The following is a 210,121-nucleotide window of genomic DNA, read 5'->3' on the forward strand; positions in this document are numbered from 1 at the left end:
TTACATTACGTTATTCCATAATGTTCTGCTCTACATTGCAATGCTCTGCTCTACACTGTAATCCTGTGCTTTACACAGTAATGCTATGCCATACACATACACACAAACACACACTTGATCGCCATTTCCCGTGTTAGCGATCTAGCGCCAGAAATAGACGAAAAAAGGCCGCATTCTCTCGCATCCACTCTTTAGCTGTCATGTGCAATGCACCGAAACCACAGTTCTCTGTCCACATCCAGGCCAAACAAACTTTTCCAGTGGTTTTCCCTGACCGCTGCACCTGCCCTGGTTCATTCTGTTGACAGCTCGTCAACCCTTGTATACCGCATGGTTCAAATTCACCCCATCCCGTGCATGCCTTTCACCCTCCTCATTGTCTCTTTCAGTCTATCATTCTATCTCAGTAACACTCCTGTAGCATTTCTTTTATAAACTTCTTGACTCACATTAAGTCAGTAACTCTCATTATATTCTTGTTCACAATTGTGTACGTAAACGATCATTGGAAATTTTAGTTCACGGAACTTGGCAACATGTAATCTGAATTGTGTAGCTTGTAAGTACCTATCTGTAGTGTACGGGGAGGGACTTCCACACCCTTGGGGCTCCACTTCTTGAACATTCCCTCCATTATACAACTTACTTTAATTCCTGTATGTTGTCAGCATTAACCATGTTTTCAGTCATTCTGTTCCATTCATCCACCTCCCTCATATTGTAAAAGTATATCTTTACACCATTTTCAACAAGTTTCTTGCTTAATTTCATGTTGTGTCCTCTGGTTGCTCTATCCTTACGTCTCTCGAAGATCTGTTTAAAAACAAAAGTTGTGATCAGGTCACTCGTGTGTGTGTGTGTGTGTGTGTGTGTGTGTGTGTGATTCCCACGTGGACTAGTGGTGTGGTGTCATACAGCAACGCTGGACCAGCTCCTCATCATCATCCATGTCTCCCTCTTGCTGTTGCAGCTGCGGGCGTACCGGATCTCTCAGCTGGCACAGCAACATCTCCAGCAGCAGCAACAACATCTACAACCCCAGGTAGGCCAACATACGGTTGTGTTGTACGTACATCAGGTGTATAGTGTTACGGTAACACCTGTGGGAATTCTAAGCTGGTTGTGATGTCACGTACATCAAATGTAGTGTTACAGTAACACCTGTGGGAATTCTAAGCTGGTTGTGATGTCACGTACATCAGATGTAGTGTTACAGTAACACCTGTGGGAATTCTAAGCTGGTTGTGATGTCTTAGAGGTGTGGTGCCGGTGTGTGTGCCTACCTACGTGATTGTGCTTAAAGAAAAAGGCTATCGCGTAGCGCTCACCGTACATGTGAAGGCTTGATGAACGGTACAGGGTGTCTGCCGCCACGTATGGTACATATCGATCCTCTGGGACTGACTTTAACCAAACATCAAGTTTTCTGTTCAATTTGTTTGTATTTTTTTTTTTTCACGCATGTCTCTTGTTTGTCTCGGTAATACGTTGAAGAACTTACTCTCTCCAACTCTTTTTTCTTTTTTTTTGGTGTATTTTGATTTGATACATTTGAGATGGTACATCCCAAGGTGTTATTGTAGACTTGCTCATTCTGTTATTATATTGAGATGGTGTTTACATGTAGGACGTTTTGCTCTTGATGTGTCCACTTTACTCCTGTACGTGAGGTGATCATGACTGATCATGTCTCACCTCACAGTTGCAGGTTCTGTCACCTCTTCGTAGGTTCCAGTCCCTCGATCCTGATTGTCAAGTGTTTCCCAATTCTTGTTTATTCTAGCAGCTTGACGAGTCACCAAAGACAAAGAGCTATCAAATTTTGCTTTTTTATGTACACATTAGAGTATCATTTATTATTATTATTATCATTATTGTTATTATTACTATTACTATTATTATTATTATTATTATTATTATTATTATTATTATTATTATCTATTGTATTATTATTATTATTATTATTATTATTATTATTATTATTATTATTATCATTATTATTATTATCATCATTATCTTTCTGCTCCTCCTTGTGAAGATTATCGCTATCATGGTACTCATGATGAATCATGATACTATAATCTTATCTATAGTACAGTCTCATAATCTTCTCGAATTCATGTTTCTTATTTCTATAAACTCCGGGATGTCTGACGTGGTCTGCGCCTGGTAAGGCGTGCTGGAGCTGTGGTTGGGAGTGGCCAATACATTTTCAGTCTCTTCCTCACTTCTATGTTCATATTTCATCAGATATCATTAAGTTCTCATCCTCCCATTTGTAAGTTGGTTAGTCCTGTGTGTTATATTGGTCTTTATCTTCTTATCTTGTATCATCTTACTGACTCCCGTGTCGTCTGCAAGCAACTGATACCAGTTTATTTACGCGTCTGTCACGACCTGATAGTGTTATCACCCATGGCCTTGAAGATGGTGCCGTTCCTGGCGGTGTCCCAGGACCACTCCTCCAAGGCCCTGCACCTCCACAGCCCAAGACTCGGGCTATGCAAAGGGTTGAGTCCCTCCATATGGGGCGGTGCTACCCATTCATAGCGCACTCGGGAGTCATTACGGAGGTGTTATTACGATGTAGTTCTGTAAGAAATGAGGAAGTTCTACACTCCTTAACCCTTTCTGTATGAGCTCGTGCCAGCTGCTTCCTCCTTGACGTGGTTAGTGTCATTCTGACGTTAACTGTTGCCTCCACACGTCGCCCTGTCCCCCGTGCTAACCTGTGTGGCGGTGAGGACTCGCTCACCAGGGGTGGTGGCTACGGTGGTAGGCGGCCGCTACCCTCCTGCTGGCGAACAAAGTCTGTCGCTGACGAAGGTGGTGACGGACGCCGGGCAGTTGGTCAGCCCCAAGGGAGGAGTCCCACTGCAGAAGGTTGAGGTACCACTGTAGAAGATGATGGTAGGTGATTTGAAGGTGATAGTGGAAGGCGATTATTTCAGGAAGAGAAAGTTGAAGAAGTTGATTATGGTTGACGAATGTGCGGGAGGTGTTGGTGTGGGCGGGTGTACTAGATGTGGGCGGGTGTACTGGTTGTGGCAGGGTTTCCTAGGTGTGGGCATGTGTACTGTGTATGTGTGTTGGGGGTGGGGTGTTGAACATGTTGGAGGTGTTCATGTGGGCGGCTGAGTTGCATGTGGGAGGGTGTGTTGGGTGTCGGTGGCTTTGTTGGGTGTAAATGGGTGTGTTGCATGTGGGGGGATGTGTTGGGTGTAGGAGGGTCTGTTGTGTGTGGGTAGGTGTGTTGGTGATAGTTGTGGATGGGTGTCTAGGGTGTGGGTGGTTGTGTTGGTGTTGGGTGTGGGTGGGTGTGTTGGGTGTGGGTGAGTGTGAGAGGTGTTGTGGGTGTAGTATGTTGGCCACCGTCACGCTGAGAGAACCGCAGCTGCTGTAACACTGGTGTCACGGTGACTATCATACTGTAGGTGTCACGTGACATACATCACTACATCATTACCTGTCATGATGATGTGTCATGTACATACACAAAGCACCAGTAGACACTACAGTATAGACTACCTCCTGCCGCTCCTCACTCCTCCTGACTGGGTGAGTGTGGACGGTGAAGGTGTGTGTGGAGGGTGAGGGCAAGTGTGGAGGATGAGGGTGAGTGTGGAGGGTAAGGATGTGTGTGTGTGTAGGGTGAGAGCGAGGGTGTGTGTGGAAGGTGGGTGTTCGTGGAGGAGGTAGTTGTAGGGGTGGGTGGGAGGGCGCCGTAGAGGCTGGGCGTGTATGTAGAGGTCGGTCCCGTTACTCAGGAGCGGTTCACCCAGGGGGGCCACCACCTCCCCGGGAAGCACCTCCCGCTACACACACACACACACACACACACACACACACACACACACACACACACACACACATGCCTCACTTTCTCGTCTTCAGTGTTGGGTTTGCGTTATGACGTTATGAGGCCCGGGTGTGGTCCTGGGCCTGCCTCACACCTGGCCACAACCACTGCTGTGGCAGGCAGGCTCAGGTTATGTGTGTTGTGGAAGGTGGTTGGGTTAGTGATAAGGTCTCGATCTAGCGCCACTACCTGCCGGGCTGTTGTGTTGACTGGCCATCACCAACCACACACTGTAACACCGGGAAGACAGCGTGGTACAGTGAGTGGCCATCACCAACCACACACTGTAACACCGGGAGGACAGCGTGGTACAGTGAGTGGCCATCACCAACCACACACTGTAACACCGGGAGGACAGCGTGGTACAGTGAGTGGCCATCACCAACCACACACTGTAACACCGGGAGGACGGCGTGGTACAGTGAGTGGCCATCACCAACCACACACTGTAACACCGGGAGGACGGCGTGGTACAGTGAGTGGCCATCACCAACCACACACTGTAACACCGGGAGGACAGCGTGGTACAGTGAGTGGCCATCACCAACCAGACACATAGTGATGAGGTTGGGGAACCACACAGGCGTTCATACATTATAAGAGACATGGTCACAGACTTGGAATGTTAGTCATGTGGTAGTTACCACGTGGATCATGACGATGCACACAGACAGCGTCTGGTGGTAGGCGGAAGCCGTGATGGCTGGCTGACACACTCTCCTGGTCTGTCTCCACCGTCCCCAGCCACGGTGATCTGCCACTTGCCACCACCAGGTTACACTTGTTTCTACTGGCCGACACGGGTCCAGGATACATATGAAGATGTGGTAACATGTATTCTACTAGTGGGTTGAAACTGTACAGTACTGTAGGATTAGTAACCTGGACAGTATTGGTGGCTTGAGAGTGTACAGTACTGGTGGCTTGAGAGTGTACAGTACTGGTGGCTTGAGAGTGTACAGTACTGGTGGCTTGAGAGTGTACAGTACTGGTGGCTTGAAGTGTACAGTACTGGTGGCTTGAGAGTGTACAGTACTGGTGGCTTGAGAGTGTACAGTACTGGTGGCTTGAGAGTGTACAGTACTGGTGGCTTGAGAGTGTACAGTACTGGTGGCTTGAGAGTGTACAGTACTGGTGGCTTGAAAGTGTACAGCACTGGTGGCTTGGCAGATATTGATGTAGGAGATGGTAACTCGTGAGAGATGGTGTTAACTAGGACATCATGGTGAAGGATGTGGGGGAGGTGGCCACGACATCATGACAGATGTAAAAGACAAGTTTAACATGGGTCGTGGAAGTCTAGGAGAAAAAAAAAACAACACATACCAGATCGCGCAAGATGAGGTAAGGTGTTGCAGTGTGGGGCCTTCCTCCTTCACCGGGAGTCACCGTTTTGAGTCCATTTTCTGTTCGACTGAGGATTAATTATCCCCTGCTGACTCAGGGTCACGTAATGGAGAGGAAACCTGCCCTAGTACATGACACGTACAGTGGCGAGCGGTATTCCCGTGGAACTTGTGTGGACTGATTACCCTGAATATGTCATGGAGGCGGATGTGAATGACGTGATAATGGGAGGTAAGAAGCATGAGAGAAGGTGTTGAATGATTATAAGGTTGGTGGAGATAGACTGATGAACATTGAAGAGGAAGCCTGAGTGTACAGATCTACATAAACAGTTGAAGTCTTGAACTATCTGTATCATCATGGTCAAGAGCGTTGGATGATCATGAGAGTCTAATTAGTTATGGATCACAAACTGCACCGACGTTTGGCCTCCAGGCGGTGTGAGCACTCACTGCTGCAGCAGACTGCGGAGCGGCTCGCCCGCCCGCCCGCCCAGCTCGCTTGCTGCCTTCCGTACATATATCATTGACTATCTCCGTGTCTGGCGCCTCTATCATCACAGACCCACTCACTCCTGCGCGTGTGTTTGTGTACTAGAACAATTATCTTACTGACACAGTGGCAGGCACCTCTACACACACACACACACACTACACTACGCTATACTGCCTCTCTACCACGAGAGTAAACAGTGACTCTGGTCTGCACATAGCGCAGCACTTCACACACCGGTAGTAACGCTATCTGGCCTCTTTATAATTCCGTGTTTACCAATGACGGAGATAGCGTGTGTGTGTGTGTGTGTGTGTGTGTGTGTGTGTGGAGGGGAAGAGGTGATTGTTGGTTCACGCAGTAGCTGTATGATGGATATGTTAAGTAAGTAGACCTAGCTATGTGTTCATTAATGACGAGTACTGAAGTGTGGCAGGTCTGGGAGGGTGAGGTGTGTAGTTGTTGTCACACTGGGTGACCACAGGTGGGCCTCAGTGGCAGGTGGTTAGGCTTCCCAACACACGACCAAGAGGTACTGGGCGTGAGACTCTGAGCAAAGTGTGTTGTTAGCGTAGATATTAAACTTTGTGTTGAGGAGTGCGGTGGACTCCTTGCTGCCTGCCACACTGACGCACCTGAACCATGTACCACAGTGGCGTGTGGAGGGCCAGCCATCCCTGCCTGAGGAAGGCTGGTGTGAGGGGCCACCTGGCCTGAGGAAGGCTGGTGTGAGGGGGGCCGCCTGGCCTGAGGAAGGCTGGTGTGAGGGGGGCCGCCTGGCCTGAGGAAGGCTTGTGTGAGGGGGGCCACATAATGACAGCTTCATCTGTAGCGTCCTGGTAGCGTTTACCTGAGCCACTTCCGTGAACGTCGGTCGCCTGAGACACAGGTGAAGGTCCCGCCAGGCTCTGCCGGTGGCAGGGACGCTCCTCTTCCTGTACTAACCCCTTCTTATCTCCAGTAATGATCGTTGACATTGTACGGTATTTCTCGTTACGTGTGTATTGCTCTGGTTGGGGGAGGGGGAAGACATTCGTATGGGTCCTGGCCACCAGATCAGCGTCATGATGTACAACTGTACATTACAAACCTTTCCTGATGTACGTGTTACATACTACATATGTGACGTTAACTATACACCATCGTGTAACGTAACTTCTTAACCTCCCGTGAGCACAAGGGGCAGGAAACCTTGCTCGAAGACTCAGGTCAGAGGCTTGGACGTCATACCTCACGTATACCAGTATTATCCACAAGTATATCCCACATCACCTTCAGGTACACCAACATCACCTTCAGGTATACCAACATCACCCTCAGGTATACCAACATCACCCTCAGGTATACCAACATCACCTTCAGGTATACCAACATCACCTTCAGGTATACCAACATCACCCTCAGGTATACCAACATCACCTTCAGGTATACCAACATCACCCTCAGGTATACCAACATCACCTTCAGGTATACCAACATCACCCTCAGGTATACCAACATCACCTTCAGGTATACCAACATCACCCTCAGGTATACCAACATCCCCGTCCGGTACACTGTCATCATCCTCGCGTATATCCCACGTTATCCTCAGATATACCCACATCATTCTTTAGTATACCAACATCCCCGTCCTGTATACCTGCATCATCCTCGAGTATATCCCACGTTATCCTCAGATATACCCACATCATCCTTAGGTATACCAACAAAACCCTCACATACAGAAGTAGGGGATATATACTGGTATAACCGTGAGATACGTATATCCCCATGGAAGCCAGCTGTCACCCGTGAGCCTTACATACAGCAGTAGAGGGGCAGGGGAGTGACCGTCCACCCAGATGTGCCAGTGTAGACTCTGGCTACACCCAGCAGTACCTGCTGCTGCTGCTGCTGCTGTCTTAATCTGGCGATGTCTGGTGGGTTGCTGTATGACCCACCACACACACACACTGGCCGTGTTGGTTATCCCTCAGGACGTGTCATGACAACTGATGCGGTCAGGGAACTCTCTCTCTCTCTCTCTCTCTCTCTCTCTCTCTCTCTCTCTCTCTCTCTCTCTCTCTCTCTCTCTCTCTCTCTCTCTCTCTCTCTCTCTCTCTCTCTCATATGAAAAAACAAAGATGAATGCCCAGTAATATCAGACATTATCCCTGGCGACCATGAAATTGGTGGCTCAAGGCCAGACTGGCCCTGGCTGCCCACCCAGCGGCACTCCTGCTCGCCCGACCTTGCCCTTGAACTCTTTGACCTCTCGACCTCTGAACTCTTGCAAAAAAATCGAAAGTCAAAATGAGAGAAAGAGGGACTAGCGAGCCAGAGGTGGGGCAGGTGGTGGGTCCTGAGCCCTGGTGGGTCCTGAGCTCTAGGGTTGGGCAAATGGTGAGTCATGAGCCCTGGTGGGTCCTGAGCCCTTGGGTTGGGACAAGTGGTGGGTCCTGAGCCCTGAGAAGGGGTTAGAAGTGGGTCCTGAGACCTTGGGTGGGGCAGGTGGTGGGTCCTAAACCTTGGGAAGGGGGCAGGTGAGCCTTGAGGAGGGGCAAGAGGAGGGTTCTGAGCCCTTGGGGAGGAAATCTCAGACCACAGTAACAGCTAGGGCGGGTCACAGGCTGGTGGGGTCATTACCACTGCTACAATACACAACACAGAGAGAGAGAGCGGGGCTGGGGTGGAGCCCCCAGCCAACAGCTTACTGGAGCGGGTGGTATTGTCACGGGTGCTTGACCACGCCTCCCCTCGTCACGAGACTTGGCTGCTCTCGGGTGGAGGTGGTTGGCACCACGTACCTCCTGATGACGACTGGGCTGGAGTGTGGTAGCTAGAGGCTGAGCGGGGGGTTGGAGGTGGAGTGTGGTAGCTAGAGGCCGAGCGATGTTACTCATGAGTGGAAGGAGGGGTCACCAGAGTACCATGGAACCTGACGCCAACTGCTGGAACATACAAGTGACCTGCCATTTTGAGGATGAGAGACTGGAGACCCAGGGCACAGTGATCAGCGCTGCCCTGGGAGAGGTGTATCTAGCCGTCCACCCTGACACGATGTATCGTTGACAAGTTGTTCTGCTTGCATGAAAGGATGTGTGTGTGTGTGTGTGTGTGTGTGTGTGTGTGTGTGTGTGTGTGTGTGTGTGTGTGTGTGTGTGTGTGTGATGGGAGGCAGTCAAAAGGTGTGGTGCAAGTGAAGATGCTGCCAAGAGGTGTGGTGAACAGTGGGAGGCTGTAGGGATGGTGTGGTGGAGGGTGGGAGGCTATAGGGATGGTGTGGTGGACGGTGGGAGGCTGTGAGGATGGTGTGGTGGACAGTGGGAGGCTGTGAGGATGGCGTGGTGGACAGTGGGAGGCTGTGAGGATGACGTGGTGGACGGTGGGAGACTATGGGGATGGCGTGGTAGACGGTGGGAGGCTGTGGGGATGGCGTGGTGGACGATGGGAGGCTGTGGGGATGGCGTGGTGGACGGTGGGAGGCTGTGGGGATGGCGTGGTGGACAGTGGGAGGCTGTGAGGATGGTGTGGTGGACGGTGGGAGCTGTGAGGATGGTGTGGTGGACGGTAGGAGGCAGTCAGTATGGCATGGGATACCGGGATGGGATGATCACCGTCCTGTTGGGTCGCCCTCCTCACATCAGGGTACCGGGACTGTTCCAGGGGGGGGACGCCCCTCAAACTGGGATGCTGGGACGAGGCGTCTACTGCCTCAGAGGGACGCCCCTCATACTGGGATCCCGAGAAGAGGCGTCCACTGCCTCAGGGGACTATCCCTCGTACTGGGGTACTGTGACAGGCAGGGAGTGTGGATCTGCCTCCCTCTACCGGGCCACATGAGGCCCACACCAGTCCCCAGGGAGATCCCACCCACACATGAGGGAGCTATGTGGTGCGGCAGGAGATGTCTGCTGTCATGTGGGGCGTCGTGGGAGAGTGAGGCAGGATTCTCCCGTGGATGACGTCATTAGTAATGTAAGATTGTTAAGGTCGCACCAGACCAAGGTAAGGTGCTGGCCAGGTGTGTGGCTCCCTCAGTGCCTGGCCGGCTGGTGACAGTGCAGGCAGGGGTCCACCTCACCTGCTGTAAGCGGCACTGCACGCGCAGCGATATGTAAACTGGTGGCGTCAGTGAACGATCGAGTGCCTTCATCATGGTATGTTCCAGAGCGATCATTCCCCTCCAGTGTAGTGTGCATTACTGAACGGCCAGTTGCCCATGATAATGATGTGTCGATGAACAGTGTTTACATGTAAGATGTTGTGCCGCTCTGCTGCCATCGTCCCACTTCGCCTATTAAACAATCACTGTTTCTGTAGTCTCGTGTGTTGTGAGACAGTGCTCAGGGTTGATCTCATGAATCAGTGAATAACCATCGCTTCCCAGGTGTCGTGTGTCGCTTGATAACGAGGCTTGCGTTACAGGCAGCGTGTGTCAGTGAGCCAGCATAACCCCCGCACCACAGTATGGCAGTGGATGACTTTGCTGCCCGGGTAGCGTGATGTCGGGAGGCGATCAGTGAGCGACTCTGGCAGAGGCATGAGTGAACGACAGGTCTGAGCCAGAGTGATGTCAAGCAACGATGATTGTTGAACGGTGTGTGTGTGTGTGTGTGTGTGTGTGTGTGTGTTGGTGGATGATCTTCATGAACGATAGTGTATGTACATACGTACAGGCACAGGCCAACAGTTCTTACCCCCAGCGTCTGTTGACATGGATGATGATTGCCAGGAAGGCTGTAGAGGGAGAGAGGGAGGAAGGTATAACATCATGTTACGATGGAGGGAGGGAGGTATAACATCATGTTTTGATGGAGGGAGGGAGGTGTAACGCCAGGTTATGATGGAGGGAGGGAGGTGTAACGCCAGGTTATAACACTTGTCATTTTACTTTCCTCTGTGAAGATCTTATCTGTTGTCACACTTTCCATGACGTATTGTGTAAGATGTACGCTAGTGCTCACCAGACCAGTCATCCTCATCACCCATCACTACCACCCTCAATATTTTATATATATATATATATATATATATATATATATATATATATATATATATATATATATATATATATATATATATATATATGTATGTATATATGTATATTGCAAGAGGTCACAGTGATGCGCATGATCTAGTATATTCATATGACCACGAGGAAAATGAAATACGATAAGTTCCCAAGTGCACTTTCGTGTAATAACCACATCGTCAGGGGAGATACAAGAATGAGATAGAAAACGTAGAACAGTCAGTTGATATACAAGGAAGAGACGTAGCTAAGACGCCAGCGGTACGTCATAGCTACGAGGGTGGTTAAGGTCAGCACACAGTGTCTGTGTCCTTCGAGGTCACTACATACTGTGTACGTATACTGTGTGATGTCACTATATACCAGCCGTACTGTGTTATGTCAGTACATACCATGCATGTGATGTCATTACATACCATGTGTATTATATGATGTCTCTGCATACCATGAGTACTATGTGATGTCTCTACATACCATGTATGTGATGTCACTACATACCATGTGTACTATATGATGTCTTTACATACCATGTGTTCTCTGTGATGTCACTCCATACTGTGTATGCTATGCGATGTCAGTGCATACCATGTGTACTATGTGATGTCACAACATATCATGTGTGCTATGTGATGTGACCACATGCCATGTGGACTGTGTGTTGTCACTACATCATCTACATAACTGACATTCATACTATGTACGTAGTGTGCATGAGACATATGTACGTAGTGTGCATGAGACATATGTATGTAGTGTGCATGAGACATATGTACGTAGTATGCATGAGACATATGTACGTAGTGTGCATGAGACATATGTGCGTAGTGTGCATGAGACATATGTACGTAGTGTGCATGAGACATATGTAGGTAGTGTGCATGAGACATATGTACGTAGTGTGCATGAGACATATGTACGTAGTGTGCATGAGACATATGTACGTAGTGTGCATGAGACATATGTACGTAGTGTGCATGAGACATATGTACGTAGTGTGCATGAGACATATGTACGTAGTGTGCATGAGACATATGTAGGTACATATTACCTGACCCTCACTAGGGGGGGGTCTTGTCCAGTATAGGGGGGGGGGGCAGACCAGCCAACTACCTTGTGTGTTGATGTCGTTAACTGTGTAATAACTACCTCTTGTGAGTGAGTGATTAACACAGACGTGACGGGAGCAGTACTCACACCGTCCCGGGAGCCCGTCACACGCACGTCTCCTGTCTGCCTCTGTCTTGATCCACAATGTTGACAGTCCAGTCATCGTGTGACACTCTGCCCACCAGGGGATGAATAAGACGGCGTCACAGTTTGGTCGTGTTGTGGCGGTTGTTGCGTCACGCAGGCCACCTGGTGTGGAAAATAGCTGTGGCGTGACCTGGTGTTACATTGTAGCGTCACACCCCGCTTACGAGGTGTTGCAGTTCTTGCGTCACACCCTGCTTACAAGGTGTTGCGTCACACGCTGCTTACAAGGTGTTATATTGCGTCACACCCTGCTTACAAGTTGTTACAGTCGCGTCACGCCCTGGTCACGGAAACCCGTGACGTCACTCCATGATCATATCAACTTGTGACGTCGCATCTCGCATCGCCTGGTGTTACGTCACGCCCTGGTCACGTGGTATGAATATAACATTAAAATGTGATCATATAATTTTAACATCTGACCGTGACGCCTGCTGAGTCATGTTGTGTACGTGGTATAGGCTTATGACGTCAGACAGAGTACGTGATGTTGACTTATGACGTCACGCAGAGTACGTAATGTAGACTTATGGCGTCACGCTGAGTACGTAATGTAGACTTATGGCGTCACGCCCTGACTACATCCTGCCCACACTCATGACGTCACAGCGGGTCACGTTTCCCTATTGTGGGGATGAGGGGGGTGGGTGTTTCTTTGCCCACCCCCCCCCCCAAGCTGGGTGAAGCAAAGTAGTGAGGTTCAGTAACGCGTTACGGTGGGTGGGTGGTGAGGTGACGGTAGTGTGTGACGCAACATTACTACCGGGTCCTGGTTGATAATAATCACCCAGCTCAACATGTTATTTCCCCCCAGAGAGCTGGTATATTCCGGAATATGATCTCATGTAACGCGTTACAACAGCTCGCGTTACGTGTCTGTGACACGCTGAGAGCGATGGTCACCTTGAGCGTTAACAGATGGCGGTCGTGTGAGGTGAGGTCATGGTGTGTTCAGTGAGCCAGGCAGGTGATGGTGGCCCAGCATGTGTGGTGGTGCTCGGAGGGGGTCGTCACATGACGTCAACCCTGGCTCTGCCTGGCCTTGGCTCCTCGTCAGGTACCAGGCTGACCTTGGGGCATGTTACCCAGTACTGGGTCAGTGGTCAGGTATCAGGCTGACCTTGGAGCATTTTACCCAGTACTGGGTCAGTGGTTAGGTACCGGGCTGACCTTGGAGCATTTTACCCAGTACTGGGTCAGTGGTTAGGTACCGGGCTGACCTTGGAGCATTTTACCCAGTACTGGGTCAGTGGTCAGGTACCGGGCTGACCTTGGAGCATCTTACCCAGTACTGGGTCAGTGGTCAGGTACCTCGCTGACCTTGGAGCATTTTACCCAGTACTGGGTCAGTGGTCAGGTACCGGGCTGACCTTGGAGCATCTTACCCAGTACTGGGTCAGTGGTCAGGTACCTCGCTGACCTTGGAGCATTTTACCCAGTACTGGGTCAGTGGTCAGGTACCGGGCTGACCTTGGGGCATTTTATCCAGTACTGGGTCAGTGGTCAGGTACCGGGCTGACCTTGGAGCATGTTACCCAGTACTGGGTCAGTGGACAAGCCTGACAACTGCACCTTTGTTAAGGTCTCCACCTTCTCAGGGTGACCCAGGAGGACCAGGCCATCTTGGGGCGAACGTACACATCATCACAGTCCGGTACTGTGGCTCTGCCCCCACTTGTGTGGTGAAGTGTGGGAATGTCCGTGTCTGTCCCTCCTTCCCTCCCTCCACAGTCCTTTCCTCCCTCCCTCCCTTCTCCACAGTCCCTCCCTCCCTCCCTCCCCCCCTCCACAGTCCCTCCTTCCCTTCCTCCACAGTCCTTTCCTCCCTCCCTCCCTGCCTCCTCCACAATCCGTCCCTCCCTCCTCCACAGTCCCTCCCTCCCGCCATAATCCGAATCCCTCCCTCCCTCCAACACAATCCCTGCCTCCCTCCCTCCTCCACAGTACCTCCCTCCTCCACAGTACCCCCCTCCTTCCCTCTTCCATGGTTAAGTCTTCTCATGATAACTGCATAATTCATTGTTATCTTTTTCTATTTGTGAATAACTAGGTTGACGATAGTCTGAAGGAGGGGAAGAAGATGAGCGATATAGATCGTGGGATGCGGGTGTCAGGGTTCAAGGTCGCAGGTGAACATGATGTCGGGGATGATGATGATGATGTTCGTTTCCACCCACTTCATTTCCGGTGGTGGAGCGTCTGTCATGACCACGTACATGGGCTGGAGTGGTGGCTGGAGGGCAAGAAAGGCTCCTGTTTAGTTTTGAGGTGAACAGGTCAAGGGTCACTCCCACACTTTGCAGGTGGTTCCATTTTCGAATCAACTCTCTGTAGGGGGTGGATCTGGAGGGAGAGAGCCCCCCCCCCCCTGGCTCGTGTGTTGACCTGAGGCCCGGGGGGGAGTTGTGTTTATTTTTGAAGTCACGTGATGACGTTGTCCGCTGGGCGGGCCTGGTGGAGACTTCGACGTCGACTCGACCGTCACACACGAATGCCTTCCTTCAGTGTGGCCTTCCTGGTCAAAGGCATCCAGACTTCGAAGAAATTTCCCATCGTTCAATTTCATGTATAAACTATAACTCAAAAAATAGATTGTCCATCATTTTTTTTCTTTTTCATTTACATATTTGTGATTTTCGGGAGTCGTGTTTACGTCGGTGAGGGAGCGCTGCCCTCGCTGGCGACAGACCATCACATAATATTTTAGAGTTCATTGTGTCGCCAGTCCTGCCCAGGCCAGGGTTGACGTGGTGATGTGGAGTGGGGTAGGTTGTGGTGACACCTAGTGTGTGGCAGGTGGTGGCAGGTGGTGGTGGCAGGTGGTGGTGGTGGTGGTGGTGGCAGGTCCTGACCACTGTAATGGGGTTATACGACCAGAAACCCCAGCCTCCCCTGCCACCGTGCAGGTCTGACTGTATTAACATTGCCCTCCCTCATATACAACACTGGTCCACATCCAGTACCGGGGACTCCCTCATATACAACACTAGTCCACATCCAGTACCGGGGACTCCCTCATGACAACACTGGTCCACATACAGTACCGGGGACTCCCTCATGACAACACTGGTCCACATACAGTACCGGGGACTCCCTCATGACAACACTGGTCCACATGCAGTACCGGGGACTCCCTCATGACAACACTGGTCCACATACAGTACCGGGGACTCCCTCATGACAACACTGGTCCACATACAGTACCGGGGACTCCCTCATGACAACACTGGTCCACATACAGTACCGGGGACTCTCATGACAACACTGGTCCACATACAGTACCGGGGACTCCCTCATGACAACACTGGTCCACATACAGTACCGGGGACTCCCTCATGACAACACTGGTCCACATACAGTACCGGGGACTCTCATGACAACACTGGTCCACATACAGTACCGGGGACTCCCTCATGACAACACTGGTCCACATACAGTACCGGGGGCGGTACACCAGACAAAGCCTGCCACAGGGCCGCGCGCCAACCTCCCCTACCCCCAGGCTGGCTATCACCCTTGACCCTGGTTGACGGCGGGGCTGAACCTGGCCATCTCTCCTCATACTCTGCCAGGAACGGTCATGTTTGATGTGTAGTTCACTAACGTATTATGGGTCATGTGATGCCGCGCTGTGTGGAGCGTTGTGCTCTACGTGCGCCCCCCTGGCTGAACGTATAAGAACGTGTGGTGAGGGCGTCCTGTGGGCGTGCAGTGTGAGGGAAGAACACCATTTCGCCTCATCATGAATGTTATGAGAAGGATAACAGGAAGTGAGGGTGGACATGACGGCGGAGGGGGAGTGTGGTGGGTGAGGGAGGGGGAGCAGGTAGGTCCTCGGGTATTTTAGCCGGTGACATCACGAGTGTGTGGCAGGCCTGCCTGCCTGCCTGCCTCACCTTGACGTCCTGCTGGGAATACCCCCTCAATGAACGTGACCTTGGCATTGGCTGCCCTCCACACTCCACAACAGGTTTGGGTCGAGCGTTTTTTTTTCTTCTCTCTCTCTCCTTGTTCTTCTTCATGAGGCGACGCGCTGGACACACTGTGTTTCTTTGAGGATAATGTTTCCAGACGCTGACGCAGACAATGGTGTGTGCTGGTTGTATTGTGCCTCCGTGTTGAAGGAGGCAGCACGTCCCACCAGCTAACACACAGGGCCTTCTTGTGTCCTCACTCTGGACTGGAATATTATTTTCCAGTTAGCAACACTGGTCGGGGAGGAAACACGTACCTTGAGCATCGAACCCTGGAATGTGCATGACTCGGAGTTGCCTTCGCCAGCCTGGCCAATTATTGTCGTTGTCCATAATATTATTATTATTATTATTATTATTATTATTATTATTATTATTATTATTATTATCATTATTATTATTATTATTGTTATTATTATTATTATTATTATTATCATTATTATTATTATTATTATTATTATTATTATTATTATTATTATTATTATTATTATCTACCCCCAAGGACCCATCATCAATGGCTCCTGCATCTTTAGGGTTTCGCTACAATCAGCAGCAGGAGAGTGAGGGGCGCCTTTGGAGAGAGGAGGTCTTTTGTAAAATTGGACTCAGATGACGTAACCTCGCCGAAGGCGACTTTTCACTCTTGGCGTAACCACAAGCATGTGGAGTCCGGTTACGCATATATATATATATATATATATATATATATATATATATATATATATATATATATATATATATATATATATATTATCCCTGGGGATAGGGGAGAAAGAATACTTCCCACGTATTCCTTGCGTGTCATAGAAGGCGACTAAAAGGGGAGGGAGCGGAGGGCTAGAAATCCTCCTCTCTCATTTTCCATTTCCAAAAGAAGGAAGAGAGAAGAGGACCAAGGGAGGATATTCCCTCAGGGGCTCAGTCCTCTCTTCTTGGCGCTACCTCACTAACGCGGGAAATGGCGAATAGTATGAAAAAAAAGAAATATATATATATATATATATATATATATATATATATATATATATATATATATATATATATATATATATATATATATATATATATATAATTGCCCCGAGCCCTCTTCTTTGAAAGGGTCCAGGATTTACTCCAGAACCCCTTTTCCGAAAGCTCTGCTGCTTCAAGGTTGCGCTACTTCCAGAAGCAGGGAAACGATGGATTCATTTGGAGTGACAAGTTCTTTTAGGGGACTGTACTCTCAATAATACAGCTTCGCCAATAGTGGCATTATACTCGCGATATGTAACCTTGTGTAGACACATCCATTGTGCTAACGTCTATTCTCTAGCTGTCATGTGTATACACTGAAACCACAGCTCCCCATCCAATGTCAGACCCCACTGACATTTCCGTCGTTTTTCCGCGTGCTTTTGTTACCCTGGTTTAGTCCATTGAGAGCACGTCGTCCCATGTATACCACATCGCTCCAATTCACTCTTATCTCGTGCGCGTCTTTACCCTCCTGCATGTTCAGGCCCCGAACACTCAAAATCTTTCACTTCATCCTTCCATTTCCATCCTCCATATTGTCCTCAAACATTTAATATCCAAATATCCACCTTCCGCACACCCTCATCCTCAGCTCGTGCCTCGCATCAATACAACATCGTTGGGTCTGTTATCCCTTCAAACATACCCATTTTTGCTGTCCGCGTTAACGACTTCTTCACACATTCCTCATTTTTCCCGGAACCTTCGCCCCCTCACCCACCCTATGACTCACCACCGCTTCCACGAGGAGCCTTGCATTTACCTCCCTCACCACCACGACCATACATGAATTAACCATAGTGACATCACACAACCTCTGCCGCAGACCATCCTTCACCTGGAACCACTCACCCCCCCCCCCCCCCCTACGAACGCGCGTATGCGCCTCACTCTCGTGATAAAACTTCTCACTGCTTCTAACAGCTCACCTCCCTCACTGTATATTGGTAATACCTTCTACAAACCATCTCTGTCATCGTTACCATATACTTCTCCAGCCATCCTGCCTGACACCGCAGCCAACCTGCCTGACACCGCTGCCAACCTGCCTGACACCGCAGCCAACCTGCCTGACACCGTTCACGCGTCTGCCAGTCCTCAGACAAAGCCTCCACAACCACACACGATCATAATGCTTCACTCGAGTCTGATTCACGTCATAGTAATCGACTTATTGTTGGAATTGTACGAGTCATGCATCTCACACTCACTCACAAGTCATGCATCTCACACTCACTCACAAGTCATGCATCTCACACTCACTCACAAGTCATGCATCTCACACTCACTCACAAGTCATGCATCTCACACTCACTCACAAGTCATGCTTCTCACACTCACTCACAAGTCATGCATCTCACACTCACTCACAAGTCATGGTTCTCACACTCACTCACAAGTCATGCATCTCACACTCACTCACAAGTCATGCATCTCACACACACACACTCTCATTATCACACTCGACCTGACACTTACTCTGTCTCTGGTAGGGAAGAAGTGGATCTAGTTCGTCTTTAGATCCGTCAGTGTTTCAGTAGCGTTGCTTCATGGCTGAAGTGAGAAAAGTCCCCACTGGAATTCACATCACGTCCCACTGCTTACAATACCCGAGTGGAAAATTATGGGAAATTTCAAGGATATGTGTTTGGTGTCGAGGTGCACGTTGCTTGTTATATACCGCGACGTCGCATCAAGTCTGACTTGATCTGCATATGTTTGTATGAGCGATGCTCACGCACGTGCCATACCTTGATTTTTACACAGTGTAGGTTGAGCAGGAATAATAATGTGCTGTTACATGATGCACTGGGGGTATGATGTGGCTCTGGTGACCACTGATGAAGACGCTCTACAGCAGCTAGGTGGCGGAAGGGGCACCCCTCACACTGCTGCTGTAGTATGGGGCCCGACCAGTGAGTGGCTGGTACATACGTGCCCTCACACTGCTGCTGCTGTAGTATGGGGCACGACCAGTGAGTGGCTAGTACATACGGGCCCTCACACTGCTGCTGTTACTGTAGTATGGGGCCCAGACAGTGAGTGGCTGGTACATACTGGCCCTCACACTGCTGCTGTTACTGTAGTATGGGGCCCGACCAGTGAGTGGCTGGTACATACGGGCCCTCACACTGCTGCTGTTACTGTAGTATGGGGCCCAGAGAGTGAGTGGTTGGTACATACGGGCCCTCACACTGCTGCTGCTGCTGTAGTATGGGGCCCGACCAGTGAGTGGCTGGTACATACGGGCCCTCACACTGCTGCTGTTACTGTAGTATGGGGCCCAGACAGTGAGTGGCTGGTACATACGGGCCCCTCACACTGGGCTGTAGGTGCGGTGTAACGTGGAAGGGAGCATACCACCGTTGGCCCTGGAATCCTTCATCATATCATTATGTACTCAGTGGGAACCCTACACCCCCGCGGCAGTGAACCATTTAGTGAGGGAGGAAGGTAAGGTGGACGAGGAGTGGGTGGATCACCTGCTGACGTACAACTTTCACATGGGTGCGTTTTGAAGGTTCCTGGAAAAGAAAAGATTGATTCTTTATGAATTCCAGATTGTTAAGTTGTGGCCACAGCACAACCGCTGCACAAGGTTATGAGAAGAATTACCCGGGCGAAGTGTGTTCTCTCTCTCTGTGTCGTGGATCGTCCTGCGATGATACAACACTAGAGTGATTACCTCGTGTATCATGATGGACCTCCCTCCTCCCTCCCTCACTACCAGCAGTACAACACTCCATCATACATCATGATCGAGTGCAGGGGACTTCCTCCCTCACTACCCGCAGAACAACACTCCATCATACATCATGATGGAGTGCAGGGGACTTCCTCCCTCACTACCCCTCAGAACAACACTCCATCATACATCATGATGGAGCGCAGGGGACTTCCTCCCTCACTACCCCTGAGAACAACACTCCATCATACATCATGATGGAGTGCAGGGGACCTCCTCCCTCACTACCCCTGAGAACAACACTCCATCATACATCATGATGGAGTGCAGGGGACCTCCTCCCTCACTACCAGCAGTACAACACTCCATCATACATCATGATGGAGTGCAGGGGACTTCCTCCCTCACTACCCGCAGAACAACACTCCATCATACATCATGATGGAGCGCAGGGGACTTCCTCCCTCACTACCCGCAGAACAACACTCCATCATACATCATGATGGAGTGCAGGGGACTTCCTCCCTCACTACCCGCAGAACAACACTCCATCATACATCATGATGGAGCGCAGGGGACTTCCTCCCTCACTACCCGCAGAACAACACTCCATCATACATCATGATGGAGTGCAGGGGACTTCCTCCCTCACTACCCCTGAGAACAACACTCCATCATACATCATGATGGAGTGCAGGGGACTTCCTCCCTCACTACCCGCAGAACAACACTCCATCATACATCATGATGGAGCGCAGGGGACTTCCTCCCTCACTACCCGCAGAACAACACTCCATCATACATCATGATGGAGTGAAGTGTCCCCCAATGTTGATCAACAGTGATTGGATTATGTGACAGGTTATATAACAGATGAATTATTTACATTAACCGAAGCTGGAATATTTTTCAAGTATCTGAAGTAGACAATTGTTATGGATGAATTGCTTACGTGTAACTTGCTATGTTCGATAAGAATTATCTTTGGGTTCACTAATTTCACAACATTCAAGTACGTGATGTTGCAGTGTGTGAGAGGAGGTGTGTTGGTAAAGTTTACATATGGTCAGTTCATCATCAGCAAACTCATATGAGCATCTAAAGTCCAGCGTGAGCCGGGCCACGACATCACCAAGGTGTAGAACCATCCGTGTATGGTTCGTCTTGCATGATGTTATAGCGGTAGATGGATCTGTTCGTGTTGATGTCACTTTCAGAATCATAGTTTTAAGGCTTCTACCAGGTAGACACTCTGGGGGGTAAAGAACTTTTCATCCCTGGAGATCTAAGTGCTACTGCATCATCACTCGTATCATGATGTCCCCTGGGCCCACTTGGTGAGGGACTCGAGAAAAACCTCGACTCCACATCACGGCTCCTTTGGTCACACCTGTGTCGCGATTTAGACACAGAAAAACATCTTGCAGTCCCGCTGAAGGATGTTGTGTGTGTGTGTTGAGTGAGGTAAGAGATTACCTATCTTAGAGCCATTTATATACGTAAGGAAGGCTAGTGTGGGGGTTGTGGGAGGAGCAGAACAGCAGTTTCGTCTGCCTGTGATGGTGACTTGGCTGTAGGTGTATGTCTCAGTGAGGTAGGTGTCCAGTGTGTGTGTGTGTGTGTGTGTGTGTGTGTGTGTGTGTGTGTGTGTGTGGACGTGCTGGCACAGGCAACGACAACTGGACCTAGGGTGATGTGGACGCCTTCTGTGCCACCAGCCTGGAGAGTGACGTCACATCAGGAACAATGAGAAGGGGTGGTCAGTTGCAGCCCCTCTTCCTCCTCCTTCTCCTCCTCCTCCGTGTCTGGTGGTGACCCCTGATGGAGGGGGTCAAGGCTGCCCAGCCCAAGGTCATGCTACGAGTACCTGCCTCAAACTTCCACCTACCCACCCACGACCCTCTCTTGTGTAGACTGACCACCTGAGTCCACTTGACAGTCTCTCTCCTGTGTAGACTGACCACCTGAGTCCATCTAACAGTCTCTCTCCTGTGTAGACTGACCACCTGAGTCCACCTGACAGTCTCTCTCCTGTGTAGACTGACCACCTGAGTCCACTTGACAGTTTCTCTCCTGTGTAGACTGACCACGTGAGTCCACTTGACAGCTCTCTCCTGTGTAGACTGACCACGTGAGTCCACTTGACAGCTCTCTCCTGTGTAGACTGACCACGTGAGTCCACCTGACAGTCTCTCTCCTGTGTAGACTGACCACGTGAGTCCACTTGACAGCTCTCTCCTGTGTAGACTGACCACGTGAGTCCACCTGACAGTCTCTCTCTTGTGTAGACTGACCACCTGAGTCCACTTGACAGTCTCTCTCCTGTGTAGACTGACCACCTGAGTCCACTTGACAGTTTCTCTCTTGTGTAGACTGACCACGTGAGTCCACCTGACAGTCTCTCTCCTGTGTAGACTGACCACGTGAGTCCACTTGACAGTCTCTCTCTTGTGTAGACTGACCACGTGAGTCCACCTGACAGTCTCTCTCTTGTGTAGACTGACCACGTGAGTCCACCTGACAGTCTCTCTCCTGTGTAGACTGACCACCTGAGTCCACTTGACAGTCTCTCTCTTGTGTAGACTGACCACCTGAGTCCACCTGACAGTCTCTCTCCTGTGTAGACTGACCATCTAACTTCACTTGTCATGTTGGGCTGTTCACATACACAAGGATCACCGGGCTCCGCCCACCAAGGAACTCCCAACTTCAGAAATGTCGTATCACTTCCCTGCTACTGATTGTAGAGCAGCCCTGAAGCTGCCGGAGCTCCGGGGATACCAGGATGTCCGGGGACGGGTGAGGACAAGTGTTGGCCACGTGTCTCCTGCTGTGTGTGTGTCGTACAAGGCAGGATGTCCTCCCCTCCTGTATTACTACTTGAAAAAGAAAAAAATATATACAGAGGAATGCTTAGTTATCTATTCTGAACGCTACCTCGCTCATGCAGGAAATAGCGAACATGTACATGTTTGATAATATTATCAGATGATAATAATGATGATGATAATGATGATAGTAATAATAATGATAATAATAATAATAATAATAATAATAATAATAATAATAATAAAAATAATAATAATAATAATAATAATAATAATAATAATAATAATAGTAATAATAATAATGATAATAATACTAATAATGACAATAATGATGATAATAATAATAATAATAATAATAATAATAATAATAATAATAATAGTAATAATAATAATGATAATAATACTAATAATGACAATAATGATGATAATAATAATAATAATAATAATAATAATAATAATAATAATAATAATAGTAATAATAATAATGATAATAATACTAATAATGACAATAATGATGATAATAATAATAATAATAATAATAATAATAATAATAATAATAATAGTAATAATAATAATGATAATAATACTAATAATGACAATAATGATGATAATAATAATAATAATAATAATAATAATAATAATAATAATAATAATAATAATAATAAAAATAATAATAATAATGATAATAATGATAATGATAATAATAATAATAATAATAATAATAATGATAATAATATTATCATTGTTATTATTGTTATTGCTATTATTATTATTATTATTATTATTATTATTATGATGATGATGATGATGATGATGATGATGATGATGTACATACCTACATTCATACAGAGTGTGTCAAAAGTTTCAACTCACTGGGAAAATAAATTTTTGACCCATAGTTCAGAGACGTTGTATGTGATGAAGTGTCACAGGTGCAGGTGTGGGCTGACTGTACCTGCTGACGGTCACCTACGCCTGTTCGAAACATAGATAGTTGAGAGCCGCGTGACAGGACGGTACACGGGTTCCATACTCTGTTGATGGACTGGAATAACTTCCAGTACCATTATTACTGGAGGTCTGGAACCAAGCCAACTCTTTCACCAGATGACCAACTGAGGGATTCAATCCCTTTGTATCTGTAGGAAACTCTATGATCTATTGTTGGATAAGATGAGTTTTGTTTTGTCATGCTGTGTTCTCATCGAGATGTTTATAATTGAAATTGGTTTGTCCGGGGCGTTCAGTTCTACGAGAGTTGCGTTCCAGTCTTTTGCTGTTGGAGATCATGGTTCGAATCCTTAATTGCCAGGCGGATGAACTGAAGACTTGCGGGGTGTCTGTCGAACTGGTTCATATCTGTCGTGTGGTTTATGGTAACCACATTATCCACTTACCCTTCGTCATGTTACATCTCCAGTTACCTGGATACCTGACGACGGAGTAATGATATGACGTATGTGGTCCTATCCTGACACTCCCAGAGCCCCCGTGGAATACTTATGTGACCCTGACACTCCCAGAGCCCCCGTGGAATACTTATGTGACCTTGACACTCCCAGAGCCCCCATGGGATACTTATGTGACCCTGACACTCCCAGAGCCCCCGTGGAATACTTATATGACCCTGACACTCCCAGAGCCCCCGTGGAATACTTATGTGACCCTGACACTCCCAGAGCCCCCGTGAGATACTTATGTGACCCTGACACTCCCAGAGCCCCCGTGGAATACTTATGTGACCCTGACACTCCCAGAGCCCCCGTGAGATACTTATGTGACCCTGACACTCCCAGAGCCCCCATGGAATACTTACGTGACCCTGACACTCCCAGAGCCCCCGTGGAATACTTATGTGACCCTGACACTCCCAGAGCCCCCATGGGATACTTATGTGACCCTGACACTCCCAGAGCCTCCGTGGAATACTTATGTGTCCCTGACACTCCCAGAGTCCCCATGGAATACTTACGTGACCCTGACACTCCCAGAGCCCCCGTGGAATACTTATGTGACCCTGACACTCCCAGAGCCCCTGTGGGATACTTATGTGACCCTGACACTCCCAGAGCCCCCGTGGAATACTTATGTGACCTTGACACTCCCAGAGCCCCCATGGGATACTTATGTGACCCTGACACTCCCAGAGCCCCCGTGGAATACTTATATGACCCTGACACTCCCAGAGCCCCCGTGGAATACTTATGTGACCCTGACACTCCCAGAGCCCCCGTGAGATACTTATGTGACCCTGACACTCCCAGAGCCCCCGTGGAATACTTATGTGACCCTGACACTCCCAGAGCCCCCGTGAGATACTTATGTGACCCTGACACTCCCAGAGCCTCCGTGGAATACTTATGTGTCCCTGACACTCCCAGAGCCTCCGTGGAATACTTATGTGTCCCTGACACTCCCAGAGCCCCCATGGAATACTTACGTGACCCTGACACTCCCAGAGCCCCCGTGGAATACTTATGTGACCCTGACACTCCCAGAGCCCCCATGGGATACTTATGTGACCCTGACACTCCCAGAGCCTCCGTGGAATACTTATGTGTCCCTGACACTCCCAGAGTCCCCATGGAATACTTACGTGACCCTGACACTCCCAGAGCCCCCGTGGAATACTTATGTGACCCTGACACTCCCAGAGCCCCTGTGGGATACTTATGTGACCCTGACACTCCCAGAGCCCCCGTGGAATACTTATGTGACCCTGACACTCCCAGAGCCTCCGTGGAATACTTATGTGACCCTGACACTCCCAGAGCCCCCGTGGAATACTTATGTGACCCTGACACTCCCAGAGCCCCCATGGAATACTTATGTGACCTTGACACTCCCAGAACCCCCATGGGATACTTATGTGACCCTGACACTCCCAGAGCCCCCGTGGAATACTTATGTGACCCTGACACTCCCAGAGCCTCCGTGGAATACTTATGTGACCCTGACACTCCCAGAGCCTCCATGGAATACTTATGTGACCTTGACACTCCCAGAGCCCCCATGGGATACTTATGTGACCCTGACACTCCCAGAGCCCCCGTGGAATACTTATGTGACCCTGACACTCCCAGAGCCTCCGTGGAATACTTATGTGTCCCTGACACTCCCAGAGCCCCCATGGAATACTTATGTGTCCCTGACACTCCCAGAGCCCCCATGGAATACTTATGTGACGCTGACACTCCCAGAGCCTCCGTGGAATACTTATGTGACCCTGACACTCCCAGAGCCTCCGTGGAATACTTATGTGACCCTGACACTCCCAGAGCCTCCGTGGAATACTTATGTGACGCTGACACTCCCAGAGCCCCCGTGGAATACTTATGTGACCCTGACACTCCCAGAGCCCCCATGGAATACTTACGTGACCCTGACACTCCCAGAGCCCCCGTGGAATACTTATGTGACCCTGACACTCCCAGAGCCCCCATGGAATACTTATGTGACCCTGACACTCTCAGAGCCCCCGTGGAATACTTATGTGACCCTGACACTCCCAGAGCCCCCGTGGAATACTTATGTGACCCTGACACTCCCAGAGCCCCCGTGGAATACTTATGTGACCCTGACACTCCCAGAGCCCCCGTGGGATACTTATGTGACCCTGACACTCCCAGAGCCCCCGTGGAATACTTATGTGACCCTGACACTCCCAGAGCCCCCGTGGAATACTTATGTGACCCTGACACTCCCAGAGCCCCCGTGGAATACTTATGTGACCCTGACACTCCCAGAGCCCCCGTGGAATACTTATGTGACCCTGACACTCCCAGAGCCCCCGTGGAATACTTATGTGACCCTGACACTCCCAGAGCCACCGTGGAATACTTATGTGACCCTGACACTCCCAGAGCCCCCGTGGAATACTTATGTGACCCTGACACTCCCAGAGCCCCCGTGGAATACTTATGTGACCCTGACACTCCCAGAGCCCCCGTGGAATACTTATGTGACCCTGACACTCCCAGAGCCCCCGTGGAATACTTATGTGACCCTGACACTCCCAGAGCCACCGTGGAATACTTATGTGACCCTGACACTCCCAGAGCCTCCGTGGAATACTTATGTGACCCTGACACTCCCAGAGCCCCCGTGGAATACTTATGTGACCCTGACACTCCCAGAGCCTCCGTGGAATACTTATGTGACCCTGACACTCCCAGAGCCCCCGTGGGATACTTATGTGACCCTGACACTCCCAGAGCCCCCGTGGGATACTTATGTGACCCTGACACTCCCAGAGCCCCCGTGGGATACATATGATAATTCAACAGAATATGTTTTCTTGTAAAGTTTTTGAGTGATGAAGTGATTCAGTGGATATATGTTGATCATCTCGTCACCTGGAGAAAGTTGGCTGGAGGTCGGGCGTGTTGACCCCATCCTGGGCGTATAATGCTGGGTGACCTCCGCCACACCTCGCCCCCTCTCCCTTAGCATTGGTGGTGTATCTCCCCGGGATGACGTCTCTCACCCCACCTCGACATTGTGGTATGTCTCCCCGGGATGACGTCTCTCACCCCACCTCAACATTGTGGTATATCTCCCCGGGATGACGTCTCTCACCCCACCTCGACATTGTGGTATGTCTCCCCGGGATGACGTCTCTCACCCCACCTCAACATTGTGGTATGTCTCCCCGGGATGACGTCTCTCACCCCACCTCAACATTGTGGTATGTCTCCCCGGGATGACGTCTCTCACCCCACCTCAACATTAGGGTATGTCTCCCCGGGATGACGTCTCTCACCCACATTGTGGTATGTCTCCCCGGGATGACGTCTCTCACCCCACCTCAACATTGTGGTATGTCTCCCCGGGATGACGTCTCTCACCCCACCTCAACATTGTGGTATATCTCCCCGGGATGACGTCTCTCACCCCACCTCAACATTGTGGTATATCTCCCCGGGATGACGTCTCTCACCCCACCTCAACATTGGGGTATGTCTCCCCGGGATGACGTCTCTCACCCCACCTCAACATTGTGGCATGTCTGTCTCACAATGTGTACAGCATAGTGCCGCACGTCGCCTCCACCAGCTTCTTCAAGAGTTTCCTTTCCGTGCTTGATGTTTGTATGGTCATCTTGGTATAGTGTGTGTGTGTGTGTGTGTGTGTGTGTGTGTGTGTGTGTGTGTGTGTGTGTGTGTGTGTGTGTGTGTGTCATAGGCCCTCTCTTGTATGTGGTGCACGGAGAGGCACGGTACGGTACGCACCTGGCGTATATGGTACCTCCTTAGATGTGTGAGTCACAGAGGAGCGTATGTTACCGCAGTACACAGGCTGGCCTAGCAGTTGGTCATACGTCAGTGTGACGCAGTACGGTACACCAGCACCCCGTCATCCAGGTGGTACACTTTCCTCAGCTGCGTCATGCCGGTACAGCCATCATTATGGTACTTACGGCAGCGTCGCAGCCTTCACTGTGGCCCATACGTCCGCCCGTATAACGGTGCGCGTGGCCCTGGCTGTGCAGGCACCATATACAAGTGCCCCTGACCCCCAGGGCCAGTGGCACTTGTCTCACATGCTCTCCTCCACCCTCACTTACCTGGCTCCAGGGACCGCCGGGGCATGCGGTGCTGGGGTGGTGGTGCTGGGGTAGTGGTGGTGCTAGGGTGGTGGTTATGTGATCACTATTTGCATGTTACGAGAGAGAGTTTTTATACGTGTTGTCCCTTCTCATAACCTTATATATATATATATATATATATATATATATATATATATATATATATATATATATATATATATATATATATATATATATATATATATATATATATATACTATCCCTGGGGATAGGGGAGAAAGAATGCTTCCCACGTATTTCCTGCGTGTCGTAGAAGGCGACTAAAAGGGGAGGGAGCGGGGGGGCTGGAAATCCTCCCCTCTCATTATTTTTCTTTAAATTTTCCAAAAGAAGGAACAGAGAAGGGGGCCAGGTGAGGATATTCCCTCAAAGGCCCAGTCCTCTGTTCTTAACGCTACCTCGCTAACGCGGGAAAGGGCGAATAGTTTGAAAAAAAAAAAAAAAAAAAAATATATATATATATATATATATATATATATATATATATATATATATATATATAAGCCATGTCTTGCGAGCACACACACACACACACACACACACACACACACACACACACACACGGGAGGAGGCTTCAGAAAAGAGTGAGATATCTGTAGAAAACGTTAACCGTATACTACCAGGTCATGATGACTCATGCTAGGCTCATGATCCTAACAGAATTTCCCCACGTGTGCTGAAGGTGTGTACAGATACGCTTCATCAACCACCGGAGAGAGGCAGTGCTAAGGGAACAGAAAATAGCAGACGTCGTACCCATCTTTAAGAGAGGAGACCGCGAGGAGTCCCTGAGGACGGTGGTCTGTAAGGTTCTGGAAAAGATGATGAGAAAGCAAATGGATGACGTTCTACAGAGAGGAGATTACTCAGGTGAGAAGCGGCACGGTTTTATGGGAAGGGAGGAGATGTGCAACACACACTCCTCACATTTCTACACGAGAGTGAGCTCTGTCTTAAACAAAAGGAAGGCTGGGTGGGTTGTTTGCGCCTGGACTGCCGGAGAGCATTTGACTCTGTGCCGTATGGGAGGCTGATTGAGAAGCTGGATCACCAGGCTTGCAAAGGGGGAGGGAAGTGTCTCAAGTAGAGAGGAACAAAGGACGTAGGTCAAAAGAGCCTTCTTCCAGTGGGTCGAGGTCGCCAGCGGAGTTCTGTATTAGGACCATGTCTCTTCTATGGACATGACTCCTTCCTGACTATGTTTATAGATGATACAAGAGTCATGAGGTAAGTGAGAAGGAAGGAGGATTGCATCAGCTTACAATGGGACCTAAACAGATTCCAAAGTTAGTCCGACATCGGTTGATGAAATTCAACCCAAGTAAATGTAAAACAAGAAGGATGAGCCTAACCTGTTGCCAGCGTCCCACATAAGGAGAATAGTTAAGGAGACAAATTATCTTCTGGCAAATATCAGAATATCTTCAAGTATATGGAGAAGGAAATATTTAGAAAACTGTTCACATCCGACGTAAGTCCAACACTAGAATATGCTTCTCATGTTTGGTTACCGCTCGTAAAGAAGCTCAAAGAGCTGATAGAGAAGGTCCAGAGGAGGGCAACAAAGATAGTTCCAGAATTAAGAGCTGAGCGACCGGGAATGGCTAGAGGCTTTTCATTTATCCACTTTGGAAGAGAGAAGAGTGAAGGGTGACCTGATCACAAGCTTTGAATGTTCAAAGCAGAATGATGACGTGGACAGTGAATAGTTTTTCGAGATATGTAGGGATAGAACAACCACAGGACATAACATGGAATTAAACAAGAAACTTATCATAAAAAAGATGTAAAGAGATACTTTTATAGTATAAGAATGGGGGACGAATGGAACATAGTGACTGAGGACAAGATTAATGCAGAAATGGTACATGACTTTAACTTATATGAGAGCAGAGAATATGCAAGAGATGGGGCCCCACGAGTGTAAAACTCCCTCCCCGTACAGTACACACACACACACGCACCACACACACACACACACACACACACACACACACACACACACACACACACACACACACACATACACACACACGTACGCACACAATTACACACAAAAAAAGATTAGAACCAAATAAAAAAGTGAGAAGTGAAGTAAAAGGATGAGTGTGGGAGACGGGGGGAGGGAGGAGGGGAGGAGGCCAGGTGTTCTCGGGTCACGTGCCGGGAGGGTCAGGCACCACTTGAACAATGTTATAATTCCAGTAATGACAATATATATATATTTTTGTGAAGGTGACGTTGGTGGGTGATGGCCCCGCGCGTCGGGTAACGGCGCTCATGTTGATCCAAAAGAACGTTACAGGTGAAGGTGAGGCGCGGGTAGGGTTGTGGTAGTGGCAGCATGCGTGGTGCACGGATCTTCCTGGCTTCACTGACTCACTCACTCTCCCTCCTGCTGGGGACGAGACATGGTGACTACGACCACCACAAGCTGTTGTCACACTGGCCGCCTGGGTGACAACCTGATGAGGAAGTTTACTCTGGAGGTCAGGCCAGGAGGTGGTAATGTTGGTAGTGGTAATGTTGGTAATGCCTGGCTCGGTGGGTAAGGTTGGTAATGTTGGCAGGAAGTGTGTCTGGCCTGGTGGATAGGGAGGTGGTAACGTTGGCAGGACGTGTGGCTGGTATAGTGTGGGTAAGGGTGTGGTAATTCTGCCAGGAAATGTGTCTGGTGTGATGGCGAGGGTGTGAGTGTCTGGGATATTGGGTAGGAAGGTTGGTGTTGGTAATGTTGGCAGGAAGTGTGTCTGGGTTGGTGGGTAAGGGGGTGATACAGTTGGCAGTATATGTGTCAGGTATAACCTAGGTCAGTATATGTGTCAGGTATAACCTAGGTCAGTATATGTGTCAGGTATAACCTAGGTCAGTATATGTGTCAGGTATAACCTAGGTCAGTATATGTGTCAGGTATAACCTAGGTCAGTATATGTGTCAGGTATAACCTAGGTCAGTATATGTGTCAGGTATAACCTAGGTCAGTATATGTGTCAGGTATAACCTAGGTCAGTATATGTGTCAGGTATAACCTAGGTCAGTATATGTGTCAGGTATAACCTAGGTCAGTATATGTGTCAGGTATAACCTAGGTCAGTATATGTGTCAGGTATAACCTAGGTCAGTATATGTGTCAGGTATAACCTAGGTCAGTATATGTGTCAGGTATAACCTAGGTCAGTATATGTGTCAGGTATAACCTAGGTCAGTATATGTGTCAGGTATAACCTAGGTCAGTATATGTGTCAGGTATAACCTAGGTCACTGTATGTGTCACGTATAGCCTAGGTCGGTATATGTCAGGTATAACCTAGGTCAGTATATGTGTCAGGTATAACCTAGGTCAGTATATGTGTCAGGTATAACCTAGGTCACTGTATGTGTCACGTATAGCCTAGGTCGGTATATGTCAGGTATAACCTAGGTCAGTATATGTGTCAGGTATAACCTAGGTCAGTATATGTGTCAGGTATAACCTAGGTCAGTATATGTGTCAGGTATAACCTAGGTTTCTGTATGTGTCACGTATAGCCTAGGTCGGTATATGTCAGGTATAACCTAGGTCAGTATATGTGTCAGGTATAACCTAGGTCACTGTATGTGTCACGTATAGCCTAGGTCGGTATATGTCAGGTATAACCTAGGTCAGTATATGTGTCAGGTATAACCTAGGTCAGTATATGTGTCAGGTATAACCTAGGTCAGTATATGTGTCAGGTATAACCTAGGTCAGTATATGTGTCAGGTATAACCTAGGTCAGTATATGTGTCAGGTATAACCTAGGTCAGTATATGTGTCAGGTATAACCTAGGTCAGTATATGTGTCAGGTATAACCTAGGTCAGTATATGTGTCAGGTATAACCTAGGTCAGTATATGTGTCAGGTATAACCTAGGTCAGTATATGTGTCAGGTATAACCTAGGTCAGTATATGTGTCAGGTATAACCTAGGTCAGTATATGTGTCAGGTATAACCTAGGTCAGTATATGTGTCAGGTATAACCTAGGTCAGTATATGTGTCAGGTATAACCTAGGTCAGTATATGTGTCAGGTATAACCTAGGTCAGTATATGTGTCAGGTATAACCTAGGTCAGTATATGTGTCAGGTATAACCTAGGTCAGTATATGTGTCAGGTATAACCTAGGTCAGTATATGTGTCAGGTATAACCTAGGTCAGTATATGTGTCAGGTATAACCTAGGTCAGTATATGTGTCAGGTATAACCTAGGTCAGTATATGTGTCAGGTATAACCTAGGTCAGTATATGTGTCAGGTATAACCTAGGTCAGTATATGTGTCAGGTATAACCTAGGTCAGTATATGTGTCAGGTATAACCTAGGTCAGTATATGTGTCAGGTATAACCTAGGTCAGTATATGTGTCAGGTATAACCTAGGTCAGTATATGTGTCAGGTATAACCTAGGTCAGTATATGTGTCAGGTATAACCTAGGTCAGTATATGTGTCAGGTATAACCTAGGTCAGTATATGTGTCAGGTATAACCTAGGTCAGTATATGTGTCAGGTATAACCTAGGTCAGTATATGTGTCAGGTATAACCTAGGTCACTGTATGTGTCACGTATAGCCTAGGTCGGTATATGTCAGGTATAACCTAGGTCAGTATATGTGTCAGGTATAACCTAGGTCAGTATATGTGTCAGGTATAACCTAGGTCAGTATATGTGTCAGGTATAACCTAGGTCAGTATATGTGTCAGGTATAACCTAGGTCAGTATATGTGTCAGGTATAACCTAGGTCAGTATATGTGTCAGGTATAACCTAGGTCAGTATATGTGTCAGGTATAACCTAGGTCAGTATATGTGTCAGGTATAACCTAGGTCAGTATATGTGTCAGGTATAACCTAGGTCACTGTATGTGTCACGTATAGCCTAGGTCGGTATATGTCAGGTATAACCTAGGTTTCTGTATGTGTCACGTATAGCCTAGGTCGGTATATGTCAGGTATAACTTAGGTCAGTATATGTGTCAGGTATAACCTAGGTCAGTATATGTGTCAGGTATAACCTAGGTCAGTATATGTGTCAGGTATAACCTAGGTCAGTATATGTGTCAGGTATAACCTAGGTCAGTATATGTGTCAGGTATAACCTAGGTCAGTATATGTGTCAGGTATAACCTAGGTCAGTATATGTGTCAGGTATAACCTAGGTCAGTATATGTGTCAGGTATAACCTAGGTCAGTATATGTGTCAGGTATAACCTAGGTCATTATATGTGTCACGTATAACCTAGGTCACTGTATGTGTCACGTATAGCCTAGGTCGGTATATGTCAGGTATAACCTAGGTTACTGTATGTGTCACGTATAGCCTAGGTCGGTATATGTCAGGTATAACCTAGGTTTCTGTATGTGTCACGTATAGCCTAGGTCGGTATATGTCAGGTATAACTTAGGTCAGTATATGTGTCAGGTATAACCTAGGTCAGTATATGTGTCAGGTATAGCACCTGTATCTTAAACAGTTCACAGTAAGTTGAGAGAGTGAGGTAAACAAGCAGATGTACGTACAAGCTGTCAGGCAGAGAGCATTGCTTACTGCTGAGCCAGGGAGGAGTAATGTGTCTCGTGGTTAGAGAAGGACCTGGCATAGCTCATTACTGGCGATGATATTGACATTGATCTTGACAGGTAAGCCTGGGGTAACATTGATCTTGACAGGTAAGCCTGGGGTAACATTGATCTTGACAGGTAAGCCTGGGGTAACATTGATCTTGACAGGTAAGCCTGGGGTAACATTGATCTTGACAGGTAAGCCTGGGGTAACATTGATCTTGACAGGTAAGCCTGGGGTAACATTGATCTTGACAGGTAAGCCTGGGGTAACATTGATCTTGACAGGTAAGCCTGGGGTAACATTGATCTTGACAGGTAAGCCTGGGGTAACATTGATCTTGACAGGTAAGCCTGGGGTAACATTGATCTTGACAGGTAAGCAGTGTTGGGATGTAACTCTGAATGATAAACATGAGGAAGTTGTGTCAGAAAGGTTAACCAAGTCGTTGGATCATTCTGTAGAGGTGAGCCACAACATGGTGGGACGCTGAGGTAAACACCTTCCACACTCTGGATGCTGAGCAAATCAAGATATGTTCCTGAGGAAAAATTGTGTGTGTGTGTGTGTGTGTGTGCGATTCCTCCTTGGTTGCGGTGGTTGACAGGTAACACATGGCTGATGATTGGCCTGGTGTGTGTCGTAGTCAGTCTCGTTATAGTGACGGTGCTGTACTTACCTTTATCTTATTTCCAGGTAGGTGTTCGTGCAGGTCAGGAGCCGACCTACCCACGTGAGTACCTGTCCCAGTGTCGTATTATGTCACCAGTGGTGACCCCAGGCGTGGGCTCCGTCTCTGTCACCAGTGGTGGCTGTGTAGTGGTGGTGCACGCCAGTGGGATGTGTTCACTTGGCGGTACAGTAAGTGACCATACCACTGGCGGTACAGTGCCAGACACAGTGTACACGTTCGTCCACCACTAACATGCACCAGACCCCTGCCGGGTTGGGAGCCATCATGTCTCAGTTGATATGGTGTTGGCGGTCGTCTCCAGCGAAGAGGATGTTCACTCCATCTTGGTATTGTTGTAGTTGAGGCGTGTGGTGGGAGGCGTGTGGTCATCGTGGTGGATGTAGCAAGGGGTCGTCAGAAGCCAGGCCAAGACACAGTCAGCCAGGCGAGGTTACAGAGGGGGGCCAGGTCAGCAAGGATCCCCACGGGTCATACAAGGTAGAGATAGGTGCTTGGGATGGTGTGGATGGGGTCATAGCGATCAGGATGGAACAAACAATCTATCTCCTCTTGACTCTCTGTCTCCTGACCCTCTGTCTCCTGACCCTACGTCTCCTGACCCTCTGTCTCCTGACCCTACGTCTCCTGACCCTCTGTCTCCTGACCCTACGTCTCCTGACCCTCTGTCTCCTGACCCTCTGTCTCCTGACCCTCTGTCTCCTGACTCTCTGTCTCCTGACCCTACGTCTCCTGACCCTCTGTCTCCTGACCCTACGTCTCCTGACCCTCTGTCTCCTGACCCTCTGTCTCCTGACCCTCTGTCTCCTGACTCTCTGTCTCCTGACTCTCTGTCTCCTGACCCTCTGTCTCCTGACCCTACGTCTCCTGACCCTCTGTCTCCTGACCCTACGTCTCCTGACCCTCTGTCTCCTGACCCTACGTCTCCTGACCCTATGTCTCCTGACCTGTCCCACTTCAGACTCGTCGTCCACCTGACCCGTCCTCCTCCTGATCCCATGAGGGTGAGGGTGTGAGCGGCGAGTGGAGGGTGAGGGAGTTGAGTAGAGAGCGAAGGGTGAGTAAGGAAGTGAGTGGAAAAAGGAGGGTGGGGGTGAGGGAGTGTGAGGGTGAGGGTGGGAGACGTATGTATTATACATACACACCCCACACGGGGAGCTCCGGTATATGTTATAACACAGGACAGGAAAGTCACAACGTAGATCATCATATGTTTGTGAGTGACGTGTGTGGTGATCATGTGGAGCCACGCACACAACACCGTTGATGTGCTGCTGTATACAGCCTATCCTGGTGTGGATCAACACACTCTGACTGTATGAACTGCGTGATTAATATCTTGGGGGGGTAATGTTGCCACCTGACGTCATGACCCGAGTCACTGCACTCTGGTGGTCAGCGTGGGAACTACATTACCCCCCCCCCCCCCTGGTGGAGGAGACGGTCGGCCCGGGGCTCTTCCCCCCCCCCCCCTCCCACCTCCCCCAACCTTGGTCCACAAGTAATTTTTTTCATTGTTTCATTTATCTGAAAAACAAACTAGACATGATCCAGAGAAACTGTTATCGTCATCTCTGTGGGAGCTGGACGTGAGGCCATTATGTGCAGCGTAGTGTAGTGGACCTGAGGCCTTGTGTGGCCTGTCTCACCGACCCCCCTCAAACCCCTTCCCCCCTTCACCATGCTGTCTCTCCTGACTCACGGACCCACCCTCACCATGCTGGATCACCTGTCTCACGGACCCACCCTCACCATGCTGGATCACCTGCCTCACGGACCCACCCTCACCATGCTGGATCACCTGTCTCACGGACCCACCCTCACCATGCTGGATCACCTGCCTCACGGACCCACCCTCACCATGCTGGATCACCTGCCTCACGGACCCACCCTCACCATGCTGGATCACCTGACTCACGGACCCACCCTCACCATGCTGGATCACCTGACTCACGGACCCACCCTCACCATGCTGGATCACCTGCCTCACGGACCCACCCTCACCATGATGGATCACCTGCCTCACGGACCCACCCTCACCATGCTGGATCACCTGCCTCACGCATCACCCTCCCCCCCATGCTGACTCACCTGTCTATATAAACATAGATACACAAACCATACAGACCCCAAGATGGTTTTCGCCTTAACCTAGAAAGATGCAGTCCCCTCAGCAGCAGAAGAAAATGATAACAAAGCCAACTCTCTCTCTCCTCGTCTTCCACTCCCTCAGGCAACATACCAGACGAGAGGAAACGTAAAAAAAAAAAAAAAAAAAATACCTTGCAGGACTGATATGCCTGAAGGGAAATTTTTTTGAAAGGAGCGTCAAAAGTTAGAGTGGACGTGTGTATATGTCGTGCATCTCGTCACCAAAGACACATATGCGTTCTTTTAGTTTTTGTTAAGTTGACGATTAATGAGAGGAATCAAAGACCTTAAGCATCGCTGCTTACTGTGTCTGTATTATTCCAGATGTGGAAGGATGATGCAATAATGCATTCTTGTTCTCTTAAAGAGTGCCACACGGGTTATCAGGTGCCACACGGGTTATCAGGTGCCACACGGGTCATCAGGTGCCACACGGGTTATCAGGTGCCACACGGGTCATCAGGTGCCACACGGGTCATCAGGTACCACACGGGTTATCAGGTGCCACACGGGTTATCAGGTGTCACACGGGTTATCAGATGCCACACGGGTTATCAGGTGCCACACGGGTTATCAGGTGCCACACGGGTTATCAGGTGTCACACGGGTTATCAGATGCCACACGGGTTATCAGGTGCCACACGGGTTATCAGGTGCCACACGGGTCATCAGGTGCCACACGGGTCATCAGGTGCCACACGGGTTATCAGGTGCCACACGGGTCATCAGATGCCACATGGGTTATCAGGTGCCACACGGGTCATCAGGTGCCACACGGGTTATCAGGTGCCACACGGGTTATCAGGTGCCACACGGGTTATCAGATGCCACACGGGTTATCAGGTGCCACACGGGTCATCAGGTGCCACACGGGTCATCAGGTGCCACACGGGTCATCAGGTGCCACACGGGTTATCAGGTGCCACACGGGTCATCAGATGCCACACGGGTTATCAGGTGCCACACGGGTTATCAGGTGCCACACGGGTCATCAGGTGCCACACGGGTTATCAGGTGCCACACGGGTCATCAGGTGCCACACGGGTCATCAGGTGCCACACGGGTCATCAGGTGCCACACGGGTTATCAGGTGCCACACGGGTCATCAGATGCCACACGGGTTATCAGGTGCCACACGGGTTATCAGGTGCCACACGGGTCATCAGGTGCCACACGGGTTATCAGGTGCCACACGGGTCATCAGGTGCCACACGGGTTATCAGGTGCCACACGGGTTATCAGGTACCACACGGGTTATCAGGTGCCACACGGGTTACTCAGTGTTGGTTCGTTACCGCAACATGGCCGAGGCAAGATTCGTGGTTGAGAAGGTAACATGATTATCATTACGTTATCTCTATTGGCTAAAAGAATTATTGGATAACGGAGAGTGGCAGGTGATGATCAAGCCCACTTTTGAACCTATGAACAGAGTTGCTAGCATGAACAACATATTCTGGGATGACCTGAAATTTTTCAGTCCATTTTCTCTCATTGGTGGTAGTGGTGCGACCGTAAGGAAATTTCTTCTATCGACGTTGCTGAAGCCTTTAAGTACTGTAATACATTCTATCAACTTGACACACATTAGTCTCTAACTCACTTCCGTATGCTCTTGTACACAACCCCACACAACTCCCTCAGCAGAGACGCCACCCCATCCTTTACTCTCTTCCTCACACTCACCCCTGACTTTACCCGTCGGACATTCCCAAACCATTCTTCCTCCTCCCCATTGAGCTTACTTTCCCTCTGAACCAGAAACTTCAGATTCCTCTCCCAAACATACTTTCACTATCGTGTAATAATCACATCATCAGGGGAGATACAAGAGAGAAATATGACAGTCAGTTGATATACAACAAAGAAACGTAGCTAGGACGCCATTTGGTAAACAAGCTAGCGTAACATAACCTTATTATGCGGACAAGAAAGGGAACTGTTTACAAATTTTATCAACAATAAAGTTATCCAATTTGTATAGACCTTCACTGATATTAGATCCAGTTTCTCGAATCTTTTTTTTTTTTTTTTTTTTTACAAGAGTAAAACGAAATAAATGATTGTAGAATAAGTTAAGGAGATCAAGAGAAGTGAGATGTTGATGGGTTGTTCTTGTGATGATAATGATGTGGTCCAGCATAACTGGCGGCGAGACACCCAGCCCTCAGCAGTGTACGAGACACCCAGCCCTCAGCAGTGTACGAGACACCCAGCCTTCAACAGTGCACTAGACACCCAGCCTTCAGCAGTGTACGAGACACCCAGCCTTCAGCAGTGTACGAGACACCCAGCCTTCAGCAGTGTACGAGACACCCAGCCTTCAGCAGTGCACTAGACACCCAGCCTTCAGCAGTGTACGAGACACCCAGCCTTCAACAGTGTACGAGACACCCAGCCTTCAGCAGTGCACGAGACACCCAGCCTTCAGCAGTGCACGAGACACCCAGCCCTCAGCAGTGTACGAGACACCCAGCCCTCAGCAGTGCACGAGACACTCAGCCCTCAGCAGTGTACGAGACACCCAGCCCTCAGCAGTGCACGAGACACTCAGCCCTCAGCAGTGCACGAGACACTCAGCCCTCAGCAGTGCACGAGACACTCAGCCCTCAGCAGTGTGCGAGACACCCAGCCCTCAGCAGTGTACCGGCAGTGCACCGTTATGGACAAATAATGATACACACACCAGAAATGTGAAGATCATAGTGAGACACATTGCTCTAACGGTGGGGATGGAAGACCTGTAATTACCGGCCATGGGTGGGTTGCTGTCGGGGCGGGGTGGGCCACACCCGTGGTGGGTTATTGTCGGGCCGAGATGGGCCACACCCATGGTGGGTTACTGCTTGGTCGAGGTATATCTGAGGTATGATTGTGGGATATTAGGTATGATCGTGGGATATCTGATGTATGATCGTGGGATATCTGAGGTATGATCATGTGGTATCTGAGGTATGATCATGGGATATCTGATGTATGATCGTGTGGTATCTGAGGTATGATCGTGGGATATCTGAGGTATGATTGTGGGATTCTGAGGTATGATCGTGGGATATCTGAGGTATGATCGTGGGATATCTGAGGTATGATCATGAGATATCTGATGTATGATCGTGTGGTATCTGAGGTATGATCATGGGATATCTGATGTATGATCGTCTGGTATCTGAGGTATGATCGTGGGATATCTGAGGTATGATCATGGGAAATCTGATGTATGATCGTGTGGTATCTGAGGTATGATCGTGTGATATCTGAGGTATGATCATGGGATATCTGATGTATGATTGTGTGGTATCTGAGGTATGATCGTGGGATATCTGAGGTATGATCATGGGATATCTGATGTATGATCGTGTGGTATCTGAGGTATGATCGTGGGATATCTGATGTATGATCGTGTGGTATCTGAGGTATGATCGTGGGATATCTAATGTATGATCGTTGGGTATCTCAGGTATGATCGTGGGATATCTGATGTATGATCGTGTGGTATCTGAGGTATGATCGTGGGATATCTGAGGTATGATCGTGTGATATCTGAGGTATGATCATGGGATATCTGATGTATGATCGTGTGGTATCTGAGGTATGATCATGGGATATCTGATGTATGATCGTGTGGTATCTGAGGTATGATCATGGGATATCTGATGTATGATCGTGTGGTATCTGAGGTATGATCGTGGGATATCTGATGTATGATCGTGTGGTATCTGAGGTATGATCATGGGATATCTGATGTATGATCGTGTGGTATCTGAGGTATGATCGTGGGATATCTGAGGTATGATTGTGGGATTCTAAGGTATGATCATGGGATATCTGATGTATGATCGTGGGATATCTGAGGTATGATCGTGTGCTATCTGAGGTATGATCATGGGATATCTGATGTATGATCGTGTGGTATCTGAGGTATGATCGTGGGATATCTGATGTATGATCGTGGGGTATCTGAGGTATGATCGTGGGATATCTGAGGTATGATCGTGTGGTATCTGAGGTATGATCGTGGGATATCTGATGTATGATCGTGTGGTATCTGAGGTATGATCGTGGGGTATCTGAGGTATGATCGTGGGATATCTGAGATATGATGAGCGGCGACAGTCGGGGCAAGACGCTCCTACGCCGCCCCCTCGTCTCTTAATCAGACGGTTTCTGATTGGAAATTAATCCTGGCTGGAGGGTAATGTGTGGTGAGTGGTGTGAGTGCTGGCTGCGCAGATGCTGGGGATCGTCATCATGAGGACCTTGAACCTTAACCCCTCCCCCACTGTCATATTAGAAGGACAGCCCGAGACAAACTGTCTCTTGGCAAATACCAGAAAAGCTTTCAGGTATATGGATAAAGAAATGTTAAGCAAGCTGTTTATATCTGATAAAGACCAGGTTTGGTCACCTCAATTATAAAGAAGCACAAAGACCTCATAGAGAAGGTCCAGAGGAGAGCAGCAAAGATGGTGCCAGCATTAAGAAAGCTTAAGGTACAGGGAATGGCTTTAGATTTAACCCACCTTGGAAGAGAGAGAAGAAAGAGTAAGGGGTAACCTGATCACAACGTTTGTTTTGATGGGTGAAGTGGATAGTGGACAGTATTATGGGAGGTTGTAATGGATGGAGCAGCCAGAGAACTTAACCTGAAATTAAGTATGACACTTGTAAATAAGGATATAAAGAATGACTTATATGTATACGTCGTAGTAGTGGATGAATGGAACACATTGACAGACTACATGGTTAATTCTGACTGTGAATTCAAGAGGTTGTATGATTGTGATGTCTCCAAGAGGCGGGACCCCACGAGTGTAAAACTCCCTCCCTGTACAGTACAGATAGGTAATTACAAACACACACACACACACACACACACACACACACACACACATGTACCTCCATGGCGGTGTAGGACTTAGCGTTATGCCCATGAGTCACAACAGTGCATGGGTTCGAATCCTGGGCGCAGCAGTCGGTCACATCCAAACCAGGTGTTTACCCTCCCCTCTCGGCTGGGCGATAAAACGGTACCTGTGTGTGTGTGTGTGTGTGTGTGTGTGTGTGTGTGTATGTGTGTGTGTGTGTTTTAACCACGCAGTACTTTGGATATGATTATTGCCATATTGTCGAGTAGCGAGGGCCAGCGTTGGGGTGATGGTGGTCAGCAAGTATGGTCCACAGGTGGGTCTGGCCACAACACACGCCACTCAAGGCTGAACACATTACCTCAGCAACGTTCACTGTTATCTCAGCCACCACCACCACCAAGAACAAAATACTGATGTGTGTTATTTCGCAAAAAAAGTAAAAAAAAAAAAACGCATCTCAAGATCTAAGTGATTCTTGGGGTCTTGGGAAGAAAATGTTCTTACTCGTATCTTACGGTTGACTTTGTGTCAAAATCTGGCTTGTGTATTAGCCTTGGTCGCTCGCTAGTCATTGCTTCACCGATTCTTAACTTCAGGACGGATCGAGATAGCATTTTAGTCAAACCGCGTCACGTAGCACCAGACTCACGTCAGGTAGTCGGTCTCATGATGATGTGTTCACAGTAGTGCCAGTGTTGGGGTTACACAAGTCTGGGGGGAGATCCAGCGGCCGTGACGATCATAGCCACACCAGCAGCAACACTTGGCCAGCCAGCCAGGCGACCACGAGACACGACGGGGGGAAGGGGGGCCTTATTGCCTCTCACCATACACCCTCAGCCCTCTCATGCTAACACCAGCTGTGCTAGGGGATGGCACTGTACAGTGGATCATGCTGACACCAGCTGTGCCTGGGTTTGGCATTGTGCAGTGGATCATGCTGACACCAACAGTGCCAGGGGCTGACACTGTACAGTGGACCATGGTGACACCAGCTGTACCAGGGGCTGGCAACTGTACAGTGGACCATGTTGACACCAGCTGTACCAGGGGCTGGCATCTGTACAGTGGACCATGTTGACACCAGCTGTACCAGGGGCTGGCAACTGTACAGTGGATCATGGTGACACCAGCTGTTCCAAGCGTCGGCACTGTACAGTGGATCATGCTGACAGTGTTTACATGTGTTCTGTTCATCATCAACAGGAGGGACAAACCCTGTGACTACCTGTAGCCCAACGTGAGTCGAGGGATAGCATCAAGGTGTCTACAGATCCTATTGGTGGAGCCATCCATGTATAGCTCGTCTTGTATGATGTCATGCTGGTAGATGGATCTGTTTGTCTTGCTGTCACTTCGCCTTAAGTCTAAAGATTTTGTTTGTAAAGCCATTGTTCAGGTCGGGAAGCTCCCTCTCTTAGTGATATTTCCTCTCTCTGCCTCACTAGCCTGTGGTGTCTGTACAGACTCCTCAGTATACAGTATCACTGCTGGTCATTGCACCTGCTGTACCATACTTAAGTGTCATGGAATGTAAAGCTGTGTAGCTCTGTTAGTTTTGTTTTTCTTTTTTCCTTCAAAATGCTGATAACGTAGCGAATTAAAACGTTGAAGGAGGTATATAGGTATATATATATATATATATATATATATATATATATATATATATATATATATATATATATATATATATATATATAGATTAAAAAAATTGCATCGGAGGCATTTTATTACTACTTAATCACGTTTTCTGGAATATAGATCAAGAGAGGTAAAAGATAAGTCTGTTCTCTACACTGGAAAATGATTACGTTGTTCCGTATACCGGGGTTTCCTGCAAACACGAAAACTTCACTTTTTGTGAAAGGTTTGCTAACGTAACATTCATCTTGTGTATAAAACACCAGACAGTGTTACTAAGATATTTCAGGGCGATTCTAAGAAGCGGCTTAAACATTTACATAGGCATTTTAGGAACCAGTAAAGGAGCCAGTTGAAATTACATGAGTCTCCCTTAGTAAAGTTTCATTTTTCTGTCTCGGAGAAGATACCCGTTTTCTTTTATGTAAAAGAATTCGTCCTTGATGTCGCGTGAAGGACTTGCGTTCATTTCACATTTCTATGTAAGCGACTCTTCGCTATATTGTTGAATTATAAACAATAGTAGCAGGACACGTTTAGCGCCATACAAACTTTATGCACCTGCCAGAAATTTATGTGTTTCATTTCCAACTTGAGAATTGCATCAGGTGTCAGGTACCGGGCCAGAGGCAATATACTTGCAAAACATGGAGATCAGGATAATGTTGACCAACTGTTTTTTTCTCGGTTCGAGTTAGTTCAGTGTCCTGGCGGCCCTTGACCTCGGGCTCTGGATTCCGGAATAATGTCGCTAAGGACAACTTCTCTGGCTGTCGTACTACAGATTTCATACATTTCTTATTGAATGGTTCCGTAACGATGAGATGTCATTCATTGTCACATAACTATGTAAGTAGAATTCCGGACTTGAATATAGAATGGAAAAAAGAATTATATATATATTTTTTTTTTTTTTTTTGCTTTGTCGCTGTCTCCCGCGTTTGCGAGGTAGCGCAAGGAAACAGACGAAAGAAATGGCCCAACCCACCCCCATACACCTGTATATACATACGTCCACACACGCAAAATATACATACTTACACAGCTTTCCATGGTTTACCCCAGACGCTTCACATGCCCCGATTCAATCCACTGACAGCACGTCAACCCCGGTATACCACATCGCTCCAATTCACTCTATTCCTTGCCCTCCTTTCACCCTCCTGCATGTTCAGGCCCCGATCACACAAAATCTTTTTCACTCCATCTTTCCACCTCCAATTTGGTCTCCCTCTTCTCCTCGTTCCCTCCACCTCCGACACATATATCCTCTTGGTCAATCTTTCCTCACTCATTCTCTCCATGTGCCCAAACCATTTCAAAACACCCTCTTCTGCTCTCTCAACCACGCTCTTTTTATTTCCACACATCTCTCTTACCCTTACGTTACTTACTCGATCAAACCACCTCACACCACACATTGTCCTCAAACATCTCATTTCCAGCACATCCATCCTCCTGCGCACAACTCTATCCATAGCCCACGCCTCGCAACCATACAACATTGTTGGAACCACTATTCCTTCAAACATACCCATTTTTGCTTTCCGAGATAATGTTCTCGACTTCCACACATTCTTCAAGGCTCCCAGAATTTTCGCCCCCTCCCCCACCCTATGATCCACTTCCGCTTCCATGGTTCCATCCGCTGCCAGATCCACTCCCAGATATCTAAAACACTTCACTTCCTCCAGTGAAGCCCTGGCTTGGATGTGTATAAGGAGCTGTGGTTTCCGTGCATTTCACATGACGGGTAGAGAACGAGCGTGAGCGGATGTGGCTTTTCTTCTATAATTTGGCGCTACCTCGCTGAAACAGGGGGCGGCGATCGGGTGTGGGGGAGGAGAGGAGAATGTATAAGTTATCTTTTTATTTTCCATCATGTCTTTGTATTGTGTCATGTGGGGCGGGATGGCGTTTGGAATGGATGAAGGCAAGCATGTTTGAATATGCGCATGTGTATACATATGTATATATATATATATATATATATATATATATATATATATATATATATATATGTGTGTGTGTGTGTGTGTGTGTGTGTGTGTGTGTATATTCATGTATATGTACGTGTATGTACATATATGTTTATATGTGCGTATACCTTGGAAAACGTATTGTTTTCTTGAGTCATTTGGAGATCAGATCCAGTTACTGATATTTGTCAATTTTTCATGAGTTGAACACAACTTTTGTACAACTGTAGGTTTATCATGAGACGGGCGGCCGAAACATTTTCGATTGGAAATATTATTTATTTCTAATTCTTTATAACATAAAACAGCTGATAGCAAGAATCAAGGAAGCTCTGTACGACATTCTTTTGTCGGGGGAGACAATATCGTCACCATAACACGGTATTGTTGTGGGAGGGTCGTGAGATACGTGGCTGGTCTCTTGTGGAACTCACTGACACAGATATACATTTATTTTTTCTTCTTTTGCGAGATTAAAACGGAAAAATATATTGATCGTCATTTAAGTTTATTAATCTACACTGTAAAGCTCGGGAGGGAGGGTTGATCGCACTTGTCGCCTACCATGGATACGTGAGCGCCGCCTCGGACACGCAGATAAATATGTGTTATCCCCGCAGACAATAATACCTCGCCGGGCGTCCCCCTCCGGCTGCCCATCTCCCAAGTCTCCCGCTGTTTCCTCCTACTTGTGGTGACCGCCGTTTTTGCTGCTGGTTCGGCTTAACATAGAAAGTTGTTGATCACTTTTACGCACAAGAGCTGTCTGTCTGAGGCTTGTCTCACTTGCTCAGTACTTTATGTATCAGTTTAACCTCTCGCCACCTTGGCGGTCGTCCACACTTGTTCATGTGGATAACAAGCGCGTTCGATATCCTGTGATGACGTATATGAGCTTTATGTTCGTTGATCCTTTTGGCTAATACCTGGTCCTGTTTCCTCGTATTATATGGCCGGACACCTGGTACATGGTAAGCTTTCCGTAAGGATGAAATGTAGCAAGGCGGCTAGGTTAGGTTAGGTGTTACTGTTGCATTTCTTAAGAAAGATGGTGACTGTGTTGTTGACTGACTAACTAGGATTTTCAGTGTAAGTATGGATCATGGTGAGGTGCCTGGGGATTGGCGGAATGCATGTATTGTGCCACTGTATTAAGGCAAGGGCGTCAAAGGTGAGCGATCAAACTATGGAGGTATGAGTTTGTTAAGTTTACTTGTTACGTTTTATGATAGAGTAGTGATTGAGAGAGTGAAGGCATGAACAGAGTATCAAATAAGAGAGGAACAGTGTTGTTACAGAAGTGGTAGAGGGTGTGTGGATCAGGTGTTTGCTTTGAAGAATGCGCGTGATAAATACTTAGAGAAACTAATGGATTTGTGTGTAGCATTTATGAATGTAGATAAAACATATGATAAGGCTGATAGCGATGACGAGCGGAAGGTTTTATCAATATATGATGGAAGAAAGTTGCTCGAAGCAGTGAGAATTTTTTTTTAGCAAGCGTTTAAGTTTGTGTACGAGTAGTAAAAGAGGAGAGCGAGTACTTCCAGGTGAAGGTCAGTCTGCGGCAGGGGTGTGTGACGTCACCGTGGCTGTTTGAGTTGTTTATGGATGGGGTGGTGAGGGGAGGGGGTAAATATAAGGGCCTTGGGGAGAGGGGGCGAGTATGCGGTCTGTAAGAGATGAGGAAGACCTAAGAAGTGAGTCAGTTGTTTGTTTATGACACAGCATTGGTAGCGGATTTGAATGAGAAACTGCAGTTGGTGATGGTATAGAGAGTGTAAGGAAGAGGATACATGTGTCAGATGTGGAGTGAACAAGGAGAAGTGGGAGAACAAGTAGGAGGTGGAAGAATGGAAAGAAAATTTTTTTTTTTTTTTAATGATTGGGGCCTGAACATACACGAAGTTTAGGTGAAAGCTGTGCTCGAAATATATTGAACTGGAACAGTGTGGTATAGAGGGGTCGACGTGCTCTCAGTAGACTGAACTAGGACATGTGAAGCGTCTGGGGTAAACCATGAAAAGATTTGTGGGGCCTGGTAGTGGATAGAGGGTTGTGGTTTCGATGCATTGCACAGCTAGATAAGGGATGTAAGCGAATGCGGCCTTTCTTCGTCTGTCCCTGGCGCTATCTTGCGAACGCAGGAGACAGCGATTAAGTATCAAAGATGAAAGAATACACACACACACACACACACACACACACACACACACACACACACACACACATATATATTTTTTTTTTTTTTTTTCAAACTATTCACCATTTCCCGCGTTAGCGAGGTAGCGTTAAGAACTGAGGACTGGGCCTTTTTTGGGATACCCTCACCTGGCCCCCTCTGTTCCTTCTTTTGGAAAAAAAAAAAAATGAGAGGGGAGGATTTCCAGCCCCCCGCTCCCTCCCCTTTTAGTCGCCTTCTACGACACGCAGGGAATACGTGGGAAGTATTCTTTCTCCCCTATCCCCAGGGATAATATATATATATATATATATATATATATATATATATATATATATATATATATATATATATATATATATATATATATTCATACAGATTCGCCATTTCCTGCATTTCCATGGAAGAGTAAGGAACAGAGAACCGAGCCTAGTAAGAAAAAGTCCTCACTTGGCCCCCTTCTCTGATCCTTCTTTTGGACCAGTATAACAGGAGGGGAGGATTTCCTGCCACCCCCCTCCCCCGCTCCTATCCCCAGGGATTATGTATATAAATGAATGAATGAACAAATAGATGCGTATTCATATGCACTTTGTTCGTATATATATATATATATATATATATATATATATATATATATATATATATATATATATATATATATATATATATATATGTGTGTGTGTGTGTGTGTGTGTGTGTGTGTGATAGATAGATTGATAGATAGATGGAGAGAGAGAGAGGGGGGGGGGCAATTCAGAGTTGAGATGAGGGAGTATTAGCAAACTTCAGGGAGAATACGATGATGTTTGGCAGGGAGGTTAATAGCGTTAGAAAAGCAAGAACATGGGTGAAGGAGGGACATGGGCGGGTGGTAACAGGCGGTGATGATGTGAGGAGATGGAGGGAGTATTATGTAGGACTGTTGAATGTGTTTGATGATAGGGTGGTGGCTGTAGGGTTGTTTGGGTCAGGGAGGTATGCGAAGTGAGAGTGTCATGGTGAGTGGAATGATGGAAAGAGAGTAGGTGGTGATAGCCTTGCGTACGTGGACCTCCGTGGTGTAGCGGTCAGCGCTACAGACCGTGACGCATTCAAGGGCCACCTGGGGCTGAACGCATAGGCTCCAACCCTGGTTGCGACAGTCGGTCCATGGTGAGGTGCCCGAGGACTGGCAACGTGGATGTATAAGGGTCATTGTGTAAAGGCAAAAGGAGACATGAGCGAATGCTCAGAACACAGAGATATATGTCTGTTGGGTGTACTTGGTACGTTGTATGGGAGAGTGGTGACTGAGAAGCTGGTGGCATGCACAGCGCTTCAGAATGGGGAGGAATGATGTGGGTTAAGGATTGGTAGAGGATGTGTGGCTCACGTGTTTGCTCTTAAGAATGTGTGTGAGACATACTTAGAGGAATAAAAGGCTTTGTAGCTTGGGTGTATTGATCTGGAGAAGACGTGCGATGGAGCTGATAGAAATGCTCGCTAATAGAAATGCTCAGTAGAAGGTGTTACGAATATACAGTATGGAACGACAGCTACGGGAAGTAGTTTTTTTCATCAAGAGGTAAGAAGAGAGGAGGGTGAGTAGTTCCGGTTGGTTTGTTGGTGAATGCAAGAGTCTTGGAGAGAAGAACAGGTCTGCAGTCTTTGGGATGGGGGGAGTCAATTATTGTTAAGGGACAGTATGTGGTGTGAGGAGGGTTGATTGAATAAGAAATGACAGGATAAGAGAAAGGTGTAGTAATAAGAAGAGTGTGGTCGAAAGAGCGAAAGAGGACGTGCTGAAATGGTTTTGACATATGGAGAGAATGAGTGAGGAGAGGTTGACAAATAGGATATATATGTTAGAGGTGGAGGGGACAAGGAGAAGAGGGAGACCGAATGGAAGGATGAAGTGAAGAAGGTTTTGAGTGCACGGGACCTGAACATGCAGGAGGGTGAAAGGCACGAACGGGATAAAGTGAATCGAAGGAGTGTGGCATACGAGGACAACATGCTGTTGCTGACTGAACCAAGGGATATGAAAGGGTCAAGAAAGATCTGTGGGGCCTGGTTTTGGATAGGGGAAGTGGTTTCTGTGCAATGCACCAAACAACTAGAGAATGGATGTGAGCAAGGGATGCCATGTCTTCGTTTATTTTTGACGTTACGTCGCTAACTTAGGAAACGGCTTCTAAGGCTCTGGCATTTGTTTTTGACGCTACCTTGCTCACGCGGGAAATGGCGAATATGTATAGAGAAAACATATATATATAATAATAATAGTTATATATGTCACCTCTGTATCAAAGCTGATCATTAAGAAGGTCGACAGAACTGTAAGATACAGCAGAGCTGTAACCTGATATGTAAACACATCTGATGGATTATGAGGAGAAGGAGGAAGGTGTTGACCTGCCCAGCTGGAGGGCAAGGTGAGACACGGTCACTAATGCAACATCCCGAGTAGGAGATGATGGTGTCAGCACAGACCAGATGGATGGGGTCTCTGAACTCACACACGGCTCGAGGACAACAATCTTAACCAGACGCTGGAGGAGGGTCGTGTCAGGAGGGAGGGAGGGAGGTGAGCAAACATTTCCTCAGCAACATTTGTGGACACACGTGACGACCTGTACAACCATGAGCTTAACCTGGGAAGTGCTGGGAAGACCAAGAGGTTGTGTGGCTGGGTTGTGTCATCATACATCACCCCTCCCTCCCCCTCCTCCCTCCCACACCCATGTGTAGAAACAGGTAATATCGAAGATGGTTTCCCGCAATTATGAGAGACTTACGGGGAAAGACTAGAGGCCTTGGTAGGGAGAAGAGTAAGGGGTGACTTGATCACACAACCTTTACATTTTTAACAGACCGATGACGTGGACTGTGAACAATTGTTCGAGAAATGTAAGGATAGAGCAGTTACAGGACATGACATGAAGTTAAGCAAGAATTTTGTTTAAAGTAGATGTAAAGAAAAACATCGTATAAGAGTGATAGATAAGGGGGAACAGAATGACTGAGGACATAGTTAATGGAGACAACATACTTGAATGTAAAAAGTTGTATAAGAGTGAATGTTTAAGAGGTGAGACCCAACGAGTGTAAAATTCCATCACCGTGCAGTACAGATAGGTAATTACACACACATACACACCCACAGACACACACACACACACTCCATCCTTTCATACCGTTAAGTTGTACACAAATAGCTGTTTGTAAATATATTGTGTACTGCTCAGGGAAGGATTACTGCGCTCATAGAACCCTCTTTCGTGTGTGTGTGTGTGTGTGTGCGTGTGTGTGTGTGTATGTGTGTGTGTATGTATGGGATGGCAGGGGTGGTTGACCGTGGGTTGTGTGGGTTGGTTGGCCGGGGTCAAGAGCCTTGTGGTGAAGGCCAACCAGTCAGCCCAGATCAGTGGCCCCGAGCTGCCCGGCAGCCGCCACTACCACCAGACCCAGGTAGGGGTCACACACACACACACACACACACACACACACACACACACACACACACACACACACACACCGCTCATCAAGAATGTCACTCAGAGGAAGTCATCAGGTCAGCGAGTCATACATTATGCCCCCTCCCGCCCGCCACAGCCTCGACACCATGTTCCCTGTGTCCCCCAGCCCCTGTCTGTCCATGGTTATTACTGTGGCTGTTGGCACTGACAGACAGACACTGCAGACACGTAGGTGTTGGTATACTGACAGACAGACACTGCAGACACGTAGGTGTTGGTACTGACAGACAGACACTGCAGACACGTAGGTGTTGGTACTGACAGACAGACACTGCAGACACGTAGGTGTTGGTATACTGACAGACAGACACTGCAGACACGTAGGTGTTGGTACTGACAGACAGACACTGCAGACACGTAGGTGTTGGTACTGACAGACAGATACTGCAGACACGTAGGTGTTGGTACTGACAGACAGACACTGCAGACACGTAGGTGTTGGTGCTGACAGACAGACACTGCAGACACGTAGGTGTTGGTACTGACAGACAGACACTGCAGACACGTAGGTGTTGGTACTGACAGACAGACACTGCAGACACGTAGGTGTTGGTACTGACAGACAGACACTGCAGACACGTAGGTGTTGGTACTAACAGTCTCCAGAGGTGTAGGTGCTGACAAATTGACCCCAGACACAAGTGAAGCCGTTAGAATAAAGAGGTATAAAAGTATCTACGTTAAGTTTCAATATTAGAGATCCAATATGATCACACTAGTGGTCACAATAACACCTGTCGATACATACCTGATGCTCCTCTCTCTATCTCACGTTAGCATCTGCAGCAGTAATTACAACACAGTAACACAAGAAACACAGGCCTGTTCCTCCCCTCACACCTTCCGCCTCATAAATCACTGAGTCATGGGAGCGACTGCAGACTGACCCATCAGGCCGGTAGGGACGTTTCAAAGCACCTCTTTGGGCGAGTCATGAAGGAAGTGCGCGTCATCTCGTGCAAGAACAAATCTTTTGTCTTCACGAATAATTGTCCTCTGTTTCTTGAACAGGTTAGTCAGGAAGACTTTAACTCAGCTTTGGCCACCTGGAAATTATATATATATATATATATATATATATATATATATATATATATATTTATATATATATATATAAATTTTTTCCCTTCGGTGTTGCGGCTGCCGTAACTCATGCAGCGGCCGCGGGGTCGAGGTGGCGCTGCTTTGTTTACCCGTGGTGAGTAACCTTGCCACGTTCACAGGTTTAACCTTAGTCTAGCCTTAACTGGCTACTTCTTGCTACCTGATATATCACACACCCTCTCTGTCATTCGCCAGGCAGCCAGGCATCTACACTCCTGAAAGTCCGGCATGTAGGTGAGAAACACGTGTTTTGTCGTAGTTTTTTGTGAGGCAACCTTGGTCACACTTTTTTTTTCACTCGCTGGCATATCACATAGTGTTTACTACATGTTAGAAAGTACAGTGTAATGTTTGTAATGGATGAAATATTAGTGAAGGTAAAAGTTACATGTCAAGTAGAAAGCACTATATGTATCCTGGGTGAGAGTGATGTAATACCTTCGTGTTCCAAGTCCACCGAGCGTATACTAGGCTTCAACTGAGGTTAGCGTTAGAGGGCACCGTAGCTGCGGTCAGGCCTCGAGGCCTCCCGCTCCACATTTCCTTCACACTTGATCCTCCTGTCAGCAATTATCCTTGGTGCCTTTCCTGTACTTTTCCTTCAGTCGCTCATATTCTCTTTGATATGACCGGCTAACTTCACTTTCCTCTTCACTTGTATATGGACCTTGTATATGTATATGGAATATGTAGTACTGACCAGTTATGATGTATTGCTATTGACGAGTAATACAAACACTGTATTTCTTAAGTCTCTTATAAAGCACTACCAACAAACCAAGTTTATGATTCCAGGTTTGGTGGACGAAGGTGTTATAATGTTTCATTGAACCTGAATACCTCACTAATAACTGGTCATGCTCCCCTCTATTTTTTTTCCAAATGCTGGCAGAATTATTTACCAGGAAGTAAGTACAGCTTCATTTGATAAAAATTGTGATGGCAGCGACCTGGCATCTCACGTCAGACAAACGTGGCAATGTTATAAAATGTTATATTTCGTGATGCACTGTAATGACGCCAATAATACGATCATCAGGTACAAGGTCTGGAGTGGGACAGTTTTTGTTTTGTGGTCAGAACGTTGTTGTACTTCATATACAGACAGGAATGTGAGGATTGGATTTTTTTTTTGTTTAGCCTTTCGTATTATATCTTAAGAGTTTCTTCAGTCATTTAGATTTTCTTGTCTAGAGGCTGGAGACTTGGAGAGGTGGGACAGAGAGTAATGCCACCATTGACTGGCATCATCCCACTGCACCAGGCTGCTGCCTTACGCCTCCAGAGTAATGCCACCATTGACTGGCATCATCCCACTGCACCAAAAGGCTGCTGCCTTCCGCCCTCCCAGGGGTCACACGCACACACACACACACACACAGTTATGATGACGTTTGTCTGCTGTCTTGGCTGCCCTGGTGTCGAAAGCGACTACAAGCTGAAGAACTTAATTGTTTACGCCACAGAGAATGATGTCCAATGCTTGACAACGGCTGTTTTGACTCGTCATATTCCGAAACAGTTGAAACTTCTTTGTAATATTAGATTTATATGTCATACTTATTTCATTATAATCGTCTTAAGGTAGATTACATGGTATAGTGATTGTTAGTAATTTGTTTTATTTCATATTTGTTCAGGCTTTGATCTGGATCTGGTCCGTTCCAGGACTGCACTTGTGGCATTCGGTATTTATGCCGTTCCTGTCTTGTGAGTTGGTGATGCTCAGATGTGATCTGGTGTGAGAGGTGACACAGGAGCGAGCACAGTAGGAACACTGCCGTCTGACCCTGGCTTGTGGTTCTACCTTCAGTTAGCAGCTTAGAAAGCCATTAGGAAACAAATCACTTCAGGTTATGGGATCGTCTGTTTCACAGTCCTGCCACGTGATTTACTTACTGTTTGTCTTCTAACACAGTGTTCCAGCTTGACCCAATGCCGTCCTAGCCTCCAAGTCATACACCTGTCTTACGATTATGGTAGTCCAGCAACGCATGATGAAACCTGACGATTTGTATTATGATATAAACACTCATTTTCCTTTATATTCTGATCGTAAAATAATTACATTACGACCTTTGCCCCGGGTCGTCACAGCTGTAGATGCCAGCCAAACCTGGGGTCAGCCTGTGGTACGTTAAGAAGCTTTGGATGTATTGGTTACATCTAGACGATATAATGGTTTTGGGTTGTTGTTCAGATCAAGAGTCAGGGTGGGTTGGTTACGTATACATCGTATTATTGTTCTGGGCGGGTTGATCAGATTAAGGGTCAGGGTGGATTGGTTACATATAGACCATATGATACCTCTTGGTGGGTTTGTCAGAGCAAGGGTCAGGGTGGGTTGGTCAAATCAAGGGGTCAGGGTGGGTTCGTTACATATAGACTATATAATTGTTTTGGATGGGTTGGTCAGATCAAGGGTCAGGGTGGGTTGGTTACATCTAGACGATATAATGGTTGTGGGTGGGTTAGTCAGATCAAGGGGTCAGGGTGGGTTGGTTACATATAGACCATATAATGGTTCTATGTGTGTTGGTCAAAATACACTTTAGCAGGTGCTTCATTTCTGAACTGTTTGAAAAGATTAAATCAACCCAAAAATTCTCTTTTTTTCAAGTTGCTCGGCAGATCTGGTTTTCGTCCTCGTTTAACAAGGTGACTGTTTAGTCTGACGTTATTTCAAGATGGACGCCAAACGACAGAGCCCCGAGTTAAGTGGTTACTGTCCGTGATCTGTGTCGTCCTGGTGTTGCCTCGATGGATTAACACACGTTTAATACTGTAACGAAGTGAACGGTGGTGGCGGAGCCCGGAGCGTGGTAGGGGAAGTCGCCACGACCACCTCCAGCACACTTGACTTGTGGCAGACACTACTGGTGACTGTCGTGGCTTCACCAGCCTGGCCACGACCACCTCCAGCACACACTGACATGTGGCAGACACTACTGGTTGACTGTGGTGCCTCACCGGCTCTGTCAAGAACACGCCGCCGCTCCAGTACAGACAGACTTGTGGGGGATACTACTAGTGACCGTGATGCCTCACTAGCCCCGTCAGGAGCACGCACCAACACCTCTAGGACACTTCACTTTTTCAAGTAAGTGACATTAACCTTAGAAAAAACTCGTGATGGCCATTTCCCAGTGAACAGCCAGCGGTCATGTTAGGTGGCCCTCAGACTGCCCTTTAAGTCACTGCTATATGAGAGTGTCCTTGGTCGCTGTTCGCCTTACCTGGAGTCCCGTTCTGGCGAATTCCGCGCGGTGGCTCGGGTGGGGGAGGCCGCAAGCTTTGTTGTGGAGGGTGTCAAGGGTGGCGTGGCTCCCGTCCAGTGAGGCCAGACCGTCCGTGTAACCCCGTCAGCGGCAGCGCTTCACTCACCACGTTAGTTTTAATGTTTGGGGTGAGAATATCATCAAGAAGACCGTTAGCTCTCTCCCCCACCCCCCGTCCTGACGTGTCTCCTGTTACATCTTCACAAGTTCAAGTTTAGCATAATCCCGTGAGCGTGTGAGTCACCTGCTGGGCACCTGAGAGCCCCGCTCTGCGCCAGTTCTTTGGGTATGCTGGCAACACCAGAGTGTTACCGTGGGTCATGCTGGACGCAGAGCCTACCCACGTCAGCCTCCACGGGACGAGAGCCTCCTAGTGTCTACCGAAGCCAGTCTCTTCTCTCCCCTACACCCGGACCCTCATAAAGGTAGCATTTCTAGTACCTGACAAGTGAGGTCTTTCAGTCCCGGTACTGAGCCCGGGTCATTACCAGCATGTGCCGGTCTCTGGTGCCGCTCCTGGGAGGCTGAGGGTAAACTGGTTTGCTCGTGGTTGTGTGTGCGTGTGTGCGTCCCAATGTGCACCAGGGATCTCATGACTGGTGATGTAGACCAGACGTGTGTACTTACATACAACGTTCTGTAGTTAAAGTTTCTGAAGACCGTAGTCCAAGCCAGAAGGTTGAATGCATTGAATTGCCACTAGATGATTGTGCACACCTATCTTGTGGCTTAGTGACTGGATAAGGAACGGGCTAACACCACTGATGCTGCACACAAGGCTTTACACAGTGTTGTATGTACCCGTTGTGTGGGACTCCTGCAGCGCCGAAGCTGCGGCGGAAAGATGGAGTGTGTGGGGGCGAGATGATCTTGACGAGATTATACTCTGTTGTTAACTGACGATGATACTACCTCGGTAAAGATGACTCCACACTCGCAGAGAAACCTCAAGTAGGAGCCAGGCAGCATATTACACACACACACACACACACACACACACATATATATATATATATATATATATATATATATATATATATATATATATATATATATATATGTGCTGGTAACCACACGGAAAATGAAGCACGAAGACCAGAGCGCTTTCGTGATAATTCACATTTCTTCAGGGATGTAGAGACGTGTATACGTATATATTGTAGTGATGTTACACTGGTATGCGTGTGATCATTTATTTGCTGATAAAGCACGAGTAATAATGAAGCACGATAAGTCCCGAGTGCACTTTTGTGTGTTCTACATCATCAGGGTAGATATAGAGAGAGTGCATCCCCCACTTATTGCGTGTAATATTGCGTGTAATATATATATGACCTCGTAAGGGGAGGATCAGGCGGAAGAAACTTAAGTAATAAACCAGAGGAAGAGGTCGGGTCACTAAAGGCAAGGTCATCAGAGGCAAAGTGTCAGGTCATAGATCAGCTCATAAACTGTATATATATATATTGACAACTTTCTGGTTATAGAAGGATGTCACTTTGTACATGGCTCGACTCACTCGTGTTGAAGTTATTACGAAAACTGTTTAATATTGCTGTATTCTGGGATATATCTGTTAACACTTGAATGACAAGATGCAACTTTCTACGCGTTGTTCCAGACGTTAGATGTTGGCTGAACGCTGGCATATGCAGGAGTAGAGGACTTGATTCTTGGCCTACATGAACGCTATGTTTATGCTCTTTTATTCTTAAGTTCACTTGTCCTCCACTTCGTCCCAAGTCAGTTGTATTACACTCCTTGCGTGGTATCTGGTACACACACATTTGAATTTTCATGAGTACGTTTCTCACTGTATTCTGTTCTTAATTGCGATATTCATATCAAGTTCTCTTTAAGTAGTTAGGGCAGACCTAGGAAGTTGTTGTGATACGGTAGTACTGGAAGGATTTTAGTGCTGTAAGATTTTTTTTGGCTTTTGAGTTGAGAAATATCTCTGTGGCACTAAATAAAGCTTTGTCACTGAAGGTCTGGGTGGGGGGGACTTTAAAGACGACGCAGTTTTATGAATTTTGCTGCTTTCACCATCAAGAAATTCTGGAGTGTAAATGCAGTACGCACGTACTAACACTTGAGGTGAACGCGGATGGTTTTACTTGATTCTAGTGAGCTGAGTCGAGGTGTGGTCATGATAGTGTTGTCGTGATGGGAGCTACGGTAAGGGCAGGATATACCCGTATAGAAGGCAGGTTACAAATGATATTGCCTATGACTATCAGAGTTATGGAGGTAGTTAACCAATGAAATGTCAGGATTAGATTCTTGCGATTGTTCACGTGTTCTTTGATGATTATAAGTAGTTTAGATAGCTGGCGATACCCAGTAGGGATTGAATGTTACTCATGGAAGACTGAAGAAGAAATGTAGAGCTGGAATTGGACCTACACTCCTCCATTAATTCATTTACGTACTTACTGACATCTTCCACGTTGCTATATTGTTAATGATCTATGTATCTTGAGGCATAGTGATTGTCTGGTGTTTAGTGAGGGAGGCACGTGCGTGTGGGATGTGCCGAGTTGTCTTCACGTGCTTTGAGAATGTGAGTTTTACATCTGTATTTGTTTGATTATTCTTACGTTAGGTGTACTCGGGGTGAACACATGTGGCCAGCGAGGGCGTAGCAGAGGTGGTGGTGACGTGGGTGTGGCCACAGGTACCGTCATCCTTTCGCAAGTGGGAGGAGAGTCAGGAGGGCTGGCATGTCGCTTGACTTGGCGTCCTACACGTTGCACGGTGACTCATGAGGCCACACATTCATTTCACATGTCAAGTATGAACATGAGTAATGATGAATGATGATGACCTTGTACCGTGCATGTCCAGTGACGTAGACGGCAGAGGCCCCAGGACCACTCTGTATCGTAGTGTTAACATTTCCCCTGAGCCTGTAACTCACCCAAACTGAGCTGGGGACCAGCAGGAGTGTTGTGATGTCGTGAGGTACGACAGGAGGAGTTCCCAGTATCTGCCGTCCACTGCTGGAGTGTTCCCAGCAGGTCGTACCCGCCGCCTGCAGCCATCACAGACACCGTTGTCTTAACAACCAGCGTCAGCTGCTCCTCCCACGCCAGTCCACATGTGGACACGGTCCACGCCTCAGGACCCTCCATTATGGCCAGGAGCAGATCCCTGCCACACAGGAGGTATTGTAGGGGGAACTGTCATCACCGGAGGGTTGTTTGGTATGCAGGAAGACGAGCCAAGGTCTGGTGAGGACACGAACTTCCTTCCGTCTGCTGCCTTCCTTCCTTCCTGACGCTGGCCGTGGTGTCTCCTTCCTAATGATCCTTACACTACTCCGTCCTTCCCACCAGGCGGGTCACTGCTGTATTTCAGTAAGCCGGGCAAAGTGTTTGCGGAAATTAGTCATGTGTTTAACGGCAGCGACGGACATACACATCAAACCCCGTGGAACACACGTGATGGGCAGTTGGTTCTTTCCTGTGAGTCCCTCGTTACGCTACGTGTTGCCCTCAAGTTAAGGAACTTGTGACTGGACTTGGTCTCCTCAAGTTAAGGAACTTCATCCTAGCCTCTCTGTTGTCTGGACCACATAGTATTGGGGTTACAGTTGTTAGTTACTGAAGTGATGTTGGAAGGTCAGTAGTGATGCATCTAGAGGTTTGTGTAGTTCAGACCAATCCATCACCCTCCTGTGAGCGGAACACCGGGATTTTACGGAAACTTCAGTTGATTATCATAGTCACGGAAAAAGGAGTCTTGTAAGGGTTATTTTGTGTTGTGTGACAAACAATGTAAGAGAGGGAGACGTGACACAGTGACCCGGGACTTAGTTCTTATGAGAGACACATCTCTTCTCTCTTATCATCATAATTGTTACTCAGGGTTCTGCTTAGCGTCTTCCATCTTCCTTCACTCCATAAAAGTTTGTCGTTCATCCTCCACCCCTGCCTTTCCACACCCATGCCAGAAGATCTGCTCTTGAACACATTGTACCTTGTCACATGAAGCGTCCGGGGGGAAACTGTGGAAAGGTGTGTGGGGGCCTGGTTGTGGATAGGGAGCTGTGGGGCCTGGTTGTGGATAGGGAGCTGTGGTTTCGATGCAGTTGATATAGCTAGAGAATAGGATGTGAACGAATGAGGCCTTTCTTCTCCGTCTGCTCCTGGCTCTACCTCGCTAACGCGGGAAACGGCGAAAAAGTATGACAGAAGAGGAAAAAAAGAAAATGTATGACTTGTGGTCCCGTTCAGTGGATGCGGCTGGCTTCCAGAGCGCTGTGGGAAGCCCCTGCAGAAGGGACTCTTCGGACAGGAAGGTATATATATCCTCTTTGTCAGTCTCTCCTCACTCATTCTCTCCATGTGACCAAACCATTTCAACCATTTCTGCTCTCTCAACCACACTCTTTTTATTACCACACATCTCTCTTACCCTTATGTTACTCACGGATCAAACACGTCACACCACATATTGTCCCCAGATATTTCATTTCCAGCAAGTCCACCCTCTGCACATCCTCATCTGTAGCCTATGCTTCGCATCCATACTACATCGTTGGAACTATTGTACCTTCAGACATACCTATTTTTGCGCTCCAGGAAACGACCTCTCTTTCCACACATCCTCAGTGCTCCCAGACCCTTCGCCTCTCACCTGCCCGAGGACTCACTTCCGCTTCACTTGTTCCATTCGCTGTGATGTCCACTCTCAGATATCTAAAGCACTTCACCTCCAGACTTTCTTCATTCAAACTCACAACCCAACTAACTTGTCCCTCCATCCTGCTGAACCTAATAACCTTGCTTTTATTATTCACATTGGCTCAACCTCCACCTTTCACACACTCTTCCAAAGTCAGCCACCAATTTTTGCAGTTTCTGACTCGAATTTGTCACTAGTGTTGTGTCATCAGCAAACAACAACTGACTGACTTTTTTTTTTATCCCCCCTCACCTCCTACAGACTGCACACTCCACAACCCTTACATTTAACCCCATCATCATCCCATCCATTAACAAATTAAACAGCAACGGTGTCATCAGACACCCTTGACGAAGACCAACCTTCGCTGGGAACTTCTGCCTCTGTTCTTCATGTTGCACACACGCTTTAAAACCTTCTCACGACTGTTAGCAGCTTTCCTCCCACACCGTATTTTCGTAAGACCTTCCGCAAGACATCTCTGTTAACCCTATCAAATGCTTTCTCCAGATCCATAAATGCCAAATACAAATAATTTTTTCGAAGTATTTCTCACAGCACGTTCTTTAAAGCATGACCCAGTGGCACCATACATACATTCTGCTAGTCCTCAGGCACCTCTCCAAGATCCTTACATACACTGAAAATCCAAACTAACTAGTCAACAGCACATTCACCTCTTTCTCAAGAAATGTACTGCAGTGCCATCCACCCCAGCCTCTTGCCTCATTTCATCTTATGCAATGATTTTACCCCGCTGTTTTCTCTTAACCAAACCACTCTCCATTACTCTCACTTCGCATACCTTCCTCCCCTCCCCGACCCAGACACTGCCACTCTATCATCAAACACATTCAGTATTACCTCAAGCCACTTACTCACTTCATCTCCCCTCCCCATCATTACCTGTTACCGCGTCCCCCTTTTCACTGGTGTTCCCCCTCTTTACCTTTCTGTCTCACTTTAATGATCTTCCAGGACGTTTTATTCCCCAACTCTTATTCGAACATTCCTCTTGACCTCTTGCCGCTTTCTCAACTAGATCTCCCAAACACTTGCACTCCTTCCTTGTAAGCGCCACCCATATGCCTCTCTTTTCTCTTTCGTCACCAATTTTACTTCGTCATTACACCAATCACTACCTTTTCTCTCTTGCCCCCACACTTCTCTTCCACGTGCCAGTACTGCTTCCCTTAATATCTCCCACTCCTCACCTTCTCCCGTCGCTTCATTTACTCTCACCTTTTGCCAATCTACACAGTCTCTCATAGTATTTTTTTTCAACACGTCTCTTTTTCCAAGCTCACTTACTTTCACCACTTTCTTCTCACCGATAACGTTTCCTCTTTTCCGGAAAACCTCTCCAAATCATCACCATCTTCACCCTCGCCTTCACAAGGTAATGATCAGACATCCCGCCAGCTGCCCCTCTCAGCTCAGTACCATCCAAAAGTCTATCCTTTACACGCCCTATCAGTTATCATGTAATCCAATGATGCTTGTTGACCATCTTTCCTACTCACATACGCATACTTGTGTTTGTCCCTCTTTTTAAACCAGATTTTCCCAATTAGCATTCCTTCTTCCTGCTCAAAATTCCATAAGCTGTTCACCACTTACATTTATAACACTGAATACCCCATGTCCCTCAATTATACTCTCAACCGCCATATCACTTACCTTCGTATTTAAATCACCCATCACTAATACCCGGTCTCTTACATCAAAACTGCTGACACACTCACTCAGCTGCTCCCAGAACACTTGCCTCTCATGATCTTTCTTCTCATGGCCAGGTGCATAAGCACCAATAATCACCCATCTCTCGCCATCCACTTTTATTTTTACCCACATCAGGCTGGAGTTCGTTTTCTTCCACTTTCACACACTCCCACAGCTCCTGCTTTACTATAGAGTGAGTAGTGCTACTCCTTCCATAGCTCTTGTCCTCTCACCAACCTCCCGGCTGTGCTCCTAATACACTTCCAAACCATTCTTCTCGTTTACCCTTGAGCTTCGTTTTACTCAGAGCCAGAACATCCAGGTTTCTTTCTTCAGTCATACTACCTATCTCTTTCTTCTCATCTTGGCTCCATCCACACACATTCAGATCCCCCCCCCCCCCCCAGCCTGAACCTTCGAGTGTGTGAGAGGTGGTGGGGATCCAGCGCCCTCTCAGGGTGCACGTGTCACGTGCCATCCTGCTGAGAGGGTGCAGGTGTGTATCATGTGTCATATCCCATCCTGCTGAGAGGGTGCAGGTGTGTATCATGTGTCATATCCCATCCTGAGGAGCAGATGTAGGTGTATCATGTACCCCGTCCCACCCTGTTCAGCAGGTGTAGGTACTGCCTGCAGGAGGTAGTAGTATGTTAGGGTGTAGGCAGTGTAGGAGGGAGGAGATGTACTGGTTCTCGTGTAGAGTAACAAACTGGAGTGTACTAGGGGACCACTGGTGGGCCCTGCAGTAGGAGGCATTGCCCAGTACCGCTACAGGGCAGAGTGACAGTACTCGGTACTGCCACACTGCAGGGTGACTGCTCGGTACTGCCACACTGCAGGGTAACAGTGCTTGGTACTACCACACTGCAGGGTAACTGCTCGGTAGTGCCTCGCTGCAGGGTAACAGTGCTCGGTACTGCCACACTGCAGGGTAACAGTGCTCGGTACTGCCACACTGCAGGGTAACAGTGCTCGGTACTGCCACACTGCAGGGTAACAGTGCTCGGTACTACCACACTGTAGGGTGACAGTGCTCGGTACTGCCACACTGCAGGGTAACAGTGCTCGGTACTACCACACTGTAGGGTGACAGTGCCGGTTGAGGCAGTACTCTGGAGAAAAGGTATGTTGTTGTGGTCATGAGCTTGTTTTGATCTCGGCAACTGTTGAGGTTGTCATGATGCAGGGAGTGACCACAGTCCCCCCCCCCCCCCAGCTTGCAGTCATCAGGGTGTGGTTCAGACCTTGTGGTACTCCAATGTCTCTGCTCCACACAGTAATGTGTATGTCCCACTTGTAGTGTGTCAGGTGAAGTTACCTGTTGTGTACTGTGGGTATGATCAGCTGCTGGTCCTGATGCGTGGTGTGGGTCGAGCAGGGGGAAGGTGTGTGTGGTGACGGAGACTTGCAGGTGTGTGTGGTGTGGGTCGAGCAGGGGGAAGGTGTGTGTGGTGACGGAGGCTTGCAGGTGTGTGTGGTGTGGGTCGAGCAGGGGGAAGGTGTGTGTGGTGACGGAGGATGAGTGAGTGTGGCCGGAGTAGCGGCACCGGGGCCCCCGTCACACCTGGGCTGGCCAGCCGTCATATCTCGCCGTTACCACTGCAGCCACAGGAGATAATGGCGCGTTCTCTATGGCCAGTCCTCTACCGTTGTCCAGGTGGTGGCGAAATGTTGTTTAAGTTGTGATGGTGGAGGAGGATCCCGTTATCTGTAATGGTGTTGGAGGAGGATTCCGTTATCTGTAATGGTGTTGGAGGAGGATCCCGTTATCTGTAATGGTGTTGGAGGAGGATTCCATTATTTGTAATGGTGTTGGAGGAGGATTCCGTTATCTGTAATGGTGTTGGAGGAGGATTCCGTTATCTGTGATGGTGTTAGAGGAGGATCTCGTTATCTGTAATGGTGTTGGAGGAGGATTCCGTTATCTGTAATGGTGTTGGAGGAGGATTCCATTATTTGTAATGGTGTTGGAGGAGGATTCCGTTATCTGTAATGGTGTTGGAGGAGGATCCCGTTATCTGTAGTGGCGGAGGAAGATCCAGTTGCATATAATGGTGTTGGAGGAAGATCCCGTTTTCTATAATGCTGTTGGAAGCGAATCCTGTTATCTGTGATGGTGTTGGTGGAGGATCCCGTTATCTATAATGGTGCTGGAGGAAGATCCAGTTATTCGTAATGGTGTTAGAGGATCCTGTTATTTGTAATGGTGTTGGGGGAGGATCCCGTTGTTTATAATGGTGTTTGAGGAGGATTCTGTTGTCTTTAATTGTGTTGGAGGAGGATCCCGTTGTATATAATGGTCTTAGAAGGGGATCTCACTCTGAAATGGTATTAGAGGGGAATCCCGTTGTCTTTGATGATGTTGGAGGAGGATCCCTTTGTCTTTAGTTGTGTTGGAGGGGGATATTGCTGTCTTTTGTAGTGTTGGGAGGGTTATTGTTATCTTTAGTAGTATTGGAGGAGGTTACCGTTGTCTTTAGTAGTGTTGGATGGGGCTACCGTTGTCTTTAGTAGTGTTGGAGAGGGTTGCCGTTGTCTTTAGTAGTGTTCGAGGGGGTTACCGTTGTCTTTAGTAGTGTTGGAGAGGGTTACCGTTTTCTTTAGTAGTGTTGGAGGGGGTTACCGTTGTCTTTAGTAGTGTTGGAGGGGGTTACCGTTGTCTTTAGCAGAGTTGGAGGGGGGGTTACCGTTGTCTTTAGTAGTGTTGGAGGGGGTTACCGTTGTCTTTAGTAGTGTTCGACGGGGTTACCGTTGTCTTTAGCAGAGTTGGAGGGGGTTACCGTTGTCTTTAGTAGTGTTGGAGGGGGTTACCGTTGTCTTTAGCAGAGTTGGAGGGGGTTACCGTTGTCTTTAGTAGTGTTCGAGGGGGTTACCGTTGTCTTTAGCAGAGTTGGAGGGGGTTACCGTTGTCTTTAGTAGTGTTCGAGGGGGTTACCGTTGTCTTTAGCAGAGTTGGAGGGGGGTTACACTGGTGTCTTACTGTCAAAAGGTCATATCTGTGTCATCATTATTCATAACATAACACGACTGATATCGCCAGACTCTCCCCACCTGAGTATAAGTACCCACTGGGTGTGGGGAGCCGTGACTGAGCCAGGCTGACCCACGTCCTGTTCCTCAGGCAGTACTGTCTCTCGAACTACCTCAACACCGGGAGTGAACCCTTAGCAGATGAGTGTACAACATATGGATCCCTTCTGGCCTGTTTCTCTCTTCCTCCAGTTAGCTGACGAAGACTTGCATTCTGGTGATGTTTTTACCGACGATCTTGCCTCATTTATTTATTTTCCACCAGTAAACGTACGTACCGTAATTACTTTTTAAACGTCAATTCTTTTACCCACCAGTAGACGTACGTACAGTGATTACTTTTTAGATGTCATTTCTTTTACTCGCCAGTAGACGTAGGGACAGTAATTACTTCGTAAATGTCATTTCAGAGAATTTGATACCGAAACTTTTTTCCTTAACATCTGGGCAGCGACGAGGAAGTGCAGGGAATGTTTTGTTACAGTGCTGACCTTAATGACTGGTGTGGTGTGTGTCGTGCAGGGGATGTGTGGTGTGTGTCGTGCAGGGGATGTGTGGTGTGTGCCGTGCAGGGGATGTGTGGTGTGTGTCGTGCAGGGGATGTGTGGTGTGTGCCGTGCAGGGGATGTGTGGTGTGTGTCGTGCAGGGGATGTGTGGTGTGTGTCGTGCAGGGGATGTGTGGTGTGTGTCGTGCAGGGGATGTGTGGTGTGTGTCGCGCAGGGGATGTGTGGTGTGTGTCGTGCAGGGGATGTGTGGTGTGTGTCGTGCAGGGGATGTGTGGTGTGTGTCGTGCAGGGGATGTGTGGTGTGTGTCGTGCAGGGGATGTGTGGTGTGTGTCGTGCAGGAGATGTGTGGTGTGTGTCGTGCAGGAGATGGGTGGTGTGTGTCGTGCAGGGATGTGTGGTGTGTGTCGTGCAGGGGATGTGTGGTGTGTGTTGTGTATGTTTCCTACCATCATGTACACCTCCTCCCTTTCAGTAATGTAGGTTGATTAGCAGCTCTTTTACTGAGACTTACTCCTGGGGAATTTATGGATAAGTTTTGTATTGTCTGCTACCGTGTTGACGGTGTACTTCACAAAGTTTCTCTCTTCCTTGATCTTATCCTGCTGTACTGGGTTCCAGGTTCCTCCCTCACCCTTACGGATGTCGCCAGGCTGGGGTGCCGGGTATATCGTATTTTCACAGAACATCTCGAAGTTCTCTCGTTTTTTTTTTTTATATAACTTTTCCCACAGTTATGACCTTCCGTGTGAGCCTAAGGGTTACTCATATTGCTACTTCCTCCTTGTAAAGTTTACAGAACTTTCTTCCACAGTGGCCTGGTTCCTATGTGTGTGTGTGTGTGTGTGTGTGTGTGTGTGTGTGCCGTGTTAAGGTATGATGTACTTCACTATATGTATATTTCTGTGTACTTGTGGTAAAGTGAGGGAGTGTGCAAGTAGTCTCGCCAGCCGCTCAGCTGAGGCCTGGCAGACATGAACACATTCTGGGAGACACGTGTGGTCATTAGGAAGTACTTGCCAATTTACCTGAGCTGGAGGAACCCCTGGTGGGAACCTCACGCACAGGTGAAGGTGTCTGATGGCGGGTCAGGGACTGTGGTGTACTCCTGACGATATCCTTGTGTGGGGCGTGAGGCTCCTCACCTGGGAAAGGTGACCGCTGGCTCAAACGTTGTGGCCGGGCTGACGCGGGCGGAGTGATCGGGGTCGTGACTCCTATTTTCATTTTGGTTTTGATCGTAGAAAGAAAACAGAAATGTCCGAAATGTGATCACCAGATGTGTGGCAGTGATTCATCATCTTAAGTCAGGATGTGTGGCGCGTGATGACTCCTGTGTGCCCAGATGACCACCACTCGACACCCGCCTCACGTATCCTCCTGCTGACTTGAGGAGGGGAAAAAAAATGGCGCTTTACTGGATGCGTTTTTCATATTTTTCCCGGGGTCAGGAGAAGAGTTTTTCCAGAGGACCAAGGCACCAAGGCACTTTCATTAACTGTCGTCCTATTTCTCTGCTGTCTACAGGCGACAGGTCTGGTTTCTTTTGAAGATGGTTTTTGTGTTGTTGTGTTGGTCCTGGACGTTCAAGTGGGACAAGGCTACTGGGGTCGGTCGTCCGCCGTCCAGCGATATGGTCACCTGGTGTAGGAGGACCTCGCTGTCTCCCTGCAGTGTCGGGAGTCAGGAGGTGGTCGGATACAACGAAATCACTTTGTCGAAGGTTGTGTCTTATGTACATGCACCCTGGAACTATGTGTTGCCTGGTGTAGGGCAGCCCGCCCGCCCTCTTATGGTTGGTAGTGTGACACACGTCACGCTAACGTCACACGGTATTTCGCACATCCGTGTTTTCAGGTAGTAGCCGAAATTTTTAGGGTGTCTATGTTCAAGGTGAATTAGATTACCAAACTTGATATTAGTGTGTGTGTGTGTGTGTGTGTGTGTGTGTGTGTGTGTGTGTGTGACTCGTAGCGTCTGCTGCCTGAAGGTTAAGATCTGTGTTGGGGGGCAAGTCACGTTGCTCACACTCATCAAGGATCATCAAATGTCATGTGATACAGCGTGGTGTGGTGGTGGACTTTACCCATGTATGGCTGTTAGTAGCTGATGGATGAGGAGAAGTGTTGTGAGAGGAGGAGGTGATGATGACCTGCGGTGACGGAGTGTTGTGTGGTCAGCGAGGTCATCAACATCCTTCGTGAGCAAAGTGTTGTGATGTTCACCTGGGTGTGTTGCCCGGCTGAACGCAGGTCTCGGGGTCAAAGTGTTCATTAATGACATGGATTATAATGACATTGATTATCACTGCTGGTGACCGATGCTGGTACGACAGTCAGGAAGGCCGGGCGACACATGACTGGGCCCCACACTCACCACCAGCTTGGCCTCACGAAAAATGACCTGACCCATCACTCAAAATCATGTACACGCCGCATCTTATCGGCCAACCCTGAAGGGAGGATGAACACCTGGGTGGACTGTGTGGACCGGCTGGCGCGACCAGGATTCGAACCCATGCGGGTTTGATCACACGGAGGTATAATGTCACGATAGAGCGAGAGTTTGACTAACCTCACCTAAAACAGCTATACACGTACGGCCAGACGTAGGGAGACCTGAACATTTGGCTGGGAGAGATGACGCTACACAACAGAAGTTCAGACTTCAGTATGATGACAACTTGCGAAGTTACAAGTTGATGAGCGTGACGCGAGAGGATGGATGTGTAACGTGTGACGTGTGACTGGATGGTAAAGCTGATGGTGGAATGTTGGGAGTACTGTAAGGTAGGCAGTCCATGGCCAGCCACACCTGCAGGGAAGACCACAGTCATACTGTGGATACAACTCTCCCCCACCAACACTACTACAACAGAGGGAAACTGTGAGAACTGTTGTGTGAACCATGCGGCCATGGCGGTCCCTGTGGATGACTGGCGCCTGGGGCTGGGCTGCCGGGGTTGGTGGGGCGTCTGTTGAGGCTGCTGGGGCTGAGGCAGGTGGTGCAGGTTGGCCACCTGTTGAGGCTGCTAGGCATGAAGCGGGTCATGCTGGGGCGCCTGTGAAGGCCGCCTTTCCGATCATTAGTAATAATGATGATTAATAATGATGATAATAATAATTATGATAATAATAATTATAATAATAATAATTTTAACAATAATAGTAGTATTAATGATAGTAATGATAATAATAATAATAATAATAATAATAATGATAATGATAATGATAATATGATAATAATGATAATAATAACAATAATAATAATAATAATAATAATAATAATAATGATAATGTAATGATGATAATAATGTAATGATAATGATTATAATGTAATTGTGATAATAATGATAATAATAATGATAAGGGAGGCAGACATACACGAGCGACCTGAGCGTCCCCCTTCACACACACACACACATCATGAATGTCTCTGTGAGCCAACCCCTCCAGCTGTGCCTCGCCTACAGTAAGAAGGTAGTCTCTTGGGTACATACCTACCTACAGTAAGAAGGTAGCGGTAGTCTCTTGGGTACGTACCTACCTACAGTAAGGAGGTAGCAGTAGTCTCCTGGGTACATACCTACCTACAGTAAGGAGGTAGCAGTAGTCTCTTGGGTACATACCTACCTACAGTAAGGAGGTAGCAGTAGTCTCTTGGGTACGTACCTACCCACAGTAAGGAGGTAGCAGTAGTCTCTTGGGTACATACCTACCTACAGTAAGGAGGTAGCTGTAGTCTCTTGGGTACATACCTACCTACTACAGTGAAGACGAGTCATGTTCTGCTCATCTTATATTTGGAAGTAATGATTATAATAAGCAACGCCCACGTCGGCACGCGAATGTAGTGTGTCATCTTCCAGCTGCACCTTCGACTACATGCGTCGTGACCCTCCTCTCTGACCTTCACGGGGTCAAGTCAGAGGCAGAGGCTTAGGTTGCTCATTATTGTAAAGGAAAATGATATCGAAAATGCAAAGAAACTATGAGCAAGAACAACATGGCCTCCCTCTTACGGAGAGAGGCTGATATAACGTTGGCTGAATACAACGCAGCCAGAGGTTGTTGGTTGTGTTCAGATTGGTTGGGTCACAACGGGACTGTTTTTGGGACGGTCTGTGAGGGTTTGGCTGGGCTCGATGCTCCCGTCGTGCCGGACTGCAACTCGGGGACGAGAGATCTTTTGGTGGCAGGAGGTGACCGTGGAGAGGATGGTCCTGTCCTTTCTTTCCAAACGGTTGTATGAGGTGCAGAAGATGGTGTTGAGGGAGTTCGAAGGACCAGTGTCTTGAGCTGCCACCGGTGTGTTGAACGCTTCTTGACGGGTTATGGTAAAGGGACGGAGGTTGATCTCGTACGCCATCGTCTATACCTTCTCCAGCAGGTCTTGTTGTGTGATTGCCAGGCGGAGTAGGGAATGGTAAGTGGGAGAGACAGTTGTGTATATGTGCTGGAGTATATAGACTCCAAGCCCTCCTAGTGTGTGGAACATAGAAGAATGTAGACACGATCGCTGAGGGAAGTACTGAAGGTGCTGCCGTGTTCCATCCATCTATGGGTAGTCATTATAACTTCCCTCTCATACAAAGGTCATGTTTATCATCGTCTGTGCTCACTGTACGCTTCTCATGGCTTGTATCCAGGAGAAATATAATACTGAGTGACTTTGTACGCTTTTCATCGCTCGTATCTAAGGAGAAAATATGATACTGAGTAACTTCTTTCCTTTTCTAATGTTTTCTTTGATGACCACTCCTCACAGTAGACATGTTCGTGGCATAGTGGATGTGGAGCAACACATTATCTACTGATTTCCCTGTTTCTCTTGTCTCCAGGATTTGTAGGTAGAGTCGACAGTTTTAAGCCCCGGTTGTTTACATTGCTCTTTTCCTGTGGCACTTTGTAGCTCTTCCTGCCAAAGGACATGTGAGCAAGTTGTCATCACTTGGCGCCCTCGTCGTCTGTCGTCTTCCGCAGGTTAACTTCCCATTTATCAAAGTTTCTCCTCTGAAAGTACTGGGCCAGTTTTAACTAACCTTGGTAGGGCAGGGCCTTTCGTAGGTCCATTCAAACCTGTATATTATGACGCCCCGACCACCATCCCAGACGGCCGCTCTTACTTTCAACATTTCTTCAGCCATAACATCTTCATCGTAATTAGAATTGGCGTGGATTTCATCTGCAGGTAAAGGGTTATGAGATACTTAACATGTAGGTTTTTCACGTACAGACTGACCACATGCAGTTTTTCTCAATCATCATCATCATCCTATTATTATTATTTTATTTTTTTTATGATGATAATAATGATGATGATGATGATGATGATGATGATGATGATGATAATAATAATAATAATAATAATAATAATAATAATAATAATAATAATGATAATAATAATAATGATTATGATGATAATTATCATGATATTGTTATTATTGTTTCAGCGCAAAATCTCGTGTATACTTTCTAAGCAGATAAATTCTCTCTCTCTCTCTCTCTCTCTCTCTCTCTCTCTCTCTCTCTCTCTCTCTCTCTCTCTCTCTCTCTCTCTCTCTCTCTGTATGCACGGTTACGTTGTGTCTTTCTCAAAAGCCAGACTTTTCTTCTTTTCGAGAGCATGTCTTGGTGTGGCCGAATCCTAAGATATGAGACCATTTTAACCAACCTAACTCGTTCATCGCTCCCACTTCTGCTGTCTCCAATGTCTTTCAAACTCTCCTTAACTTTCTTTTCCTCCAGTGTTTACAATTACATTGCCACCTTTCCGAACACCGATATGGTCATCGCTCCTCTGTGACGCACCAGTGGTCCTCTCCCAGGGGTTTTGGGGGAACTTTCGTCACAGACCCTCGACATCTCGGAAGCATTTAACAAGCCAGTGTCACATGTAAACTTCCTCGTACTGTATTTTCTCGTTAATCCTAGACTCTGGTCGTTTTGCTGCTGTGGTGGTTGATGGTTCAACTTCCTCTCATCCAGTCAGCATTGATGTCCCCCCCCCCCCCCCTTCCATTCGCCCACTGTCTTCTTGCCGTACCTGCTCTCTGTCAACTCCTCACCCTGTTCGCTCTTTGGCTGCTGATTCCACTTTACGCACTTCATTGACATCTCCCGTTTCTCCCCTTCCTAATATTCTATCTCCTTCTCATACTGGTATGTATTCTTCCTTAGGCCGGACCTGTGCATCATCTCAGAATAGGGAAGCAGTAACCTGGTCAAATTCCATTGCTTAAAGACGCAATGAAGTGTCACTCGTTCTCCTACTTGAATGTGAAAACGCCACGATTCAGCCATGTGATAACATAAACATGGGCGTGACCATATCTTCTACTACTCGGTCCTGGAAACGCCACATAATCAACATAAACCGCTTCACCAAACCTGGCAGTGTTGTGTGGGTGCTGTACTTATTGTTCTTGAGCAGGTGTTCCATATCTGCAGGGCTGTTGTTCGCCATAGTATGAGGTACCTCCTCGCCCACCTCCCCATCACCCAGCGTGGCATCAAAAGCCTTACGTCTTACTGATTCTCCAGACACCACCTCCCTGCAGCCTTCTCTTTCTGTCGGCCGCTATGTTGCTGCCGTCTCCCTGGTCTGCAGGTGTGGCCAGTGTTCTCGTCAGGTGTGTGGGTGTCTGCATGTGTGCTGACCACCAAGGCTTGGGCCCGCCGCGCGCGCCTGGTTGCTACGTCCATCACTTTCTTTGCGGAGGTTGGCTACAGGAGGATGAACCGTTATGACACCTCGCGCTCTCTTCCCACAGGGAAGCTGAGGAATTGTCTTCCTTCTTTCATGTGTGTATAACCTTTCTACCGGTCATGTCTTCATTTATTTTTTTTTTCATATCTCCTGAGATGCCCTTAATTGGGGCGTCGTTTTCCCTGTCTGTATCACTAGGGGAAAACTCTGATCTGCCACTATTGATGATTACGTGAAGCCTATTTTGTTAAGAACAAAAAAATGAAACCACAGAACCTGTTTCATACAAATCTGTCAAGGATGGTGGATCTCTGGGTCCTTTTTCCAAACTGTGTGTGTGTGTGTGGTGGTGCACATCATCGAAGATGGCCGCTGATGCTGGAAATTACCTCATATATGAACATTAACTTCGTAATTATGAACTGAGTAACATATATGATTGTAATTTATAATACGTATATTTTTTACTCGTCTCAGTCATTCAGGTTAGGTTAAACCACCTCATGATTTGGGAGCTTTTCAGCCAGGTGAATGAAACAGCTTCATTTGAACCTCAAGTTTTTCTTCTTGGTGATGTGTCATGGACTACTCCCTGCCTCTCATATCAACAGAGAACGACTCTTCGTTGTAGATTGGGAACCAATGACTCTCATGATATTCCCAATGTAGGTCAGGATATAGGCACTTCCACTGCGGGGAAATAGAATTGGATCGATTTCAGTCATCCTCGGTCATCCTCAGTTATCCTCAGTCATCCTCGGTCATCCTCAGTCATCCTCGGTCATCCTCAGTCATCCTCAGTTATCCTCAGTCATCCTCGGTCATCCTGTGGTTCATCCTCATCGTCTACGTGGAGAGTGTCGCCCACCATGTAGGGTGATGTTGGTGTATGTGACAATAATGCCAGTCTGGCGGGGGTCGGTCGTTGCTTTGGATCGTGTTATCGTTAGGCCTCCACAGCATCCAGTCAGTCAGTCAGTCAGTCAGTCATCTTGAGCAGACGACGGTTCCTGGGTTACGCTTGCTGATGGGAATTATTTCCAGATCTTTCAGCTGGCTGATCCCTACCCGATGCTGCTTGATGGAGTCCGCTGGTTAGAGGGGAGGCGGGGTCAGTGTTATCATCGGGGTGTGAGGCAGTACACTTCCTTGGTGGACACGGCTTTCCTACAGTGGAGACGGCGCGTCGGGACGCGACTGGTGGTCAAGGTGTTTTTGGTGTTTGTTAGCCTGGGTGTACTCATCATAGCCTGGGTGTACTGATCATAGCCTGGGTGTACTCATCATAGCCTGGGTATATTCACCATAGCCTGGGTATACTCACCATAGCCTGGGTATACTCACCATAGCCTGGGTGTACTCACCATAGCCTGGGTATACTCACCATAGCCTGGGTATACTGACCATAGCCTGTGTATACTCATTATAGCCTGGGTGTACTCACCGTAGCCTGGATGTACTCACCATGTTGCAAATATTTTTAGTAATGACATAACGAGACAAGAGGACACTTTTGTTTACATTAACCAATTTATGCAGTACAGGAAAGAGTTGTACACTTGTGTTTATCTTTGTCTACATTTCAAACATATTAAACTTTGTGTACAATATATGTACAGAGACAGTTTCATTGCTCAGTATATACCAGTCATCCTCCACTCTCTCAATGTACTTATTTACATCACTTCTAGTAAGCCCCTTGCTTGATTTTCTGTTATGTCCTCTGGTTGTTGTATGATTGCATCTTTGGATGAAGTGTCCAGTAGGCGTGTGCTGTGTGATGACATGTTTATGGCACACTAGTTATGGCTTGCAAGTTTTATGAACTACCCCTCTGTGTGTACAGGACGTACGTCTGTAGGTGCATGTTTCCGTGTGCGTGTACGCAGGTCAGTGTGGGTGGGTGGGTGAGGCTTGTACAGCACCAGTGTGAGGGAGGTGAGGGACGCCAGAGGGTGGCCAGCCAGCCTCCGTCCGGTTAGTCGTGTTCGGTCAGTAGTCGAGGTCGGGCGCGGCTGTTGCATCCCTCGCCACCGACACTCCACCAGTCAGTCACTCCTTCCCTCAGCCAGCCACACACACTCTTTGTCCTGGCTACACTTGCGGACTCTACCAGGAATTATGAGCAGATGATGGTATATCTTAATACGTGACATATGATATGATACAGTGTCACTCATTCACAGTGAAAAATAATAACAATAATCAAACGAAAACGATTTGTTATGTTGATGGAAATGACGTCGAGGTTTGCCGTGTGACTGCTGAGCCCGGCCAGCCTCATCCGTCAACAATATTTACGAAGACGGTGTTGGCCACCAGCTGGGCAGTGTTGTTGTCTGTGTGTGTGTGTGTGAGGGGGGGATGTGCTGAGCACGTGTGACATGAGCACTGCTGGCGGCACAGTGCCCGTGGCCCGGTAAACCTGTGACCTGTCGTGCAGCAGCAGGACACCGGCGCTCGTGACGGACGGACTGTGTTTGATGCCGGATAAGACGATTGTGAAATGGAAGGTTAGAGTAACTAGAGAGGGAGAGAGAGAGAGAGGGAAGGACTATTTTGTGAGAGATTTCAACTGAGCAGGAGAGAGTGATCCTGGCCACCATGTTCAACATAGTGAAGAAATTCTTCGTGCATTCTTATGACTTGGAGAACGACCCCTCCTGGTCGACCAAGTCATGTGGCCTGGACCCGGGGATCCCCGGGCCTCCCCACAGGTCCGAATCCGTTGACCTGGAGAGTCCCAGGTCTGAGTGCACGGACCCGAAGACTCTCACACCTCCCTGCAGGCTTGAGTCCTGGGACGAGGAGGCTCCCATACCTCCTCCCAGGCTGGAGTCACTACGTGTGGGTGTCGAGCCTCTGGAGGAGGAGGAGTGTGTGAGCGCGGCCTGCAGGAGGAGTGAGAGGAGCGGGAAGGACCCGGGCGGCGGGAGGAAAACCTGCGTCTTGGTAAGTGTTGTGTGAGGGAAGATGCCATACCCTGCCGCTCAGTTCCCTGCATGCATGACCACACCTCTGTGTCCCCTGGTGTCTCCACCACACCTCTGTGTCCACTGGTGTCTCCACCACACTTCTGTGTCCCCTGGTGTCTCCACCACACCTCTGTGTCCCCTGGTGTCTCCACCACACCTCTGTGTCCCCTGGTGTCTCCACCACACCTCTGTGTCCCCTGGTGTCTCCACCACACCTCTGTGTCCCCTGGTGTCTCCACCACACTTCTGTGTCCCCTGGTGTCTCCACCACACCTCTGTATCCCCTGGTGTCTCCACCACACCTCTGTGTCCCCTGGTGTCTCCACCACACCTCTGTGTCCCCTGGTGTCTCCACCACACTTCTGTGTTCCCTGGTGTCTCCACCACACTTCTGTGTCCCCTGGTGTCTCCACCACACCTCTGTGTCCCCTGGTGTCTCCACCACACCTCTGTGTCCCCTGGTGTCTCCACCACACCTCTGTGTCCCCTGGTGTCTCCACCACACCTCTGTGTCCCCTGGTGTCTCCACCACACCTCTGTGTCCCCTGGTTTCTCCACCACACTTCTGTGTCCCCTGGTGTCTCCACCACACCTCTGTGTTCCCTGGTGTCTCCACCACACCTCTGTGTTCCCTGGTGTCTCCACCACACCTCTGTGTCCCCTGGTGTCTCCACCACACCTCTGTGTCCCCTGGTGTCTCCACCACACCTCTGTGTCCCCTGGTGTCTCCACCACACCTCTGTGTCCCCTGGTGTCTCCACCACACCTCTGTGTCCCCTGATGTCTCCATCACACGAGCAATGTATTAATGATGTTTTTAGGCAGAGCCTAATTGCTCTTGATAGTGAGATAGTGAGTACATAGATATGATGATAGTGAGTACATAGATATGATGATGGTGAGTACATAGATATGATGATGGTGAGTACATAGATATGATGATAGTGAGTACATAGATATGATGATGGTGAGTACATAGATATGATGATAGTGAGTACATAGATATGATGATAGTGAGTACATAGATATGATGATGGTGAGTACATAGATATGATGATAGTGAGTACATAGATATGATGATGGTGAGTACATAGATATGATGATAGTGAGTACATAGATATGATGATGGTGAGTACATAGATATGATGATAGTGAGTACATAGATATGATGATAGTGAGTACATAGATATGATGATAGTGAGTACATAGATATGATGATAGTGAGTACAGTAGATACATTCCCCATCTGATCATTATCCTTGCTGGTCCTTGTCACCAACGCTTCAGGAAGGTGTAGCCTCCGTCACACGTACAGGGTTACAACCGTTGCTTTATTGTCAGGTGTGGGAGCCCAGCATGGCGGGTGTACACTGCTTCTTACATACACCTGATTTCTTCATGACCTCCGCCAGGCTCTCTGCCGCAGGCTAGCCTTGTAGACTGTGGCTGTGTCGAGTTATGTATCATTATACCTGAAGAACATACGTACGTGCGTACATACATACATACATACATACATACATACATACATGCATACATACATATATACATACATACATGCATACATATATACGTACATACGTACGTACGTACGTACGTACCTACATACATACATACATATATACATACATACATACATACATACATACATACATATATACATACATACATACACATATACGTACGTACATACATACATACATACATACATACATACATACATACATACGTACAAGCGTGACTAATATGGCGGTTGGAATATAACCCTTAATTTGTTGTGTGTGTGTCTGATGTTTGGTGGGTGATGATGGATGAGCAGTCTTAACACGTGGATGACTGGTGGGTGATGATGGATGAGCAGTCTTAACACGTGGATGACTGGTGGGTGATGATGGATGAGCAGTCGTAACACGTGGATGACTGGTGGGTGGTGATGGATGAGCAGTCTTAACACGTGGGTGACTGTTGGGTGGTGATGGATGAGCAGTCTTAACACGTGGATGACTGGTGGGTGGTGATGGATGAGCAGTCTTAACACGTGGATGACTGGTGGGTGATGATGGATGAGCAGTCTTAACACGTGGATGACTGGTGGGTGATGATGGATGAGCAGTCTTAACACGTGGATGACTTGTGGTGGTGATGGATGAGCTGTCTTAACACGTGGATGACTGGTGGGTGGTGATGGATGAGCTTCTTAACACGTGGATGACTGGTGGGTGATGATGGATGAGCAGTCTTAACACGTGGATGACTGGTGGGTGGTGATGGATGAGCAGTCTTAACACGTGGATGACTGGTGGGTGGTGATGGATGAGCAGTCTTAACACGTGGATGACTGGTGGGTGGTGATGGATGAGCAGTCTTAACACGTGGATGACTGGTGGGTGGTGATGGATGAGCAGTCTTAACACGTGGGTGACTGTTGGGTGGTGATGGATGAGCAGTCTTGTTAACACGTGGATGACTGGTGGGTGGTGATGGATGAGCAGTCTTAACACGTGGATGACTGGTGGGTGGTGATGGATGAGCAGTCTTAACACGTGGATGACTGGTGGGTGGTGATGGATGAGCAGTCTTAACACGTGGATGACTGGTGGGTGGTGATGGATGAGCAGTCTTAACACGTGGATGACTGGTGGGTGGTGATGGATGAGCAGTCTTAACACGTGGATGACTGGTGGGTGGTGATGGATGAGCAGTCTTAACACGTGGATGACTGGTGGGTGGTGATGGATGAGCAGTCTTAACACGTGGATGACTGGTGGGTGGTGATGGATGAGCAGTCTTAACACGTGGATGACTGGTGGGTGGTGATGGATGAACAGTCTTAACACGTGGATGACACCAGTTCGTAATGTTATCACTCGGGACCAGTCGTCCATGACGCGTGTCTCCTGGTGTCACCTCGAGCCGCCCTTGACGCAGTCCAGCATGCCAGCGGCAGCAGCAGGGGCGGCGCGCCTGACCCCTGTGTTACCAGATGACGTGCGGGAGCAACACTGAGGCATAGTCAGGCGAGGAAACAACACTGGCAACACTGTCAGGGTGGGCAGGAGGAGTCAGGGTGGGCGAGAGTGTTGGCAGCGCTGGTCCGCCTCTCGTGCTATGATGTGTTGTCCACCTGGTGTTGGCAATGACCTGCTTCTCATGTCTGGCTGGGTCTCTGCACCCCCACCTCTCTCTCTCTCTCTCTCTCTCTCTCTCTCTCTCTCTCTCTCTCTCTCTCTCTCTCTCTCTCTCTCTCTCTCTCTCTCTTGCCCAGGACAAGAGCGTCTCCCTCACATAGGGAACTATACTGTGTGTGTGTGTGTGTGTGTGTGTGTGTGTGTGTGTGTGTGTGTGTGCGTGTGTTGTGTGGAGACCATTTGTACAGAGGTAACATACATTACCTGAACGTGCCCAACCTACTACACTCATACGTCAAGGCCTCATAGGAAAGACTAATGATTCTCGTACACACATGGAATCCTGTAGTAGAAGTTTTTTTTAAAGTTATATCCATCATAAATGTGTCATAGTAAAGTTGGATAATGTTATGAAAAATACGATCAAGTTATTGTCTAACTTGTGATCAAGTTAAGGTGCGGGTGACGGATAGGCTCCTCCTACACCCAACACCCACCCTCCCTGCTCCTGCTCCTCCTCCTCCCGCGCCAGTCGCCCTTACTGTTGCAGATCTTCGACTGCCATTTTCCCTCTCGTATCGGATAGATTTCCAAGCTAAATATAGCTATTACTCTGGATATTTCACCTTGCGCACAGTTGATGTAGCCACATTCTTGTTACGAGACCGGCTCCCAGGGCGGCGCGTTGGACGACGCTAATGTACGGAGCGGGATGATTGTCATGACCGCTCTTGCCATACGCTGGTCCCGGAGTTGTGCGGGACGGCACACACACACACACACACACACATAGAGCCGAGGTTGTTGAAACCCAGCGAGGTTCAGGAGGGCAGACAGGAGAGTCACGTGCCCCACACACACACACACACACACACACACACACACACATAGAGCCGAGGTTGTTGAAACCCAGCGAGGTTCAGGAGGGCAGACAGGAGAGTCACGTGCCCAAGATAACTGGCTGGACTCTCAAGATGCAAGGCGAGGGACGTATGTACGTACCCACGGTTCACTCGAGTGATCTGGGAAGATGATACACTGTCTTCCTGAACCACTTCACTAACAACGTCTTGTGATGAAGGACTTATTAATACGTTACATCCAGTTCACGACCTACATGTTGTTATGAATACCAGGCTTCGCCCATGTGTCTTGGCTGAGCGCACAGTACACGTTACGTGTGCCGCCTCGCTTGTATTACGAGGGGGGGGGGGGGGTTCCTCGGTGTCGTCATCACAACACACTGCACCATCCCACATGGTGTGACGTATGCAGAACATTAGACACGCAGGGAGACTTACGTCATCTGGAACGTCCGTGTCGGTGAATCGGTTTCATACCACATCAGAGACGCGGGACCTGGAGGTGTGTGTGTGTGGGGTGGGTGATGCAGGCACACTACAGACCTGGAGATGTGTGTGTGTGTGTGTGTATGTGTGTGTGTGTGTGTGTGTGTGTGTGTGTGTGTGTGTGTGTGTGTGTGTGTGTGCGGTGGGTGATGCAGGAGCACATTATGTATAGTCTGGTGTCGACATACATACATACATACACTGCTCATTACTCGACCCTCACTAGGCTTGCTGACCGTCTGAACACGTCCTGCCTGCCAGGTGTGTGTGTGTGTGTGTGTGTGTACACCATTCTTATCCTACCTGATACGTAACACTGTCTACTTGTGGCCTTGTACTTCCCCGTACTAGTGTTTACTGGTATGATAACCCTCATTGCGCTATACAGAGTTACGTGGTTTCTTATCCAGGTCCCTGATGACATGACTAGTTAGTGACCCAGGTTACTAGTGTCATTCTGATGTGTAGTAGACCAGGTCACCAGTGTCAGCCTGCCATGTAGTAGACCAGGTCACCAGTGTCAGCCTGCCATGTAGTAGACCAGGTCACCAGTGTCAGCCTGCCATGTAGTAGACCAGGTCACCAGTGTCAGCCTGCCATGTAGTAGACCAGGTCACCAGTGTCAGCCTGCCATGTAGTAGCCCAGGTTACCAGTGTCAGCCTGCCATGTAGTAGCCCAGGTCACCAGTGTCAGCCTGCCATGTAGTAGCCCAGGTCACCAGTGTCAGCCTGATTGTTGTAGCCCAGGTTACCAGGGTCATCCTGATGTGTAATCGCCCAGGTCACTAGTGTCAGCCCACTATGTAACGGCCCATGTCAGCCTGGAGGTTCTGGTGTTGGAGTATGTACTTGTGTCAGCATCAGCGCTGACCGTGTGCCGCCGGTCCAGTACACCATCCACAAGTCATGGTGATGAGTGGGTGGTGGCCGCTGTCATGGTGGACCACGTGTGGTGCGCTGCTCCGTCAGCGGCAGGCACGTGGTGTTGTGGGCTGCCGACGGCGTGGGGTCAGGTGGAGGCTGGAGGAGGAGGAGTGTTTACCTCCCTCAGTAGATAGTGATCACACCTTCACCATCTGGTACTAGTACCACGTGCACCATGGTCATGACCCTAGTACCACGTGTACCATCATGGCCAGTACCAGGTCAACACAGTAGTGCAGCAGATACCTTTCGATGTTCAACACAAACACAAGATGAGGAGCAAGGGAGGCAGACGCCCTGGTTGGTGATCAGTAATGACCGGCAGTACACAGAGACGCCCTGGATGGTGGTCAATAATGACCGGCAGTACACAGAGACGCCCTGGATGGTGGTCAATAATGACCGGCAGTACACTGAGACGCCCTGGATGGTGGTCAATAATGACCGGCAGTACACAGAGACGCCCTGGATGGTGGTCAATAATGACCGGCAGTACACAGAGACGCCCTGGATGGTGGTCAATAATGACCGGCAGTACACTGAGACGCCCTGGATGGTGGTCAATAATGACCGGCAGTACACAGAGACGCCCTGGATGGTGGTCAATAATGACCGACAGTACACAGAGACGCCCTGGATGGTGGTCAATAATGACCGGCAGTACACTGAGACGCCCTGGATGGTGGTCAATAATGACCGGCAGTACACAGAGACGCCCTGGATGGTGGTCAATAATGACCGGCAGTACACAGAGACGCCCTGGATAGTGATCAATAATGACCGGCAGTACACAGAGACGCCCTGGATAGTGATCAATAATGACCGGCAGTACATTGAGCCATGTTCAGGTGCGGTTCACTTACGCCAACAGACCAGCTGGTTTGTGACCACAAACGCAATCCGCTCTTGATGACGCCTTACACAGACCAGGGTTAATACGTTCCTCACTTGTGGCTGCCGTCATGTATCGCGAGACGCAGGAAAACAAGAACAGGAGGGAAGAAATATCAGGGACAGGACTCGTTGTGTCACTCATAAGGAACTGCATTAGAAAAAATCTTACCCTTAAAAGTCCTCTCTCTCTCTCTCTCTCTCTCTCTCTCTCTCTCTCTCTCTCTCTCTCTCTCTCTCTCTCAAACAAGCTGGATCACGTCCCGTATAATACTTGACGTATATTTTTTTTTCCCCCACGGTGGGTGTGTGTGCAGTGGCCAGAGGTATGACCGGGAGGAGACTGTATAGAGACGTGGGCAGGAGGCACGTAGGTCAGGTCGAGGATCAGCGGCCGCTGGAGTCACACGACATGTGACATGCCACCACACACACACACACACACACACACACACACACTCACTCATGATGTTAATCATTTCAGTGGAAGAAGATTATTATGATCCAAGATGATCACTTATGTTCAACTGTGACAGTTGAGACACACATTAGTCACAATGATCATTACTTAAGAAAGTACCAGCTACTGTCCTCATCCTGTACTCCAGTGCCACGTGTACCGTGATGGTCAGGCATCAGTGCCACGTGTACCGTGATGGTCAGGCACCAGTGCCACGTGTACCGTGATGGTCAGGCACCAGTGCCACGTGTACCGTGATGGTCAGGTACCAGTGTAGTGTGTGAACATGTGTTAATGTGTCATCACTACCCAGTGTAGTGTGGGTGTAGACTGTAGTGTACAAGTGTATGTCAACCGTGTGTCTCAGGTGTTTGGTTCAGGGTACGTACATCCTCCTCCTCCTCCAGGAGTGTCATGTCTGCTGGGCACAAGTCTCGACCCCTTTCATTACTCTCCTCACTTGCCATGTGATTCTGTGTTGGTGGTAGATGCTGGTCAGGTGTTACCAGTGTGTGTGTGTGTGTGTGTGTGTGTGTGTGTGTGTGTGTGTGTGTGTATATGTGTGTGTGTGTGTGTGTGTGTGTGTGTGTGTGTGTGTGTACCTGTGGAATGCCACCACCACCGCAGGCCTCTCCCACGCTCTCACTCACTCACCATAACCTTATGTTCTCACCCGACCCCACTACTCCTGGTGTGCTCTCCCCTCCCACTGCCGTGGTCGGGTGGTGCTGCTCCCCCTGCCGTGGTCGGGTGGTGCTGCTCCCCCTGCCGTGGGTTAGGTGGTGCTGCTCCCCGTGCCGTGGTCGGGTGGTGCTGCTCCCCCTGCCGTGGTCGAGTAGTGGTGGCGGTGGCAGGTTGTGTGTGACAGCAGTGTGGATGGTAACGGTGGCCATAGCTGGTGGCGGCCGTAGCGGTTCTTGGGGTGCCACGGGTCCTGCTGCTGGTGGAGGGCTGGGGCGGCCAGCAGCAGCAGGTGTGGGGAGGCCGCTAACGTGGGAGTGGGTGAAGACGTAGCTGCAGGACCTTCCACAGCGTCGTTCCCACACCTGACGCTGCTCCTGCTTCATTACCTGACATGAAGCTTTACCGCCACACGCACACACACACACACACACACACACACACACACACAGCGATTGGCACTACTGAGCGTCATGCATGCACAGGCCGCCTGGGATTAAGCCCGCGTAGGTTCGAATCCTGGTCGCGGCAGCCGATACACAGTCCACCCAGGTGTTCATCCTGTCTTCGGGGCTGGTCGATAAGATAGGTACTTGGCATAGGCTAGGTAGTGTGTGTGCTGCATGCATACATGAGAATAAAAGACTAAGGTGTAAAACTTTCTCAGTAAGGCACACATAGCGTTCACACACACACACACACACACACACACACACACACACACACACACACACACACACAGGATTCCGTGTGCCAGAAGAACTTGGGAGTGGACGCCATCGTGTCCAGCGGTCACCTGCGTCCCACATTAGGTGAACAGCACAAGAGACAAACTGTCTACTGGCAAGTATCAGAAGAGCTTCCACGTATATGGATAAGGAAATGTTGAGTGAGCTGTTCGTATCCTACATTAGGCTCATGCTAGATTATAATTCTCACGTTTGGTCATCACTTAGAGCTAAAGTAGAGAGGGACCAGAGGAGAACAACCAAGTGGAATCAGTATTAAGAGAGCTAACTTATAGGGAGAGGTTAATCCTTTTAAGTTTTCTTACTTGGAAGAGAGAAGAGGGAGGGATGACCTGATCACAACCTTTGAGTATTTAAAACAGACCGACGATGTGAACTGGGCAGTTCTTCGAGAGATGTGGGAATAGAGCAAGCTGAGGACATAACATGAAACTGAGTAAGAAACTTTTTAGAATAGATGTAAGAAAATGCTTGTATAGTATGAATGGTGGACGAATGGAGTAGAATAACTGAGGACATAGTTAATACAGACAACATATATAAATCTAAGAAGTTGTATGATGGTAGAGGATGTTCAGGAGTTGGGGCCCCACGAATGTAAAATTCCCTCCCCGTACAGTACATATAGTTACACACACACACACACACACACACACACACACACACACACACACACACACTGAACCAGTAACTGCTTTCACTGACGCGTGTTGTCTGCAAGACTCAAGGAAAGCTACTCAAAAAAACAAATGGATGAGTTTCTACGGAGGAGAGTTTACCTAAGTAAGAAGCAACATGGTTTTAGGGAAAAGAAGGCAAGTGGGACACATTCCCTAGGTTTGTACGAGAGAGTGAGCTTAGATGTAAGAGAAGCTAGATCACCATGCAGGAAAAAGGAGGAGACTTCAGGAGACTGGAGGTCGTTTGGCTGGAACACAGGACGCATGTCAGAGGAGCCTTCTCCAAATGGGTGGACATGACCAGAGGAGTGGCACAGGGTTCTCCTCAGGGGCAATTACTCTTCTGTGTCGCTGACACTCTGCACTTCTCTGAACTCTTTATTAACTACGCCATTAACTGGAATGTACGCCTCTACTCCTCCATTGTAAATCTCACAAAATCCAATATATCATTGTTCCCTACCGCCCCTACTCATGGAATCCAACCCTCCATTACGTTGTCCTGAGGTAGTTATTTAGAGTCTCGTGATTTCTTTTGTTGATAGTTTATTTTGTCATGGATCGACGATTTGTCTTCAAGCACTCCCACGTCTCAGTTGCCAAGTGACGTCTTGTCCAACCGTAGGTCCATGGGTCGACCCCAGGTGTGATGATGGTACGACCGCAACTCTAACCCCCAGTTGTGACCTGTGAGGCACGTTGGTGCTGAACGTACTCCTGCAGGTATTCCTGTCAACTTCATCCTCCACGTCTTACCACTCTCGTGTTGTTGGATCTGAGGTGTGCCAGACTGTTTGCCAGTGGGTGAAGTCCTCCAGCATCAGAACGTCACCACTGCTCTGCATGCCTACTACCGTCACCGCGTCATTGTGCCTTCCGGATTGTCTCTGAGTCTCGTCATCAAAACCTTGACCCGGTTCCTCGTCCTCGTCAGGGGCTGTGCACCGGCAGGGTGACTGAAGACTTTTCTTCAGACTTATTCTCGTGTCTAGAAAGTCTGATGTTTAACCATTACGTCTTGTAACGTTGTGATATGACTCACCAGTACGGCAACACCACCTCGTCCTTCCTCCCTCTATCTTTCCTTGTTATGGTCCATCCTTCGGGCATGACCATATGTGATTTATCGTTGAATTTAGTCTCAGCTTCGCCTATCATGTCTGGCTTACCGTTTTCCACTCGATGCTCATATCTTTCCAGACCCCGCCAGTCCATCAGCATCTGTGTACATCATCTTTAACATGGACTCGCTCTTGCTAATTCCTATTATCTCTCCTGGAAGAGTTATCTCTCAAACATTTCTCTTTTATATTTTTGCTCTGACTTAATTTAACTCCTCCCTTCGACAGTTTTTTTTTTTTTTTTTGTCTTTATGGACCTTGAATTGTTGAGTGTGTGCCAATGTGTATGACTCCCATTTTCAGTGTCTGCACATGTGTACACCTGCCGTAAGACCTCTTGACTGTTTTCCCCACTTAATGTACCACTTGTAGAAGGTGTTTCATCCCGCATGTACAGTATAGCACTATATTCCTAGTCTTATCAAGACCTTCAGTCATCTCCCCCCCACACACCCCTGCACAGTATAGCACTATGCTGATAGTCGTATTCATACCGACAGTCGTGTCCTCCACACCCACAGTGTCCAGTATGTCCAGGACTATATTTTTCCTCCTGATTCCTGTCTTCCCTAAGGTCGGTGTGACCTTACAGAACCAAGAATCATAACCGACCCACTTCCCAGGTGGCGCCTCGGTATTATGTCTCAGGAAAGTTGTCAATGTGCTGAAGACACTTTCCCGTCGTTGGTCGTCATGTACATAGGTCTGTGGAGACCATCTGGTTGGACATTCTCAATCCAGTTCAGACACTGAATGTTTACGTTCCCCTTTAGACTCACAAGTGTTGTCGATGTTGCTATACTGGAGAGAGTTTCCCATCTTTCCTCTTAACATATTTCTCTACTGTCGGTCTCAGCTGAAGTCCTGGGGTTCCCCCACCAGAGTTGGCTTCCTCACTGACGCAGTCCATCTACCCAGCTGATCACTTGTCTGTGCTGTGCTGGGAGGGAGGAGGTTTACACTCGTGGTGGCCCATCTCTTAAACATTCTCTTATTTATATCTATATGTTGTCTACAATGACCATGTCTTCACTCACTGTTCCACTCACCCACCACTCGTATACCACAAAAGTCATTTTTAAATTCTTTTAACAAGTTTTTTGTTTAATTTCATATTTTGTTCTCTGTTTATTCTCTCTTTACATTTCTCGAAGAACTGTTCATTTTCCACATCATTGATGGTTTAAAAACATAAGAGTTGTGATCAGGTCACCCCTTATTCGTCTCTCTTCCACGGTGGAAAACTTTAAAGCCTCTAGCCTTTCCCATGTAACTTAGCTCTTTTAATTCTGGTACCTTCGTTGTTGTCCTCCTCTGTACCTTCTCTGTCAGCTCTTAAGTGCTTTATGCAGGATGCCAACAGCTTGTTCGTTATCCACGTTATGACAGCTGTTCTGAGACGTACCTGAAGACAGCTTTTGCTTGCAATTTTCCAAATGTGGGACTCTGTCGACAGGTTAAGGATGGCGTCCACTCCCAGGTTCCTTCTCTCACTCACACAATCTTGTGTGTGTGTGTGTGTGTGTGTGTGTGTGTGTGTGTGTGTGTGTGAGGATCATTGGCCGGCCGCCTCCTCCTGCTGGTTGGCCACCTTGCTCTCCACAGTGAAGGTTAGGCATCCCTCGAGGCGGGTGGTGGTGGTGGTGGAGCGTGAAGATCCTCCCACCCTCCCTCCACAGACCGCCAGCACCTCCTCCTCCTCCTCCTCCTCCTGCTTCTGCTGCAGGGCTGTGCACCTGGGCTGGGCTGCCACCCACAGCCATACCGTCCTCTGCACAACACCAGGTTGAGGGACGTATTGTGTCCCTTGTCTTACGAGGGCCACAGTCTGGCCAGTCTGATGCTCTCACTTACGTCCCAGGTCATCTCTGTTGCGTGACTTAATTTTACTATGGAGTATTGTAATGTATATGATGTACGTAAGTCATACGGGTGAGCGGTAGTATATCGATCCCCCCATTCATGTTTGCCGTTTCCCGCGTTAGCGAGTTAGCGCCAGGAACAGACGAAGAAATGGCTTCTTTCGCTCACATCTACACCCTAGCTGTCACATGTATAATGCACCGAAATCAGAGCCCTCTATCCACAATCAGAACACACAAATCTTTCCATGGTTTCCCTAACCGCTTCATATGCATGGTTCTGCCCACTGACGTTCTTGAACGTTGTCCAATTCGCTCGATCCCTTGCACGCCTTGCACCCTCCTGCATGTTCAGGCCCAGAGCCTTCAAAGTATCTTTCACTTTATCCTTCCACCTTCTCCTTTATGTTCCCGCTTTCACTTGTTCCTTTCACTTCTAGCCGGTGTGTCCTCTTAGTCAAACTCTCCTCGGCCCTCTCAGTCACCATACAACTTACCAGATACACTCGTGAAAACTAACACCGTTTTATATTTGTCTCCCTCGCCTTTATACAGTGGCACCATAGATACATGCATTTCGCCAGTCCTCATACACCTCACCATGATCCATACATAAATTGAAAATCCTGACAAACCAGTCAGCAACACAGTCATCCCCTTTCCGTACTGTACTCAATACAGCACCATCCACTCCAGCCTTTTGCCACATTTCATCTTGCGTAAGGCTTACACCACCACTTTTCTTCTCACCAAACCATTTGTCATGACTCTGGCTTCGCATATCTCCCTGAGCCAAACACCTTTCATCTGACACCCTGCCATCAGACATTCCACAGTCCTTCTAAATACTTGCTCCATCTCATCTTAGCAAATTACTGTCTGTTTTCATCTCCCTTTTGCCCCCTTAACCCATGTTCCCATTCGTTCTCTTGTTTTCTGCAATCTATTAACCTTTCTTGAAAGCATCTTATTCTCCCTAAAATTTGCTGATACTCGATCACTCCAACTCTCATTTGCCCTCTTTTTGAACCTCTACACCTTCTTAACCACCTACCAATTTCTCTTGTGCTTCTCCCAGTTTTTGCTAACTTTCCCTGTAAAAAACGCCCATACATATCTGTTTTCTTTCATTAGCAACTTCACATCATCATGCCAGCACTCACAAAGCTTATCAACTGCCCACCTCCCTCCTTCTGCATGCCACACTCACTTTGCTCGCACATGCCTGCGTGGCTTTCCCAATACCTCCCATTCGCCATCCACTCCCTCAGCTTGGTTACTCTCACATTCTACACTCAATCTATTCAGGTATTTCTTCACGCAAGTCTCTTTTTCAAGCTCACTTAGTTTCACTACCGTCTTCAAATCCATATGAGTTCCTCGTTTCCGAAAACTTCTCCAAATCTTAACACTTGCCTTCACCAGGTAAGGATCAGACATTCCACCAGCTGCCCTTCTTAGCGCATTTACATCCAAGAGCCTCCCTTTTGCTTGCCCATCAATTAGTATGTAATCCGATAATGCCCACTTACCATCTTTCCCTCTCACTCACGAATACTTGTGTATGTTCCTCTTTTTAAACCAAGTATTTCTAAGAAAAAGAATACCAATCCATTTTCAGCACACAACTCCACAAACTGTACATCTTTACCGTACACCTTAATGAGTACACCATACCTTCCAGATATACCCTCAACTACCACATTACTCATCGCATTTCAGTCACCCATCACTGTTACTGTTACTGACCCATCTCACGCAGTCCACTTTCATCTTTACTCACATCAGGTCGGAACTCACTTCTTTACACTCATTCACACACTCCCACAACTCCGGCATCAGCAGTAGTTCTACCCTTACCTTATCTTCTGTCCTCACACCAACCCCTGACTTTACTCCTAAGACATTTCCAAACCATTCTTCCCCATTACCCTTGAGCTTTGTTTCCCTTAGAACCAGAACATCCAGGTTCCTTTTCTCAAACATATGCTTACCTCTCCTTTCTCACATCTTGGTTACATCCACACACATTTAGACACCCCAGCGGAAGCCACGGAGGAGGATGAGTACTGCCCACTTGGCTCCTTCTTCTGTTACATCTTTTAGAAATTGATATACTAGGAGGAGGTCGGAGGGTGGGGGTTCCGTCCCCCTGCTTCCATCCTTCTTTGTCGTTTTGTAAGACACACAAGGAATTCGGAGGCAGAATTCTTTCTTCCCCACCTCAGGGAAAATACTGACGTTATCATCCAATAAAGGAAAGATAAAGTTCTTGATGTTCAAAGATAACATTTTTGATCATTTTCTCAGCTAATATTTTCACCCAACTCTTGTTCAGAAAATTATTTTTGCTCCTGATGACCAGAGCCAGCCAGTCATTACCCGACACGTGCCTCCTGGCCATGACTTTGACACCGCCGGTGGCAGCCCCGACCACCTCATGTTCTTGACATCAACACGGCTCAGTATTGTGCCGGCAGACTACTGGATTTGTGCAGCTGTCAGCGACTAGTGTGTTGTGAACCTCAGGCTCATCCTGTGAGCGGTAACGCAAAGAGATTTTACAAAGGCCTCAGAGGGTCTTTGTCAGACCCCAGTGGGAAGATGATTACTACATAATTGGTTCATTACGTAAGTGTACAGTGTTTCATATCGTAAGTTTACCGAACAGATGTTATACGTGGAATGTATCGCTCTGTCTCTCGACCTGTCACATTCCTCAGTGGTGAGCATGTTGTACCGTCTCCTGTGCTTTTGTTGGAGCGAGCGGCAGTCGGGAATAAGTTGCGTCCGTAAGTCATGGTAGATCATACTTGTGTCCCGTGATGGAGATGACGTCTGCGGGTCTCTGATTTTACCTGTGCGTTGGAGATGTGGGAGGCGGTGGGTTGAGGGTGCAGGCGGAGGTAATGCCTGAGGCACCCAAGCACCACAGTATGGAGGTAGGGCAGCACCCTGACTGTGGTGGGTTGGTGGCCTCGCCCAGTTCCTGACCACCTTCCAGCAGGATCACTGCAGCCGCCACACACTCCCCTGCTCACGAGTTGGTTGTGTTACCCAGTGTGTCGTGTCTGTACGTACTGTATGTAAGGCTGGGGGGATGACGACGCCACAGGCTAGCAAGGTTATAATGACCCAATGTCAGAGAACAGGTTCACCGTGCACACTAGTGTTGTCTTTACCGTGAATTTTATCGACTTTCAGGTTAAGGCGACCTCACGTGACCCTGTACAATCCATATGTTTAGCAGAGATATATAGATTTCAATCAGTTTACAGGGAAGGAACGGGCATTTGCCAGTGAGCTCTTAAAGCCAAACGCTGTAATGTCATATAGTGTGGGTCACACTCTTAAAACTGTTGTATTTATGGTGCGGACGCCACACTGTGGGGGTAAACCTGTTGTTGTTCATTATCTGGTGGGTGTGAGGACAGATTCCCCGGGTACAGGACGCAGCCACCACACTAAACCCTCCATCATAAACCTCCCCACCACAACACGTCCGTGTACTCCATCCCTCCGGGTGGTTCCTCCTCGTCGTACAGTTCATGCTCTGCTGTACGAGTGAACCACGTCAGACTTTCCCGTTCCCTGGTATACGATTGGATCACATGAGGTTCTCCCGTCACACAGGCGACCTGCTGAGATGATTGCCCGACTGAGAAATATATCGTGTGAGAGTCGACTAAACGACTTCAATCTATTTATCTTTAGAAAAAGATTAAAAGGTTGTCTAACAAACTTATAAGCAAACGTTTTATCTCGAATGAGGCGAAGCATTTTTTCTTTTACAAGATTGTTAACGTATGGAATGACTTGACAGTGAGAGTGGTTGACTGTAGGAACATGGAAACGTTTAAATTGTTCGCTTTCAACCTCACAACTGATACTATTTGCACCCCCTGTAAGTGCATGAAAACTTTACAGTAATTTTCTTTGTGAAATATACCTGTATGTCTTCCCAGTCTTACCACACTATTAGATCTTTGAGATATGGTCTCTCGTCAGGACCGAATGGTCTTTGCTGTTTGAATTTCTTGGTATTGCAGGAGAAGGTAGGTGTACCACCCTGGTAATGAGAGATGGCTGGGGAGATGGGCATCCCTGGACGACCAGGAAGCCCCTCATGCTGCGTCGTAGAGAAATTTGGTAAACAATTTGTACGTTCATGTTCGCGTCATGGGAGGAAATCTACGACGATTTGAAAATGACTTGATGTACAGAGAACAGAAACAACATACCAGGATTACCTTTTAAAGCGGAGCGAAGGTAACCCGTTTTTATCACGTCAGGCTCAGTGAGAACTGCTGCTGCTGCTTCAGAAATTTTAGGAATGAGTTTATGGAAGGAATTTGATCCTATCTAGATATATTTGCTGGGACTACCAAACTCAAGGCGGAAGCATGGAACATGAGAGAGTGTATATGTTTGGACCTGACACACATAAGAAGTCACAGTGGTCACATATATTACTAATAAAAAATGCAACGTAACTCAGGTGAAGTAAGGCATATGGAAAAGGACGAAAACAAAGAGGACTTAGGTATTAGAATGTGAGGGGGGGATCCAGGCGTCGACATTATTTCTAACTTAACACACGAGAATCGTAATACGAAGGTCTTACATCAAGCAAGCTACATCCTGGTCGGTGTACCCTGTACATGGGCAGCTGCGTCACCTTACTGAAGTAAGCGAACTAACTTACGAGGAGAGAGAGAGAGAGAGAGAGAGAGAGCGAGGAGGTGCTTGACCAGCCCACACTGGAAGGGAGTGTGGTAGGGCCAGACGCGGTGACCCTCCTTACTTTCCCTGCAGGTCGCCATGATCTTGACATTAGCTACTTCCTTGAAATCGTTAGGAATTATGAAACCAAAGTGACTGAGTGAACGAAGCGCCAGGAGGACACCAGGAAACATTTCCCCAGTAACAGTACTGATAACAGGTGGAACAAAGAAAGCAGAAAGGATGACACCGGTGGTCGCACTGGGAAATATAGCAAGTACGGTAATATTCTCACGTTCATAAGTGGCACTCCATTACAGTAAACTTGTTGAGTGTGCGTGTATATATATATATATATATATATATATATATATATATATATATATATATATATATATATATATATATATATATATATATATACCCCAAGAGTTCCTTCTATTCTTATAAGTTCCTGTAGCACTCAAGGAACTAACCACGTCCACCGACGGGTCGAGACCACATTTTGTTGTGATATTTATGCGTCTATGTGCAGAAAGTACAGAGTACCTGAGCGATCAGTGCTTGTGTCCTCTGTATGGTAGTTGCATCGAGGGCATGACTGGTCTTGGGTTATGTTGAAGAACTGTTTGTAGTGATGGATGATGTCTGGAGCATAAGCGGGAGAGTGTGACTCGTGTGTGTCTGGGGGAGTGTGTTTTCTGATGGGTGTATGTCTGTTGGGGTGGAGTTTAAGACCGGGTTGGGAGGTCGGCTGTCTAGTGCTTTCCGTGAGTATATGTTTTGTCAGTGTTAAGTACGTTGGGGATGGGGAGATCTGTGAGTGGGAGGCAGAGGTAAGCTCTGTATTTGTACTTGAGGATTGATGGTTAGTTATAGAGTGGTTTAGGTTTCACAAAATTGAGTGTCGAGCATATTGGAGTGGGTCTGTACTGGGAGGATCTTTGATTCATTGTGAAGATGTTGTGTGTTTGTGGGTGTCAGGCAGCCAAGTGATTGTTATTTCTGTTTTGAGTGGTTTGCAGCTTTGCTTATGTCCATTTTCTTATGAGAAGGTGGAAGTCCAGGCAGGCGAGGCATACTTTAAAGTAAAGCGGATGAATTGTTTCTGGAGGATGTTGAGGGACTTTTTCTTGGCCACATCTGGTGCCACTCAGTGTTCTGAAGGCATTTAGTTCGTGTGTTGATGTTACTGGTGTGAGGAGTGAATGTCATGAGTCATATGTGATATCTAGAATTGATGGTGTCTAAGGTGATTAGAGGGTGTGTGCTGAATGCATGTCTCTCCAGGGTTAAAAGAGTGCTTGAACGCGTCTTTGGAGATGAGAATATTTATGGGTAACTGTGTAATGTAAGGCTGCTGCATGTTTGATGCCGCTACCATGTTGTCAGGGCGTTGTGATGTGAACGTTAGGTTGTCTGTGTACGAAAAGACCTTCATGTTGAGGTTTGGCTGAGGTAATGGGAGGTCTTTTGGGAAGAGTGTTGGAGAAAGAATTGCTCCTTGAGGAACCCCACTGCAGAGTTTGTGTTTTAGAGGTGTAACCATTTTGAGTGACTCGGGTATAGCGTCCAGCTATGAAGTTAGTCATCCACTTCTTGTCATTTTGTTTTGATGGGTAGTTTAAAGTATTTTTGTGTGTGAAGATTAGTCGAGGGACAGTGTCAAATACTTTGTTGATGTTCAATGCCGCTGGTACTATGCGGGAGGAGGGATTTTGGTTGGCTAAATGCATCTATGTTGTGTGAGATCTGTGTGTAGTGTGGTGGAAGAATATTTGGGTCTGAAGTCATGTGTGTGTGTGTGTGTGTGTGTGCGTAGGAGGGGGGGGGGGATATTTTTGTATTCCGTTGTGAATCATTTTATCTCAGAGTTTGGATACTGGGGAGAGAAGTGATATGGGACGGTAGGAGGAAGGGGAGCTGGGCGGTATGGAGGGTTTTAGGATTGGTATTATGTTGGCAAGTTTACAGATGTTAGTCTGGTTGCTGTGTAGCCAGGAGTAGTTGGAATGCAAATGAACCATAGTGTTTCCCGTGAAAGTTCGATATGTTGTCCGGGCCTGCATCAGAAGAGTTCTTTATGTATATATATATATATATATATATATATATATATATATATATATATATATATATATATATATATTTTTTTTTTTTTTTTTTTTTCTTTTCATACTATTCGCCATTTCCCGCGATAGCGAGGTAGCGTTAAGAACAGAGGACTGGGCCTTTGAGGGAATATCCTCACCTGGCCCCCTTCTCTGTTCCTTCTTTTGGAAAATTAAAAAAAAAAAAAAAACGAGAGGGGAGGATTTCCAGCCCCTCGCTCCCTTCCCTTTTAGTCGCCTTCGACACGCAGGGAATACGTGGGAAGTATTCTTTCTCCCCTATCCCCAGGGAATATATATATATATATATATATATATATATATATATATATATATATATATATATATATATATATATATATATTTCTTTTTGCCATTTCCCGCGTTATTAAGGCAGCGTTAAGAACAGAGGACTGAGCCTTTGAGGGAATATCCTCACTTGGCCCGCTCCTCTGTTCCTTCTTTAGGAAAACTAAAAACGAGAGGGGAGGATTTCCAGCGCATGATCTAGTATATGCATATGACCACGAGGAAAATGAAATACGATAAGTTCCCAAGTGCACTTTCGTGTAATGATCACATCGTCAGGGGAGATAGAAGACGTAGAACAGTCAGTTGATGGGACATGGCTGGGAATAGAACCATGGAGTCATAGGTTGATGGGTGAGGAGGCGAAGGTTTTGGAAGCATTGAGGAATGTGTAGAAAGATGTTGGTGTCTGGAAGAGCAGGAGTGGGTATTTTTAAAGGTTTAGTCCCAGCGATGTCTAGTGGTTGGGAGGCATGGGCTATAGATCAGAATGTACGGAGGGTGGAGGTGTTGAAAATGCATTACTTGAGGACAATATGTGGTGTGAGGAGGGTTGATCGAAGAAGTGATAAAGGGATAAGTGAGATATGCGGTAATAAGAATAGTGTGGTTGAAAGAGAAGAAGGTGTCTTAAAATGGTTTGGACATGTGGAGAGAGTGAGTGAGGAGAGAGAGGTTGACATACAGGATTTATGTGTCAGAGGTGGAGGGGACAAGAAGGGAGAGACAGACTTCGAAATGGAAGGATGAAGTGAAGCAGATTTTGAGTTGTCGGGTCCTGGACATGCAGGAGGGTGATGGGCGTGCACAGGATAAACTGAATTGGAGCGATGTGGTATAAAGGGATCGTGCAGACATTGGATTGAACCACGGTATGTGAAGCGGCTGGAGGAAACCATGAAAAAGGTCTGTGGGGCCTGGTTGTGGATAACAGGCTGTGGTTTCGGTGCATTACACATGACACTTTGAGAACTGATATGAACAAATGAGGCCTTTTTTCGTATTTTCCTGACGGTACCTTGCTTATATTGGGAAACGACGAACCATTATGGAAGAAAAAGAAAAAAGAATATATATATATATATATATATATATATATATATATATATATATATATTTTTTTTTTTTTTTTTTTTTTTTTTTCATACTATTCGCCATTTCCCGCGATAGCGAGGTAGCGATATATATATATATATATATATATATATATATATATATATATATATATATATATATATATATATATATATATATATATTACAACACCAGGACCCCTTCTAAAAAGGCTCCTGCAGCTTAAAGGTTGCGCTACAATCAGTAGGATGGACTACTTTTTAGTGAGTAGTTTACTGGCGAGACACGCTCCTTTTCCTTTCCGTATGTTCCCGATACTACAACCTCACTGGGGGTGACCTCATGGAGGTGGAGTCCGGTAACGCCTCTGTGTATAAATTCACTGGTTTCACTGCATTGGACACGGCAGTTAGAGAGTGGATGTGAGTGGATGAAACCGTTTCTTCGTCTGTCCCTGGCGCTGCTTCGCTAACGTGGTAAATGGGGAACGAGAAAAAAGGTGTATATATATATATATATATATATATATATATATATATATATATATATATATATATATATATATATATATATTATATATATATATATATTGGAAAGGATCACAATTTTGCGCATGATCAAGTATATTCCTTTGAGTCCACGGCACTCATTTTCCCAGTGGATTCCTAGGAATATATATATATATATATATATATATATATATATATATATATATATATATATATATATATATATAAATTCATGCGGTTTGGTGGATTATTATTTTATATATGTACAATTGAATTTACTGTGGATAAGATTAAGATAAATATGCAGGAAAAGTTCAAGGTTGAAGAAAGAAAGGTTCAAGTTAGAAATATTCAGTATCCAGGGTAGATTTATCACAGGGTTGTACAGATATCCGGGTGCTTGTCCTTGTGTGTGACCCCAGGGTAAGGTAAAGCACATCGCCTGCTATATCACCTTCCATCATGTGTCCTGACCAGGAGCGTCGAGTCTGGCTGGGACTGGTAGGGTCGAATTTGACTGGGACTGGTAGGGTCGAGTTTGGCTGGGACTGATAGGGTTGAGTCTGGCTGGGACTGGTAGGGTCGACTCCATCTGGGAATGGTAGGGTCGAGTTTCTGTTTCATTCTGGTGCAGACCTGGGAGTCGTGTGTCCTGACCGGTAGGGTCGAATCTAGAACTGGTTAGGTTGAATCTGTGCTTCACTTTGGTGCAGACCTGGGAGTCGTGTCTTGACTGGTAGGGTCGAGTAGAGGACTGGTAGGGTCTAATGTGGAACTGGTAGGGTTGAGTTTCTGCTTCGCTTTGGTGCAGACCTGGGAGTCGTGCGCCCTGACTGTAAGGGTCGAGTAGGGGAATGGTAGGGTCGAATCTGGAACTGGTTGGGTTGAATCTGTGCTCCACTTTGGTGCAGACCTGGGAGTCGGTGTTTCCGGCTGGGGCGTGTGTGAGGAGCGGCCCAAGGTTACTATTGTCAACATTCGGCTCAACATTCTTGACTTACTTCTAAGTCCAACTTTTTCTCTTAAAATTGCTCTATGTATATAGAGAGAAAGTTTTTAAAGCATCATTTAAAGTCATTGCTGTAAATAGAATATATTTTCTGGACAATATATGCTGATGCCGGTATCTTTATGTTATGAAAATTGTCACCATTGACATACGTTGTTTATGTCAGTAGTTATGAGAGTGTATGACATGAACAGAAAACATAATATTGTTTGGTTGTAAGGTCAAGTGATCACTAGTGTGATTGTTGCAAAGACGAAGCAATGTTGTCACAGACTGTGCACGTTTGGTTTAGAATGTTTTCGTATATGATAATATGATAACGGGTGGTAGTGGCAGCAGCACACCTCCTGCGCCCATATGTTATCTCGTGTATCCACGCTTATTTTCTTGCTCTACCCTGGGTCGGCCCAGGTGTATGAGCTGTGTTCAACGATGGTTCTGTCGCCCATGTCACTCACCAATATTATTCTGGTGAATTTACAGAAATTCAGATGAAGAGGAACCTTGAGCAATGTATAAAAGGAGATGTTGCCCATGTGAGACACAGATATTTTATTTGTAGTAAATTTAAGATTTTACTTCGTAGTTCTCACGGGTGAACATTAAAGTTTTGGAAGTATATCAGACGCCAACCAAGGAAGAAACTCATAGTTTTTATGGACAACAGGTCAGATGCCAAGTTCACTGGATAGAAAAATGACATCCTAAGTTCCCTGAGCCTGGAGCTCTAATGTGACTAGGCTTTTGTCATTGTGGTTTAGTTTTTTTTGCCACACTGTAGGAGTCACTGCTGTGACCAGTCATGGGAAGCTTAGCATGGCCGAGTTCGAGGTGTACTTTCAATAGTGTTGAATACATGACAGTGTAGCCAGATTCCTGTGGTCATAAGAGCATGCATACTCACGCCAGACCTTGAATGTTGCGCGAACACGTACTCGTTGCACATTATCTCTAGCGCCCAATGGTAACCTTAACGTGGTGTGTCTCTAACTGTACTCTCTGTTTTTCACTTTCTCATTTTCTTTTCCTTTTCCATTCTCATTTCTCGTAGAGATAACGGCGCCGTGTTAGTGGCTGTGTTGGTGTGACGGCTATGGGAGCTCTTGCTGACCTCACCGCCACTCACCCATTACTACGCTCACGGACACACTGGCTAGGCTTTCACTGTCGTCCGACACTAGGCTTCCCTACCACAGGTTACGTCTCGTGTCTTGAGCTACAGATTTGTATGATCATTGGATGTATAAAAGACAGACGATGACAGTCTCGCCCAAAGCGATTTTTCACTCGCGATGCAACCACAGGCAGGCGGAGTTCGGTAACACACACACACTTGTATATATATATATATATATATATATATATATATATATATATATATATATATATATATATATATATATATATATATATATATGAACATAGTGCAGAGAAACGCGCACCTTCATAAAACATACAAACCTCCAACAGCCAGGATCGAACCCGGGACCCCCTGTGCAAGAGGCGGGAATGTTATCCGCTAGAGAATGGGCCTATGGGCCTATATATATACATATATTTGGTTACACCTTGGGAGTTACCGCTATCATCCACGTGTCTGTACCACGTAGCAGCCCTGCCCATGATTCTTCTGTATCTGTCCAACTCCAAAGTTTCCTTATACATGTAAGCCATGCAGCAGTGAGGGGCAAGCGCATGGCCAGGCCTCTCTGCTATCTGGACTCCTTTGTTAAACGGGAATACCCGACATGCGTCACATGGTGAGACAACAGTTTCATACTGACCAACTTCACCTCCGTCCAGACTACTGCCCAACAACACACCCACGTTCATTCACTCCCGTTTTTGACTCCCTCCTTCCATTTCTAATTTGATCTCCCCTATCCCCTTGTTCTTACTACATATATTCTCTTTGTCACCCTCTTGTATATAAACTGCATAAGTTAATTGCTATTTTTATATGAAAAGGGGAATTTGACTGTAAATATGAATAAAACAAATTTATCAGTTTTAATAGGATTGACAGATAGTTGGGATGTTAGTTTAGACGGAGAAAACTTGGAGGAACTAAAGTGTTTTGATACCAAATGGTGGACATTGCAGCGAGTGGAACCATGAAAGCGGAAGTCAGTCATGGTGGGAGAGAGAGAGAGAGAGAGAGAGAGAGAGAGAGAGAGAGAGAGAGAGAGAGAGAGAGAGAGAGAGAGAGAGAGAGCGAAGGTTTTTGGAGCGCTGAAGAATGTGTGGAGAGATCGTTATCTGGGAGAGCGAAAATGGGTATGTTTGAAGGTATAGTGGTCCCGATGTTCTATGAATGCGAGGCATAGGCAAAAGATGAGGATGTGCAGAGAATGAAGGTATCGGAAAGGAAATGTTTGAGGAGCATGTGTGGTGGGAGGTGGTTTGATTAAGTGATAAAAGGGTAAGGGAGAGTTATAATAATGAGAAGAGTGTGGCTAGGGGAGCGGAAGAGGGTGAGGTGAAATAGTTTGGACATACAGAGAAAATGACTGGGGAGGGGTTGACATATATGATGAGTGTTTGAGAAGTGGAAGTGACAAGAAGAAATGGGAGACCAAACTGGAGATGGAAGGATGGAGTGAAAATTATTCTGAGGTGATGCTGGCCTTAACACTATGAGGGTGAAAGGCATTCACGGGGCACAGTGAATTGGAACGGTGTGATATACAGGAACTGTCAGTGGACTGAACCAGGACATGTGAAGCGTCCGGGGTAAACCATGGAAAGGTCTGTGGGGCCTGGTTGTAGTTTTTGTGCATTACACATGACAGCTAGAGTATGGATGTGAGCGAATGCGGCCTTTATCTGTTCCCGGCGCTACCCAAGAAACGGCCAACACGTGCTTTATATATATATATATATATATATATATATATATATATATATATATATATATATATATATATATATATATATATATATATATTAGCGTTAATGGGATGGCCTTAATTAGGCCTCAAATGCCCGTGTCGTCTCTGGTAACGTAAAGAAAAATATATATACAGATAGACTGATAGACAGATAGATAGATTTAGACATATGTGTGTTTGTGTGTGTGTGAGAGAGAGAGAGAGAGAGAGAGAGAGAGAGAGAGAGAGAGAGAGAGAGAGAGAGAGAGAGAGAGAGAGAGAGAGAGAGAGAGTTTAGGATGACGAGTAAAGACAGATGAGAACTATAGGGTTTTATTCCTCTAAATGTATGCTTGTACATACTTCAGGGAGACAGTAAGACACAGGACTGTCGTACATCCCTGCAGGTCACGCCTTACTTTGTTGGACGCCGTTTCAAGTTCCCCCGCTGCCTCTGGTCCCCAGCCCCATCACCCCTACGTACTATGCCATTTTCGTTGCTGGTTTTGTCCTGTTGTTGGGCCGCTCCCAATGGTTTTCCCGCTTATTTGTTATTCCGTCATGCATCATTTCAACCCCTTGCCACCTTGTCTAGGTGGAGAACGAATGCAGTCGTTTTCTTTGACGAAATATATATTTTATTTATGTTCGCTGATCCTTTCAGTCATACCTCTACCAGTTTCTCTATAGTGCGTAGCCGAACGTCCACTATGTGGTATATACAGTATACCACACTATCCTCGCTGATACGTCGCCTATTTTCATGCCTGACAAAGTAGCAAAGTTTATTCCCGTCTTCTGCAAGCACCTATTTATATCTGAAGTCTTTCTTGCATTTGAGACTTTCCTCTTCCGGCAAGTGGTCATGACGGCATTCTCTAATTGGTCTGAAAAAGACCTCAGTGATAACGTCAGGCTTTGCTCTTTGGTCAAGAGCCGAAAGATGATGAATAAAATCATTCTTGTTGTTGGGTTTACAGTAAACTGAGAGATTTGTGACCTGGTCAGCCCTCCACATTCTTGTGTATGAAAATGACATTTCTCCATTCTTCTCCACATATATATATATATATATATATATATATATATATATATATATATATATATATATATATATATATATATATATATATATATATGGTTACACCGTTCAGTGTTAGTATCCTTGGGAGTTACCGCTATTACATCATCCACGTGTCTGTACCACGTAGCACCCCTGCCCATGATTCTTCTGTATCTGTCCAACTCCAAAGTTTCCTTACACATGTAAACCATGCAGCAGTGAGGGGCAAGCGTATGGCCAGGCCTCTCTGCTATCTGGACTCCTTTGTTAAACGGGAATACCCGACATGCGTCACATAGTGAGACACCAGTTTCACACTGACCAACTTCACTTCCGTCCAGACTCCTGCCCAACAACACACCCACGTACCACATGGGCCTCTGTTTGCCCTTCCTGCTCAACGACACACCCACGTACCACATGGGCCTCTGTTTGCCCTTCCTGCCCAACAACACACCCACGTACCACACGGGCCTCTGTTTGCCCTTCCTGCCCAACAACACACCCACGTACCACATGGGCCTCTATTTGCCCTTCCTGCCCAACAACACACCCACGTACCACATGGGCCTCTATTTGCCCTTCCTGCTCAACGACACACCCACGTACCACACGGGCCTCCGCTTGCTCTTCCTGCCCAACGACACACCCACGTACCACACGGACCTCCGTTTGCTCTTCACTCAAAAAGTAGGTGTCACTCTGATGTAAAGTCGAGTCATGTATTGTTACGTGTGAGGTGATCTTCCTGTGAAGGACGGGCCACTTACCGATATTTGAAAGATATTTCGATTTTCTTTTTTCTGTCCAATACATTATTGTTATTGTTATTATTGTTATTATTATTATTATTATTATTATTATTATTATTATTATTATTATTATTATGGAACCCCAGAAAAAAAGGAATCCTGCATCTTCAAGGCTCTCCAAGCAGGAGCAGGGAAATGATGGACTTCCTTGAGCAAGAACGTCTGTGTTGAAATCATTTCTTTCCATTCATTGACAATGTTACACGCTCGTCGAAGGCGAGTTCTTCCTTCCAGACCCCGCTAACATCATAATATATATTTTTTTTTCTCGCATATTCGCCATTTCCCGCGTTAGCAAGGTACCGTTAAGAACAGAGGACTGAGCCTTAAGGGGAATATCCTCACTTGGCCCCCTTCTCTGTTCCTTCTTTTGGAAAAATTAAAACAGGAGGGGAGGATTTCCAGCCCCCGCTCTCTCCCCTTTGAGTCGCCTTTGACGACATGCAGGGAATACGTGGGAAGTATTTTTCCTCCCCTGTATATATATATATATATATATATATATATATATATATATATATATATATATATATATATATATCTTTTTTCCTGACCCAAGAGTCCATTCTGTCTTTATGAGGCTTCTTCAGCACTCAGAAAGTTGACTACGTCCACCGGTCGGGACCAGAGATCACGATGTGTTGTGATGTGTGTAGCGTCTATGTGCAGAGCGTGCAGGGCATTTGAGCAGTATGTGCTGGATGCCTTCTTTATGGCTAACTGTGTCGTGGGCATGAAGTGTCAGTCTTGGGATGTGTTAGATCTGTGTAGTGGTGGATGGTGTCCAGAGCGTTAGCTGGGGGGTTTGTCTAGGGAGTGTGGTTTCTCGTGGTTGTATGTCTGGTGAGCTGGGGTTTGAAACTGAGTTGGGAGGTCGATTGCTTCGTGCTTGTCGGGTTCCTTCACTGTGCATGGGTTTCGTCAGTGTTATGCTTGTTGGGGGGTGGGGAGATCTGTGAGGAGAGGTTACTGACGTGTGAGGCACGTTGGAGTGTTGTATATTATAGACTGGGTGCCGAACATGTGAGGTGGGTCTCTGTTAGGAGGAACTGTGTTTCATTGTGAAGGTGTTGAGTGTTTGTGGTTGCTGGGCAGCCAAGTGATTGTTCTGAGTGTTCTCTGTTGTGTGGTTTGCGACTTTGATTATCTTTCATTGCTTATGAGAGTGTGGAGGACCAGGCTGGCGAGGCCTAGTTTAAAGTGGAGCGGATGAAGTGTTTATAAAGGTTTTGTTTCGTTTGTCCAAATCTGGTGCCAGGTAGTGTTCTGAGGTTCTTTGATTTGTATGTTGCTTTTGTGTTTATGTTATTGGTATGAGGAGTGATTGTCATGTGTGTATCGTATATGACGGCTAGAATGGTTGGTGCTTTGTTCAGTAGAAGAGACTGTCTATCCAAGGTGACTGGAGGATGTGAGCTGGATTCGTGTCTGTCTGGGATTAAAAGAGGAATTCAAGACTTGTGTGGAGGTGCAGACATTCTGCTCCGGGTGAGCCATTGTTCCTAACTGTGTAATGTGTTGTTTCATAATTGATGTTGCTACTGTGGTGTCAGGATGTTGTGATGTGAGCGTCAGCGAAAGAAGCTTCATGATGAGTTTGCCTGAGATGATGGGAGGTCGTGTAGGAAGAGACTGAAGAATGTTGTAGAAAGAACTGCTCTTGACTTACTCCACTGAAGAGTTATTGAGGTGAAGCCATTGTGAATGACGCTGGCATGACGTCCAACTATGAGACTGGCCAACCACTTTTTGTCATTGTTGGGTATGTTGGCGTCAAGTTGTTGTTTTCTTTCTTTTTTTTTTTTTGGAGAAATTATCGTGGGACAGATGTCAAATGCTTTGTTGATGTGTGTTGCCTCTCGTCTTCTGAGGGAGGGGAGACTGTGTTTGGCTAAATCCATCTAAGATATGATGTGTGAGGTCAGTGTGTGGTGTAGCAGAAGAATGTTTGGGTCGAAAGTCATGTTGTGTGGGTGAGGTTATTTTTCTTTTTTTTTTTGGATCATTTTATCTCAGAGTTTGGATACTGGGGAGAGAAGTGATATGGGACGGTAGGAGGAAGGGGAGCTGGGTGGTATGGGGGGTTTTAGGATTGGTATTATGTTGGCAAGTTTACAGATGTTAGTCTGGTTGCTGTGTAGTCAGGTATATCCGGAAGGTAGCCTTCATTGGTTCTGATATTGAGACGTGGCTACATACGGCCACTCGCCAGGTTATTGCTGGCAGGCTGTGTTCTGTACGACAGGTCTATACTCAGGCTTCACTGTGTACAGTACTACGTACTGGATGGGTAACAGTCGTAGCGACGTTCTTAAAGCAAGATTTTTTCTTTTATGGAAAGTTAGTTAAGAAATCTTGATTTTCTTACTATTATCTTAGATTCTGTCAATACGGCTGCAGCCAGAGCTATCGACAATGTGCGGTTCACCGCCATCGACGGTCCTGTGTTGTTAGTGGGTGGCTGGTGGTAGCGCCCCTAGCGGCTGGTGACCACACTTCCAGATTTTGGCGGGAGAGTCCCGCCTTCCAGCTGTTTCTCCCTCTGTCCCGTAAGAACTCCAAGGAACACAAAAATGTCTTTTCTTTGGTAAATGATGAATTTAAATGTCCCGCGTTATCAAAGTTATTGTTACTAAGAGATATGACTTCGCAAAACTTTTGGTTCCCAACGCAAACTTAAAGAATACATGTCCTACCATATTCTAAACTGTATTTCCTTCGTTCATTATGGTAAGAAGAGCAATGAATTCATATAAGTCTACCCTGCTCTCATATTATAGACTTTGTTTTCATATATTGTCGATTAGATATGTATACATTATCATGTCCTTATTGTGGCTTTCACTTCTATATGGTTGTGACGTTTTGTCATGGTCTTCCTGACTAAAGTATATGAAATTATTTTCCTCATTTTTTCACATTTCCAATGTTGTTGTCTGTCACAACTTATTTCTAAGAAATCTGAGGCCTGGTTGTATGGTAGTGCTGGTCAAGGTGCCAGCGACTCCGTCTGTCTTGATGCGAAAGGTATTGATGTAACTGACCTGTGATTATTCGTGTTGGTAGAATAGGAGGGAAAGCATTATAGAATTTCGTTAAGACGGAGCATAATGAGCACTAAGGTGGTTACCAGGGGAAAGGATTCAGAGATTATTCCTTGCCCTAAAGCCACATTTTCTGAGACAGAATAATTGTCCTGCTTTAATGAAACCAGTTTTGAAAACCTGTGTCCAGAGCCCTGGCTGGCCTGTGTGCTGTGTGGACACTCAAGCGACAGCCTTCCACCAAATATTTGGAAAGACAGATAATGAAAATATTTCAGCTGCCCAAGTTGTGACAAATCCAGATTAAGTTTAAATTTTTAGGAAAATAAGTTTGTTTTCCCATATTGAGTCAACAAGCGAAGTCTCGCTTTTGACTCTTAGACTCTCTGGTCACATGACCTCATTGTGGTAGACACACAGCAAGCGGTATAATGTAGTGTATGCAGGAGGCAGGTCATTATGGCAGGGGTATCGTCTCGTGACCGGTGTGACTTGTCATATTAACCTGGAGTCTTGTGTGTGTTGTCCCACAGGATGGTGGGGAGGGGGTCTCCTTCGTCCGCTCCACCACCACCCCTACCAACGGCGGCGCCCAAGCTGAGTTCACCCCCTACGGCTACGTCTCCAGGCCGGGATCCACCCCCCTCAGGTAAGTGTCCTCCTCCTCCTCCTCCTCCTCTGGTGAAGATTGTGAGAGTGTCAGGTGTGCGGGTGCGAGTGTGGGCCTCCCTTACCTCGTCCTACAGCTGAGCTAGGCAGCCGATGTATCCAGCTGGGACCAACCCTCACTGCTGCAGCTGACGTGGTCGTCACGTGCAACAACCGAGATCAACAAGTGCGATAGACTTGACTGCTGTTCCTAGTATTAGTCAGGAGGTTGTGGTGTCCGGCTGAACGCTGGTAACCATAAGCTGGAGCTGTAAGGCTCCACCTCAGTGTACCTGTATGTCTCAGACCGTGACAGGTTATGTCCTCTGCCCGGGAACACTTGTTTTCGTAAAGCCAAGATGCAGTGTTCAGTCAGGTCCCCTCTACCCCCCTAGCGTCACCACCCGTGACCTAGTCTACTGACTGTTGGACCAGAAGCCCTTCAGTTCCACACGCCGGGTGCCCTCAGGTCGGTAGGTCTTGACCGTATCTTTTATCAGCTTGGTCAGTGTACTGTACTGTAAAAGAAACCGGGTTTTGTAACACGTAGGAAAACGTTATAGGAAGATAGTTGATGTTAGAACCTCACATGAGGGAACGTATGTGGGTAGCGTCGTTCGCGAGAACTACCATCAACTGTCACACAGAGACTGACCAGAGAACAGATTAATTACCTTCACACCACAGCCTCCATAACACACCACTTACCAAACACATAGAGTAACGCACCTCTTGTGTAACACTGTCATGTAATACCGAGGTGGCTGGCGTCCATCATGATGATGTGGTGGCACACGACCCCCAGCGTCACCTGCACCCCTCCTTGCATACTGCACGGGCCCGACACCACCCAGCTCTGCTGTGATTCCCGCGCGACGCTGACGGACTTGCGGTAGTTTAGCCCGCCTCATTTTCCCCGAGGATGATGCAGATCCGAGCCAAGTGTGTGGGAGTAATGTGTTCGTACACGGAGATGAGCCCAGCTGGGAGGTGGACCCGCCTGGATGAGGCGGGGAGGGTGAGTTGATCGTGTTGTGAGCAGTCTTCCAGCTGGAGCGCCTCTGGTTATTACTTCTTCCGGGAGAAGAAAAAAAACTGGTTGTTCAGGTCTGATCAGCGGTGGGTGGAACAAGCCCCCAGCAGGAAGGTTGTTAACCTGGTGTTACTGTTGTTCTGTTGTCGTGGTACGTCTGCCACCTCAACACATTTGGTCACACTCCTAAATTCACACACACACACATTGTTTCTTTAATGATACCGTAAGGAATTTCACGGTTGTGTCGTAAATAGAGAGTTATGAAGATGGGATGAGGTAAAGTATCGCCAGAGAGGTGGAGTAGTGGATTATGAGGGTGGGTTGTGGTGGTATGGTGTAGTGGGTATAGCATGAGGGGTGAAGGGTTCATGTGTGGGATACACTGGTGCTGCCCACACTGTTCCACTCGCTCCTGTCACATCACCATCATTCACTACCAGGGCACCACCAAAGACAACATTACCAGGGCACCATCAAAGACACCATTACCAGGGCACCATCAAAGACAACATTACCAGGGCACCATCAAAGACACCATTACCAGGGCACCATCAAAGACACCATTACCAGAGCACCACCAAAGACACCACTACCAGGGCACCATCAAAGACACCACTACCAGGGCACCATCAAAGACACCACTACCAGGGCACCACCAAAGACACCACCACCAGGGCACCATCAAAGACACCATTACCAGGGCACCATCAAAGACACCACCACCAGGGCACCATCAAAGACACCACTACCAGGGCACCATCAAAGACGCCATTACCAGGGCACCACCAAAGACACCACCACCAGGGCACCATCAAAGACACCACTACCAGGGCACCACCAAAGACACCACTACCAGGGCACCATCAAAGACACCATTACCAGGGCACCATCAAAGACACCATTACCAGGGCACCATCAAAGACACCACTACCAGGTCACCACCAGACACCACCAACGATACCACTACCAGGGCACTACCAGACACCACCACCAGGGCACCACCAAAGACACTACTACCAGGACACCACCTTAGGGACCACAACAAAAACACAGAGCGGGGTGAGTGAAGTGCAGCAGTCTCCTCTGGTTGTAGCACCTCACAATGTACGTACTGACGCAGACCCACGGTCACCAGTGCCACCCTGTCTTTAAACACAAGTAACGAAGTGGAAATATTGCCAACAACAGGACTGACAACATGGAAATATATTTAGGTGAGTGACTAGGTAATTATGTTATGAGGAAAGAGTAAGGCTGGGTGAGCCAGACTGGCCATCTTCATAAAGAATAACATCAAATTCCTGGAGGTATGAAGAGATGGTGATATCTTCAGACAGGACGTCATGGGTAAGAATTACTGTAGGAAAAAAAAAATGCAGGGAACTAGAGCAGCCCAGAGCAGGTCTACGGTGATGATAATGAGGAAACGATGAAGATGGGCGGCCAGACTCTTCCTAAAAGATGATCATCCGTAATAAGCAACTTACATTGCAAGGATGTGGTAGACTGGGAGAACTTTTGTGGCCCCGGGGTCAGGGAGATATGAACGTCTCTGTTTCTTTAATGTACAGTGAACGTAACGTATTGGCTGGTCATGCAACGTTCTATAAGATCTGTGGGGAAGACACGTCATCACTACTTGGCTCTCTCTCTCTGTATACAACACGTAATGGAAATAAGACACATCGAAAATGAACTCACGAGGAAGAATCTGTGAGGAACTAAATAAGTTGAAGGTGCGAAGGTGGACGATGATACTACCCCACTGTTAGAAAGGGAGAGAGCGGAAGTTTTGGAAGGTATAACGATGGACAGACACGACATAATTGGGCTGTTAGAACAACTAGACCCATACTGAGTACATGGACCCGATGAAGTCTCGACATTTATCCCGAAGCAGTCCGCTGAGGCACTTGCTAAGTCTCTGGAATCACTGTTCAGTCGGACGCTAGAGGAAGGGGTATTTTTAAAGATGTGTAGGAGGGCAAATGTCGTGCTTATCTTTAAGAAAGGTGGCCAGGGTATGGCACTGTACTACAGGCCTGATTCACTCACAACTGTGGTTTGTAAGACTACAGAAAAGGTAGTCAGAAAGAAGATAAATGACCTCCTTCAAAGATGAAGTTTCATAACTGAGAGCCAACACCACTGTAGGAAAAATATGTCCTGCATCACCAACTCGTTAGACTACTACTACAGGATGAACTGGGTCTTATACCAAAGACATGGATGGGCAGACTGTGTGTTCTTAGACTGCCGGAAAGCATTTGACACTGTACCCCGTCGGAGGTTGACTAGGAAGCCAGAGCTGCGTTCTGGAATAAGGGGTAAATTCCTTTGCTGGATTTAGGAATAAAGGAGGCAGGTAAGAGACACATTCTCAAGATGAACTGAGGTTTGTAAGATGAGTATTGGAAAGCCCGGCCTCGGGGCCACTGTTGTGATGAACATGTTTGCGGATGATGCCAAAATCATGAGAGAAATAAGTAATGAAAACTATGGCAGTATCTTATAAGGGGACCTGGACCAAGTCAAGAGTTGTTCGGATAAATGAATGCGATTCTCCTCGACAACACGGAGGGGGGCAAAAAGCCTTTATGTCTCTATGTGAGTCCCTTCACACTTTAAACGCCGCGGGAAAGGGGGAGCTTTTCTGTTTGCATGAAGGCGAGTCGTGGCGTCCACTGCAGAAACACCTGGGGTTTGTCACTTTAAGCGTCCAGTTCAGTGTTCCCTGCGACATGGCCACTTACCACAGAAAGTCGCCCTCAGGATGAAGTGGCCCAACGTACAGAGGAAACAGCCAAGTGTGTCTCCCGTACCTACCCCTCCTACAGACGGAGAAGCTGGCTTTAGTGGCTGCTGCTGGCCCAGGGTGGAGGCGCTTGGCCTTGAATTAATTGTAACGACAAATAATTCAGAAAGTTGTCAACACTGACCATCATCTTCATGTCATCTTCAAATAACCACAGGATAAGAAGTTCTTCCTAGTGCACGTAGGTGTCGCACACGGGCGGCCACAAATACCGTTTCCTGGTCCTTCATGACGCCAATAATCATTTCCCCAGTAAACCTCGGAAGTTGAGGCTTCACGCTCTTGTGTCGGCAGTCCAGCCCCCCCCCCCTCCTCCCAATCACCTGGCTGCATGTGCTTGGGCAACTGTTACCTGTATCAGCCAAAATGGGGTAGGAGGAGGAGGTCCTCCTCCCCCATCCTCGTGCTCAGCACTGGAAGGGTTGCCAACAGTCATACCACTGCTAAACTTCATCTGCATGACCCACCCACCCCGGACCCTCCTCGTCAGGTTGCAGACTGTCATTTTTCGACTACAGGATCGTCCAGCTCAGGAGTGCACCGTCCTCTCAAGGGATACGCCACATTGGTAACAGCTGGGGGTAGGCGTTGCGCGACTCAGCAGCTGAGGTGGGAGGTTGTGGGACCTGTGACCCGGCCACTGTGAGGAGAGCCAGAGCAGCTGGGAATCCCCGGTCACAACGTACTGTATAACAGTGCAGCTTCTATAACACGCAAATGTGAGCACATGAAAATCACAGGCAATTCGTAGTATACGAACGAACGGTATAACGCCACCAGTTGCCGAGCCCGCACTCTCTAGTCCCGTGAGGAAACAAAGGGTTCTGTTGTCAGTCCGCTGGAGCAGGAGGGGGGTCCTGACCCTGACTGTTTTCTCTGGAGGGCAGAGGTATCTTCGCGAACACAGATGCGCTGAAATTCAAGTGACAGCGTCAACATAGTACTTATATATCTACGTGAGGTCATCTGGACTAGGCTATGGCATATGTACTCAATAATTTCCACGTCTTGGTTTCATATGATTTACGACTGTTTGGCTGGAATATGATTTTGTCCAGCCCAAACATTTTTCCCTTGACAGCACTAATTGAAGGCCTCAGGCCACCGTTACCATACAGCAAACACATAGATCGTTCACTTATTCATTGTTGCTCTCCTGTAGTTGTGAAGCAGCATTAGTTAGAACTAAGATCACCAAATTTGAATGCACTGGAATTCGAGAGGTTTATTATTGCCCATAATGTTAGGCTCCTGTGTTGATGTCATATAGGTATATTGATGTATATTGTCTTCATGAGGTACTTCCATCCTCCTGCAGTTACAGTTTGTGGGGTTCAAATGCATCCACTACAAGTTCGGAGGAGTCCTACCGTCGCCACTTCAGCCAAAGTCTGTGCCGGGTGGTGTTCGGATGTGCTGTTCTGCTGGTCATCATGGCCGTGTTGGGCATTGTTGGCATAGCTGTGTACCTCGGGGGTAAGATCCGGCCGCCAAAAATATTCAGTTGTCTATTCATCATTCAATTTATCATTCATGGAGACATAGTTGTCGTGATAGCCATCATTGTTTTGTGGTCTGTAGTTAACTCATTGTACTTCATTTCCAGTCTTGACCAACGAGGACGAGGGCTCCAAATGTGAGTATTAACGTTATTATCTATTTTTTTTTTTCTCATTTTTGATATCTAGAATGAGGAGGTAAGGTTATCCAAACTGCAGCTGACAGTGTATTGCATGAGGGGAACAATATCATTTTCAAGTCGCGACAGACGACATGGTTAAGGGTGATATACTGATAAATTATCTATTTAAGTATTAGAAAACTTGGAATGGCAATGCGGGATTCCACCTGCAGGTGAATACTTCAGAAGTGAAAAGTTACATTTGAAGTGTGTGCAGAGCATCGTAAGTGGACGAAGAGGAATACATTTTCAACGAGGCCTCACCTTTCGCCAGACGATTCCATCATGTCCTGGAGTTGAATGATTAAACTCAGGTTTAGAATGGAATAAAATTTATATTTATCCAGATAACTCATACTTTTCAAATTAGTTGTATGCATCGATCCCTAACTACAAAGAGAAAATCTACTGAGAGGTGATTGGAACTGTCATTCTTAATGATCATTGGAAGTGGTTTAGATAAACTGGTATTTTTGCCAAGACACTTAAGAAAGAATGTATAAATAATGTATTAAGCAGGAGGAATGTTAACATGGTATAAGTTGATATATTATTTAACCGATGGAATTTAAAGTAAGTGTTGGTTACCATATTGTATCAAGTACAATGTAGGCCATAGTATGTGTACAGATGGAAAAAAATATACATGTTGGTATTTTTTGTGTGATTTGCATTGATAAAGTTCAGGGTGTACCTTAGATAGAAAGGTTAATTTTAACTGGACAATATGATGCTATTCTTGTGGTAGAGATGAGTTGGAAGTGGACTAACTAAGTTGTGTATAACAACAGTTGAGGTGCGCTACTTGGGCGAGCTGCGCGTGAGCCGTGGTGACTCCTGGCTGCCAGACCTCGGCCTCCAACACTCTCCCGCCTTCATTGCCAAGGCCGCCAAGTATGAGCGCATGGTAAGAGCTTCCCCATGTTACCTTACCCAAGGCTTGAGACTCGCAGTGACCACAGTTGAGACCAGAAAAGATGACTAGGTCACCGTATGTTAGGGGTCGACTCTCAGGGACCACTGGAACTTGACTGGATTCACGTATGCTAAGCTTGACTCTCGGGGATCACAGTCTGGACTCTCAGGGACCACAGAAACCTAGGTCCCCGTATGCTAGGCTTGACTCCAGGGACCACATCATGGAACACAGGAACCTGATTCGGTCACCGTAGCTAGGCTTGACTCTCAGAGACCACAACCTGGACCACAGGAACTTGACTAGGTCCCCGTATGCTAGGCTTGACTCTCAGGGACCACAACCTGGACCACAGGAACTTGACTAGGTCCCGTATGCTAGGCTTGACTCTCAGAGACCACAACCTGGACCACAGGAACTTGACTAGGTCCCCGTATGCTAGGCTTGACTCTCAGAGACCACAACCTGGACCACAGGAACTTGACTAGGTCCCCGTATGCTAGGCATGACTCAGAGACCACAACCTGGACCACAGGAACTTGACTAGGTCCCCGTATGCTAGGCATGACTCAGAGACCACAACCTGGACCACAGGAACTTGACTAGGTCCCGTATGCTAGGCTTGACTCTCAGGGACCACAACCTGGACCACAGGAACCTGACTAGGTCACCGGACGTTGGGGTTGACACTCAGGGACCACAACCTGGACCGGGGGCTCTCGACCTTTGTTGTCTTCACTACGTTGTTGTCACCTGCAGCCATTACTGCAGATGACTAACATCGTCGTGATTTTCAGGCTCGATCTTTTCAGATGTTAGACCACTGGCGTCTCCTGTAAACATGTACGGGTTATAAAAGAAACAAAATTCAGACTTAAACAAGTTGTTTATTGATTTATTCATGTAAAAAAAAAAATCATGATCTTGGAACGGTAAGGGTCGTGGGTCATGTGGCACCTTCAGTTAGCTCTTCTGTGATGGTTCGAGGCTTCAGTAACTTGTAAACATTATATTTACAACGGTAGATACAGTAAAATGCAAAAATTGTGGTAGAAACAGGTGTGGAGATATGAAATAAGTATGTGTCACGTTACTGCCACAGGTGTGCAGACATAGAGTAACAAGTTTATATCACGTTACTGCCAACTCCGTAGTTGAAATGAGAGTAATGACTAACTTGTACTGTACGGGGAAGGAATTGTACATTCGCACGGCCTCATCTCTTGAACATCTGTTTCAGACATGGTTGTAAAGTCCTGTATGTTGTCTGCATTAACTATGTCGTCAGTCATTCTATACCATTCGCCCACCACTCTTATGCTTATTATAAAAGTACAAATGTCTCCCAGACCTTCTCTCAGCAATACAATATATATCAAGCACAAGTTGTGTATAGGAAAACATTGATACTCAGAATTACCAATGTTAAACTCGTGTACAGTTTGTAATTCATATAATTCACTTATGTTTGTAATAAATCTTATTATTTCTATGAAAATAGCTGGTGTCCAGTTTATCCTGTTTTTGAAAAGTTCAAATTATTCATTTGAGTAGTTTACCGCGGGTCAAGAACCCCTGACATGAAGCGTAAGACCCTTACAAGGTCACCTTACATTAGTGTTGATTTACCAGCACCTCAGACCACACTGTAAGACCTCCCCAGGTCATCATATGTTGGCTTGCCACAACCAGGTCACCTTAGGGTGGAGTGGACATAGGCTACAACCACGTTCTACACCTAGGCTCGTCTCAGTTCACCTTACGTTAAGACTCGCCAACAATATCAAGTGAGACCATAATCCTGACCATAAGACCCTCACTAGGGCAGGCGGCCCGAACCCTGACCATAAGACCCTCACCAGGACACCAGACTGGCCCGAACCCTGACCATAAGACCCTCACCAGGACGCCAGACCGGCCCGAACCCTGACCATAAGACCCTCACCAGGACACCAGACTGGCCCGAACCCTGACCATAAGACCCTCACCAGGACGCCAGACCGGCCCGAACCCTGACCATAAGACCCTCACCAGGACACCAGACTGGCCCGAACCCTGACCATAAGACCCTCACCAGGGCACAAGACCGGCCCGAACCCTGACCATAAGACCCTCACCAGGGCACCAGACCGGCCCGAACCCTGACCATAAGACCCTCACCAGGGCACCAGACCGGCCCGAACCCTGACCATAAGACCCTCACCAGGACACCTTACACCAGTGGTCTTAAGACTGTAAGGAAGATGAACCTCTCAGGCATTGTACACAGCTGTATCCTGTATGTTACTGACTTCCTCACCATGACGCTACGTACCAAGACCAGAACAGGATGACCCTTGGCGTTTGATGGCTGGGCCATTGACCTCCAAGTGTCGTCACAAAGTTCACGTCATCATACCCGAGGGTTATACCGTTGTGCTTACGTCATCATACGCTCGGGTTATACCGTTGTGCTTACGTCATCATACCCGAGGGTTATACTGTTGTGCTTAAAGTACTGATCTACAGTTCCATACTGGATTTGTTGATTGTCTGAATCTGTAATTCTTTAACTACATAATGCATATAACCTTAGCTTATAAACAACATAATGTCTGTAACCAAAGCTAATAGCAGCATAATGCTTAAAACTCCTGCTGTTAACAGCAGAATGCTTGAAACCCTATCTCTTGGCAGCATAATGTCTGTAGCCCTAGTTATTATCAGCATTATGCCTATAACTCAAGCTGTTATCAGCATAATGCTTGTAACCCTAGCTTTCCACTGTAACAAAGTGTAAAAGTGTTAGTGATTATTCTCTGAAGAACCATATTTTAATCGCTATTATAAACGCTGTTAGCGTTCGAACTACCTCGCAAAATGTCCTGGTTCGAATCCTTGCTGTTGGAAGGCATTATCCCTGGGGACCGGGGAGAAAGAATACTTCCCACGTATTCCCTGCGTGTCGTAGAAGGCGAATTTAAGGGCAGGGAGAATGGGGCTGGCAGTGTTGGGATGAACTCTACTCTAGTACTTCTGCTGCTCACTAGTGTCATAATCATTTGTAATAGATTCGTAGTTTCTAGGAATCATAAACATGGTTCCATTTGACTTGGAAAGCCGAGAAATGGTCATTACAGTCAGTTCCACTGCAGAAGAAATAGTAATTATGATTACATACCTTGATTACAATATAACAATATATTGATTACTATCGTGGACAATGGCCCCTTTCAAGCGTCGTCAAGAATTGCCTTACGGCTCCACGAAGCCGTGTACCTACGTCTCGCACGAAGTGCAAGAGGAACATCTTAATCCTGGTAAAGAAGACGTAGATGTTCAAGAGGGTAAGTACGAGTCCAAGGCGGCACTTGTAATGAACTTCACCCTCGGCATGACAGCTATTCACGACATCACCAAGCAGCAGATCAAGGCATTTGATGATGCTTATTTGCTAATATGTGTTATCATTTCTTGTATGTGAGAAAATTACAATTAGGTAAAATAATTTATAGAATGCGGTAAAAAGTGCGCCTAAACCTCAAAGGGGGCTGGCTGGCTGGCGGGTGGAGTAAGCTGAGGTCGTGAGTAGAGCGCGACACCTTCCACGCCAGAGGGTCAATCTCAAAATTGCCACTGTTGTGTGCGGATTTGTGCGATTGGGATATACCTGGCTGCTAGTGTGAAATTTTCTACAACCCGCTGTGTTCGTGTTTATAATGGCATCGAGGGGTCCAGCAACATTTACTCGAACCCCAGAACCAAGAGTTAAACGGTCTTAAGAGAACTAGAGGTATTACGACGCGGTAATGCTGATGATGGAAGGTAAGCGCGGTAGAAAGTGCGCCAAAACTTCCTTAAGGATCGGCGACTGAAGTTACACGTGGACCTATGGTCAAAGACCATCTATATAGTCTTTGACCATTGATGGAGCACGTCACGTTCCTGCTAGTGGGTCAGCCTCGCGGGTACCAATGTTGTGTGCTGATCTGTGCTACTTGTGCAATTTATATTGTGATTTTCTTACATTCTGCCGTGTTTGTGTTTGCATATATAGCATCCGCACGTCCAGCAACGTGTTCTCCTACCACAGTACCACTTCTCTAACCGTAGAAACAAAGCTAGAAATCTTACATCGCGCTGATGATGGTGAAGGATTGTCAGTGCGTAATAAGTAAGTGGGTTGGCCGGTGGGATAAACGTGGGTTCTGGGATGCCTTCCCACCAACTGGTCAACCCTGTAGTTACCACCATTGTGTGCAATCATTGCTGCTTGTACGATTTGACTATACCTGCAAATTTGATTATCCAGCAACCGGCCGTGTTTGTTGATAGGGCAACCAAACGCACTGTAGCATCTACCCAGAGCCAGCAGTTAAATGGCAGTAAACCTCCCTGTGACCTGGAAACGAAGCTAGAAATCTTTGCAACGCGCCGGTGCTGATCAGGAGCATCTGGACTTGGACACATCTACAGCCTGTAACATAATGAAGAATGCAGACAAAAATTCGAAGCGCTGTGACCCACTGTATTCCTCTTTGCCATTGTAACCAAAAGGGTTAAAACTCCACTTATGTAGAAAATGCTTTGGTTATACATAGAGCACGAGACGAAGAAAAGCGTCCTTAGTAACCTTCAACTCATTCTAAAGTTCTGAATATTTATGAATTTATGTGAAGACGATGTAGCTGAGCCATGGCCGATTCAAGCAAGTAAAGGATGGTAGCTAAGTTTACTCAACATAAGAGGCTACATAACTTGAAAGTACTGGGAGAATCCGCCAATGTTATATGTGATTTCTCTTTGTTTAAGGTTTTTGTCGAAAATAACCAACGCATTAAGCGAGGGATGACCAATTTCTGAGTTATTTGATGTATTAGTGAAACTCGAATAGCCGTTTTTTTTTTTTCCCTGAAACTGCCGATTACCAATTGGATTTCGGACAGCATAGCTTTAACTGTACATACAGATTCTTGGAAATGTGATGTAAAGTGATGGAAAGATTAAACATGTAGATCGAGAAGACCATGCCATGCAGTGACTGATGATGAACGAAATAGACAAGTTTAGAATTTCCCTCCATCCCGAAACGAGAGAGTAATGCAACACTTTTACTATGTTACTGGTATTCAGACAGCATACTTGGAAATTATAACCATGCATACACTGCAGTTAGATTTGTTTATAAGATAATAGGTATGAGATAATGTATAAGGATAAGGGAAAAGTCTGACCCAAAAAAGGAAAACTAAGTTCTGCAGCACTTCGCCTGTAGCTATTACAGATACGAAACTTTATCAAGATCATGAAAAACCACGATATTTTAAGCACATTGTCAACATTATTTGCAAATTTCCTAAGAAACTGAAAAATATACAGTATATTCTGGCATATACAGTATTGTTCTTGGTCATGGTAGCTGCCTAGTATGGTGGATACTTGGGATTACTCTGATCATGTCATCAGGTGTCACACTTTAACCTTGGTTACAGGTTAAACTCTATTTCACATTCCTATTACTTTTTTTAGTTATTTGTGAACAGGATTGAATGGCATAAAACTCTTAGCACTTGTTTGGGTTTTGACTGAGTTGTACCTCTTCAAAAATGTTTAACTTCAACTTTTATCTATGAATGGCTATTTCCCAGCATTTAAAGAATTGAATTGTGTGAGATCAGTAACTATAATTTGATCTTTTGCCAATGATGGAAAAAGTTTAATCTGTAAAATAACCTTGCTCATAACAAAACTAGATGGCATAAGACCCATAAGCACAATTCTGTTTTTGCCAAAGTTAGGTACCTTCCAAAAAAATTCATCTTGGATTATAACTTGAAAAGCCCAAATCAAATAGACTTCATACAGTTGTTCCCATGATCTGAAGAGTTGAATGGCACGCGAAAAAAACACTTTAGATTTTGTCTGTTAGACCCCATTTAAAACGGTTTAACCTTGAACTTAAACTGGTTCACAAATTGAAGAAAATTTTGAGTTTGTTCATGAAACTTTATACTTTGATATTTTTCAAAATGATATTTTTCCTGTTAAGCATATGAGTTTATGGCCTGATGTTGATAGTCTTCTTTTAAGTTAATGTTGTATTCCTAAAGATTGCTCTTGTAAGTGAAATTGATCAAAGTAAGCCACATTTTTTTCCCCAGAAACTTTGATATATAAACTGAGATATATTCCATGATCAGTTCTTTTATTACCATCTAACTCTAGAATTGCCTTTATAGGATGCTCACATGATTTTGGCATTATTGTACTGCTATACAGTAGCTGTAGTATGATGCTGATACTGTAAAACAGTTAAAGAGAGGCATGTTGTGTAGGGGTGACAAACATTTACCAAGACTTCTCTGAAATACTTTCATTCCTACACATACTTCTCATCTGCTTTTATCCACCTCTTTTCAGAATAGTTTGTCACCCTCTTTTGATTTTTTGATGTATTTTTCTTTGAAATTCTTATTTGCTTTCGTTATTTTGACATACTGTATATCACCACTTTAATTATTCTGCCCCTGGCAGTATATTGTACACCTCTTCCAAGTATCTGTGCAGCACACTTGCATAGCTACTTGAAATTGCATCACATACTTTCATAACCAGATCAGAGCCCTACTTTCTTAACTACTTTAAAACAAAATTAAACAGGAGCACTGAAAGTGGAAGCCACCTGTACTTCTGTTTCAGAGGCATAAAAGCACAATTTTAGCAATCATCTTTTCCCTTAGCATGATTAGTAGGAGTTGGTACTTACATAATCATTTTCTTAATGATGATTTAATGATAATACATTACACTGGATATCTAGAAAACAGAATAAAATCCAATATTACTTTGGAGTAATGGTAAATCACAATTATTGTGCGTGGAGATTTTCCATGGTACACAGAGTTACAGTAGGGCATGCAGGCACCCAGAATGTTTAAACAAGCCTTGACCACCATGCATCAGTGTATTAATGAGTGTCATCCTTCAGTTGCAAGCAGTCTATGACAATAGCTTCCTCAAGGGATCACTGAGGAAGGCGAAGGTGGTGCGCTTTCTCAAGAACCCTGTTGATAATCATGGACTTGGTATGCACTTCAGACTCTCACTAGACCGACGGAAGATGCCCAGGTGAGAAGGAAATTACTACCTAGCTACTATATTTACTTGGGAAAGATTGCCATACATGTTATCTTTTCTTTATGTTGATCTTGGTTAAATTAGCTTGTGTAACCTATGGTTAAACTCAGAAAAGTTGCATCTTACATAAGATTTTGTTATATATATTTACTTAAAAACCAATCATTTACTGAACAGATGTAATATTATGTCAAACCCTCTGATTGATGTTTCTAAGCAAGTGAAATATGATAGGATGTAAGTGTTGTAGCATACCAGAAAATTTTATCATTATCGCATTGAAATTTGTCGTCTGAAACAAGTGCTGGTGTGACGTGGTTCAGACAATTTCCCCTCTACCCCACAGTCATGTTGACAAAATAGAGCTAGCTGTGCAGGATGTTTTGCTGCAGGAGCTCATGAGCCTGGAGCCAGTAGCCTTCAAGAATGTTGCTGTTGACATTGACTCATTACACCTTAATAGTAAGTCCCATGCCTCAGCTGTGCAGCATTTGACAACTCTCCTAGTCATTCATTAAGGGTGGAGGGTATGTACAATCCTACAGGCAAGCTTACATGTTCATAGTTGATGCATGTTGGGCTCACAATTGTAAGCTGTAAACCAACTTGATGATGTTAGTAGTAGGCAGCTCTTGAGTTGCAATGCTGCAGTTTCCTGAGGCCATGATCAGAAGCTAAGCAAGAGGATGGTAAAGAAATGTTGATTTAGTGTTAAGATAATGGATGTTTGAATAGTCTAAGCAAGGAGATGAATGCCAGAACTTTGAGAAATTTAACTATCTTCATGATAGAAAAAGTACTTGAAATGGGTCCCCTTGAGTGTTAAATTCACTCCCTATATATCTTGCAGCTTCTCTTTGGCAACCAACCACAAGATTGACCATTGTGATTCTTCTTTCTTTCCTTGTAGAGCAAAATTGTGGGCTTCTCTTCTGTCTTATTTCTTTTCCTCATCCTATAACCTTTTCATCAATAAGAGTCAAGTCTGTATGCACCAGAGGAGCTTAAATCAATTCTGCCTGGTCTTAAACCTCATACTTATGATCTTACACTTCAGATGAGATGGTAGTTTTAGGGGGCATGCTCTTGCTGTTGTCGTCATGTCAGTTACTGCAGCATAGGTAGTCTATATAGAACAGCAGTTGATAGAGCAGAATTTTGCACCAGAGATATTTGAGAATTAAGGCACATCCTCTTAGAATGACACAAAGACCTCACAGAAATTATATATTTCTATAAAAAAAAAAGCCATTTTCAGTATACCTGAACCATTTTGAGTATTTTTTCCGTTGATTATGAAATGTTTTGGATATGGAACGTTTTTCAGTCAAATTACCTTTTGTTATATCATATGATACTTGATTCCTATGATACAAGCACTAATAAATAATTTTTAATCATATTCCAGCCATTAATGGTCATCTTATAAGGAATACCAAATTTTCATATTTGTGATATGCCATATGATTTTGAGCTACCTGACTTGAAAACATTGAAATATGCTTTTTTTTAATGTCCTAAAACATCAACAAACATAAATACGGTACAATATTGCATACTACAATTTACAGCTTACTTTAGGAGGCTTGAATGCTAAAATATGTGTCTGCTGGGAAACAGTTTTAAATTTCTTTCAGTAGTGGTTTTGGAAGATGTATTTTAGAGGATTATGCTCTGCTCTCATTGTGAGGTCACTGAAGAATAAGAAATCATTAAAACTCTGTCTTCATCAACTGGTACTTTATTATTAAGTCCTATACATCACACAAAGATCTCCTTTCCAGCCCTCAAAACTCACATTTTTAAAGTAATCTAAAAAATTTATTTGACATTACCATTTCAAATATCACCATAAAGATTATGAAAAAGAATCAGAAGTATATTTCATTCACTTTCACTGTAATAACATGTACAAACTTTGTAGATGTTTCAGCCAATGGGGGAAGCTTTATGTAGTATTGGTAAGTTGGAACATTGGATAGACACTTTAGCTAGTAGTAATTGGTAGGAACATTAGGGTGGAGCCTCTGGAAACACTGCACTAGAGTTGCCTTCTGCCATTGGCCTGCCTGTTAAGGTTGAGGCACTAAAGGATAAGAAGTGGCACTAGAGTTCATAGTTATGGAGACTTTTGTCACGGTCACCTCCCTTGAGGGAGTTCCCAGGGGAATGGGTATGTGAGATATAGATGGACAGAATGTATGATTTTAAAGTTTAAGTTTTTGGAGGCTTAAGTAAAAGATGAGAGTTTCATGATATTCCATATTATTCATTGTTCTGTGGAAGCTAGTACATGTTCAAGAATGTAAAGAATACTTTAAGTATGATCATTAATCATGAAGAAAAGATTCAGGATTGGATGTAATGAAAGGTTAGTACCAAATTCATATTTCAGGTTATTTGATTCTTATATTCTTAATGATAAGTTACAATTACATTTCATTTCACTCCATTTTACATTCTTGTTTGAAAGCAATAGCATAAGGAATTACTATACTTAAGTAGCTATTACTATAGTATGTAATACCAAGTGACAGAATGATAGCCACAGGTCCTCTGGCATCATCTGCAGACAATGCAGTTTGGGAGTTGTGTATTCTTCATTGCTTTTTCTCAGATTTTAGCTTTCTAGCAGTATGATATTCCTAGAAGGTAAGGCATCAGATATGACACAATTATAGTTGCAGATTATACAAATGTAGTTGTAATCATAACATGGCTTGCCTTGCTACAGGAGAGATGGAGGTGGGTAGGGCAGTAGCACCATTACCACAGCCACAAGAGGAACATGTTCAGGTCATCAAAGTGGAGGGAACGCAACAGGCTCCAGGGGGGGCCATCATGATCCGTAAGCCCCCAGCCTCCAACGTCAGGAGGCAGGAAGAGGAATTACTGCCACAGGTAAGAGTCCTATTGAACAGAGAATGGTTTGGTGCCTCCTTGCCTCATAACCTACTGAGTATTCAGGCTACTCTGTTGGTGTTACTGCATGACATTAAAATAGGCAAGACTTGTGTCAACAGTAGTTAGTGTCCTTAGTACTGTCAGTGTGTGATGTATATTCACTTATGGTGGGAACTTATCTGTTGAGGTGTGATATTACATTGTCATCACAGTGTGGTAAGTACAGTACTATTCTATATGATTGACTGTCTAATAGGTTCACATGACATGTACAAATAAAAGTTAAAGCTTAAAATAGCATTCCTTACCTCTGTGTTCTCTGTGTTGTAAACATACCTTCTTGCACACACCTGTTCGCTGTCTTCTCCTTGCTTGGAATTGTAACTATGCAGTTGAATAAATTTGATAATAACACTGGCAGAATGTATTAACTCATGTATACCTTGGTTCAATATCTGAATGAAGTGAAATAGCAAGTTCCTTTATGTGAAAAAAGATGTAAGAAATGTGTCTATACTCTCACATAAGAATTTAGGGAAAGGTACAGAAACGTAGGGAACCTAACAGTAACTTTGTGAACTCAGACAGAAGTGTTCAGTTTCTTAGAGAGTTCCCACTACTCATGTTGCAGAATTGTGAAGAGAGGTGAAGTTCCCAGTGTGTCAAAGAGGAGATTAGGAGTTGCTGGGGTTGCATGGTGCTGTAACGGGATAGATTAAGAATTGCTGGTGACCTGTGGTGCTACTTTGAGAAGGGGATGTTGCTGGGGTTCTGTGGTGCTGTAGCAGGAGGGAAGAAGCACTGGTGAGACCCTGTTTTGCTGCTGCATGAAGGAGGCACTCGCAGGGTCTTATGGTGCTGCCACAGGAAGAAGGCATTGCTAGGGTACTATAATGCTGCTGCAGGAGAGAGGAAGTGTTGCCAGCTTCTTTGGTTCTGCAACAGAAGGAAAAGGTAATGCCAAGGTTCTGTGGAGTTGCTATAAAAGTTGTGAGGCATTGCTTGAGCTCTATGGAGCTGCTATATGAGGGAAGTGCATTGGCATATCCCATGGTGTTGTTACAGGAGAAAAGTGCATTAGCAGGGTCCCATTGTGTTGTTACAGGAGGGCAGTGCGTTAGCAAGGTCCTATGGTGTTGTTACAGGAATGAAGTGCTTTGGCAGGATCCCATGGTGTTGTTATAGGAGGTAAATTCCTGTAGACCTGCTATAATAAGAGGTGATGCTGGAGCCTCATGATGCTGCTTTAGGAGGGATGCAGTACTGAGGTTCAATAGATCTTCTGCAGGAGAAGGTGAAGTAGGAGTTGCATGGTGCTTTAGATGAAGAAGAACTTGGAGACATCATGGCACTAGTTAGCAAACTTGTGTGTCTTAGGCCAAGGACTGCTTGGTTTGTTTACCTTCAGTAATGCATGTGTGTGTATGTAAGGGACAGCCAGGTCAGGTCACAAAGGCAGTCCTTGGAAAAATACAGGTTCTAATTGACTGGAGAAGCTGAATAGGTAGGAACACAACTGCTGATTGGCTGGTAACGAGGGAAAGCAACATTTATTAGCGAAGAACTGAAGGAGGCGGAACTTATGTCATTATGGTGGACAGTGGCTTCCTCTGAGCTTTGACCCCTATTTCTGCTGGTGAGATTGTATGACACTGGTGAGGTTGGTGACAATTTGGAGTGCTGTTCCCTAGGGGCTGGTAAAGTCAGTAGTCATGTCCCATTATCCTCAATAGATAATTCTAGCATCACTGAGCTTGCAGTGCTACATGTTCTTGCTAGAATAGTCACCTATGCCAGAGGCACTACTGAAACAGTGGCACTATAGAAGCTAGAAAAATGAGGGGACAAGGCGAGGCAGTCAAGAGAAATGTCATTTATCAACATAGTATGGAGTCACAATGATTAACAGAATTCAAATTCGCGAGTACCTCTGTTATACCCCTTTTTGAAATTTTGCATTAAAATTTCATAATTCATGGCTGAGGTATATGAATCTGTAGGTCAGTGCACTTGTTGGGCAAGTTCCTGCTCCTATTTAGAGAGAACTCTAATAGCATCATCATCCCAGGATATACAAAAAGGTATAAGAGGCATAAGGAGGAGGAGGAGGAGGAGGAGACAGCAAACAAGGATGACTTGACACCAAAGCAGAAGAGCAAATTGATGATAGCTGATCTGCAATTGTTCATGTTCATGTTTCCGAAGTATGAAACGCACACCAGTGAGAAGGATCCTGGCGTGGAGAAGGCAATGGAACTGATGGACAGCATCTATTAGTGCAGCAGTACTTACAACAGACACCTAGACAAGGCCTTGGCAGAGGTTAGTTTTTTACAGAGTTTTAACATAAGTGAATTGAGACATGTAAGAGGTATATAATAAATGAAATAAACAGAAAACTTTAACTGGGTGAGTCTGTTTGTCTCAATATATTACATACACTGGCAAGTGTCTTGTTGAGTAATTAAAGAAAAATTAATGAAAACCTTTGACTAAATATATGTTTTTCTTTACGACATTTGCCGCAATGAGGCCAGTGAAGCTGCATTCAGCTCAACTGGTGGTGCATGAAGTACTGCAGTTTTGAAATAAGTGATGGTGAAGATGATGGGGGTTAGTCCTTTTGCTAATGTGTCCAGTGAAACTTCCTCTCCTCAGGAGTTTGATGAATTTATCTCGTCACATGGGGATGTGTAAGGCACTGCATAGCTGCTGCTTGTAGTTTCTGGTAAGTTTAACTTGGGATACATAAATAAGTGTCTATTTTATCTGCTGAGTGTTGTCAAATGAATTGATATACTGCCACATTAAATCTAGTGTACAATTGAAAAAAAGATTGTGCTTAGCTTAAGATGATTTCATTTTTGTTTATGGTGTTCATTTTTGTTTATGGTGCCATGAGAGTTTCACCTGCCTTGACAACATTGTGGAGTGCCAGCCAGCCAGCACTCACACCCAGTGTCATGATGCCTATCCTGCCCTTATTGAATGTTGGCACATCAGCATCGCCTAGAGGATAATTATAAAGATGGGTGGAGCTGTTCATGAAGGACTACTATTTGAACAAAATTTGTGCATGATTGTATTTTTTTATGTATTATGTATGAATTTTAGTGTTCATTAAAGCAGTTTTGGAACAGTTTTGTCCTTTTTTTTTTGTAAAGCCTAAATAATTACTTCCACTGAAATCAATTAAACTATAATTCAGGATTTAATCATTCACAAAAGTTTCTGGTATCTAACCTGCAAATTATGGTAATTCCTCTATATAAGTCAAGTGGTAAGCATAGTGCATGAGCCCTTCAACCGTAGCAAAATCTCATCATAGGTACACAGACAGAGACTCCCCACCTTCCTTATCATATAACTTCTTTTTCTGCATTACGGAAAGGGCACCATACTCTGCCTGATGATGATGTAGCCATCTAGATTGAATCACTGTACCATCAGGAGGGAAACCTGGGACAGAACAGAGGAGAGGCAGGTACCTCTGGATGTTAGATGTCACTGCTGGTGGAAAGGGAAGGTTTTCAGGTGTTTATTCCTGGTGGTTGTGATCTGATTCTGGCGGAGATGAAAAAGGTTCAGGTTAGTGTTCATGGCAGTAGTTATCCACGGTCTAGTCCTTTAGGGATTGTTGCATTGACGTGTTTCCTGAATTCAAGCCAGGCTTACTGCACTGTTAAGGGAGGTTGGATATTACTGTCTAGAGGTGATAGTGTTGTAAGAACCTGAGGAAGAAGGAAAATGAGGGGTTAAAGGTTGGCGGGGAGTTGGATGTGAGGTATGGCCTTTCATAGGGGTGTTGAGGTGTGCAGGTTTCAAGTGGTCATAATAGGTAACATCTGTCTTTCCATGGCATTCAGTAGTGAATCGATCAGGGATACAGTTAAGTGCTCTGGAAGGTCCTTCGTATAACCATTGCAAAGGTCATCAGATTGCGTCAGCATGAATAAAAACATGGCTTATGCATAGGAGGTCCTAAGGAACTTATGTAGGCTGTGTGGAGGTGTAGCAAGGAGAACTGGGGCTGATATCAGAAAATGCAGACTCTGCCTTTCACGTAAGGTATGGGGTCTGGCATGGCAGCAGGCTGTATTAGAGAAAGGTATTCACCAGGGAGCCAGAGAATGGAACTATGGGTTACTTCTTCGGACAATAAACTCATGTCTTCTTTTCTTGCCAAGTAGGATGAGGAGTTTTTCAACCCAGGCTTTAGGGTGGCGTTGTGCTATGTAGCCTTTAGTTGCTGATGGAACTTTTTGACCATACCATTGGAAGCCAGGTGGTAGGCTGTGGTGTGATAGGGGGTGCTTCTAGAGGGCTGACTGAAACAGTTGATCCTGCCCTGTGGCAACAGTAAAGGGTACCCTGAACAGGGAGTCTCATCCATGGAGGAAAGCACTGGTATAGCTTTAGACTACTTGGAAAAGCAGTTGATGCAAGTTAGAAAGTAAAAATTATTATGTGACAGGAAAAGAGGTCCAACATTATAAATGTGTACCACATCAAACCTGGAGGAGGGGAGAGGAAATTGGTGGTGAGACCTTGGTGGATTGGTGGACCTTGGAATGCTGGTACTGGACATAGGAGTAGGTTTAATGCCAGACATCTGCATTAATCCCAAGTCAAACAGCTTAGTAGGTGAGAGGTTATGTGTTGCACACACTCCTGGATGCCAAGAGAATGGAGGGCAAAGATATTTCTTCAATAAGGATTAAGAATATGAGGATGAAGGGGTCCAGTTCAAAGTGTGTAACATGTGATCATTAACCCAGAGATATGAGAAGGGGTATTAATGATCCTGAGAGACAAAGCTAACCCTTGGTGTTTGACCAAGAAAGAAGCCTGTTGTTGAGCAGCTGCGATCATGACATAGTAGTGCCAGAGGAGGGTACAGTTACAGCAACCCAATATCCTCAGAGGGCATTGGTGACCAGATTGTCAGAAGTGAATTGGGATATGTAGCAAAGGTGTTGAGTCACCCAAGGTGAATGAACATCACTCATTAATACAATAATAGCTTATGTTAAAAGGTTATAGTCAGTGAAGATATGGAACTCCTGATCCTCAAGGAGACATTGAGAGTATTGTATGTCACTGTAGAATGCCTGGAGTTCCCTGTTGAAGATACTGTTCCTCCTCCACCAGTTAGGAGTTTGTACAGGAAAAAAATTATCAATAGCCAGTCTCTGTCAATGAGCTGGTGGAGGATGTCCCCTGTAGCAGAGGGAAAGGCATCTTTGGAGGGGCTTGTTGGTGCACTTGGGGCAGTCTGGGCAAGCAGGCCATTTGGAGATTTCGTTCTTGACTGTGATAGAGCCTTTGTCCCTTTTGGGTTCCACTTGAGGTTGACACAAGAGTTCTTGGTACCCTTGAGGAGGTCATGGGAGCTGGTTGAGCATATTGGCACAGTGTGGGACAAAATGATGGTAAAAGCTGATAGTTCCCAAGAATTTGTGAAGCTTCTTTAGTGACATGGGCTGTAGAAATTCCTTTATCACATCCACTGTCTCTTCCAGGGGATCGATGCCCTTTCGCAGATACCTGATAACCTGGAGGCTTTGTCAAGGTGACACTAAACACTCTTTCTGGGATTGATCTGAACTTAATATTCCTATAGCCCTTTTTAGAGCTGATGAAGATGTTCCTCATTGCAGCTGGCCCCCAGAATGTTGTCCAGGTATGCATAGCAGCTGTAGACTCTACTAAGTGCCTGGTCAATAAAGTGTTGAAATGCTTAGGCTGTATTCCCTAATCCAAAAGGCATGCAGATGAATTCAGTGGCTGAAGAGGGTTGTTGAAGCTTTGTTAGGGATGTCTGTGGGTTTAACCAGCATTTGTTGGAAAGAAAGAACCAAGTTGATTTTCTAGTAAACCTTTGAGCCATGGAAATCAAGGTAGAAGTCTTTCAAATGGGGAATAGGAGTGCAGTCTGGGTGCATTAAGGAGGTTAGGGTGTGTTAGTCACCACAAGAATGCCACCCACCAGGGGCAGATTTCAGAACCATGTGCAAGTGGGATGCTTAGCAGCTTTTTGAGTAATGAAGGATTCCTAGCTCCAGTATCTTATTGAATTTTGCCTTGGCAACTGTTAGACATTAATGAGGAAGGTGTCATAGTTTCATTAATGTGGGTGGCCCAGTGGTGTGGTGTTGATGTAATGTGTTGTGGAGCATTTAACTGTGGCAGTTTCTAGTGCTGGCTTGTTGATATCAAAGAAGTCTGATAAGATCTTGACGAACAGCATAGGTGAAGATAAAACAACAACTGATAAGGGCAGGCTTGGGTGCCATTGAGGTTCTATGGAGGAGTTCTGGAGATTTTTATTCATGATACCCACTTGGAAGTTATGGTGTACCTGGAAATCATAGTTCATGATAGGTTGTTGGACCTTGGCCATGAGGGAAACCCACTGGATCTTGTTCTAGAGGCTTGGTTCCAGCGCAAAAGGCATCTGGCTAACTTAGATATGGATATGTTGTTGTCAATGAGGTTATGTTTAGTATTATGGCAAAGCTTGGCTATTGGTGACAGTGGACTGTTACTGACAGCCATATTTGTGTTAATGAGGTAATAGCAAGAAAAGAGATGGCCAGGTAAATGTAGCTGTAGGTAACTCATGTGAACAGGAGGAATGTCCATGAACGGTTCTTGCTCGTGTCATTTTCTATCCTACAGCACTTGTACACGTGACCTGATACTTTGATGGTAGAGACAGTGGTACAGCAGCTGCACAGGAATAGTGAGGTGACAAGTAGGATTCCATGATAAGGACCTGCTGGATAAGTGTTGCAGGTGGTTTTTAAGTCTTGTAAGAAGATCCACCAAGCAACTGAGGTGGTGAAAAGGGTTGGAATGTAGACCAAATTCACAGTCCAGTTGCACTGTTGGCTGGGAGAATTGATTACTTGGCAAGGTCTTAGAGGAAACGGGTTTGAGGACAGCAAGAGATTGTTGTGCAGAAATTTGGTCAAACTGATTACCCATGGCAGGAACTTCTCAGAGGATGTAGGGTTGAGGGTGGCAAGGGAATGTCATGCAAGAATTTGGTCAAGCTGTCTAGCCATGACAGCAAGGTTGGACATCAGGGTGGCAAGAAGAACAGTGACCAGCACCATCTGGATGTGCTGCAGCAAGTGTTGTGGAAACAGCATATGTAAGATGTGTGGAGGAGAAGACCAGTCAAAAGTGTGCCAAAGCCTCAGAATGTTACATAGAAGCTGAGATGAGGTCCTGAAGCCCTCAAAGATCCTTGTGAAGAGCTGGTTCCTTTGAAGATTCCTGGTGGCAGTGGTGATCTTCAGAGGGGTGGCTTTTTAATCTAGTACTTATCAGTCATCAGTAGGCTCAAAATGACAATCCAGACACCTTTGAGGGCCTTACTTGGAGGTGATGAGATCACATGGGTTTATCATATTGTGACATCACTTGCAGTCTAGATAAAGCTTTGTCCACCCCATACACAGATAAGGATTATTGTGGGTACAAGCATAAGGCACTCTCAGGGTGATATCATTGTACATCTGGTTGCTAAGATTAGTGTTTCTAATTGTATGAGCACCAGCTGCCTGCTTTATTGTGCCCCTGGTTATTTTAAGGGAACAATGTTCTTTCTTTCCTCTCCCAAGCTGCCACTTCATTTTGGGATTTCATTTCTAGGCATTGCATTTCTTCCTCTTGTGCTTCAGAATGGATGACTTTTATCTTTCTAAGAAGGGGAAAGCCCAAAATCTTGACTGGAACAAAGAAATCTGATTAAACATGAGCTTTCTAGTTGCACTGGGCACTCAGAATGCATGATCAGGCAGCTTTCTGCAATACCTCATCAGTGCTTCCCTCCATTCAAGAGATCAAAACCCTATGGAACCAAACCATGGACCTAAAATACTTCAGGAACCTTGCCAGTTTCGTGCCCAGATGTCTTCAGATGGTAAACAAGGTCAAAGGAGAGATGACAAAATAATAAGATTTAAGTGTGACATCACCTTTGAAAATGTATTTGGAAGCAAAGTTTTTTTTTTTTACTCTCTGGCTAATGGTGAGAATTGCCCCTGTTTGGGCAAACTGCAAGTCTAGTGCTGTCAGGTTTAAGGACAGAGTTTTCCCTGTAGTGCCAAAGTAGTAAAAGACAGTGTTGATGATGTCCCACATAGTCAAAGAGACATGAGGAGAGGTGCAGGTGTAAGAGACCACTGAGTAATGGGTGGGAACAGGGTTAAGGCAGCAAAGTTCGAGGAAGGTTGACAAATATCACTGCATAAGTGTGTGTGAATGTCTTTTCCAGTCAACCCCAGGGATCACCAGTGTATGGGTGTGCTTCCAGTCAACCTTGGGGGTCACCAGTGTATAGGTGCACGTGTAAATTTGATGCTTCATTTAGGGTTGTTAATGAGCAACAACAATAATTCTGCTTTATTGGGTAATGTACGGTGGTGATGCAGCCCAGGACTAGGTGTTACTGGATTTGTAGGAATATGAAGAGTCAGGAGTATAGAAACCACAACGGCTCCTTAAATCAGAGTGTAACAGCACGGAACATCAAGGCACTAGCTAGTGAGCTTGTGGATAACCTAGGGACTGCTTGGTTGATTTGCTTTTTGTGACGCCCAGATTTAAAAGAGATTGCAGATTGACAGAGGCATGAAGGAGGTAGAGCTTCTGTCATTGCAGTCAAAGGTGGCTTCCTCTGAACGCTGACTTCACCTCTGCTGGTGAGACTGTGCACATGTGAGGAAATATTGCTGACCATAATGAGGTTATCTTTTGTGATGGTTTCAAATGAGTGGCAGAAACAGGATAGTAAAGTAGAAAGCACCTCTCCGCCCTCATCTCCCACCAAATACTGGCAGGAAAGGGATGAGTAAAAGAACATCATAAAGTATAGGGGAAAAGAATCAAACCTGGAAGTATTATAGGAGAGTTTTGACCAGAAAAAGTTTCCAATCTTTCTTATAACTGCTCTTTCAACTAGTAGTGGTTTACCAAGCATATTGTATATGTGATTTATATTTTTGGTACCGATGTGCATAACTTTGCATTCGTGTATGTTAAAGTCCATCTGCCATGTCTCTATCCACTCTGCCAGTTTGCCTTAATTCCAGTGAATCCTAAGGCAGCTTCCTTTGAGTTGGCTGTGTTTGCAAATTTCGTTCTATCAGCAAATTTCAAGATTTCACTGGTTAGGCCTGTTTCTAGTTTGTTGAGTTGGATGATCCTTGTTGAACTCCACTAGATTTGTGAAGCCAGGCACATGGTTCCCCTAATACCACAAGTTTCATTTATGAGAGTCAGTCCAGTGTCCACATGAACATTTGATCTCCTATGCCTTGAGCTTTTATTTCATGTAGCAGTCTTTTGTATGGTACTCTGTCACAGACTTCCTGTAAGCCTTTGCATATAACAGTGAAATTTGTTTGGTAGTCCTTTTTTGGAAAACTAAAGAATTTGATCAGGTTTGCCAAACATGATCTTTTGTTCTGGAAACCATCCTGATGTTTGGTAATTACTCTACTTTCTCCTAGGAATTTAGTAATATTTTCTAATCGTTTATAGAGCTTTACTTAGAATTGAATTGAGGCTAATTTGGTTGTAGTTCAAAGCACATTTTCTGTTTCATGTTTAGAAAATTGATGTGGCATTAGCTAGCTCCCAGTCATGAGGTACTTCCCTTCCTTCAGTTATTTACTGAATATTTTTTTAATTGGGAAAGCAGTTTGCCAGCTAGCTAATTTTAGTAATCTGGGTGAGTTATCATCCAGCATTAAGCATTTTTAACATCCAGTTTTTTTTTTTTTTTTTTTTTTTTTTTTTTTTTTATACTTTGTCGCTGTCTCCCGCGTTTGCGAGGTAGCGCAAGGAAAACAGACGAAAGAAATGGCCCAACCCCCCCCCCCATACACATGTACATACACACGTCCAGACACGCAAATATACATACCTACACAGCTTTCCATGGTTTACCCCAGACGCTTCACATGCCTTGCTTCAATCCACTGACAGCACGTCAACCCCTGTATACCACATGACTCCAATTCACTCTATTTCTTGCCCTCCTTTCACCCTCCTGCATGTTCAGGCCCCGATCACACAAAATCTTTTTCACTCCATCTTTCCACCTCCAATTTGGTCTCCCTCTTCTCCTCGTTCCCTCCACCTCCGACACATATATCCTCTTGGTCAATCTCTCCTCACTCATTCTCTCCATGTGCCCAAACCATTTCAAAACACCCTCTTCTGCTCTCTCGACCACACTCTTTTTATTTCCACACATCTCTCTTACCCTTACGTTACTTACTCGATCAAACCACCTCACACCACACATTGTCCTCAAACATCTCATTTCCAGCACATCCATCCTCCTGCGCACATCTCTATCCATAGCCCACGCCTCGCAACCATACAGCATTGTTGGAACCACTATTCCCTCAAACATACCCATTTTTGCTTTCCGAGATAATGTTCTCGACTTCCACACATTTTTCAAGGCTCCCAAAATTTTCGCCCCCTCCCCCACCCTATGATCCACTTCCGCTTCCATGGTTCCATCCGCTGACAGATCCACTCCCAGATATCTAAAACACTTCACTTCCTCCAGTTTTTCTCCATTCAAACTCACCTCCCAATTGACTTGACCCTCACCCCTACTGTACCTAATAACCTTGCTCTTATTTCCCAAAAATATGATTTGTGCATGTGATATGTAGATGAATATTTGGTGGTAAGTACTTTGTCGAAATACTTGTTAAGATTGAAAGCCTTTTCCTTTTTATCTGGTTAGTATGCCATTATCATGTGATAATTGGTCAAGAGTAACCTTGATTTTTTTTCTTGCTTTTAATATCCTTGAAGAATTTTTTAGGGTTATCTTTCTCATTTTGAGAAATTCTTTATTCACAGTTTTTTATTCACTGATTTCTTCCTACACTCTGTGAGTTTACGTACACTACTTGGTCCTGAATTTTGCCACTTGACATTGATATGATACCCTATAAACATGATTTTATATTTAATCAGGTCATGTACTTCCTTATTTGCCCAGTCTGACTCTTTCCTTTCACATTTCTAGAGATGCTGATTCTTTCAAGAAGTACTGTCTACATGTAGTTTTGCCACACCTTTTCAACTGTATCCATGTCCAAGGGTCTGATCCAGTTTACTTTACCTGATTGTCAATGCAGTCTATCAAATTAACCTAATCTAGAATTGGTTATCATCATGTGTTCTTTGAAATTAAACCAGAAGTTTACTGTGAATCTGATATCATTGTGTTTGCTCTTCTGTAACAGAGCATTTCACCAACCACAGGTAATGATTAGGTTCATGATTGTATTCATCACTATATTTATCATGTTACCACACCTCATTGGGTCTTTTTCCTAATTCATGTTGGGACTGTTGAAACTTGTAATGTTTATTGCTTCTCTGTTATTTTCTTCATCATGAAAAGCTGTATTGTTTTCTTCACAAAGTTTTGGGGATGTATACACTTTCTGAAAAACAAGATTGTATATACTATTTATTAATCCAGTATATGATGAATCATATGCATCAATATGTAGTTCTCTAACTATAGTTCCATGTAGTCTGTTGTGTATGCATGTAGTAAGATGCCACAATCTGATTTCTGAAGCCTTTGTTTTGGTAAAACCTTGTACCCAGGAATTGTTGCTCTGCTATTAAGTGCTTTTTTGGAAAATTTATTTAGGTATCTGTTGTTATTGTGATACTGTATCACACTTTTCTGACTGGTATGTTACATCATTTTGTTGTGTTTTAGGTTAATACTTCTACCAGTGATGCAAAAAACAGTAATGTTTCATTCATTTAGGCATGAATGAGTGAAAACACTGATGTTAGTGATGTTGTAGTGTGCAGTTCCCCAGGAATAGATATGGTCATTAGTGAGGTCCCATTATCTTCACTAGATAATTGCAGCATTGCTGAGCCAGCAATGTTAATCGTGAATCTCTGTGCTTTGTCAGCAAACCTTTATTAACATTTTTCAGCAGTATCATATTTTTAATGAATAGATTCACAAAAGATATAGAAAAAATGGATTGAAGACTTATCCATCAAAAGTTTAGGAGAAACTCATTACAGTATTTATCAGATTGGCCAATTCTAAGAATGCAAAAAAAAAAAATCAAGACTTGTAGTTACATGATGAGATACACAAAAACTTATCAAAACTTATCAGAACCATAATTTTTCTTATGATGACAAGTTTAGCATTTCTGGTTTAGTAAACCCATTATTCTATGGTTTAGCCTTAGAATGGGTGGAAGGGGCATGGTAGTGAGCACTACAGGTGGTAGAGGGTGCCACAGATGCAGAGACACCTAAGAGAAGGCATATGACCATCCACCATGGTCACTAGCATTTATTTGAGGCCTTCAGGCAGTTTCAGTCATCCTCTGTTTGGGATGCCATCTGTGGCCTATCAGCAAAGGCAACAGTGTGTGCAGATTCAACCTGAGATAGTTGATTATATGTGTGAATTGATGGCAGTAGCACCCTGCTTTGTAAGTCATCCAATGATGCCCATAGCACTGAAAGGGTTATAACATTAAACAATTGTTTTATAAGAGAATTTATGCCTACTTATTTCTAATTATTACCCATGATCCGATTGTAAGATGATGCAAATGATATGATTTATATCCTTAAGAATATAGCGATAATCACTACCATTAAGTCTGTATGTAACCTTTACTGCAGCATTGATTTAGTTACTTTAAGGTCATTTATAATCAGAAAATTTAAAAATGTGTAAATGATCTCTCAGTTTGGTGATTATGTTAAAATATCTGTATTGATATTTTTGATGACCAAAATAATTCAAGAGAATAGTTAATTCCTGGTTAATATTTTTTTTCTTTCTCATAATCAGGAGGAAGAACCACTGAGCAGCACCGTAGCCAACTTCATCTACCAGTTTGGTCCATGGCGACCCATCAACCCCTTCAACATTTACAGCACATCTCCGACCACTGCTTCCACCACAACTCCGACCCTCCCCAGTTTGCTGACAAGAGACTATACACACTCTCTCTTAAACCCAACTCTTAGACCTTCCCAACAGTTTGCATTACCTTCAAAATCTGAAAAAATTACTGATGTCAACAGTGTCTCTACTTCAACAACCAGGCATATGACAACTACAGCTTCTACGACAACTGCTGCTGCTCTACCATCCACAGCTACTACAACGATATCAGAAATGTCAGCTGCACCACTACCAACAACAACAGCTCATTCACATTTCATAAACAGAGTTGGTGTTGTTGCAGATAGTGAATCTGTTGTTGACAACAGAATGACCACAACCAAGAGGAACCCATCAGGAGAGGACCTTCATGCCCTCTTAACAGATCTACTGTTCTTCACAACAACACGTCCTCAGGCAGCTACTGCAGTAACTGAGCCCCAGTTGCCAAATTTGGTAACCACATCATCTGAGTCAACCTTTGATAATAGCCAAAGACAGCCTGAAGGTGCAGACAGTGACTCATCAGGTTCTGGAGATCAACTTGTAACTTTCCAAAGCATCATGGATCAAAACAGAAGACGCCCAGTATACTCCACATCTCATTCTTCATCTGTCAGCAGTACAGCAACAACTGTTTCTGTGCACACTCCTGGAGTCCCTAAAGTAACTTCATACACTGGAATTAAAGAACCATTGCCTCCAAGGCCACCGCCTTTCCTTCGATTCCCACAAGATAGATTCAGGAACCCAGGTTCGTCATCGTCAGCCACTACATCCTCAGCAGGAACGACACCATTTAACATCTGGAATCTCCTAACCACCAAAAAGCCTCTTATAATAAACACTGAAGTTGTAACATCAACAAGTACAGATATAAATTATGGGTCAACAGATCAATATAGTTCCCCCATGCCCCCTACCAAACAACAAACCACACATCATTACACTCCCGTTTACAGCCCCTCCAGCAGCAGCTCACTTTCTCCTGTATACCGGCCGAATCCAGAGACCTATCAGCAGGACAGTAAATCTGACACTATTTATCAATATAGTCCTATTTATCAGCCAAGTAGTGAACCTTCCCCTCTAAGAGACTTCACAGAGGATCAGAATTATGTCACAGTACCAGTTATCTCAGGTAACAATGTCCAGTATATGCTGGTAAATAAAACCCGTTCCAACTATCCAAATGTTGTTATCGTCAATCTTCAGACTAAACCTGAAGCAGAAACAACAACACCTATGACACCAGCACGTGGGGATTCAAGAAGGCTTAATACAAAATTTCTTGAAGATGCATTTAAAGCTGTTCTGCAGAGCTCAAACTATCGTGGTGTTGATGGAGCATTACATGCAGAGGACTCTCACTTGGCTCAAAATTTCTCTAATAGGAGAGGCAAACCAATTCAGCTTGGTGTGCCAGACTCACCAGCCCCATTAGTTGATAGTGAAACTCACAAGTCTATATCTCTCTGGTCTGTCTTGAGGAATTTAAGTCAGATTTACCTTTCAGACCCTGCCATAATACAACAACTACAGTATTTTGAGAAAGCTGCTTTGGAAGCACTAAACCAACAAAGAATGACTGCAGAACCACCATTAAACATCTCAGCCCCTACAGAGACAGCAACATCATCACTATTTATGACTCCATTCTTTCAGCACCTCCGAGGATCTACTGTTAATGAAGATATATACACAGATCCATCACAAAATAAATCTAAGTCTGCAACAACTCATCCTGCTTCTAATTATACATATATTCCTGTACATAAGGAAGCTACAGAACAGCATTTAAGCCATCTCTCCAAAATTGATACTGCTTTAAGGAGTAACCCAGTATCTGTGGCACTGGATGAATTGACTCCTCAGCTTCATGAGACTACTGAGCCCCAACCATCATATCAACCTTTTCACCCTACAGCATCTTCACCATACACAACTCTTTTCATGACAAGTGTTGGAGGCAAGACCTCTTCCAATCCTCAGATAATCAGTGTCTCCAGTAGATCTCCTGCTGTGTCTTCCACAGGTTCATCCACCACTAACTCCCCCATCCATACGTTTGTTCTGAAAGATGGACAGTCCATGGAAGAACTTCTGCAAGAAATTTTCGAAACCATATCATTAGAGCAAGAAAATGAGACTATTCCTTCCACTGAAGTACCACCATCAGATGCTGAAACCACAACCCCTGAGTCTGAAACAACTTACCAGACGACCCACAGTGCTGAGAGTAGAGACAACATATTGGAATCCATCAACCAAATTATCTCTAAACATCTTTATGAGATGACGAGTGCCCCTGAGCTTCCTATTGAGCAGACAACCATGGCTTCTAAGACCACCCAGGAGCATCATGTTGATGTGACAACCACAGCATCCATGACCACCCAAGAGACTACCACTCCTGCTATAGAACAAATAAACAAATCATTCTCCTCTCAGGAAGCTACTAAACTAGCTACTATTCTCGAATCCAGCAAAATCCTCACAACTGTTGAAACTACCAAACCTTTCACCACCCACAATTACAACCTCGAGCTCTTCCCTGTTATGACTCGTCCAATGTCTCCAGTAAGAACCACAGCAACACCAAAGCAGTATGAGATTCTTGATGATGGAGACAATGAAATCAAGACAACTGTTGTAGGCAATGGAATGGGACAAACAGCAGAAGATAGAACAGAAACTTCAGTGGATGTATCATACAGTGTTCATAGTGGCACAACTGAATATATATTCATGAACCAAACGCTTCCAGGTTTGTCACATATCTTTTGTTATATTATGAATTCACTGGGTTCAGCAATAGACTTTCCAGCTTCAGCTAGAAGAAAACCTCATTACAGTTAGTCTAGAAAGCTATAAAGATAGAACCTCATCAGTAAATTGAGGCATATCTTTGAAGCTTTAAATAGTTGTTTGGTGCTTTTTCGGTTGAGATTTAATGATATACACCACAGAAATCTTAACAGTGTTGGGGTAGAGGTTTCATCATATGTACTGATCTTATTAAGGACTGTTGATCTCTGAATATTAACAAACACAACTTTCTTTTTGCTTTGAAACATACCATCTTATTTGGTGTTTACTGCCAATGTTCATGTGAAAATAGAAATGTTGAATTAGAAATTAAGATGAGGCAACTTAATAAGTAGACAAATTAAGATTGCTGAACTTACATATATAGTAAAACCTCTGTTATTGGAAATGCTTGTGGAATCAGCCATTTTGGATAAAATTGATTTGTTATTCAAGTTTCTTTAATATTGATTTATTTATTTATATTTGATTGCTGTTTCCCACATGAGCAAGGTAGCACCAGGAAGCAGACAAAAGAAAGACCCATCCACTCATGTGCACACATATATACATATATGTACATACACATACATATAGATACATATGCATATATACACATGTACATATTTATACTTGCTCGCCTTCCTCCATGCCAACAAGCACTATTAAATACCTTGATTTTCTTTTTCTGCTTGATGATGTCGTAAATAGTCAACATTGAAGTCCATCATTAATACCACATTGAACTCACTCCTAGCCATCCTCTTGCACAACTCCATCTTCTTTTCAAGGCTTGAAATGTTCCTTTTGCACTTTGTGCAAGACATAGATGGCTTTGAGGAGCAGTCAAGTGATTCCTGATGAAACTTGAGGGGGGCCATTGTCCACAGTAGCTATCCAGGGTGCACAGAATACACAAATGTGCAAAACCAGCACACAGTTCTGTGCCAGAAAGCACATGGGAAACAGTTAACAATTACCAGCATCATGCTGGATGGTGAGTACGCAGATTGCTGCAGCACGGTTCTCACACAATTTGAAATGTTTTTGCCTTTATTCTTTAATCTTCCTATTTTTTTGGAAAATCAAAGGTTACCAACTGGAAATTGGAAAAAAGCATGTTTGGAAATTTTGGTTTTTGCAAATTACAGATGACAGGTTTTTACTCAACATGAAACTTGATTTATTGTTTCTCCTGCTTAGCATGGCAGATGAAAAGGGATTAGGTTTTTACTCAACATGAAACTTGATTTATTGTTTCTCCTGCTTAGCATGGCAGATGAAAAGGGATTACTTTGTCCGTTGATATTGTCATCTGCTCATTAAACTGTCTGTACATCATCGTGGGTCACATTTGAACCTTCAGCTTAACCCTTGTCAGAGCTTAAGGAATCTGATCATATAATCAAGAAACTTTGTGCAGTTGCTTCCCAGCATCTAAAGAATTGAGTGGCATAAGATACATAATTCCCATGTTGAGTTTGCCTGAGTTATATTACTTAAGATGGTGTAACCTGTAGGTTAATCTACCTTGTAGCTTAAAGAAAATTCAGCCTTTGGCTATGAAAATTTTTACAGTTGTTTCCCAGCATTGAAAGAAAAGTCTAATGGCAGATGACCCATAACTCTAGACTGATTTTTATTCCACTTATAGAATATAGGTATTAGTTGGTAGACAGCCACCGACCAGGGAAATGTATTACTGGTACTACCTGCCTTGGTATTTGGAAGATTAGTAATGGCTGCTTAGTGAGCAAGCACTTGAGCTTTTCAAGTTGCACTCTTTTAACCCGAGTAGCTGTCTTTCTTTTCTGCTTCATCCACACATAGACTGCTGGTATTCTTTCCACAAATATACAGTGTCTTCTTATCACAAATAACACTTGACCGTACAACTCACAGAGCTTATTCTTCACAATTCTAGATTTTCTGTGATGAACAATTTGCACTAGCTCTGCCTTTTGGGAAAATGGTAGGACCAATGAATAGAAATAGTGGGTAGGAGTGTAGACAGGAGCTTTAGGAAGAAGTAATAGGTGGGAGCATTAGCTGGAAGCATTAAGTAGTAGTTGGCAGGAATATTAGGTTAACACATTAGGTAGAAGCATTTAGTAGGGACATTAGGTAGGAGCCTTTGAAAACATTGCACTAGAGTTGCCCTTTGCTAGTAGCATGTTTAGGGTGAGGCAGTAAATGCTGAGAAGCAGCACTGGAGTTCAACAGTTATGGAGACTCTTTTGCCATGGCAACCCCCTTGAGGGAGTTCCCAAAGGTAACAGGTAACTGAGATTTAGATAGGTAAATAGATATGAAATGGTTTAACCAGGAACTTTACCTGGCTCATAACTTGCAATATCAGATTTTTTTTATTTTATTTACCTGACGGCATTTCCACCCATTCTTGTTTCATTTCCAATAACTGTATTGCACTACAGATAACTTAAGTTTTCCATAGAACACTCATGTGGTTTTAATTCCTTTCTTTCTTTCATACCTGATGCCTATTTTTCTCCTTAGCAAGTCAGCATCAGGAGCGGTTAACCAAGCACAGTCATTGAATTTATATTGACCTGATAATAAAAGACTCCTTAACTTTTGTAAATTTAACTGATGATTCGTGAACACTTGAAATATGAACTAGCATGATTGAATTGTCTGAACCTAATTTAGTTATATTATCAACAATGTTTACTGAAATATATTTTTGCTATTATGTTTTTCGAACGTTAGCTTGCTCGAACCCATCCCAGTTCCGGTGCAGAAGTGGTGAGTGCATTACTGAGTTCTCCCGCTGCAACCTGATGCAAGACTGCCGCGACAACTCAGATGAGGTGAACTGCACCTGCTCCGACTTCCTGAGAAGCAGGTTTCTCAACCGAAAGATTTGTGATGGCATTGTAGACTGTTGGGACCATTCTGATGAAAGTAATTGTGGTGAGTTATTGCTTTCATTTCCTGTAGTTAGTTGTCTTCTCATCTTGCTTTAAGTTCCAATGTTGATTGTGTTGCAAGTAGTACTGATAGTATGTCAGTATTGTGAGCATCAAGATTCATGCAAAATCCTCTCTAAACGCCATATTCATCACATTCCTGTACGTGCACACCAAACATTAACATATTTTTATTGTAATTACATTGTGTCTAGCTATATCTAGCGCATTTTTGCTTATTTAGTTCCACATTCATAGTTTTTGTGAGGGGCACTTCTAGTCATTAGAGCATGCCCCCAGCTGCAAAGCAGAGGTATATTGGTCCATGCATGCATCCATGATTCTGTGCATTCAGGTCTCAAGTACAAGTTACCTCTTGGTTTGATGATTAAGAATGGACCAGATTTGTGCCACAGATACTGCTAAGGTCAACACTTTTTTATTTTTCAAGGTCAAGAGATCAGAGGTCAAGATCACAAATTTTTTTTTGCACAAAACTGAATGCTTGTATTTGCAATATCTCATAGTCAGTGATTGAGTATAACCCAAACATGTACTACCAATGTTACATACAATTTTGTACATGTGATTAAGTTTTTAAGATTATCCCTAGGGATAAGGGAGAAACAATACTTTCCATGTATTCCCTGCATGTTATAAAAGGCAACTAAAAGTGATGAGAGCAGGGGGCTGGAAATCCTCCCCTTCAATTTTACCTTACCGAAAGAAGGAACAGAGACATGGGCCAAGTGAGGGTTTTTCCCTCTGATGCATAGTCATATATTCTTGACACTACCTCACTAATACGGGAAATGGCGAATATGAATGGAAAATAGAAGGTTTTAAGGTCTGTACATAGATCAAGTTCACCAAGTCATGTGTACCAAAATTCTACTAAATGCTTGTGTTCATGATATTTCATGATTTCATGACGATATGGACAAAACTTGTACTTCAAATGCTGAGTACAAAGTGCTGGAATGGATTGATCATTAGGGTTAGAAGTCAGAAGTTAAGGTCACGAGATCCTGTTTACCATAATGGCACTGAATTCCGTTATACATGATATCTCTTGCTTGCATAATTGGACAATTGCCAAATTTTATCACAATTATTTCATACAAAGTTCTACACCTGTTTTTAAGTGTTCAGTGCTTCATGCTTTTCACCCATATGAGTATTGTTCCTGGGTAATCTCTCTTCCCTTATATTTACAAATTGAGCTTTCCTGTCACAATTCCAAAGCTAAATTCTGGACGGTGTATGGCAAGGGGTATGTGGGTACTGAATGCCTTCAGCAGACATATGCTTGTTGCCCTTCAGGCATGAGAGGAGTTATTGCACATTTTGTGTAGATGTTGACTATTTTAGTGATTATATCAGAATCATTGTAAAATATTGATCATTCCATCAATATATAAGGTGAAAAAGAAATCATGGTAAAGCAAGCTTAGTTGCAACATTGTTTTCTGTTATCTATAATACTGATAGCACAACAGCTTGTCCATGGACTTCACATGGCTAAATTTAGTTTTATATTGTTTATTCTCATTCTGTAAGGATATGAATGCTTTTATACAGCTTAGAAGTAATATTTTCGCACAGTAGTGGGCAGAAATCACTGTTGAGAGGCTAATGGGTTGAGGGTTGGGCCATAGGTAAAGGTCACCAGGTCATGTGTGCTGAAAGGCCAGTGAATGTTGTAAATATAATCTCTTAGCCAGTTGATTATTTTTTTTTTTTTTTTTTTTGCTGTCTCCCGCGTTTGCGAGGTAGCGCAAGGAAACAGATGAAAGAAATGGCCCAACCCACCCCCATACGCATGTATATACATACGTCCACACACGAAAATATACATACCTACACAGCTTTCCATGGTTTACCCCAGACGCTTCACATGCCCTGATTCAATCCACTGACAGCACGTCAACCCCGGTATACCACATCACTCCAATTCACTCTATTCCTTGCCCTCCTTTCACCCTCCTGCATGTTCAGGCCCCGATCACACAAAATCTTTTTCACTCCATCTTTCCACCTCCAATTTGGTCTCCCTCTTCTCCTCGTTCCCTCCACCTCCGACACATATATCCTCTTGGTCAATCTTTCCTCACTCATTCTCTCCATGTGCCCAAACCATTTCAAAACACCCTCTTCTGCTCTCTCAACCACGCTCTTTTTATTTCCACACATCTCTCTTACCCTTACGTTACTTACTCGATCAAACCACCTCACACCACACATTGTCCTCAAACATCTCATTTCCAGCACATCCATCCTCCTGCGCACCACTCTATCCATAGCCCACGCCTCGCAACCATACAACGTTGTTGGAACCACTATTCCTTCAAACATACCCATTTTTGCTTTCCGAGATAATGTTCTCGACTTCCACACATTCTTCAAGGCTCCCAGAATTATATACACACAAAACTTGGAGTGCAGATATAGCATGCAAAGCTGTGCCTCTTACTGTGTTTTCTTTGGGGCTACATAACAATTGAGGAAAAACATAGGTTTTATAATCTCCTGTGACTTAAAGCCAAGAAAGCAGTGCATAATGGCAGTAATAACGACAGAAAATTCTTATTTTAAAGCTCATTTTCTCAAAGTCTTTTGTGCTTAAAATGCTACTATATGGCTTTGTACACACAATTTCCTGTCTAGAAGATTGGATGCTTGGAGCAAGCTTGTTCTAGAGATGGTACAAGTAAAGGTGAGGGTTAGAGATCACAGTCATGAGTTATTGTGTTCTGGATGCATATTTTTTTTAAGACGTTTATTGGATCTGAATCAGTCTTGCAGTACATATGAATAACTTTTGGATGTTGGAGTCAAATATTAAGTTCACCAGGTCATGTGTAATGAAATGCCCCTGAATGATTGTATGCACAATATCTGATGACTAGATTAAAGAATATTGACAAAATCAGAGCCGCAAATACTACTTGAAAAAAATTTCATGCGAATAATATTTGGACATATGGAGTCAAAGATCATATGACTGAATGCTTATGTTGTAACCAGACCTGTGCATCAGATACTACTTACTGATCTGTAGATCTTTTTGTTTTGAAAATCTGATTCTGAGGTCAAGGATTGAATTTATGTTTAATTGAATGACATTGAATGTTTGTGCACAGAATCTCATGAGTGGGTGAATAGATGATTGTCAGACTTGTGTTTCAGTGGCTTGTTACAAAGTTCTCGATTAGATTAAGTTATGAAGGTCAAGGTTCAAAGGTCATATGTAATTAAATGCCACAAAAAGCTTACCACATCGTTCCAATTCACTCTATTCTGTGCACGCCTTTCACCCTCCTGCATGTTCAAGCTCCAGTCTCTCAATATCTTTTTCACCCCATCCTTCCAACTCCAGTTTGGTCTCCCAGTTTTCCTTGTTCTCTCCAATTCTGACACATATATCCTCTTTCTCAGCCTTTCCTCACTCACCCTCTCCATATATCCAAACTGTTTCAATACATCCTTTTCTGCTCTTTCAATCATACTCTTATTATTTTCACACAGTTCCCTTACCCTTTCATTACTTACAAGATCAAACCACATACCACGTATTTTCCTCTGGCATTTCATTTCCAACAGATCTACCCTCCTTTTCACAGTCCTATTTATAACCCATTCCCTGCAGCCATGTGATATTGTTGGAACTACTATTCCTTCAAACATATCCACTGTTGCTCTCTGAGATAACGTTCTCTCTTTCCCCACATTCTTCATCACTCCCAGAATATTCACTCCCTTCTTCACCCTATGCCTCTTCTGCTTCCATGGTTCCAATTGCTGCCATCCTCCACTCCCAGATATCTAAAACATTTCACTTCCTCCAATTTTTCTCCATTCAAACTTACGTCCCAACTAACTTGTCCCTCAACTTGCTGAACCTAATGACCTTGCTTTTATTCACATTTACTCTTAACTTTCTAATTTCACACACTCTTGCAAACTTAGTAACCAACTTCTGCCCTCTCACACTCTAATGAGCAACCAGTGCAAACAACAACTGATTCACTTCCTAGGCTCTCTCATCCCCAACAGACTGCATACTCGCCCCTATCTCCAAGACATGCATTTACCTCCCTCACCACCACATCCATAGACAAATTAAACAACCATGGTGACATTGCACACACCTACCACAGACTGACCTTCACTGAGAACCATTCATTCTCCTCTATTTCTATTTGTACACATGCCTGACACCTTTGATAAAAACTTCTCTGCTTCTAACTGCTTACCTCCCTCACCATATATTCTTAAGACCTTCCACAAAGCATCTCTATAAATCCTGTCAAATCCCTTCTATAGCTCTGTAAAAGCCACACACAGGTCCATCTTTTTTTATGAATATTTCTCACACATATTCTTCAAAGCAAACACCTGATCCACACATCCTCTACCACTTCGGAAAACACACAGCTCCTCCCCAGTCTGATAATCTGTACATGCCTTCACCCTCTCAATCAATACCCTCCCATACAACTCACCTGGTATACTCAACAACCTTATACCTTTGTAGTTTGAACACTCACTTTTATCCCCTTTGTCTTTATACAGTGACACTATACTTGCATTCCACCAATCCTTAGGTGCTTCACCATGATCCATACTTACACTGAATATCCTTACCAACCAATCAACAATATAGTTACTCCCTTTCTTAATAGATTCAACTGCAGTACCACCCAATGCCACCACCTTGCTGCATTTCATCTTTCACGTGGCTTTCACCTCTTCTTTTGTCTTCACTAAACCACTCTCCATGACTCTCACGTCACATATCATCCAAACCAAAGCACCCCACATCAGCCTCTCTATCATCAAACACATTTAGCAATCCTTCAGAATACTCACTCCATCTCCTTGACACTTTATCCCTACCTGTTATCACTTCCCCTTTGTTTCAGAGATGTTCTCATTTGTTCTCTTGTCTTTTGCACATTATTTACCTTCTTCCAAAACATCTTTTTATTCACTCAAAAGTTTATTGATACTCTTCTCACCCCAAGTCTCATTTGCCCTCTTTTTCAAGCCCTACACCTTCCTCTTGAGCTCCAGCTGCTTTCTCTTGTAAATCTCCCAATCATTTGCACTCCTTCCCCGTAAGTACTGCCCTTACTCCTCCCTTTTCTCTTTCACTGGCAACTTTTCTTATTCATCCCACCACTCACTATCCTTTCTAATCTCCCCACCTCCCAGCTTTCGCATGCCACATGCATCTTTCACACATGCCATCACTGCCTCCTTAAATACCTCCCATTCCTCATCCACTCCCCTCACATCATTTGCCCTCACCTTTTGCCATGCTACACTCAATCTCTACTGGTATTTCTTCACACCCATCTCCTTTCCAAGCAAGCACACTCACCATTTGCTTCTCCCTGACATTGTTTCCTCTTTTTCGAAAACATCAACAAATCTTCACCCTCTTCCACAAGATAGAGATCAGACATCCCACCAGCTACCCCTCTCAGCAAACTTACATCCAAAAGTATATCTTTTGCATGCTTTTTTTTTTTTTTTTTTTTTTTATACTTTGTCGCTGTCTCCCGCGTTTGCGAGGTAGCGCAAGGAAACAGACGAAAGAAATGGCCCAACCCCCCCCCCCATACACATGTATATACACACGTCCACACACGCAAATATACATACCTACACAGCTTTCCATGGTTTACCCCAGACGCTTCACATGCCTTGCTTCAATCCACTGACAGCACGTCAACCCCTGTATACCACATGACTCCAATTCACTCTATTTCTTGCCCTCCTTTCACCCTCCTGCATGTTCAGGCCCCGATCACACAAAATCTTTTTCACTCCATCTTTCCACCTCCAATTTGGTCTCCCTCTTCTCCTCGTTCCCTCCACCTCCGACACATATATCCTCTTGGTCAATCTCTCCTCACTCATTCTCTCCATGTGCCCAAACCATTTCAAAACACCCTCTTCTGCTCTCTCAACCACGCTCTTTTTATTTCCACACATCTCTCTCACCCTTACGTTACTTACTCGATCAAACCACCTCACACCACACATTGTCCTCAAACATCTCATTTCCAGCACATCCATCCTCCTGCGCACATCTCTATCCATAGCCCACGCCTCGCAACCATACAACATTGTTGGAACCACTATTCCCTCAAACATACCCATTTTTGCTTTCCGAGATAATGTTCTCGACTTCCACACATTTTTCAAGGCTCCCAAAATTTTCGCCCCCTCCCCCACCCTATGATCCACTTCCGCTTCCATGGTTCCATCCGCTGACAGATCCACTCCCAGATATCTAAAACACTTCACTTCCTCCAGTTTTTCTCCATTCAAACTCACCTCCCAATTGACTTGACCCTCACCCCTACTGTACCTAATAACCTTGCTCTTATTCACATTTACTCTCAACTTTCTTCTTCCACACACTTTACCAAACTCAGTCACCAGCTTCTGCAGTTTCTCACATGAATCAGCCACCAGCGCTGTATCATCAGCGAACAACAACTGACTCACTTCCCAAGCTCTCTCATCCCCAACAGACTTCATACTTGCCCCTCTTTCCAGGACTCTTGCATTTACCTCCCTTACAACCCCATCCATAAACAAATTAAACAACCATGGAGACATCACACACCCCTGCCGCAAACCTACATTCACTGAGAACCAATCACTTTCCTCTCTTCCTACACGTACACATGCCTTACATCCTCGATAAAAACTTTTCACTGCTTCTAACAACTTGCCTCCCACACCATATATTCTTAATACCTTCCACAGAGCATCTCTATCAACTCTATCATATGCCTTCTCCAGATCCATAAATGCTACATACAAATCCATTTGCTTTTCTAAGTATTTCTCACATACATTCTTCAAACCAAACACCTGATCCACACATCCTCTACCACTTCTGAAACCGCACTGCTCTTCCCCAATCTGATGCTCTGTACATGCCTTCACCCTCTCAATCAATACCCTCCCATATAATTTACCAGGAATACTCAACAAACTTATACCTCTGTAATTTGAGCACTCACTCTTATCCCCTTTGCCTTTGTACAATGGCACTATGCACGCATTCCGCCAATCCTCAGGCACCTCACCATGAGTCATACATACATTAAATAACCTTACCAACCAGTCAACAATACAGTCACCCCCTTTCTTAATAAATTCCACTGCAATACCATCCAAATCTTTTGCATGCCTATCAGTTAATATGTAAACTGATAATGCTCTAATCATCTCTCCCTCTCACACATGTATACTTGTGTATATCTCTTTTTAAACCAGGTATTCCCAATCATCAGTCTTTTTTTCAGCACACAGCTCCACAAGCTCTTCACCACTTCCATTCATAAAACTGAATATCTCATGTGAACCAGTTATACCTTCAACTACCACAGTTCTTACCTTCACATTTAAATCACCCATCACTAAGACCTGGACTTGTGCACCAAAACTTCGGACACAATCACTCAGCTTTTAAAACACTTGCCTTAGAGGTCATTTCTTCTCATGCCCTGTTGAATAAGCACCACTAATCACCCATCTCTTGCCATCCGCTCTCAGTTGTACCCACATCCATCAAGAATTTACTTCCTTGCGCTCTTTCAACACTCCCACAGCTCATACTTCAGGAGTAGTGCTATGCCTTCCTTAGCTCTTGTCCTCTCACCAACACAACATTACTCCTAGGACATTTCCAAACCATTTTTCCCCTTTACCCTTGAGCTTCGTTGTACTCAGAGCCAGAACATCCAGGTTTCTTTTCTCAAACATACTACCTAACTCTTCTCTTTTCTCTTCATAGTTACATCCACATGCATGCAGACACCCCAGTCTGAGCCTTCGAGTAGGATAAGTACTCCTCGCCTGGCTCCTGTTTCCTCTTTTAGAAACTGAAATACACGAAGGGGAGGTTTCTAGCCTCCTCCCCCTTTAGTTTTGGTTTTGGTGTATGACAGCAAATGCAGCCTTTCTTTAACTGTTTCTGGTGCTACCTTGCTAATGCAGAAAATGGTAATCAGGTATGATTACCAGGGTATATGAAGTGCCTGGGGCAAACCATGGAAAGGTCTGTGGGGCCTGGATGTGGATAGGGAGCTGTGGTTTTGGTGCATTATACATGACAGCTAGAGCCTGAGTGTGAACGAATGTGGCCTTTTTTTGTCTGTTTTCCTGGCATTACCTTGCTGAAGGGGGGGGGGTTAGCAATGCTATTTCCTGTGTGGCTGAATAGCGACAGGAAGGGATGAAGGCAAGCAAGTATGAATATGTATATGTGTATATATGTATATGTTTGTGTATATGTATTTATATGTGCATGTATGGGCGTTTAATGTATGTATATATGTGTATATCAGTGGATGGGCCATTCTTTGTCTGTTTCCAGGCGCTACCATGCTGATGTGGGAAACAGTGATTAAGTATGATGAATAAATGAATATATATTATATATTTTATTTCATTACACTTACTTGCTGTTTTCCACATCAGCAAGGTAGTGCCAGGAAACAGACGAAGAATGGCCCATCCACTTATATACACATGTATAGATACATAAACATCCATACACACACATATACATATACATACACATACAAAGACATATACATATAAACACATATACATACTCATACTTGCTTGCCTTTATCCATTCCTGGCACTACGCTGCCCCACAGGAAACAGCATTGCTACCCCCTGCTTCAGCAAGGAAGTGCCAGGAAAACAGACAAAACAAGGCCACATTCGTTCACTCTCAGTCTCTAGCTGTCATGTGTAATGCACCGAAACCACAGCTCCCTATCCACATCCAGGCCCCACAGACCTTTCCATGGTTTACCCCAGACGTTTCACATGCCCTGGTTCAGTCCATTGACAGCACATCGAACCCAGTATGCCACAACATTCCAATTCACTCTATTCCTTGCGCGCCTCTCACCCTCTTGCATGTTCAGGCCCCAATCACTCAAAATATTTTTCACTTCATCCTTCCACCTCCAATTTGGTTTCCCGCTTCTCCTTGTTCCCTCCACTTCTGACACATATATCCTCTTTGTCAACCTTTCCTCACTCATTTTCTCCATATATCTAGACCATTTCAACACACCCTCTTCTGCTTTCTCAACCACACTTTTTATTTCCACATATCTCTCTTACCCTTTCATTACTTACTCAATCAAACCACCTCACACCACATATTAAGATCATGTCCCATTGAATGCTGCTAAATGTTCTGGACACAGAATTGAGGACTAATTGAATGTTTATTGACCAAAATTGTCTCACAGATACTCTGCATAGAATAGTACACTTGAATGAGATTTAGAGATTGGTTAAGGTCATAAGGCAACATTAAGGGCTGCAGAACCATATGCACAAGACAAATGTTTTACAAACATATATTTATATCTGTAGTTTTAGAAAGATTACTTTTTTCATAGAGGCCTGGATCTGATTTTGTAAAGTACAAATGAAGACATAATAACAGATATGATAACACCCAGCATGACAAGTTCCCATTTTCAGTTAATGCTATGAATGCAGGCCATTGCCACATTCTCTTATATAAATAGCTTAGTGGGTTATACTGTATTCCATATTTCAGCTGCATAGGTTAGGGTTGGGAGGACTATGCCATCCATTGATCCTCTGTTCATTTCCTTGCTTACAATTTACTGTTCATTATTCTATAAAGGGACCCAATGACTCTTCTACCCTGTACTGCACTCTTCCTTATCTCTACTTCCATATCACCAGACTTACCCAGATAACAAAAATACTGGTTATCAAAATATTGTTTTTGATATGTTAAATAATTCAGAAATTGCCCACCTTCACTTTATGTGGAGGTTATGTTCTGTGAAAACCTCACACAATCAGAGATCGCATATAGTGCTGGCGAATTCTTCCATTAACTTCATGCTATGAAGCTTCTGATATCAAATTGACTTTTCTAGCCATCCTTTACTTGCTTGAAATGGCTCAGGCTCAGCTACATTGTCTTTTTTTGCAAAGGACACTTATAAAGCTTCAGAGCCTTAGACCTGAGCTGAAAGTTACTAAGGCTGCTTTTCTTCTTCGTCTCATGCTGTATGTATAATGAAAGCACTTTCTCCACCATCTCCATAAGTGGATTGCTAGCCTTTTGGCTACTTTGGCAGACAGTGGGGTACTGGACCACTTTGAGTTTTCTTTGCATTCTTCTTTATGTTGCAGATTGTAGATTCACCCAGGCTGTGTGCACACTCAAGTGCTCATGCTCCTTCATCAGCATCAGTGCATCATAGGATATCTAGCCTTGTTTCTAAGGTCAGAGAGGTTCTCTTTAATCTAATTGCTATTTCTGGGGTAGGAGATGTTCTTGGATGTTTGGATGCCATATCAACATACACAAAGACAATGGGAAGCAGGCAAATCACATTAGCAGATTTACTCAAATTGCACAAGTAGCACAGAATGCGCACAATGGTGGTGATAGTGAGAATGACTTGCAGACAGGAACGTGGAATGCTCCACCTAGGACCTATGCTTGCTCCATCCACCAACCCTTGCGGAAGTTTTGTCGCACTTTCTACCGTACTGATGCACCCTCACACCCTAAAATTTCTAGCTTTGTTTCTAAGGTCAGAGAGGTTCTTTTCAGTTTAAATGCTGATTCTGAGATAGGGGAAGATGTTACTGGACATGTGGATGCCATATTTACAAATTTAAAGATAGTTGGTTGTGATAAAATCATATTATTAGGTATACCCAAATCGCACAAGAAGCACAGATCTTCACCCAGTGATGGTAACCATGAAACTGACCTGCTTGCAGGAATGTCATCTTCCACTCAGGACCCGTGCCTACTCCGCCCACCAACCCTCATGAAAGTTTTGGCCCTCTTAAGTTTTGGCCTCTTTCTACTGCACACTCATTTCAAATTATTTTTACCTATTTGTATATATTTTTCGTAGAGGAAATACTAATATATGCAAGCAAATAAGTATTGTTAAATGCCTCAGTCTTTGTCTGCTGCTTGCTGATGTCGTAAATAGTTGTCATGCTGACAGTGAAGTCCTTCACAAATGCTGCTTTGAACTCACCTTTAGTCAGCCTCTTGCACAACTCAATCTTCTTTCCAAGGCTTAAGATGTTCCTCTTGCTCTTTTGCGAGACATAGACGGCTTCAAGAAATTGTCAGGTAATTGCCAATGACACTTGAAAGAGGCCATTGTCCACTTTAGTAATCATGAATGCACAAAATGCACAAATGTGCAAGACCATCTCACACCACTGTGCCTTAGGGCACAGGAGACAGTAAACAATCAACAGGCATCACAGGACGGACTCTGGGTGATGAGTACAATAATTGCTGCGGCACAGTATGTACACAGTTTGAAATATTTTTACATATTTAATTTTCCTAATTTTTTTCCGGATATCAGAAGGTTGCCAACAGAAATTGAAAAACATGTTGGTTTGAACATTTTGTTTTCTCAGATTACAGCTAACAAGTTTTACTGTAGCTGTATATTCATTTCATCATTATATTCTCCATTTGCATTTACATGAGATGAATCAGGTGACTGCATCATAAGGTCATTAATATGTACCTTTAACTTATTTCCAAAGATGATCTAATGATCTTCAACTGAACAAAATGAGTTGGAGTTGTGAATTATTTCTAAAGTTTGCCAGTTTATATCAGAGATCTTGACTGTATTCAATTCATGTTCTTTAAGAGACACTAAAAAACCTTAAGTAGTGTAAATCTCAAATTAATGTACATACTTGTAGTACATGAGAATATTTCATGAAGTGGAGGATTAATGAACAAGCACTTTTACTTGATCATTGTATGATAATGTAGACTAGAGACATTAAACAAACTCTGAAGTGTTTGAGTTTATGAGTTCATCAACAAGTGCTGTTTGACCTATTTTCTCCAAGTAACTTTTCCACTTTCCTGCTGTTGCAGATTGGTGCAAACCAGGTCAGTTCATCTGCTTAGGGTCGAGTAAGTGTATTGAGCAGAGTCAAGTGTGTGATGGCACCATCGACTGTGATGGAGGAGATGATGAGAAGACTTGTGTTACCATTGCCCCAGACCTTCCTACAGGAAACTTACTCAGCTACCATGATGAAGGTATGACTTTATCATAGTTATGTACAAATTGCCTTACTGTGCTGTATGTATTACTATTAAATTATTTTACAGGATATTTTAATGTACTTTCATTACAAGAGATGTGGATTTAGTGCTTTAGTGGATTTAGTAGATAAGAAGTATTAGATCTTATTTGCTTTATGTGCATAGTGCCATTCATTAATTACTACAGTGTATATGTAATTTTCTCTCTGTACAAAATAGGGAGGGAATTCTTCAAACATGGAACCCCATCTTCTGAGCTTTCTCAAATATCATACAACTTTTTAAACTTTATTTTTTATTTTTATTATTATACTTTGTCGCTGTCTCCCGCGTTTGCGAGGTAGCGCAAGGAAACAGACGAAAGAAATGGCCCAACCCCCCCCATACACATGTATATACATACGTCCACACACGCAAATATACATACCTACACAGCTTTCCATGGTTTACCCCAGACGCTTCACATGCCTTGATTCAATCCACTGACAGCACGTCAACCCCGGTATACCACATTGCTCCAATTCACTCTATTCCTTGCCCTCCTTTCACCCTCCTGCATGTTCAGGCCCCGATCACACAAAATCTTTTTCACTCCATCTTTCCACCTCCAATTTGGTCTCCCTCTTCTCCTCGTTCCCTCCACCTCCGACACATATATCCTCTTGGTCAATCTTTCCTCACTCATTCTCTCCATGTGCCCAAACCACTTCAAAACACCCTCTTCTGCTCTCTCAACCACGCTCTTTTTATTTCCACACATCTCTCTTACCCTTACGTTACTCACTCGATCAAACCACCTCACACCACACATTGTCCTCAAACATCTCATTTCCAGCACATCCATCCTCCTGCGCACAACTCTATCCATAGCCCACGCCTCGCAACCATACAACATTGTTGGGACCACTATTCCTTCAAACATACCCATTTTTGCTTTCCGAGATAATGTTCTCGACTTCCACACATGCTTTTTTCTTTTGTGTTTCATCACTGAACTCAATCCATTGATCCACAGCTCTAATACTATAGAATTAATTCAATACATCTTTTGTAACTAGTTTTTTGTTTTATATCTAGTATCGATTTCAGTTGCTTTTTTTCTGCATCTTTCAAAGAAATATTCACTGATGTCATTTTCTCAGTTTAAAGGAAATCAAACAGCAACAAACTGCAGGGTCCTTTTGAGGCTATTTGTGATAGTGGAAGAGATTAGAATCTCAGTTAATAGTATGGTAAGGATAGATAAGCATGCAGATAATTTGAAGAGATATATCTGTAAACTTAACATGTAACTGAGGACTCACAAAACATTAACAGTTATGAACTTGAGTTGAAGTATATAACAAGTTTGTTCATAAATGTATCCATGGTCCTGCTGATTAGAGGAAACAGTGCTGGCAAAGGAGAGAGAAGAAAAGCATGGGAAATATGGCTGCTGGATGAAAATAGGAAAGCCCACAGTGAATAAGAGATTGAGATCAGAGAGTGGGGATTTGGTTGGGGAAGAAATAGAGGATGCTAGGAATGACATTAATGTTACAACACCCCATTGTATTGTTTGTAGTGGGAAAACTTGATGTTCCATATGTATAGGACATAAGCCACTGGATGTGTTTTACACTCTTTTGAACGTGATCATGGTATCCTCAAAGACAGTTATTTACTGCAGTAGATAAGATATTATTCCACCTTGCCAGGCTACCTAATGGTGCGAAAGAAGGGCGTTTGGGGGAAGCTATGTGTGGAGAACTTCGAACGTGTGACATCACAAGCTTCCACTTCTTGGACTGTGTCAGACCTTGGTCAGGCTGTCTGCAAGACTCTTACCTTCAGGTATTTATCTCTGCTGAACTTAATTAGTATCTGTACATTCTGTGTATTAATTGTAAAATGGAATAAGAATTTGATTATAATTGGAAAAATAATGCATAGTAAAACTCCATACATGTATATATTAAAAGCCACAGCGACATTACACAGCCCTGCTTCACACCTTTATGTATACCAAAACTTTTACTGAACTCTCCATCCACTCTAACACATGCATTTGCTTCTTTATAGAAGGCTTTCATGCAATCCAACAGTTGCCCCCATACTCCATTTATCCATAACACATCCCATAAAGTATTCCTCCTCACCTCTGTCATATGCTTTCTCCAGGTCCATAAAAGCTGCATACAACTTCTTACCTTTTGCTAAATACTTCTCCTCAGTCATCTTTACCACAAGTATCTGATCAACACATTCCCTACCTTTCCTAGAACCCTCTTGCTCTTTACTTATTGTGCAGAGAAATCATTCACAGGACTAGCCAAACTATGATGCAGGATGCATCAACAAATGTCAGATTGATGATATACATTCTGAGATGTTTTGTGATTTAGATGTTAAGAGAATAATGTCTGTTTGTATCACCTTCCTTTGAATGAAAGAAATTGAATGATGTATGTAAATAATTAACTATGATTGAACCCTTATAACTCTTCATTGGTATTTTTGTGAACACAGAGATTACTGTTTGGCTTGCTAATTACCTTATACTTTGACAGTGACTTCACACAGGTAGAGCGACAGGAAGACCCATCCCCTGTCACTCGTGCTGTCCCCCAACCCATTCATAGCTACACAGCCAACAGTGCACAGACCAATGGCACAACTCCTACTTACTTTGAAATTCATATCAGCAATACATTGACGCTGCCATCTCGTACCCGCACTTTTTCTTCTGAGGGAGGCTCTGCAACAGACCTAGGACTTTCTTTAGACTTTAAGAAAACAAGCTGTCCGAAGAGGGATGTAGTGAGGGTAGCTTGCTCCAACCTCCAGTGTGGCAGGAGGCCCCGAGCTGTCAGTCACCGAGCCAGGTAATTTGTTTTGCTCATTTTAAACTGATTTTGATGGTATTTGATAGGTGAATGCTTATTAGGTAGGTGTGTGGTTCTGTACAGTAATAAGACTGGTAGTTTCTGGTGGAGTAGGGAAAATGGAGGCACTTTGTGCTCATTGGTAATTTTTTAACAGAATAGCTAGTGTTCGTAAAAGAAAAAATTATTTCCATGTTTTATGCTTAATAGTACCAAGATCATGAAGTATATTAGATTTGTCTTCCTTATCATGTTCTGATTACATTTGATAATGTATATAAAGTGAAGCTAGTAGACGAGGCATTTCAGTGTATGATATGTGATGAAAGGTAGGTGTGTGAATAACCACAGTGAAATAACAGGATCTGAGATAAGGATACATGGGTAAAGTATGATGATATCAGCATTTTCTATCCCCTCAGCTCCTCTAGATAGGTATTTACTCGAGCTGGACATCTCCTTTAGATGTGAGTGTATAGTATGGAGTGAGGTTCGCTTGTTTGTTTCAATGCAGCCTGCCAATCTTGGGTGAGTGCTGAGGTGGCAGTGCACAGTAGTTTCAACCCACAGTCCGTTCCCACAGTCCGTTCTCACGGTCCATTATTCTCCAGTTTTACCAGTGATCACACATTCTATAGTGAGTTTCTAAGGAGGATATTAAGCAGCTTTTTGCTAGATGATCCAGAATTACTTGGCAATAATGATCTGTCTTCGGATCATGTGGAGAGTGATTTTATATGCACTCACTCTTCCAGTACTAAAAGTATGTTAACATGAGGCAGGAGAAAGTATTTTTAGAAGTGTAAGCAGTGTTTCCAGCATCTTTTTAACCGTGACAGCTCTGCATCTTACTAGTGTGGCTGGTAATTCTACAGACTTATAATTTTGATGTTATAAGAAGTTATTGTTGGTGAATTGATTACAACAAATATCATTTATTTTATAAGATAAAGCATGATAATTAGTAATCAGTTTTTCAGGCTAAGTGAATTGAAAAATAAAAGATACACAATGGCAACCCAAAACTCAGGCCAAATTCCTACACTTTTTGGTACATTGAGTGCAAACATCTACACATTACCAGAGTGAAGTGATTGCTTTTCAGTGACATTTGAAAATCTTTGAAATGATACGTTTCATTCTGTCTCACCCACATGTGGACTACTGGCTCTCTTTCCACAAACATACAATCTCTCCTTGTCACACATAACACTTAACAGACACTTAACTCACACAACTTATTCTTTCTAACGCTAGATTTTTCAGCAGTGAATGCTATGTACTATCCCTGCCTTTTGGCAAAATGGTAGAAGCTATAGATAGAAGTAGTAGGTAGGAACATTAGACAAGGGCATTAGGTAGAGGTAGTAGGTAGGGACATTTAGCTTGGAGCATTAAGTAGAAGTAGAAGGTAGGAACATTTAGCTTACAGCATTGGGTAGAAGTAGTAGGCTGAAACATTAGGTTGACACATTAGGTAATAGTAGTCATTGGACACATTAGGTAATAGTAGTTAGTGGAAACATTAGGTAGGAGCCTCTGAATGCACTACTAGAGTTGTCCTCTGCCAGTGGCCCACTAAGGGTGAGGCACCAGTGCTAAGAAGCAACAGTGGAGTTCACCAGTTTTGGAGACTTTTGCCATGGCTATCCCCTTGAGAGAGTTTCCAGAGGGAACAGGCATCAGAAATATAGATAAGTAAGTGAAGATATATGTTTTAAACATTAAAGCCAGAGACTCACAGAATTGGAAAGGAAAATTGATTGTGGATCAAAGGTGTTTAGTATTGTAAATGAAGTAGAATGTTTTAAGAGAAAAAAATGGCTTTCCTAAGGGGACTTAACTAGCAAGTCTTTTTTCAGGTGAAGTACACACATTATTCCCTTCTAGACACATTGTTACTACAGTTGATCCAGAGGTGAGATTCTTCACTATACAATTTGCCAGTACATTTGACCAATGTCATATCATTAACACCTTAACTTCTCTAGATGGATATTTATGTAAGCTGAGCAACTCCTCTGGAAGGTTATATACACATCAAATTTTGTTCCATAATTCCAAGACCACCCACTGAGTGTGAGTGGTTACCAAGGTGAGTATTAATCTCATCATATAGTCTGACATTCTCCAGCCATGCCAATGGCAACACAATTTTGTGAGGTTTCTAGGAAGGAAATTAAGTGGCTTTTTGCTTGACTTTGCCAACCAGGCAGATGATTCTGAACTACTTGGTGATGATTATCTGTTTTCATATTATTTGTAGAGTGAATTTATGGGCAGACACATTTCTGGATTTGGTAATTAACTAAGATGAGGCAGGAGAAGGTATTTTTTTAGGGAAAGTGGAGGCAGTGTTGTCAGCACCCACGTGACTTTGACAGCTCTGTTTTTGACTTGTGTTGCTGGTAATTTTACTGAAATTTTATGGTATAGTTTCTATGAAAAATCATAATGAATAACATTGATTATAATGTGTTTATTATATGAGACAGAACATAATGATTGATGATCAATTTTTTTATGATATATGCGCTGAGGCGACCCTCTTGATATGGCTTTATTTTGCATGTTTTAGCACCTTGTACTGGAACATTTATAAAACTTATACACATTATCAGATTGAAAGAAGAGAACAGAAATATACTTCTGATGTGATTTTTTTCAACGTTTTATGAAAATCTTAAAGACTATAAAGTAAGATAAATTTTTTGAACTGTTTGAAATCTTTTGGATTAACAGGATTGCAGAGGAAGCCTTAGTGAGGAGTTAAGGGATAAAATAATAAAATAGCATTTTCTGAATTTTCTTTCCAAACGTACTTTCTTCCAGAGCTCATTACTATATGTTACTTGGTTTAGGTATGCAATGTTATAGTTTTCCTCATAGTTTTTCTCACCTGCAGTAATTTTGATAGAATATTTTGTATTAGCATCTCTTTGCTCTTTACCTGGCAGAATTCTTTTTGTTTAAAGGGCACTAAAGCAGCTGCTGTGTAGCATGAACAAGGAATAAAAGAAGTGTAGTTTGTGTACATGATTCCATTAGAACATAGTGTATCACAGTTGTATCATATGGGCTATGGCCCATATTCATAAATATGATTGAGTTGAGGATTCAATTGATTTCTTTAATGTCAGAATTTCTAAAATGTCATATTTATCTATCCATATCTCTGATGCCTGTTCCATTCTGGAGCTCCCTCAAAGGGATGGTCATGGCAATAGACCAGTGAACTCTAGTGCCACCTCTTAAACTTTAGTGCTTCACCCTTAACAGGCCCTGGCAGAAGGCAAGTCTAGTGCAGTGTACTGTCATTGATACATTTTCTTTACTGTATTGACTACAATTATCAACTTTGGCTATGCTAGATAGTTACATACTTATTGATTTCAACATTTATTCCTTGTCGTACATTCTTATGATGTGCTAAAGAAGACAATTCATTTTCCTTTAATGAGAAGCTTGGCATTGTTAATTTGGAAATGTTTGAGTTATAATTTGGCTCTACTATTCTCTTGCAGTTATTCAGGTGACCATCAGTCAAATATTATCTTTATTTGGACTTTGAAGTCTTTACATTGGAAAATCTGCCTTCTCATGGAAGCAGAGCTAAAGGAAGAATTAGTCTCTAATAGATTTTCAAAAATAAAGGATATTTTCAAAATCCACCAGTTTCCAAAGTACTGTGTGTTCTGCTATGCTATTTAAGTTGGTTTGCCAACTGATTGTATCTTCTTCAGCTCAGTAACTTTCATTTTGAAAGTAAGACCTATATGAGATAGTCTCGCAAATGTTTGTGTTCACTTCATTATTTATGAATACTGTTGCCAGAAGAACAGTGTTAAAGTTCAAATTGTTTCTGAAGATTATACAAAATCTTGTCAATATTATGATCAGTGTACACCATGCATGGACATAACATTCCAAATCCTTTAAGTCCAATCTTTTCTGAAGGCTTGGAAGATTCTGGAAGAGCCCTTTTGTTGCCCAAGACATTTGCAATTTTAGTTTACATATGCCTTTATTTACTGAACTCATCTTCTATTGAAAAGTTTTCATTTGTTTTTGCCACTCAGGATTTAACTTATTCAGTTTTTGTATGAGATCATTCAAAATTCCTAAATCAGCCAACACCCTGAGGATCATTGGGTTCTTCTTAGGATTCATTTTTTCTTGTAAAATGTTTATGATGTCTGAATGATTACCTGTAGGAGTCTTTGGAGAACATTTCCTTTGTTTAGCCAATGTACTTCTATGTGCAAGGGCACCATTCTTAGCATCCACTTCATCATAAAAGCACCTTGAATAATCTGTGTTGAAGATGTGTGGCAAGAATAAAATTTAGGTTTTTCAGAGCCACCTTCATTACGTGTTTATAGTTGATAACTTTCAAACACATTGCTTTTTGTTATATGATACAGTGATAACTAAGGTTCTGGAAAAGAGGGATCACTCTTGCATTCTCCAATAACAGGAACATGACTATGTATCATTAAAGGAGCAACATCCATCATCACTGATTTGAAGGGGCACATATAATTTGTCCATAAAATTCCTAAAAGCTTGATCATGAATCTCCTCCGTGTGTTTTTCCTTTCAAAGGTATAAGTGCCATAAAAATCTTCCTTCAGACTGTTATTAACAAAAGACTCACTTGAACTGTGTCTACAACATTGATCAATTCATCTGTTTGTAAAATGAAGTATGTGTACTTTTGTAAATCAACTTTCATTTGATCATACACAATTAATAGCATCTTGACACCCCTATGAGTGACTGTGTTTCCTGATAGTAGTATGGATTTTCATCTAGATTTGAGTTCAGTTTCATTTTAAATTCCTTGAATTAGGATTCTGCAGCAACAATTATATGCTTTTTCATTATTTCATCTTCCTATTTGTTTTTTATGGACTTTCATAACACTTATTGATGCCACAGTTCTTGTTTTGGAAATCATATTTTGAAGGTGTTTTGTTGAGCAATCATCTTTCTTTCTAATTGCCTCAACTTAGCTTTAAAAAAGCACTGTCAGCAGAGTATTTAGTGTCATAGTTTTTATGAACTGTAATCAAATGACACTCTACATCACTCTTCTTGCTGATTGCAACAGTAACATGAATTATATACATGCACTTATCTCTTAAGCTATTAAGAAAAATAGCTTTCTCCTATATCATGGAAAATGCATATGTGATGTTGTTTCTTTGATTCTTACTTCCTTTTGTCTGTAGAGATTTTGTTGCACTGCCACAAGAACAGATGTAATATATGGGTTCTTGAAGCACAGTACTATGAGAGCAACTAGTGTTCTTAAAACATAGTGTTTGAGAGTAATTAGGGTTCTGGTCATCATCCCTGAAAGATTTTTGGGAATCCTTTTTAGTTGCCATTGATATATCCAAAACTTTTGGCAGGGTGTGGCATTAGGGTCTGATCTCTAAGTTCCCCTCTTTTGTCTTCCCACCCTTACTTTGCTTCCTTATATCTAGCTTCCTTTCTGGCCAGTGTATCTTTTTCATGGTTGTTGATGGATCAGCCTCTCCCCCTTTCTCCATCAGTAGTGGTATCCCTCAAGATTCTGTCTTGTCTCTTGCACTTTTCCTCTTTTTATCGACAATTTTCTTTCTTCCACAAATAACTAAATTCACTTATACAGTGAAAGCTCAACACTGCATTCCTCCGTGTCCTTCAATTCTGCTCCTTTTACTTGATCTGCATCTTATCTTGACACAACTTCCTCAATAAACTCAAAATTGAACAGTGGGGTAGACAAAATCTGGTTAAGTTAAATGTCTCCAAGACTCAGTTTCTGCCAATCTCTCTATCAAAAGTTCCTCATAGCTTTCCTCTCTCCTTCAACAGTTCTGTAATTCCACCTCTTAAACTCTATGAACAAACTTAGCATTACTGTAATAAGACTGAAAGTCTTGGAAACCCCACTGTGGAAATAGCAAAGTCTGCTTCTAGAAAAAAAAAAAAAAAACAGGAATCCTATTTAGGCTTGAAATTTCTTATCTTCCAAACAGTTGCTCCTATAAACAAAGGATTGATCCATCCTTGTACAGAGTACTGCTCTCACATCTGGGTTGTACTTCTGTATCCTTAAGAGTTGAGTTGAAAGCAGTCCAACTTATTAATTCTCCAAGGCTAACTTCAAAACTTTACCCACTTGCTGTACACCACAATGTAGGTTCACTTTCCCCCCTTCTCTAGGTACTACTTTGGTTTTTGTTTCTGAGAGCTGGCTGCTTGGAATACTCAACATTCTGCTGTATCACATGATTACTCTGTGGCTGTTAGCAACTCAAGAGTGGGCCATTTTGACATTTGTTTCTTTTCCTACAGCTCAAAGCTTTTGGAACTTTCCACCCTCTCATGTCTTTACAAATAACTATGATGTGTATTTTAAGAGACAGGTTTGTTGCTTCCTCCAGTATTTGTAGTTACTGTACCTTGTCTTTTCTTTTTCCCATATATTAAATTGTCTGTATTTTGATTAAGGTCTGGCCTTGATGTGGACATTTATCCTTGACTGAAGTCTTTAACTTGGAATAAAAAGTGGGTAGAATGTTAGTATGTAAGTGATTTAGAAAGGCTTGTGCTACTAAATGAACATGTGTACCAACCTGTCAACTGACATTGAATTGTGTATGCAGGATTGTTGGTGGCAGCAACAGTGGACCTGGCTCATGGCCCTGGCATGCAGCACTCTACAAGGAAGGGGAGTACCAGTGTGGTGCAACCCTCATTAACCACCGATGGCTTGTCTCTGCTGGTCATTGCTTCTACAGGTTAGATAGTATATATAAAATTAGTTTGATGGTTTTACTATTGATTATTAGCACTAACTTAGATTTGTAAAGTAGATGAAAAAGGGTATATATTCTTATATGAAAAAAGTGAGCAGTTGGCTTGTAGTCCTGGATGAGGAGCTCATGAGAGGATTTTTTGGGGTTGTAAGATGCCTGGGCCTTGGGGAAGGGTCCCCAAATATATTTTTCACACATTTGATGCCCCAAAAGTCCTCTTCTTAGAAACAGAAAAATTGTGTAGTTGTGTAAAGATGGTAAGCTCACAGAAAGAAAGAATTTTCATAAATGGAAGTTTTATCTTGAGTGAAAGTACCTAATACTCATGTTTTTCTTGCAGTGGCTAGCACCTTGGTTTGATTTATGTTTTCCATTATTGTCAAAGCCCAGCAAATTTGACACCTACATACTGAATATTAATTGATACTATTTATGTATTTAACAAAATTCATACAATAGTCTTACTTGGATATTATCATTATGAAAGAGAAGTCGTAAATTAAAGTCAATCTCCTAATTATGATAATGATGTAAGCATCATTATCACTTTTATTGTAATTGCTTTTGACTTAAGAATTTTTAACATTGTTGATATCTATGATGATATCCATACATAGGTTACAGTTAAGGATGCAGAAATAATAATTGTTAATTTTTTCTTTGATATATGTTTGCTGTTTCTCACATGAGCAAGGTAGCATCAGGAACAGATGAATGAGCATTGTATTATTATTATCATTATTATCATAATTATTATTATGAGAGTTGGGGTGAGAGAGTATCATTAAATTTTAGGGAGAATAAAAAGATGTTCTGGAAGGAGGTAAATAAAGTGCGTAAGACAAGGGAGCAAATGGGAACTTCAGTGAAGGGTGCTAATGGGGGGGTGATAACAAGTAGTGGTGATGTGAGAAGGAGATGGAGTGAGTATTTTGAAGGTTTGTTGAATGTGTTTGATGATAGAGTGGCAGATATAGGGTGTTTTGGTCGAGGTGGTGTGCAAAGTGAGAGGGGTAGGGAAAATGATTTGGTAAACAGAGAAGAGGTAGTAAAAGCTTTGCGGAAGATGAAAGCCGGCAAGGCAGCAGGTTTGGATGGTATTGCAGTGGAATCTATTAAAAAAGGGGGTGACTGTATTGTTGACTGGTTGGTAAGGTTATTTGATGTATGTATGACTCATAGTGAGGTGCCTGAGGATCGGCGGAATGCGTGCATAGTGCCATTGTACAAAGGCAAAGGGGATAAGAGTGAGTGCTCAAATTACAGAGGTATAAATTTGTTGAGTATTCCTGGTAAATTATATGGGAGGGTATTGATTGAGAGGGTGAAGGCATGTACAGAGCATCAGATTGGGGAAGAGCAGTGTGGTTTCAGAAGTGGTAGAGGATGTGTGGATCAGGTGTTTGCTTTGAAGAATGTATGTGAGAAATACTTAGAAAAGCAAATGGATTTGTATGTAGCATTTATGGATCTGGAGAAGGCATATGATAGAGTTGATAGAGATGCTCTGTGGAAGGTATTAAGAATATATGGTGTGGGAGGCAAGTTAGAAGCAGTGAAAAGTTTTTATCGAGGATGTAAGGCATGTGTACGTGTAGGAAGAGAGGAAAGTGATTGGTTCTCAGTGAATGTAGGTTTGCGGCAGGGGTGTGTGATGTCTCCATGGTTGCTTAATTTGTTTATGGATGGGGTTGTTAGAGAGGTGAATGCAAGAGTTTTGGAAAGAGGGGCAAGTATGAAGTCTGTTGTGGATGAGAGAGCTTGGGAAGTGAGTCAGTTGTTGTTCGCTGATGATACAGCACTGGTGGCTGATTCATGTGAGAAACTGCAGAAGGTGGTGACTGGCTGTCAGTGGATTGAATCAGGGCATGTGAAGCGTCTGGGGTAAACCATGGAAAGTTGTGTGGGGCCTGGATGTGGAAAGGGAGCTGTGGTTTCGGGCATTATTGCATGACAGCTAGAGACTGAGTGTGAACGAATGGGGCCTTTGTTGTCTTTTCCTAGCGTTACCTCACACACATGAGGGGGAAGGGGGATGGTATTTCATGTGTGGCGAGGTGGCGATGGGAATGAATAAAGGCAGACAGTGTGAATTGTGTGCATGGGTATATATGTATGTGTCTGTGTGTGTATATGTGTACATTGAGATGTATAGGTATGTATATTTGCGTATGTGGACGTATATGTATATACATGTGTATGGGGGTGGGTTGGGCCATTTCTTTCGTCTGTTTCCTTGCGCTACCTCGCAAACGCGGGAGACAGCGACAAAGCAAAATAAATAAATAAATGAAAATAAATATTATTATTATTATTACTATTTTATTAGTACTTGACAAAGAGGATATATGTGTCAGAGGTAGAGGGAACAAGGAGAAGCAGGAAACCAAATTGGAGGTGGAAGGATGGAATGAAAAAGATTTTGAGCAATTGGGTCCCGAACATACTGGAGAGTGAGAGGCATGCAAGGAATTGAGTGAATTGGAACGATGTGGTATACTGGGGTTGATATGCTGGTAGTGAACTGAACCAGGGCATGTGAAACATTTGGAGTAAACCATGGAAAGGTTGGTGGGGCCTGGATGTGGATAGGAAGCTGGGGTTTTGGTGCATTACATGTGACAGCTAGAGACTGAGTGTGAGCAAATGTGGCCTTTTTTGTCTTTTTTCCTAGTGCTACCTCACTGAAGCAGGGGGCAGCCATGCTATTTCCTGTGGGGCGGGATATCACCAGGAATGGATGAAGGTAAACAAGTATGAATATACATTTGCGTATGTATGTATATGTGTATGTGTTGATCTGTATATGTATGTGTATGTATATGTACATACATAAGTTGATTTGTATGTGTGCAGGTGTTTATATATTTTTTTTTTTTTTTTTTTTTTGCTGCTGTCTCCCGCGTTTGCGAGGTAGCGCAAGGAAACAGACGAAAGAAATGGCCCAACCCACCCCCATACACATGTATATACATACGTCCACACACGCAAATATACATACCTACACAGCTTTCCATGGTTTACCCCAGACGCTTCACATGCCCCGATTCAATCCACTGACAGCACATCAACCCCGGTATACCACATCGCTCCAATTCACTCTATTCCTTGCCCTCCTTTCACCCTCCTGCATGTTCAGGCCCCGATCACACAAAATCTTTTTCACTCTATATATATATATATATAGAGAGAGAGAGAGAGAGAGAGAGAGAGAGAGAGATGTTTATGGATGGGGTTGTTAGGGAGGTGAATGAAAGAGTTTTGGAAAGAGGGGCAAGTATGAAGTCTGTTGTGGATGAGAGAGCTTGGGAAGTGAGTCAGTTGTTGTTCGCTGATGATACAGCGCTGGTGGCTGATTCATGTGAGAAACTGCAGAAGCTGGTGACTGAGTTTGGTAAAGTGTGTGAAAGAAGAAAGTTAAGAGTAAATGTGAATAAGAGCAAGGTTATTAGGTACAGTAGGGTTGAGGGTCAAGTCAACTGGGAGGTAAGTTTGAATGGAGAAAAACTGGAGGAAGTAAAGTGTTTTAGATATCTGGGAGTGAATCTGGCAGCGGATGGAACCATAGAAGCGGAAGTGAATCATAGGGTGGGGGAGGGGGCGAAAATCCTGGGAGCCTTGAAGAATGTGTGGAAGTCGAGAACATTATCTCTGAAAGCAAAAATGGGTATCTTTGAAGGAATAGTGGTTCCAATAATGTTGTATGGTTGCGAGGCGTGGGCTATGGATAGAGTTGTGCGCAGGAGGGTGGATGTGCTGGAAATGAGATGTTTGAGGACAATGTGTGGTGTGAGGTGGTTTGATCGAGTAAGTAATGTAAGGGTAAGAGAGATGTGTGGAAATAAAAAGAGCGTGGTTGAGAGAGCAGAAGAGGGTGTTTTGAAATGGTTTGGGCACATGGAGAGAATGAGTGAGGAAAGATGACCAAGAGGATATATGTGTCGGAGGTGGAGGGAACGAGGAGAAGTGGGAGACCACATTGGAGGTGGAAAGATGGAGTGAAAAAGATTTTGTGTGATCGGGGCCTGAACATGCAGGAGGGTGAAAGGAGGGCAAGGAATAGAGTGAATTGGATTGATGTGGTATACCGGGGTTGACGTGCTATCAGTGGATTGAATCAGGGCATGTGAAGTGTCTGGGGTAAACCATGGAAAGTTGTGTGGGGCCTGGATGTGGAAAGGGAGCTGTGGTTTCGGGCATTATTGCATGACAGCTAGAGACTGAGTGTGAATGAATGGGGCCTTTGTTGTCTTTTCCTAGTGCTACCTCACACACATGAGGGGGGAGGGGGATGGTATTCCATGTGTGGCGAGGTGGCGATGGGAATGAATAAAGGCTGACAGTGTGAATTGTGTGCATGGGTATATATGTATGTGTCTGTGTGTATATATATATGTGTACATTGAGATGTATAGGTATGTATATTTGCGTGTGTGGACGTGTATGTATATACATTGTGTTTGGGGGTGGATTGGGCCATTTCTTTTGTCTGTTTCCTTGCGCTACCTCGCAAACGCGGGAGACAGCGACAAAGCAAAATAAATAAATAGATAAACATATGGAAAGAGGGGCAAGTATGAAGTCTGTTGTGGATGAGAGAGCTTGGGAAGTGAGTCAGTTGTTGTTCGCTGATGATACAGCGCTGGTGGCTGATTCATGTGAAAAACTGCAGAAGCTGGTGACTGAGTTTGGTAAAGTGTGTGAAAGAAGAAAGTTAAGAATAAATGTGAATAAGAGCAGGGTTATTAGGTACAGTAGGGTTGAGGGTCAAGTCAATTGGGAGGTAAGTTTGAATGGAGAAAAACTGGAGGAAGTAAAGTGTTTTAGATATCTGGGAGTGGATCTGGCAGCAGATGGAACCATGGTAGCAGAAGTGGATCATAGGGTGGGGGAGGGGGCGAAAATCCTGGGAGCCTTGAAGAATGTGTGGAAGTCGAGAACATTATCTCTGAAAGCAAAAATGGGTATGTTTGAAGGAATAGTGGTTCCAACAATGTTGTATGGTTGCGAGGCGTGGGCTATGGATAGAGTTGTGCGCAGGAGGGTGGATGTGCTGGAAATGAGATGTTTGAGGACAATGTGTGGTGTGAGGTGGTTTGATCGAGTAAGTAACATAAGGGTAAGAGAGATGTGTGGAAATAAAAAGAGCATGGTTGAGAGAGCAGAAGAGGGTGTTTTGAAATGGTTTGGGCACATGGAGTGAATGAGCGAGGAGAGATTGACCAAGAGGATATATGTGTCGGAGGTGGAGGGAACGAGGAGAAGTGGGAGACCACATTGGAGGTGGAAAGATGGAGTGAAAAAGATTTTGTGTGATCGGGGCCTGAACATGCAGGAGGGTGAAAGGAGGGCAAGGAATAGAGTGAATTGGATCGATGTGGTATACCGGGGTTGAAGTGCTGTCAGTGGATTGAATCAGGGCTTGTGAAGCGTCTGGGGTAAACCATGGAAAGCTGTGTAGGTATGTATATTTGTGTGTGTAGACGTGTATGTATATACATGTGTATGGGGGTGGGTTGGGCCATTTCTTTCGTCTGTTTCCTTGCGCTACCTCGCAAACGCGGGAGACAGCGACAAAGCGACGAGGTATAAAAAAAAAATATATATATATATATATATATATATATATATATATATATATATATATATATATATATATATATATATATATTGGTAAAGTGTGTGAAAGAAGAAAGTTAAGAGTAAATGTGAATAAGAGCAAGGTTATTAGGTACAGTAGGGTTGAGGATCAAGTCAATTGGGAGGTAAGTTTGAATGGAGAAAAACTGGAGGAAGTAAAGTGTTTTAGATATCTGGGAGTGGATCTGGCAGCGGATGGAACCATGGAAGCGGAAGTGGATCATAGGGTGGGGGAGGGGGCGAAAATCCTGGGAGCCTTGAAGAATGTGTGGAAGTCGAGAACATTATCTCGGAAAGCAAAAATGGGTATGTTTGGAGGAATAGTGGTTCCATCAATGTTGTATGGTTGTGAGGCGTGGGCTATGGATAGAGTTGTGCGCAGGAGGGTGGATGTGCTGGAAATGAGATGTTTGAGGACAATGTGTGGTATGAGGTGGTTTGATCAAGTAAGTAATGTAAGGGTAAGAGAGATGTGTGGAAATAAAAAGAGCGTGGTTGAGAGAGCAGAAGAGGGTGTTTTGAAATGGTTTGGGCACATGGAGAGAATGAGTAAGGAAAGATTGACCAAGAGGATATATGTGTCGGAGGTGGAGGGAACAAGGAGAAGTGGGAGACCAAATTGAAGGTAGAAAGATGGAGTGAAAAAGATTTTGAGTGATCGGGGCCTGAACATGCAGGAGGGTGAAAGGCGGGCAAGGAATAGAGTGAATTGGATTGATGTGGTATACCGGGGTTGACGTGCTGTCAGTGGATTGAATCAGGGCATGTGAAGCGTCTGGGGTAAACCATGGAAAGCTGTGTGGGGCCTGGATGTGGAAAGGGAGCTGTGGTTTTGGGCATTATTGCATGACAGCTAGAGACAGAGTGTGAACGAATGAGGCCTTTGTTGTCTTTTCCTAGCACTACCCCGCACACATGAGGGGGGAGGGGGATGGTATTCCATGTGTGGTGAGGTGGCGATGGGAATGAATAAAGGCAGATAGTGTGAATTGTGTGCATGGGTATATATGTATGTGTCTGTGTGTGTATATATATGTGTACATTGAGATGTACAGGTATGTATATTTACGTGTGTGTATATACATGTGTATGGGGGTGGGTTGGGCCATTTCTTACGTCTGTTTCCTTGCGCCACCTCGCAAACGCGGGAGACAGCGACAAAGCAAAATGAATTTAAAAATAAATATATATATATATATATATATATATATATATATATATATATGTCAGTGGATTGAATCAAGGCATGTGAAGCGTCTGGGGTAAACCATGGAAGGCTGTGTAGGTATGTATATTTGCGTGTGTGGACGTATGTACATGTGTATGGGGGGGGGGGTTGGGCCATTTCTTTCGTCTGTTTCCTTGCGCTACCTCGCAAACGCGGGAGACAGCGACAAAGTATGAAAAAAAAAAAAAAAAATATATATATATATATATATATATATATATATATATATATATATATATATATATATATATATGTATATGTGTGTGTGCATATGAGTGGATTGGCCATTTTTGTCTTTTTTCACACTACCTTGCTGATGCAGGAAACTGCAATCAAGTATGATAAATATAAATAATAGATAAAGTTTCATTATTATTGTTAGTAGTAGTAGTAAGTAGTGGTATAGTATTATGATAAAGTCCTTCAGAATGTAGACCCTTGCCTCAAATGTATTCCTTGACACAATGTTATCTTCTCATAACAGTGCCACAAATAACTACTGGGTAGCACGACTGGGAGCTTTGCGACGTGGCACTAAGTTTCCTTCTCCATATGAACAGCTCAGACACATCACACATATTTTCATTCATCCAGAGTAAGTATACATGAATATTAGGTATATTTAATTGAAATTATGTTAATGATTAGTGCCTTTGTTAGCTTGGCTAACAAGGCCAATTTGATTTGCTTGATGCCAGATTTTTGCTCCTTTTCTGCAAACTAATTCAGACATGATTCCAGGCCATATGGAAGACAGCAGGAGACAGCGACTTAGTATGATGAATAAAAAAATAGATATACATATCACACAAATCACCTGTTCTTACAGTAGTGATAGGTAGCTTTACACTCATATGGCCCATCTCTTAAAGTTTCTCTACTGTCACCCAACTTTTTTGAATTCCTAGTATATCATGTACATGTTTGTAATTACCACTTTATACTGTATGGGGAGAGAGTTTACAGTCATAGGGCTCCTTCTCTTGATCATTCTCTTTTATCACACAACATTTTAAACTTATCCATGCTGTTTGCATTTACTATTTCCTCATTTAGTATACTCCATTCATCTAACACTTTTATACTTTAGGATTACCTCTGTACATGTTTTTTAAAAACTTTCTTAAATTCTCATGTGATCTAGTTGTTCTATCCAATCATCTTGAGATGAATTGTTCTCTGTATATATTCCTGGTAAATTATATGGGAGGGTATTGATTGAGAGGGTGAAGGCATGTACAGAGCATCAGATTGGGGAAGAGCAGTGTGGTTTCAGAAGTGGTAGAGGATGTGTGGATCAGGTGTTTGCTTTGAAGAATGTATGTGAGAAATACTTAGAAAAGCAAATGGATTTGTATGTAGCATTTATGGATCTGGAGAAGGCATATGATAGAGTTGATAGAGATGCTCTGTGGAAGGTATTAAGAATATATGGTGTGGGAGGAAAGTTGTTAGAAGCACTGAAAAGTTTTTATCGAGGATGTAAGGCATGTGTACGTGTAGGAAGAGAGGAAAGTGATTGGTTCTCAGTGAATGTAGGTTTGCAGCAGGGGTGTGTGATGTCACCATGGTTGTTTAATTTGTTTATGGATGGTGTTGTTAGGGAGGTAAATGCAAGAGTTTTGGAAAGAGGGGCAAGTATGAAGTCTGTTGGGGATGAGAGAGCTTGGGAAGTGAGTCAGTTGTTGTTCGCTGATGATACAGCGCTGGCGGCTGATTCATGTGAGAAACTGCAGAAGCTGGTGACTGAGTTTGGTAAAGTGTGTGGAAGAAGAAAGTTAAGAGTAAATGTGAATAAGAGCAAGGTTATTAGGTACAGTAGGGTTGAGGGTCAAGTCAATTGGGAGGTGAGTTTGAATGGAGAAAAACTGGAGGAAGTGAAGTGTTTTAGATATCTGGGAGTGGATCTGGCAGCGGATGGAACCATGGAAGCGGAAGTGGATCATAGGGTGGGGGAGGGGGCGAAAATTCTGGGGGCCTTGAAGAATGTGTGGAAGTCAAGAACATTATCTCGGAAAGCAAAAATGGGTATGTTTGAAGGAATAGTGGTTCCAACAATGTTGTATGGTTGCGAGGCGTGGGCTATGGATAGAGTTGTGCGCAGGAGGATGGATGTGCTGGAAATGAGATGTTTGAGGACAATGTGTGGTGTGAGGTGGTTTGATCGAGTGAGTAACGTAAGGGTAAGAGAGATGTGTGGAAATAAAAAGAGCGTGGTTGAGAGAGCAGAAGAGGGTGTTTTGAAGTGGTTTGGGCACATGGAGAGAATGAGTGAGGAAAGATTGACCAAGAGGATATATGTGTCGGAGGTGGAGGGAACGAGGAGAAGAGGGAGACCAAATTGGAGGTGGAAAGATGGAGTGAAAAAGATTTTGTGTGATCGGGGCCTGAACATGCAGGAGGGTGAAAGGAGGGCAAGGAATAGAGTGAATTGGAGCGATGTGGTATACCGGGGTTGACGTGCTGTCAGTGGATTGAATCAAGGCATGTGAAGCGTCTGGGGTAAACCATGGAAAGCTGTGTAGGTATGTATATTTGCGTGTGTGGACGTATGTATGTACATGTGTATGGGGGGGGGGTTGGGCCATTTCTTTCGTCTGTTTCCTTGCGCTACCTCGCAAATGCGGGAGACAGCGACAAAGTATAATAAAAAAAAAATATATATATATGACCAGTGTTGTATAAAAAGGCAAAGGTTGTGTTCAGGTTGTCCATCAATCTTCTCTCTTCCTTGGTTTGACCAATAGCTATCTGCCAGTGGATCTGTAGGCAAAAGTATCTCAAATGACATTTTCCTTGAACGTATTTGAATTGATAATAAAATCTTTCAGTCTACGAAAAACTATCAAATATTTCACAAAAGTATATGAGTTACGTTGTTAGCATATGTGCTGCAGGTATGAGGATACTGGCTTCGTTAATGACATTTCACTGCTGAGAGTGGATGAGCCTGTGAGGTTTACAGACTATGTACGGCCTATATGTCTACCACCACTTGGCTCATCTGTACATCATGGTCGTCTCTGCACACTTGTTGGCTGGGGACAACTCTTTGAAGTTGGCAAGATATTCCGTGAGTTTACACTAAAACAATGCTCTATGTCATGTATTCATATTTGATACTCTGTATGTAATAAAATATTGATGATGAAAGTTTGAGTTTTTAGGCTTATTTTCTCATATGTGTCCTATATTTTTTGAGAAATAATGTTTTTCATGAAATTACATTTGTTTCAGCTGCTGTTTTCAGCAGACTTTATAGGGAAACATTGATGACATGCATAGTTATCATATCACACATTTTTCATGCTTAATTGCTTTTCATGCCTTAGCATGGTTATATCAGGAGCACACAAACAAAGGCTATTTTGTACACATCCATTCTCTAGCTGTCATATATAGTGTACTGAAACCAGAACCTACCATCCACATTCCAAACCAACAAATGTTTCCATGGTTTACCTTGCCTACTACATATGCTGTGGTTCAGCCCATTGACAGCGCATACCTAACACACACACACACACACACACACACACACACACACACACACACACACACACACACACTCTCTGTCTCTCTCTCTCTCTCTCTCTCTCTCTCTCTCTCTCTCTCTCTCTCTCTCTCTCTCTCTCTCTCTCTCTCTCTCTGTCTCTCTCTTTCTCTCTGTCTCTCTCTTTCTCTCTGTCTCTCTCTCTCCCTCTGTCTCTCTCTCTCCCTCTGTCTCTCTCTCTCTCTCTCCCTCTGTCTCTCTCTCTCCCTCTTTCTCTCTCTCTCTCCCTCTGTCTCTCTCTCTCCCTCTGTCTCTCTCTCTCTCTCCCTCTGTCTCTCTCTCTCTCCCTCTGTCTCTCTCTCTCCCTCCCTCTGTCTCTCTCTCTCCCTCTGTCTCTCTCTCTCCCTCTGTCTCTCTCTCTCTCTCTCTCTGCCTCTCTCTCTCTCTCTCTCTGCCTCTCTCTCTCTCTGCCTCTCTCTCTCTCTCTCTCTCTCTCTCTCTCTCTCTCTCTCTCTCTCTCTCTCTCTCTCTCTCTCTCTAGTTTTTTCTATCCCAAGGGCACATCTCACCTGCCCTAATAACTCAGCCTCCTTCACTCTTATCTTTTTATCTACAGAGATGGAAATAGTTTAATGAAAACCAAAGAAGGGAATAATGGAATAAATATAAGTTAGAAAACAGATGGAGAGAAAATGAAATCAGCAGAGATCTTACACCAAAACTTGACCTGGAAAGGCTGAAATATGAATATAGAGTCCCATATTAGCATTGTAGAGAAAAGCAAATTGGAACGATAGCATGAACCAATATTAGCAGGAATATGAAACATATATGACTTATCAGAGTTAGAGAACAAGGTGGAATGAGAACCAGAAGAATTATTTGCCAGATGAAGACAACTACAGAAAGCCTCCAGACCAGTAGAATTTTGTTTTATGAGAGAGCTAGATAAGGTAAGTCCGAGCAGAAATAGGAACAAAACAGCGGTAAAAACATGCAACGTGACTCTGACAGTGCCCCTTCGAAAAACAGAAATGTGCTAGCTATGCATGAGAAATTCAACAGCATGAGTTAAGACACAAAAGCCAAAATCCAGCTGAAGATACATACAGGAACAGATTATCCTTGGAAGATTGTTAGTATATAAGTCCAAAGTCTAAGGTGCTAATTGAATCTCTCTGCATGAGGCTGCATTGTTAGTGAAAAGACTTCTTTGGCAAGTGTGTTTTATTAGGAGTGCAGTCTCATCAAAGAAGTTTCAGTCCTAAAGAATCCATAATTTCCCAGCTATTGGAAATTGTGCAGCCTTAGAAGTGCAGGAACCTTGGAATAAAGGTCCTGGGGCAATTGTAAATACATAGATACAAAGAAAATACCTTAAGAGTCAAAATGAATTACATCATTTAGTACTCTAGTTATAAAAACACACTTGTAGCCAACATGTCAGAAACTTGGCCTGACAGAAGAGTAAAAGATGAAGAAATTTGGAAATTTGAAAAATTCAGAACAGCTTGAACCACATTCAAAGAGGGAGGTGTAGCAGTACCTTCGATGTTCATGATAAACTAGAAGGAAACCAGACTGTGAAGATGAGACACTTAATTATGATTGCGAATCAGTTATAGCTCATGAGCATCTCAGCTGTAAACACACTAAACCTAGACAACCAAATAAACCAAAATAAACAATAAGATAACACAACCTAAAATCAAGCTAAATTGTTTTAAAGACATTCTCATCCAATATTGAAGGATTATTGGGGAGATTTGAGAAATTGGATTCAATAATTATATTGGCTGATGAATTCAACTTCCATTTTATGGATTGGCAGGAAAGTTAAGACTCAACTTCCATTTTATGGATTGGCAGGAAAGTGAAGTAGATTATAGATGTAAAATGATGCCTCAGGAGATGAAAGGGGATATTTCCAAGGACTTATCAGTCTATGTGAATCATTCAACCTTGTACAAGTAACTCACAGGCACACCTCTTAAGAGAGAACAGTATGATAGATATTTTACAAATGACATTGCACTGTTTTCAGGTATGAAAGTGATTGATATAAGTATGTAAGGTCATAGTATCTTAGAAATCACTACAATATATAATGTAATAATGGATGAATGTGAATGTGAAACAGTACTGGGACAAGAGCAGATTGAGTGACATTAATTTTCATCATGAGCAATCAGACTGGAGAGAGTTCAAGGAAAGATTTTAGACAAAAATTTGAGTGAGATCTTCATAGGCAGTAACCTAGTCATAAACACAAAACTACAGTCAGAGATAATAGAAATAATAATCAGTGAGCTAATACCAAAGAAAAAATAAAAGAGTGAAAAATGGAGAATACCTAAAGACAAAACACAGTGGATAGATTGAAAGGCATGGAAAAAGGAGAAAAGGTTGGCAACGGAAAAGGCAAAAATGAATGTGTATGGTAAGAAAATAAAGAATGCAGATGTAGAAATAATGAAATATTTAATAGAACAGAGAATGAGTAAAGAGAGAGTTATACAGAACATGAAAAGACATTGAAGGTTACCATCCACCCATATGAAAAAGCAGAAGCCAAGAAATTTGAAAATGCACCTTTTAAAGTTGGAGAAAAGTATGAAATAAACAAAGAAAATATTTGAGATGTTAACAGAACAATGCACAGTGCAAGGAGAAATCAAAAGATGAACTCTTTCATCAACATGATGAAAATGCAGTTATAGATACTGAGCTACTGAAAGATGATATAAACAGTGATTAATCTGATCAGAGAAAATTCAGCTCCAGAACCAGATAGTGAAACCAGTGATGTTATTGTTTGTGCAAAGTAAGTTTGGATGAAATCAGAAAGGTAGTCTTTCTCAAATGGCATTTGTAATACCAATACATAATAGAGGATCCAAGCTAATACCTAAACTATAGACTGGTTGATTTGACTCCACATGTGATAGAAGTCTTTGAAAGCACTAAAAGGACTCACTGATAAAAAGAACAGTTACATAAATGAATGCTAAAATGGATTTTTACGTGGAAAGTGTATGCAGCTTCAATTATTAGATCATTACAATGATGTATATGAAAGTTTTATGCAAGAAAAGACAATGGACTCATTTTTCTTGATTTTGCAAAGTTATTTGACAAAGTCATCCACATACTTTTGCTAGAGAAAGTAACCAAACATACCATTAAAGGCAATATGGGATGGTGGATTAGTGTTACTAACTGACAGCACCTACCATGCACAGCAAAGCTCCACAAACTATTCCATTTATATATATACTCATTTAATTTCTTTTCCAGCTTTAGTAAGGTAGCATCAGGAACAAATGAACATTGGCCATAGCACCAAAGCACTAAAGACTGCCTTATGGTTTACCTTGATTGGCTCATAATGCAAAGTATTGAATTAGATATGGCTCCCAACCAAATAAATGAATTATTAGTATTAAAGAAAAATAAAATCTTACTCTAAAACCATTCAAAAGATTGATATATAACACTCAATGGAAAAGAAAGATCGTTTGGGCTATGAAACAACAGACTAATTTTACTTTTCTCTTTAATACCTGCAGCTGATACACTTCAGGAGGTACAGGTGCCACTTATTTCAACATCTGAGTGTCGCAAAAGGACAGTGTTCATCCCACTATATCGCATCACAGAGGACATGTTTTGTGCTGGTTATGACAGAGGGGGACGTGATGCCTGTCTTGGGGACTCTGGTGGACCTCTTATGTGCCAGGTATATACAGCTATTATATTTTTTCATTTTACTGTTCTAAGCTGATGCTATGACTTTATCCATCTGTCTATCATTGACAGTAGCTTGTCAGCCTTTAGCTTTTCAAAATACATCATGTGGATTGTGTTAAAACTTTGTAGGGTCATTCTTTTGGTAACTTCACTTAGAGTTTTTCTATGGATTCCTGAAGCAAATAATGCAGTTTTAAGAATCTTTTATTTCTCAGAATGTCCTTGAGAGCCAACTGAATACATGGCTTTCACTGACTACCTCTGTGATATTTAAAGTTATTGTAATCTTTATTGAAAAGTCAGTTAATAATAACTATTTCCTTTTGATAGACCTAGTAATGGATTGATTCTAGAAATAGAATGGGGTTCCTGCAAGTGAGGGAAAGGTCAGAGATTTTTTACTTATCTCTAGTAACAGGAGAAGGTTAGAGAATTTGACTCCATGAAACTTGAGATTTTGCATGAGGTCAAGGAAAAGTCAAGTAATTTTGAAATTTATGAATAAGCACATGAAAGCAAGTATGACACAACCCATGGTGGCTAAGGCATCTGTCTTCATTTACGTTTTGTACATTTGGATTGTTCAGAAACATGAGTCTATTTTCTGTAAGTGATTCTATACTTCAAATTTTACAGTGATTGTATTTGGCTAATGTGAAACAATATTAACCCATTCACTGTCACAATAAAAGCTGATTTTCTTACATACTGTCCAGTTGTTTTTCAGTTTTTGAATAAGAATTTTTTTTTTTTTTTTTTTTTTTTTTTTTTTTTTTTTTTTTTTTTTTTGCCGCTGTCTCCCGCGTTTGCGAGGTAGCGCAAGGAAACAGACGAAAGAAATGGCCCAACCCACCCCCATACACATGTATATACATACGTCCACACACGCAAATATACATACCTACACAGCTTTCCATGGTTTACCCCAGACGCTTCACATGCCCTGATTCAATCCACTGACAGCACGTCAACCCCGGTATACCACATCGCTCCAATTCACTCTATTCCTTGCCCTCCTTTCACCCTCCAGCATGTTCAGGCCCCGATCACACAAAATCTTTTTCACTCCATCTTTCCACCTCCAATTTGGTCTCCCTCTTCTCCTCGTTCCCTCCACCTCCGACACATATATCCTCTTGGTCAATCTTTCCTCACTCGTTCTCTCCATGTGCCCAAACCATTTCAAAACACCCTCTTCTGCTCTCTCAACCACGCTCTTTTTATTTCCACACATCTCTCTTACCCTTACGTTACTTACTCGATCAAACCACCTCATACCACACATTGTCCTCAAACATCTCATTTCCAGCACATCCATCCTCCTGCGCACAACTCTATCCATAGCCCACGCCTCGCAACCATACAACATTGTTGGAACCACTATTCCTTCAAACATACCCATTTTTGCTTTTCAAGATAATGTTCTCGACTTCCACACATTCTTCAAGGCTCCCAGAATTTTCGCCCCCTCCCCCACCCTATGATCCACTTCCGCTTCCATGTTTCCATCCGCTGCCAGATCCACTCCCAGATATCTAAAACACTTCACTTCCTCCAGTTTTTCTCCATTCAAACTCACCTCCCAATTGACTTGACCCTCAACCCTACTGTACCTAATAACCTTGCTCTTATTCACATTTACTCTTAACTTTCTTCTTTCACACACTTTACCAAACTCAGTCACCAGCTTCTGCAGTTTCTCACATGAATCAGCCACCAGCGCTGTATCATCAGCGAACAACAAGAAAATGTATTTATATTTTTTATTGTACTTAACTGCTCTCTCCCGCGTTAGCAATGTAGTGCAAGGAAACAGACAAGGAATAGCCCACCCACATACACATGTATATACATACATGACCACAGACACACACATATACATACATATACATTTCAACATATACATACACAGAGACATACATATATACACATGCACATATCCATGCTTGCTGCCTTCATCCATTCCCATCGCTACCCTGCCACGCACGAAATAGCATATCTCTCTCTCTCTCTCTCTCTCTCTCTCTCTCTCTCTCTCTCTCTCTCTCTCTCTCTCTCTCTCATAGCAAGGCAGCGCCAGGAGCAGACAAAAAAATGGCCACATTCGTTCATACTCAGTCTCTAGCTGTCATGTGTAATGCACTGAAACCACAGCTCCCTTTCCACATCCAGGCCCCACGCCCCACAGACCTTTCCATGGTTTACCCCAGATGTTTCACATGCCCCGATTCAATCCATTGACAGCACATCGCCCCGGTATACCACATCGCTCCAATTCACTCTATTCCTTGCACACCTTTCACCCTCCTGTATGTTCAGGCCCTGATCGCTCAAAATCTTTTCACTCCATCCTTCCACCTCCAATTTGGTCTTCCGCTTCTCCTTCTTCCCTCCACCTCTGACACATATATCCTCTTTGTCAATCTTTCCTCACTCATATTCTCCATTTGTCCAAACCATTTCAACACACCCTCTTCTGCTCTTTCAGCCACACTTTGTTTATTACCACACATCTCCCTTAGTGAGTAAGAATGAAATTATGAAAGAATTTAAAACATAATAAGTAAACTGAAATAGAGTCAAAGGTATATGTCACGTACAAGTTACATGTTCAGTATGTGACGTATCATAAATAAGCATTCCTACCACACTTCTGCAAGCACATAAATCAGTTTGTTACTGTGTTTTTGTCTCTTATATTTTCTGACATGCATTTGTTCATAAATGATTGTCATATTGTGTATGGCAAAAATTATATATGATAACACCAGTACTGTTACAGTGAGATTTATTGAGATGTATTCTACTACTAATGCATAAATGTTTATGATGATTATTGATTATGCTGCTATTTTGACCATACTATGTTGTTTATGAGATGCATTTGTTAATAAATGATTGCTCTTTATTACTGTATACAACAAACAATATTTATTTCAACAACTTTACCATTACAAAGCAATTTATTGAGATGTGTAAATGTTTGCAGTTATTATTAATTGGTGGTGCTGTTTTTGGTCTTACACTTTTTTCACTTGCATATGTTCATGAATGATTGTCATGTAATATGCACACAATGAATAATAAAGAGCATGATAACTTTACTATCACAAAGCAATTTGTTGAGGTATTTGCGACTGTCACAATGTAGATGGTTATTATGATTGTCAATTATTGTCATCTTTTCAGGTGTTTTGCAGTTTTTTGTTTTTTTTCCATACTATTCGCTATTTCCCGCGATAGCGAGGTAGCGTTAAGAACAGAGGACTGGGCCTTTGAGGGAATATCCTCACCTGGACCTCTTCTCTGTTCCTTCTTTTGGAAAAAAAAAAAAAAAAAAAAGAATATTTTGTACTTCAGCTAGTAAGTATCATAACACCATCACCATGCAGTTTTGTTACGGCAAGTTCATCAGCTAGCACACACCATGATTATAAGTTTATGCCGTTTTTGGTCATACTCTGGTTATTTTACTTGCATTTGTTCATAAATGACTGCTATATGTTATTTTATACATCGTATTATAAATACATACCAACCACCACTATGAAGCATTAGATTATGGTATGCACCAAAAGTTGAGGCACAAGAGGTATGTTGACTTTAATTATTGTGGAAATTGGTTCATGTCTCTTATAGAGTCTCTGGCATGTTAAGTGATGCATTGACAGCACTAATCATATGTTTAACGCCATTGTAATAACGTATCATAGCCATCATTTAGTGTTTAATAGCCATGGTGCTTGTGTCTGCTTTGTTTATATTCATGTGTTGTTTTTTCTTCATATTTTTCTACAGTTACCTAACTCTTGTACCATCACATTATGCCCATAAGAGTTACAACAAAGGAGGCCATCCCAGCGCTGATAGCTTTATACAGAGCAGAGCATGATTTGAAATATATTGCTGAACAAACATATGCATGGCTGTGAAATGTCCAGAGACTGTTAAAGGAGGTTAGGGAATTAGGAAAGTTCATTTTACCACCTCCTCTTCCTTAGTCTGGAAAGCCAAGATTATTGTCTCTTAGGACTCTTAAAGTGATTGCACGACAAGTTAAGGCCTGCCCATCTCCAACAGCATGTGAATTCAAGATGAACCCTAAGTTGCTCGAACATGTCTCTCTAAGGAGTGTTTAAAAGTTCCTTCATAATGCATTTGGATTTCATTTTTTTGTGCCCAACATCAGCCTCTATTGACTGTCACCCAGAAGAATAAACAAGGGAAATATTGCAAGAAATACAGTGTTTAGGATCAGGAAACATGGACCATTGTGTTGTGGAGTAATGAGCCAGCATTTACTTGACTGGAAGCATCAGAGGGTGGGTACAGGTCACCCTACTCAGACCTGCACTTGCCACAATATGCATAAAATATTATAAAACACCCTCCTTCTCTTATGGTTGAGGGCTGTTTCAGCTACTGTGGTGTTTGTGGTTTGGTAATCTTACTTAAGAATGTGAAAGAGAACCAGATAGTGTACTTAAATTTAATCATTGACTATTTAACTAGGTAATAGTTGGTAGGCAGCCAATGATCAGGGGGGTATATTATCAGTACTGCCTGCCTGGGTATTGGGAGGGTTAGTAATGTCTGCATAGTGAGCCAGCACTTTAGTGGTTGTCAAATTGCTCTCCTCTGACCTAGTAGCTCTCTTTTCTTTATGCTTCCCCCATATGTGGTCTACTGGCATTCTATCTGCAAACATACAGTCTCTTCTTGTCAAACATAATACTTGATAACACTTAACTCACACAGCTCATTCTTTGTAACTCTAGATTTTTTTAAATGGTTTGGTCACATGGAGAGAATGAGTGAGGAAAGATTGACCTGTATGTTCAGGCCCCGATCGCTCAAAGTCTTTTTCACTCCATCTTTTCACTTCCAGGTTGGTCTCCTGCTTCTCCTTCTTCCCACCACCTCTGACACATATATCCTCTTGGTCAATCTTTCCTCACTCATTCTCTCCATATGTCCAAACCATTTCAACACACCCTCTTCTGCTCTCTCAACCATACTCTTTTTATTTCCACACATCTTTCTTACCCTTACAATACTTACTCGATCACACCACCTCACACCACATATTGTCCTCAAACATCTCATTTCCAACACATACACCCTCCTCTGTACAACCCTATCTATAGCCCATGCCTCACAACTGTATAGTATTGTTGGAAACACTATTCCTTCAAACATACCCATTTTTGCTCTTCGAGATAACATTCTCTCCTTCCACACATTCTTCATCGCTCCCAGAACCTTCAACCCCACCCCTACTCTTTGACTTGATTCCACTTCTGTGGTTCCATCCACTGCTAAGTCCACTCCCCGATATCTAAAACACTTCATTTCCTCCAATTTTTCTCCATTCAAACTTACCTCCCATGTAACTTGTCCCTCAACCCTACTGAACCTAATAACCTTGCTCTTATTCAGATTTACTCTCAGTTTTCTCCTTTTACACACTTTTCCAAACTCAGTCACTAATCTCTGCAGTTTCTCACATTAATCAGCCATCAGAGCTGAATCATTGGGAAACAGCAACACACTCACTTCCCAGGCCCTCTCATCCCCAACAAACTGCATACTCGCCCCTCTCTTCAAAACTCTTGCATTTACCTCCCTAACCACCCCATCCATAAACAAATTAAAAAACCATGGGGACATCACACACCTTTACTGCAGACTGACATTCACTGGGAACCAATCACTATCCTGTCTTCCTGCTTGTATACATGCCTTACATTCTTGGTAAGAACTTTTAAAAGCTTCTAGCAACTTACCTCCCACACCATATACTCTTAAAACCTTCCACAAAGTACATATATTTTTCATACATATTCACCATTTCCCTCATTAGCGAGGTAGTGTTAAGAACAGAGGACTGAGCCTAGGAAAGATAAATATATAAATGCATAAGTAATACTGTTTCCCATGATAGCTATTCAGATTATGTACAGTATTTTGACATCACATCAGGAGATAATTGCTTAAGCATATGCAGTTTAGAGATGATTTGTCTATTACCATTGTACTGAATATTATTGCAGTATAGAAAAAATATATAAGCAGTCGGTATCTTTTTTTTACAGGAGCCTGATGGAGGGTGGCAACTGATAGGTGTAACTAGTAATGGTTATGGGTGTGCACGCCAGCACCGTCCTGGCGTATACACCAAAGTTGTCAAATACCTTGATTGGATGAACCAGGTTTGTCATATCTCTGGCTTTTTGCTAGAAGGACATGTCTCTTCTCCCATATTTTTATTTAAAACCCTAGTTTTTACCTTGCATTTTCTTCTTTAGATCATAATTACCATATGCACCTCAGTGATGTATTGGACAGTAGTACTCTCCACTAATACCCTGGCCTGGTTTCATTTCTACATTGCCTGCTTTCCGCCCAGTTGTTCATCTTTCCAGATGTCTGTGTACTAACCTATGTTGGAGTGAAATACTATAGCAGTGACAGTCCTAGCCAGCTGACACCTTGTTACTTCCCTACTCAGCTAAAGCTATCCAATTGTGTCCCTGTATGGGTACATGGCCTTCCCTGACAGGTCATCATCCTTCTAGGAGATGGTACTTTATGTTTACTGTACTGAAATAGAGGTATGAGGATCTTTGTGAATCTTGGAGCTGAATGTGGATGCAAAATACACTTGCTCCCCAAAATGACTATCTCTTCTTTGGAGAAGTTATCTAATTCCAGTTTAGAACTTTGATGAGGAACTTAACATATTTCTCATTAATTCCTATTTTGAGTTCCCATAGTTTGTCTGCAGTGTATAAATTCATTGTGTTAGATGTCCTGAACTCCCTTTGGCTTCCTTTTATAATTCTGAGACAGAAGTATTAATAAACAGGTGGCTGATGAGTGTGCTTATCCAAAATATATTTACACAGATTAACCTAATATGCTGTAAGTGATATATATGGATACAATATAGACACACATTTGTACAGAGAACTAAGTATGAGAAGAACAGAAAAGATATGAGGAAATACTTCAACAAAAGTAGTACTAATAGAAGTACCTGTATTGTGTGACAGAAAAGAGAGATTCAGAGATCAGGGCTAATTAATGTAAAATGCCTTTTCCGTGAGTACAAATGTATAACAACAAATTGATGATATTACATTTACACATGCATGTATGCGCACACAGGAAGAAATCAACTGGATGAAAGCGAGTATGAGGAGCATTAGAAAAGAAATGAGGATTTTCTTTCTAGTAAGCAAGCAGTTGATGAAAAGAACAGGCTTTATGAAGACATAGTGAATGAAATTACTAAGTAAAAGTCAAAAGGCTATGCACCAGATGGGAGAGGTTTAGGAGATGGGACCCTAGAAGTGCAAATATTGCTCCCTTTATGCACAAGTAATCACACATACTCATTTTGGATACCTCTTTGAAGATATTTTAATTGCCATTGTCATAGGATCCTTGCATGTTGTAAGAGGGACAAGGAAAATTTGTGTAAGGATTTCCAGGGAGGAAATAACCAACTGTAAATTTGAGGCAAGCACATTGGAATTCTTTAAAAATTGAAAAATTGTTTGAGGTAATTTATAAACAAAAGATTATTCCAGTTAGATCAGGAAGTTAGGTAAGAAACAGAAAGACCATAATGATCAGTGTGGTGAGGAAACAATTATAATGATGGAGTATGCTGAGGAACATGATGAATATGTAATTACTGAAAGGAAGCCGAAGGATGAAAGGACACTGGAAAAATATAAAATGGGAATAGTTGGAGTAGAAGGAATATGTAACAGGTATATAGACCAGGAGTGGGCCAGCTGATTTGGGAGCAGAGAGAGGAAACTGGAACAGGCTGACCAAAAACAAAGGTGCAAACTTAGAAATATAGAATTTTAAAGCAACCTGAGGACATTATTAAGGATCATGATATAGATAATGAAGGCAAGATAAAACAGATGCAGAACATTAGCAAAAATATTTATGAAGGCAAGGGACAAGTTATGTAAAACTTTCAGGTGAAAGGTCTATGGTAATTAGCTCCATGAGTTTTTTTTGTTTTTTTCAAGGCTCCAATAATGGACAAAAGTCCACATGAAGGTTGGGCCTTAATTGAAATTTAGAGAGAATTTTGAAATGAAAAAAGAAAAGACAAGGGAAAATATTTATGAATTTTGGAGAAAGTGAAAAACTTGTCTTTTGAAATGTGCCAGATCATAGTTATTGGGAAAGAAAGCAGAGAGTTCCAAAGCTTCAACGTGCAGGGAAAGCAGTTATCAAATCAGCCCACCCTTGAGTTACCAATGGCCACACAGTGATCCTCTGATGCGGCAGCTTGCTGAGTACTGCATGGTCTAGCTAGTGGTATGGGCACACAAACAGCCAGCTCTCTGGAGCAAAAACCAAAGTAATACCTGTAGAAGAGTGAAAGTTAACCTACATTGTGGCTTTGGGAAAGAGGGTCAAGTTTGGAAGCTAGCCTGGGACAGTTTATAAGTTGGACTGCTTTCGACTCTGTCAAGTAAGGATGCAGAGCTAGAACCACCCCAGATGTGAGTGCAGTACTCCATACAAGGACAAATCAGTCCTTTGTATAAACAGAGCAACTGTTCAGAAAAGAAATTTTGACATCTAAACAGGGCACTCAGTTTCTAAGAGGCAGACTTAGCTATTCCTGTAATGTAGGGATTCTAAGAAAGAGTGATGGGGAAGCTGATCCATCAACAGTCACAGAGACAGGTTAGCTGGAAAGGAAGCTAGATATAAAAGAGCAAAGTGAGGGAGGGAAGCCAAAAGAGGGGAGCTTAGAGATGAGACCCTGATACCACACCCTGTCAAAAGCTTTGGATATGTCAAGGGCAACTACACATGACTCCCCAAAATCTTTCAGGGATGATGACCAGACATTAGTAAGATAGGAAAGGATATTACCAGTGGATCTTGCCTTTCGGAAACCATACTTGCGATCAGAGAGAAGGCTGTGATTTTTGAGGTGTTTAAGGATATGGGAGTTGAGGAGGGGTTCAAAGACTTTGGAAATGGTAGACATCAAAGGAATAGGACAGTAGTTAGGGGGTCAGAACAGTCATCCTTCTTAGGGATAGGATGTATAAATGATGTTTCCAAGGCAAGGAAAAGTTTTGGTTTTAAACAGAAACAGAAAAGACAAGCAAGCACAGGTGCAAGTTTAGAGGCACACTCTTTCAGTACATGGGGATGAATGCCATCAGGACCATAAGCCTTGCTTGTGTCCAGAGAGAGAAGTGCTTTTTGGACAGTCAGAAAACAGCTTATGGGAAGGGGCGTAGGATTAATAAGAGGTGAAGGAATGTTAGAGTCATTCATGGTGGAGTTAGAGGAGAAATGGGAACCAGAGTTATTTTGTCCTTGGGAGAGACAGCTATAGTGATGTCAGAAACGAAAAATGTGGGAAAGGTAGAGCATCAGAAGTTGTTTGAGATGCCCTTAGCTGGAGACCTATCAGTGGATGTTGAGGAGAGGTTATTACCCTTCCTTTGAATAAAGGAACTCTTTGCCTCACGAATAACATGCTTGCGTTGATTACGGGCAGTGATGAAAGCTGAATGGGAGTTAGAGGAAGGAGAGGTTTTCCAAGCCGAGTATGCCTAATCCCTTGCCTGAATGGTCTCAGAACAGGGACGGTTGACCCATGGACTGGATGAAGAGGTTGTCCTGAAGGAAGAGGGGATGAGTGCTTCCAGTCCTGCAAGAATATCTGCATATATGCATTATATGCAAGAATATATGCATTTGGCAGAGACAGAAGCATACATTATTCCAGTTAGCTGTGTTGAGGTTTCAGTATTTGTGCTTGGAAGGAGTTGCTGGAGGAAGAGGTGCTATTAGAATAGATACATTTATGAGAGTGTGATCAGATGAACCAGTTGGGGTTAAGATTGTGTATGCACAGCAGGGTGGATTAGAGGTGAAAAACAAATCCAGAATATTAGGAGTGTGGTCACAGCAGTCAGGAATGTGGGTGGGATGGGAGATAATTTGCTCAGAATCAGTGAGAATGGAGAATGTGAAGGCTCCAATCCCTCCACCATCCATACGGAAGGAATTCAACAATTCCCTGTGGTGAACATTAAAATTCCTGAGGTAGAGGGCCTTGGCTTGAGGATGAGAGGATGTCACAGTCTCGTGGCAGGAGTTTAGATAGGCGAAGAAAGATATAAGATTTGTAGAATTACGAGAGCAATAGGCAAAACGGGAAAAGTTTGGTAGTTGGGAGGTGGACCTTGAGCCACATAACATTAGAGTGTGGGTACTCAAAGTCCTTGAGGCATGCCACAGGTGTGTTCATGTTGGAATAAGCACAAACTTCATTTTGAACCAGAATAGTGAGTAGAGGTTATAGTTAGATATGAAAATTGGACTAGTGAGAGCATCATTAGACACCTGTGTGTATTAGAGAGAAGTAAGATATTAGGAAATAGACGAGACAGATGGTATTCATCTGAGAAAAGTTTACTAGAGAGACCACGAATGTTGGTATGGTGAGTAGAAAGAGGAAGGTCAAACAGAGAGAGAGAAAGGTTGTGGAAGGGGCTGGTACCACTATTGCCAGAGCTGTTGTTCTCATTGGCAGTAGAGTCAAGCAGAAACCCATATATTCTCAGCACCCCATGATGCTGGGGACTAGGGTCCATAGATTTAACGGACTTGGTCATGAGGATACTTAAAGATGTTTGAGTGGACAGGAATTGGCAAGAGTACTTATATGAAAAAAAAAATAACAATATTAAGCAAGGTTTGAGTAGGTGTATGGTGCTTGTAAGGAGAAGATGGGAGGACTAGTCTGATTGTCCCATTTTGATGAGACAGGAAGTAAGACCAGCAATCCTGACATGGAGAGTGTAAGATGGTTCCAGGCATCACTTTAACGCCCCTCAGTTAGGACGTTGGTACCACCATGGATGGTTGTTGTCAGTAGCTTACTACCTAATGGGTTGCTTCAAGAGTAGGGGCTCCCTTCATGGTGTTTTCTTTGAAGGTGAACCAACAGTTTGAAGGGAATCTGAAAATATTATTGTCACTGTTGTTTAGTTTATTGTCATCCACACAAGTACTGATTCGGCCCCTGTTTGTGGACATTGTCATCTATTACCACCCTTCTCTGGATCTCAGACCATTTGATTTTTAAAGCTGTCTTCTCTTAAATCCACTAAGCTGTTTCTTTCATGGTCACCTGCCATAAGGTCCCAGTTTATGTTCATATTGTTAAAATCTTGTACAGTTATTGCTTCTGTGTCATTTACTGAGGAATTAAGTTCACCATACAAAGGTCTGTTGATTTCTTTACAGTATCGTTGAACTGTTTATGAAACGTTATGCATGAAAGGTGTGCTTGTGTGCGCATACATACATCAGAGTAGAATACATGGTACATATATGCATGGTAAGAGATGGGCTGACGTGAGTGTAAAACTCTCCCCCCAAAACACACAAATTGAATCACAAATTGTAATCACCCTGATTATGTCTAGAATGTGCTTAGAATGGAACTTTCCATATTTATGTAATATTATGTTTTATGGATAACAGTGAAGGCAGGATGTGTGATAAAACACTAAAATTCAGTACTTTCTGACAGGTAATGGAACTGACGAAGAGTGAACTAGTAGTGCCAATGTCAGCTAGATGTGAGGGTCATCGGTGTCCACTTGGCCAATGTCTCCCTCGAGGCAGTGTTTGTAATGGCTCTGTTGAATGTTCTGATGGCTCCGACGAGGTGGACTGTGGCTAGGAAGTATATCAAAGTCATTATCTTGCCTTCCTGTTTGATATTAATGTGGTCTCAAATGGGTTTTATCAATGTCATCATGTGGCCTCATTTATCACATGTTATTCACTCATGCAGATTTATCTCTGAATACAGCGTCATTTGATGACATAACCTTACCTCATTGCCTGACTATCATATGATGTAACTTTATGGAGTAATGTACCTGTTTATGAACAGAAGCCCACATAATCATATGAGGTCAAGTGAGTTTCCCTTGGCCAGTACCAACCTTAGATACCTTACTGTTTGTGTAAAGTTACTGCTTTCTGAAATTTTTCATGAAGACTCTTTCGCAGAGCTATCCATAATATCGTTTGTTTTTGTCTTCATACTTTTCTTACATCACATGATAGCAAAGAAAAATTAGATCCAGAACTTTTTCAATCTTGAAAGCTTCATCCAGTTAATCTTGTGAATTAAGTGTTTATAGGTGACTGCTTCATGGAAGACCATGTAGTAAGAAAAATATCTTTTTAAAAAGCCAAGGATATATAGTGAACAAAAAGATACATTTGATCAAATGGTAGAGTATATACATAGTTTTCATAGAAGCTTATGGTAATTGATTGGGCTGCCCACAGGTTCTCTTGCTTTAGAAGGGAGTTTGCAGTGATCATAGATAAATGATTATACATAAATTTGTGAATAGATATCTCAGGCAAACACAAATTAAGCAGCTAGATTTAGATAGAGTGGCTATTGAGAAAAACATAGACACTTATCATTTGCTGAGGTGACTGAAATGCATTCATGTTAAACATTACTTATAGCAAATTATGAATTTGCAAAAATCATGCTTACTTCTTATATTTTGTAATGAAATGTCACACTTCAGTGATTATTGGGCATTATGGACTAGTTAATTTAGGAGAAACTCAGAATACAGAGCAGTGATTTTTATCCCATGAAATGTAGAGGATTAGAATTGTAACAGCTTGAAGTTTGTGCCAGACTTTCTAAACACCAACTCTGTAATGACGATAATGGTAATTGAAAAGAGGCAAAGTTTGTCTCCAAATGGGAAATCCCACCAAAGAGTACTGTTTGTAGCATAAGAAGGTCACTTCACACCCAAAATGTTCCACGCTAGTGTTAGACATTACTATAAGGACAGCACTAGTGCTAGACATTACCATATGGACAACATCAGTGTTAGACATTGCTGTAGGGACAACACTAGTGCTGAACATTGCCGTAGGGACAACAGTAGTGTTAGACATTAGCATAGGGACAAAACAAGTGTTAGACATTACTATTGGGACAATGGTAGTGTTAGACATTATCAAAAGGGAAAACACTAGTGTTAGACATTACCATAAGGACATAACTAGTGATAGTCATTACCATAGGGACAACAGTAGTATTTAATATTACTGTAGGGACAACAGGTTGCAAGAAAAAAGTGCTGCTTTTTACATCAGAATCTCTGTTTCAGAAGTGCCACTTGTCACATCAGAAGTTTTGATTACCCCTCCAGAACATTTCACACTAATGTGCTGCACAGTTTACCCTTAAGGTTACTCATGACATCAAAATTGTAGGTCTGTGTATGACATTTCTGTACAAAAGGCAGATCTTTAAAAGTATTGGATGGAACATGTCTTTAGTGGAGGGTTAAAGCACCACTTCACTCAGGAGATAGGGTTCATTCATGAGAATTCACTCTCTTTATCCAGCATTATACCTATAGGGTCTGCTAATGTTCATTCATGAAAACATAACCATACAGTAACCTTCTCAGGCTGTGACTTGAAGGTGCCATTGTGAGTTATCAACAAGTGCTGGTCAACCCTATTACTCATTAACTGATGGAGTCTGTACCATGGGCATGTTACTGATTCCAGAAATGACCATTTTAAATTTCAAGGAAAGAGGGAGTGGTAAAATTAATGGATATTAAAAAACTGTGCTTATGGTAGAGAAATTGTTTTCCATACTTTAGAATGTACTCTCTCACCAGTGGACAAAGCCCTATGAGCATCATAAAGCATATCCACATAGAAGGGGGACCTACAGAAAAACATCAGGATTGAACCTTAAAAAAAGAGAGAACCTTACCTCTTTGCAAAAACTTGGCCATCACTGGATCACACTCTAGTGATGGAAGCAATCCAGATCCACCCATTGGAGATCATCAAAATCTGTATATAGGTACCATTTATAAAATACGGTTTTGAATGCTTATAGCTCCTTTTGATCGATTTAACGAGTTATTCCTATGGAAAGCCAAAGCAGAAAGTACTTAACTTTTATCATGGGCTTTACCCTACTGCACTAGCTCTTTACCCGTAAATGAAGGGCAGTATTCTGTGATTTATTTTGCTTTTCCCACCTATTTATATATCCAGCTTACTACCTGTTAGTAGCCAGTAGAGGTCTTTTCCATCACCAAACAGACATAGGAAAAATTCTGCTTTCCCTTTACTTCTACAATTGCCATTGTGGATACACACCTGACAATGCCACACAATGACCCCAACGAAATTATGTAAATTATATTATGACCTACATGATTAGGAGGATCACTTATTCTCATGTTTCAGTAGTTCCAGAGAGTAAAAAAGAGTAACAAGTGCATTGCAAACAAGTAAGAGACTCGATGTGAATTTAACAGGAGTAAGGAGGGAGGCCAGCATGACACCCTTCCACCAGCATCCCCTACACCCTCATATTCCATATTTTTCTGGTTACTTTTCTTGTAATGGAAGATTGGTAACAGATTTTCATAAAGAGCTATATATAGAGTAGTACACGGTGTTTCAGCTAGTGGTTAGTTGAGCATTTTTATGTATATCGATATTCATTACCAATGCTGTGGCTGTGAAAGAAATTAGAGTAGATTATTTACACACAAACAGGACCTCCAAGTCCTTCCCTTTTATCCTGAGGTGAGGAAGTATCACTCCTAGATATTCTAGCCATACCCTTTCCTCCCAGTCATACTGCACCTTTATCTCCTGTGTGTCAGAGAAGGTGACTGAAAAGAGGGGCAGGAGAGGGTAGGCTGGAAATCCTGTCTCCCTGTAATACTGTCCAAAAGAAAGAACAGAGGGAACCAGATTAGGAACTTTTTTCCTCTAAGGCTCAGTCATCTTTTCTAGATGCTACCTTGCTCACATGGAAGGTAGCAAACATGAATGAAAGAAAGAAGTTTAACATTTTTAAGTATGTTCCTGTTATTCACCACCAACACTGTGTCTGTGTATGAAAGAAATCAGAATGTGAAACCAAGTTTAAGAGAAGAAAAGAAACAAGGCCTTCATATCCTCCCCTCCTTAGCTTGAGCTGTAGATATGTTGCCAACATCCCCAACTGGACTAACACACCACTAGACTAACAGATAGGTAATTATATGACTTTTTAAGTATTTTCATTTGCTTCTACATGCCATTCTATCATTTCATTAAGGGAAGACATTTTTTGTACACATGGTGATGGAATTTCTGAATTTATCCCAGTATGTACATATTAATGGAATCCAACCTATGACACAAACATGACTATTGCTCATAAAGGCATACAAGATCCTGGATTCCAAACAAACATTTCCCTTTGTAATTTCCATGAAACTAAAGAAAATTTATATTAGCAAGACACTTCGTCTTTGGAATAAAAAGATCCCCCATTGAAAATTATCGTCTTCTCATAAGATTCAAAATTTAATCATCGCATGATCCCAGAGCTAGAGGGGCATTTCTCATGTGAAGATATTACCCATGAAAGTAGCTAAATTCAAAAGGTTAAAAACCTTTGGAAGCTTCCACCTATCTAGACTGTGGGGAGGAAGCTATGAGATTTCCATAGGAAAAGGGTTCGACCTTCTGTTCCAGTCAGAGCAAGGCACATGGAAATTAAAACCTACTCACAAAGACTCTTGTAGATCACTCTTCTATGATGCTGCAGACTTTCGGGCATTTCTTGTTCCATGACAGAATGCTTGAGGGGAAACTAAACACATTGACTTAGTTATTCAAGAATAGTCACATTCACTTAAGAAAGTCTGAAAATATTACCAAATAGACCAATATATCTCTGAGTGTAAGAATGATACCAACTAACACTGAGCTCCTTTAAAGTGCCTCACTTTGAACCGGAGGTTTTAGATTGGATAACTATCCTGTAGGTCTCTTGTAGCAGAAACACACCTTTAGACCATATGGAATTCCAAGAATACCTGCTTGCAACCTTGGCATAGGGTGGTTAAAAGAGGTTTTTTCGGCTTGCTCAGAAACTGCTAGTGCTTTTCAGACCTATAGACACCTGATGTGACTGAAAAGAAGTCTTGTAAACTAACCAAATATAGATTTCTTAGGCTTAAATCTTCCTGTATCATAGCATGAAAAGGGATATACCTAAATTTTCTAATTGTTTTGCATACCTAAGAAAGATATTGTTTCTGTCCAAACCTCCCTCACAGGGATTTGGAATCTACTGAAAAGTCCAGCAAAAGACTTTTTGTAACAAGCCCAAGTTGATAGATTGTTCATCAAGGGAAAGAACTCCCTTAACCATTGTATATATCTCATCTGACAGTCACTGGATTGGTATAAATCTCTTTTAACATCCCCATGAAATGAGTTTAAAAAGATATTCACATTCCTAGTTGCCTGGCCCTCCTCTTCATGTCTGCTGCTTAAGTCGGCAAAAATTTCCTTAAATGAAGAGAAGTATAATCTAAACAATTTGTTCACACAGTCTCTGTAGTTAATGCATAGCTACCCAAAATTGTCATTTCTAAAAAACACCTAAATTGATAGAATTCAAGCTCAAACTGTTGTAAAATTCTAAACTTATTATGAATTATGACATTGTGACTCTAACTCTGGACTTAAAATTTTCACTTCCAACAAGAGAGACTGGTTTGGTAGATTAGGTGAAGCATATAATTTGTATCCCAAAGCTATCATGACTTCCTTAAAGAAACTCCAAGTGAAGGTGGTAGTCTTATTTGCTTAAGCACATGCTAGCAGTTAAATTTCACATCCCTCTAGAATGTTGGTTGTGTAGGAGGATAGCCCAAAGATAGGGCAAACAGGGCGCCTTGTGAACTTTTTTCCAATTTCAGCATGCCGCTAGACAGTTGTGTTTCATGTAACAGAACCCAAAACAATACTCAAAGTATCTGAGCCAGGAGCCTCATCATTTTATAATGAGATATCACATTCTGATTCCAAACTTCAGGATCTACAGTGAAGCCATAGTAGTGTGACCTCAGAAGATAAGGTCCTCTCATGGTTCCTCAAAAACACTCCCTCAAGAACATATAATAGATTTCCACTCTTGAGGTAACTATAAATGATTTACAACCCATCAGCTGGTTAAGCTTGTCAAAAGTATGATCGTTTACCCCTGTTCAAGTTGGCTTCCATTCCTCTTTCAACGTGAGGAACAAGGAGCAATATGCATGCCATCAGCCCATTCCATTGATTGAACCCATTCTAATAGAAGTCATTGATGATACCATAGAAAGGGCCCCATTTTCTCTTTGGAATGTTGGGAGAGACAACCCAAGAGTTAAACAGTGGCTGGAAAAGATGGAGAGGCTTAGACAGCAATTGAGTGTCTAACACAAAGAAACACCTAGACCCCTGAAACCAAGGAACTGCATCAACTTGTTTGTCCATGAAGAGAAATTTTTTTTTTTCCAAATATGAGCGAACCTCTTGAGAGCTGCCCTACTCACTGAAAGGAAAACTTTAAGAAGATGCATCACTTAGACATCATACTTGATGACTGCCAACTGCCTGGACATAATGACTTCGTTGGCCATAGACTCAATCACTGTTATTGATTTAAGGAAAAACACATTGATTCTGTCTTGGAATGAGTAGTAGGAGTAAAGAATTTCCAAAACCATTGTAATAATAGTCACAAAGTCAGGTAAGAATGGATTATAAATTCCAGCAATTAATGTTGAACAAGATCCCATTCAACTCATTACCCCAAGAATACCCAAGAGGGAAAAAGGGTCTTGTTTCTGTTAGCCTCAAATGAAGAACAAAGCAAGATTCCATTTGGGTCCTAACAGAACTTTGAAATTTATGACCTCTGTGCCTTTTTAAAAAACAAGGATCCCAATTAGATTCCTCAGCTTTTGACCAAGGCTCATTTTGCATTGCAGCCCAGACCAAATGAAAGCTAAAAATTTGCTTCAGCCAGATATGCAAAATAAACCCTAACTCCCTTTGAGTTTCAGACAAAAAGAAGCTCCTTTTTTGATGTACCAAAGGATATTTACATGACCAATAAAAAGAAGTAATGTTCTGCTTTCAACGGAAAGTCAAAACTCTGTTGAAAATCTGACGTAAGACAGCTAAACTAATCTTACGTGTTGCCAACAATTCAATGTAGGTTTCAATGTTTGAAAGCAACTTAAACTCTGTAACAAATTCCTTTTAAGGCATCATATCCACATGTCTGAAATGCTTGGCTAATAATGTGTGTTAAAGTTCTGTGTACTTTAGAAAATCAGAACTCCATTGAAAAGTTGTCCCAAGACAGTGTACCCAAGGATCTATCACACATTGTCAACAGCACAAGCTAGATATCCTTCTGTCACGTACAGACAAAGCCCTGTAAGGAAAATTCCCTTTAGGTATTACAAGGAATCCTTCTGGATGGATATCCAGTTCCTCATATGTATAATTTAGTTGCACTGGTAGGGACATAGAGATCTTGCGCCTTGGGATCTGTCTTTACCATTCTCAATGTTGATCAGTACACTAGCAAAAATTTGGATTCTTTGTACTATGGAAAAGATTCCAAAAAGGGTTGTCCCATGAGGGATTGCAAGGATTCACTCCAGGAAGATACCCTCAAACTTGGTTCTCTTGGTGTCTTGTAGCTATAATAGTGCATGAGAATCATAGGGGTCAGTCTTCACCACCCCTCCCAGTGACACAGGGTTATGAGATAATCATTCCTGAAAGTAATGTCAAGCAGGGACACTAGAAAACAACTTGTAATAATAATAAAAACGACAAGAGCTGTGATATGGATCATTCCGATGAGAAAATGAAAACATGTCAATTGGTTGAACAAGCATCCCCAGCAATTTATGATCATCTGACATTGAACCCACATAAGTATAACATACAGACATGCATCATACCTTCAAAAACCAGCTTATACACTTAGTGCCCACAATGATAAAACTTGAGTTTATATTACCAAACAAAGTAATAAGATTTAAACAAAATATTACCGGTTGCTTTACTAAACTTATGACCAACTGGCTAGTGTAACTTTACATATGCAGTCACACATCCCAGAGCTCTAAAGCATGAAAAAATACTTCCATTTGTGTTTTGGAGAACACAAGCAAAAGAAAAGGATGCACATCTGACACCTCTGAAGTCCAGATGTCATGGTCGTGAAGTAAAGATACCTCTACCAACAGTCAACAGACTCTCACAGCAAAAGGTCAAGCATTTGTCAAGATCTTGTAGATATCTGTGAAGAGGTTGCTTTAAGATTGTTGGGTGTGTGGACAAGCACCAGCCACCTTGTAGAATCTTTATAGATGCATTCACTTTTAGAGGTTTGAATAGTGTTTTAACCCTCCATTGAGAAAGTTTTCTCTCAAACTTTCGTAGGGCTCCGTCTGAAGGTGAGAAATACTGACATGTGAGATGTTCAGATTATCAAGCATAATGAAAGCCATACACAAATATCAAATTGCATTTAATGCATTTAATCTTCCTAAAGATATGTTGCAACAAAATAGGTACCTTCAGTATTGTCTTCTGATTACAATAACAGTATATTTTGAATTAGTGAAAGATTCCATGGTAGTTATGTGATAGTGTATTCTTATGGTAACCATATAATTATTTGCTCATTACTGATGTGTATTTATATGGTAACCCAAATTACTAGCTCATTGCTAATGTTCTTATATTTTTCTGAAACATAATTGATTATGATCATGGGAGATAGATTATGTTATGATGTGCAATACCCAGAATCTTATAAAAAAAATTTCATTTTGTCTAAATATTTTATCTGTATCTCTGATGCCCATTCCCTTCAGAAACTCCCTCAAGGGGGTGGCCACTGCAAAAAAGTCTAGATGTTTGTTGACAGAGCTCTCTTTTCATGTCTTATCTCTATTGTACTAAATTCAAAATTTCATGAGATAATCATTTTATGGTCTATACAGTGTGCAGTAAGTTATGAGTCACTCTGTGGAGACTGCAGTGAACATACTATATTTGTGTTGGGAAAATCAGGAGATACAGCTTTCTCTTTCTGATTACTCTGGCAAAACCTTTAGTAATGCTTGTGGAATATGACCAAATGTATTAGAAGGATTTTGTATGTACACAGACTAAGAAGGAGAAGAGGGAGTGACACAGACAGGTAAAGAGATAAATAAATCTTTGGAATATAGAACATTCACAGTTACAGACAAAATGTACTCTTGCCACCAGAAGTTTGGCCTTCAAGCTAAAGATCAGTAGTTGTAAATTTATGTTTCATCTCTTATATGCACAGAGAATAAGTTTGCTTGTAAGTAGTTAACTAGGTAATACTTTGATTTTTTGCTGTTACTCCATGTTGGTTTTCCCCCACACTTGATAATTTATTTTTCAAAATTTTTTGCATATTCATACAGATGGGGCTTCCTTCCATTTTTCTACCTGTCAACGTTCCCTTCCTTCCCTTTTTTGCTATCTGTCAGTGTTCCATTTCTATGTATTCATATTATGATATGATTTTACAGTATCATCATATCAAGCAGGTAAAAGGCTTCTCCTTCAGGTGTGATCAGCCTAGCAAGTATAATTTAGTATCTAGCTCGCAGACACTTGGATAGCAAGATAGTAAAATCTACTACTGGTAGTTGGGTGTCTCTGATCTTTTGCTAGCTTTTGAGTAGTCCCCACAAAAGATGCATGTGGCTTAGATGAAAAGGGTGTACCTGCAGCCTCTTTCAACAAGGCTTATATGCAGGGCCTGCCATAACCTTTTGGAGGGCCTAGGCTAAGTTTCTTTTGGGAGCTCCTCCACCCTTCAAACTCTCCTCTAAATCATGAGCTGTAGGTGGAATCCACAGGCATGCCCCAGAAAAATTTGAAACTTTAGGGTGTCTGGAACAGCATTTCCTGCTTTCTGAATGCTGCCATATAACAGTCAAGACTTGGAGGTCCCCTTAGTGGTTGGAGCCCTATGCTCTGATCATATAGAACATATAAGAAGGGCCAGTCCCACTTGTATGGGTGGATGGAATGTGAGGAATAAATGATAAATGTAAATAAGTGCAGAATGTAAAAGATCAAAAGCCGTTGGGTTGACACTTTTAAAAAGGGAAACAGACATGCTAAGTTTGTGCTGGAGAAGATGAAGAGGTACTTGGACTTTTAAGTGGGATGGAGTGAAAGGTGTGAAGTTGAGCCTGCAAGATGATACAGATGGTTATAGAAGAGAAGGTATAGCACTGCTAATGAAGGATGAATGGTTGCAAAAGATTTTTCATCCAAAGTTTGATAGTGGCAAAGCTCAAATGTGAGGAATTAAGAATGACTAACGGTTGCTGTGTCCTATGTATTGATAGAGTGAACTTGAAAAAAAAAAAAGAGGATATAGATCCAGGGGAAAAAACTGCTGGTGATGAGTGACTGCCTTGAATGGTTGGGTTTGGGACAGATTGGAGGAGGGAGTGATAGCTGGATGTTAGGTTCTGGATAAAAATGACAATTAGGAAAGAATACATGGACTGTGTGTGTCATTAGGCGTGAGTGTTGCAAATACATCGTTCAAACTCAAGAATGTTCTTAAATACACGTAATTCAGACACAGAGTAGACATGAGTGTGATTCCTGTTAAGAAGGAATAAATTGGCAATGTGCGTGATGTGCAGTCTTGAAGTGTGTTGAAAGGGGTTTATAAGACCATATGCTAGTAATATGTAGGTTGATACTTTGGTGTAGATAGTATACAACAAGAACTAAGAATTAGAAAATAGAAATAAGGGTGGGAATGTTGAAGACTTTAAGCCTGAAATGTGCCCCCCAGGATGAGTTACATGAAAAGCTTAGAAGATCCAAAACTGCTTAGGGTAAGGTGAAGGAAATTTAGAGATAGTTTTAAACTCATACTGGAAACTGCTGGGGAAGTTTGCAATACACCATGTTTATAGTTTAGCAAGAGATGCATCATTATGGATTGAAGAATTTATTTTGCCTGAAAATAAAAAGGAATGGAGAATAGAGAGTGTAGCCTAAAGAAAAGGATGGTGTATACCAATAAATGGAAAGCAAATGAGGATCTTGGAAGAAAAATTAATCAGAATTCAAATGATTGGAAATGACAGTGAAAAAGAAGTGACTATTGATACAGTTGGAATAGAGATGAAACTAGAGAGAAATGGTACATGGGAGAGGGAGATATTACAAAGGAGGAAGTAAGAAGTGCATTGTAGCTTTTAGCAGATGGAAAAAAATGGCATAAACAGAGGTACATGAAATGATGAAGAGTGTAGGTGAAACTGCTGCAGAGTGGATATGGAAAGTATGTATGGAAGCATGAAAAAGTCATCTGTCTGGTGATTGGACAAAGGCATTCACTTTCTTACTGTATAAAGGAAGAAATTGTAAAAGTGATTTTAAGAATTAAGAGAAGTCATTCTTCTTAGCATAGTTGGCAAGATATGTATATTTGTAGGAGAATGACTGATCATGTGAAAAGGATTAGTAAACCCCTTGGAGAGGATTGAGGTGGGTTTAGGGAGGGGAAAAGGATGTGTATAAATTTTTCCATTTAAACAGGTAATGGAAAAAGTTTTTTGAAGGTGTATGCTGCATTTTTAGGTTTATAAAGGGCATTTTTTTAGGCACTAAAGAGTTTTGCATGAAATACAGCTGAATGCTGTTAAAAGAATTTTTAAGGGAGGGAGTGTATGTGTGACAGAAATTGGCATTATGAGGAAGTGGTTTAAAATGAATGTGGGAGTACATCGGTGATGTGATTTCATCACATCATCATGGTTATTTAATGTTTTTATGAATGAGTTATTATGTAAGATAAGTGAGTGATGGTATAATTCTTAACTTTAGAGAAATAGTTGAAAGTAGTCACATGTATTGTATGCAGATGATGATGTATTGTTAACCTCATTCATTTGGCATTCATTGCCGGATCACAATAATAACGGAAAACAGAAATTGACCCCAAAGGAACACCCTGTGTAAACATATTCCCAACCCCCCCTAGTCTTGCCAGCTCATTCCACATACTTATTGCTGTTATCAAAAGGTAGAACAAAGCATAAAATAGGAATAATACAGCCATTAAATCTTTCGAACAAGGTTTTTATTGTTACATCAGTTTACATCAGAAGTATCCCCAGATGGAGACTTCTCAGCATCTTGAGCAAGGATTTTTCGCAGCATATGACACCTATACAGGTTAGATTCTTTAACATTATATTCTTGTTATCGGGCTAAGTTTTCTGCTGCCACTAACTGTGCATTTTCATTCACAAAGTTTGTCTCAGCCTTGTGGCAAGTAGTTAATATAACAAACAACGATATGTTGGTAGTTGGCTTTGGTCAACTCTTGTTACTATTATTGTTTTATTATTGTCAAAGCAGCCAGCCCATGCTGTGTCAGTTGCAGCCAGGCAGCTGCCTTGTACACTCTCTCTTGCCCTGTATTTATTGCTATTGGTTATTTGATAGAAAATTAGTTTTTATTGATCTTTTAATACAACCGTACACTACAAGCTTCCATGGCAGCACTACGCTTTTCTTCGTACACACTATGTGCTAAAATTCTGTCTCCACTCAAACTTGTGTAACCAACCTTGCGAATATTCGCAGTCATAGTCTAGCTTTAGTTCTCTATGAAAAATGTTTGGCCTGCTCAGAGCTTAAACCACTTTACAAGTGCACTGTTGAATTCTGTACTCCTGGCACCTTTCAAAGTTTTCTGAGATTGAACTTTTCTGGCTTTCATCTTCAGCAAAAAATAAATATAAGAAATTAACAGTTTTGTTAATTAGCTCAGCTGCACTGTAAACAGATTTTGGTGCCTTAACACTGCTAAAAGCACCTGCCTGGTGGCAGATCCAAAAACTAATGGCAGCAGATTCAAAATGTACCAGACCATGGGAGTTACCAGACCACTGAGTGCCAGATTAGAGAGATACAACCTGTAATACATTAGTTTTGCAAAACGAAGAGATGTCAGATTGCAAGATGAGTTTATATGGTGAAGAACTGGAAGTTGTGGATGAGTTAGATATTCAGGAGTGAAATTTAGTATGGATAGTAGTGAGAAACCTGAAGTTTTGGGGATGCACTGAAAGCTTTGATCACAGGAAAAAAATCTTAAGTGTGCAGGAAGCTTGTATGTAGTGCTTATTCCAATGCTAAAGTATGAATGTGAAACCCATGTGTAAGTAGGTCATCATAAGTAGAAATGGATGATTTACATATTATAGTTGGAATTGGGGGGGATGATAAAATAAAGGTATGGGAATGTTATGTGGTGTGAAATCATTTGAAAGGTACTTGGATGAACGTTGCTATATTTAGGTTTGGGATGGTCATTTAGAGTGTATGGCCGGTGATAGGCTGGTAAAAAAAGTATATAGAAGAGATATACAGATGTATGGAGAAATTTTATGAGGGCTGGAGATAACTTAAATGTTATATTACTGGTTGGGGATCAAATGCAAGAGGTTACACTATGAGTAAAAAGTCACTTATATCAAGGCTGTATCTCTGGGAGTAACCTCATGGAAGAACTAATCAGTCCAAAGGAGTCTACATTTCCTTGCTACAGTGACTGGTGCAACTTTGGACTACAGGAACCTTTAGAAAAGTCCTGCGTAATGTCTGGACTCTTTCATAGAAATTGATCCTGGGGTGATTATAGATAAAATAGATAAAGTTCATGTTTCATTTTAATGTGCTATGTATTGACTGATGATGAAAAAATAAAGGATAATGATTAATGTTGTTGAGGACGTGTGTACCTGATCTACCCCATTAAATTGAGAATGGAGTGATAATGATAAAATAGATCTCAGATGCCAGAAGATTTGAGATACTCAGTAGCCACTGTAATTTAGTGATAAGTGATAAATGTTGAATGAAGATAAAGGCAAAAATAAGAAGATAGTAATGCATAACACTGGGCACATATCCTCTTGCCTGCATTTATAATATTTATGATATTGTTAATAACCTCTGGCTCAGTCACATAATGATATTCACCTAGAGTTATAATCATTGTTAGGTATTGTTCTAATACTGCCACTCATAAAGTAAGTCATACAACATGTATTAGATTTAATGAGCCTTCTTTTCATGTAGAAGTACATTAGTAGTTGTAACAAGTTAGAATGTTGTGCTACAGTGAAGGTTAATACAATATGTACATAGGAATGTAAGATTAAGTTGTAAATCAAAGATCATACTGTTCCAGCCTGGATCATTATCATTATTCACTATCCCATTTAATCACCAGCACATCATGTAACCAACTTGGCTCATAACAAGTCTGACTGGGACTCATGGTAACAAAAAAACACGTCATAAACTTCAAGGAATTAACAGTTTAGGGTTGGGAGTCAGTTATTGATTATGCTTTGTCTAACTTCATGCAGATGAGATGGACTTAATGTAATAAATCTGTTTTAGATATTATATTCTTTTTCCGTTGACTTTAGATGTGAATTAATCATTTCTGGTAGATTTGTATTTATGATAAAGGTTGACCTACTCCTTATTTCAGAGTCCCATATGCTTTTATTTAAGCAGTACGATTTTTAAGCTAAGAGTACCACATATGTAAGTATATGTACATTTGTAAGTTATGGAAGTTCTTCAGATATCATAATGGTTATAGTGTCTAATGGGTACAACTTGTGGTAGAAGTTTAGTTTTGTTCACAGATCAGGTTGTGAACCAAATTTTAATCTTGTTTGCATATGTTGTTTCTCATTAAATATCTTCATTTGATTGAAACAAAATATTGATGTCTTTTATTCATATTAAAGATCAAACTCTAGAATATACTCTGTTAATTATGCAAAAGGGAATTTTATACCTTGACACCCTTTATGATCTGCACAAGTGCTCCTTGGATTTGTTATTAGCCTTGGTTATTTGGGTAGGTTATAAGAAAAGTAACGTAATTCTGTTATTGTTACAGTTCATCACTCATTTCTTCATGTACCATCATCTGTCATCAAATCATGTCATGAAATGTCATATTTTGGGCAATTATTACAATATTGCACCTTTTGTACATAAAAATGTCATGCCCCAGGTTATAGCTAATGCCAAAGTTTGGTGGGCATAGTTTATGTGATATTGTTGTTATTTATTATTCCTACAATAAAGATATTTAAATTTATAGTTTCTTATTCAACTCCTTTAGAAGAGCCTTGGGATATTATATCATCCATGATGCTCACTACATCATACACTATATATCCACCTTTCATGATATATCAAAAAGCCACCTTAATAGCTTATGCATCTGTTATGGTTGTAATGGTAAATGCTAAAATAAAGCCTATAAACACACACCTTACCCATTTCATTGCTCATTAATTCTGAAAAGTAGTTCCTCCAAGTGGAAAGAATGAAAGAAAAAACTTTTATTCCCCACATGTTTCCTCAGAGGCCCAGTCCTCTGTTCTTAATGCTACCTCGCTGACGCGGGAAATGGCGAATAGTATGAAAGAAAGATGAATAATTGAAGAAAATACCCAAAAGTGTAGTAAAGGTTCCTCCAAACTTTCATGGGAGAGTGTTCAGCTTAAGAAAGGCATTCCATGTTGTTGGCAAGGTTCATCATTAATTATATAACTGCATATTTGTACTACATGAGGATGTAGTTTTACACTCATAGCAGCCCCCATCTCTTAAGCTGTCTACTATCATACATCCTCTTTAATTTATGTATGCTGTCCTCAATCAATCTGTTCCATTCATCCACCATATTTGTCCCATAGAGATATTTCTTTACATCCTTATTTACAAGTTTCTGAATTTCATATTATGTTCTCTAGTTGCTCGATCCCTTCATCTCTCAAAAAACTCTCCAATGATCAAGGCTCAGTCATTTTTCTCAACACTACCTCGCTAATGTGGAAAATGGCGAACATGTATGAAATGCACAGAATAGACTGAATTGGAATGATATGGTATACTGGGGTCAACATGCCATCAGTGGACTAAACCGGGGCATGTAAAGCATCTGGGGTAAACCAGAAAAGGTCTGTAGGGCCCGGATGTGCGTAGGGAGCTGTGGTTTCCGTGCATTTCACATGACAGCAAGAGAATGGATGTGGCCTTTCTTCATATGTTTCCTGGCACTACTTCACTTACACAAGGGGGTGGTGTTGCTGTTTTCTATGGGAAGGGATGGTGCCAGAAATGGATAAAGGTGAGCAATTATGTATATATATATTATTTTTTTTTATTTATTATACTTTGTCGCTGTCTCCCGCGTTTGCGAGGTAGCGCAAGGAAACAGACGAAAGAAATGGCCCAACCCCCCCCCATACACATGTATATACATATGTCCACACACGCAAATATACATACCTACACAGCTTTCCATGGTTTACCCCAGACGCTTCACATGCCTTGATTCAATCCACTGACAGCACGTCAACCCCGGTATACCACATCGCTCCAGTTCACTCTATTCCTTGCCCTCCTTTCACCCTCCTGCATGTTCAGGCCCCGATCACACAAAATCTTTTTCACTCCATCTTTCCACCTCCAATTTGGTCTCCCTCTTCTCCTCGTTCCCTCCACCTTCCGACACATATATCCTCTTGGTCAATCTTTCCTCACTCATTCTCTCCATGTGCCCAAACCACTTCAAAACACCCTCTTCTGCTCTCTCAACCACGCTCTTTTTATTTCCACACATCTCTCTTACCCTTACGTTACTCACTCGATCAAACCACCTCACACCACACATTGTCCTCAAACATCTCATTTCCAGCACATCCATCCTCCTGCGCACAACTCTATCCATAGCCCACGCCTCGCAACCATACAACATTGTTGGAACCACTATTCCTTCAAACATACCCATTTTTGCTTTCCGAGATAATATATATATATATATATATTTTTTTTTTTTTCATACTATTCGCCATTTCCCGCGATAGCGAGGTAGCATTAAGAACAGAGGACTGGGCCTTTGAGGGAATACCCTCACCTGGCCCCCTTCTCTGTTCCTTCTTTTGGAAAATTAAAATAAAAAAATGAGAGGGGAGGATTTCCAGCCCCCCGCTCCCTTCCAAGTCGCCTTCTACGACACGCAGGGAATACGTGGGAAGTATTCTTTCTCCCCTATCCCCAGGGATAATATATATATATATATATATATATATATATTTTTTCTATTGTTATTATTTTGCTTTGTTGCTGTCTCCAACGTTTGTGAGGTAGCACAAGGAAACAGACGAAAGAAATGGCCCAACCCACCCCCATACACATGTATATACATACACGTCCACACATGCAAATATACATACTCATACATCTCAATGTACACATATATATACACACACAGACACCTACATATATACACTTGCACACAATTCAGACTGTCTGCCTTTATTCATTTCCATCGCCACCTCGCCACACATGGAATAACATCCCCCTCCCCCCCTCATATGTGCGAGGTAGCACTAGGAAAAGACAACAAAGGCCCCATTCGTTCACACTCAGTCTCTAGATGTCATGCAATAATGCCCAAAACCACAGCTCCCATTCCACATCCAGGCCCCACACAACTTTCCATGGTTTACCCCAGACGCTTCACATACCCTGATTCAATCCATTGACAACACATCGACCCCTGTATACCACATCGATCCAATTTACTCTATTCCTTGCCCGCCTTTCACCCTCCTGCATGTACAGGCCCCGATCACTCAAAATCTTTTTCACTCCATCTTTCCACCTCCAAATTGGTCTCCCACTTCTCCTCGTTCCCTCCACCTCCGACACATAAATCCTCTTGGTCAATCTTTCCTCACTCATTCTCTCCATGTGCCCAAACCATTTCAAAATACCCTCTTCTGCTCTCTCATCAACACTCTTTTTATTACCACACATCTCTCTTACCCTATTATTACTCACTCGATCAAACCATCTCACACCACATATTGTCCTCAAACATCTCATTTCCAGCACATCCACCCTCCTATGCACAACTCTATCCATAGCCCACACCTCGCAACCATATGAAATTGTTGAAACCACTATTCCTTCAAACATAGCCATTTTTGCTTTCGGAGATAATGTTCTCGACTTCCACACATTCTTGAACGCTCCCAGAACTGTCGCCCCCTCCACACATTGTTCAATGCTCCCAGAACTTTCACCCCCTCCCCCACCCTATGATTCACTTCCGCTTCCATGATTCCATCCACTGCCAAATCCACTCCCAGATATCTAAAACACTTCACTTCCTCCAGTTTTTATCCATTCAAACTTACCTCCCAATTGACTTGTCCCTCAACCCAACTGTACCTAATAACCTTGCTCTTATTCACATTTACTTTCAGCTTTCTTCTTTCACACAGTTTACCAAACTCAGTCACCAGCTTCTGCAGTTTCTCACACGAATCATCCACCAGCGCTGTATCATCAGCAAACAACAACTGACTCACTTCCCAAGCTCTCTCATCCACAACCGACTGCACACTTGCCCCTCTTTCCAAAACTCTTGCATTCACCTCCCTAACAACCCCATCCATAAACAAATTAAACAACCATGGAGACATCACACACCCCTGCCGCAAACCTACATTCACTGTGAACCAATCACTTTCCTCTCTTTCTACACATACACATGCCTTACATCCTCGATAAAACCTTTTCACTTCTTCTAACAACTTGCCTCCCACACCATATATTCTTAATATCTTCCACAGAGCATCTCTATCAACTCTTATCATGTGCCATCTCCAGATCCATAAATGCTACATACAAATCCATTTGCTTTTCTAAGTATTTCTCACATACATTCTTCAAAGCAAACACATGATCCACACATCCTCTACCACTTCTGAAACCACACTGCTCTTCCCCAATCTGATCCTCTGTTCATGCCTTCACCCTCTCAGTCAATACCCTTCCATATAATTTCCCAGGAATACTCAACAATCTTATACCTCTGTAATTTGAGCACTCACTTATTCCCCTTTGCCTTTGTACAGTGGTACTATGCAAGCATTCCGCCAATCCTCAGGCACCTCGCCATGAGTCATACATACATTAAATAACCTTACCAACCAGTCAACAATACAATCACCCCTTTTGTTAATAAATTCCACTGCAATACCATCCAAACCCACTGCCTTACCGGCTTTCATCTTCCGCAAAGCTTTTACTATCTCTTCTCTGTTTACCAAATCATTCTCCCTAACCCTCTCACTTTGCACACCACCTCGACCAAAACACCTTATATCTGCCACTCTTATCATCAAACACATTCAACAAACCTTCAAAATACTCACTCCATCTCCTCCTCACATCACCACTACTTGTTATCACCCCCCATTGGCCCCCTTCACTGAAGTTCCCATTTGTTCCCTTGTCTTATGCACTTTATTTACCTCCTTCCAAAACATCTTTTTATTCTCCCTCAAATTTAATGATACTCTCTCACCCAACTCTCATTTGCCCTCTTTTTCACCTCTTGCACCTTTCTCTTGACCTCCTGCCTCTTTCTTTTATACATCTCCCAGTCATTTGCATTATTTCCCTGCAAAAATTGTCCAAATGCTTCTCTCTTCTCTTTCACTAATAATCTTACTTCTTCATCCCACCACTCACTACCCTTTCTAATCCGCCCACCTTCCACGCTTCTCATGCCACAAACATCTTTTGCGCAAGCCATCACTGCTTCCCTTGATACATCCCATTCCTCCCCCACTCCCCTTACCTCCTTTGTTCTCATCTTTTTCCATTCTTTACTTAGTCTCTTCTGGTACTTCCTCACACAAGTCTCCTTCCCAAGCTCACTTACTCTCACCACTCTTTTCACCCCAACATTCTTCTTTTCTGAAAACCTCTACAAATCTTCACCTTCGTCTCCACAAGATGATGATCAGACATCCCTCAACTTGCACTTCTCAGCACATTAACATCCAAAAGTCTCTCTTTCGTGCGCCTATCAATTAACATGTAATCCAGTAACACTCTCTGGCCATCTCTCCTACTTACATTCTTATACTTATGTATATCTCTCTTTTTAAACCAGGTATTCCCGATCACCAGTCCTTTTTCAGTGCATAAATCTACAAGCTCTTCACCATTTCCATTTACAACACTGAACACCCCATGTACACCAATTATTCCCTCAACTGCCACATTACTCACCTTTGCATTCAAATCACCCATCACTATAACCCGGTCTCGTGCATCAAAACTACTAACACACTCACTCAGCTGCTCCCAAAACACTTGCCTCTCATGATCTTTCCTCATGCCCAGGTGCATATGCACCAATAATCACCTGTCTCTCTCCATCCACTTTCAGTTTTACCCATATCAATCTAGAGTTTACTTTCTTACACTCTATCACATACTCCCACCACTCCTGTTTCAGGAGTAGTGCTACTCCTTCCCTTGCTCTTGTCCTCTCACTAACCCCTAACTTTACATCCCAAGACATTCCCAAACCACTCTTCCTCTTTACCCTTAAGCTTCGTTTCACTCAGAGCCAAAACATCCAGGTTCCTTTCCTCAAACATACTACCTATCTCTCCTTTTTTCTCATCTTGGTTACATCCACACACATTTAGACACCCCAATCTGAGCCTTTAAGGAGGATGAGCACTCCCCGCGTGACTCCTTCTTCTGTTTCCCTTTTTAGAAAGTTAGAATATATATATATATATATATATATATATATATATATATATATATATATATATATATATATATATATATATATATATATATATATTTTTTTTTTTTTTTTTTTTTTTTGCTTTGTCGCTGTCTCCCGCGTTTGCGAGGTAGCGCAAGGAAACAGACGAAAGAAATGGCCCAACCCACCCCATACACATGTATATACATACGTCCACACACACGCAAATATACATACCTACACAGCTTTCCATGGTTTACCCCAGACGCTTCACATGCCTTGATTCAATCCACTGACAGCACGTCAACCCCGGTATACCACATCGCTCCTATTCACTCTATTCCTTGCCCTCCTTTCACCCTCCTGCATGTTCAGGCCCCGATCACACAAAATCTTTTTCACTCCATCTTTCCACCTCCAATTTGGTCTCCCTCTTCTCCTCGTTCCCTCCACCTCCGACACATATATCCTCTTGGTCAATCTTTCCTCACTCATTCTCTCCATGTGACCAAACCATTTCAAAACACCCTCTTCTGCTCTCTCAACCACGCTCTTTTTATTTCCACACATCTCTCTTACCCTTACGTTACTTACTCGATCAAACCACCTCACACCACACATTGTCCTCAAACATCTCATTTCCAGCACATCCATCCTCCTGCGCACAACTCTATCCATAGTCCACGCCTCGCAACCATACAACATTGTTGGAACCACTATTCCTTCAAACATACCCATTTTTGCTTTCCGAGATAATGTTCTCGACTTCCACACATTCTTCAAGGCTCCCAGAATTTTCGCCCCCTCCCCCACCCTATGATCCTATATATATATATATATATATATATATATATATATATATATATATATATATATATATATATATATATATATTCCTATGAGTCCACGGGGAAAATGAAACACGAAAAGTTCTCAAGTGCACTTTCGTGTAATAATCACATCATCAGGGGAGACACAAGAGAAATATAACTCAGTTGATATACATCGAAGAGTCGAAGCTAGGACGCCATTTGGTAAACATGTGATTTTGGACACACATGTTTACCAAATGGCGTCCTAGCTTCGTCTCTTCGATGTATATCAACTGACTGTTATATTTCTCTCTTGTGTCTCCCCTGATGATGTGATTATTACACGAAAGTGCGCTTGGGAACTTTTCGTGTTTCATTTTCCCCGTGGACTCATAGGAATATCTTGATCACGCACAAAATTGTGATCCTTTCCAACATTATATATATATATATATATATATATATATATATATATATATATATATATATATATATATACACGTTGAAATGTATAGGTATGTATTATGTGCGTGTGTGTATGTGGGTGGGTTGGGCCATTCTTTCGTGTTTCCTTGCTCTACCTCGCTAACGCGGGAGACAGCAACAAAGTATGATAATAATGATAAATAAATATATGTGTGTGTGTGTATATATATATATATATATATATATATATATATATATATATATATAGAGAGAGAGAGAGAGAGAGAGAGAGAGAGAGAGAGAGAGAGAGAGAGAGAGAGAGAGAGAGATAGATAGATAAATAGATAGATAGATAGATGGAGAGAGAGAGAGAGAGAGAGAGAGAGAGAGAGAGAGAGAGAGAGAGAGACGCCTTTCATAGCCTGAGATATGGATGATAGAATGGTCACTTGAATCTTAGTTAATACAATATTCCCACTGGCGTATGGTCAGTTGGTCTGTGCATTTTGGTTAGGTGCTACTGCTTGATCACCATGCACATATAGCAGCACTTCATTGGCCCTTTTCCATTCTCTTGAAACACTTCTTTTATTGATAAAGATTCTACCGCTTACCAAGAATGCCTGAACCACAATGATAGGTCTTTCTGGTCTTTAGCTGAGGGCATCTCTAATTCCGTCGCTCTACCTTTCCTTCACTTTTCCGTTCTGACGGTACTATAGATGTCTTTCCCGTAGACAAAGCAACTCTTTGGTTCCCGTTTCTCCTCCAACTCCACTTTGGATGACTTTAAGATTCCTTCACCCCTTGATGCTCCTCTCACTAATCCTATGCCCCTTCCCGTAATCTCTTTTCGGACTGTCCAGTAAGCGCTTCTCTCTCTGGACACAAGTAAGGTTTATGTTCCTAATGACAGCCATCCCCGCGTACTGAAAGTGTGCCTCTATACTTGCACCTGTGCTTGTTCGTCTGTTCCGTTACTGTTTAAAAACCAAAACTTTTCCTCCTTGGAAGCATGCGTTGGTACATCCCATCCCTAAGAAGGCTGACCGTTCTGACTCCTCTAAATATCGTTCTATTGCTTTGACATCGATCATTTCCAAAGTCTTTGAACTCTCGTCAACTCCCATATCCTTAAACACCTCGAAAATTACAGTCCTCTCTGATCACCAGTAAGGCTGCCATAAGGCGAGATCCGCTGATGATATTCTTTCCTATCTTACTAATTTCTGGTCATCATCCCTGAAAGATTTATAGGAGTCATGTGTAGTTGCCCTTTACATATCCAAAGCTTTTGACAGGGTGTGGCATCGGGGTCTCATCTTTCGACTTCCCTCCCTCACTTTGCTCCTTCATATCTAGCTTCCTCTCCGACCGA

The 210,121-nt window shown here is 43.7% G+C and overlaps 1 protein-coding gene across 2 annotated transcripts; it reads left to right on the forward strand.

Annotated features, from left to right (window-relative positions):
• Window positions 1-9,732: 9,732 nt before the first annotated feature.
• Window positions 9,733-202,007, forward strand: LOC139751577 (uncharacterized). Of its 2 annotated transcripts, none has more exons than XM_071667159.1 (19): window positions 9,733-9,840; window positions 104,605-104,720; window positions 109,889-110,046; window positions 110,177-110,206; window positions 111,043-111,158; window positions 118,135-118,274; window positions 118,630-118,745; window positions 121,018-121,184; window positions 134,080-136,942; window positions 139,714-139,917; window positions 151,888-152,055; window positions 153,759-153,894; window positions 154,611-154,925; window positions 161,585-161,719; window positions 169,090-169,200; window positions 171,503-171,678; window positions 175,668-175,837; window positions 181,944-182,060; window positions 187,451-202,007. In XM_071667159.1, exons 1-19 carry the CDS (start codon window positions 9,838-9,840, stop codon window positions 187,601-187,603), a joined length of 5,394 nt encoding a protein of 1,797 aa, XP_071523260.1. In that variant the 5' UTR covers window positions 9,733-9,837; the 3' UTR covers window positions 187,604-202,007. The 2 variants fall into 2 exon arrangements, with proteins under 2 accessions (XP_071523260.1, XP_071523261.1); XM_071667160.1 differs by lacking the exon at window positions 9,733-9,840 and adding an exon at window positions 51,904-52,029.
• The last annotated feature ends 8,114 nt before the right edge of the window (window positions 202,008-210,121 follow it).

Source organism: Panulirus ornatus, chromosome 11 (assembly GCF_036320965.1).
Source record: "Panulirus ornatus isolate Po-2019 chromosome 11, ASM3632096v1, whole genome shotgun sequence".
NCBI lineage: Eukaryota > Metazoa > Arthropoda > Malacostraca > Decapoda > Palinuridae > Panulirus > Panulirus ornatus.

Bases quoted from the DNA above. Each gene is read 5' to 3' on its own strand.
- LOC139751577 (XM_071667159.1), top strand. The intron at 110,047-110,176 runs GTAAGATCCGGC...CTTCATTTCCAG, and splicing joins CATAGCTGTGTACCTCGGGG to TCTTGACCAACGAGGACGAG. The intron at 136,943-139,713 runs GTTTGTCACATA...TTCGAACGTTAG, and splicing joins CATGAACCAAACGCTTCCAG to CTTGCTCGAACCCATCCCAG.